The 267500-nt window shown below is 40.8% G+C and overlaps 12 protein-coding genes and 1 long non-coding RNA gene across 26 annotated transcripts in view; 7 read left to right on the top strand and 6 right to left on the bottom strand.

Annotated features, from left to right (window-relative positions):
- Window positions 1-3936: 3936 nt before the first annotated feature.
- On the bottom strand, window positions 3937-14977 carry si:ch211-13c6.2 (uncharacterized protein LOC100000125 homolog). 3 transcript variants are annotated; one of them, XM_039821027.1, is made up of 13 exons: window positions 14614-14977; window positions 14096-14164; window positions 11759-11783; window positions 8706-8792; window positions 8314-8453; window positions 8100-8219; window positions 7951-7996; window positions 6454-7408; window positions 6195-6315; window positions 5981-6046; window positions 5778-5879; window positions 4844-5102; window positions 3937-4540 (listed from the first exon to the last, which is right to left on the bottom strand). In XM_039821027.1, the coding sequence occupies exons 1-13, from the start codon at window positions 14668-14670 to the stop codon at window positions 4284-4286; spliced, it is 2304 nt and encodes a 767-aa protein (XP_039676961.1). In that variant the 5' UTR covers window positions 14671-14977; the 3' UTR covers window positions 3937-4283. The 3 variants fall into 3 exon arrangements, with proteins under 3 accessions (XP_039676961.1, XP_039676962.1, XP_039676963.1); XM_039821028.1 differs by lacking the exon at window positions 11759-11783 and having other exon boundaries at window positions 14614-14631; XM_039821029.1 differs by lacking the exons at window positions 8706-8792; window positions 11759-11783; window positions 14614-14977.
- A 124-nt stretch (window positions 14978-15101) lies between these two features.
- Window positions 15102-25011, bottom strand: LOC120571918 (regulation of nuclear pre-mRNA domain-containing protein 1A-like). The gene is made up of 7 exons (XM_039821065.1): window positions 24603-25011; window positions 22002-22131; window positions 20666-20772; window positions 20365-20459; window positions 18970-19096; window positions 17931-18106; window positions 15102-16171 (listed from the first exon to the last, which is right to left on the bottom strand). Exons 1-7 carry the CDS (start codon window positions 24751-24753, stop codon window positions 16073-16075), a joined length of 885 nt encoding a protein of 294 aa, XP_039676999.1. The 5' UTR covers window positions 24754-25011; the 3' UTR covers window positions 15102-16072.
- A 1858-nt stretch (window positions 25012-26869) lies between these two features.
- LOC120571548 lies at window positions 26870-36124 on the bottom strand. Of its 2 annotated transcripts, none has more exons than XM_039820554.1 (12): window positions 36038-36124; window positions 32126-32172; window positions 31959-32036; window positions 31191-31333; window positions 30983-31105; window positions 30819-30876; window positions 30389-30676; window positions 29572-29708; window positions 29341-29457; window positions 29151-29208; window positions 28497-28562; window positions 26870-28400 (listed from the first exon to the last, which is right to left on the bottom strand). In XM_039820554.1, exons 2-12 carry the CDS (start codon window positions 32148-32150, stop codon window positions 27067-27069), a joined length of 2427 nt encoding a protein of 808 aa, XP_039676488.1. In that variant the 5' UTR covers window positions 32151-32172; window positions 36038-36124; the 3' UTR covers window positions 26870-27066. The 2 variants fall into 2 exon arrangements, with proteins under 2 accessions (XP_039676488.1, XP_039676486.1); XM_039820552.1 differs by having other exon boundaries at window positions 35945-36053.
- A 7165-nt stretch (window positions 36125-43289) lies between these two features.
- LOC120571276 lies at window positions 43290-83664 on the bottom strand. Of its 5 annotated transcripts, none has more exons than XM_039820132.1 (50): window positions 83417-83664; window positions 74773-74841; window positions 73780-73804; window positions 73657-73674; window positions 72872-72889; window positions 72167-72232; window positions 70906-71042; window positions 70712-70828; window positions 69966-70023; window positions 69838-69885; window positions 69514-69582; window positions 69030-69169; window positions 68514-68642; window positions 68366-68423; window positions 68176-68256; window positions 67864-67919; window positions 67656-67724; window positions 67520-67544; window positions 67409-67429; window positions 67099-67170; window positions 66878-67017; window positions 65901-66020; window positions 65381-65438; window positions 65153-65197; window positions 64998-65054; window positions 64762-64910; window positions 63400-63501; window positions 63253-63301; window positions 63080-63157; window positions 62117-62728; window positions 61956-62030; window positions 61529-61665; window positions 59457-59558; window positions 59249-59306; window positions 58988-59088; window positions 54382-55234; window positions 54162-54283; window positions 53941-54063; window positions 53718-53775; window positions 52639-52773; window positions 52340-52432; window positions 52073-52249; window positions 51580-51843; window positions 50769-50843; window positions 50534-50667; window positions 50289-50435; window positions 49016-49073; window positions 48864-48923; window positions 48642-48740; window positions 43290-45854 (listed from the first exon to the last, which is right to left on the bottom strand). In XM_039820132.1, the coding sequence occupies exons 1-50, from the start codon at window positions 83441-83443 to the stop codon at window positions 44221-44223; spliced, it is 7218 nt and encodes a 2405-aa protein (XP_039676066.1). In that variant the 5' UTR covers window positions 83444-83664; the 3' UTR covers window positions 43290-44220. The 5 variants fall into 5 exon arrangements, with proteins under 5 accessions (XP_039676066.1, XP_039676068.1, XP_039676067.1 ...); XM_039820134.1 differs by having other exon boundaries at window positions 48648-48740; XM_039820133.1 differs by having other exon boundaries at window positions 51580-51840.
- Window positions 82352-83780, top strand: LOC120571277. The gene is made up of 3 exons (XR_005641213.1): window positions 82352-82439; window positions 83381-83495; window positions 83644-83780. It is a non-coding gene; the product is annotated as an uncharacterized LOC120571277 (long non-coding RNA).
- A 10335-nt stretch (window positions 83781-94115) lies between these two features.
- fkbp9 (FKBP prolyl isomerase 9) lies at window positions 94116-103850 on the bottom strand. The gene is made up of 10 exons (XM_039820734.1): window positions 103514-103850; window positions 102308-102453; window positions 100476-100665; window positions 100239-100384; window positions 99194-99383; window positions 98019-98164; window positions 97720-97909; window positions 97050-97195; window positions 95502-95665; window positions 94116-95388 (listed from the first exon to the last, which is right to left on the bottom strand). The coding sequence occupies exons 1-10, from the start codon at window positions 103714-103716 to the stop codon at window positions 95212-95214; spliced, it is 1698 nt and encodes a 565-aa protein (XP_039676668.1). The 5' UTR covers window positions 103717-103850; the 3' UTR covers window positions 94116-95211.
- Window positions 103851-104565: 715 nt separating this feature from the next.
- LOC120571671 (cartilage associated protein) lies at window positions 104566-109975 on the top strand. Its single transcript, XM_039820733.1, has 7 exons — window positions 104566-105295; window positions 106023-106172; window positions 106753-106924; window positions 107808-107936; window positions 108035-108180; window positions 108956-109039; window positions 109590-109975. Exons 1-7 carry the CDS (start codon window positions 104834-104836, stop codon window positions 109665-109667), a joined length of 1221 nt encoding a protein of 406 aa, XP_039676667.1. The 5' UTR covers window positions 104566-104833; the 3' UTR covers window positions 109668-109975.
- Window positions 109976-113524: 3549 nt separating this feature from the next.
- Window positions 113525-125052, bottom strand: susd5 (sushi domain containing 5). Its single transcript, XM_039819179.1, has 5 exons — window positions 124689-125052; window positions 123202-123379; window positions 119723-119832; window positions 118764-118952; window positions 113525-117272 (listed from the first exon to the last, which is right to left on the bottom strand). The coding sequence occupies exons 1-5, from the start codon at window positions 124774-124776 to the stop codon at window positions 115360-115362; spliced, it is 2478 nt and encodes an 825-aa protein (XP_039675113.1). The 5' UTR covers window positions 124777-125052; the 3' UTR covers window positions 113525-115359.
- Window positions 125053-131808: 6756 nt separating this feature from the next.
- fbxl2 (F-box and leucine-rich repeat protein 2) lies at window positions 131809-146797 on the top strand. 2 transcript variants are annotated; one of them, XM_039820676.1, is made up of 14 exons: window positions 131809-132374; window positions 138565-138626; window positions 140603-140657; window positions 141263-141337; window positions 141702-141796; window positions 142834-142998; window positions 143183-143309; window positions 144180-144254; window positions 144366-144493; window positions 145035-145095; window positions 145213-145257; window positions 145616-145672; window positions 145796-146008; window positions 146329-146797. In XM_039820676.1, the coding sequence occupies exons 1-14, from the start codon at window positions 132345-132347 to the stop codon at window positions 146434-146436; spliced, it is 1296 nt and encodes a 431-aa protein (XP_039676610.1). In that variant the 5' UTR covers window positions 131809-132344; the 3' UTR covers window positions 146437-146797. The 2 variants fall into 2 exon arrangements, with proteins under 2 accessions (XP_039676610.1, XP_039676609.1); XM_039820675.1 differs by having other exon boundaries at window positions 144363-144493.
- A 2062-nt stretch (window positions 146798-148859) lies between these two features.
- Window positions 148860-211852, top strand: clasp2 (cytoplasmic linker associated protein 2). Its single transcript, XM_039820307.1, is given in 45 exon segments — window positions 148860-149810; window positions 155534-155612; window positions 160044-160147; window positions 160812-160903; window positions 162965-163040; window positions 163957-164054; window positions 170528-170598; window positions 183972-184112; window positions 186867-186940; window positions 187094-187186; window positions 187312-187457; window positions 187848-187983; window positions 188132-188202; window positions 188366-188425; window positions 188528-188605; window positions 188867-189034; window positions 189530-189570; window positions 189937-190089; window positions 190806-190829; window positions 192505-192606; window positions 192833-192859; window positions 193792-193818; window positions 195249-195422; window positions 195647-195691; window positions 196873-196980; window positions 197327-197389; window positions 197872-197978; window positions 198071-198094; window positions 198356-198511; window positions 199093-199184; window positions 199268-199331; window positions 200062-200121; window positions 200454-200456; window positions 201046-201209; window positions 201507-201591; window positions 204780-204923; window positions 205133-205276; window positions 205374-205480; window positions 205917-206058; window positions 207927-208125; window positions 208239-208432; window positions 208530-208658; window positions 209060-209266; window positions 209560-209676; window positions 210327-211852. Coding segments are annotated over 45 exon segments (4665 nt in total). The 5' UTR covers window positions 148860-149612; the 3' UTR covers window positions 210405-211852.
- A 1246-nt stretch (window positions 211853-213098) lies between these two features.
- Window positions 213099-227999, top strand: ubp1 (upstream binding protein 1). Of its 5 annotated transcripts, none has more exons than XM_039820303.1 (16): window positions 213099-213376; window positions 217863-218014; window positions 219275-219351; window positions 219456-219561; window positions 219651-219757; window positions 219906-220058; window positions 220174-220284; window positions 222330-222437; window positions 222752-222855; window positions 222943-223039; window positions 223242-223335; window positions 224102-224192; window positions 224292-224440; window positions 224547-224689; window positions 225506-225557; window positions 225682-227999. In XM_039820303.1, exons 1-16 carry the CDS (start codon window positions 213303-213305, stop codon window positions 225717-225719), a joined length of 1656 nt encoding a protein of 551 aa, XP_039676237.1. In that variant the 5' UTR covers window positions 213099-213302; the 3' UTR covers window positions 225720-227999. The 5 variants fall into 5 exon arrangements, with proteins under 5 accessions (XP_039676237.1, XP_039676238.1, XP_039676240.1 ...); XM_039820304.1 differs by lacking the exon at window positions 213099-213376 and adding an exon at window positions 213913-214854 and having other exon boundaries at window positions 222943-222997; XM_039820302.1 differs by lacking the exon at window positions 213099-213376 and adding an exon at window positions 213914-214854.
- Window positions 228000-229748: 1749 nt separating this feature from the next.
- Window positions 229749-248245, top strand: LOC120571386 (programmed cell death 6 interacting protein). 2 transcript variants are annotated; one of them, XM_039820309.1, is made up of 18 exons: window positions 229749-230065; window positions 233278-233332; window positions 233422-233491; window positions 234487-234614; window positions 235167-235320; window positions 236660-236760; window positions 241037-241153; window positions 241315-241537; window positions 241770-241893; window positions 242208-242385; window positions 243529-243640; window positions 243819-243986; window positions 244518-244768; window positions 245234-245368; window positions 245532-245626; window positions 245896-246013; window positions 246129-246337; window positions 247119-248245. In XM_039820309.1, the coding sequence occupies exons 1-18, from the start codon at window positions 229860-229862 to the stop codon at window positions 247306-247308; spliced, it is 2634 nt and encodes an 877-aa protein (XP_039676243.1). In that variant the 5' UTR covers window positions 229749-229859; the 3' UTR covers window positions 247309-248245. The 2 variants fall into 2 exon arrangements, with proteins under 2 accessions (XP_039676243.1, XP_039676242.1); XM_039820308.1 differs by having other exon boundaries at window positions 241022-241153.
- A 14175-nt stretch (window positions 248246-262420) lies between these two features.
- The window catches only part of arpp21 (cAMP-regulated phosphoprotein, 21), a 13121-nt gene continuing 8041 nt past the window's right edge, over window positions 262421-267500 (top strand). Inside the window, 3 exon segments of the mRNA XM_039819298.1 lie at window positions 262421-262591; window positions 266959-267120; window positions 267222-267387. Of these exon segments, the coding sequence (XP_039675232.1) occupies window positions 267226-267387 (162 nt within the window). The 5' untranslated portion in view covers window positions 262421-262591; window positions 266959-267120; window positions 267222-267225.

The raw sequence follows: 267500 nt of genomic DNA, 5'->3' as shown, positions 1-267500 counted from the left end.
GCTACATGATACTCAAACCCCGCCTCACACCCGGCTCCCGCCTCACTCTGACGCTTGCAACCAATGCGAAGACAAAGTCCTTCTATGCCATTGGACGCTGCAGACACCAATCCGCTCTGACACATCCCCTGTTCTTCCCCTTTTCTCCGCCCAACCTCTTTTTACCGACAACCAACTTCCGGCTCTAAGTTACCTTGAGCTGCAGGATAGGGGTCAGGGAAAAGAAAAGAGGAAGAGAGAGTAGGGAGGAGAATAGGTAAAAAAAGACCAAATAAAGTTGTGGAAAGCTCTTCTGGGATTGTGTGAGGGTGTGCTAGTGGTTGCTTGCCTCGGCATTGTTTGTCCTCGGGTGGTCTCTGCCTCTCCTGCTGCTGGACGGATGAGAAAGGTTTCACGGACTGTTCTGACAACTGCTCTCTGCTTATTTACAATGTCAAACTAAATGTCTCCCTCCGCCCCGCCTCCTCTCTGCTGCTACAGGCTGACAACACAGTGATGCAGGCAGCCACGCTGGCCCTCACTGGCTAAAACAAGTGGCAGAACGGATGCTGCATGTTGCATCCACATGATTTAAAGTACAAAAGCATACTAGGCAGACTCGCTGTCTCATACGTGTGCACAGGTACACATGCACATGCACACACACAAACACACATTTTGTCCTTGCTTTCTCATTCATCCTTGCTCACAGTCACACACCGCAAACCTCTAGCCTCTAACCAGCCTACTTGTTATGATTCATTTTACCGTTAATATTATGCTTCTCCTTGCATGGCGACTGATTATTTGCTTAGAATATGAATTAGTTGTGTTAGACTTTATTCAACAAATTATCATGACTCATGGGAACAATTAGTTTTGCAACTTACTGCAACCACAACATTATTCCAATGAAACCCTTATATCGGTGTCAATCAAATTTACAGTAAAAAATACCGCAAAACAGATCATTGTAGAGCTTTTATACAACATGAAGAAGAATCAGCTGGCAGGTAAACAGCCACAGAAATAGGAAAAAGAATACATCTGATTCTCGTCCTATTTGTGGATAAACAAGAGTTAAGAGATATGGGTCAAAGTCTGTAAACAAAGACATTGTTGTCTTGACCCCAAAAAAAACTACGCTCACAGCAACTTCCACAATAAAAACGTCATCAAAAAAACCACGTCAGCAATGTCATACAATGCCCTTCTTGTTAACTCACCACCACTGGTTTAATGTGCATACTTTATACACAGTAACCTTTACTTTAGAGCACCAAAGCATGACACTGCTGCTTGCGCACAACTCAGTGTGTTGCACTATTGGCTGCAACAGTAATTCCATATCTAATATGCAAACTCATGAAGAAACGTAAAAGTTTAGACAATAAAGTGTCGAGAGGTGACAGAAATTGAAGGTGTGATGGTAATGAGTTTTGGCCACGTAGCCTTTAACTGATAACTTGTGCAAAGGAAGGTGGTATGACCTAAAGCTTTATGCTGCATATTACTGCAAATCCTGACTGTATTAAGGAACACAAAAAGCTTAAGAGAGAGAGAGAGAAAGAGAGCAAACCTGCCCCATCAATGAAAAATCTAGAGGGGGAGGGGAACCGGAAGGATGGAGAAGGACAGAGAGGAGAGTTGTTACAGGATGGGAGGGGTAGAACAAGTGGAGAGAGGGTGAGAGAACAAGATAGAGACTCAAGAGAAACAACGCTAATGTTCCTTTTTCTATTTTTGAGGAGCATGGGGACTAGAGCAGGTACTACAGCCATCTAGTTAATGATTAGAGTGGAGTTGTACAAAGATTAATCTCTCGGGCAGTTCTCTCTGTAGATGTATTCTGACTACCAAAAATGCTTCAGCAATGACACTTGGCAAGGTCACTGTACAAATGAGACCTTCCCATGACCTGTGCTGCCTGCAGGGCCTAGCAGGGACATGTTTGCTCTCACTGGCCCTGTTTAGAGATAAACATACACCAACCAGACTGTGGGTTTGATAAACACACAGCACCCTCAGGGCAGTCAGGCCGAGCCATGAATTTACCCACAAACATGCAAAACACATGCACACCTGCATAAATAAATGGTTAGTTGACTGACTTGCACACAGGTTACTCAGATTACATTCCCAGAGGCATGACCAACGCTCATTCAGTCATGTTAAATATAACTGCTACATTAAACGTGAACAGTGAAGTATGAACACAACATACATTTTATTGTGATTAATTTTAGATTAATCAAGTAAGCTAAGGTTGCAAGAATGTAAAGAAGAATGCTATTTCTCTCAACTGCTAACACTGAATAGAAAACGCTGAAGTACGTTTGAAATTCTTAAATTCACTGGGATATACAGCAGAGAAATGCTATTGTTTTTAGATTAAAGCATATTAATACTTAACATTAACTAAACACAAGTGCAGCTATACGTTAGGTGAATGTGTTCTGTTAAGATATAGTGGCGTAATTTAAAGCTCTCTTTCATTATTTAAAGACCCGGTGTGTTATTTACACACTGACCTGAGTAAGGAAAGATAAAAAGACAATTCATATTTACATATAGATCTCACAATGCATTTACAGCAGAGTAAGGCAATTTTCTCTTTAACGAGTTAGCCTTAAACACGATGTTGCACTTTAACTAGGTCGCTACAGCATACATTATAAGCCCGTTAGCTAGACGAACAAAGCGGCTAGCAGGAGAGACCAAAGCCACATCCCAGGGTAGCAGACGGAAGTCAGTATTTAATTATCAGTGAGACCTTATAATATATCCATTCTAAGGTCGTGTAAATAAACTAAAACATTAGAATACATTGTAGTGCTAAACTGTGACATTTCTGCTAAACACAACGTTATGACATCAACCTCCAACACACACATTTAGCACTAGTAGCTAACGTTATGATATCGTTAGTCACTGTTGGCCCTGACTTGTTAATAACATTAGCTTGTTGGAGGTGCACACTTTTGACTGTTGTACAGCACAGGTGACCATCCGCAGTGTGTAATTTTAATCCCCACTAAACAACGAGTCATGACATCAAGTGAAAGTTTGCAACGCTTTCCAAAGCTAGGAAGAAGCAGTCTAACCAATAATGACAACGTTTGGATCTGTCCTTCAGACCAATCAAACCTCGGACTAGATTCCACCAATCAAGGTTTTTAGGGCTAAGTTAGTTCTGCAACTGACGCCATTCGGGGTCCGGTAGAAATAGCCAATCCGTCTGACAATTACTTAGACAAGAGCCAACATGGTGGTCACCAAACATCAGTTTCCTGACCGCCCGTGGTCCTTTCAGCGGGCCACCAATAAGCGCCTCAGAGAGCGGGGAGGGAAATGGCGCCTATGTTCATCTTCCAAAACAATCGTCTATTGGTTAAGAACAGCAAATGAAAAGAAGCGAAGAAATTGCTCCTACTTCCACCCAACACGGACTGCTTTCTTGTAAACGTTCTACACAGAAACAAATTTTAATTTCTTACTCACTTTGTTTTACGGGTTCGAAGTGAAGTCCGGCTCAGCGTATTATTTATTTTATTTAGCTAGCTTGCAAAGGGAAACAAGATGGCTGCTATTGGAACCGGAAAGAGTTGAATGTAGGAGCGTGATGACGTAACGGTTACGTTCCCCCAAAGCAACGGCGTCAGTCTGGGTCATTAAATTCGAAAAGGATATTGAAAACATAATATATTAAGTCACAAAGTAATATTAGTCACAGTGAAACATAAGTGAACCAGTAAAAAGTACAATGACAGCAAATTGTATGTGGCAGTTAACGTCAGCCAGTTGAATGATATATATACTTTGAGTCCATGAAAAGCGCTATATAAATTCAATTTTTTATTATTATTATTATTATATACACAATGTCAAATTGCACAGTGATACAGTAAAATATATAAATGCGGCTGCTAATTATAATAACAGGAAGAATATGACTGATTTAGTTTTAAAGTTTTTATTGAACTCCAACATTGGATTACATTATTCACAAATGTCTGCAGTTTTGTTAATTTAAATTAAGTTAAATTTAATTAAGTTTGCGGCACAATTTAAGACTAATATCGCAATAACAATATTGCTACTTGCTGCTGGTGATAACTGTAATACAAAGACATGACAGCTGCAGTAGACACATATTTTAATGTTAACATAGACACTCAGACTTTACATTTTTCAAGTGTCTAAAGCCAAATAACCTAAAAAAACAAATAAGGAAGAAAGAAATGTAATGTCTAATCATGTTTTTAAACCACAGTATCCCATTAAAAAGTATAGAAATCTGACAATTATTTCCTTGCCACAAGTTCCAGGAGGGTGGAGGTGATTTTCTCCAGGTTGTTGGAGTACCGAGGGCCCCTGTCCATCCTGGGTCCTCGTTCCATGTAGTGCGGAGGTGCGGAAGAGTGGGAGTCCAAAAACTCCTCGGCAGCAGGCGGGTAGTCACAAGGGTGCATGGGTTCTTGAAACCTTTCAGGATAACGTGCTGGCTCATTTGAGTGAGTAGTATCTCGTGGCTGAGACATCCCGGGCCACCCAAAAACCTCTGAAAGAAAAAACAACAGGAAAAGAACTTGAATGAAAGAAAGTGGGAAAAATACTTATTTTGACAGAAAATGGTACAAATATGAGACAACAAATTTCAAATAAGTTTTCAGATCTAGTTTTCAGATTTGATCACAATTCCTTCATACTTTTAAAGAAGAATATTTTGTCGAACCGGACTGGTATGCAGTGTATATATATATAAAAAAATAACATATATATACACACACACACACACACACACACACACACACACACACACACACACACACACACACACACACACACACACACACACACACACCTTCATAACGGCTTCTGTTTGACTGTCTGGGTTCCCCACGAACAGGATGGTGGTATTCTTGGCGCCACTCGTCAGTTACATTCTCACGCTGCTGCCAGCCTCTTCCTCTGTGATCTTCTTTAAAGTAGTGTTCTTCTGGTCTTCTAATGTCTGAATCTTCCCTTAGGGTAGTTTCATACTGGTGTCTTGGAGAAAGCCCTGGGTCTGGGTTCAAGCTGTTGTAGTCTTTGGAGATGGCTGCTCGACCATGGCTATTTTGCTACAGCAACAAAAACACATTTCTTTAATTGATTTCTCGTGCTTTAAAGAGAGTCAGAGAATTAAACTACATGTTCAGTTAAACTAAATGTCAACATGGCATCATGACTTTGTGTAAACATACACGCCACTTTCCTAAAGCCAAATGGTGTCTTATCTGTAAGCATTTTGAGCTATCCACGTGTATGTCTAAGCTGTATACAGCGGATGTAAACATACACAACAAGTGGCGTGTTATCACGAGAACGTGCCGTACTATAACAGCGTCACACACGTGTAAAAAAAAAAAACACGACGCTGACCAACGTGACACGCTTAGGAAAACAATTAATGGTTGGGTTTAGGAAAGAAACATTGGGGAAGGCTTAAAAAAAAGAAAACTGTTGAAAAAAGCCACAAGTGGGACACGATCGCCAGCTCTCCATCCACCACCCCAACTAACCTACCTCCGCGGACTTACGTCCTTTCATACTACTCGCTACTGTGAAAATTCACACGTAATGTAGGTCAATGGCGGCCGTACAGTGTTGATAAACACGCCAAAAAGCAATTATGAGTCTTGATAACACGCCAAAATGGCATACGAATTGGCGTGTCATACATACACAACTTTATTAGACTAGATTAGTCTGTAAATGTTCAGTTAGAAAGACTGATGCTGTGTAGTGACACATACCAGGGCGTTCTCCGATTTTTTGGTCTTGAATTCTTTTAGAAGGTTGCAGAGTTTGCTCTTCAGGAAGTTAGCCTCGTCTGCATTTTCAATTTCAACGTTTTTCTAGTAGGGGAATATACATTGTTAAGATGCCCCTTTCAAGGAATGGCTGCACAACAAACATCATTGCTACGTGTGTTGCAAATACAATTTCACAAACTTACCAGCATATCAAAGACATCCCTTGGCTCAGAGCCTCCTCTTTGGTAGCTTTCATTATGATGTGGGTTCTAAAAAATAACAACAGGTTTGACATCACTACAGCAGTTACACAACATAAGAGAGTACATTTTCTAGATTAGTATGTATCTAGAAGTATGACATATTGGCACGTTACTAGTTAATCACAACAAATAGCCTGATTTCACGACCACCTACCCATGATTCCATGTAGAAGTCAGGATGTTGTGTTCCATGCATTTCAGGTCCCAATGGTACACTAACCGGTCTAGGACGACTGCCAAACTTTGGATTTGGAGGTGCATACTCATCACTGAACCTTAAAGCAGAAATCCAAAAAATGTAAAACACAAAGCATTTAGTCAAATAATATAAAACATTTTTAAAGAGGTATCAGCTAGCCAGAATCATGGAGAGCATTCGATACAGATAAACGACAAGGTACATTATCACTCACATCTCTTTTGTCGTTTCAACCTCCTCTGCAGTGGCATCAGAGAAACGACTCTTTCTTTTTCTTTTACCGCGTCCCTCATTATTGGCGGACCCTTTCAGGAAACGCCTGAATGGCTCTGGGATGTCAGAGATGGCCCTGGTAGCTTCCTCTCGTCTCTGGGAGGTAGGGGGTCCTGTTCTGCTTGGCCCAGGGTTGGCAACTGCCTCCTCTCGAAGTGGTTCTCCCATTTCATGACAATAATCATTGATCACATTAAACAAATGGTCACGTGACCGGTCACTCTCCATAGGTGTAGGAAAGCTCCTCCTCTTGACCTCTGGTTCACTCGACCCCTGCCTGCCTGCTCTATTCATACTGTCATGTCGACCAGATACCTGGTCCAGAGACCACCGCTGTTCATCGCCTTCTGGGTACACCGGCTGCGAGGACTGGTACTCGGCAGAACGAACTCGCCCACACCTAACTTCCTCAGTGAAGAATTCCTTTAGTTGATCTCTTTCTGGGTAGGGCCTCCTGTAGGGAGGAGCTTCCTCTGGGTAAGACTCTCCATGCTGAGCCTGGCCATGGGACATCTCCTCCCTTGAATCATACCTAGGAACACCACCTTGTACGGCTCTTCTTTGTGGATCTTCCACATATTCCTCTTCATAGTCCGTACGATAATCAGGGTCCATATACTCTCGTCTGCCCATATCACTTTCCCTGTAATTGTCCCTCAACAGCTCCTCTTCCATGCGGTCACTGCTGAGAGTGTCCTCCTGTTGGTACATCAATCTGTCTCCGTTTAACATGTAAGGGTCTTCTGGATGGAATGGGGTTGTGTTTGGGGGATACCTCCCTGGGTGAGAGTACTCATCCTGGTAGTCCTTGAGTTCTGGTAGGTGTGACGGCACATCTCGTTGGGTCAAACTCTGTTTGATGTTGCGGCCCCTATTTTGCTTCTGCCTTTGGGGAACTAGGGAACAAGATCAAACTTTTAGTACAAGTAAAAATATGACATACAATATTCATTATATGAGCGGTTTTTAAATAAAGTGACATTGATGTATCATATTTGATTCTCTGAAAAGGATTAAATACACGTCATAACAAAAATAACTCCCAAACACCCAAGTCAGGCAGCTTAGCACCGAATGAAAGACTTGTTCTGTGTGACGTTCTGTAAATGAGCCTGCTCAGTACATATACAGTGTCAAATTTAAACGACATTCTTATCAAAAATAAAAGTTAAAAGATTAATGGCCTACATGATTATTTATATCGGCCTAAGTATCAGTCTTATCATCGTATCAGGCTATAATCATTAAGAAAAAACCCTCCAACATCCATCCTTAAAAACCTTCAGTGAAACTCTGACCTATTGACCCCGACATTTCTATGCATTTACCAATGCTCAGTCAAGTGAGAACACACAACAAAAACATAGGAAATATACTATGTAACTTTGCCAATATCGTATCCAATATCCATTATTCAGAATTCACAGTATGAATGTACCTCTTGAGATGTTTAATTTGCCCTCTATCCCCTTTTTCGCCATTAGCTGAAACACATATACAACATTAGGTTACTCTCAAAATGATTATGATTTGAATTGTGCATTATAATATTCAACATGTCTGGTTACTGAACTCTGTATGTCCCACCGTTGGAGTTCCTCGTCCATCCTGTCTCTCTATTATCTCTGCTCTGGCTCGTATGATCTTTCCTCCGTGGGTTATTATGGATTGTTTATTCCAGGTCACCAAGTCTGGCCGTTTCAATTCCTACATACGCACAAAAGGTAAGGCTTTCTCACTTTGTTTCGCCTCCATCATTAAAAAGCAGACGCATACACTGAAAAAGTTCACAATGCTTTACCACATATTTCTGCCGGTGTTTACGTCCAATCACATGACGGACCATTTCCGGTAGGTTTGCGTTCTGATGACATAGCCTACATGTGTATCTGGGGCCTGCTTGTAAGTCATTACAAGGCAGTTCGTCCAAATAGTTCAAACCTAAGAAATAAGGCAGAAAAAAAGTTAAATAAGGGATCAAATGTGAAATTGATATATAAAACGACAAGCACCAATACAAACATACTATACCTTTTTCTCGCTTTTATTTTTTTGCTGAATATATGTTGCATGTAGCGGTGTGTGTGTGTGTGTGTGTGTGGGGGTATGTATGACTGTTATTTTGATGCTAAAAAATAGGAATCAAATTAACATGTTTGTTTTGTTTTTAAAAAATGGTATCAAGTTATTCACCAATAATGGGCTCATCAAGCTTCATGTAATCCAGATATTGTAAAATGTCCTCGAATACCGGTACGCAGTGGTGTCTGACAGCAAGCCCTGAGAAACCCAAACACTGGTAGTTAGCAAAAAACATTAAAAAAAAAGATAATAAAGTATCATACAGTGCAAAGTCTAACTTTTAGTGTGTAAAATGCATGTTGGGTGTTGTTTATCTTACTTCATATTGTGAGATAAACTCACTTTGCTGGTTAGATCACAGTAGAGTACAAACACCAGTGCAAGGTTTTATTATTTTTCATGTACTTTTATTTGTTTTAGGTGTAGCTACACCCCACTGTATCATTGGACATTTCACCTATTGTGTTCACCATTTTCCAGACCGTCATGAGACAGAGGCCTAGTTACATGAGATGTGTTGAGAAAGGAGTTATGACTTTGCAAAATGAATTGCCTCAATATGCCCTTGATGTCACAACTATCTCCCTCAAGCCTGTTTAGTGAATGATATGGCCATTTAGCAAAAACTGATCCACTGTAGCTACAGCCAAAAGGGTTGCATTCTCTACTTCACATAAGACTGCTGCAAATGACTAACCAAACACGTTTTTTTGTATGACCTCGCAAGTTTTTACCTTTGAACACTTAAGTCCTCCAATTCTGCTCTACTTACATCAGCAGGGAGGTTGTCTCTTTGAAACAATGCACAATCTTCTGTATCTCATGATTCTTGGGTGTTGCTGTGCAAATGTCTTCAGGTAAAGAAATGTTGACCAAGATGATTTCCTGCTATAAAAACACTTACACTGGGGAGGCATAATGACCTTGGCCTCCTGTGATATCTTAAAAGACAAAAGCTGCTAAATGCTGATGTTATCTACATAACCAACAGTAAAAGAAGTCGCAAAAAATGTATGTTGACTTCAAGTATGAGCATGCCACAGCTCTTTTGTCAGTTTAAACAAACAAAATCCCACCTTTTTGTATTTAAGCATACACCCCATTCTACAAAAAGTGACACTGGACCATGCTTCCACAGGCTGCACATTATCAAATGTGCACAGGAGTCGTTTGGAAAAATGCTGTGGCTGTTTCTTTTATACATGCAAGAAGCATGGACGCACTTTTTCGGTTTTGAACCCACCTTCCAACAGAAAGTTGGATTAAACAATCAGCTTATCTGATCTGCAAGGTTGCGCAACATGTTGTTGGCATTTGGTGTGTGCATCGGCTTCTCTGCCAGCCTCTGCGACTTACCGTTACCCATAACAAGATGTTGGTGAGCATTGGCACACTCATTGATGTTCCAGCACCACAATGATTTATATAGCCACCAAATTTGGCGACAAAAAGTTTTGTGGAAGCCATGTAGGTCTGTGCCCACGTTTAAATAATGGGTGAAAGAGCGACATTTCGTTCGACTCAAAGGACACCAGCAGAGGGCACACTCTCAGCTAAATGGCAGCATGATTCAAATACCAAGAGCATTCATCTCACTGCCCAAGACGAGGTGCAAAGTGGAATTCCTGTCCTTCACCATTAACAAGATAACACAACAAGCCAACCATGTTGACATTTGAACTGACAATCAGCAACCGTTAGCTTGGGCCGGTTTCAGTACCTAGAATGATGTGCCAGTCATAAGTGGCACATCATTTATTACGAGACTTGCATTAGCCTGCATTCACATTGCCTGCGTCGGCCAATCTGGCGAAAACGCAGATCTGCCCGTTCATTTTGAATGGGTTGCGTTTAGGCTGCGTTGGGAGGTGAAGCGGGGAGAGAGTTAAGACCGACTCAACTTTTGGAGAAAAGCAACCCCACGTCACGCTACGGTGGCCAATCATGTAACCGGCGATCAGACTTGGCAGTCGGTTTTAAGGTGGTATGAGAGTCCTGTACAGGAAAAAGGAAAAATCACTTCCTCTATCGCTGCCACAAGAAAGTTTTAAAACATTATGAGGATAAAAAAAAGAAGAAACAAGCACTCAACTGCCCAGGAGTTTGTGTAGCAGCTGAAGGTTTGCCAAACAACAAAGCACAGTTCCTCCGTCTCTTTTCTTTCTTAGTGAAATGAAGCTGCATTCAAGTGCGATCGAAAACATTGAGATCTATAAAGGATCTGAAGGAAAACAATAATTGTGAAATATAAAGTTTACTTGTGCTACATTGGGGTGTTAAAGAACACAACAGGACGTCACACATTTCAGTGACACTCCCACCACTGCACAACCCTGCAGAAAATCACCGGATCATTGTTTTCCTGGTCTGAACGCAGCCTTAGTCTGGCAATCACACGTGCTGGATTTATACAGCTGTTGAGCCATTTTGGCTACCTGGGACACTTTTCTCTCTGCAACTTAACTGTGCTGAATAACCGTCAAACATTATATGGCATCTATATGGACAATCGAACTTTACACTTGTGCGATTGTTGAACATCCTATTCCAAAAGCATTGGCGTTAATCTGCTGCTATAGAAGCCTGCACTGGGAAGGATCTCTGCAAGATTTTGGAACCTGGCTAGAAAACGTTTCTCCAATTTAACCACAAGAGCATTAGTGAGGTCGGGCGCTGATATTGGGCAATAAGGCAGGGCTCATATTAGGCATTCCCATTCATCTCAAAAGGTGTTGTGGGCTAAGGTCAGGGCTCTGTGCAGAGAAGTCAAGATTCCCCCTAACTGGGGTCTAAGCCAAAGCATGAAAACAGCCCAGGACAGAAAGCACACCAAGGTGTGTAGACATACTTTAGGCTGCGCAGCGTAAAGATCAAGATCAGAATTTCAAAGTTTTTATATCTGACTGTAAAGCGCTGGTGCGCATTTTCAATACAGTACGATGCAGTCCAAACGATGACATGTCCTTTGAGTTCATAACCATTCTTAGAGGATCATAGCCCTTGATGGATCTAGACTAAAATGATGTCCATTAAAACCAGGCAACGGCTTAGAGTGACCTCTGTTACCTTTGTGTGTGGAATGAATTACCTGCCAGAATAGACAGCAAATATACTCAAGGCCAGAATAGAACAAAATGAAAAGGCTGAAGATGAAGTCTACTTACCCGCAGCAACCAAGGCATCCTCTTTCTGCCAGGAACGAAAGGAGAGCAATACATATTAAGTCAATCAGTGCTGGGTAAACAGGACACTTTTTTTTTCCATCACTGCTACAAACAGAGAAAGGGTTATATCATGGAAATGTATTTTTTAACACAAAATGCTTGAACAAAGCCACAGCTCACTTGAGGTGCAGTAAAGATACATTACACATTACTGCAAATTATATTAAAAAAATTAATTATATAATATATTAATATTAAGCCGCCTTCCTGGGAAAAGGTTATATTAACCGTTTAAGGCCAAATGTATTGTGAAATGTATATATGTACGCAGAGAACAAGTATCCAGTTTTCTTCAATGCAACCAAAAGACATGGACTAATGTTCAACCAACTTTTGCTTACGCCTAAACTAGTGATTGTGTATTGGGCGGTGAGCTCTGCCAAAAAGCACGCCAAGAACTGTGTCCGAACGCATCCAGTGTAGTAAGTATTGAGTTTGAAGTCAGTTGTTTCCACAACCAAATGAATCTTCAGAGTGTCATTAGACATAAAACCGTCTAATGCAAGAACATTATGACATTTCCACGTGCTTTGCCTAGGAGTGTTGCAGCTTTGGACAAATCAAAGCCACAGGCAATGAGCTGGCAAATTTCTGGAAGAATTTTGAAAACATATTTTTGTATACAAGACAGACACAGAAATCGCATGTTAACATTAAAGTGCATGTGAGACAGAGGAACAAGGACATCCTCCATGTGACACCACGAAAAAGGACCTGCTCTCTCACGAAATACTGTTCTGCAGGATCATTTGACCAGATGACCGGTCTACATTGGAGATAGTTATCAAGCTTAAATCATTCCAATATTCTTGTAAAAGTATGCAGGATTTCCGGTTGTCATGTGCAAAATCATCAACAACCATGTTGCCTTGAGTCTCAATACTGGACTGATGTGGACCAAGAAAAATGCAGGCTTAACTATAACTGATAACCTCCAGAAAACAAATGCCCACTTCAGAATCAAAAGGAGACATTTTGTGAAGCAGAGCACCTTTTTTCCAGCCAAAGCACACCAAATATTTGTAAAATAAACAATTCAGCATTCATGCATTTTGGAGAGCTGACAGAGAGGTGACTGACTCTGTGCCTTCCCATAGAACACTGGACTGAAAAAAAAGTTGTATTGGTCAGTCTGACCTAAATGTGTGAACATGTTGCTTTCTTGTGTGCCATAGACATAAAGACACAGCACTCCTCCAAAATTAACAGGACATAGTCTTCATGATTGTCAAAGAACAAGCATTAATTTTTTCCCTTGTTGCCGGTTGCTGAAGGCTTTGCCACACTTTCAACATTGCGTGTCAGGTTGAGCGTCGGTGCTCGTGGTTCCATGTATACTACAATTGGGGGTCCGCGTCGGTCTGGTGTTCCAAGCATGCGCATTTCCCGTTTGCAAAAATGTTCGCCATTTGGCTGTCTTTGTATTCCTTTAAAGACAAATTTATATGAATGTGGGTAACGGCAGATCACCTTGCACAACCTCTCTTCGAAACAAGCATCGATTTATGTTATCTTCCTCCTCTTTTTCTTCTTCTTGGCAAACAAGCTAGAGGTGCATATGCCACCAACTAGACTGGAGCGTGGAACATGAGATGGAGCATGTGCAGTCAACGTGCTTGCTATGCCTACCTAGTCCGTGCAGTCGCAAATTTTGGGCTGCATACGGACGTCCACATAGGGGTCCGTGTGGACCCTCGCGGATATGGGCGGATGAGCCATTTACGCCATGGACACCCGCAAAGTATGAAGCGTGCTTAAAGAAGTGAAAGAACACTTTTCAGTTACTAAGGCATGGTAGCCAGGATACTACATTTAAGCACATATGAACAAAATGTCAATGTTCCCAGAAATTCAGCTTCAAGTCTGACCTAGAAGAAATGTGGAAGACCTTGCCTGTTGTTGTCACTGATCTGGTACTTACTGTAACACCAGAATATTTACCTTTTTGGCATACCAAGATGCATGTTGTTTGGCTGGCAAAACAGAAGTAAGTATGGTCGATATACAAGCAGGCAATACTTCACAAATAAAACACTGGAGAGGTCCCCAGGTGTTGAAAAGAGAGTGAAATATCACTTTTGGATGCTCCTCGTTTCCTGCTGTGAGAGTTATCTTGAACCTGTGGAAGACCTGTGACTGAATAAAAAGAGGCCATGGAAAAACCACTAGTCAAAATGAAGTGCTCGCTGTCTATAAACTTAAACGTCTATCACTAAATGTTTTAGTTACATTAGTATTCAACAACATGATCACAGACTACTACTTAACACTGTGTACCTTTATATGTCCTGGTGTAGTCAGATGTATCTTGTACAAGGTATCACCACTTATGGATTTATCACAGACCTGGATTTCAAGAGAAAACATAAATACGTATGATGGTATCATATACAATCAGCTGCCACTACATTAGGTATACATAGTCTAACTAATGTAGCCGTTAGTCTTTCTTCATAGCCATAACGTTAAATGAGATGGGTAAGATATTAGAAACAACTTTGTATAACACAGTTCTAGTGAAAAGAAACTACACCCTCCACAACAACCATGGACTTGAAGTTACAATATCTCTGTTTCAGCCATTGACATATATATAAGGTTTCATCAGACCCTGTTTATAACCTTCACGAATGAGGGGTTTATTTCCGGTATACAGTATGCAATGTAGACTGCATTAGATATAGTTAGGTGTATCAAAATGTAAACACGCAGTAAAACTTATGTGAAAGCCATGATGCATTTCTGCATTTAACCATGCAGACGCCAACTCGAAGTGCATGTAACGGTTAGCTCACCGTGCATTCGATGAATTTAGCCTCATCTTCGTAAGGTGTTTCGAGATTGGTGTCCATCGTTGGATGTTTTACGACTTGAACGTTGACTTTTCGAGAAGCCGCTAGAAGCTTAGCTTAGTAAACGTGTAGCATAACAGGCTAGCGAACGCAACCTAGCTAATGCTAGTTAGTACGTTAATGGGTGTTAGTAGCAAGCAATTCGCTTAGCTAGTTATCTTGCTTACACTAATGGACTAAAGTTAGCGTCTATGTGGTATATTGCATAGCTTTTCAGCCGCTTCTCTTAACACAGTCGACGACAGTTGGTGGGGGATGCTGCTTATGGCTACTTCCTGTTTGTGTTCGTGCACAGTTCGCCGTAGGAAACTTGAACGGGGTCATCTTAGTACAGTGCCTGTTGTTTGATGGATGTCCGTTCACGCCCCCTGTCGGCCAGGACCAACACATGTATCAAATTAAATGGCATATACTGCAGACAGGACTGCAAATATTTGTACATTTTGTGTTTATTTGGTTCTAATAAGAATTTGCTTCATATACAAAAACAAACAGCTTTGGAAACTGGGGCACCTAAGCTGTGTGAGGCATGTGCACAGCATTCAGTAGACTCAAGGATAAATCTATGAAGCAGTATGATACAGTAAACAACACAACGGACTCCTTTACTCATTATTTCAGTACAGTGGATGTCTGATCAACTATGAAGATATCGATGTACAGACATACCTCAGTAATTTGTCTGAATGACCATTTCACAAGCCATGTTGACATGGATACTAAGCTTAAGCACTTACAGGTATAATTCCAATCATATTTACATGCAAATTTGAATATGTACACTGAGTCATGACTTACTCGCCACTCTCACAAAGAGGCTTTATGTAAATGATAATTACACATTTTAAATTGCTTTCAGGGACATGGAATAGTACTCTTCAGAATAGCTTCAGAATATGATTTCCTAAAGATTTCACAAGTGTACCATTCTCTTCACAGGCCATTATCACGCTGCATAAAAAAATTTATCTAGAACAAAGAGTTAGACAGATGCATTTACAGACATAGTAAAAGAAAGTTATGACAGAAATCCAAAACACTGAAAATTATTATGAATGATCACAATAACTGGATATTCTCTGGTGCATTATCTTAAGTCACTATAAATACAAAAATATCACACCAGCATCACCCATGCCACTTTAAAGCTGTAAAACTGAAAGGGGCAGGGGCCAAAACATGAGGGGCCAATGTCTGATGATTATGAATCTTAATTTTCAATAACATACAGCACAAAGGGATGAGCTCACAGACAGAAACAGAAGACATTTCTGTTAATAAAGTCCATGTGGATAAATAATCTTTTAAATACAGAATGACAACCACACTTTCCAAAATAAAAAACAGAATATGGCAATGTGACAGGTTGAGATGTTTTAGTGGTCAGGAGGAGAAACTTGAGTCAGTTTGAAGAGTTGTAGAGTCCTCCTGGAAGATTGTTCAGACGCGAACGCAGCTCCTTCCGGACCTGGGTCACTCTCGCCAGTTTGCGTTTGTATTCCTGAAAAAGTCCATAGCAGAGAAGTTCCATCAGAGCTAAACTATCTTATACGTTTAATAAGTGACAGTGTGAATTTTTCAAAGTGTCAACAGCAATTTTGGGAACACAATTTGTGGCAAGTAGACAGTTAGGTAAGGTACAGTAAGGTATTGACATCAAGTAATAAATAAGGCTGAATCAAGGATATCAAAACCGCATAAAAGTGGAAGTAAAATGATGTCATGAATATGATAACTTTGTACTACATTATGCATTACAGAATGGGGTGTTAGTTAAATGTCCAACTGAAGTTAAATAACACAAGTTTGGATTTCTGGCAAAATACTTCCATCAAACATATTCTGTTGTCCCTTACAATTAAGTCTAATTTGAAAGCACCACCACCTATATGAAAAAGGTTGTGTGAGCATATTAAATAAACATTTTTGCCTGTTAAGCTTGCAACAGATTGAACTCTTTCAAACAACTAAATGTATGAGATTTGAAGGAAAAAGACCAACTTGCTACATGGTTTACTTTAACTTCCATCCACGAAAACATGAAAGATCATTAAAAAACAAACATTTTCTTCTTCCCATCGATCAAAGTTTATTAAGGTTAGTCTCTGTAGTAAAGACAACCAACAAAACTGCAGAGAAGTTATATTAGGTCCTTGTGGCCCTTTAGACTATAAGAACATTTCACAGAAATAATGGCTCAGACACAACTGAAGGTCAGTCAGCACCATTTTTAAATCAAAGAAACAGTAACATTTAGTGTCACTAAATGTTTCATCTCTGCTGCATGCATGTGCTTATTGTAAATGTTTGCCAAACAGCTGATACATGTAGGTGCGTGGTGCAAGAAGAGCTCATTTCCTCAACAAGTTCAGTATGAATCACCACTGATTTTTTTTTGTCGCTACCAATACTGACAGACAAAATAATGCTGCTCTATACAAAGATTCTAAAACCTTTTGTCTCTTCTTAGTTTTGGTTTGATGTGTGATAACGTTATGAGTTTTCCTCTATTTCAGCACATATGCAACTTGTATTGAATTGAGCTCAATTTAACTATGAACTTATCTAGCTAGCATTTACTGTGTCAATACTACAACAACAAAAATACTATTATAGACAGTCTTTGAAATTGAAAGTGTGTAGAATGCATGTACCACCAGGAGCTGCAAGTGTAACAGTAAAATAAAAGCACTCACAAAATCAGTTTTTTTTTATTTTCATTTTTTTTTTATTACAGAAGACTTGACTGAGTGAAGATACAGATATGAAATACGTTATCCTCCTGATATCCTGTGGATAAAGGCTGGACAGTTATTGTCAGCACAGAACAAGAAAATCCGTTGTTAAGTTTTTATTATTGTATAGTATTTTGGTCGATACTTACCTTGGGGGAAGTAAGTATACATTGAGTTAAGATTAAACCGAGTTAAATGACAAAATCTAAAAGAACAAGCATTTCCCAGGGAGAAGGGAAAATCTTATATGGGTTTTCGAGTGTATCTAATCAGGACGCTTTCCTGTTTGTAACGCCAGCAGCAGGCCTGATAATCAAATTTTTATCTACAGTCTGAAAACTACAGTCTGATTCAGCACTCTGCAGAAGTATGCAACATGCTGAAATACATGAAAAGAAATGTTAATTCAGAAGAAGTCTGAGCACACAGCTACACAAGACAGCTGAACACCAAGAATCAATAATGATGACAAAGGTGAGGTAGACAAGACATACAGTAATTGAAAGAAAAAAACGATTTACGCACTTCTAGTTTCTGCTCGTTCTGGTTTAGCCCATCCTTCTGGCTTTGCAGGAAGACCGTAAGTGTGCGTGTGAGCTGCCTCCTATCATCAATCTCTGCCGCCAAGCGGCCACTGTAGTCTGCTAGCAACATGCAGGCCTCATCCACCAGCCGGGAAAGCCGCTCCCCTGATTCCTTATCTAAAGCATAGAAGAGAGCACAGAGAGCAGAGCCCAATGTTTAAACATAACCAGTCTTGAGTGTACAACTGGAGGTCATTCAGTTATCCATCAATACTGGTACAATGTAAATAGCTACTGTATAATCACTGACAAATCAAACACTGTTTCCTACGGTAAACAGAGACATTTTAGCACTTTTTATCTTTGTAGTTTCGGTGTACTGCTCAAGGGCACTTCAGATTGTTTGTAATGTTTGTGTGTTGTGAATGAAGGCAAGGGTGCTATGCTTCGTAGCCTTTTAATATATAGTATGTAGAGTGGTTAAACGCGTTGTCTCAAGAAGATTCGGTTTTCCATACAAAGATCATTACAACATTTTTAAGGTTCAGTGAAACATCCTCGAATATAAAAACCATCCACTGTAGGTACTCCGCCGTCCACTCTAATGTATGTAAATTTATATGCATGGGTGGATTCCTCTGTCAAAATTTATTTTATTTTTTTTTAAGGTTTAGGTATGCATTTGTTTTTTTTGTTTATTCGTCCTGCAGGGTTAAGTTGAGTGATAGTTGGGGAACAAATAAGGTCTTGCGCAGAAGTACAAAAGGGGGAGTAAAATGTGCAATGTATACTATAATAATGCTCCAGTATATTATAGTGTTAATTTCTTATATTTTTTTTAGGAAATAAGGGCACTTTGGCTGGGCAGGTATTTTTTTGCTACATAGATGTGAACCCTGGGCTTCTATATTAAATCGCAGCTTGCTATTTATGAAGACATTCATTATTTTATTCAATAATGAGTGCATGTGTTAATGAGCTTTTGAACAGACTTGTGTGTACATACAGTATACAATAGTGTTCTGTGTCCTACTTCCTACCTGTGATCCTGTTAAGCAGTGACGTGTCTTGCACTTCAGCAGGAAGGGAGGAGATGCGCTGACGCAGCACTGAGTCGCCAGAGGCTGCGTTTTCTAGCTCCTGCAGGGCTCGAATTAACTCTGCTGTCTGAGGTAGAGGGAGGATGATAAGCAGGGAAGGGATGTGAGAGATGCAAAGGTAGGAGAGAAGTTAAAGAAGAATGTATGGTAAAATTAGGAGTTAACATTAGTAGGTTTCAAATACGAACAATATTAGTGAGGCAGCAGAGAAAGTAAGTATTAGGATACAAATACATGCAGAGGAAGCTGTATCAACTGTAAAAAAGTATCACTATAAAGTACCTCTATGTGGTTCAGAGTATTATTTAATTACACACTGTATTTATGTCTACACTGCTCTAGGGATGACAACTTCTGGTCGTTTGGTCAAATCGTTGGTCAATATGCTCTTGTCCGAACAAATTCTTATTGGTCGGACAAATCGCTGGGGTTACCTTTTTTCATAAGTGTCCATCAAAGCATTTTTTTTCCAGCTGAAAACGCCTGGCACCCAGCTGGGAGAGCTTGAGAGCGCTTTGGGAGGAGCAGCATTTTTTCAGCTGAGACGCTTTGGTTGCGTCTGGTTGCTATAATACAGAATATCAGCGGAAGTAGAAAATGTCTACACAAGGTAGAGTGTTTGCTCTAGATGATCTTGAAGCACACATAGGGAGAGAGGATGGACCTGCCGGTCTATGTGGTCAGCAGTATTCACTTCTCCTCCATTGTTGTTGTTGTTATTGTTCAGCATGTGTACATGTGACGGTTGGTCTTTTTGGTATTTGTCCCACCCTTCCACCACTGTGATTGGAAGGCGAGTAAAAAGTGACGGTGACAAGCACAGCGTTTTACCCAAAGTTGACAATTTTTAAACTCTCGGCGACCAGAAAAAGAAAATAAAAGCCAAACGTGCCGCTCAGCGCTTCGTCACGCTGCTGGCGTTTGCCATTCCCACTCACGAGAGGGGATGAATCGGTCATCCTGGACAGGGCTGTTGCCCTTGACAGGCGGACTGTGTTCCACGCTGACAGATTGCAGGAGTCCGTTGAGACAAGGAGAGGTGGACTGTTTTCATCCATGACACTTAGTGATCAAAGTCAATGGACAATGTTTTGTTTCATTTTAATCTTTTCGTTGATATTATTTGAGCAGAAGAACACTGCTTGTGGTTCTTCATGACTGACATACAGGAAACTTGAGGCATTATGCTTTTAACGGTACAGCATTCAGCCCAAAATGGCAACCACGCTATAAACGCGCCATTCTTGTGGCTGTTGCGCAAAAACGCTGTTAGTGTCGCCTCATATTATTATAACCTCTTTGCTACAGGCCTACACTGTTTGTTTAGGCATTCACCTGTGGGGGCTCGGCTGGGGAGCTCTGGGAAGCAAAGTCCTCATCATCTGGTCGGATCTCCTCATACGACCTCTTCTTAGCCTTCTTTTCTCCATCTAGGATTTACAACAAAAGACGAAGAAAACATCACATATTGAAGTCAAATTTCATCCTGTCCTACACTTTATTAATAAGACCTGTGTGTCGTTTAAAATGCAAAACCATGCAAGGAAGCCTTACAAGACTTTAACCTGCAGAATGGCAGAGTAAGCAGTCACATTAGCTCATTGTTTTAAGTAATGTTAGTGTTGTGTGAACTTGCATAGAACTTGTGAGAGCTGATCCAGGAGGTTGTTCTCGTACACCGCTCTCTCCTGCCAGATAGACAAAACCCGACCCAACTGTTTCTTACAGCCCTCCTCGCCATCTCTGGACAGGAAAACACAAGACAGAACATATACTTTAAACTCCTTTATGAAATGCAGCTGATGTTAGGGCTGGATAACACAGGGATAAAATGTGATAAGTTCTTTGGAATAATTTATTTCAAATGTGAATATATGTTTATTTGAGTCCCATCAGGTAGTCCAAGTAATGTTAATTCACATTTTAAGCTGCAATTCTCTAGTGTTTCCAAAACCACTCTTGCAGAAATCTGACTACAATTTCTTGTATTTTTATTCAAAGTTGTGTATCACTATACAATAGAGCTGGGCAATATATCAATATTATATCGATATCGTGATATGAGACTAGATATTGTCTTAGATTTTGGATATCGTAATATGCCATAAGCATTGTCTTTTCCTGGTTTTAAAAGGCTGCATTACAGTTCTGTCATTTTCTGAACTTACCAGACAGTTGTAGCTGTTCTATTATTTGCCTTTACCTACTTAGTCATTATATCCCCATTACTGATGACTATTTATCAAAAAATCTCATTGTGTAAATATTTTGTGAAAGCACCAATAGTCAACACTACAATATTGTTGCGGTATCGATATCGAGGCATTTGGTCAAAAATATTGTGATATTTGATTTTCTCCATATCGCCCAGCCCTACTATATAAATAGTATTACTACTTAAAAAGGGCAGAACAAGAAGGATTTCCCTAAAAAACAATGTATAAACTCAAAAAAGAACCACTCTCAATGATAATGTATGACCTACTAGAAGTGTGTGGCGGTGACTGTATCTGCAGAGACCCTGCCCTCTGTCTGTGTTTTCTCTTTGCTGTGTTCTAGACCTTACTGGGCGTCAGTCTTTGGTCACTAGGGGTGTAGCACCCATCCACAGCATGCAGGGTGTGGGGGCTGGACTCTATAAAAACGTAGCAACCAGATCGCAAGCACGCATCCAAGAAGATGTTACGTAAATGGTGGACATAGCACCAAAGAAAACGCAAATATATGAAGAAAAAAAAGCCAAGCCGACAAAGCTCGTTCGAAAACAAAGAGTGAATCTTGAGTCACTGCTGTGTGCTTGTGCGCTTCTGGTGTTGTTAAGTTGTGTTTACAAACTGCAACGGACGAATCCTATCCTCATCCCTTTAAGCAACGGACTAAACAGACATGATCTCAACAATGCATTTTTCTGAGCCATTTACCGAAATGTAGACAATATAGACTCACTTATGATTTGTAATATAAAATCTGACCTGTATACATGTTTGAATGCATCAACGATGACTGGTGCAAAGTCCTGAGTGAATTCTGGTCCTTTCTTCTTGCTGTTCTGAATGACGTCATTGGCCAAGTAAAGGAAGGTCAGCTTGCGTGATACCTGAGCTGCATGCATTCAAATGTACACATGCACATATAACAGTGAGGCATTTGGTTATGATTTAATGACTGAACTTTTAGCTGAGCAACACATTGGTAGGTAAATTAACCTGCTAAAACTATATACATTATTGATTTAAATCTTCATCTGAGAAATGATTTGAAGATCAAAATACCAAATGTAAATACAATACCATGTTTTTCCCACCAAGACAGACCATTATAAATTAAAGTTACAGTCTTTTCTATGTATCAAACACAACAAGTCACCTCACAGCTATCAGCCACAACCAATAAGAAAATCTGTCCCATAACAACCAATTAGTCATACAGTTCATTCTTCACTAGAACTATATATAAGCCCTAAGGGTTAGGGTTAGGGTAAGGGTTAGGGCGTTTAAGACTTTAATATGTAATTTTTTACTTTTTTCTCTCTCTCATCGCACGACTTGTTTTGTATGTATATTCCATTTGGGATTTATTCACCAACATGTATTTTATGGCACAGTCACATCATACAAGTAATGGTGTTTTTGGACAGGTAACACTCAACACTGAGCTGAGCATAAAGCTCCAGAGAAATGTGCAATATCTGTCCCCATTGCTATTAACACTGCACACTCCTCTCAGTCCTCAGACAAAGCTCCTAAAATACATCAACCACTTGAGACATCATTAGGTTGTTGACTAGCACCCTAAGGAAAAGTGGGCCAGTATTAGCTACAACTATAGCAATACCAGACATCTATACAACATGTATTTGCAACAACTAATTCCACAAAATTTTCACAACTCAATTATGCATTTGTGCTGTAACTGCATTTACCCAGTTATTTCAGTGAACCTACTCATCTTTCCTGTTACGATGGTTTATTGTGTACAAGTTTGCTTACAGTAATTAGTGGCAGGTTAGTGATTTGACACAATTAAAAAAATGATTATAGTGTGATTTTTGCACAGATACTGTATGTACCAAACAAAGATTTTTTTTCTTTAGTCTGCAGGATAGCATTTGTAGGCCGGGACGTCTCTGCAGCAGCACAATACTTAATTCAGAATGGTTTGAGACATATTTTGCCTTTAACAAATATTGCGCCCCCTGCAATTTGGATATTGCACTAGTCCATATTGTGATATCGATACAATTGCCATTAATTGTGCAGCCATAATTCAGTATTATTTTTTTGTCCATATTTTTATAAATCCTATTATGGTGACAATGAATCAAAAATGAAATTATGTCTTATGTCTTCTACGGACAGCAGTAGCTAAAATATCTAACTAGAATAAAGCATTGGCCAACTGCATTTCAGGTTAAGTTATTGATTGACCATCCACTTATCCCATGTGATCCACTAGTGTTCATTAACAGAAGAATGATTAAAGTATGAAAAGGTGAACATCTCAGCAATCCATCAGGTGAAAAATGTCGACGTCAGGCGTACTTAAACCTAACAATAATGCAATAACTTATAATAATTTATTCATTTATTTAATGGGCCACTCAGGAGCAGCAGAAACAAATTGTGAACTCAACATTTACATTTAACCAGCTTTTAGGTTGATACAGAACAGTGGATTATTTACACATCCTGCAGTTTGAGCAACATTATTCATTTAGAGTCGTGTCCACCTGGCAAATTTAAGTCCAATAATCACTCCTATAGTTTATCGGTCTGCTGTTTGGTGCTAAGCGTGAGATCTGTGAGACTGTTAAGTATTTCACATTGTATAATTGTTTTTCACACTGTCATTAGATTTTGTTATTATAAACATATAAGTTATAACCGCTTTAAAGCTGCATTGATTAATTTATTGGCCACTTGGTGGCAGTAGAACAAGCTGTAAACATAATTATGTTATGACCTTTTAAAGATGTTATGGTAAACGTGTCAACTAACAATTGCTTACAGATATGGATTTAGCATTCATTTGTAGTCGTGATTAATATGGCCACCTGAATGCTCTGTTTTGGTCTCCACCGCCTTCTGAGGGAACTATCTGGCTAAATGCTCCACTATGTTATCGTAATGCGCATTAATATCTGCCATATGTAAATTTGCTCTAAAGGTCATTAATACACAGTATGACGGCCTTGTATCAGGGCTAAAATACTGAGAGACTGCTTGACGTTTACCAGTGGTAACATTAAATTTCACAAATTTAGAAAGCCAGAGCATCAATTTACAGAGCAACTTAACGCTAACTTTTATTTGTCAAACATGGCGAACACATAACCAGACTAACATTAACGTTATATATAACGTGGTTTAAGGCTAACAAACGTTACTGTTAGTGGAGAGTCATAACCTTTTAAACTGCTAAAATAGTTGAACATTTACAATAACGCTTTAGCCAGAGCTAGCCAGCTACTGTACGTTAGCCAAAGGCTAAACCCAACTTGTTTGTGTCTTGTAAAAAGCATGCAAGCGGTCTTCATTATGGGAAACTAGCTAGCTATCTCTTTTATACCTTACCTTTTTTCAGTTCGTTGATCCAAACACTGACAATTGTCCTCGAGTGTTTTCTATGATGAATGAGCCACAACGACAACGTTTGCACACTTTGTTGTGAGTTGCTGAGCTCGGATAGTTTCTTTTCTAAAGCAGCCTCAGAGAAAGCTGACATCTTGACGTGATTAGAGGGATAACGTTAACGATACACTGGGAGAGGCAGTTTTAAGGTTTTTCCCAGATGTGTTATCTACAGCAAGTTAGCCAGTCACAACATTCATTTTAGCCATTCAAATTAAATGGCATACACTACCTTTCCTATGTAAAGACTGGTTGTTAATGCTAACTAGCTACCGTCGTCCTCTCAGTAATGCAAGGGGTGAATGCTTGCTGCCTAGCTTAGGGGCAAACCACAGCAGCCTACAGGAGCTGCTTGCTTATTCTTCTTCGGGTTTTAACGGCAGCTTGAATTCCTTACTGTTGCACTGCTGCCATCTTCTGGAGCTAGTTAACTCCTACAGTGCACAGTATGTCAGATTTTCCTCATCCGTCCTATTCTCATTAGGAAGCTCGCCAAGCACGTTCCTCCTTCCACTTCCACCACACCCCAGTATGTTCTTTACTCCTGCTCCTGTTTTCCCAAATCGTTTCATTTCTTCCATGTCCTATCTTTCTGATACATATTTCCTACAACTAACAAGCACATGCTCTACAGTATCTGGTACCTCACAACAATCACAAAAAACAGTTGGATGCTTCCCTATAATGCGATGTGTGCTGTGTACTTGCTCTTTCCGTTTTGTTTCCCTACTTCTTAACATACCTACTCCTACTCCTTTTTGGATTGCACGTAAATGCAATTGTTATCCAAACGCTGTTGCCACTGTTGAGTTAGCGTTCTCCATGCAGTTTCCCTGTTTTTGATTTAATATTGACTTAAACAATTCCTTATGACTGCCTCTTTTGCTGATTGAACGTGACAAAAGAAACCTTGTAGTCTCTGAATGACACAAAATAGTCTTTGCAATGTGTTTATTCTAGATGTTGAGATATTGCCAACATTCACACCAAGTCTCAAAATCTATCCTCCAGTGAACTTTCTCCACCCTTCATAATGTGAACTTTAACTTCAATCTTAAAATTTGACACTTCAACATTTCAAATCAAGAGACTGCAAATCCTTATTCATCCTTTAATTCCCTTCTGTTCAAATGTAATAAGCAATTACTAGTCAATAGTTTTATGTAAGTAGGACACAACACTGAGGATTAAACCTCCTAAATGAAGAAACTAAGACATTTACAAATTTATTACGCATCACAGCATTGGGCATTTGCATTGTTAAACTTAACATACACTTAAACATACAACATATAATAATGTTACCTAGCCTAACATTATCATGAGGTGATCAATTTATCACTTCATTTTCCAAATCTTGTTTATAGCAAACTAGTGTCAATATCAGTTCCATTATACCCCATAGTCAACATAAATATACTATCTTCAGTGGTGCACAAAGTAAGCAAAAAGAGGTAATCCGAAAAAAGTTGAGAAAATACACTCAAGCACAAACCTAAAGTATGCCATCACACAGTTTATGAATATTAAAGCAAATTCTTCTTTTGAGTTATTCAGAAACAGCTTGTACATAACATATGCAGTCACATTGGCATAATGGTCCAAAATAAATATCAAATATAGGTTATCAGTAGTATTTGAAGTTCTACATATTTAGTGACAACTACAAACCACAGCCTCAGAGTGATTTGAAACCTTTGCAATTTCTCAATTGCTGCTCTGAACCAATACATTCATAAAAACAACTGCCAGCTACTATACGGTTTATACGTTTGATGCTTTATATTACTGAGCATGTTTCTCACCCTCACTTGTTTAGGATACATGTAAAACCTAGAAATATATGAATGAATGAATGAATAAATGCTTGTACAATTAATCAATCTCATTATCTCTAATATTCTTGAGTCACTTTTACAATTCTGAGGTAACAAAAACATGGTCTGTCATCATAAATACCCTAATTCTAAATCAAAACGCACTAGCTTTTCTTTTTTAAAGCGCCAGCCTTTTAACCAGACGCAACCAAGATACTTTTACTTATAATACATTTATGGCCAAGCCCATCCAAGGAAATGTCACAATTTATTTTTAGTTTAATGGTCCATAAACGAGTGAAAGAAAATACAAAATCAGTCAGTTTCATATAAAAAATATTTTGTCATATAAAAAAAAAAAAAAAAAAAAAAAAAAAAGGGAAAAAGGAAAAAACAAACCGATGTTATGAAAGTTTTATCACTACAGGCAAAACATCCCTCAATTAGGAGATTCCCATTTCTGGCAGAGACCCGATGCATTTATTTTAAAAGAACATCAAAAATACCACGGCACGATAAGAATCCAGGCTGGACCATCTGCGTGGGATTTCATTAAATGGGGACACCAAACCATGGAAAAAAATGTGGTCTCAGTGAGGTGTGGCAATATATCCAGAATTCAAATTGGGATATGCAGACATAAATGGAGTTGTTCCATTTGAACTTCCTGAAATCGTTAAATCTGACAAACCAGCAGCTCTGAAATCATAATCCGAATGGGATTTATAACACTGAGCTTGCCAAGGTGGGATGAAAACATTTGACTGGGACATACCCCCGCCCACACTGAACGGATGATGAAAGTGCTGGTCAGAGTTTGTCCTAGGTCCAATATTGTAGTTGGGGTTAGACATCACCCCATGGCCTACCTGGGTGGCTTGTTGGGTCTTAAATTGTGTCATATAACTTTGTTGAGCTGTGTGGACATGACCAATGGCGAACTCCATATGTGTTTGTAACGGTCTCTGTTCAATCTCAGGAAACCATACTCCAGGCTCTGGTGCAGTGCTGCCACTGTGAGCAAGGGGATCTCCTAAGTGAGGATGCATGCCGATCCTAGCAGCATCTGACTGCGCCGCCAATTCATCAGACAAACCATGCTGTCCCACACTGCCTGTCTGAACACACGCCATGTACTGATTTTGTGGTTGTCGTTGGTAATAACGTTGAGTGGCATCTATGCTCATCTCGTTCTGTCGCTCTTCTCTTGACGCTCTTGTGCCAACTTTACTCTGTGAAGTTGAATTGTACCACTGCTCAGTGAAACCTGCCTCGTGTCCGTAGGAAGAGTTATAAGCTGGCCAGTCCTGAGTGTGGGACAAAGTAGGTGACAGCCACTCGTTTTGTGTCTGAGGGCCTTCATTTTGCCATTCTTTGTAAAACCTATTACTTGATCTTTCTTGAGAACTGTGTTGTCTGTTGTAATTATCGTCCCCATAAACCTTTTGGTATTTTGTTCCAGTTATGTCTTCTGACTGGTTGAAGTATTCATCGTCATTGAAATAACCATCCACCTCTTGACACCGAGTGATTGGGACGTTTCTTTCTGGTCCCTTGTATTGACCAGCGTCTGCATCTCCACTACAGAGGTCTTGCTGAAGTTGTGAGGTGTGTTCAGCGTGGTTACTTGCGAATGATCCAGTGTTATAGTCCAACTCACAGTCCTCTGACTGGGACTCTGGCGAGGGAATGAGATCTGAGTCGGATGAAGGGGAGTATGCAGATGACACCGGGAGGCGGTCCATGCTGAAAGAGGTCCTCTCCAGCAGCAGTGAACCTTTGGTCAAAGGCAGGCTTACCTTGAACACCGTATTATCCACTTCCTTCATTTTCCTCTTTGCGGTCATCCTTTTTGCCAACTGTGACAGCAACACGGCACATTTCTCTGTCCTGGCTCGATTTGAAGTATTGTTTACACTTAGCCCTTAAAGAAAAAGTGTAAATTACAAAAATATTGAATTACTGAAAGAAAAACATGTTTTGGCCGCCTTCAAGTGCACGGTTGCTTCCAAAGACACACCTTTGACAGCTATTTTCTGCTTTTGGGTGTTAGTATGTGTCCTTCCATCACACAGCATCTTTATACCTGGAAAAAAGAAAAACAACACAGGGGGTATACAAACACACATAAATCTTTCCACACAAAAAAAAAAAAATGCACTGGGTGAAAGTAAAAGGAGTTAAGAACACAGATTAAAGACTTAGGAAGTCTAAAGAAAATAAAAAAGAATTAAGTAGATAGAAATGGGTAAATTTTACGACAATAGATAATAAAATAACTAACTCAGCCCATTTAGGTCCCAAAGTATAAATTGCTCTCAAAATGTACTCCCTATACTATAAAAAATTGCTGTAAGTTTCTACTTTGCTCCATTGTGGAGAACCAGCTGTGGTCACCTTGGACTTAAGAGTTTCTGCATGCATTACTTTTTCTTTTCTTTTTTTTTACAGCTAACTTAAGGCCTTCTGGAGCTCCACTTTTTTATTGCACAGTGTCAAGTATTACACCACCTCTTCAAGAACATAATCTGTAATAGTGTGAGGGGGCAGAGAGTTAACTAAGTTTTATACTTACACAACAAATCACTGGTCAAGAGAAGAGAGTTGAAGCTAAAGAGGTGAATTGTTCAAGGCCAAACAAGAAAACAGTGGATGGACATGCATCTGTACTTACACCAGTGGTAACTTTTGCCAGTCATTAGGTTACAGAGGGATTCTGGTGCGTTTATCACCTGGGAACATGAGATGTTTTAACATTTGGATGGACAGATGAGTACAAGTGAACTCTACTTCCTGGTAACAAACATAACATTTTACACCTAGGTTAGCATACCTAAGGCAGGATAATCAAGTAAATATGATACCTTTGGCTCTCCTCTGCCCTCTTCTTGCTCCACTTTCTTGGCCAGTGATTGGAGAAGCTGATAGTTTTCATTAATATCTGCCATTATTACCTCCACCTGCTCAGGATAAGCTTCCATCTACACACAGAGGTTCCAAGTTAAACCTAGCATGTTTTCTAGAGCCTTTGCATGTCTTTCTGTAAATGACTTGTGTTCTTGTTCATTTCAATTATTGATCCACAACAAACTGACCAAGTAGTTTATGAGATGGGAAGATGTGGTTAGGTGATCAATGATGTCCTTTTTGTTGGATCTGATGCGGCAGCAGTGACATAGGAAACAGTGTGTCTGGCCATCGTCACTTCTACATTCAACCACGCGGAAAAGACCTGTTGCAAACATGCATAAGCAGCTTCTTTTCAAGCAATAGTTACAGCAATAGCCACAAGTTAGATAAGATCAATACCTCTCTCAGGGCTGTACGGTAAACATGTAGCTTCAGACAGCAGCCGGTTAGCTTCGCACAAAGACTGGAAACTGAGTGAAACATGCAGCATGGCTCTGCCCAAAGGTAACAATATCCACCTACCAGTATTTCTTAAGCTCACTACATAACATGTTTTACCTCTTTGATTTGTAAAAATAAAAATCAAAGTGTAAAAATGACAATTCAACTCTAGAACATTTGAAGTCCTAGTCAAGAAATAAGATAAACTACATTTTTACCAAACGGACATTAAGGTTGTATCGATCTTTTCATCAAGAACATAAACGCATTTCCTTCCATGTTGAACTATTCCTTCAAATGATCCATATCCATAATATATGTAGCAGAATTCTCACCAGAAGATCCACTGTGAATTACTGATGTGTCCAGCACTTATCATTGGTTATGGTGAAAGTAACAATCATTCTGTTTAATTTTATAAAGTGCATTACAACACTTAATATATGCAGAAATGTCTTATCCTAGAACTGCCTGTAAATGTGTACCTTTCAATCATGTTGACATAACGTTGACATTTTCTGTATTTTATAGCACCTGTCGCTTTTCTTTATCTGTGCTCACCAATAAGAGGCTTGTTTCCCGTGTAGCCATCGAGAAAGGTGTTGCCGTTCTCTGATAGCACAGAGGGCTCAGGAGATGGGTTCTTTAACAAGTCTTCTGATTTGATAAAAGCTACAGTTTGGTTTGTCTCTGCTGAGGTCTCAAGGGATTTCTCGGACGGTCTTTGTTGGTTCTTGGAAACCAGTACAATCCTCTGCGATTGGGTGGGATAGTGCTCCAGCTGCACAGATGTGGTCTCAGGGTTACCCTGGCCCTGCCCATCTCTTAAGATAGTTATCAGAGTTACTGCTGTGGTGTTAAAAAGAGAGAGTAAAAAAGGGACGTGTACATATGGAAATTATGCCACAAAAAAAGTGAAAAGACAGGGTGGGATTGTAGCGGTGGAAAGGGGTTGAGAACCACTGTTCTAAACAAGTGAATAGTCACTGACCGTCATTCTCACTGTGTGTTGCCATCTTCTGGTATAAAGCGTCTTCAAACTCTAACCACTTAATATGAAGGTGCAAAAACATGTGAGTACTTGTATCCAAAACACTCATCCGTTTGCAACAATAAAAAAAAAAAAAAAAGACATACACGGTCAAAATAGCATACCTGGACATCTCCAGGTCCCTCTCTTTCCTCAAGTGCCTTGGCCATCTCCATCAGTGGCCAGGCCAGCTTGGACAGGTCAGATTTCTCCTTCCATTCAGACACTAAGTGGGGGTGCCAGGCTTTCTGTCAACACAACACCTGGGAATAAACTACAGTCCAAGGAAGCACACAAACTTACCATCATGACTTCTTCTACAGTACTACTTACAATGTAGTTGTATCTGTGGAGACTTCCCATAATGTGGTTCCGCATGTCAGCTTTACTAAGGCGACACACACAGACCTCACACAGGTACAATACTTCTCTGTTGTGTGTACCTGCCTTCACACATTCTATAATACTGCCCAGGCCTAAATGTACATAAAATGAGAAATTATTTCAATACACACAGGACACACATAACTTCCACACACACACACACACCAAACTTCCACACACACACACACAACTTCCACAACTTCACACACACACACACAACTTCCACACACACACAACTTCCACACACACACACACACAACTTCCACACACACACAAACTTCACACACACACACAACTTCCACAACAACACACACACACAACTACAACTTCACACACAACACAACTTCCACACACAACTCTAACACACACACACACACAACTACACAACTACACACAACTTCCACACACACACACAACTTCCCACACACACACACACACACACAACCACACACAACTTCCACACACACACAACTTTACACACACACACAACTTCCACACACACAACTTCCACACACACCCACACAACTACACACAACTTCCACACACACACACAACTTCCACACACATAATTCACACACACCTACACACACAACTTCCCACACAACATACTTCCACACACACACACACACAACACACACACACACACACACACACACACACACACACACACACACACACACACACACACACACACACACGGGATTAGTTACTACAGACCAATAATGGGTTGTAGTCGGTTCTTGTTGTTCAGATACACCTTCAGAGAATCAAACAGCTGGCTTTTGGTAGAAAATCCTTAAATCAGAGAAGGAATCAGAAAGACATAATTACAGGAAAATGGCATTAGCATGATAGTAGCCAACATGAAAGAGTAAAAGACATACCTTTTTGTGCTTCAGCCGGCTGCATGATGCAGCTGTAGAATCACCACCTGCATACAGTTGGAGCTTACAGTAAGTAATTATAATTTGAGTGGGCTTGTGTTTAGACGCCTTAACTATGCAAGTTTTCCCTAAAATAGCATGAAAACGTGAAAAAAAAAAAAATAGGAAATTGACAGGGTAAACCTCTATTTTTAGGCCTACAGCCAATGTTGTGCATATCATGTCATGCTTTTTCTTGCACATTTCTAATGTATGATTTATGTAAGAGCTGGTGGTGGGACACAATCTAGATACGGCAATATATCGTTTATCTTCTTTGTGCGCTACAAGAATCAATATGCTGGCAACAAATATCAATATTTTAATTAATAAAATAAGGCGATCTAAATAGATTTTCCGCGCTCCCAGCGTCGCTACTTCATCGCTCCTTGAGGTTGTGCTCAAATGAGGGAAACTTGTGGGAAACTTGACAGCAGTTTGAGGAAAATCACAGATGCCACAGCCACGTTTAAGTCGAAAGTCTGGACCCATAGATGCGCTATAGTTCTGTAATTTAATTTACAGACTGATAAATGCATGCTGCAGAACTGTGCTGTTTTCTAACAGTTTGGACTTGCAGTGATTAAAGAGAGAAAACCTGCACTTAACCTTTTCACAGGCATTTTGTATTCAAAGTTGATGTATCATTATAGGATTGTCTAGCAATATATTGATTACTGCAGAATTGCTGTATCGTGATATTATTGGTATCTTGAGCCATGTATTGTGTAACTTATTCAGGGCTGTAGGATTTGGAGAAAAAGTCATATTGCGATTGCAATTTATAATACTGCAATTGCAATATATTGATATCATGAGTCTACTTGCTTAATTATCAAGGAAAATGCAATAAATACTAAACATTTTATATATACAAAGTTAAATGAACATAAGAAGAAATACATAAACAAAAGATGAGCAATATTTTTTATAAATAACTTAATATTTTATAAAAATAACAAAGTCTTTTCAAAATAGACATTTTTGCTGTGCTCAACAGTACAAATAATTAAATTAATTAGTAGAACCATAAAACAAGAAAACACAAATTCTTATTAAAATAATACTGTTAGAAAAATGATACTTGTGTGTTAAACTGTTGCATGAAACTGTAATACAACTTTATCTGTGCAAGATAGAGACCAGAAGGACTGAGTGAATTTGCAAGAACAGGAAGCGCCTGTGGGCAAAGCACATGATGTGTTGGAGATACACATGACTGTCATAATAAGAATATTTTTACTGATTGGCGTGTTGTGTAACCAAGGTTGTAACCTACTTCTTAAAAATCTGTTGCGGAGTGTGATCAGCAGTCAATTCTGTACTCATGAGGTGCATGTATTGATTCCTTGCTGCAAGTAAACAAGCTTGAAGAAGACTCCAGACAAAAAAAAATTTCACATGTAGGGAACCTCGTGAATTAACCTGCAACATGTCAGCTGTTTGGAAATTCTTCAGCGTGTGTGCAGAAGATAACACGTTTGCAATATGCAACACCTGCAAGGAAAAAGTAGGGTGTGGAGGGACGACACCAAAAACCAAAATCACATGTTTTTAGTTGGATATTGGATGTGAAAAGAAAGAAATGGTTCTAACATTGCTCTTTAGATGTGTGTGAATTCCCCACACCAGGAGTAATTTATATAGTTCTATTTGATAGTGATCTATTATCTATTCAAAAAATGTTCTATGTTCTGTGCAAAATGTTCTATTAAAGAAAAGATAGAAAATAAATATTTGTGTGTGCTGTAAAGTGGTTAGAAAAAATGAAATCGGAATCGCCTAAAATCGGTATCAGCTGGCCTAACTCAAAGAAAATCAGAATCGGCCTAGAAAGTTGTAATCGGTGCATCTCTAGTTGTTATTACTTTCGGTCAAGTGAAGGATGTTACAACGTGGAGATGTGTAGAGCACACAGTGTCGCGCACACAGCACACCATTTTGTTTACTCAAAATCGCACAATTTTTGCGGACGTAATCGCAAAAGAGTGACATCGCGATTGCGATTAGATTAATCGTGCAGCCCTATATTGTTTCGTGAGGTACCCTGTGATTCCCACCCCTAGTGAGAGTAAGAACTGACATTTATAAAACAGACACTCGCACACAACCAGCCTATGAAAATGGAACTGATGTAGCCAAGTTTTTATTTGCATCGAGAGCAGGGAAGTGAGATCCGATCCCAAGGGGGGGGGGTTGGTGGAAAAAAAAAGAAAAAAAAAAAAAAAAACAATGTAGATTAATTAAAAAAATTATTTTGGTGTTTTATTTTTTTTTTTTTTTGGATTTATTTTATTTGTGAGAAAAACACCCCCGGGGGGGGGTGGGGTGGAAAAAAAAAAAAAAATTTTATATTTTTAGTGAAACACAGAGGCCATTATTTTATCATATTAATTGCCCAATCTGGAACAGTATCACTAATGTATGTTTATTTTTCAAATATCACATGACCTCTGACCATGTGATGTGATGACAACAGATAAGGGTCATGGGTCACTGCAATCAAATACACCTCAGGAAGGCCAGATTCAGTGGGCCGAAACGTTTGCCTTATTAAAATATTTTTCGGAGCATTGAGCCGATGTGCAAATCTTTCTACTGCCAGGTAGGAGCACGTGATCATGTACCTAGAGCTGTCCACTTGTGATTGGATCACTCAGATCAGATTTTAATACCAAGTGTAAATGGGGCACTAGGATAAAATGACCACCGACACTAATACTGTAAACTATGTCTTTTAAACTAACCAGTGGGTGGCAGTAGTTCAGTCCGTAGGGACTTGGATTGGGAACTGGAGGGTCGCTGGTTCAAGTCCCAGTATGGACCAAAGTCCACTGAGTGGATTGGTTGAGAGATGCCAGTTCACCTCCTGGGCACTGCTCTTGAGCAAGGCACCGTACCCCCCAACCACTCAGGGCGCTGGTCCAGCACTGGCAGCCCACTCTGACATCTCTCCATTTGTGCATGAATAGGTCCTGAGCATGTCTGTGTGTATTTCAGGCATGTGTGTAGTAATTTCTAACAAAAAGAGTGTAAATTGTAATTTCCCCACTGGGGATCAATAAGCAGTATAATTATTATTATCCACCACCAGATGGCGGTGCAATATCACACTGTTCAGACCCAAGTGAGTCCGTTTGCAGGCCGCAAGATCCGCCCTTTCAAGTTACGCCAGGGTACAATGATTGATTGAAAGTGATTTTTAACGTTTTTAAATCTAAATAAGACATGAAATAGCTAAACCCCATAATAAACCGTCATCTATTCAAAAGGACTTGATTTTTATGAATTTCTGCTATTGTTTCAGTGCTCCTAATTTGTAGTTTCTTGGACAGAATATTCACCATATTCACTGTGTTTTCCAATCGAGCGGGGGTAGCTAAACTTTTTTAACTAACGTTTAAGTAAACATTCCTAACAGCCGCTAACTGCTATCAACTAACGTTAGCTAGCTAGCTAACTAAATTATTTAGCTCTAAAAAGAAAAAAATTAACTGATGTTCTTAACGTGTTAACATGTTACTCGTGATGTTACCCTTCTATCATGTTAAACTAGCTATGTCTAATGTGTGAAGTCACAATTGACGTTAGCTACATCTGCTGTCAGAAACGTTAACGTTAATTCCCCCAAACAGATTGAGATTCACGTTACCGACTAACTTTAAGTGACCAAAACAAGTTTAAGCTCGCCGTGCCAACGAATCGATTAGCGTTAATTCATGTGTTAACCACGTAAGTTAAAGACAACGGACTTCCTACTGTAACGTTAAATTAACTTACCGAGAAAGTTAACGTTAGCGTCCGACCCGTTTTTGCTAAATAGCTAGCTAGGTCCCAAGTAACGTTAATCGAAATCTGAATTCGCTCACTCACCCACGTTTGATTGCAGATCTATGGTTGTACCAAGAGGAAGTGGGCGGCGCAACAAGTTATCTGCGTCTGTGTGCGTCTGTGTGTGTGTGTGTGTGTGTGTGTGTGTGTGTGTGTGTGTGTGTGTGTGTGTGTGTGTGTGTGTGTGTGTGTGTGTGTGTGTGTGTGTGTGTGTGTGAATTACTCTATTGTTATGCAGTATTGTATTTGCAAAATTTGACTTAAGTAAAAGTTGAAAAGTATTATCATCAAAATATATTTTAAGTGCAAAAAGTAAAAGTAGCCTACTCATTATGCAGAGTAGGCCTAGTCCATTTCAGATGGTAGCTGGTAAAGGTTATACTGCCAGGTAACGTTAGTGTAGAAGAGAAAACAATCTTTCAGGTCCAATTCTGTGGCTGGTTCAGATTAGGCTACATTTGTTCAGTGGAGAACGAAGTTCACAACAAAGCTATATAATTCTATATACATTCTGTATAAAACCAGACAAAGTGAAGTTTCTGGGAAGGAGGGTTACAGGAAACAGCAGGCTAAACAAAAGGGGTCACTGGAGGAAGGTCTGGCAATGCGAGACTACACTCACAGAGATCTGTTAATTGATGTAAATTAGCTTCTCTCTACACAGCGCTAGAAATGCAGACACTTCATTCAATCAGGATACACAAAGACAAAATTAAAGAGAAAATAAGATAAACTTTTCTTCTACATTAGCTTGTGAATGGGATCAATAAAATATTACCTTAATACCTCATCATTATTTTGTTGATTACATTTTGTAATAATCAGAATCTGCAAAGTAACTAAATTACTTTAAACTGTCAAATAAATGTAGTGGAGAAAAACGTACATTTCCCTCTTTATTGTAGTGAAGTAGAAGTATAAAGCAGCAAAAACTCAACTATGTACCAAAATTGTACTTAAGTACAGTAGCCTACTTGAGTAAATTTAGTTAGTTACTTTCCACCAAGATTAGGTCAATATAAGTTTGTGATTTGGGACATTAGGGGGTAGGTTAGGATTAGGTTCCACACCACACACACACACACACACACACACACACACACACACACACACACACACACACACACACACACACACACACACACACACACACACACACACACACACACGTATGAAGTCATGACTTTTGATAAGTATTATTTCAGAAATTCTGAATGAAACTGCACTGTAATTTCTATTCTCCTGTTTAATTTGTCTTTTATTATTTTCTATTTTATTTGTGTTAGTCTTTTTAAAATTATAAAAATATTTTTATATTGACTTGTGTGTGTTTCTTTAATATACTTTCTTAATGCCTTTGTGTCTTGTGTCCTTGCAGTTCAGATTAGAGAGACCTTGAGGATGTGCTCTCCTCCTGATAGCACATTGTGTGAATAACTGGACCTTGAGGATGTGCTCTGTTGCTGTGTGAATAACAGTTTCTGTCCGATAATTGAACACACTGAGACTGACACCATTAGATATCATTAGATATAAACTTGCCTTGCCTTAACATGCTACTGTACTGAGAAGATATACGAGTTGCTATGCATGTACATATGAAATCCTGATGTTATGATATCATGTCTTTTCATGAACTAGGATATGTATGTAACGTGGTATATAAAGTTAATGCTGGCTGCATTAAGTACACAAGGTTATGAGCCACAGTTGGTGGTGGTTAGTTGTGATGCCAGTAGGTTCATGAATTCATATGTACATATTCAGGAATTTGTATATCAACTAAACAGAAGCATTTATTGTGCTACTGCTGCTGCTTTCGTTGCACAGTACTGAGAAATATTGTCAAAATATCATAATTCCATATGTACATATTCAGTTACTCATATGCCTTCTAGTATGAATTCAGTAATTAATAAATCTTATAAAACATAATGTCATGTTAAAAGGGAGATTATTTTATCTTAGATCCGGTCAAGCGGAAATCAATCAGAAATAGAAAAAAAATACTACTACTATACTAATCAAAACAAATCAAATGTGGTATATTTTCTTCATTTGGTGTACTTTTGAGTAGGGTGTATAGAGGTGTAGAGGTGCAGTTTTTATACATTTAAGGTTAAAGTCTCTACAGTTGGTTATCTCACAGCAACACAATTATCAACACAAATGAAGCAATTCATTTTCCTTTTATTCAGAAAAAGTGTTGTGTCAAACCTTTTAACTCACTATAACTTATGTGGTTTAAGTCTTACATGAAGAGCCCCAACAAACAGACCCACTCACAATTATAAATCCAAGCATTGTGACGTAAAGGCGTTGCCCTCCTTTTACATGAGGAAATTATTAGGGGAGTGCGATAAGCAGAGCCATTGATCATATGAAGAGCAGAATAAGATCTCTATGATAACTTATATCCCTTCAAATCCTGTACAACCACTGTCTGTCATAAGCTATTCTACTGTTTACTTAGATGGTTTATTTCTGATATTATAGACAGTAAACAGTAAAGTAAGTCATTTTCAACAAACTGCTGCTGTGTTTACCATGATCACTTGGATTTTTAGATAAAAAGGACAAACAGAAGAAACAGAGCCCCAAAGCCTCTGTTATACAGACAAGTTTCTGCACTGTAACTAGATTGATGATAACCTTATGTTGATTACAACATCTCCTTAAATGCAGAGTCCTTGTTTCTTAGGATTTATGGCTGCAGTTGGCAGGTTTGTGTTCAGGCATCTGTGTCTGTTCCTTGTCTCTTGAACAGTCAATAACCTCGATGTCGTGACCTCTGTGGATTTTAAACTTATTAAACTTTGGGGGATAACTAAAACAAACCTGGCCCCGTCTGACCCGACACATTCTGAGAATTTACATTTGTGTTGATTAACATGCACATACTCACTCAGAATGAGAATCATACTAATCAAATTCTTTATTAATTAAAGGTTTATTGAACAACTAATGACAACTATCAACCAATGAATAAATGTAATGATGAATGAATCCATTAATACAGCGGTAGGTAATTCATGAATGAAGACCAATGTGTACCACATAAAGCTGTAAATGGTATCTTGGCAAGATGGATGAACTTGTGAGAACACAGGAGACCACCAAGTAGATGATTGTATTAATTGGCATACATTCAATTTGTATTAAATAATCAGTTTCTTTGTTCCCTGGGTCCGAGAGTAGCCCCTGATGAGGATAGCAGGGCAGCACCCTGGATGTTGGCCCTTATCTAGTCTCGCTTTGCCAGACCAGCCCTTATCAGATGGGTACTGGTCTGTGAAAGTAGTCGCAAATTAGAGCTTCAATACTGGGTTCCTCTCCAGCTGGCACCAGAAACCCCCTTTTCATCATCATTCGTAAGACAGTGGTGACTGAGTCTACAGGGACAATCTTGGGTGAGATTGCTGAAATTCAGTTGTGCTTGGTATTAAAAGGATGAAATTGATCCTTTGAGTTTTGCAATTTGGCTTTATCTGCTTATGCCGTTGTATTTTCTATAATTGTTTTGTTTGTACAGCTGAAGTCAGACCAGAACAAGACAAGGGAATGTAAAAAATCATGATGACAGAGACAACATGGTCAGCATTGCATAGGCTCTATTATGGAAATTGTATTAAAATGCTCATGTGCTTTGTAAGTGGTAAAATGTATTGAAGTATAATCTTAGTGATTGTTGTGAAACATAGGTACCACTATACTGGAGAAGTAGTTTTAGTAGTAGAAAAATTATGCTTAGAACGGTTTTGCTTCAGTTCCATTTGCATCCAAACTGCCGTTTTAGTATTTCTGTCTTTCGTGTCTAAAGCTGAGTGACCTTGCAAAGAGCACAGGATGTATCCCTGAGGGCAGAGCGCATAATGTGTAGGAGATGCCGGGCCTGACCAGAGATAAGAAGAAAAGTTACTAATTGCATGAACCCTCCTTTAAAAAGACACTGTTGCGAACAATCTTCAGTCATTTTCTGTACTTATGCTGAAGTGCTGCAAACTGACTACTTGCTGCAAGTAAACAAAATTTTAAGAGAACTCGTTATTTTCTCCATTCTTTGATAAATAATTATCCTAACACCTTTCTTGGATAACCATGACCTGAGAATCTTCACAGAAAAAGACAAAAAAAGTTATTGTCCGGGTATTTCATTACCATTATCTCATCAACTCCAGACAGCATTAAGTTGTCTGACTGCCACGACAGCTCAAGGATACATACATTGTGACAAATGTTCTTATCCAGAGTGGTGATGACCACTTTAATTACCTAAAGACGTTTAGTAATTTACAACTAGGCTTTAGCTAAGATCCCTGATATCTGGTCCATCCAAAGACTCAGAAGTAAGATACCGAGACCAGGATTAAACTAATTTAATTATTAATTATTACAATTAATGAATACACTATTTTTAAATAACCATCCACGTAATGTAGTAATGTGAAACCATAGAATAGCGTTACTATGAACTGTTACATTTAGTTGACAGTCACATATGTAGGTCTATATTATAAGAAATAGTGTCAAACAAGTTCACAGGCACAATAGTGTTCATTTTATATTTGTTAATCCTCTTGCTTTAAATGTATATTTTTGTTCCGTTTATAGAGTAGTACTACACATTCTTATTTTGCCTTTAAATAATTCCACAGATGGACTCCTTTAACTATGATAGCCTATACTTAGCTTTTTAATTGTTCATTTGTTCTGTGACCATGAATTCCTCTCATTCTTTCAAGGGGCCATGAAGCTCACAGGTAAGAAAGTGTGTAAAAAGAACAATTAAATCAATCAACTGGGTTTTAGAATCATTGTTGACATGGGAGAAAGAAAGACTCCAGTTGTAGAGGCCAACCTTCTAATCAGTAGTAATTGCTTTTATTAAAAGGTGCTTACTGCAAAGAATCAAAGCAAAACTGATCTAACTTGAAACCAGAAAACACGTACTTCCATGTTCCAACCAAATGAGTAACTGTGAAATCATGCATTGTTCTACTAAGTGCACTCAGACAAGGATGTGAGTGTAGGTAAAAAATGTCAGAGAGAGACAATCTGTGTGACTACTGTAATGGAAAATTTATAATCATGCTTATTTGTAACGAGAACATATGAACACTGATGTACTGAAAAGGTTATCCAGTGCAAAAGGGGTTAACTGTTTCTTTGTGATAACGCGCCAGCACCTGTTAAAATAGACATCACACATACTGTGGTTTGACCTAAGGGTCATAGAGACGGCAAATGTTCAGACATAGAAGCGGGAGGGCGAAAAGACATACATCGCACCTTGACAAGTGCATTCAGACGTTTCCTGCTCTTAAGGCTTCATAAATTTTACCCTTTCAGCTGTTCCGGTTTTCTAGGTGTCAGACACCGTTGACCGTTGAGTTTCCTCTGTGGTGTCCGAACAACAATGCTGCGACTAAGTGTTGATAAGAAATCCGCTTGACACTGTTCTTGATTATAAAGTTTATTACATCAAAGAATTCAGCATCAATCTACAAGCTCTGCAGAAGCTCGGAGAGACAACTGATCTAATCCCCAAAAATAGTCGCTCTGGAGTTCTAATGTTGAAGCATGGTATATACCCCCTATGCTTAGTTTAATAACATAAGAAGTGATGTGTGTGAGTATATGATTGGAGCAGAGAACCGCCAGTCAATACCTTCCACATGGAATAGGGGAAACCGTCACCTCTGTTTTAGGGGCCCCTCTGCTATGTTAATTTACAATTTCCAGATGTTTCCATCCATCTAAACCCCTTATATAAACATTTACATACCATACCTCTTTAAGTGTTCTATGTTTGCTGTGTATAAGAGACTAACTTTCTGCATGTATTTTGAGAGCTCTTTCTCTGCACTGTGCAGCAGTGCGGTGAAACCAGCTGTCCACTCTCGAGCAATAATACTTATGACTCTTCCACATTGCACTCTGTTTTGTGAAAGTTGTGTTTCTGCTTGAAAACAATAAAACAAACAAAGACAGTTTGATTTTCCTTATCTTTGTTATTGAAGACATCTTTACTCACTCTGCTGCATGAAACTTCCACCACACTACAGAACCTATTTTTATCTCGGAAGAACCATGTGTAATGATACACAGGCTTAATAGTTAACGAAGCCTGGAAAAAAAATTCTGTATGTCAAATTTAGTGTCCCAGTCTACACTCACCTATAGGATTATAAGAAAAAAAACATACTAATACTGTGTTTGACCCTCTTTCGCCTTCAAAACTGCCTTAATTCTTTGTGTCATTGATTCAACAAGGTGCTGGAAGCATTCTTTAGAAATGTTGGCCCATATTGATAGGATAGCATCTCCCACACCATTACACCAGCAGCCTGCCCAGTGGTTACAAGGCATGACTGATCCATGTTCTCATTCTGTTTATGCCAAATTCTGACTCTACCATCTGAATGTCTCAACAGAAACTGAGACTCATCAGACCAGGCAACAATTTTCCAGTCTTCAACTGTCCAATTTTGGTGAGCTTGTGCAAATTGTAGCCTAATTTTCCTATTTTTAGTGGAGATGAGTGGTACCCGGTGGAGTCTTCTGCTGGTGTAGCCCATCCGCCTCAAGGTTGTGCGTGTTGTGGCTTCACAAATGCTTTAATGCATAGCTCGGTTGTAACGAGTGGTTATTTTAGTCAAAGTTGATCTTCTATCAGCTTGAATTACTCTGCCCATTCTCCTCTGACCTCTATCATCAACAAGGCACTTTCACCCCCCCAGGACTGCAGCATACTGGATGTATTGCCTTTTTCAGACCATTCTTTGTAAACCCTAGAAATGGCTGTCCGTGAAAATCCCAGTAACTGAGCAGATTGTGAAATATTCAGACCAGCCCGTCTGGCACCAACAACCATGCCACGCTCAAAGTTGCTTAGATCACCTTTCTTTCTGACATTCAGTTTGGAGTTCAGGAGATTGTCTTGACCAAGACCACACCCCTAAATTAACTGAAGCAGCTGCCATGTGATTGGTTGATTAGATAATTGCATTAACGAGAAATGTAGGTGTTCCTAATAATCCTTTAGGTGAGTGTATAACCCAATTCTGCAGAAATTGATTTTTGAATATAGACAGTTTTTTTTAATCCCTATTCCCAATACTCAAAAAGCCTTGGTGCAACTGTGCCCTTGTCTAATTTGGATATTAGAGATGCCAAAGTACCAAGAGTTGTAGGGCGTTGATAAGTGACCCGTTAGATTCCATCTTTATTAATAAAGTAATTTCTCTACGAAAAACAACAAGAAACAAAAACAACAAAACTCGTCTTAGCCAAATAGGAAATTAAGATAGATTTATGGAAGAAACATACAATATATATTTCACATTTAACAGAAGAACTGCATTTTACAGGAAATGGTTAAAAACTGAACAAAAGCTATTATATTTGAAAGGTTTCCAAACACATCTTTCATATGTAAAGCAATGAAAAACAAGTTATAATTTCAAATTTATTAACTGCCTGTTGCTACTCCGACACAAAATCCATAAAAATTCAGGACTAATAAAACGTTTTTTAGGGTGTTGCAGGAACTTAAATCGATTTGATACATCTTCCCCACTGTGGTCTAACTCGAGACAAGTCGTCTTTTGCTAGGAGGATCAGTACTGTTCCTAAAGGCTCTGACACACCAACCCGTACGAGCGTACGTTCTACGCATGCGTAAGACGTAATACGCATGCTAACAGCAGGCGGCGCTAATCTGTATTGTCGCCCAAAAAATGAAAACTGGCAGCTGATTGGAAGAATGTGTCACGTGGGTCTGGCTGTTCCCGGATTTTACAATGGAGCATAATGGCGGCTATTTGTTCGCATAGTTATCATCTTACTGATAAAAGACGGGATATGTCTAAACTAAACTATGTCTACTAGAAACAAAGAGCATTACTTAATTAGCGTACAGCAGAAATAACTTGGATCTGATTGTTCACATGGTTTTACAGGTAGTTTCATGGATGAGTGGCACTGAACACAGAGGGAGCGCCAACAAAAAACTCTTTGCAGATGCCTGGGATATGATGTCAGTGTTGGCTGTAGCAGGATTGTTAATGATTGGAGGGTTAAGGTAAACTTGAGGCGTGTTCTGTTTTATGTGGTTGCTGTTCTGAGTTGGAGCAATACTGTTGGTGCTATATTCGTTCAGGTAACTTGATATTTGTGAATTGTTGGCTGGATTCGGGAATGGAACAGCGCCTACGTAGGCAGCATCATTGGTCACTTTGCCATCTCCAGCAGCCAGGGAAGTTGCTACTTGTCCATGAGGAGTACTGCTGCTGTAACAGCCACTGCTGCTGCATTCCCAGCGGTGGAGGTGCTATACTGTGTCCAGTTGATTGCAGGCTGAAGCGGTTTGCTTCCTGCTCTGGGTAAATCTGGCTTGGATAGAACTCCCCTGTAGAGGGCCCCTCACATTGGTAGGAACTCCCACTGTATACAGGAGGGTTGTTGGGTGTTGTGTAACTTCCAACAGCCTCAGAAGAAAAATAACCTGACTGTCCATTTATGACATAGGCCATCTGACTGCACTGACCATATCCTCCTGAAGCGTCACTGAGGCTCACTGTTCCAACTGGGGAGACGATGCGAGTGACCCGATTGCCCCTGTTTACCTCAGTGTGGTCCGCCTGTCCATTATAACCAACCATAAACTGCTGCTGATGGGGGGTTTGCCTGACAGTTACGATGGTGTTAATGGGCAACTGACGGACCCCAGTGTTGTCAGTCTCTGTGCAATCTCTTGGCTGTGGTATCGTTCTTGGGTTATCGTGAGTGATTTCACAGTAGATGGAACTAGGGTTTAACTGGCTTGTGTTTCCAGAGGTGCTCTGAGCATCGACACTCTTCTGGCGTTGTGGGCCACTGGGGTCAGCAGTGCTGGCAAAGGGTAACATGCTACTGACTGCATTGGCTTCTGTCACTCCGAGCAAAAGGTCGCCACTCGTTGAAACGGAGCCCTCAAGAGATGAGTTGTTGGCATTAGGGGTGCAGAGTTGGTTCTCGTTGCCCAAGATCACAGGAGCTGCTGTTGAGAACTTCTCCACTGAGTTAGCACAGGATGGATGCCACTTTACATCCCATCTCGTTGTTATTTTGGCCATTTTAGTCTGCACAGACTTTGGATCCCATCTTCTTTCTATATCACTTTCGGATGAATTGTTAGCGCAGGAGGTAGTAGTCTCACCATAACCTGGAGTGGATGTGCAAGAGGACATATTTTTCTCAGACTTTATCTCTCTCACCAGAGCCATTAGTCGTGTAAACGCTGTCCAGTCCACAATGGATGTGTCCCGTTCATCAAATCCAGGTCCTGTGTCTTTGTCCTTAGAGGACAGGAGGGTGGATGTTGCAGGAGGGTTAACAGAAGTGGACTCAGAGGCTACTTGGGGGTCTGACTGACTGAAAGGATCCTCGTGTTGGGGGTTACTGGGGAAACTTCTGGCCAGTGTTTCAACAGATCCAACCGTTGGTCCTTTACTTTTTTCTTTTTTTTTTCTTTTGTTCTTTTTGCTGGTTGGAAGGTATTTATCTCTAGGAGACACTGACTGGGTTTCACTTGTTTTAGGACTAACAATAGAGGAAGATGGGGATTCTGAGTTTACCTCTGCCTGTTTCACCTGCAACTCTGGGAAAGGCCTCTGGTGCTGTGAGACTGGGTGTCTGGGTTCTGGTTGCTCTTGGGGACTGAGACACGCTCCAGTCCCAGGGATACGAGAGACAACAGAAGCAGGCTTTGAGGAGACACTAGTCACATCCAGACGACTCAAGACTGTGCTTTGTTTGACCCCATCCAAATCTCCAACTGTTTCTTCCAAATTATGTTTCTCAGTTTTATGTCTTGCTCCTAAGGGAGACAATGGAGGAGGAATAAGAAAACCTTGAATTTATTACAGCACAGACAGGAGATGATAAGCACCAGTTCTGAGTTCTCGAAAAATTATACAGTGGCAAGAAAAAGTATGTGAACCTTTTGGAAATTCATAGCCTGGTTGACACCTGACCCTTCTCAGTTGTAACAGAGCGGGTCTGGGAAAGGTTCATTGACAGCTCATTTTCAAAAGGGGCGTCACCAACGGACGTCGCTCAAATGCCTCTGGGTGCATCGGATAGTCCTTCAACCAATCAGACCAACGATCCGGGTGATGCGTTTCACATCCAATATCCAACAAAAAGAAATTTGATTTTGTTTTTTGGTGTCGTCCTTCCACGCCCTACTTTTTCCTTGCAGGTGTTGCATATTGCAAACTTGTTATCTTCTGCACACACGCTGAAGAATTTCCAAACAGCTGACACGTTGCAGGTTAATTCACACATGTGCGAGAATAGCGCGGACACGCGCTTCACACCGCGAGCGGGTACGCGCCACACAGCGGAAAACTTGAGAGAAAGGAAAAAGAGACGGCGCTGTCGCGTCCATGTGTGTGCGCGTCCTTGAGAACTGTAACTCGTATAACTTATGTGGTCAGTGAATCGTAGCGTTGACCGGCATGAAATCGGCATATATCAGACTGACCTGCCGGTCGCCGGTCATAGCCGAGCACGTGAAGCACGGCTTCTGTAGCAGTCATGTTGAATGTAAACAAAAAGCTGCTCGCCGTCGCTGCCATATATAGAACAATATCTATGGTCGCTGCGCTATCGTCGTCGCGTAAAGCCCGCCTCAGTGGTTGTGATTGGTGCCTCGATTTTGGGGACATTGGAAATGGGTTTGAATTATATACTGTCTATGGTTTGAATGGGCTCGTTGCCAGACTGACTTGCAGCGCAAAACTCAAATTTGCCCAGGCTAGGAATTTCATGGTTTTCTGAATACATTTATCATAAAATGTAATCTGATCTTCATCTAAGTCAAGGGTATTGACAGACAATGTGTCTAAAATAATAAAAAATAATTTAATCTTTCATGTCTTTATTGAGAACAACCAAAAAAAAAACTCAGTGCTTGTGGAAAAAGTACGTGAACCCTCGAGTTAATGACCTCAAAAAAGGTAAATGGAGTCAGGTTATAGCGCACCTGGAGTCTCTTTAAGACAATGAGTTTGGAGGTGTGGACTACAGCTACTTTGACTAATAAAAACCGCTCAAACTTTTGGAGTTTGTGCTGCACAAGAACACACTTATGTGAGCCATGCCTCGCCAAAAAGAGCTTTCAGAGGATCTACGATCAAGAATTGTTGATTTACATAAAGCTGGCAAGGGTTACAAAGTTATTTCAGAGACTTTAGAAATTCACCAGTCTACAGTTAGGCAAACAATCTACAAATGAGACACTTTGGGACTGTTGCTACTCTACCAAGAAGTGGGCGCCCAGTCAAAATGACACCAAGAGCACAACGAAGACTCATCAATGAGGTCAAGAAACAATCCTGAATGACAGCCAAAGATTTGAAGGCATCATTGGAACTGGCTAACATCTCCGTTCATGAGTCTACAATACGTAAAACATTGAACAAGCAGGGTATCTACGGCAGGACACCACAAAGGAAACCACTGCTTACTAAAAAGAACATTGCTGCAAGCCTGAAGTTTGCAAAACAGCACATTGACACTCCACAGCGGTATTGACAAAATGTTTTGTGGACTGATGAAACCAATATTGAACTATTTGGAAATACCACACAGCACTACATCTGGCGTAGAAACGGCACGACATATCATGAAAACATCATCCCAACCGTTAAGTATGGTGGAGGAAACCTCATGATTTGGGCCTGCTCTGCTGCATCAGGGACTGGCCAGCTTAGAATCATTGAGGGGAATATGAATTCCCAGACAATTCTTCAGGATAATGTGAGAATGTCTGTATGTCAGCTGAAACTGTGTAGAAGGTGGGTGATTCAACAGGACAACGACCCAAAACACCGGAGCAAGTCACAAAAGAATGGAAATGCTACGGATTGACTTCAAGAGGGCCATACACATGAGATGTCCAAAGAATATGACAGAGCTAAAGCAGGCCTGCCAGGAAGAATGGGCTAAGATTCCTCCTCAACGATGTGCAGGTCTGATCCACAGCTACAGGAAGCGCCTGGTTGGCGAAATTTTAATTTCCCCACTGGGGATCAATAAACAGTATAAATTATAAATTACTTAAATTGAGGTTATTGCTGCCAAGGGAGGGTCAAACAGTTATTCATTCCAAGGGTTCACTTACTTTTTCCACTTCCATTTTGAATGTTGAATGAGTGTGTTCAATAAAGACATAAAAAGTCAGAATTTGTTTGTTATTATTTTGGACAAATTATGTTTGTCATTACCCTTGACTTAGATGAAGATCAGATCACTTTTTATGACAAATTTATTCAGAAAACAATGAAATTCCAAAAGGTTCACACTTTTTCTTGCCACTGTATATAAAAAAAGATTTATTAGAAGTGGGGTCAGATTCACAAAGCAGGCTCAGACATTTTGTTAACATCAGAATTCTCAACATAACATTAAAAGACACAAATATACACCATATTACAAACAAGGCACCGGAAAACATGAATACATCATTTTAAATTTATAATAGACGGAGAATTACCAAGACAAACCTACAAGTGTTAAGCAAGTCATGCTAGCTTCTGGTTAATTAGTAACAAAATAAATTTTGTGTGCACAGTCAAGCAAGTTGTTTACAAGAGTGGACCTGAACCTGTGCCACTGTGGCCCGTCTCAGGTGCCTGTGCTGGCTGCATCTTCACGGGAAGAGATTCTTCTGGACTCTGCCGGGCCTCAGGCTGCTGGTCTGGGCAACAGAAACCAAAACGCAGAGCTTGTAACCCATATCCTGCTTGTATTAGTCACTCTAGTTAAGCTGTGTATAAGAAGGAGAAGCAAATGACCCTGTAACTGGGCTTATGGGACTCACCTTTTTGTTGTGGAGTAGAGATGAGTAGACTTTTGGTGATGTTTTGCACCACTTTTAAAGCTACAAAAAGCAAATAACACAGTTGATACTAAATATGGTATACTCCCATGGACCATACACACTGTACACTTTGCAAAATAAGCTTACGTTACCTTCATCGAACGAAGCTGTCCGGACATATTCATACAGATCCTCTCTCATGATTATAACCTTTTAAGAGAAGACACAAACAGCAACAATTACCATGATGGATGTGTGCTTCCACTTTAAGACAAATAAAGCAGTTGTATGCGTAAGAAACATCTTGTTGTAAGGGAAAATTCACATATGTATAATCATGTTTGAATATCTTTATTACACATATTGCATCATGGTTGACTTTCTTTATTGCATAGTAATTGATAGGTGAAATAATCAAGCCTGCATGTACTCAAATGTATTTTCATATTTCATATGTTCTATAATGTGTTATTATGATCGAGGGAGAAGGTCACAGGGAGGCAAAGAGGCTCTATGCGTGCGATGGTGGGATCTGGTTCAGATGTCTAAGTTAATAACAAATTAGAGGCCCTGATTGAGTAACTAATTGAATAACTGATTGAGTAACAGATGGCCTTTGGAGGGGACCTACAGGATACTTGAGTCTACCAGAGCATGGGAACCTGACCGTATTAGGACAAAATCATGGATGAGGGTTTCAGGATTTATAAGACTGTAAGGTCGATCCGAAGTTTGGAGAGAGCACTTGAGTCTGTGCAGCGGTGCATGGCTAGGTGCTCTCCCTCATGAGAATCTTGTTCAATATTGAATAAAGCTGCCTATAATCTGAAATCATCGGAGTCGTCATCTTTGAGCATCTCCATCATCAATTTCCAGGGAGTTCCATCTCTCAGTAATGTCTTATCCTATTGATCATTTTGAATCGAACCATGTAACCTTTTTAATCCAAGCAAACCTGATTGTTCCCCAGAGTATCATAAATGTAACATGAGGGTTCTTGGAATGTGCATGACAAAAAGGTTTGTTAGTATTCATCACTGCAGTAGAAGTAAAGATATTTGCGGGTTAGTAAATCTGTAATTAAGACCAGACTAAGATGCCTCTGGGGGAACAGTCCCATCGCATCAGTGGGAAAGTAACAAAAAGGGTCAAGCCTTGACCTTTGGGAAAACTAGCAGAGGGTTAGTTAGTTATTAATGACCAAAAAAGGCCAAGGTTGATGCCACGCTCTGAGCATTAATATGTGACAACACTGAAAGAGATTTTTGTTTGTCCCATTTGTCAGAGTGGAATTGCCACACCCTAAATAACACAATTTACAGTGCTTATTAAAAACACAACAAATACATTAATAACCATATCTTGCCAAAGATACCCCATGGGCATTTGAGATAACATGCATGATACATGGACCTAACATGTTACCTGTGCATCTATCTTGTTGTAACGCTCCTGTTCTGAGAGCATCTGGGCTACTTCCTTTAAAAGTTCCAGTTTCATCCATTGGTGCAGATCCTCCTCCAGCCAGAAGTGCAGATCCAGAGGGTAGTGCCTCCACTGAAACACATGCATCTGTCATACAAAAAAACAAAACATGGAAGCAATTGTTAAATACTTTGGTCGTTATATTGTAGTTGCACTGTATTTTGCATTATTGAGACAACACTCACAGTGCATTTGAGCTTGTGCTCATTGCTACGCATGTGTCGACAGATGTCACCGAAGGAGAGCGTCTCCCTGCAGCTCTCACAAAGGTAGAACGAATTCTGCTTTATCCCTCGACACTCCCACACAGATCCCAGACCTGATGACGACATGCTGTCTTTAACATATTGTATGCCTTTGTGAAATGACATGAACTAATGGGAGTGAATAAGGTTTGCTGTGGAAGGAAACACACCCTACCTATGATTGGTTCAAGGTCATATTCCAACACCCTCAAGAATGTAGACAAATTACTGCAGCTCCGTGCGCTTTTCCCTGTGAAAACCATACAAAATTATTGTCCAAAAATGACTGTATGCATGATGATGCAATTGATGAATTTACTGTTTATTAGACCCCAGATGAGACAAGAAGCTAACGTTAGCGAGCACTGCGGTCCCTCCCTCTGCCGCCCGCGATATTACAAATCCCACTATGGCCACGCCAAGACCCGCCCTTCAATAGCATTTATTGGCCAGGCGTCCATGCTTACGCAAGGTAACGTAACCCCATTTGTTCAGGTCCTATCCCCTTACCAATCGGCTATCCTAACCTTAACCACTCGAGGTCAAATGCCTAACCCCAACCAATCAAGCTGCTTCATAGGGCGGGTTTTGGATGTGAAAAGAAGGAAATGGTTCTTCTATAACATTGCACTTTATATGTGTGTGAATTTCCCACACCAAGAGTAATTTATATAGTTATATTTTATAGCAATCGATTATCTATTCAAAAATGTTCTATGAAAAATGTTCTATAAAAGAGAAGATAGAAAATAAATATTTGTGTGTGCTGTAAAGTGGTTAGAAAAAAAATTAAAAACAATCGGCTAAAATCTGTATCGGCAGGTCAAACTCAATGAAAAATCGGAATCCGACTGCAGTGGTGGTTAGGACAACTCCCCTGACCGCACGCTACTTCATGACATCACCAAACTGCGTCTTTTCTCATAGATTTCATTTTAGAGACCACTACTGGCTTTCAAATAAGATATTGTACGTTTAACACCTACCTGGTGAGTGTTTTGATACACGTTCTGCTTTCTCGCTGGGTCTTAGTTGGTTCTGTTGTTCTGTATTCACCGTTGTAGCATAAGAGGGCAGGTTCTGGTTGAAGAATTTTACAAGTGATGTTTCCTGAGAGCCTTCCAGCACCTTCCGCGTGTCCTGTAACTTTGGATCACTTCTCTCCTGCTGTTGTCTCTTCTCAGGATCAAAGGTTTGAGCAAACCTGCCTGTGGAGTCAGCGGCACCCTGAGGCTTCTGCATTTGGACTGCTGGGAGGTAGGGATGATTGAGATGGTAGATTTGTGTAAATGAGAAGGAAGAGAAAACATAACAATAGCATGATTGCTAGGACTAACAATGACAAGACACTGTATATTTAAATGTATGAACAGTGGAATCTACAATTGGTTAATTTTACAAAAATAATACACAAATGGCAAATGATAATAGTGACTTAAAATATGAGTGAGTCATGAGTATGACACAGAACCAACATACCTGCAAGGCCTGCGTCTTGAACGCTAGGATTGGGCTCATTTTTATTCAAGATCGGCCACGAATGATGCTGGTCTGAAATTGTGTCATTAGCTTCTGGCTCTGAACTTTTTACGCTCTGAGCTCTGGCCGACTGACTCACAGCAAGAGTTTCTTCCTCTTTTGAACTGGATTCAATTTCTGAATTAAGAACCAATATATCAAAAAGTGTGAATTGTATAAGAGTAGAGCGTCTGGACCAATCTTGTGTGTAGGCGTGTGGGTTCTCACCTGGAATCTGGATCAATAGTGCCTTGAGCTCATGTTTTTTCTCCTGCTCTGATTGGTTATCAGAACGTTTTTCTTCCTGTTGCACGTACATCCCTGAGAGACAAAATTGCAGTGATTGGTTTAATATAATTACGTACTTCTGGGCCTCATTCACAGGTCTTCTAATAACATCCCAAAGACATGAGTTTCTCAAGTTCAGAATAAAATTCAGATGGGGCAACAACAAAAATCCATGTGGATTAAAAATACAGATACATTTTTAAACTTAAATGGTGCTTAGAAAGGACACTTGAATTTACCGTCATCTGGGCTTGAAGCTTCATATGGACTGGCGGAAGGAAACTGCGGTCTCAAAACCTGTGCAGTACCGGCTGTGGGGGGTGATAAGACCTGCGAGTCTCGCAGTTCCAATTTTTCTTTCAGCCTTTCAATAGCTGAGAATCAAGATATAATTAAGACAATTGTGAATATAAACTGGCATGAATGATTTATCATTTATTCAGGTTTGATTACTGTGACTCCGCTCATCTGGATACCAAAGACTGTAAATAGAGACGGTTGATATGGTATGAAATTACATGGTGTATGCTGAAGACGGAACACATCATTATCATATCAGATCATACTTTTTTTTAAGCCAAATCAGATCTTACAGATAGGCATACTCGTCTACTGACCATGGGAAAGGAGTCTATTGACTAGTTTCAGGTTAACCTGTGTTTAAAAACCCCACATATACACGCAAACTTTGGTGGAAAAGGGGTATAAGAGTCTAGCATGTCCATTATACGGATGTGTGAGAACAGATGTAGAAAGGCAGATGCCACTGTTTATGAAAGCTAAACCCAATAACTATCCTATATCTCTGATGACATGTTTTTCAATGGGAACAAAGAAACTATTGTTTATAGCATATGTATTTTTCCATACATCTACCTAGGCTATATAACGGTCTTCATTTTGGTAGGGCAGATTCAGGGATATTAAATGTACAATAAACCACCTTGAAACTGAGATCAACTTGTGCTACTCTGATACTTAGTTATATTCTTACCAATAGGCACATGGAATTCCCTCTCCAACTAAAACCTCATTATGCTTAGAAATATTTTTTTGTGTTTCATTTATTTATACAACTGGCTGCTTTTAATTATTCTCTTCTCTTCCAAACAATTTTCTTTAACTTACAGATAAACTTGATATTATAGTTTTACAGTAAAAGGGGTTTTCTCTAGATAAAAATAAACATCTGCAGTATTGTGCTTTTGCCGGGATAATTCCTCAGACAGTTCTCCGCTAATATTGCTGAACAGTTCAACAAACAGCAGAGGGCTCTTTTTTTTTTTTTTACATTGTAAGTCATGTTTTGGTGAGTTACCTTCAACCACTGGAAGATCTGCCAGCTCTTTGTACTCCTCAATCTTCACCTCCACTTCCTAGCAGAAAGTAAGGCACAAAAACACTCATACAATTAAAAGCCATCATTTTTTTTAAAGCCAATTCTTGTACACACTGCATCACACCCTTAAAGCAGATTAACAACCACACAGACTGTCAATTTTGGGTGATTTTGAATGTGTAAGGAGGCTTGAGTGGGTCACCTTATTGGATGGGGATCCTACATCTTTCTCAACCTCAGCCAAGTGGCTCACTATCTTGGCCAATTTGCTCCGCAGCTCGATCGACTTGTCTTTCGTGGCATTCCACCCAGGGTGCTGCTTTTTCTAGTAAGATCATTAAGGGCACACAGTTAGCATCTGTAATACTGCCCTGCTTTACAAGCTACATACTTTTTCTACAACCAGACTTATAAAGCACGTACCACATAGTTAAACTGGTGGGTGAATTCCATTGGGTGACTGGAACTCGTCAACACGACTGAACACAGCTGACAGTAGACTCGCTTCCTTTCTCCACATCTCACTACAATCAGCTGGTCTAAGCCTATAAAGTAAAGAAACCATGCAAACATCTGATTAAACCAAAAAGAGACCAATTCATAGAGACGGAGTTATTTTTCCTGTAAAAATAATAATACTTACCAACTCTAGGAGAGGTTTCCTTTGGCTTTGTCTTACTTGCGGAGGTATGTAGTGGATTCTTATTTTCAGACCTGGCGTGCAGGTGGGGAGCTGCAGGTGCCTTACTCTTATGAATCTTTGATGCAACATCAACAGTTGATCCCGCATAACTCCTTATATGTGCAGCCTTGACACAGTCTTGAGTGTTCTCACATTGAACTGATGGTTTAGTCATTCTAGCAGGGGCTACAGATTTCATCGTAATTTGAGATGCGACCACAGTTTTGGATGCATTTTCAGATTTTTTCGAGACATTTTCCATTTTAGAGACAGGTGCAGTTTTGCAGGCAGCTTCAGGCAATACTGTGGATTCCATGTTAGAGGCGGTGGCCGCTTTATATGAAGTCCCTGGAACTTTGGCTGCAGCTCCAGTTCTTTCCGGTGGTTTGGACAATGTTGCAGATTTTGTGGTTGAGGTCGTGCTTGAGATGGTGGCACTAGGGGTGGAGGAGGATGCTGTACATTTAGAGGTGGTTGCTGTACTTTCGTTGGCAGTTTGTCTCAATTTGTTGGTGACTGTAGTACAGCTGTATGGGGCAGCTGAGAGTTTGGAGATGGGTGCTGTCGATTTGGTGGTGTCTAGAGTAGAGTTGGAAGATTTGACTGGAAGCTTGGAGATGGCTGTCATTGTTATGGTGGAGTTAGTTGCAGCAGAATCCAGATTTGCTTTAGTTTGAGATGGCCCCCACAATTTGGAAGTGGTTGATTTTTGTAATGGTCCAACGGTTGTGTTTGAAGTTAATTCGGTTTTGACCTCACTACTTCTTGAAACAATCAGGGGGGTGCCTGCCTCATCAATCTCCATCTTCACCACCTGTGAAATTAAATGAAACAACCATATTAAGTACACCGCTCAAAGAGCTAATCACTAATCAGGCTGACATGAAGCTGCATTTCCTTGTTAGTCGTTTCATCAACTCACCATGCAGTTGTTTGGGTTCAAACTTATTTCCCTATAGGCCTACACGATATTGGAAAAAAATGAGGCGATATATATTGCGATATGAAAAAAAGACTGCCTATTTACAAATACTAAATAATTCTCAACTAATGGGGTGATTTTGTAAGGGAGTGCATCTACATAGAAAAGAAAAAGGTGAACCAGTCTTTGTTGAACTTTAATGCTTTACAACAGGGGTGTCAAACTCAACTTCACTAAAGGCCACACTTGGAAATAAGAATCCCATCAGGGGCCAGACATGTAGAGTTTAACATGCTTTTATTTAATCTAAGTCAAATATATTTTATTGTATTATTGCATGTCTCATATAGCTTTCTCACTTACAGTTATGTCGACATAAAGCCCTAAAAAAAGTTCCTTAGCCATCATAGAGTTTTGCAAAACAATTATTACATTTTTTTTTTACAGCAATCTGTTTCACAGCCTAAATATGAAAACTCTCTGCTTCTGTGGGAATTCCTGAATCTCAAAGTTGGGAAATCTGCCAAATTCTGCTTTGAGTGTTGCATAATTAGAATTTGAAAAGAGTTTCCTGTCTTTTTGGTTTCTGCGCACAACTAGGTGGGCCAAAATCTATTGTGAACCTAAATTGATATGCGGGCCGGATCAAAACTTACGAGGGGACGGATTTGGCCCGCAGGCCCTGAGTTTGACACGTGCTTTACAAAAACCAAAGCAAGTAAGCGCTGTGACTACTCTTCTGAAGTGATGTTGGAGAGGGAAATTAGATGGTTAAATACACTGGTTGACTGACATGACACTATTGTATTCATATAATACTATCAATCCAGGCTAAAGTGAATGATATCAATAATGCATGCATGTTGCTTCCTCTAAATTTCAGGTTGCGGTCGACTGGTGGGGCCTGCTTTGGCTGTTTGATACATTTATCAACATTGATTGTTGGTTTGCTGTGCATGCAGAGCCTGCATGTCACACACTTGCAACAAACTGTGTATCCAAGAGCACTTAAATCAGTGTAAATGACATTATAACAGACAGACAGACAGACTGCTGTTGTAGATTAGTGTTACGTTTCCAGCGTCGCAGCTCCGAAACCATAACCTTAGTTGAGACAGATGCCCTCGTTTCTTTAGGCTAACTATATTAGCTTTAGCCTGGCTGGTAGCAGCTTTCTGTGATTAAAATGGCCGGGAGATGTTGTAATTACATTGCATTAATCAGGTGATTTAGTTTTTGCAGCGAACATAATGACTATTATGGAAAAGTATGTGCATCACTGTCAGAGGCAGCTGCCGCTTACGGTAGGGTTCCGTCTAAATTAATTTATTCATAACATGAACTGTAAAATAGCAGGAGGCCATTTTTTGTGCATAATGCAGCACACAACCTCAGAACATGTGAACAGAACATAATATGAATGAATCTTTTTCTTCGTGTTTTTGTCGTTCTTTTGGGTTACTAAAGCCTTTCCCAATGTTCTTTTCCTAAACACAACCTTTTTCTCTCTCCCTTTTCTTTTTTTACACGTGTGCGACGTTTTCGCGATAGTACGGCATGTTCTCGCGGTAACGCGCAACGTGGCGACGCCACGTGGTGTGTATGTTTACATCCCCTGTTTACAGCGTAGACATACACGTTGATAGCTCAAAATGCGTACAGATAACACGCCATTTGGCTTCAGGAAAGTGTTGCCACGTTGCCTATTTTAGAGTCAAACCTTCGTTTAAAAGCATAATTAGGACGGAAACGCCACTTAAGATTTATCGTAATTTCGTTTTTCGGTCAAATGGCCTCTTGAATGGGAGTGCTAGGGGCACTACTATGATCACATCAAAATCATTATTTTTAAAACACTAAAGGCTCGACACAACATGAAACTTCAGTATCACCAGGTGCTCTACACATGAACTCGAGCATTGTTTGTGTACAAAGAGTTTACTAAAAGAAAGGTTTTGAACAACTCACTTTGCTGCTGTTTTTTCCGCTCGCAGCCATCTTTGCCAGTCAAAAAGAGTCGATCTACAAATGTGAATGAACGGACTCCGTAGGAGGAAATGTCACTTATAGGAGGCTCCTTTTTCAACTACAAGACTGTTAAGAAAAATTCTGGGACGTGTTCGTTGAATCTCTGAGGAAGGAGAGGCTTGGGTCCAATGAAGAATTAACAAAAGATTTAACTAAACAGAATGATATGAATGACATGTCAAAACAATAGAACACTAAAAACACTGAAAACACTGCCAGCAGCAGACTTCAAAAACATGCTTCCCCTTTGGGAGTCACACTTTAACAGCCACGAATCTCCCTCTGCCCGTTCTCCATATCCCTGGACCTAGGGGTGGTTCCATTCCCCACGTGTATTAAACCCATTCTCATTGGTCCGTCGTTGGCATGGCGACGTGTTTGGGAGCATCTCATTGGCTTTATTCATTGCCTTAGGTGAGGCCATACCTCTAGCATGCACACTGGGGGTTGCTCCCGGACACAGATAATGGGAGGGTCCATTCTATTCAATCTTACAGAGATAAACATTCCTTTGTTCTAATCTAGTGTCGGCACAGCAGGGGAGGCTCTCAAAAGGCTGGGACAGATGTTATCTTTCCTGTTTAGACAAGTCTCCTCCTGTATGCAAATTGACAGACACGTCTGTGACTACCTCAAAACATTAAAAGTACATTGGTACCAAATATTAACATTGTTTTAACTTTTTAAAACACAACAAAGGTCAATATTGTTTTTCACAAACGACAAAACAATGTATTATCTGTGCATTTATATGGAACTAAGCTTTAGGAGCTTTCCATCTTTACTGTCCTCCCCGTTACGTTGCATCTGGAGATCGACTACTTTTGACTAGCAAGATGGCTGCAAGCAGAAACAACAACAGCTAAAGTGACTTGTTCAAAACCTTTTTTAGTAAACTCTGTGTACACAAACAATGTTCTCAATGTTTATCTGTGTTTTTTTGTTATGGTTAGGGTTAAGGTTAAGTGCCTTGAAGGCAGCGACCGCAGCACTGCCTGGAAGGAGCAGTTGGGGGCAAAACACACCATTGAGCGTTCTCAATGCTGGAGTTCATGTGTAGAGCCCCTGGTGAGACTTCGAGCAACATCTCATGTTGTGTCGAGCCTTCTTTGTGTTTTAAAAATAGCGATTCTGATGCTATCATAGTAGTGCCTCTAGCACTCCCATTCAAAAGGCCATTTGACCGAAAAACTAAATTACGGTAAATCTTAAAAGTGGCGTTTCCGTCCTAATTATGCTTTTAAATGAAAGTTTGACTCGGGTATATTTTCAAAAAGACCCTAGGTTGCATTTTTGCGAGAGTTACCCTTTAAACATTCTAAAGCCTCTTTAAGGGTAATCTGTGTAATCTGAGTTTCTGAATCTTGTTATAACTAAGATCTCGAAAAAAGAAAAGAAAAATAGATTTGTGATTTATTTTCATGAATAAAAACATTTCAAAAACAGGTTTTTGATTCAACTCTGGAAGATACAGTGTTGCCATGGAAATGCCAGAGTGATATTTATAGTGATGAGCATGGTGTGCGGTCATTCTGATTTGATCACTATTTCAATGTCTAGTTGGCCAATCAGATTGCCTTGTTGATCTACTTGTTGTATAATGCCAAATTGTCTGACCTGACAGAGCTCATTTTCAGCATCAAGGGTGACCGAGGTGTCCACAGGAAGTTCACGCCCACTGTGCTGCTGATCCCGAAGTGCCTTCACTGTCTGCATGGCTGTGTAGATTATGGGAAATACAGAAGAAATACTGTACAGTAAAGGTTGTGACTTTTGTATTCACGTGTTAATTGAAATAAATCAGCTTCAACCAAAACTACTAAGAAAAAAATAAGAAAAGAAAAACAGTCTCAAAATTAAGGAAGGGTGTAACCTTACCTGATTCAAAGCTTTGCTTTGAGAGGTTATTGTAAATCTCCTCATCCAGATCAACAACCTGGAGTCCAGACATCAACAACAATTGGTAAAACCTTATAATGTTATACATTATCCAGGGCTGGCCAAAGGAAAATGGTTCTATTTTCTATCTCAGTTTATGAAGTGACAGTTATAACAATTTCCACAAATGAAAGAACGAGGACCAAACCTGAGCCTCTCCATATCCATTTTCTTGTTCAAACGAAGCAGCCAAACGTCTGATCTCCTCCCTCTGGTGAATCAATGGTGGGGGTGGGAGTCTCTGTAACCCCTAATGTCAGAAATGCTCTTTCAGAAGGCATTACTACTACAATGTAATGTAATATGGCACTTAAATGCACTTAATGTTTAGTTATTTTAGAGATGATATTGTAAGCAATGTAGGCAATACAAATGTTGCTTTTTTTCCAAAAATGTTGCTTTTTTCCCCCAAAATTTTGCTTTTTTTTCCAAAATTTTTGCTTTTTTCCCTAGTTTTGGTTATTTAAAAAAAACGAGAAAAAGAAATTCTGATTAATCGATCGATAAAGTGCTAGATTAATCGATTACAAAAAGAATAGATAGCTGCAGCCCTAAACAACTGTATTTTAAAACTTCTCTACCACTCTGATTCAACTTAACATTTTTCGAACTTTGTTAACTTGGCATGCTTTAATGCACAGAACGAGCACTGTGGATTTTGTCCCCCACTTCTTTGCTCTATGAAGGTATCTCTTCATGGCCAGTATGGAGAGGAGGAAGGATTACAAGCCTTTCAATGTACATATCGCTAGGGCTGAACGATTTTTGAAAATAATCTAATTGCGATTTTTTTCAAAAATATTGCGATTGAGATTCAATATGCGATTATTTTTTAAGCTCTTTGTCTTCTGTATTATTCAACAAAAACTAGCAATAAATCATTGTATAGTATGAAAAACACAAGATTAGATAGACTAAACAACCTGTTCTTTCCTGGAGGCCAGGTCTGTATGTGATGATGAAATTAGGTGATGAATGAATTTATATGAATTACATCTTTTATTTAACTACTTCAATCACAGTAGTATATTGAGCACTGACCAAGCATGGTGTAAACATTCATATGGAAGTCAGAAACAAATCACACTAAAGTGCAGATTGCAGAAATATAACAAATGTGGCTTTACCACACTTAGTAGTATTTAGATTTAATTATTATTTACACAGACATATGTAAACATGTGGATTGCACTTTTTAAACACTGTCTTTGAACTTTACTAGACAGTTAAATAAGTACATACATCGGTGTATTTTCTTTAACAGCGCACAGAGAGGAGCTCTGGAGGACCTCCCTCCCTTCATGAAGTATGGTTGCGTGCCGTGTGCATGACAGCATCAACGACGCTGCACTTGCTCAGAGCGGCTATCGTTACGTTAGTAGTAGCATGCAGGTGTTGCCGTGGGATTAGCTAACTGTACTAATAAAACCGTTGAAACAACGTGAAAGCTCCCCGAACGTCATTTATCAGAGTCTGGTTGTTACCCCTCTCCGCGGCAGTCTCCTCCACTCCATATCTTTATAACGGAGCTAACCGCTAATCAGAGCTAATCGTTGCTAACCGAGCCTTCAGTTCTGCGTGCCTGTATTCATTAACTGCATGTATGGACTGGAGCCCGAATAAAACCCTTACACATTTTAAACTACAACTCAGAGTTGTTTGAATGACAGAAATCTGCTCAAGGTATGGCCAAAGAACTTCTAATATATCCGGCTTTGGTATGGCGTACAGTTAGCGTTGCTATGGTACTGATAAACAAACCTGCTAATGCTAATTGTTTAGCTAGCAACAGACATCGAACTATTGACATTATACCGCTATATCACATTTAACCGACGTGACATGTCAACGTCCTGGGCAACTTTTCTCCACGCAGCAGCCTTTCCATTTATATCTGTATAAGAGAGGTCATAGAGAATAGTACATTCAGACACTTATCAGTCGTTCTAGTCTGTCTGCCATTTTTGTGAGTCGCCTTCGAAGCTTTTCAACGTGTATAGATGCGACTTCTATTTACCTAGTTGATGTCTGATGCGGGACTGATTTGCTCTCGTGAGTCACGTGACCAAATCGCAGCCTTTGCGATTAGGAAATCGCGTTCTAACATATCGCGATATTATCGCAAATGCAATTAATCGTTCAGCCCTACATATCGCATATGAGAGGTCCAATAAAATGGACTCAAAAAAATCCAAACCTAACCTTTTAACATTTACTCACCACCAGGTAGCTCTTCTGGTGGTAGGGTCCGGTAACATGGGTGATGATGTCCTTCTCTGGGATCTTCAGAGAGCAGCACTCACAAAAGTAGATGGGGTCACACTCATCGCAGTGGCATTCAAGAAGTTCACTTAAGCCTAGAAGATATATTGTTAACTATTAATATTGTGTAAGAAATCGCCTCCCTGGATAGAAACTTTCTTATTTAATTAGAAAATGAATGAAGCTCAAGCAAACAACAATAAAATGTTATGGGGAATCAAAATATGATCAGTTATCAATAAAACAACATTAACAGTAGACCGAACTGACCAAGTATTCTACAATACAGTAGATCACACAAGACTCTTTTACATTAGGTCGAGCATGGATTCTTTAAAAAAATAAAAAATAAAATAAAAAAAAAGAAAAAAAAAAAGGCACTGACCAACGACAGGATCTCGGTTCTTCCTCTTGACATACTTCCACAATTGATCTTGTTGGTGGTTCACGTTAGAAGATGCTGTAACAACAAACATTTTCATAGAAACACTGAGAAAAAAATAAAAAAATAAATCTTCCAAAAACCTCAATATGGCATTTACATACCTTTGTCCTTTGCAGTTTCATGACTTGGTTTGCCACTTTCTCCCTTGTCTGCGGTGGTTACCTCCTCGTGTTCGTAACTTGGCAAGTTCTGCGGTTCTTTACAGAATGCGTCTTCTTTGGAGGTGAGCCGCTGCCTTTTATGGCTTATTTCTTGCTTGGCATTCTCAACAGGACAGGTGTCCTGTGAGATTTTCCTTTTCTGGGTCAACTGTGTCAGGGCATCTTTGCCATCTGTCCTTGAATTCTTGTCTGTGTCCTTGCAGCTTTCTAGTGTCTGCCCACTTGGTTCTCTCATTCTAGGGTCTTCTATCTTCTCCTTTAGGTCTTCTATCTTCACCTTTATCGCCTGGCATGTCTCACTTCCTGCATTCTTTATCTCCTCTGAACTAGTTTTTGAAAACACCTCCCTTCTCTGCTCTGATTCTTTTTCACTGGGTGTAGAAGTTTCTACACCGTGTGTATTGGTGACTTCAGCACCAACTTCTACTGAAATCTTTTTCAGGGTCACCTCACTATTGTCTGTAGATCTTTGACACGTTTTCTCACCCCCCTCCATCATGCTGCTGTTATTCTGACTGTCCTTGTCGACATCTTTCAGGGTTTTTCTGGGGACTGAGAAACATCCACGTCATAAAAAAAATGCATTCGATTATAAAATTATCAACACTGTTTTATAAGCATCACATTATAAGCAATAATACAAATGCAATAAATGATAAGGAAAATAGTGGATGAGGTGAACATAAAAGCCAATTAGCAGAAAGCAACATGCATGCTTGTTATATTTTTCTTTTCTGCTACACAAAATAAAATAAAAAACAACAACAAACAAATCTCCCATCAGGGGAACCCAAGCCTGAAATACTCCAAATATGAATGTTTCCATAGTCTTACTGGTACCACTGTCATACTGCACATAAAACATCAACATTACTCTCAAAATTAGTATTCTGCTTGACTTACCCAGCTTCTTTTTAGGCATTATTTGGGGTTTATAGTATACATTCTCTCTCTTAGCTGCAGCTGCCAGGATGAATGTTGCTGGAACAAAATAGTATAAATCAGCCAAAAAAAAATCTATTCAGTTACAGATGCCAATATTGAACATTCATTGCAATACAAAGACAAAGACTCACCTTTAGAATACGAGCAGGGCTCCCAAATGGGCTTGTTCAACTTTATTACCTTTAAAAGGCAGAAAATAATGGAGACAAAAGCATTGGTGCATGGCTAGAGAGGCTACATGAAGATGGTACAGAAACTTAATTTCTGGTATAGAATACCTGTACGTGTGATATGGAGTGAAAACGCGTTGCCTGTTTTGCCAAGTCCAATAAGGTCTCTGCATCTGTGCTCGAATTCTGGGAGCCTGGGTGGAAACGGTCCTACACACACAAAGCACAAATGTTTAGTCGAGCAAACCGGGAATTGTTTTTCGTTACACTTATATGTATACAATATCTAATACACCAAATATTTAGACCCTCCTTTGTTGAGATTATTGTACTTATTTATGTGGCTTCATGGTCCCCAGGATGAAAAGGAACCAGCTAAAACTAACAAACAGTATTGACCGATGCATCTTAAAACAGATTAACAATTACAATGTAGCAATTTGTTACTATTTGGGAAACAAATTGTGAATAATCAAAGTATGTTTAACCCTTGTGTTGTCGTCACGTCAACGTTAAAAAAAATTTGACGCCTTTTTTTCACAGTTTGTTTTTGCTTTTTCCAACATTTTAAATTGTTACATTTTTCTTCTACACATTTTCAGCGCTTATTTCTATGTAAAACAAAAATTGAAAAGGGGTCAATGTGACCCGAAGTCAACACAAGGGTTAAAATGACTGCAGAACTAATTACAGTAGGTTTTTTTTTCTGTCTTGTATAATAACTAAGTAGTGGTAAAGCAGTAGTTTTAACAGCATCATCATCATTACTCAGATTATTATAAAGTCAGCTATGGATGTGGAAATGAAAATTGTGAACATAGAATATTTAAGTACTACAACAAAATACTGAAGATTTAAATCAGTGACAATTAAAATAACTGAACTAATGTAATTAGTTATTTAAAAAAGTATTTGAATATGAGGAATGAATGAGTCCTAAGAAATAAAACCAACAATAAACATGCAAATTAGGAACAAATTGCATGATAGGTTTTGATTTTACCTGACAGCACATTCCTGCCATCAAGTTGTGCTGTATTAACTTGACATATCATTAGTGATTATGCTGCTGAGGCAAAAAGGTCACATTATTATGAATGCATTTAGAAAAAGTCGCAACCAAAAAATTAAATGGATACCTTATTCCAGGTTTAAAGAGATAGTTGAAGAAATATCTGGAGAATAACTCTACTGCAGTAAGAAATACCACATTTAATTCTCATTTGAAAGTATTTCTTTTCGCTGCCCAAACAAAGTCTAAATCTCACAGATATAGAAGAACAGTAATAATAGTAACAGCTTACAGACACGGTGCTTCTTGCATTGGATTTTTCCAACTGTGCCGCTGTTTGCCTGCCTTTACCCTAACACCCCAAATAATCACAAGCGATACTAAGCGACAATAAGAGAATAACAGTCACCATTAATGGAAAAATAATGCAGTTAAGATGTGTGAATAAAAACACTCACCAGAAACGTTGCAACATGCTCCCGACTGAACACATGAGCATAACATTCATCGTCTAACAACCGCCTCTCACAGAGCAAACACAGGAATCCCACTTCTGTTAGCTGATCCCGTTTGACACACACGTCGTGCCTGACCACGAACTGACAACCTGCCATGATAAGGCAAAGAAAAGTCAAAAATTCCCACAGTGCATTTCAAATATCTGGCAAGACCTTTTCTCGCCGGTGGTACTCACCGAGCAGAGGAAATCTCTCGTTTTGTTGGAGTTTGCTGTAAGTTTCACGCTGTGGAACTGCACAGATATAAAAACAGTCCAACATGGACTAGTCAGCTGAAGGTAATCAATTTCATTTCATTTATTTAGGGCTAAGATAGTATTTTGTTACTAACCTTCACACTTTAAGTGAGTGTGGTGTAGATCAAGTCTCTCCACCACTGCAGACAAAATCAAGAATAGGACAACACAACTGGTTTTTTTGGATTTCTATGTTGTTTGAGTTGGCTTGGTGGCAAGCATGACCTGAACCACTTCAAATAATCTCACAGAGCAGGGTTCACAATTTTGGGAAGTTTGTCTCCCCAGCTATCCCGGAATAATTCGATGTACGTAATTCCTACCTTTTGAGTAACTCAGTCGGATGAGGCTCTGAAACACCTTGTGTGGGATATCAAATACCTGAGAAAGGAAAGATTCTCAATTAGTAATGCCTAAAAAATATTATTTAGTCTACAGAAGATGAACCTTTTTGTTCTTTTACATTAACAAGCTCGACTGAGGTTAGTTATTGCCTTTTAGACGGACTTTTAGTGTGTATGCTATGATTCCAGACATAATGGCACAAGTATCAGGCAAAGCAGCAAGAATGACATTTATATATCCGTGAGGGAAATCCCTGCTATGCTGCTTTTTCAATTATGCTCAGGCTCTTGCACTTACAATTGTATACATCTTATGTATCGACCACAATAATGGAATGTTTTACATTTAGTTGTTGGGAAACTAAAAAACAAGTAAACTCACTGTAAAAGAGTTTAGCCTGAAAGGGGTAACCGTGTTCTAAGAAATTGAGGATATGCATACATAGAGAAATGACAAGTCGGGGGGAACAGGTCTGTTCCAAGTTCTTTGGCATTTCACCTTCAGTTTCATCGGATTTGATCCTTTTTCCCTTTCTTCTTCCCATGCCATTGTCCTCAAGACTTCCAGATCCAGAGGTTTCTCCCACGCAAAAGGCAGCCGCCAGGGATTCTGGTACAGCTAAAAAGGCAAAGACAAAGCTGTTAAACCAGCTTTTTATAAGCATATCACAGAGGGGTCAGCTGTATATTACGGTGTTTCTGGGCCCTGCAGGACTCAAGTGTGTCTGTTCTAAATTGCTCGTGCAATTATGTAACCATAACAAAATAAACCGCTCATTGTGATGGATTCCCAGGCTCAGGGCTGGATTGGCCATCCGACAGACGTGGCACTTTCCTTTGGGCCGACACAATTACACACAGGAGGGGGTGTCTCGGATTCCCGTAACCATATTATAACCGTATCTCCTCAAATACTGAGGAATTTCTACTCCTGTATCATTTAGAGCGTCCTGAAAACAGCACCAAACAGCACGCAAAGCCCTGCAGAGGGTGGTTCATTCGGATGAACGTATAATAAGCGGTTCCCTACTCTGCCTAAAGGATATTTACTCCAGGCGCTGCAAGAAAATAGCTATGAGAATCATTAAAGATCAAAACCACCCAGGTCACACCGTTTTCTCCCTGTTGAGGTCGAGAAGAAAGTACTTTCTGCATGAATAATTTTAGTAGGCCTGTTTGAGCTAAAATGCAAGGGCCAATTTTTTTTGTCCCAATCCAGCGTAGCCCAGGATAGAGCAATCACTTATATGCTACTTAATAAGAACATGTGTACATAATTTATTAGAAAGTGGGTCACTTCACAGCAGTATTAGTAAAATGCTGATCCCTTTAATTCACAAAAAGAAAATCAAACAATGTGGCAGCTATTTAATGTGATAAAAAAAAAAAAATAATTTGCAATTCCTCACACGCATCAGGTGTTCTGCGGACCTCCAGCTGCAGTGAACACAAACCACATAAATGACTTAAACTCACCAACGTGTGTATGAGATGTTTTGGGGAGTCAAAGTGTTGCCTGAGGAAGGAGTGGGGGAAACAGTCCTCACAAGCAAAGCACACATAAATAGGTTCCTCCTGAAGCTGAGTGCTGATACACGTCACAACCAGGGGTACACCTAAACAAACAAATAAGAAATATTATATTTTTCACTTTAGCGCCTTAAAATAGGACAATGATAACAAGAGGATCCACTCACCAATAACTGGTTGATTTTGCCCCGAGCGCTTTTTGAGGTACTCAAGGTATAAACCCAGATTGATTTTCGATCCTAACGTAAAAGGAAAGAGGGTTAGGAGATTCAATAGCAATTTTCCTTAGGTTAGAGCAGGAGTGAACATCAACTCGAACTTTCCAAGATGGATGCCAATTTTTGGCTTACTGTGTGAACATAAATCAGTTCTATATTTATAGGTTTATATTTTTAAATAGCTGGCAGACCTTTTGACCAATATAGTTTCAAACTGATTCAAAGTGTTGCAGCATGTTGTAACAGGAGAAAAGTGTACCTTGGAAATAAGCATCAACACCTGTAAGAAAAGAGGGATATTGTCATTTCTCATTTAATTGAGCCTAACACAACACCATTATATGAGAAATGAGAGGAAAGTACACGATACCTTCACCAAAGAGTTTAGTGAACATCTAGGGAAAAACATTAGGGACAGATCTTAGAGAGTATATAATGTCACACTGTGTAGCGCATCATGTATAATCACAAAGGACTTGTAGGAAGCTATGAAAATGTTGATATACCTCTTTGTGTATCGACTCTGACAAATGTGAGGAATAATGACCTATATGGTCAAAGCTCATACTGCAGTTCTGCCACAAGGGAGAAACAAAAAATAAATACACAAAGTTCACCAAACAAACTTGTGTTCTTAATGTTCCCTCCAACATAAATAATATTAGGTACAGTAATGATATCCGGGTCATTGTAGTGAAATTTATAATTTATCACCTGACAGCGTAGTTCGTACGATAATGCTGCTGACGGCACCGATGCAGCGCGATACACTGCAAAGACAAAAACATAGCATTGAGTTGTTAATTCCACATTCTTAACTGTAAAAACATGTTGAATAGAATATCTGTGATTTGCTTTTTAAAAGAAGAAATACAATACACCGTCTCTTCTTCTGGAATGTCTGGCTAATTTTTTTTATTTTAGCAGTTTAAAAATACTGGAGTTTAGTTGACATTTCACATTATCACAAACAGTGTATGACCAACAGCTTAAATGGCCTAACTAGTTCATACTGATAATACACACCCAGCTTGTTCCCTGGTTTGACACTTGTAATCAAGCCGCTCTCATTGTTTTCCTTCCTGATGGATTCCAGTGCCTTCAATGCTACAAGCCACCAAAGGATCAATTAGTAAAACATAATACTGGGTTTAACTGAAGGTCTAGTTCATTCAGAGGAATACGACAAACTGAGGCATGAAAAATAAAAACCAACCTTGTGCATAACTAGCAAAATTCACCGATGTGAATTTGGCAGGCTCCAGGCTCACTTGCTGTAAGAAAAAGTCATACGGTTTTACATTAATATGGACAAAAGCATACATTTGGGACACCTGCACTAGTGACTTTGTGAACCATATTACCTTCATATCAGTGTTTGAAGTACTGTGAATTTCCTCCGTCTGCTTTGCAAAATTGAGCAACGTGGGGGCAAACTTGTTGTAATCCACGTAGGATTCCTTTGCCAGCAAAGTAGACGGATGCCACGCTCTCTGCACAGATGATATGTGAATCACACAAATGCTCCATAAGAAATTATGCATATTTTTTTTCCAAACTTCAAAACACTTAGATCTAGCCAAGAAGACATCAGTTCAGTTCAAGTTTAGTGTCATATGCATATTAGTACGAAGTACCACAGCAATGAAATACAATGTGCCTTAGCACTCTCTCACCACCAATCAATAACAATTTTTAATTTTTTCCAATCGAGCTAATTGCCTTATTGTCAATGACACAGATTCCATTATTCCCTCACAGACGCACCATCTGAATGACCTACATCCTGGATAAAACCTAGCGTTGTAGATATTCCCTGTGTCTCTGGGATTGTGTGTTTTTTTTTTTAAATACTCTCTTTTAATGTCAAAGCTACTTACAAAGTAACAAAAGATGTGGTCAAAGCTCAGGACATGTTTGATGATCATGTGGGCGGCCAAAGGTAGGTTGCAGAGCGTGCAGAGGTAGTATCTCTTCTCCGTCGGCCCAACACAAATGCATTCAACAAGGTGCTGCATACCTACAAGACCATGACCAGAGAAGACCGAAAAGGGAAAGAAGTTCAAAAAGAAAGATGAGGAAGGCCAACAATGTAGTTAACTTTGCAGCGTATGCATGTGAATTTCATCTCGTTCTTCCTAGGATCATTAATTTTGTTGAATTGGTATTATACGATTATCTCTGTAGAGTAGCGACAAGGTAATCCCATAACAAAACATTTCTCTAAATTATTACAATTATTCTATGAGACAAAATAAACGTTGCCCTTTTGGTCTTGTTTTTCATGCCCTTCCTGTTCTCCGTACTAAGCACATTTCATTACCAGCAGAATTTGCAGAAGCGTTTTGTGAGGCATTTACTGACCAAGAAGTGGATGCTTCCTGTTGCGGTCTCTTTGGTATGTTTGTATCATTGTCCTCTTTGGCTTGGTAACTAGAGGTGGGGAGATTGCAGCGATGAAACATGGACTAAAAGGATAATAAATCAAAATAAATGTAACATATGCAGATAAACAGTATCATTACAAGTAGAAGAAACAACGAGCTGCTGATTTGATTATATGTAACACCCTGATAAAGCAATGCTTTTGTATAGGGGTATTAGATGGGTAGGGTCTTAAGTGTATATTAAACTCCAATATCTGGACAAGCAGAAATGAAGAGTCCTGAGAAAAATTTACAGACACACCTTCAAGCAGCTTGAGAAGCTTGTCATTTTCACCGAGAGTGTGCATCACTGCAAAGTAGGATAAGATCATTTTCATTAAACATACAATTTAATAGAATTTTGCACAGGGAAATCTTAGAATTGCCTACCTTCAGTGTAGGTACTTCTTTCAAGCCTATTCAACAGATCTTCAGGTAAATCCAACAACTGCAGAGATAAAAATAAGGAAAACAGGCTTTCACCCCACCAATACAAATATTGCAACACAGTCTCTTTACACAGTAGAAAATATGCCTGCTGGAGTCAAAAATGACACTATTAGAGCAGTGAGACTGAAACAAACTGACTGAACTAAAATTGTGGGCTGGAAAACCAAAACAATGAGCTTAAAGAAAATGTGAAGTTCCATAGAGCCGAGAGGAACCGCAGAGTTGGGCGTTTATTCTTTGTGGGTTTTGAGTTTGAGTTTAGTTTATTTATAAAAAGGGGACAGCGCAAATTAATAAAACACATGATTTCCCATGGGTTAAAAAAGCCAGAATTAGCCAAAAGGCTATTTTTCATCTGTAGTCCCCTGCCTTCGATGTTAAAAAAGGCTTTTTAAAATACAAAGAAACAAAAAACACAAGCAAACAAGACTTAGCACAAAGCATCACAAAAACCGTTAACAACAAAACAGAGCTCAACACACAACGTAGCACAAAACAAGACAACACAAAAGCAGAAGGATGTACAACAAAGCAAAACAACAGGGTATAAAGTTTTCACTTCGAGCGACCCCTTTCACATACAAGTAGTTATGTGATCCATTGTTGATATAAAATTATGAAATACAGCTGCTTTCATGTTTCAATATTCATTCCAAAATTATGATTCCAGACCTCCAGGTACAAACCTGTAGTTGTCCGTGCCCCCTCTTTTTCACTTCCTTCATGACCTGAGGTCTGAGAAAGATTCTTGAATCCATGATGGGTATCCAGCCGAAATTCAGCATGTTGGGGTTTGTGTAGTTCTAAAATACAAAATACTAATTAAAATGTGGTTCCATATGTTGAGCGTTGGTTCATTTTTATGATGTTCAGCACTTACAAAGTAGTTTCTGAAATGGTCACTAGAAGAGAGGTGGTGTATAATCATGTCTGGTGGACGCTTTTCCCCACAGGCATGGCACAGGTAAAAATGTGTGTCTGTCTCTGGACTGAAACACAGAGTCATCAGAGACAAGCCTGGAAGAAAGTACATTTAAAACAGAATAATTACTTCAAACGTAACTCATCTTCTACATCTTTGATATCTGGAAATGGATCGAGGAGAATTCACAGATGACCGATTCAGATGTCTTCAGATTAGATGCAGTTTTATTCAGATAGATAACACGCACAGTCGAGTGGGAGAAACCGTCTCACACACAGATCAGGCACAGACCAGTTTCTCACTGAACACCAAGTTAACAGACTCCTTTATACTGTTTGGTCTCACATCTGGAGAACCAGTTGTCAATCACATAATCATAACAACTTAGGGCCACATCCTTAGGTGGTCTCTGATGTTGGTTAGACCTCCTCTAAAAAGGTCACAGGTGAAGATTACATATCTTGTTTTTCAGCTCCCTGCACAAAACATAATAAATGACACCTGGAGAATATTAGTCCTCATAGCATCCGATACGGTCATGGTGTCATACCCAGATGTTTCCCATGATCATCACCACTCGGGTCCCTCACATCAACATCAGTTGGAACGTGAGGTTCACACACATAATAACCCTATATAATATATTGTAGAAGATATCTTTGAAAGCATGCAGACTTAATGTTCAACCTATCAATCTTCAGCAGTAATATACATTCTGTCACAGGTTTACATTTGATTTAAAGAGAACAATCCTATAGGTCCATGTCCATCTGATGCCGGATACATTGCTTGAAGCTACAAATTATGTAAATTTTTATGAGCCATCAACTAAAAAAATATTATTAGTTAGACAAATATTTAGTCATGAAGACAAGCACAGAGAATAATGTGTCCTTTTTCCCTTCAGCTATGATAATAACTTATATAATACTGTGTCAGCATAGATTTCTAGTTTGTTAAATAAAAGACTGTGCTTTAAAAAGGTAGAGTATACAATATAATTACCGGTATGTTGCCGCAGTAATATAGAAGCAAAGATTCAGTTAGACTAAAATTGAACAGAAATTTTACTGCCATGTCAATCAGGTGCACAATGTTGCCCTATTTCTCATATTGCGGTCAATCATTCTAACTCTGCAACATTAGAGTGGTTGGTCTCCTGCTGGGATGCATGAGAAAAAAAGCATACAAGCATACTCAAATACACTTTACTAACCTATGACAGGTTGTTTGATGCCATGCCTGGCACGTGGATGGATCATAACAAGGTAGGGAAAGAAGCCTGTAGAGTATACATAACCATGGAAGAAAAGAGGATTACGCTTGAGCTACTCAGGACAGCCCACATTACTTAAATCTTAACTTTAAATAAATGGGTCCAGTGATGTACATTGGCCACATATGACAATGTGACATTCAAATTTGTTAATTTTTGCATATTATGCGTTTTAACCTTCTCAGTCTAAATAATAGGCCAAAAGGTATATGAATGCTTACAACAACCTAAGTTATACACTATATAAAAGAAGTGGATGTAGCCACCGTTAGGGGTGGGAATCACAGGGTACCTCACGATACCATACAAGGCTCACGATACCGATAATATCACGATACAGCAATTCTGCAATAATCAATATATTGCTAGACAATCCTATAATGATACATCACGATATTATAATAATAAGATTCATTAACGAATCCAGGTATTTTGCTAGAACCCATCGTTAGGGGTAATGTGCAAAACAATGCAGCAATGTGGGCAAGGAAGAAGAAGGCCATTAGCAAGGAAAAAAAATCAATGTGAACGATGCAGGTTTCAATATTTACAACAATAACAAAAAAAGAAATCACTGAACAACACTGAATGTAAACAGGAGTTTTGTTTACAAGCACTAAACAGGGTGCGAAGAAGCATGCTTACCAAGACCCCTGAATGTATCTAAAGAAGTGAACAAGTAAGAAAAAAAAGAAGAAGATTAGTATTAATTCTGTCAGGTCCATTAAATTCAAGAACACAGACAATAAAAATGCTTTAGGAAATTTTATTGAATAAATTACGAATTAAATTAGGCAGTATGGCTCTGTTCACAGGAGTCCCCTGACCTTTCATGAGTACCATGCAAAAGCAGAGAATCAGGGGACAGCAGCAGCAGCAGCATTAGGGGACGCTCACACAGGTTAAGACTGGGAGAGCTAAACTATTCCCCCATATGAACAGAGCAGCGATGACACAGAAGCAAATGCCACGTTATAAACGACAAGGTGGAGCAGGGGAGGAGGTGGGTAGCATAGATGTGAGCAACAAGCAGTTAGGAGCAAACTAAAGCAGCTGAAGTAGGGCGCCCTGTTTGAGTGTAGCCATTTATCAGCGAGGGGAGTTGACCAGCTGATGCGCTAACGCAGATCAGCTGTTGCAGCTCAGCGGATGCGACCGTGTTGTTGGCCAATAATGGTTAGCAGCGTCTTGACTACTTGGCCTGCCAGAACTGACGCTGACACTCCATTAACTTGACATAATCTGAGGAACAAGTTTCCGACACACGTTTTGCGTATTAGGACACCCATGGAGGCGAAGCCATGCACATTAATGCCAGTGGTTTCAGTATATTCCAGTGATCAACAGGTGATGCTAAAGAGGGTTGATAGCATTTTATCGAATCTGAATCCTTTGCCAAACAAACAGGAAAGGAGAAGAAGCAGGCTTACCCCGACCCTTGAACGTATCTAAAAAGAAATAGGAAGGGGGATAAAAAAAGATTAATTGAATAGAAATAATTTTGAGTAACACGTTTCCTCATGCAGGAAACAAGAAATAGAAATATGAATTACCTTTCTGGAAGACTTCTGCCATTTTCTGTTGGTAAAGAACAGAGGAAACATGCAGAGGTGGTTAATTATTGCGGAGGCAAATGTAGCAAATGAAATATGGAGACTGCCTTATGATACAGAACAACTGCACTAACTGAGTCAAACACAGAACTGGTCTTTTCTCGCCAATGGCTTCCACTTTTAACTAAACAGTTAGCCAGCTTACTTCTAAAGAAGTTCATGAGACAGATCTACAGACATATCTAGACAGAAGTATTGATCTAAAGCCTGGAGAAGTACTTTTCCTTTGTGTTCTATTTTGCATAACACCACATGACAATCTTGGCCATGATGTAAAAGCATGGGGTGCAAGCGAAAGTCTAACCGACGGAGGAAGTGGCAGAATGCCTGATGAGGTAGAAAAAAAAAAAAAAAAGCTAAACTTGTTCCACTAGATAAGCAAAAAGGATTTTGTGATTTTTATTTTTTTCACACTATAAAATGTAATGTTAAGTGCTCATTTAGCTAGTCTTTCCCACATGCTTATGCAGTGACTCTTGTTTGCAGGCAATAAAAAAGTATTCCCAGGAATTAGGGACAAAGACAGATATTGTGTTGAGTATTTCAGTACTATCATCTCACCAACACTAGACCGCATTAGGTTTTCTGATTGCCACGACAGTTTGCCTGTTCTACATAGGTTGTTTACCAACAGGCCAATGACATGCAGTCAAAGGTCCCATATTATGCTCACTTTAAGGTATACATGTATTTTTGGGTTTGTACTAGAATATGTTTACATGCTTTAATGTTCAAAAACTGTATTTTCTCATACTGTCTGAATGTATCTGTATTCACCCTGTCTGAAGCGCTCCATTTTGGCGCCTGTCTCTTTAAGAAAATTGGAAACTTCCTTCCTCATCAAAACCCTTGTGTTTAATTTGGTTGGTGAATAGTGCAGAGTGGGAATTGTGTCCAGAAAATACTCTGAGAATAACCAGGTTAAGTGCTCACCTGTCGATGTAGGCTTGAGTGCACATGTTTCTTCAAATCAAACACCTTGTTGTATTTGGTGAGGCAGACCTAGAAGACAACAAAAGTGCATCAGCATTGTGAAACAGAATAAGGGACATTTGTGGATAAATACTATCCACAAATCTTGGCTCATGTAAACAAATGTTCTTCCAGTCCTCACTTCAAAAGGAATAAATGTTTGTTGATTTGGTACGAAACCTCCACCAGTATAACCAATAGCCTTACAATTGTATTTATTATTTTGTTTAGGAAACCCAATGTCCAGTGAAACCATAGGCCCATCACAGTAGAGTGTTGCTACCCGGGTCAGGTACAAACAAATATTTACGAATATTACTTGACATGGTGCTTTAAAATTCTTTTTAGTGAAAATATAGTGTAAATATAAATAAAAAGGGTTAACCTACTGTCTGGGTTGGGCTACATTTTGTTCAGTGCTGGGGCTTGTTATTTAGCCTAAGTGACAACACAGTCTCACATTGCCAGACCTATCTACATGAACAACGCATGAACAGAACCCATCAGGTCAGGGTTAGGCTATTCAGGCAATAATATTAATGCAACACAAACTCAGTGCTTGACTTTACATTAACCGCATCATGCTCAGGTCTGATTCACACACACACACACACACACACACACACACACACACACACACACACACACACACACACACACACACACACACACACACACACACACACACACACACACACACACACACACACACACACACACACACACACACAAAATTGCCGGTCAGATTGGGATCAGTTATTATTCGCTCAGACTCGGGTTGAAACATATGCAGCCCAAACAGCACTCTACATCACAGCATGGGGAGAGAAAGTATGGTGGAAGGCAGGTTGGTTGTCCTGGACTATTATTTTGGCTTGACAGTTTGATCTACCCTGCCTCTACTCAAAAGCTAAAATTAGTAAGCTAACCATGCATACTGCAGCAAAAGAACACAGCTGTGTTGCAACATTACCACATCTGAACACAGAGTTACATCCATTGAGTTCAAAAGTTCAAACACAACAGAAGTCCGTGAACAACCAATTCAAAATCCAACAATCAAATGTATTTGTCACATTTAACGAGGTACAATTGTAAATGTAAAATTCTGCTCTTTCTGAGCATCTGTGCTGGCCTGGTGTATCCAGTATCTTCTACCCACTATTCAACAGGGAGAACCAACCACTCTCTGCAAGGCCTTGCGGTCCTGTTCGGTGCAGTTTCCATAGCAGCTCCCAGTCATTCGCACAGCACGCGAGTCTCTTGAACCTGCCCCGGTAATTTCCGTCTCACATCGTTAAACAATGATGGGTAAGAATGAATATGCCGATATAACAATAGGATAAAGTAGCAAGAGAGGAAGGGAGGGGGGAAAGTGGGTTTTGCTGGGCTTTCAAATGGCTTTCAGTCTCAGGCCAGTAAATGAAAAAAAAGGTATTAATGTGGAAATGTGACTTTCAAATGTATTCACTTTAGAATTTTAGGCTCCACAGCGCTGTGGAGTAAGGTCCGTCAATGTGAGACTAGGGTGGAGCTGACAGCTATGCTGCTCTGATTCTTCTGACTATTGTTTTAAGATGTCTCCCGTGAGTATCTCAACTTCACGGAAGTGTGATACTAAGTTGCTGGAGTACCCACTTGAAGGCACTTTGTTTTGGCATTGTTGGGCAAAAATTCGATAATAATCTTTCAGTATATTGTAATTCAAGTGTTCCGAGAGAAAACTTGGCGTCTGCACCTCCTCTTGGCTCGGTTTCCAGACTTTAGATAATCTAGCCTTGACGGCTCATTTCAGAGAAAGAGTTCCTATTGTTTTTTCTGTGCATGCACTGCCTGGGCGGCAAAGAGGGGAGAGAGATGAGCTTGAGGAAGAGATCTCACTCTACTCAAATTCTGGCAGTTTTTGAATAAAAATAATTACATTTAATTATTCTGACTTTGATGTATACATTTGCAAAATTACGTTCATTTCTTGCACTAGAGTTGACAATACTACAGTTGATTGCTGTCCAATTGGCAATGCTCTAGTTACAGAGGGCTGGAAGTTTCATTTTTAATGGGCAACGTGCAGGTTGAATTTATAACTGAATTAATACTTAATGTTGTCTGAAGAAGTCTTTTAAAAACACATATGTAGAAATTGCTATGTTACACAAAAGCTAAAACAGAAATTTTGATGAAAATGTGGCCATTTTAAGCTAGGCCACCACCATCAAAGTTTTCACCTGAATCTGGCAAGGGCAGGACTGGAGGACCAAGGGCTAGCACTAGCAGAAATTCCATGTATCGAAAACAAGCTCTTAGCAGAGTAAGTCTTACTTTTATTTCTTTTAACTCTTAAATTTTGCGGATTTCATAATGTTTTAGTCTAATAATTTCAGAATAGAGAAGTGATTCGAGCGTGTACGTATTGGGCAGTCCACCATCTAACTAGTAACATACATGTTAGCTTGGCTATTGCATCAGCAAACATTTGGTAGCTGATGATTTGATGACATGAGTAGCTAAAATTGCATGTGAAACCATTCCGTCATCTGGATTAAAAATGCGCTGACTGCAAGTGCCTATCAGGGCTTCTGTATAATAATAATAAAGAGAGAGAGAGAGAGAGAGAGAGAGAGAGAGAGAGAGAGAGAGAGAGAGAGAGAGAAAGAAAGAAAGAAAGAGAGAGCGCGCTTTAGTACAGGTCTTCGTAATGGTCTGCCTTCGGACATCAATGTAGCAGTTTGCACAAAGCTATAGCTATGAGCTGTTGGCAGGCAGCTAACCCAACACCCCAGTTTCCCCCACATTTCAATTCAGACCATTCTCCCGCCCGATTTTGTGTCCAGTTGGTACTAAGCTTGTATCCTATTTTTGTGTGCGATTTTGAACCTCTGTGTTTTCAGATTTCGGCAGAGAGTGCAGCCACTAATGAAGGGATAGATGCACCTAGCACTGTAGATTTTGAAGATACAGAGGGCTTCTCTCTACAGGATCCTGGACCATTAGTGCTTCATCGTGGGTCACAGTGCAACATCAAATGTCTGCAACGTTCATCAGGTAGTGTAACTTCTATCTATAATTAGCTGTATATGACACATAACCATTTACAAATTACTTCTAATGGTAGAAAGAAGACATTTCATACTGGACTGTATTAGGTTGTGCATGTGTTGTGTGGCCTGCACAGCGTGTGGCTATCAGCGTTACTGGCAGACTCAAAATATGCTGCACCGAAACATGCCTATATAAGCTGAAACTTCTGACCCTACCCTTTGGTTACGACCAATAAACTCATTCATTCATTCATGCCAGCCTGCAATCTTCTACTCAGCGGTGCCATTCACTTTTCGGGCTGCATGGCTACTCATGATGTATTATTTCATGTTTCTGCTCTGGAACAGGTCTACAAAAAGCACGGGATACTGTGGCCAAGGAGAAGGCTTGCGAGGACCTGAAGCTATGGAGACCCGCCATCATCAACCATTTATACCGGACTGCGTCTTCCACCCCAAATGGCGATCCCGATAAGATGGAGGCCAAGTGGCAGAGCATGCTGAACCATGTTCAGCTACACAGCTACTCTTCATTTCCGCAATGTGCACACCCACCTCTGGAAGGAGAGGGAAGAAACAAGAAGTGGCTGGAACCACATACAATAGAGTGGACAATTGGGCCCAGAGGTCAAATTTTCATTGTGTGTGTCAAAGATTTGTTTGAGTATGCTACCATTTGCCTTAGAGATGTCACGGATAACCAATTGTAGAGGAAGATCGACAAATTCTGCAGGTCCCATCACGTCTGAATTATATATTTATTCATGATAAAAGTAAAACAAATGTGAACTAAAGGTAATCATGTCTTGTCAGTGTTTGTGATGATGATGATGATGATGATGATGATGATGATGATGATGATAATATACACTGTTTTATACAGGATCAACAGCTGCGATAAAGTTGAAAAGTGTTGCTTCCAGAAAGGCCCCGCTGAAGGATATTCGACAGTTCTCACCGGAACACCAAACATTTTCCTTTGAGGAGTTACATTCTTTAATCCTGCTCTTTGCGCCAAAGCACACCGGCTTCTCTTTTCTTGGAATGTTCAGCAGGTAAATGTTGATGAAGGTTAATGGATGAATATGGCTACAGCTAATGCAGTCTAACACCTCATTGATAAAGGTCAAAATTGTTCATTACAACAGCATCACATGCCTACTGTCCGTAGAAAAATAAATAAATCATGAAATCGAATCATCGCCTCTTGAAACATTTTTAACCTTACTAACCTCATGCTGGAATGTATTGTATTGCTGGTGTATCACACCACATTGGTTTAGTTGTGGTACAGACTTCTCTTAGCGTCCTTCTACTTCAATAACAATGGCGACAAAGACGTAGCCCAAACAAACAATGGGTGAGAAATGCTATGCAGTCCGTTACCCCCGGTTTCATAAGGGTGGCTGGGTCGTGAGCAGTTCCATTCACTTTCTAAAGTGAATTTTTAGGTGACTCAGTCAATTAATTCACTATTTCACTGAATGTGATATCAATATTTGTCTCCCTCATCAAGAATATGCATAGACCCTGATGATCTTACTGAGAGAGGGATACATAAGGTTGATAGGTGAAATAATCAAGCCTGCATGTACTCAAATGTATTTTCATATTTCATATGTTCTATAATGTGTTATTATGATCGAGGGAGAAGGTCACAGGGAGGCAAAGAGGCCCTGTGCGTGCGATGGTGGGATCTGGTTCAGATGGTTAAGTTAATAACAAATTAGAGGCCCTGATTGAGTAACTAATTGAATAACTGATTGAGTAACAGATGGCCTTTGGAGGGGACCTACAGGATGCTTGAGTCTACCAGAGCATGGGAACCTGACCGTATTAGGATAAAATCATGGATGAGGGTTTCAGGATCTATAAGACTAAAGGTCGATCCAAAGTTCGGAGAGAACACTTCTGTGGGTCTGTGCAGCGGTGCATGGCTAGGTGCTCTCCCTCATGAGAATCTTGTTCAATATTGAATAAAGCTGCCTATAATCATCGGAGTCGTCATCTTTCAGCATCTCCATCATCAATTTCCAGGGAGTTCCATCTCTCAAGGTCACCACAGGCCCTCAAAGAAGACAGTGCCATCCTGTCCTCAGCTGCACCTGCTCCTCTTTCCACACATCACACGGCCACCATCTTGAACGTCGTTCACGTTTTAAGTCCTAGTTACTCTCAATCAAATTATAAATACATTTTATACAACAACAACACACTTTGTGTGATTGTGTGTTAATTTTGTAAAAAAAAAATATATATATTTATTGATTGCTTCCCATATGGGGCCATTGGAAGCCTCTGTATGTCCCTCCTTCCTCTGGAAACTGCCTCCTGATTGCAGCCACAACACAAGCAGGTATCGTCTTCCTGATCTCCCTGCCCAGAAACCCATATGCCCATCGGACCACCTGTCTGTAGGCTGTTTATCGGAATTGCCTAGAGTAATGATAGGGGTGCAATCTTGATATTGATAATCCTGTTAACATAGTCAATACGATCAAGAGTGATAGAAGTATTTGATGTAACATTTTCTGTTATTCTATTCCATAAAAAGGTATGTATGCACATCTGAGTTTAAAAATCTGCTAAACCCTCAGCATCAATAATGCACCTCATTTTGACACAAAGTTTATGTTATTTGTGTAGAAAACTGACGACTATAATAGAAGTGTATAATAATATAATAGTGTTATAAATTAGTCTTGTCTAAACATACTCTGGTCTGTTGGCTTGGAGAGGGCCACGCTCCTGCCTGGAGTCGAGGTATGCTACCTGCAGCGAGAACGGGTTGAGGCAGCAGGCATCAAAGCCGGGATGGAGCGTCAGGCAGGTAATGTCCGTGGCCGGGACTAAACCCTCAACTAGTGCCCAGTAAGCACCTAGCCAACAAAACAATCATCAGCCATCAGATAAACCCTTGCCTCTCCTCCTAATCTGCCCCGTTCTCCCTCCCTCTTGCAGGCAAAACCGCATACTGGATTTTTATAGACACTGTGAGATGATTGTTAGACTGTTATTGTAGCTTAGGTATATTATTTATTTATGTTGTTATGACATGGTCATTAGTCACTGTAGCTAGGTCAATGTAACTAGTGCTAACCCCCTTGGATGGACTGCACGGTCCCTGTGTCGCACGCGGGACCTTAACCAATGGCACACTGGCAATATGTGTGCAAGAGAGTTATTGGTGTGTTGAAATCATGGTTGAAATGCTGAAGCACTCTCTCATCCGCATGCCAAATTACGTTCACAGTTGCGCGACCTCATAGGTGCCGATACCGTGGGTGCTCCGGAGCTCGAGCACCCACGGAAAATACTGAGCACCCACGTGTGCCAGACTGCCAGTTCATTTTTACATTAATTTAATATTAAACATTGCAGGTGGCGCTAATTGGAGCGTCTGACATAGTGTGATTGGTCATGGCGGTGGCATTGATTTATAATTTCCCACGAAGCTGATTAAACTTCTCATCTCCAATCCTATCTGTATCTGTGAGAAGTGGCGCTGTCCTGAGATACCGGCTTTAGTATGGCGTGTGTGTTCGTGTCGGCCGCTGTCCATTTCCTAAGGTTCTGAAATGCAAACATTTTTGACAACTATTTTTTTTTTTTGAAAGGGTGTGCGCGTGTGAGCACCCACGGAGGAAAACATCAATCGGCGCTGTCTGAAGAAACCATCCTCTCCACTGGAGCAGTACATATGGATGCATTTTAAGACCAAAACAAATACATGTGGCTACTTAATATGCACGTGAATGACGCAATCGTTATGTTCGTGTTCTTCATTCTCGATAATGATGCTGGTTGTGTTATAATTATTTTGCCACAGCATCGTTTCATTATCAGTCCATTCATTATTAAAGCTGGGCTTTTCCACAACTTTTCGCTTCAGGCTCTTTGACAGTGATATTTTTGTCACCCCATTTTCCACCAATCAGGACTGCATACTAAAACCATGTTTCCATAATCATAATAATAATAATAATAATAATAATAATATACAATAATAATAATAATAATAATTATTATTATTATTATTATAAGGTCCTGATTATGAGAAATAAATGTTATCAAATGTTGCTATGGAATAAAATTACAGATTCCCTGGATATTACATTTTGATGTGATGTCATAATAAAACGTAATGTTAACATGGCACACTAATAAACAAGAAATTTTGAAAAGGGCACTTCATATCAAAAAGGTTGCCGACCCCTGCTGTAGAATATGAGAAGACAAAATGTTGCTGGGTTAAATTAATTCAATCTACATGCATGTTTAATCAAGAACAAGGTTGAAAGTATGTTTGCTAAAGCAGATTTATTGCATAACACCAAGGTACTAGCCCAGATGAACCAGCGTTAGCCACCGTGCTACAGTAACTCACCAAGTCACTTGCCCGATTCACCACAATCGACACCACAACTCTACTTCTCTCCTCTGCCCATTGTTCCTCCCCCTGATCTCCCCTAGGAGGCTCATAATTATAGACCTGTGGGCCATCATAGGCATGCTCGCCGACATTGCAGCTTGGTTTCTTCATCCACGTCCACTATAATTTGAGCTTGAACTTGACCAGACTCCCTTCCGGTCAGTGATTTATAGATGATGAAGTTATTTTATCACAATTTTACCTCAAAATATCGTTTATGGCATAGTTATATATTTCTCCAGTTTGGAAAATCTAGTTGTTTATCATTAATATGTACACTATGCTAAACAGGGGTGTCCAACCTGCATGTTGCTCTTTAAGGATGAAGTCTCTAATGTTACATTACTGCAAGAAAATGTTCGCTTCTTCCACGGTACTTAGCCTTGCGAATAAAAGGAGCTGAAACCCAGCAGTGAACAAATGCTGTTCCTGTGTGGTTTGTTTACGCAATCTGCTGACTGCCGTTTTAACGTCATTACTAAAGTGATGCGGCTAGGACACATGGGGCTTTATTGCGCCAAGGTTCGTAACCAAAGACATGACGTTAAATCACACCCTCTAGTAGTGTATGTTGCGATTAATTAGACATAACGTTACAACGCTCACCAATAAAATAAATAACGGTTTCTAATCCCTCCCGTTTTCGTCAGCCAGCCAACTTAAGCTAACGTTAGCTTTGCAGAGATCGTGTTATTTCCCAAACTGAATAAATACCGCACATATAGCTAAACACCAAACTGCTTTGCTAGCTCAATCTTGTTGTAACTAAAACATCTGCAGACTGTCCATCGACAGGTTTGGCTCCTACAGCTACGCTTGCGAACTTCACGTCACTTAACGTTAGCATGCTATTTTGAGAACGTTTTTAAATTGACTAATCAAATTTCCCGGTCGGATCTACTTGTATAATACAGATTCTTCGATGCAGGGGTGAAGTTATCAACATCTAAATGATTTGGCCTTCTTACCATGATCACAACAAAATCATCTTATATTAAGCAACTTTGACGTTTTTTTTTTCCCCCTGACGCTCATGGTTCCTCAACACTTCACATTATGAAACTGGACCATCCGTTCCTTCCGATTTCTCCACAACAAGTGAGTCTGATGCGCGGTTGAAGCCATAAGCACGTACCTGGCAGCCGAGGCTGGTTTGCTCCATGATCCAAAGTTACAGCCGCCGTTAAAACTTCTCTTCAGACAGGAAATTAATAGTAAGTTGTCATTTCCATAAGTATAAGAGCAAATATGGCTACAGAGAAAAAAGATAAACTACTCCGATGTGTAGCCGTCGACCACGAGCTTGAGTCCAAGGGAAAATGAACCGGACAAAAGTCTGTTTTCTTCTCTTTCTTCTCCCAGGTGCCCAGCGTCCATGTTTGGCATCAAATGATCTAACTGTAATCTGCAGCAGCTGAGGACGGTGGCCATGGAGTGACTCCTCCCTCCTCTCAGCCATGCTCTCAGCTCATTTGATTTTAGGGTCCTCGTGCAGTAGACGTGCTGCCTGTGCTGCCTGGACTCAAACATGTAAATGAGCCAAGTGAAATACTTGTACTTTACTTGAGTAGGGTGATATCAGGTAAAATAGGCCATCAGGTAAAATGGGCCATTTAAGGTTTGGGGGTTCCAGCCCCTCTGGAATTTAGAGCCAATGACTGCAAAGGATTTCAAACTGTTGTCATAACTGTACTTGACAAGTGACAGGTGATTTGATTGGTTCATGGTTGCTATGGTGGGCAGGGCAATAATTCAAATCAAGACTGCACCAGAAAGCTGCATGGTGAGTAGCCTGGCATACCAAATCTAACTTAACTATTATAAGGATGATAAATCTGTAAATAAAAAAAAAACATGCCCATAAAAACTATGCATAATATCTGTCTTGATGGCATCAATCAGAAATAATGTTGTTAGTTTGGTATATGAACATATTTTTTGAAAAAGTGATGTTTTCTTGGTGGCCCAATTTACCTTAACCCACTGAGGTAAAATGGGCCACATGGTTTCAGCTAAAATGGGCCATCATTTGTCACTCACAAACACACATACACACGTGTTAGAGTGTGTGTGTGTGTGTGTGTGTGTGTGTGTGTGTGTGTGTGTGTGTGTGTGTGTGTGTGTGTGTGTGTGTGTGTGTGTGTGTGTGTGTTTGTGTGTGTGTGTGTGTATGTGTATGTGTACATGGACACACACACACACCATGACCCCACCCAACAGTAATAATGGTAGTATTTTATTTACAGTGAGTATGGCAAAGCGAGAAGGCGAGAGAGGAGAGGAGAGAAGAAGGAAAGAGAGAGGAAGTGAGAGAAGGAGGGATGACAGAGGAGACAAGCAGAGGAGACAGGAAGTGAGAGAACAGGTGAGGAGAAGGGAATGCAGAGGAAATGAGAGGAGACAGAACTAGAGAAAAGAGAGGAGGAGCAAGGACCAGAGAGGAAAGGATACAAAGATAAAACAGGGAGGGAAAGGAAGGCCAAACAACTACAATCCGTGGAAAGAGGAGAGGATGAAGGGGGCCTTAGATGAATACAGGGAGGGAGTCAAGAAAGGAATTACAGTGAGTGTGCACTTCTTATCACGAGCATGGGGTGGCGATCCACACTGCAAAAGAGCATCAGTGGAAAGGTGACTGGCAGTGAACATGTGTCAGGGCGAAGCCCTACCTTCGAGAGGCGGAGGAAGGGAGCTTGCTGCCACCCTCAAGACATTGGCGCGGAGGGGGTTTCCCTTCACAAAATGTGATGTCCAGCAAGTGGTCTTTGATTTCGCAGCCAAGAACAACATATCTGGTTTCTCCAAGCAGGGAGGTCCGGATATTACTGGTTTCAGAACTTGTCTAAAGCGCAACCCAGAGCTTGGTTCACTGATCTATGCTGTTCCAAAATGGATTTTTTTTAATTGCACATTTGAATATGTGGGTTTGCACCCAAAATGTTTTTTGAATGGCACATATGCATGTTTGTTTGTTTAATGCAGTTTAAATGTTATGTGGCTGTATAAGCAACTGTGTTTTAAAATTAAAATTGATGATAAATGACTATTTCCCTTTGCAGTTTGACTGGCCCATTTTACCTGAAGCTGCTGGCCCATTTTACCTGAAACTGCTCATGCAAAAAATGTTGGCAGAGCTGATGTTTCAAGAACTGTAGGGCCTAAATAATTATATTTTATTAAATAATTTCAACACAAAATTATCAAAAACAGTCATTATTAATCATAAAAACACATGTAAAAGGCATATATGGTATTGTATTATTGTCCCAAACGATTTACCAAAAAGTGGCCCAATTTAGCTGATATCACCCTATGTCATGCTTCTTCTACCCCACCACATTTCAGAGGGATTGTATTTTCTTTACTTCAGATTATTAATACAAAATCAAATCAGAAAATACATTATGATTATGATGCATTATTACTTTATTGATCCCCAGGGTGAAAAATCACAAGCTACCCTGCAGTATTAAATAATTACACATAAAAACATTAAAGTGATGAAAAATAAACATTCTGAGCCACTCTGCGCAATGAGTACTGTTGGTACTTTATGTATGTTTTGATGCTAATACTTTTGTACTTTTACAAAAAAAAAGTACTTTACTTTTACTTACATTTTTTTAATGTAGGACTTAACAGTATAATCCACACTGTGGTATTGTTACTTTTACTTAAGTAAAAGGTATGAGAACTATTTTCACCACTGGTACAAGCACAGAACAGAAGCCATAGAAAGCCCTTTCCTTTAGTTTCTGTTTGAGCATTACCTTTCAAAGACTCCTTGCACCAGGCTTGATGGAGCAGTTGGGGTTAAGGATCTCACCTTTAGATGCTTTTCTAATGAAGCAATGCTCATGTATGTCAAACTGTGAAATGAATAAAGGGACTTTAATACAGTGAATCACTATTTCCACTAGTTAGGCGTCAAAGCCCGAGGCTGTAGGAACCACGGTAGCGAAGCTACGCGGTTCACACAGCAGGGCTGTGGAACCCTATTGCTTTTGTAGAGATTATTATTTTTTCCGTTGAGAAAAGTCGCGCTACAGCCTAAACCGTACATGGTGGGGGCCGGGGTGTCATTTTCAGGACTGGTCCAGAACCCTGCAGGGACCTGAGGTGCAACAATTGACCCACTTCCACTACTAGGTGGCGCTATAGCAGAAAAAAACGCATTTGGCCCTATGGGCCCTATCTTGCACTCAGCGCAATTGCCTTTGTACACCGACGCATGTATCATTCCTATTTTGTACCCGACGCACAGCGGACTTTTCCCTCCACAGACGCACGTTGGTAAATTAGGGAATGTATTTGAACTCCTGGGGGCGGTTCAGCGAAAAGAGAAGGCGTGTTCCGGCGCAAACGTTACTTGGTCCTATTCTGCAGTTTCAGAAAACAATTCCGCACTGACCAGGAAAAACCTGGTCTAAAGTCAGTGGCGCGTTATTCAGATGCTATTTTAGGGGCGCATGCTTGGCCATAATGTAGCGTGTGCACAACGCGCATACACTTCTCTCATCTAAATGGATGCAGCAGTTCCCATTTTTGCAAACCATACATAATTACAAAGGAAAATATTACTGCGCTTCAGGTGTTTGGATAGGTCAGGAGGCACTTTACAGTACAGTCCTCAAAAGTCGCAGCATTCTTTGTGGCTTGTTGTGTTTTACACAACATTTCCATGAATCATGGATGTGTTGATGACATAAATGAGGAAATATTAGAGGACTTAAGGAGACGTGATGTTGAACTACGGCGGGATCTGGTCCGGGAGTAATGCGCGATGTGCTCCTGGTGGAGCGGGTGGACGGAGATGGAGTGACGGGAGGAGGAAGGGGCACAACAGGTGCAGGTGGTGCGTTTGGAGGTACGCTCCATGGCTGCAGCAATCCTCTCCAGACTTGAGGAGATGCGCCCGAGGGGCCGCAGCAACATCGCCACCTGGCCAAGACGGGCATTTATTATTTTGTCGCATCACGCATCGGCAGTTCCCGCTGGCGTGCGCCAGGCAAATCCGCCGTCATAATAGCAATCTGCCATGGAACAAGCGCCCTGCTCTTAAAGAGAATGTGAGATGACGCTCTGATTGGTTTATTGCACGTTACGCCCAAACCACACCTAGCTACTTCAGACCAACCCATTTTAGATTTGCGTCGGGCGCAAGAGTCATTTATCCCGCCGGTATCATAGCAACAGCGGCCGAGATCCGCCCACAAAGCTACTTGCGTTTTGCGTTTCATACTTGCGTTTCAGATCATTAAAATAGGGCCCTTTAACTCTTTCTATAATTTGGTTGTGCGTAATTCGCACCAAAACATTATAGCTACACAAATTTGTCTGGACGCTTGCAGTGCATTTGTGTTTGAGAATTACATGCAAAGAATAAAACGGCTTGTGAGATCGGGAAAAAAAAACCACTCGTACAGGTAGCAAAGAGGTTCAAAGAGATGAAGCAACACCAAAGGAACATCATGCTGCCAGAGAAAAGTAAAGTGTCACGACCAAACAACAGCTTTGTTGTTGATGGCAAATGCTACGAGGTGATCAAAGAAACAGACCATAGAGATGATTCTAGTAGTCCATTGTTACTGTGTTGGGTATATGAATCACCTCTTCCGTAATGATGGTTCCAGAAGCCAATTTCACCAAGAGAGCAATAATGGTGGAAAACAGAGATGAGATTGTCTTGAGATGTCCTCCATGCAACTTAACCACACAACAGCTGAAACTGCAGCTGAGTGGATCATAAATGGCCCCAGCAATGAAGAGGACTGTCGGTAATGTTCTTTCACATTGTTTTTTTCAACCTAACCCAACCTAACACTGAATTTAAACAGTCAATAACCCTGCCATTTCTATGTCCTTGCATAATGTGTAGTTTATGTCTGCGAACAATCAAAACGAGACTGTTCTTTCAGATTGTTCTGTTTAACCTAACACGACTTAACACTAACTTAAGCATGAAGTAGTCAATGACCTCTCCATCTATGTTTGTCCTTGTGAAATGTCAGTCTTTCCCACACATTGATTTATTTGAATTAAGTAATGCTTATGGCTGTGACAATGGCTGCTATTCCCAGCACCTGGGTTGAGAGGGAAAAAAAAGGTACTTTTAATGTTAATGCCTAGATAAGAATTATGTGTTTTCTGCAATACATGTTTACTTTTGTTTTACTTTACAGGGAATATTTTCATACTGGACCAACACGGAGGTCACGAGAAAGGTGATAAAGGCTGTCCTGCCGGACAAAGAGAGGTGGAGGAAATTCCATCTTAAAAAAATATGGCTTAGGACAGGTAAAAAAATTTCATTGCTGCCCCTTCCCTCTAGAACAAGCACATTTTTCTTAACTTTGCAGATGAAATGTCCCAAAAAAAAGAAAAAAAGAACAGAGCCAGCCCCAACCACAGCCCTCCCAATTCCTCCAGAATGTTAAGTACAATTCTAGGGGGAAACTACCATTTATTTCTAAACGACTTCTATTAACTAAAAAGAAATATTCTGAAAGTGATGTTTCGGAGTAATTTCACCCTAGGGTCCTTTGCACCATGACCTCGAGCCAAACAACCCCCCAGAAGCTTTTTTCAGCTGGGTCTAACATCGGGAGTGTTAGCGTAGAGTAGCGTTATCAGCTAATGGACCCAGGTTTGTATCTCGTAAATGACCCCACTAATAATGCCCGAAATGATACCAAACTTCTACAGTAGTACAAATAGGTTATGCACTCATAAAACGATGGATTGTAAAGTTTGTAAGTACACCAGAGGTTTATGTAAATAACACTTGCCTGTTGGCTTCTGCTCTCTGCTATTGTTGTTGCTGCTGCTGCTGCTGCTACTTGCAGTAAGACGAGTGCTTAGGGACATCTACAAATTACAACACCGAAAAGAGATACAACAAAAATATTTATTAATTTAACTTTTTTTTTTTTTTTTAAGTAAGTGCTGTAGTATAACTAGCAGGAGACAAGTTATAATTGAGGTAAGTTTGGAGACATTACCTTATTTAATCATTAAATTAATAAATATTTTTGTTGTATCTCTTTTCGGTGTTGTAATATGTAGACGGCCCTAAGCACTCAGTAGCAACAGCAGCAGCAGAGACGAGAAGCCAACAGGCAAGTGTTATTTACATAAACTTCTGGTGTACTTACAAACTTTCCAATCCATTGTTTTATGAGTGCATAACCTATTTGTACTAGTGTAGAAGTTTGGTATCATTTCGGGCATTATTAGTGGGGTTATTTACGATATACAAACGTGGGTCAGTTAGCCCCTGCGTTAAGCTATTCAGCGGCTAACGCTACTCTACGCTAACTCGCCCAATGTTCAACCCAGCTGAAAAAAGCTTCTGGGGGGTTGTTTGGCTCGAGGTCATGGTGCAAAGGACCCTAGGGTTAAATTACTCCGAACCATCACTTTAATGATAGACATCAACCGGAAGACAGTACAACAGTACAACACTACAACAGTAGTCAACCATGAGAGTGACTCGAAACTCCAGGTAAGGCATAAACGAAACCCTTACATGTTCTGCTGTTTTGCTGTACTCATACCTTTGCTGATGCAGTCTCCCTTTTTTTTGGATCACTAGATGAGCTCAACTCACAAGACATGTTTCAGGCTCAAAACAAGGTGGGCCAGGAAGCCCAGGGTCTCTTGCGTCCTTCACTAACACCCTTGTGCAGGGTAAGTAAAATACACACATATTGAAATTACAATTAAGAATATTTAGTGTTAAAACTGCATTTCACAATCATGCATTTCTTGAAATTGCAGTGACTGATCTATCTCCTCTGGTCTATCTCGAATGGTAAGCACAGTGTTGTGAAATATAATAATACTCCTGTAAAAACAAACAAACAAACCAATATTCCAAAATTCAGTAATATTAAAATCACTAATATTTCTGTTTTACAGCAGGCAATTCACATACTACGCCAGAGAGAATGGTGCTTAGTAAGTCCAGTTTTAAAAAAATATATTAGAGGCTATAAATATACAAAAATCTAAGTATTACACAAAAACTGTTTGGTTGAGGTTTTGATGGTCATCCCCAGTTGTGGATGACTGTTCTATCACTGTTCCTTTTATCACCTTCCTGTCCCAACTAGGATACAATACAACACAGGTGGCAAATGACAGTAAGTCTTAATACTGTGGTATACTCAGTCAGTCAGCTGTCTTTACTTAAAGGAAAATGCCACCTTTTTTTGGAAATTACCCTATTTGCAGTGTGCCCCAGTGTTATTTATGTCATGTTTCGTCCCTATGTCTAGTTGTTGTTTGAGTTTGTGTTACATTTTCTGTTTTGTTTTCCACTTCCTGTTTTATCTTGTAAGTTTTCTCTCTTCCTGTTGTGGTCTTGTTTTATGTCCTGCTAGTGTTTTTCCGCTTGTGTGATTACCTGTCCCTGCCCTAATGTTTTGTACCTGTGTCTAATTTAGTTGTGTATTTAAGTTCTGTCTTCCCCTCTCCCCAGTACGAGATTGCCTGTTTCCTTTGTGTGCAGCTTTTGAGCGGTTTCCTGTATTGCCTGTTTGCCTGTTGTTTTTGGATTCCCTGGATTTTTCCCTTGCCTGTTGTTATTTGGACACTGCTGCTGAGTTTATTTAACTGCTAAATAAACTGTTGTATTTTACACCTTGAGTCTTGCCTCGTGGGTCCATTTTCTGTGTGCTTGATAATTTAAATTCATCTGGAATACCTCCTAGCCAATTTACCAAAAAGGTGGAGTGTTCCTTTAATTGCATAGGCTTCATTAAAATAGTATTTACACAAGATGTAGACAAGTTCTTTATTTCTTTATGAAATTGTGATACAATCCTTATTTTTTTAAAGGTCCCATGGCATGACAATATCACTTTATGAGGTTTTTTAACATTAATGTGAGTTCCCCCAGCCTGCCTATGGTCCCCCAGTGGCTAGAGCCCTGGGTATCCTGCTCTGCCTTTGAGAAAATGAAAGCTCAGATGGGCCGATCTGGAATCTTGCTCCTTATGAGGTCATAAGGAGCAAGGTTACCTCCCCTTTCTCTGCTTTTCCCGCCCAGAGAATTTGGCCCACCCATGACAGAGAGACATCATGGCTTTCAAACGAGAAAAGTGGCAGTTGGTCAAGGCCACACCCCCACCCTCCACCTTGCCCCTCCCTCTCTCCTCCTCAATAGCTACAGACACAGAAATTGCACATACTAAGGAAAGCTCATTGTAGGACTGGCTCTAGTGGCTGTAATTCTGCACCAAGGCTGAATTTCGGGAAAGAGACTTCAGATACAGTATTAGGGGACCACTAAGGCCTATATTAAAGCATCCAAAGAGCACCATGTCATGGGACCTTTAATTCAAGTTAAAGTTTAATAAAGTTTTAATGAAATTGGACCAAATTATTGAACAACAGCAACAAATTTTAAAAAACCAAAAACGTAGGAAAGCTTTTTGCACACTTCTTTTGTCGGGAAGGTGCGTAGGATATGATCAAAAAGTTTAGAGAAAATCCCGCACACTGACCATTACGCAAGCAATAATTTATTTAGAAGAAAAATACAACGTTTTGGTCTCAGACCTCCATCAAGTAAATTCCAAAAACAAAATATGCTACCTGTGAGTGAGTCAGAGGACCTAATTGACCGTCCCTGCAAGACCCTGGAGGACCTGGAGACATTGGAGAAGGAGCTGGAGGACAAGTCAAAAAAACAAAAAATGGTGACCAATTCAATTTTATAAACACACACACACACGCTTATACTGGGCTATAGGGCTGGGGAATATACATGGTATATTGTATAAAAGGTATACATTTCTCCAAAGGTATGCATTTTGGGGGCAGGGCAGTGGCAGCTAACAATGATCTCTTCATGTCTTTCAGACTATGTACCTGCGCTCACTCGGCAGATGATTGGTAAGCTGTTATTGAAATAAAGACTGTATTACTTATTACAATTAGGGTTGGGTATTGTTTGGGTTTTCAGTGCCCAACCTACAATGTTAACACTTGGAGCTGTTTGACAACTCTAACCTGTATTATGTGTTTTAGGAGCATGCCAGAAATTGCATAAAGTGAAGGCAGATGAGGTGGAAGATGCCATTGGCTAGGCGCTGAAATTTGCGCCACATAGACAATTAAAGTGGTAAATGAGTCATTAATGATTTCACCATAACTGCTCTCTTAAAAATATTTTGATCTAGCACTAATAACAATCTTGCAAGTTTTTCTTTGTTTAAGATGGAAGAGGAAAGGAGGAGGAGAAGTACAAAATTGTAGTTTAATCAAATCTAATTTATGGATCTCATGTCCTGTCATTTACTTGATATAGTGGATAAGGTGTATGATAATTAGTACAAATTCCAGTGATATCTGTGTACAAATTCAAGTAATGTCTGTGTTCTACTAATAGTAGTGGCCTAGGACTACATATGTATATCTATATAGCAGTGACTGCAGAGGTAGCTTTGATCATTGGGACAGATAGGTGGACAGGTGGGAAAGTGATTTGGAGAAAATGACTGCAAAGATGGAGGATTGTGCAACTAATAGCAAAAAAAAAAGTGAACACAGTTTCCTGAATATCATCAAATATTGAACAATGAAGAGGAAGGGTTTAGATGGTGTGGTGTATTTAGTAGCGATGCTGTAATGCTGTATGGAGAGGAATCCGCTGACACTGTCCTTGATTATAAAGGTTTATTTACATCATAGAATTCAGCATCAATTTACAAGCTCCTGCAGAAGCCCAGAGAGGACCGCACCCAGATTCTCAAAATGGTCACTCTCCAGTTCTGCTGTTTAAGACATGGTATATATTCTGTGCATTGTGTGACACAGATGGGGGTGGGAACGATAATTTAATTAATTGGCGCATGTCCAACAAAGACCCCTCTATAATGAAGATGAGGCCTCACAGATAATGCTTCCCAGATGTTTCCTGTGGCCATTTCCTATGTTCATTTGGATCATCATTATGCTGAATCTACAAGTCATATAGATAATTCAGACAAAGCTTAAGTACAAGCCATATAGAATGGTAATTTACAGAAATGTTGATTAATGTTCATTGTCCTAATCAAATAAACTTACAACAACAGATACTACAATGGTTAATGCAGGTCACGGCCACAGCTAGATCTTGACGAAAAAAAAAAAATGTAACTGTCCATTGTGAGTCTGTGTGACAATGTTATTGGAGGGCAATGCTAATTCAGTGGAGTGAAGTTGATGCAATAGAAGTAAAGTTAAAAAGTGACTGCTGATAGGGTCTTTTTGTATGTTGAAATAATCACATTTAATGTTTGTGTTGTTTTGTATTTTGTATTATTTTAATCATTCCATATTAACCTTTGAGATATTCTATATACCTTTATATCTCTATATTTACTGTACTTTAGGCTGACTCAATTTCAATGTCTGTGTATGTTGGATCTCCCAGCTTCGAGTAGTCCTTAGCTCTAGGTGTCCAAACAGCTTTGTGTTGTTGCACAACTGTACAGACTGATATCCTATCTGGCACAGAGCCTAGGGGATCTCAAATACTGGGCCACATTAAGGGAATTTCTGAAGGTAAGCCACATAAGATATCACCATTCTGCACACGCAATCAGCCCAATCAAAGCATTTGGAAATATCCGCAGATTCTGTGGTTGTACTGTGGTGACTGTGACTCTGTCCACACGTGTGAATAAATCTAAACTTAGAATCTCCTTGTTTCCTAATCAATTTCAACTTCAATCTTCCTTTCAGAGTGCAATGGTAAATCAATGATAAAAAAGTGGCTAAAGCAAACAGACACACAGAGACATACAAATAAAAGTAACAAAAGGACAGACACAATCTAGGCATATATTTAGGTCAGGTAATTTAATCAAATTAAACTTAGTGTTGACATCGTCATCATCAGGCCTCATTATTCTCCTGAATAAAAAAGTAAAACATTCTCGCGCACACACACACACACACACACACACACACACACACACACACACACACACACACACACACACACACACACACACACACACACAACACACACACACACACACACACACACACACACACACACACACACACACACACACACACACACACACACACACAGTCTTAAATTGCTGGTGATGCAAACAAACAAGCAATGACACAAGTTTACCCAAAATGATTGAAAGACTGGAGAGCTTCAATACTGTTTTAGGATTTTGAACCTGACAGCCTTATTTTGGATGATTTCAACTCCAGAAAACACAGAAGGCATCCTGACATTTAAAGGTAAACAGTAAAGGTGTCAGCTGCAAAATATGTAAATACAATTTTATTTAAACTTAAAGCTCTCACTTAAAATGATCACTTATTCTTTTATCAATAAATGAGTTTTAACTCAGAAACAATTGTAACTTCCCTCCATCACAGTATATTACAGTGAGTGATGACTGACTTATTGCTCCTGATAGACTGTCAGATATTTCAGAGACAAGCTGATACCCAGTGAAAAGAAAACAACACGCACAACCACAAAAAGTTAACAACAATAAAAAAGTCACTAAGGAGTGCTGAAGGTAGAGATGGTGGAGTGAGGCCTCGGTTTGTTCTTTCACACACGAGTGCTTTTGTACCCTTCAAAATAAAAATAATAAATGTCATATAAAACAACACAACGTGATGGGAGAGGAAGTAAAAAAAGGTCATTCTCTGTCATCGTAGACCTCTAATGAGGAGTTTTCTTTTTAATATTTATCTCTCAAAATAATCTCATTCCTAACAGACCAGATGCCCTTTGAACATCATCTATATCTTCAAAATAAAAAAAACAAAATCTCTCAGCTCATACACTCACTTCATACATCCAACCCTATCTTTTTCTACTCTACCACCCACATGTGTATTTTAACCCCGCTGTCTGACCCTTCAGCCTTCACCCTGATCTGAGCTCTACACTCAGTCCCGTCATAGCTCGTCATGAGGGGCTTCATCTGCTTTAAGTTTGAATTCTGCCTCTGTGATCTTTCCGTCTCCATCACGGTCCTGATTGGAGAACATGTTGTCAATGATGCGATAGGGATCGAAGCCAGGAGCCAGGCGGCCTTTACCCTCGTTCACCTGCCGCATGATGTAGTCAGTAAACTGTTTAAACAAAGTAGAGGGCGAAGAGGGTAAATTGAGGATGCACAGACAGTAGCAAAAAAGGGAAATTGTCTCAGATGTTACAAATAATGAAACAGCAGGTTATCACGTACCTCAGAGGGCTCCACCTGCTTGTTCTTGTCTGTGTCCATCTCAGTGAAGAGGTCGGGTGACACTTCGTCGTTCCAGATAAACATGTAGCCTTCAGGAAGTCCTTCCTCCATCTCTACCAGCTCGATATCAAACACCAGCACAGCACTCCCTGGAACTTCATCAGCTACACACACACACACACACACACACACACACACACACACACACACACACACACACACACACACACACACACACACACACACACACACACACACACACACACACACACACACACACACACACACACACACACACACACACACACACACACACACACACACACACACACACACACACACACACACACACACACACACACACACACACACACAATTGGCTTGAGCGGTAGAGCTCAGACTCAGTGGGGTATGAAGCTAGACAGTACTGAGTAAGCGATAAGTGAATTCCAGTGACCAGCAGGAGAAAGTTACTACCAACACCCCTGCTGTTTGTCCTTTAACTACCACTGTCTTTCACCATCATGCCTGCAGCCTGCAGCAGCAGGATGTGCTACTAGGAAGTCGCGAAGCCAAGTGAAGTAAAAATAAATGAATAAATGGCGGCATGCGATTAAAAATGCGTTATGCCCGGCCCTTAATCGCATCGCGATTAACGCGTTAATGCTGACAGCCCTAATTATAAATATTAAGGAATAGTTCCGATTTTTTGAAAATGGAGTTGCATGATGTATCTCATCTGTCTGCACACAATGTCAGTGTATCCTGACAAAGTCAATATGTTCTGTATTTTTGGGCCAAGGATTGAGTGGTGCAAATCCAAATCTAGATGTGAATCCAAGAATTTGTAAAGGATTTCTCGAAGCACCTAATGCGTGACGGGTTGTTTGTTAAAAGAATAATTTGTCATTTAGGGAAACACGCTTATTCGCTTTCTTGCAGAGATTTAGATGAGAAGAGGGATGTCACTCTATAAACTTAGCTTAGCATAAAGACTGGAAATAGGGTAACAGCTAGCCTGTCTCATAATTGCATGCATAAAAAGCTGAATCTAACTTTTAGTTAAATTGCAGAAACACCATGTTGTGGTAAGATGAGACAAGGGGAAAACTTAGGCAACATGAGGTCACTCTTACGAGAAGATCTATTCGGCCATACTCCCTAAACCTGTCCTCTATGAATGAATGTGTGTCTCTAGAGACTGAGGGAGTCTAGGCACTAGGCAGCTGCATGATAAGGTTGTGTTTTTCGGCCGTCTCCTTTGAAGGTCAACGGTAACAGGAAGGGAGGGGAGGGGGGGAGACCTATGTTATGGCGCCATTAATATCTTTACATAACCAAAAGTTGACATGTGTTCAGCTTGAGATAAATGCCTCTTGGAAATGCAGAGTGCCTGAGAGTTGGGATGGCACTGCATGACTCTACATTGTGGTTAAAGTGTAATGCTACATCATAAATCTCATCGATCAAGACTTCATTAAATGCTTCTGTGTAAGTCATCACATATATTCTCTGTTTTTACTGCATGTGTGGTTGTGTGTGACTTACTGACTCCTCTCTCCCCATAGCCCAGGTGAGGAGGAATAACAAGGTGCCTTTTCTCTCCCACACACATGTCCATCAGTCCGTCCTCCATCCCTGGGACTACCTGGTTGGCTCCCAGGACAATGTTGTATGTCTTGGCATAATTATACCTGTAACAAATAGAGTCAGAATGAAACTGAGACATACGAAATAACTGTATTTTTTAGTCATTATTCTTAAGCAAGTTACTTCTTACAGTGTCCTTTAACACTTGTTTTTTTACTAATTCCGTTGCTGTGTGGGAATGTAAGAGGTGAAGATTTTCTTGCATTTTATCAGATGTTTCAGTGGGTGAGAGAAGCCAAAGCTTGGTTTGAATCCAGGAACTACAGTAAAATGTTTTTAAAACTGGAGTCAAGGACAATTCAAGACTTGAAGGAATTCTTGAAAGATTAGTTTATCTTTCATATTTATGATATTTTGTGTTTTTGAATTTGTTTTAATTTCTATGATGATGATTTTGTGCTGTCGTAAGCTCCTGCAATTTCCAAACAACTTTTGTTCAGACAGGGCAGTATGGTGCACTAATAATTAGTTTTTACGAAGACTTAAGAGAAATGTGCAGTTAAGACTAGCACTTGGAACCCTATTATCTCATGTGTCTCACAGAAGTGTCTCACTGAAGTTTACTAACGTGGAGTCGATGGATGTCCCATCCATCAGAGAGGCGTTATAGTGATATTTGACAAAGTCTCCCTTCTTGGTTTGCTTATCACACTCTTCTGGCTTGTGAGTGACGGTGATCTCAGTTTTGTCTGATGGGTTGTGGAAGTCGATGATGTGAATGTCGAACACCAGCACAGCTGAACCAGGGATCTTAGAGCCTAAAAGAGACATGGTGAAGAAAAAAAGAAAGAATCTAATATTAAAAGCTACGGACAAAGGAGTAATAATGGTGAGAGACAATGGCATTCAAGCATTACACACACACACCTGTGCCCTCCTCTCCATAGCCGAGATGTGGGGGGATGGTGACGGTGCGCTTCTCTCCGACACAGACTCCAATCAAACCCTCGTCCATGCCGGCAATCACGTAGCCTCGACCCACATAGGTGTCATAAGTACGATTACGAGAGTAGCTGTGGAACAGAAAATATAACAAAAGTATTATTACACCTCCCCCATAGAAGTCCCAATCACATGTTTTTTTTACTTACAGTACATATCAAGTTGTCATTTAAATCACATATAAAAAGGGCAGTTTTAGGCAGTGCACAGAAGAGAACCACTGAATAACACCTGAAAGAGGTCACTACAATATAGGACACAAAATGATTCTGTTCTCTCCAATCTCTCCTTAATTCCAAAACCACTGTGCTTGAGTTGCAAGAAGCAGTTTGTTTTGGAGGATGCATTTGTGTTTTTTTTGTTGACGCAAACATAGAGTATGTTGGCATTGTAGAATATGAGGAATTTAAATTTCCTGGCATAAATATATGCATGCAGAGATAGAAAATGCGTGTGGCAGAAAGTTACCATAGTGGCTTTCTTGATTCCTTGATATCTGTACAGAATGTGTGAAATAATTGTATAACCATAACAAGAGAGGCTTCAAGGCCAAACCCACAAGGCTGTAATGATGAGAAAGTACTGAGTAAATTATCATAGCAGTTCTTCCAAGCTAAGTTCTTCAAAAAGTTAACTATTTGTTTGATATTTTCTGTCAACCTCACAGAGATTTTCTAAAGCTATAACCAGGAATTAAAAAAATAAAACAACTTTTGTGATATTTGTTTTCTGCATGTTTTGGAAAGGATCTGTATATTACAGTTTAGAATCCTTCACTTAATTGAATAAATTGTACAGTACATAAACAATAAAAAAACAAAAAAGTTACCACACATGACCTAATCCTCTGTTGTGAGTAGCAGCACGAAAAGAGGAAACAAAACTATTTAGAGGATGCAGACTACATATTACGTAAAGCAAACAGGAAATTTCCACTTGTGGTTTTTAAGTTTCAATTCATCTCTCAATACGTCTTCAGTGCACAGAGAGATGCTGCCAACCTGAGGCCTCTTGAGGAATAACATTTATTTCCATTTATAATAATGTTTACTACGAGCCACTCTGTGTGGTTGACATGATGAATAAACACTGACACATACCTGGAATCAAAAAATGTTCCGTCAAGAAGGCTGCCATTGTAGTGGTAGCGTACAAAGTCTCCAGCGACGGTTTTCCTCGTGCAGGACTCAGGCACAATCTGATTGGTCACTGTGATCCCATCTCTGGGGTTGTGGAGGTCTAGAAGTATGACATCAAACACCAGAGACGCCTGTCCTGGGATGTCGCTACCTGGAGAGAGAAGAAGAAGAAGGAAGGTTGAAGGCAAGTAGGGAGGCAGGTATGGGGACAGGATTGGGAACTACAGAAATATTCTTCCTCATTCTACTTCTAGTCATGACCAGGATCAATCCATGACCCTAAACAAGTAAGTAGTGAGTGGAGTTAAAAAAAAATTGTTTAACTATTATTCCCAATGTCAAGAATCAACTTTTAGTTACACAGACAATGAAAATTTGATGTGAACATGACAGTATTTATTGTTACAAATATCTGGCATTAATCTAAAAGTCCGTTAAATGTATGAGGGAGAGAATCACCAACATGTTTGATTATTTGAAAATATTTATAAAGATATGCATAAAGAATAAAAAAAAGTATCTTGAAAGTAAATATGGTATAAAAAAAACAACTGTCAATTAAAGGAATACTTAGATATTGTTAAACATGTAATGTTTAAATGTTAGGAGGGTCACTGTTCAGAGACCAGTCCAGGAAATAGCCGTATTTCCCATAATGTTAAAATACTAATCCTTTAATTGTTCAACCACGTAACAAAATTAGTCATGAAAATGATATTTGTCAAATTTTCTAAGGTAAGACGATGTAAAAAAATAAATAAAAATTGGCAAGACATTGAACAACGCTGTGGTTCAGGAAAAGAACTGAGCAGTAAAACAAGATGAGATGTGTAGTTTAACTGCATATGTGTGGGATGTGCTGCCACCTTGTGCTCCAAGTGTGCAACTACAGCACCTGTTGATTTCCACTGTAACTATCAACCTCTTGTTACTCTCAAAGGTCACTCACAGGAATGTAACCGGGCTCGAGGAAATAAATAATAGTAAAGCAATTGTGAATACTCACCGTCTCCATTCTCTCCATATCCAAGTGACGGTGGCATAGTGATGATGCGTTTCTCTCCAACGCACATTCCCAGAAGGCCCTGATCCATGCCGGCGATCAGCCACCCAATCCCAACGTACGTGTCATAGGTACGCAAACGGGTGTGGCTACAGAGATAGGTGGAGGAGACAGGTCACACACATATACATAAATATTTTTTTTGTGTGTGTGAAGGAAAGATTGTTTTACAGAACAAACCTGGAATCAAAGAGCGTCCCGTCCAGCAGGGTGCCATTGTAGTGGTAGCGAACGTAGTCAGACACCTCCACCTTTCTGGAGCAGGTGGAAGGCGTGTGGTAGGTGTTGCTCTGGACGCCGTCCTCTGGGTTCCACACGTCGAGCAGCAGGACGTCAAAATGGAGGATAGAGTCAGGAGGGATGATGTCACCTGTGGAGAAGAGAAGTAGAGTGAAGAGTGAAGTTGAGCCAGAAATGAAAACGTACTAGGGAAAAGAGAATGAATGCTTTAGAGTTAACATGGTTGTGAAGATTTTCATTAAACTGCTGCATTACAAATATAAATTGACATCAGTGGGTTTTTTCTCAAGATGTGTGTGCTGGTCCTACGATCAGTAAACATTCAGAGACCTTATATTATGTTATATTTTGAATTACCGTAACATAAAAAACATGTTCTTGAAAGACTGTCCATCCATTTAAAAGAAAAACATCAGATCGATTAACTATCTAAATAATTTGATGGTTTTATCTTATCAAATGTGAAGAATTGCTGCTTTTCCTGGTCTTGACATTATGGTAAAAGAGAATATCTTTCGGGTTATGGACATAACCAAGTTTAACTTGAGTTCTAGAAAATTGAGATGTGCATTTCACACGGTTTTCTGATGTGTTACAGTTTTAATTAATTAATTAATAATAAATAAATCATAAAAAATGAATCTGCAAATTAATCAATTATGAAAACACTTGATGGATGCAGCCCAAGTAACAGGTGAGTAATCATACAAAGTAAACTCCTCATGTCATTAAACCCCTCAGATTTCCAAAAATAGGACATGACTGCGCTGTCCTCAGTGCTAGCTATAGCCTTGTTGACTGATCAGTTTGTCCACTCACTAACATTTATTTTTGTGAGTGCAACATCTCGACCAGCTCTGTTTGCAAACATGAGCAGACCTATAGATAAGGAGAAGATGGTGAAGTTAAAGAGGTGGGAGTGGGAGGAGGTGGAGGAGGGGTGCAAGGACTGTGTGGGAGGCAGCCATTCAATATTTACTACTACTGAGCTGGCAGGCCTCTTTCTGGTTTAAATCTCTCTCTAGCTCTTCCAAAATCTCCCCTCTCAATTTTCTTCTCTCGGCCTGATGTTCCCTCTGATACAGACTAATTTTAGAGGACAGGGCCTCAGCTTTTACCTGTCCACACATGCCCCACTCTCTCCTCTCTCTTCCACTATCTATTTGATGTGCACACACACACAAATACATACATTGATGCACCGGTATCTACATGTAAAGAGAGCCTCTGCATTTTTCTTCTCATCACTACAATCACATGCAAATATATCAACACATCTGACACAAACACTCTCTATGGTGCACAGTGTCCCAGATTTATTTATGTTCATATACAAAACCAAGATCTAGAATGTGTATCTGCCTGCTGCAGATGCTCTAGCATTTGCAGTGCAGTTACTAACAGCTGAAAATCTTGATCTAAAGCAGCTTCCTCTGACCTGCTTCCTGGTTTGTGATGTCCCTGTGACATCATTCAACATGGACGCTTGGGAGCAGCCCACTTCCTTTCTACTTCGCCTGACTCTAGCACAACAAAATACGGTACTTTCTGCAAAGACTGTAATTTTTGCCCCCCGACCGAATTCTCTCATTGTTATGGTGAGCAGTGCCAGCCGTGTGCTCATTCATCTGTGTATTTATAATAACTCTCCAGAGGAATAAACACTGGCATGTCCTGAAATTTGATGGAGAATGTTATATTCTGTCCTGACTGATTTGGAAAAATCAGCCAGGACAGGGATGTGCAAATATGACAGGAAGTTGAAAACACACCGTATCCCTGTTTGCCATATGCTAGGTGAGGTGGGATCTTGATCAGGCTTCTCTCGTTGACACACATCCCCACCAGAGCTTTGTCCATCCCTGCAATCAGCTGCTTCTTGCCAACAAACACGTTGTAGGTGCTGCCACGGTCGTAACTGAAACACATACACATAACCAATTACTTTTATATCGCTGTGAGGACATGATTGACTGCATTACATTCATTATGTGCCTTTCCGCAACTAAAACGCATACTCTTAATCAAAGCAGTTCACTATGGGCCCTGGCTAAAGGGTTTTCCATTGCCATTACTATTTGTTTGGGAGAGACAGTTAGATCTCTCAAGCAAGCTTTGACAACTCATTCAGAAGAAGAAGAAAAAACTCACTCAGGCAAAACAAGATGTCCCACTGGCCAGGGTTCAGATTCATCCAAAGGAACTCAAAAGTGAGTAAATGCACCAGGATCTTATTATAGTGTCTTGTGCAAATTATACTTTTATTTTTTACAGTCATTTTGTGCCTGGACTTAAGTTATTCAAGATGTCCCCATCTTTACAGCCAGTGATGTATTTAGATATATCATACAGATACACACTCAGATTGAAATGTGTAAAACTTGACTTTAATTAGGAATATACATGAGCACAGGACCCCTCTACCAGACCAACCCACATGATTTGCTAATACTGCAGGGCCTGCCTACTTCGGTAGTTTATATTCTTTAACAAATGTGCAATTAATTAAATGACCAAAAACCAAACCAAATTGTTTTGGGCTTTTGGGGCCCTTAGGGTTCTAGAGGCCCTGGGCAGTTGACCACTTTGCATGTTGCATGGTACACGGTTATTACTGTTGACCAGGTCGGTGGTTCCCAAAGTGGAGTCCAGGGACCTTTGGAGGTCCTGGAAGCAGGTTCAACATTAAGAATAAGGACTTAATCCTCAGGTTTCAATGAATCCATTGTGACCAAGCAGGCTGATATTAATCTAGTGGCAAAACTACTCCATCTGATCAAATGAAAAGGGGTTTTGAAGCCCTTGGATTAAGCATACATGGATCCAGAACTCAGTCAGCCTGCCTGCGTGGCTCACAGGGGCGAACCACTAAACGCGCACTTTTACGCATCGCGCACGACTGTTCGCACCGAGCACTGTTTTGCTCTGCACGGTGAGACTCCAAAAGTGAGAACATGCATTCTTTGCTTGATACTCACCTTGAGTCGAACTTCTTGCCGTCAGGAAACATTCCGTTGTAGTGATACCTGACATAATCCCCTACTTTGACTGCGCGTACACATTGCTCTGGCACGAAAGTTTTCTCAATTAATATGTCGTCTAACGGTACCGGAGGAGCATTGCACGCGGCGAACGCCACCAGAACCGACAAATAAAGCATCGCCTGCACGCACTGGATCATTTTCTCTGCCAACAAACTCTCAGACGAGGGGAATAACTGTGGGTACGGCCCGTAGGAGTGTGTGCTGCCTCCCTGTTCCCCGGTACTTTGGTGTCCTCTACTCCGATGTAGACAGAAGTCCTGCCCCCGGTCCCAGCGCAGGGATGTTAACGTGTCAAGCCAGATACAACTGCACAACTTCCGGTTCAACTTTAAAGATAAAACGTCGACTGATGATCTCAATAACATGTTTTGTTTGTAAAGCTCAAATTAAAAGGGCTGCAAATATGTATAATAAAATATCGGTGTGAGACATAAACGAATACAAACAAAGCTTAGCTAGCAACTGTGCTTTTATTTTGAAATGTTAACATACATGTCCTGTTACATACGGCCTTTTTCTAGCTGACTTGACGCGCTTCGGGATTGAATGAGATAGTTTTGGGCACCACGTATTGCTCTTGCGCAGTGCAGCCTCATATATGTCAACGTGGTAACGTAGGGGTCTCTACACAGCTGCACACCCCCCTCTGAATCCATTTAAATCAGAGTAGAGGAGGCCTACACATCTGGATGCGCCTCTGAATTGCAGTCAAATTGTAACAATGAGCAGGACTCGTAAAGTGTGCCCTTTGCCTAAATGATGTTACGCGAAAGCCTAGTTGACCCTGTTGTGTTGGTGGGGTTCAGGCCTTTACATGGGGGGGGGGGGGACAGATCCAGGCAGGAATGTCTCTACGTGGCAGTGAGAGGGGGAGGGCCACTCCAGTCTCTCACCAGGGGTTTAATTAGTGACGGAGAGGAAAAAAGTTTAAACTTTAAAGAGCAGTATGGATTCATGTTCTTTGTCAGTCCTGGAATATAAAAATGACAAAATTACATGGTCCCTTATCTAAAAAGTCCAGAAATGTATACCTCAGTTAGGATTTTAAGGTTTAAAATCAGGTTTTTACTTGTTCTGTAAAAGGACAGAACAACAGCAGTGATTTACTTGTGTGATTTAGTGGGAGGAACAGCCCCTCCAGTCACCAGGGGTGGGAAGGCTTTGTCCGGATACGTGTTGGAACTTGAGGCGGTCCTAAAGACCAACGCACCAAACTCCAGAATCATCCCAGGCCACCATTTAGCAACCTAAAAAATGGCACCCTCCACTTCTTCGCAACTTTTCTCGGCGCTTTTAATCGCATTTTTTACCTCCGTGGTGAACTCTCAGTATGAAAAATACAGCTTCAGGAGTTTCCCCAGGCACGAGCTGATGCCTCTGGAGTCCGCTTACAAATACGCACTGGACCAGTACACCGGAGAGAAGTGGAAGGAGTCGGTGGAGTACATGGAGGTGTCTCTGCGGTTGTATCGGCTGCTGCGGGACAGCGAGGCCTTCTGCAACCTCAACTGCAGCTCTGTCGGGCTGGACAACGAGCAGAAGTTTGCGGAGTTTCCAGAGCTGCGGGCGTTTGGTAACGTTATGAAGAGGGCGCAGTGCCTTAAGCGCTGTAAACAAGGGCTGCCCGCTTTCAGGCAGACCATGCCCAGCCGGGACACCATAGATGAGTTTGATAAGAGAGAGCCGTACAGATATCTGCAGTACGCCTACTTCAAAGTAAGCAAATATGTAAATATGTGTAGTCACCAGGAGGGCCAATGGGCTCCAAACCTTGGTTTCATTACAATAAATATAAGGTGGTGGTTTTCTGTGCATCCACAGTTTCTATTTTTGCGTCACACACGTTTTTTTCTTTTCTTCCTAAAATGCGTTCTGACGTCACCTACGTGCCACGGATGCACACTGTTCTGCAAGAGTGGAGGTCCTATACTTTTACCTGTGAATGCTTGTGTTTTCTTGCCCTTCCTATTAAGAAAAAAAAGAAAACAGTAATAAAGACACATACGGATATTTTACAAGTCATCACCTCTTCAAGGGAACTAGTTTAGGTTTAGGATTAGGTTATGAATCACAGTTTATTTAGAGTCAAAGGTTGGAATTATGATTGCATTTAAGATAGTAGTGATGGTTATGGTCTAATTTGCACATACAGCACATACGGAAGTGGGACAAATTAAAAGAAAAAACGGAATACCTTAAATTAGTTGAGTTGACCTGGTAAGTGACTAAAAACAACATTAATTTCTAATGATCTAAAATATAGTCCTCAAAGTTAGAGTTATTAAGGAAATGTATTGGCTTTTTATTAGTTATCATGTCCTTAGTCCATATTTTTTGTACCACAGTGTAGTGTTATATAACATTGGCTTTGTATGATTTCCTAATGTGATCAGAGCACATACAAAAAGCTGTTTACAATGTTTGTTTGTTTTATTTCTCCCAGTCTGACAACCTTGCCAAGGCGGCGTCTGCTGCTCACACCTTCCTACTGAAACACCCAAATGATGAGATGATGCAGAGGAACATGGCCTACTACAAGAGTCTGCCTGGAGCCGACGAACACCTCAAAGACCTGGAGACCAAATCCTATGAGGTATACACACACACACACCAACATATTTTTGTGAACACATACACGCATACACAAACCATCCTATTATTGGCTCTGTGGGTGTGGTAGCAGCCTGTGGTGAACCAGCCAAGCTGAGGAAAGCCTAGAGCTAAAACATTTCCATTTACTATGCTGCTGTGCATTAGTGAAAATAGTACATGCTTGCATGTGAGTGCTGACGACTTCATTTGCTAGTTGTATGATTTTTGATTGCAAATACTTATGAGTTCAGCCTTCAGTGGTCCTTGACAGAGTTGTAGTAGTCCCAGCAGGACTGACAAATAAACATGAACTTGTTACAGTTGTTAACTATTACATGAATGCCGCCTAAATAATTTTGTCTTTTCAATCAAAATCAACATCTCTTAAAGAGTCCACGGTGAAGAAAATTGTCCCTGTTATAGCAAACAATAGCGATGCAGATAATGTAATGTAATTATACCATATTATACATGTATATCATTGATTTTAATAAGAAAGTGATTTTTTAACTTGTAGAATGCTTTCAGTAATGCCATGATGCCCAAAATGAACTTGATTTCCTATGTGTGTGTTATTGCAGACACTGTTTGTGCGTGCAGTGCGGGCGTATAATGGAGAAAACTTCCGTACTTCGGTGTCAGACATGGAGCTGGCTCTGCGGGACTTCTTCAAGAATTACGATGAGTGTCTGGCTGCATCTGAGGGCCCCAGGGACGTCAAAGACTTTAAAGACTTCTACCCCTCCATAGCTGGTCAGTTCATCTGCAGTACCTCCGTTCTGACTCTGTTCCTCCTGCGGGGTCCATCTATCACTGCATTTCTCTTTTGTTAAATATCCACTTTTGCATCTGTCTTCTTTTTGTTATTTAATTTACCCAACATGTTTCTTGTTATGGCTACGTTTAAAGATCCCCTCCATTTAAAAATGTGTTTTTTTTATGTTTATGTCTCCTAAAATGTCCGGTATTGACTATACTGACTTGTATATGTGCAAAGTGTGTCGCTAGAGAGGTGTTTTCACATTCCACTCCTCCAGGGGGAAATGACTATGCATTTCACTAAAATCTGATATTCAAATGTACTCGGGCAAGCTAGATTTGATACGTCACAGTTTCAAAAGTCAATCACTGTCTAATATGCAAAAGACGGAAAAGAAACCAGAAACCTGAAACCTTCGGTGAAGAGTGGACTTGTCATAGAGCGAAAACACACGGTCATCATAGCTGTGTCAGCCACTGCCAGTTACAAGCTAACAAGCTAACAAACAACATACAGTAGATGCTAACTAAACTATACCATTCTAATACGTCTGCTAGTCACCAATGGTTTGGTGCACAACAGAATCTTGGTCTGATCGCCAGGTTCAGACAGGACGCTGAAACTATCTCTGCAGATGGTGAGCCGGTGCAGCGTGCCCTGTCTAAACAGCCAAATTGAATAACATTGGGCGCATAAAGGAAGCGGGCAGCACTTCCAGGCCAGATCCAGAATTTCTCAACGAAGGATAAAGAGTAGATGTGCTTCCAGCCCATTTTCAGAGTTTTTTTTGTTTGTATTTTTCTATATTTTAAAACGTGTCTGGAGGAGGACTTTAATCTTTTTTTTATCATGTTGTGCTTAATCTTTCCTCTACAGATCACTACATAGAGGTCCTTGACAGGAAAGTGATGTGTGAAAGTGACCTGACACCTGTCGTAGGAGGTTTTGTCGTTGAGAAGTTTGTGGCCACAATGTACCACTACCTGCAGTTTGCCTATTACAAATGTGAGTAGCATGTTGTTTCCTCAGGTCTACTGTGTTGTGAATTTTATATAGGACAATCCCTGAGTGCTGTAAATGTAATGTAAATGTTGTGTTTTCAGTGAATGACCTGAAGAACGCAGTACCATGTGCAGCCAGCTACGTGCTCTTTGACCCCAGCGATGAAGTTATGAATAATAACTTGGCCTATTACCGGTTCCACAAAAACCAGTGGGAACTGACAGAAGAGGACTTCCTCCCCAGATCAGTGAGACATATTGACTATACACATCTTGTGCACCCAGTTCCTGTCCCTAGTTTATCAGATATATAGATTAAACAAACAAGATACAACATGTTAATTAGTGAGCTTTCGGGGGTGCGGGCAGATTTTGTTACCTTTGGACAGAGCCAGGCTAGCTGTTTCCCTGTTTCCAGTCTTTATGCTTAGCTAAGCTAACTGCTAGCTGCTGGCTCTAGTCTTATGTTTACTGGCCAGTATCAATCTTCCCATCTACAGTAACTCGTGGCAAGAAAGCAAATGAGCACACTGCTTTAAATAGTCCTCATGGGTTCAAAAGGGTAACCTAAAATGTCTTTTAGTCAGATGAGATTATTGACACCACTCTTGTGTCTGTACAGTACATATATAGACACTTCACAAAAAGACTTGAAACTGAGGGAAACAACTGACCTGGCTCTGTCTGAGGGTAACAACATTTTTCTCTAAAGCTTACTAATTAACATGTTATATTTTGTATGTGTTGTTGTGGTGTAACTGGGGTTATGTACCAATTTCTTGGCCATGCAGGCACAGAGACTTTGTGACAAAACCAGGGTAGCTGTTTATCCGTTTCCAGTCGTTGTGCAGAAGTTAAGCTATGACAGATGTCAGAGTGGTATCAATTCAACCAATGTAAATCTGTAATAAAGCAACTAAGCGCATTTCCAGGTTTCCTGGACTAACTACATGATGTGAAATTAATTAAGCACTTGGCCTCTGCCTTCTTGGTTCACTATAACATCCTGTGTGTTTGCTGCAGGAGGCACTGCGATACTACAATCAGACCACAATGCAGCTACAGATGTTGGAGTTCTCCAGACAGCGCCTGGTGAGCGACGATGAGGTTCGTGCCTGTTTACATATATTTATGTTTATATTGTTTATGTTGTTTATATTACAGGATGCTTCAAGCCAAGAGCCTATCTTTAGCCAAGTGAAAGGAAAACAAGCTACAGTTTACCCTTAAAAATAGACCTGAGTAATTCCCATAAAATCAGTTTGGATTATTCTCCGTCGTTGTGTGATTTATGGTTAACCACAGATTCTTTAGTATGGTCACATAACACCCTGCAGTACAGTGTGGGCCCTGTGTTTATCAGGCTGCAATAGGACAGACGGCCATGGGGTGGCAGCATGACATTGGCGTTTCTTAAAGTTATTATGATGCAGCACAAGGACCGTGGCCATCAGGGCAACCTAACATAAACCAGGATTACATGCTGTATGAGGTAAACACCATTCAGTTCTTGACTGTAATCTCTTTAGTAATGCCAGGTATGACAATTCACAGATAGAACTGTGAGTGGGAGGATTTATGCTAATGCACTTCTAACCTCCTGAATTGTCTGTTTATTTGTGTGTGTGTGTGTGTGCATGTGCGTGTGTGTGCGCAGGGGGAGGTGGTGGAGTTTATAGATGAGTTCCTGGACAGTGATGAATTGCCCAAATTGGAAATTCCGCCGAAACTGTGAAACACGCAACAAAAAATCACCTCCCGGTTTGTATTTATTAGAGAGGCTCTGATTGGTCACTGTGTTTTTACCTGCAGATCCACATCCTGAATATTTTTAAATTTCCTATTTTGTGCACTAAAACATCCAGTTTAGTGGTATGGACATACAGCACTAAATGATTCAAAGTCAATGATAATAATGGCGAGAGAAATATTTGTTCTCGCTGTTTTATGGATCTGTTCCTCCACTGTGAATCAAGTATGTATGTTGTCTGTCAAAAATGGTAATTTTTACAATGAAATGGTAATAAATCTTGCCAAACGGGTCTTTCAAGTAATAATTACAATGTTGTTGTAATACTACAGTTGTTGGTTTTGGGCAGTGGTGGAATGTAACTAAGTACATTTACTCAAGAACTGTACTTAAGTACAATTTTGACGTACTTTTACTTTACTTGACTATTTCCATTTTATGCTACTTTATACTTCTACTCCTCTACATTTTTGAGGCCACTATTGTACGTTTTACTGCACTTATACACATTTATTTGATAGCTTTAGTTACTTTGCAGATTCAGGTTATTAATACAAAATATATATTAATTAATAAATAAATTATGATGTATTATTACAGCTAAAGCTACCCAGCAGTATATAAGGTAATCAACATTAGCTCTATCTTTACAAGCTGCAACATTTAAAGTGATGATCACATTAATGCATCAATAATTATAATCTGGGTACCTGGGTAGCTCACCTCACCTCCCTCTCTATCCCCTTTTATGTCTTCAGCTTTCCTATCAAATAAAGGCCTAAAATCTCCACATTTATTTTTCTGAAATGGGCCATTCTGTGTGAGTACTTTTACTTTTGGTACTTCAAGTTTATTTTTATGCATGCTAATGCTTTTGTACTTTAACTTACTAAGAATTTTAATGCAGGAATTTAAATTTAAATGGAGTATTTCTACACTGTGGTATTTCTACTTGTACTTAAGTAAACAACCTGAATACTTCTTCCACCACTGGTTTTGGGGATGTGCCCAGTTGTGAATAACACCCCTTTAGTATAGGGACTAAAGTATATCTACATCTGCCAGCATTTTTTTCAGCTAATGATGTTAATTGTTTGCTCTATGAAATGTCAGTGAAATATGCTTGTCACAATTTCTTGCAGCCCAAGTTCAGGTCTTTAGGTTTTTTCTGTCCAACCAACCATCCAAATCCAAATGATCAATTTATTATCACATTAGACAATTAAAAGCAGCAACTCATCAGAACCGAGTAGCTGGAACCAGGGAATTTTTAGTATTTCTGCATGGAAAAATTACTTAAATGATTAATTAATTGATTAAACGAATAATATTTCAGTCTATTGATTTTTGACTGGAGCCCCTATAGAGCAGGATATCTGCGAGAGTCCTTCAGACTGTGCTGAGGTGACAGCGTTCAGAGAAAACACTGAGTTGTTTAATATTGTTTGAACATTGAGCCTCTGTGCAGTTTGTCACACAGTGATGTTAAAAACTCAAAGGGGAACATTCTCGCTGTATTACTGTATCTCTCTCTCTCTCTCTGACTCTGCATTCTCATTCCTCTCCTGCTTGTATTAACCTGTCTCTTTTATTACCTCTTTTTCTCTTTTGCCAGTCCTTTTGTTTCATCTGCCCTCTTACTGTATCTTTAAACATTATTCTTTGTTCTTTTTAAACATTTTTGGAGCACATCGCAAAGAAATAGGGGGATAATGGCTGGCAGAAGGGGCTTGGACAAAAGTTAAGATAAAAGGCTGATTGTCAGGAGTCAAGGTCACAAGTCAAAGTCACACCTTAATATGACAAGTCAGTCTCTTTCACACTCGTACACAATGAATGGTTAGAGATCTAGCTACACCATGACCTAAAATAGATATTGAGTTCAAACCACATGTTAAGGAGTTTAATGTGACTTAGAGAACACATACTGTATATAGTACACATTTCATCCTGACATCACACACATCAGGCTGTTTGAGATGAAGAAGAAACAGACAGAAATATAAGCATCATGTGAATAAGTCAGCAATGTAAAAAAAAAAAGTCCTTTGCTTTCTTTCACATTTGTCATGGTTTTGCACATACTGTAACTCCGGTAATCCCAAACCCAAATATAATCACAATATTTAACCATTCTTGATGATTATGATCAGTCTTCATGGATCTTGTGGCAACCCTGGTGTGTGATCAGACAGGTCATTGCTCAATAACCTACATTTTATGCTATTGCAAGTACAGTACTTTTTTATCTAATAGCAGGTGAAGTAAAAGGCAGGCCGTAGAGTAGATTTGAAGCAGGGACGTCGTTAGGCCTATTTTAGGGGGGGCTGAAGCTACCCCAAAATGTTCCTAAGCCCCCCTAAATAATAATAAGAACAACAATAACAATTCCTCATTCATATTCAGACGCAACAAATGATATATATCCAGCTACAAAAAAATAGCCGAAAAGTCAGAAGTTAGACAGAAGTACAAAGAGTCGTCGTGCTATCAAGATGATGCACCGCACTGTCTCGTTGCATTGGTGTGAACTGGCAGCTTTCAGAGCGCTGCAGACCAGAGCGTTGCAAGTAACTGGGGGATTCATCTTGTCTCGTCGCTACTCTTTGGTCTGAACTCGCTATGCACCCTCCCCCCCACAAACACACACACTGATACACACGCTGAAAGGAAGATTGATTACACCTAGTGATACAGAGTGAAATTGTAAGTTGTTTTAAATTACCTGCTTACCTTTAGCTACGTTTTCTGGATGTAAAGGGAAGGGGATATTTTGGTTTGCTATGGAAAACTAAAGTCTATCTAGAGTGAACGAGGGAAATAAAAGAAATGGTTAACTTAGCAAACTAATCACAACTCTTTATTCATTGCCAATAATATAGCCGTGAATGAGGTCAGTAGTGGTCTATAGGCCTAAGGATTGTTTTTTCTTCTAACAATAAGCATTTGTTGGCAGGTCTAGGTACTATGCATAGCCTAAACTAAATTATTTAATTATATTTATTATATATCCTAGCTATATTCTAACCAGTTTAACTTTCTGCATTCATTGGCTGTGATAAATTCAATAAATATGTAGATGTTGCCTAAATGTAGACTAGGCTAAAGATTGGCACATGTCCACAGATAAATGAAAGCAATCCTACATACAGTATATACAGTAATCATTACTCCAAATCTTTTATTCCTTCCGCCATCAGGTTATTGTATTTAGACAGTAGCCACTTTAAATAGGATCCGTATTAATATCTTACATGATAAAGTATGCAGTGATGCCTATTATGCCTATTTTTTTCTTTTTCTTGTACTGCTATTTGTCATATTTGTTTAACTTACCAACTTATTAGCTGTCTGGACTCTGTCAGTTTTTGGACATTTTGGATGTTGTTTCATGTGACCAATTTGCATTTCGAAGTCATGAAATAATTAGCATCAGGGTTTTGTTTTATCTCAAAGGATAAGACAGAACAGAATAGAAATGGAAGAAGAGGATATGTCTGTCACTTTTTACTTGTTAACATCTTTGTTTCTTGACTGGTTGTTGACATAAGTGTAGCTCTAATACAGTAACAAAAGATGCAAGTGCAAAGATTTTGCAAACGCAAGTTACAAATACCCTGGGGGCTAAGCCCCCCTGTCTTTCAATCCTAGTGACGTCCCTGCTTTGAAGTAAATTTGAGATGGGCTGACCCTGTGCAAGACACAAAGAGGTAATGTCTAATGTCAACTGTGCTTGACTGTCTCGGTGAAGAAACATAAGTCAAAGTTATTTCCCACACACCAGTAATGCTGCACTTTGTATAGCGAGTTATTACAGTTAGACATTCATATTTACAGAAACATATAGACAACAGGTACTTTATTCCCCGTGCCCTCGCCACATCAATGTCAATTCAGTTTCATGCACCACAATACGGAAATGAAAAACATGAAATGTTTTTTGCAAATCAATATAGCTGTTGTTCACTTAACCCGTTCAAATCCAACAAATCCTTATTTTATAACTAAATATGTAACTAAATAACACAATTAAAAAAATACAGCTACAAGCTGTCACCCACTTTTGACATTAATTACAAGTGAAGCACTTTCTATTTAAGTTATTGCCATATAATACATTTTTGTAGTCTTTATACATCACCAGAATTACAAACTCTGATAGATAAGTTCAAACCATCTCATAGCTATTTGAATTTATTTACATTTGCACCTTTTTATTAGCTTTTCTATTTTAACATTTGACCTTTGGCACATTACGGAAACAGCAAGAATGAATATCACCGAATCATGCAGAGTTACAGTACACTGTAAAATACTGGACAATAAACAACATTTATTATGAATTTCTAACCAAACGTAATTTACTCATATCACAAATTGTTTGAATTCCCAAATATTTAAAATGACAACAGCATGAAATGATAACCCCCTTCAATCTTTTATCAGGATAAACATAGAACATGAGAAGTATAAACCATTGATGTGCTGAAAAACATTAAGCATATATTTATCATTATATAGCAAAATGTAGCCTTACTAACAATTTATCATTTTAGGGCATGTGGTCCAGCCTTAATTCTTCTCCAACTCCACATAATATTTAGAAACTAAACTAAAAACATTGGGGGTTGTGACTTTAGTTTGTCTCTGTTGCCATGGCAATGACACACTGTTTGATCTCTGGTTGGTCTGAATGCCGTCAGCAAACACAGCGCTACAGCACGGACCTGACACACACACACATACACACACACACACACACAGGCTGAGTCTGCAGTCTGGATGGACACCCGCTCTTACCAGCTGACTGCCAAAACCAAAGAGGCAGGAAGATCTTAAAATGTTTCACTCGCCGTCCTTCTTTCTCACACCATACTTTTCTCCCATACAGCCCATTCGACCCTTTCTTTCTGATCTAACCATCATCATTATCATTCTTTTTTCCATTCTTGCTGGTTTGACAGAGGCCTTGTCGTTCATTTGGGACTACTTGTCCAAATCTGCTGCGATGATCTAAAGTGTTCTGAACTGCAGCGCTCTTGCTGTGGAATACCGTTTTTATCAACACAATACTCATACAAACAGAAAAAGATGGGGAATCAAGAACAATGCAGCTAAATCATCAATAAAGCAGTCAATGAAGTCAACAAAAAGGTAACACAGAGAAACTTTACCACAATGTCCAAGAGCTTTGGAGGTTTAAGTCTCAGTTCGTATATTCAGGCGGGCAGGCATGCCTTCTTGTGGTTTTCCTACATGGTTATTTCCTTATAATCTCTTTTTTCAGTTCCTGGAGTTTAGTCCAGTCCAGACACAGCCCTTCCACCTGCCCAGCCACATGTCAGAGCTTTGAAAATATTGGGTAGGTATAACATACAGTGGATGGGTAAAATTCAATAAAATCGATCTACCATCTAGTTTCACTCAGGTTTCACTGTGTTAAGCATCAGTTCTTACTGTTTTACACAATTTTCTGCATCACATAGGTGAGGTTTTGCTCTACAAAACAGGGCTGTAGCACAACTCATCTGTTCATACCTATCCAAAATCTTCAATAATGCAGTAGTTTCTAGCAAGATGAGGGGCTGTGCGTTCCTCTCAAATTCATTTGAATCCTCCTATCCCTCCCAAATGTCTCTGCCCTCTGTTAGTGTCCCTCTTTCCTCATCCGTCGCTCTTACACTTTTTGCTGCATCTCTATCTGTTGGCCCTGTCTGGTCTGGCTTTGGCCCTTTCCATTCATCTCGTACACTGAGCTCTTTTGCTGTTGCCGTCGGCAGCACCAGACACCTACGATGACCGCCGTGGCGACAGCACACACAGCCACAATTATGGCTGCCACCATGGGACCTCGGCTGGAGGAGCTCGGAGGACGGGGTGGGCAGTTCTCGCCTGTACAGATCGCCTCCCCCATCTCTCCCTCCATCTCGCCCCTCTCACCTGTCTCACCGGGCAGGTTGTGTACAGTGTGCTCCTCCATCACTCCGTTATTGCCGTCGTGCATCGGTGGAACTGGGCCGAGATCAAGGAAGGGGTGTTTAGTGAGGTCATCCTGCCAGGGGTGGGTGGGAGCTGCCTGTTGTGTGTCATAGTCCAGGGTGTCGGAGTATGAGGGTGAGTCTGAGGGCTGTGAGGGAGCAGTGGTGGGGATGAAGCCAGGCCACATCTCCTCCACTCCCCCTTGATCTAAGGCAGGCTCCGTGGTGGGAAACTCGGGCACCTTTGGTAAGCTGGTGGAAGGGACAGGTGTAAGAATTTCCACCTCATTGGGTCTGTCTGTTGTCCTAACAACTGTCCCCCTCACTGTATCCTTCGGTCTTGCCCTTTCTGTTGTGGACTCACCATTTTCTGTTCCCTCTGGAACGACAGGGTAGCCATCCAGCCAGGTGTCGTCTCCTTCTGCAACCTTCTGAGTGACGTTTTGATATTTATCTGTTGCTATAGAAAATATTACATGCTGATGACTGTCATCTTCATGGCTATCATGATCATCATAGCTGTCATGGTCATCGTGTTTATGATCACGATGATCATCGTGATCATCGGGATCAGTGTGGCGGTCATTATCATCCTCCTCCGGGTCATAATGCTCCTCATGGTCATCATGGTCATCGGGGTCTGGATGTTCCTCAGAGCCATCAGGATGTCCGCGATCATCGCTACCACGATTGTTGGTCACATCGTCATGTTCTTCATAGCTTTCGTGTTCGTCGTAAGTGTCGTCATACTCCTGGCTGCCATAGCGAACACGATCACGGTCCTCTTCGTGCTCACCCATGTCATAATGGTCATCATGATCGTCACGATTCTGGTGGCGGTCCCGTCTTTCCAGATCATCATGCTGAGATGGAATGTAATGCTTTACATGATCATCACGGCCATCTTTGTCCTGGTGGCTGTCGTGGTCATCTTGATCATCATGGTGGCTATCGTCATGGGAATCCAGGTCTTGATGGTTGCTGTCATCGTGATCGTCTCTGTCTTCTGTGTCACGATCATTGTAGCTGTCTCCCTCGTGATCCTGGTCGTCCACATCAACTGGATGCTGGTGGTGGTGTGTTTCCTGGCTGTCATGCTCTTTACTCTCCTCTGATTGGGCGCCTGAGGCTCTCTGTGTAGTCTGTGTGACTGGATTGGTGGAGACAGGATGTCCTTCCTCCTGGAAGGCCTCAGAGGGGAACCAGAAAAGGTGCTTCTGGGAAAGAAGAGATACAGGTGCTTCTGTGGCTACAGCTGCATCAGTCCTGACCACCTCCCTCCTCTCCTGCTCCCACCTTGGATGGCCTATGAAGTCCTCAACAGCCCGATCCTCGTCTTTTTCTCCTCCTTCTACAGCTCCTTTAAATTTTCTCCCGATCACCTCTCCTCCCACTTCATGTTCTCCATGTTGGTCCAGATGCTCCTCCTCTACTTCAACACTAAAGCTCTTCTCTTGCTGCTCCTGTATCCTATCACCCTCCAGGGATGCAGCTCCATGCACCTCCTCGTACACCTCACCATGAGCCTCCTCTGGTCTCTCGTTGTGGCTTTCTGCCTCTCCATAGGAATCTGTGAACTTGTCCTCGTAGTCTACATGACTTTCAGTCTCATCTGCAAACCATAACAAGGACACATTTACTTGATGAAATTCTAACATTCATGATCAGACAACTTAAATAAAAAAAAAAATCACATAGGCATTTGCATTTAAAGACAACTTTTGGATTCTGAAAATGTGGAAATAATTTAGCACAGAGGTTCCAAAACTTTTGGGACTATGACCTCTTAAAGGAATAGTTTGACATAAAGATGAAGCTACAGCCAGCAGTCAGTTAGCTTAGCATAGCATAATGATTGGAAACAAGGGGAACCAGCTGGGGACTGCCTATTTCTCTGACGCTCCATTGTTCCGACCTCTCAATAACCCGAAAAATTCCCTTTGGTCCTACAGCCCACTAGTCCGAAGTCCCTTTGTTTTGAAAAAATAAACCCTCTGCTCTGACATCCCATTGTTCCAACCATATAGGGTTAGGGTTATGGTTATGGACAATTATTTATAACATTTCTTTAGGATTTTTGCCTTGTTTAACATGTCGGGAATCCCGAAGTTTCCTGTTTGAAACCGCCAAGATGAGGCGTCTTCTCACTGATCAAGTTAGTTTCACATTGGTTATTGCAGGGATATGCCCCATTCCTATTCATTATCATTGCAGGCTTATGGAAATATAAATACATATCCAACCCAAAACTAACTTTACCCTGTTGGACTTTGGACTTAGTCTACATTTTTATTTCAGTTTTATCTTCAGTTTTAATAAGCTAGAGAAAAGTAATTTCGCTTGTTATTTTTTATTCAGATTTTAGATTATGGGAGGTGATCCACAAAAGCCTATATAGTCGGAACAATGGGATGTCAGAGCAGAGGGTTTATTTTTTTCGAAACAAAGGGACGTCGTTCAGTCTTTAGGCTAAGCTACACTAACGGGCTGCTGGCTCCAGCAAGAGTAGTATCAGTTTGTTCCTTTAAAATAAAGCAATGTCTGCTTGTGATCCTTTAACATAGGGGGTCACATGCCTATTTAAAGGATTTATAGAGGATTGAATAAGTAAAAGTATCCAGTGAAAAAAGTTATATAATTAATAAAACAGAAATTTATTGTTTCCTTTGTTATCTTTTTAAATCATTTTGTGGTCCCTCAGATTGATCTTGGGACAGTTTAATAACCACAGCTGTAGCGCACAAACATGACTAACCATGGACACACAGGCCTGGCATTCTGCTTTATAGACACTCTGGCCCTCTTCTTCTATGCTATGAAGTGGGCCACACTATGGCATGTCACACTGAGGTGTCATAGCAGCCATTTTCAACTCACAACTGATACTCTGTTTTCCAAAATGCCAAGAATCAAGCACCAATCACTTAACAACACTGGGAGCTAACAAGTAAGAAGTGAGGAGGTTGACCTCAGAGTGGTCTCCTGTCCGTCTCGGTCAAAGCTCAAAGCTTTGAAGAGAATGAACAAAAGGGGGGCTTTCTATTTCTGTCTCCTTCCATTTCTGTCCCACTCTCCAACATAAACAGTTTAAACACCTTCTTACCTTTGATACATATTTCCACTAGTCCATACCACTCTCCACAGCTGTCGCACAGCAGGCTAAAGGCAGTATGTCCACTGGGCATTACATAACCTGGCACACATGTGTACAGCAGCTCATCTCCCATCTCGTACCCAGCGTGCCCCTGTAGACGGGCGTTCGGAAAGGATGGAGGGTCACCACATGGCACGCCTGTCAACAACAAACAAAGAGATGCATGTTATGAATGCATGTAAATGTTTTGAGTTGTTAAACAAACTTTTAATATAGATGATGAAACCCCTATTCAGCATTACACAGTGTGGTTAATGAAACACCACTCAATATTATTATCCAGCTTTACAGCGTCACTATCCCATTTTTAAACCGAAAAAGATAAGAATGACTCAAGGGACAGGAAGCAATGGGCTTTGTGGAAAATGAGGATGTAATTTTTACAAACAAGACCATTAACAATGCCACTGGGATGAGATAAAGGCTACATATTGTCTTGACTCTGGTCAAATTTTTTATGGTAATTAGACGGAGACAGCACAGTTTATTCGATACATAATGACATGTTGACTAGATTAAAAAAATTTTGAAATTTAGCTTCATGCTCCTTCTGTGCTTACGTACATTCATGGATCAAGTTATATGGTCACGCACGCAGATATTCATGAAGAGGCAGAAAGATTGGTATATAACGACAGATATGAGTAGAAACATAGAAATGGAAAACACACTCAAACACACACTTGCAGGATGTAGAGTGCTGAAAGTCGAGATTGGTATGAATGCAGGAACACAGCTTCTTTCTCACCTCAGTAAATATCTCAGGAAAGACACACACACACACACACACACACATATTCTGTACACACATAGCTAAGCCATTCATATCCTGACTACCACTCACAACTTTATGTACAGATTTATAAATTATGAGTTTATATATCAGTGTGTATTGTGTGTTTACTGACCTTTGTCTTTGACACAGAAGGCGTCCAGGTGTGCAGCGTCCTCTGTAGCGTTTTCTGTTCTCACATCCACTGCTTTCAGTACACTGCCCACAACATTACACACTGTGGTCCTAGCAAAACGATAGATAGATAGATAGATAGATAGATAGATAGATAGATAGATAGATAGATAGATAGATAGATAGATAGATAGATAGATAGATAGATGTTTGTAGACATTAATATTCACATACACACAAACACATTCATTAATTACAATTTGATATGGGAGCAAATGGCCTACAGCAAAGCATTCAGGCACCACTAAGGGACTCAATAATTGAGGGTGGTTATAACACATTCACAGAAAATCCTTTGGGTACACGTCTTGCACTTGAGTATATCTACTCCAGTACTGTAGTTAAATACTTAATTTCCACATTTATTTGATAACTTTAGTTACTACCTACTTTTCTAAAATGCATTTTTAATGCTAAACATCTCATTTTAATAATTGTTATATGCATAAAGAGGTAAAATAATCCAATATTTGACAAACAAGCAAAAATAAGTGAAAAGTACAAAAAATGCATGGTATAATGTAGTATAACTTTTTTTTTTTATCTCTCATGAATCATCTTGAGCAGCTACAACAGTAAAATGCTGCCTACACACTAATGCATAAGTATTAACAATCTAATAATTTAATATTGTATCAGTCACAAAGGCTTTTATTTTGCAAAAACAAGTATTACTTTTGATACTTTACTGTAAGTACATTTTTCTGATACCTATGTACTATGAATATGAATGCAGGACTTTTACCTGTAATGGAGTATTGTTACATTAATATATTGGTACTGAATACTTCTTCCACCACTTATTACACTACTGATAAAAAGTGAAGTGAGATTTCTGTTGAATATCACATGTAAAGTTGCAGCTCTGGTTGTTATATGTATACGGGAAATATGACGACACATACGGACAAATGTATACAGTACATGCTGCTCTCTCAGGCACAGCCTGAAATGCTGCTTATTCAAATATTATTACAGCATGACATCAGAGTCCAGGAACACACATCATGGCTCAGACATGTTGCAGTCTAAGCGGTGGTAGCCTGTGACACAATATTATCACACTATGGCACGTTACGAATAGATGTTCCCATGCAGATGCTTTAAGTTACAGCCAACTATAGAACACTCATAACATTAAGGACTTAATATAATATCCATTCCACAGGGACCAAATGAAAAATGCGGTCAGTGCACAACGCCTACAAGCTATAGCAAAATAAATGCTGAGTAAATAGTCTATTTTTGTTGCCATGTTAAGGTTTATAGCATCATTTGCCCATTTGTCATCCAAAAGCACCAGATAAGGCTGATTCAAACTTCCCAGGCCAATCAAATCATGTTCCCATAGCAGCTCCTGACACCAATCAGCTCGTGGAAGAAAAATTCAAAGCAGAGTTCATAAACATAATTTAAAGTCAGACATATGACCTTTTTCATTGAATATTACACAGTAATATCACGCATCATTAAATGTAAAAGGTGTGTGTGTGTGTGTGTGTGTGTGTGTGTGTGTGTGTGTGTGTGTGTGTGTGTGTGTGTGTGTGTGTGTGTGTGTGTGTGTGTGTGTGTGTGGACTTGTGTAAGTGAGAGTTAATCAAAGCATCAGTAATTGGAAAGAATTTGACTGGCAGTGCAGTGAGACTGTGAGAAGCGGTGTGAGTCATACTGCATGCTTGTGCCACACTAACTTCAGCTTATAAGGACAAAAATCTGAAAGAGAGAAATAGGCAGCATGACAGAAATCGCCAAGAAAACACTCAGAGAGAGACAAAACACACAAAGTCTATTTTCACATTAAACTGTATCTCCTGCAGGCATCTGTGTGTGTGTGTGTGTGTGTGTGTGTGTGTGTGTGTGTGTGTGTGTGTGTGTGTGAGAGAGAGAGAGAGAGAGAGAGAGAGAGAGAGAGAGAGAGAGAGAGAGAGAGAGAGAGAGAGAGAGAGAGAGAGAGAGAGAGAGATTGACCCCCATGACAAACATCAGGGGACACTTCACCTGGCCAAAGAACCTTTTCTCAAAACCCTCACCTTGTATGACATAACTATTACAAAGAAAACCCTAACATATGTGTGTATGTGTTTGTATGACTACACTGGTATTGTGTTTGGTTGCCAGGGCAGAAGATCTATGATTGACAGGTAAGAGGAAGACGTTAAGGTAGGAGAGTCAATCTGAGAAGCACTCGTTTGTATGCAACAGACCTAAAAATTATGTGAAGGACTACAGGTTAACTGGCACTAACACCAAAGTGTTGCCTTCTGGGAGAAAAAGCCCATGACAGCCTCCAAAAAAAACTGAAATTGTTCTGCTGCTCACTTGTGAGTGTTGGGGCGAGGCACAAGATTAGGACAGCGAGAGAGACGAGAGCATGGGTTATAGGGATGAACTCCGCTTAGACACACAGAGTCATAGATGGGTGATAACCCTGTGAAACATTGTAAGCGGGTGTGAAAGATGATGTCCACTGGTCAACACGTAGAGAGCAGGGAGGAAGGAAAGGAGAAATGTGTCAGCTTTTCCTCTGACCAGACGTACGTCATTCTTCGGGCAGACGCCATTTTGAAGCAGGTTCTGTTTCATAACACTAATAATTCCTCTTTTGAACACTGATTTGGGAAAATATTAGTTATTTACAAGCTTTTTCAGTGCATCATATATTCATCTTCCAAGAAATTACATTATAAACCTTCATTTACAATACTTTATCAGCTTATAATATCTTATTTAGCCCATTTTAAACACTTAAGGCACTTGAATAAGCTCACTGTCAGGGCCATTTCGTCTATTGAGTAACTTTGAAAAGAGTTGGAATTTTAAAGTCAGCATCTATCTGACCAATACTTGTGTTAGCGTAAGTCGTGCTAGCAGCATGGCTTTAGGGATAAGTCTGTCGGTCTGTAGGTCCGTCGGTTTGTGCAACAGCTATTGTATGGATTGCATCCTCTGTCATTGCCACCAAAGATAAGCATACAAGCTATCACCTCACTGTAAACTAAAAGCGTATCTTCTTCCTCCAGGCCCAAATCAGCCCTGTCTCTCTCTGTCTCTGTCTGTGTCTGTCTCGGGGTGCTGAAAGCTGTGTGTCATGTTACCGTGGAGATGAGAGGTGTAAATGGAGGCAGTTGTCGACATGACACCCCGGCTCAGAATTCCCTCCTCCTTCAGGAAGGAACAGAGGAGTCTTTCTCCCTCTCTTCCTCTCTCTTTTTCTCTTCCCCCCCTGAAATGTGTCACTTTCTATCTTCCCACTCTCTCTATAACTCTGCCTTTACTTCCTTTCTCTTTCATCCGTTCCTGCAACTGCCGACACACACACAGAAGCGCACACACTAAAATGACCTTTGACATCTCTAGAAGTCGCTCTACACGTCCCTTAAAACAATGAAGACCCTTACGCACAAATACTTATTTTCTTACCCCACTGTGCCTCCATAGAGCCACCCACGGGTGCATGGAGAGAAGAAGCACTCCACCACAGCATGACGGAGCTCCTCCACTGATGCCAAGCGGGCATGTTGTGAGGCACAAGCCCCCTCAGCATCTCTGAAGCCCTGCAGGCCGGAGGAGTTCCTCAGGTCCAACACGAACACTCGACCTGAGAAGAGAGAGAGCAGGGAGTAAGAGGAAAAACCTCTGAAACTTCTTATATTGCACAAAGTCATAAAGTGCCAAGTTTTCATGAGCTGCAGTTTAAATTCGACCTGAGCTTCTGGGTATTGACAGGGTTTGTAAGAATTAGACGCCTCACCTAATTCCTAAATGTTTTGACCATTATGATAAAATCCAAACAATATTCACTCGTCTTTCCTATCTTACATGAAGAAAAAAAGATAGATGTATCCATTCACAAAAGACAACAACCCAGAAGAGAAAGGGAAGGCTAAAAGGCTTTTTATTGGAACTATATTTTAACAATAAATTATATTTGTGTTTAAATGTCCTCAGCCCTGTTTTTGAGCCCTCCCCGTTTTTGTTAATATAGGTATTGGGCATCCATTGGAATGGTTGCTGAAAACCACACAGTTACCACTTACTGAGTAAGCAGGTTATCAGTTTTATTTTTAGGGATATGGCTACTTTGGAGTAGTAACCAGTAGCAACGCACAAATAAGGATATTGAGACTGATACCAAAATCTATATCCTAATTATGTGTGCCATAATGCAGATTTGCATTTGAATACAACTACAGGTATAGGCTATGAATCATCAAGACATGTCTATACTGCTTGTCATCACATAGAATTACAATATATTTTACAATTTAATAAAAAATTATATTGTTGCCAGCTGCTTAAAGGTTGAAAAAAATAGTATGATTTTGTATAAAGGATTACTCAAAGCAACACTTTAATTAGAAGTTTAATAAGTGTGTATTGACTACAGGTGTGATCAATTTACATCACAGGTGCACGCTGTCCTTCTCATTATCACCTCATTGTCATATCATTAGCTAGTGTTCAGAATCGCTAGCCTAAATAAAATGTGATTTAATGTTTAACGTGTTAATGGTTAAATCTTCTAAATATTTCATCCATTACGCACAGTTTTATTAGACGAATAAGTCAGTGTATAATGCGATAAAATGATAACTTTCAAGAAAAAATCCCACACGCTGAGAGGGGAAATAGCCTACTTTGGCTGTGAAAAGGCCACGAAACGCACAAGACCACAAGGCAGGTGGTGCCGATTGTTAGCGCGCGCTTCCACCAGTCCGCTCACGGTTAGCATCACCAACTCCTAACTTTGGTGATAAAAAATAATTTCATATTACAATAAAAGCTCATAATTTTGTTTGGGATTAAATTGTGAGTTTATAATGAGTCCGTCAATGGTTTGTTGTCACATATAGGCCTATTTTATATTTTATAATGTTCTGTTACAATAGCTTAAAATATGAACTTACCGTCTGCATTTACAACAGAGGTCACCGCAAGATAAGCCAGGCATCCAAAGAGCAATGATAGAACAGTTTGGTTACAACGATACAGCATCTTTTGGAAAAATCTCACTTTTTTATGTTGGAAAATGAGTCCAAAAACTTCCAGACGACTTGTGTATTCACAATCTTGCAGGTCAAAGTGACGGTGGAGAGCACACTCCCGGTGTGGACAGATGTGGACTGAGAGGCAGGAAGGTTCGCTTGTTGACAAGTGATAACGGGAAAACGGTCAGAGCGGCTCAAGAGCGAGGCGCAGTTTATCCCCCCAAATAGTCGCCCTCGCAAGCAGATCGAGTACCGGTGTGAAAACTCGCGTGTCCCCGTTAGTAAATACGTCACGGCTCAAAATCTTGAGGGTGGGCAAAGGCGGACTGCTCCTTTACAGACACACACACACACACACACACACACACACACACACACACACACACACACACACACACACACACACACACACACACACAGAGAGAGAGAGAGAGAGAGAGAGAGAGAGAGAGAGAGATTATGGATAAAAGCATCAGCTAAATGTTATCAGTGTTGAATGTGTGTGTGTATATATATATATATATATATATATAACACAATTTAACACCCCTTAACTGACCTCAGGTTGAGGTTGAGCATAAATCTTAATTAAGGTTAATTGTCCCCTCTACAAGGCTCAACTTCCTGTGTGTGTGTGTGTGTGTGTGTGTGTGTGTGTGTGTGTGTGTGTGTGTGTGTGTGTGTGTGTCCCATTTTGGTGAGGGAGATAAAGACAGATGACCATAGCCTATAGACCATAGAGCTATTTGGACCATGCAGGCATTGTTTTCAGTGAATCTGCAGGTGAAGATAACCAACCCAGTACAAGTAGGCTACATACAGGATCCACACCACTTAACCTAAATCAACATTATAACCTATATATATATATATATATATATATATATATATATATATATATATATATATATATATATATATATATATATATATATATATATATAAGTGAAGTAAGTAAGTGAACAAAAAAATGGAAATTCTACCATTTAATGACAACTGGGCAACTCTATCTGCTGAAGAAGGTCATGCAATGAAGGCTCCAGAGCAGCTAAAGACTGGACCTAGTGAGATTATCAGTGGTGGAAATATTTAAATCCTTTAGTTAAGTAAAAAAAGCAATACAACAATGTAAAATTACTCCATTACATGTAAATGTACTGTATTATTATAATTAAGTATTCTTATCAAAAATGTTACTTATCTGAGTGAATGTACTGACACTCCACTAGGGAAGCAGATTGTTTTGTCAAGAATGGAATTGTTCTTCTCTGTCTCTGTTCAAACCAAAGAGATAAAAGGAAAGGAGGAGGAGAGAAGATTATAAAAAACATTTGGAGAAAATGACTTTTTTCTTGTTCCCTGCAGTAGGAAAGATGATGGCTGTGATTTGAAAGGAGATAAAACTGCTGTCAGTGGGGGACAGGAACAATACATGTGTGTATGCAGATGCTTGCACACTTACAGAAAAAAACAATTGGAATGAGATTATAAAAAAAGCAATATAGAAATTCCTTAAGGAGTGACACCTTTGTTGAGGATTCACACATACTCATCTTCTTTCATTACTTTCTTTCACATCCCACCTTTTCTCATTTTCATAATTCTCTGTGTTCCCCTTGCCCCAATGGAGTCAACAATAGGTGCTGCATCATGGCATTAAATCCCCCCTCTGATGTTTTTCTTCTCTGTGTTTCTCCGTGACATTTTTTCACCTTGCTCTCATGCACCTCAAATACTTTTACCTCCTGTTCAGAGGGTTTTGATGAGGGAGTTTAAGGTGGGCTGGGATCCTGACTCATGCACAGTGGCTATTTCTGGAGGGTTGGGGGTTCGTAGAGGAGAGGAGAGGGGAGAGTGACGGCGAAGAGGAGAGAGACAGTGATTCACACCTGCACCGTCTCAGAGAGGCTGGTGAGAATTATGTTTGCTGCAGGTGTCCTTCACACAGGTGTGCAATCTCACAGGACTTCCAGTACACACCCATCAGACAATATGTTCTGTGGAAGTAAACACACACACACACACACACACACCAACCACAAGATTGCTCGGAGTATGTGTGAGACCAGTGACTTCCCATGTGAGACATGTCCTGTCAGAATGAGGTGTAGTGCAGGTGTGTGACTAACTCAGAGGAAATCATTGGTCATACTGGTGCAGCCCAGGGACAGAAGGGGGGGGGCTTTGTCTCCATGGCAACAGCCTCCATGAGAAGCGGGGTCGGAAAACAGGAACAGCTTTGAAAGCAAAGAAGGGAAGCTGCACTCAGGGAAATTGGTTTTGAGAGAGATGATTGATAATAATACATCAAAGAGCAGAGTTTGGGTTTTTAATGAAGATCTTGTCCTGTGAACCGTAGTGGATACTATTGCAGTAGTCAGAGGGCATGGATAAGTATTTCAACATAGGCAGAGGGCAGGGAGGGCTGGAGGGGGGACAATGTTCTTAATGTGAAAGGTGGATTGACGTGTGTCACTGTCCTGTGAAAACAAAAATGTCAACTTTTCTCAAGCGGAAAACAGCCTTATGTTTAGCATTGTGACGATGCACTTAGATAAACCAATGGGGGTTTAGAATGTTTGTTTAGGTTAAAGACATGGGAGAATTACCCCAAATTATAACTGAAAAATCACCAAATTTAGAGATACATAGTTTAACTGGACAGTGACAATATGTTTTCGGTGGTGTTTTATATATATATATATATATATATTTTTATATGTATAGCACTTTAAAAAAGGCACAGTGAATGGAGTGAACTAAACTAAACTCATAGACACAGTAATGAAACAAAATACAATATACAAAAACATGTTAAAAATAGATAAGAAAATCAGATAAATACAAAACAGGCAGTAAATACAAATTATGACTAAAAGTCCAGCTACGTTTAAACATATGTCTTTAAATAAACTATATTGGATGAAGCACAGAAGGTCCCGGTATCATCAGCTGAGGTCTAAAGATGATGTGTAGAGATGGCCTTGCTTGACATCAGTGGAGACACTGCGATCATCAGGACACATTCAACACTGAGCTGCCAGCCACAGAAGAGTCAGGATGAGAAGGACATGGAGCTATTCAAAGAGCTGAGTTAATGAATTTGACTTTTGATGAGAGATTGTTAATTACCATGGATTGCAGTGAGATGGGTTGGCACAGGGATTGAAAATGTGTTACATGCAGATTAAAGACTACATTTTAGCACAGGCATCATAAAATGACTCAATCTGAATCGTCTGTGTTCTATATTTATGTTATAGAATAATACAGTGTATAATGACTACAACTATTACGTGACTGTTACATGACTGTTTGCAGAAAACAGAATTCAAATCCTGGTTCCAAATGGCTTACTATATTATTAAATGTAATTAGCAGCAAAGCAGCTGCTTTAAAAAATGTAGATCAGCAGACATGTGGGTGGGAGTGAAGTCACTTTTTTGTCCATTTTAGTTTTTTAAACATATATTTGGGTATTTTGTTTTTCTGATTTTCTTTATCAAAATTAAATAAATAACTTATGCCATCAAAACCTCCTTCATACTCTTGTGATCTTTGCCGGGTGAACCCAGACAAAATAAGGGACTGTTACATTGCATGGTTTTTCATGTATTGTTAAGTCCAAATAAATTCCTGAAATAAGTCTGACATTTTTGTTCAGATATTTCTCTCTCTCCACTAATATTCCTTTCTAACAACAATGTAATAATAACAAAACCTTTCTAAATATCATATATGACTTCATCAGGGGTTGCACAGGTAAAATAAAATATTTGCATAAGCCCCTGACTCTACATTGGCTGCCAAGCAGACCATGCTGCCAGGCTGCATACCTCCCCTGACAAGCTCCACCAATCAAATATAGTTATGTTAAGGTTTGTCATAGACCTTTTTCACAGCAGACATTTTGACTTGTCATAGTAGGAAAAGCACAGCTGAAATTTATAACCTTAACGATGGCTCAATTCCATCCAGTGTCCCAGTAAGCTCTTTCAGTGAGTCAGCATGCAACAATACCAGGGCCTCTCCTAAGTGGAAAGCAGCCATCATTAATGGTTTTGAATACACCTGTGCTTTTCCTACTATGACATGTCAACATGTCTGCTGTGAAAAAGGTCTATTAGGGCTAACGTTTTTATTTATGGCTGGAACAGCACAGGTGGATGGCTCTCTGTCATTTAAGTGTGCCAGTATACACAAAAGCAGGGCCCTGAAATATGCACACCTTAATCTAATTCAGTAATATTATTAGTTGCACCTGTGTTACAATGTGTTGGCCAAATGTACTGAGGGAAAGAACATTGTACTATTACAGTATCCGTATGACCTTAAAGGCCCTACACACTCAAACTACACCCACACACGTGTTTTCGCTTACTTTGCCTAATTAGACCTCTCCTCAGGACTGTGTGGGTGCACATGAACTGAGCTTGACTGTCATCAGCCTTCCTTTGTACTTACCTGTAAGAACTTAAAGAGCCTTTTCATTTTAGGCCTTTTTCACAGCAGATATTTTGACTTAGTAGGAAAAGCACAGATGTTACCAATAACTTTAAAGATGGCATTGTTCTATTCAGTGCCCCAGTAAGCTATGACAGTGAACCAGTATCCCAGGACCCTAAGACTGAAGGCAGTGGTGGAAGGAAACTAAGTAGGTTACATTTACTCAAATACTGTACTCCAAGGGGGCTTTTATTTAACTTAAGATGTAGGAGAATGTTTGTAACCCTTAAAGCAGGGGTCTTCAACGTTTATTTAAGCCAAGGACCCCTTAACTGAAAGAGAGACAGATCAGGGACCCCCTACTACATATATTGTATAAAATGAAGTTGCATATTAATCTGGTCCTACAATAACTTTTAGGGCAGCCTAAAGCGTTTATAGATACCTTTTTTGCATATTACTAAGCTATTCAAATAGCCTAATAATTGTTGGCATGATTTTATAAATCATGTTTTAATGTTAAACACACATGTGGAACAGTCAATCCTTTGGGATGAACTGTATCTGTGGATGGCTACCTTAGTGATTACATTACCTATAGGCCAGTAAGCCTATCATCAGTGGGGATTTATATTTGCTAATAATATGTTGGAATCATGTTAAGACTTTTTAATTTTTGAAAAAACTTTATTTTTTTATTATAATTTTGAGGCCCCCCTGCAGTTACTCTGAGGACCCCCTAGGGGTCCTGGACCCCCTGTTGAAGATCCCTGCCTTAAAGTAACACTTAATCCTTCAGATTATTAGAAAATAGAACTGTATAATTCAAAATAACCAAAGATACATGGTTTTCACTGGACAGGAAGGGTATGGAAAAATGTTACCTGAAAAGTAACTTAAGCTGTCAGATAAATGTAGTGGAGTAAGTAACAGAACATGTAAATACTCAAGTAAAGTACAATAACTATTATAGTATGTCCTATCCTGTTTCCACAGATGTATGTTATATTAAAAGAGTAAACATTGTTTCATCCCTTTGTTGTAACAGTACAGGATGGACATTGATGAGGCTGGTTGCATTAGATCGCCCTCTAGCTGTGGATCTTGAGAACACCTGTGAAGATATTTCATTCTGGATGTGTAACTCACACTCTAGTATGTCTGCAGCCCTGTCTACAAAACCTGTAATATCAGAGGTGAAAGAAGTATTTAGATCCTTTACTTAAGTACAAGTAGCACAGGTAAAAATACTCCATAACAAGTAAAGGCCTGTGTTCAAAATCATGCCTAAGTAAAATATACTTAAAGTATTAAAAGTTATGCAGCTTGGACCCTTTCAGTGTTATATACATGTATATTATTAGTATTCAATTAGTATATGTATCTTGAAAGAAAAAATAAAGCAGATGGCTGCACTATAATTATGAAAAATGTGGCTTTTTATTTAGAAAATACTAAAGCAAGTGGATTTGCATTGAAAACTGGTCGGAATATTCTTACAGCATTGATAATGAATAATACTTAAATAACTTGATTAATTTTTTTACTGAATAATCCATCATGTTTTAGAAGCTGATTATATCTTTTGTATTAAAAATAACCTGCAAAGTAATAACTGAATGGTAATAGCTTTCAAATAAATGTAGTTCAGTAAAAAAGTACAATATTTCCTTCTGAAATGTACTGGGGAATAAACTAGTATAAAATGGAAAGTGCCTCAGAATTGTACTTAATTAATAACTGAGTAAATTTACTCAAATACTGTACTTAAGTGCAGTTGTAAGGTTAACAAGTATTTCTATTTAATGCAACTTTATACTTCTATGATCACCTTCTAAAACATAATGCATTGTTCAGTGGTGAAAAAAAAAACCTAATCAAGTCTATTTGGTCTGGAATCCTTTACATTTTTATTTTCTTCTAAAAAGAGAGAAAACAAATCTGCCATTGTAGCATGAATATTTCTTGGAAAAAAACTTTTTTCATAATTCTGTCCCAACATGCCTTATTATTTTAGATACAGATGCCATTTTTTAGTAGATTTAAGTTATAAACTGTACTGCACTCTGAAATAAGTTTTTGGGAGTCAAACTGTGTTTATAACACTTTGAAAGGGGCAATTTGTCATCATAAGTACATAAGATTTTAAATGTAAGACTTTTTTTACATTGTTGTATTGCTATTTTTATTTCAATAAACGAGTAGGCTAGGCCTAGCCTACCTCTTCCACCACTACAGGTCTACATACAGTATTCATAATGCAGGAGTGACTGATAAGTTGTGGGTGTTTGTCTGCAGGACAGGTTGAAGCCTTCATGTCACAGTGTTACACATCTCTAATGGAGTCTTGGCTCCTGGATCTGGCGTCCACAGATGCGAGTGTTTCCTTCCTTTAATCAGACGCAGGGTTTGTGTCAGGTCACGTCTCGGTGCTGTAGGCTAATGCCCGTGACTGCCACGGTGAATAGGCCTACAACCAAAAAGGATCTTTGTAATTTACCCCCAAATCTGCCCAAGACCCCACAATCAAAACAAATCGACCACGCGTGCTTTTCCCGCAGCAATGACGTCACGTAAGCCCTCCCATTCCCCGCAAGTAAACAGAAAACATTAGGGAAGACGTTCATGTCAGCCGCCACATGAGTGTTTGATGCGGGGAATTTGCTGTGAGATATTAAAGCGGACGTTAATGTTTCCCGTGTGTTTTTAGCTAACTTGGGGGATTTGGGGCCAGCTGACTCGCGCTGGAGCGATGAAGGGAGAGGCGGAAGTGAAGTCACTTGACAGACCGTCCATGTTGTTATTGTTATTTTGGTAGCCCTGTGATGAGACGGGCTGGGGAGCCGTTAGTCTCCGAGACGACTGTTAACGTTACCGCAGGCCGCCCTGGACCGACACCTACCCTCACCACTACCACCTCCTCACTGACCCAGAGACAGGAGCCTCGCTGACGGCTGGGGTGGGGGGGAGGGGGGAAGGGGGTGAGGACCCAGCTCCAGCTCCAGCTCCAGCTCGGCTCCTACACTCCGGCCGACCAAAAATAAAACGGCGACAAAAACAATAACGGCGTTCGTCAAACGGCTCGACTGGTGTCTGTGCGGTCTGTAGCAGGGGCGTGCCGCAGCAGACATGAACGGTATCACCAAGGGCCGGTTCGAGGTATGACAGAGGGAGTGGACCACCAACGGTTCAACTGTTTGTTTCTAGTAGACGTAGACGCTTTTGTGTGTGTGTGTGTGTGTGTGTGTGTGTGTGTGTGTGTGTGTGTGTGTGTGTGTGTGTGTGTGTGTGTGTGTGTGTGTGTGTGTGTTTGACCGTGCTCCTAATTTTACATGCAGTCGGGAGCCGAGGCGTTTTGTTGGTCAAGGGTAATCCGAAATCCTGTTATTGTCCTGCCGCACCAGTAGACAGCGACAACATGAAGCTCAGGACTGCGGGACAGGAGGGCTGTGGCTGAGGATAGTCAATATATCAGGGCCGCGGCTGGCTGGCACTGTCGCCTGAGGTTACAGGCTTTTACAAGGGGACTGGGGCTGCAGATGGACAGTAATACTGTAAATAAAAGCAGTGTATAGCAGCATTCAATTAGTTAGCACTTGGGTTTGGCACTGTGACACCTCCAGTGACACCTGTGAATGACAGGTACCACAGGAGGTTTGGGCTGCTTTCGGAGAGTCACACTAATAATATATATAACATGAGAACTATGAATGGCCATGTGTCCTCACACAACCTTTCCACATATCCATGATAATTTGCAGGAAAATGGTTACACACCCCTGTGCTTAACTGCAGTGGTGGAAGAAGTATTTAGGTCTTTTACTTAAGTAGCAATACCTCGAGGTAGAAAACTCTTAACTAAAAGTAAAAGTCCTGCATTCAACATTTTACTAAACTCATAATGCAGGCGGAATGATCCCTGCCAGTGTTAAATTGCTGGATGCTATTACTGACACATTATTGTTTATGTAGAATCTTCATGTTGTTGCAGGTTGAGGTATAAGATCATTACATTACTTTATATACTGTTATAGGTATAGGTAGTTAAATCAATAACAATACATCATATGACCAGTAACCTGTGACCAGTAACTACAGCTGTTAAATAATTGAAGTAAACAGTAAAATATGTGCCTCTGAAATGTAGTGGAGTTAAAGTATAAAGTAGCATGAAATGTGAATAATCATGTAAAGAATATGTACCTCAATAACTGCACTTAAATACAGTTATAATGGAAACCTACTTGGTAACTTTCCACCATTGCTCAGCTGCATGACGTTTTACAGATTGCTTTGAAGTGCAGCTTAGCTTGCATGCCTTCAATTCATGTGTATTACCTGTAGTAAAATAATAACACTTTTTTGCTGTGTCAACGTTTTCTTCATCATTGTGCACACCTCCAGTCCAACTGGTTTTAAGTCGCCTGAGCTGTGAGCATTGTTATCTGAAATATCATTCACAAATTGTTGACATGCTTTAGGGTTTACTTGACTACTTGACTTTCTCCGTCAGGTGTTCAGCACGCTGTAAGCTTGTCAGTATTCTGAACGTATTTGTCTACGTGTGAGTGGATGAGAACAGGAGTGGTAGTGGCGCTGATGTGAGTTGCCATATCAGTGGATTTCTCAACATAGCTGTAAGCTTCTTAGACGCAGATGAAAACCATTGTGTGGTGGGAAACAACCTGGTGCGGCTATGTGTGTTCGAAGAGTAGGGGGAAGAGAAGAGTAGGCTTGACTAACAGCCTAAGATGATGATGAGATCATGAGATGATGTTTTATAATGAACATGTGGCACAAGCCCACTTGTAGTTGTTGTATTGAAGGCCAGAAAATTGAACACATAACATGACCCATATGTAATGTCTGCATGGTTGCTTTAACGTGGCAACTCTAAACCTGAGACATGCAAGTTCTGAGACCAGATTTGCATATTCACCCAGTTGTACACTGTCTAGGAGTAGAGTATGACTGCAGAGAGGAACTCCCTGTTTGGGAATGCTGCTCTGCTGGCACAGGAAACGAGGGCACCAGAATGCTGAGGTGATAACTTTAATGAAGCATGCATACCAGAGATGAACCTTGCTTTCATAATGTCATAACTATGGCTGGGATCACACACCAACTACTGTGTTCATGCCATTCCACTTGGCAACTTCTCCACTGGGGTGTGGGTTACTTTTGACTTTGTGCCTGACATGCAAATAAAAATAGGGCTGCAACTGACGATTATTTACATTATCGATTAATAGAATTTTTTTTTAAATAATTTATTAATGGTTTAGTCTATAAATAATAGTTAATGTTTTGGCATGACCAGCAGTCCAAAATCTAATCAATGTATGTTGATATTAGAGCTGCAATGATAACTATTTGGATCAGTGAAATTTAACTGAAATTTAATCGACTATTTTATAATCGGTTAATCGTGAAACTCAATTTTTAAGCAAAAAATTTTACTTTTCTGTGGTTCCAAGCAACCCAAAAGAAGGAAGACAGGCTTATCAAAGAAAGAGAGTCTAAAAGAGTCTGACAATAAATGCAATAAAACACGTGTCAATATCAGTGAAGCGTTTCAGAGATGGAGAGAAAATGTTGCTAATAGTTTAGCCTGCTGTTAACCGTAGCCAACCGTATAACCGTATGTAGGTAGCTACAGCCTTGAATCCCAGTAGCCTATGTCATCTGAAAGGGTTTACTGGCCTACAAGTTTGTTAAGAAAACAGGTCAGTAATTCTCATAGAATTGCTGCTATATAACGGCTTTAGGATCACAATCGGGATTGGGATAATGACTTGTACTCGTACAGGTTTATGTATGTAGAGAGGGGAGAGCTACAGGAGAAGGGCTGCACTTTCAAATTATTGCAGTTTTTGGCCTTTTCCAGAAAACTGCCTACCCCAGCTTTATTCTGCTGTTTATTGTTTGATTAATTGATTAGTGGTTTGGGCTATAAAACATCATAAAACTGTGAAAAGTGCTCGGCATAATTTCATAGAGCTCATCAAATATCTTGTTTTGTTCAACCAACAGTCCGAAAGCTAAGATATTCAGTTTACTATCGAATGTGACAAGAAAAAGCAGAAAATTCTCACTTTGTTGCTTTGCAGTGTAGGCAGTTGTTTCCATTGCTGGAATAGTAAGTTTTTCTGCAGGATTTTCCATTATTGAATCAGGCTTTCACCATCTGAAGGGACATGCACGTGCATCTGCATTTATAGAACAGTCAATAGGAACAACATATCTCTGAAATTACCTTTGATTGGTCAAAGTCTCCTGTCGGGGACTACACACTAAAGCCTGAAAAGAGATCCAAGAGGAGCTGCAGAAGTCTGGTTTTCTCTCAGTCCACTTGAATTACAATATGCTGAAAGGTTATTATGGAATTTTTGCCTGCCTACCTCAGCTTTATTTGATAATAAAAATAATTGTCAATGACAGCCCTATATGATATAAAAGATACAATAATAGCAAATATTTGGTATTTATCACTGAAAAATTACTTCAATGATTGTTTCAGCAGTAATCAAAAATGTCAATTGTAAGTACTTTCATTGTCTAGCAAGTCTGGACAGTACCAGACATTACACAGTAAAAGTTATGTTTCAGTTTGCAAGTTTAAATCACATCGTGAAAATATTATTTTGCGTATGTTCTTTGCCAATGCCATCTTGTATAAAGGTTTAGGTTGTCTACAGTAAATTGTGTGTAATGTGTCTGTTGAAGGAAAGGTTAAAGGTGAGTGATGTGTTACAGAGGTGGTTTGGAATTAAGTCTAAATTTAGTCCTAAATCCTAAGCCACCTCTGGCTTTAGAGAGAGTCACTGAGTCAATATACTGTAGCCCTTGTCTCTTCCTACCATTCAGTATGCACAGTATTGTACAATTAAGGTCAATTTACTTTCAGTTTACGCAATTGATATGGTTCTATATCTGAAACTGAAAGCCACATTATGATGATGAACCCAACCCTCATGGATAGATTGTAAACATGTGTTATTCAATACAGGGGTATGTGGGAACCAATGATGAAAAAGGTTTTCACTATATCCCAGAGCTATTATTTGATATAGTTAATGAATCAGTTCAGATCAGGTTCACCGCTCTTTTTCTGCTGTGTTGTTATCGGAGCATAGATGTTAAAATTCAAACCAGCTAAGTTAATCTTTTGCTGGACCTCTTTTGTCTTTTCGACCACATTTCCTCTCAAATGGCCTCTACTTTCTCCCTCCCTCTCACTCCTCTCTGTTCACTCTCTGATTTTAATGACTTTTGTACGTATTTCTCCTCTATTTCTTGACTGTTACGGCGTTCTTTGTTTGCCTCTTTCTCTCACTTCCTCCTGCTCCCCCCTTTCTCCCTCTTTCTCCCATCTTCCCTCTCCTTTATTGCGTTCTCTTTCTGGGAGCTTGCATCTGTCATGCAGCTAGCTGGAGCCAAGACGTTTTCAGAATCAACCTTTGCTCCTCCTGCGCTTTACCCTGGCTCCCTTTGAGTTTTTACATTGCAGTGTTTGTGTTTCCGTGTGAAACAGCAGGGAGTCCCCCCTCATTAAATATGGTTTCTGGGTCTTTGAGGATACAATTGTATCACTGGCAGGATGCGTGTCTGCAGTGGCACAGCGAATGTGGGTCTTTGACGTAATTTAAATTCATGGCTGAATAGAGCCCACCTGATCTAGAATGTTCTGCCTCTGTGCTTAACACAGAGAGGACTTAAATCACCTGCAAACGAGTAAGTGTATGTGTGTGTGTGTATGTGTCCCACTCAGCAGATGGCCAGACATCCAGCGAGTAGACTAATTGAGATAAGCATGCCAACAAGCTGACCAGGCTAACAGAATTATAAGCTTGTAAGGAGGGGATGTGGAAAGCCAAATGTAGCTCTGGCTTGTCTATTAGCATTGCTCAAGGAAGTAATAGTTTTTTTTTCCTGGAAAGATGTAAGGTTCTATTTTTTATTAAAGGATAGGTTCACATTTTTTAAAGTCTGTCATAAACCAACACTCAGATGCTCATATGTACTTTGAAAGTGTTATTGGTTGACGTATCACTCCTCTTGTCAATACTGGCTGCAAAGAGATCCATTCCATTTGTAAAGCATTTTCAATGTAAGTGATGGAGAACAAGACTCACAGTCCTGTTTCTGGCCAAAAATGATTTATTAATGAGTATTAAGTATGAGCTAGAAAACATTATTGGGCATTTCATACTAAAATGACTAACTAACGATACCCATTTCATCGGACTAACTCAGACTGCTGAAGCCTCATATTATTGTAGCTTTAGCTGAACTTTGGAATGTTTTTACACATAATTAGAATATGGATTTTGTCGCCCCTCACTTACATTGTAATTGCACAAAGAAAATGGATCTGAGTATTACACTGGATGCTGAGGAATGGGACAGAATCTGTAGGAAAATTAAAACTATGTCACGTGATGTGAGGGTGCACCTTATTCAGTTCAAGATTAGGCATCGCTTCTATTGGACTCCCTCCAGATTGTTTAGAATTGGTCTGAAAAACACACCAAATTGTAGGAAATGTAAGACAGAGGACTGCCAATTACTTCATGTCCTATGGTCTTGTGATAAGGTCCAGGAATTGTGGACCAGGATACAGGATAACCTATGTCGGATTGCAGGGACCCAGGTTCCATTCAGCCCAAGATGATTTGTTCTGGGAGATGGGTCAATCCTAAACGGGATGGATAAGCACATAAGAAGCTGGGGCCAGACTAGTTTAATGATAGCCAGACAGATTATTTTAAGGGGATGGAGGAACGAAGGGGTGCCGTCAATCCAGCACTAGGCTTGTAAGATGCCGTTTGAAAAAATGTCATAATTATCAGTTTGCCAGATTGGATGTCTATACTAGAAAATGGGGAAAATACCTGAGCTTTCTGGAGGGCTCTAAGAAGCTTTGTGCTGGGGAGAGACGTGTATGATGGGCTTATGGTGTTGTCATTTATGCATATGTTTATTTGGTTTATGGTTTATTGTGTATTTTGTTATTATTTGGTTGTATGGTTTTAAATATTGTAGTTACTGTCATCTTTTCTTGATTTTTGTTTGGGTGGGGGGTGATGACGAAGGAGGGTGAGGGTATGTTCATGTTGCGAATTGTATGTTTTGTATGTTGTTTAAAAAAAAAATAAAAAAAATTGTTAATCAAAGAAATTGCACAAAGAAGTAAAATTAAAGTAACCAACAGTGCTTTTTATGTACACACACACACACACACACACACACACACACACACACACACACACACACACACACACACACACACACACACACACACACACACTCACTCATTGTTATAGTTTTATCTTGTGTTTCTCGGCAGGTGTTCTCAAACAGCGATGAAGCCCCCATTAACAAAAAGCTCCCCAAAGAGCTTCTTCTCAGGTAAGATTACATACATGCACACACAAAATACAGCATAACATACAGTACCCTAGTACAAGGGCTTAGGTCAGGGTTACTTATAAGCTCAAGCAGCCTTGAACAGTTATGTGCAGGAGTGTGTCCGTGTGTATGTTTTGTATGATGTACTTATGTTGGCCACTAGTCTGGAATGAGGTTTAACTATGTGACATACAGACCAATATTTTGTCCCACAGCAGTAGCTGCACATGACCCATAAATCTGATATCCCACACACCCCCACATGTTTGTCCTCCACATTTATGTGTGTGTGTGTGTGTGCGTGCGTGCGTGTGCGTGCGTGCCTATGCGAACTGTACGTCTGTGTATGTGTGCTATAAATAGCTCGTCTTAGCTAGTGGGGAATTCCACAGTGCTGTGCTCTTCTGCTGCTCCAGCTGTGCTCCACAGAGAGTACCAGTACACCCATTATCAGCAGCACTACTTTCACTGGTGAACAAAAAAACAAGTACTCACAGGCACTCGCTAGCTACAGCACATGATCTACTGTCACATGTGTTATGTTGAGACACTTACACAACATCAGCTGTGAGGAAGACCCATTGTTATGGCAGTTAATCTTGTTGAAAGTGGGTTGACTGGAGCTATTTGTTTTTGTATTTAAAATGTTGTTATGCCCTGTCACCATGGTACACAGGGAGGGACATTATGCTGTCCAAGGTGTAATAGCCTCTGCCAGAGTCCGAGATCACAGAGAAACAACAGAACTGAAAAATTCTCTTGCTGCCCTGAAGCCATTGGTGTGGCTTTCTCTCTCCAATTGTGGCATAGCCATCAGTGCTGAACCTTAAAAATCTAAAGTTCAATCATAGATTCAGAGAACCGTGACACCCCTAGTTTAACATTATATACTGGATTGTTAATTTCTGTTGACGTTTTGACCAATTTGTTGCTGCATTTAAAAGGTTTACACTTGAAACTTGAAAGTTGCTGGTGCACGATTTCTTTTCTTTCTTTAAGTCCGGCCTGATGTTGCCTTACACAGGACTCACAAAATCGGACTGACTGAATATGAATAACAGAATGCTTCTGTGGTCGGTAAAAGGCCTTTGCACATAATGGAAAGTCAGATTGTGTTAAATCTGACATTCAATCAATGATCAGCGTCACAGCCATTAACCGGTTATTAGAAGGGAGATCGATAAGTGCCTGCTTGATTTGTACACTGGTGGCCTGCAATCACTTCCAAGACTGTGTGTGTGTGTGTGTGTGTGTGTGTGTGTGTGTGTATGTGTGTGTGTGTTGCGTGTTCGATGTGTGAGTGTGTATGTGTCTTTGCATTGCTTTGTCGATTGTGTGCATGTACTCCCTGATACAAGACCTGGTATAGATTATACAGACATGTCCCAACGTGCCCTGGCCAAACACACATCAAAACAGCCTTTGTCTGCATCTATATGAAGGAAACAATGGCCAGCTCCTGTTTCCTAGGGTTAAAAGGACATTCAGACCCCAGCTGCACTCAAAGCTTTGGCACCATGACAATTCCCTGAATACCTCACATTTTCTATAGATTGGCCCTTTAAGGCACTTCTGTGAGCAATAACCATTTAAGCACTGGGAATTCAGACAAAGCATACGTGTTTGGTTTTATGTATGTGTGTATATTATACGTTTTTCTGTCTGTGGCCTTGCCTCTCTGAGTGCCAGATATTACTCATTGGCAGATTAATGGATTGAGCTGACCCAGTAGCCTGCTGCATGCAGCCCTTTGTGGCTGACCGCCCCACAGCTCAAACACTGGTGGTCTGTGGGAACCTCCTGCTACCAACCAAACACCACAGGGGATTGTGCTTTTTTCTATCGACACACAAAACACATATATTGAATCACACAAAAGGAAAGATATTCAAAAATAAAGTCTAGTTAAAAACTGATTGCTATATCTGAGAGTCATAGGTGACAAACTCATGCTCTTTTTTTGTCTCTCTTTCTAGAATATTTTCCTATCTAGATGTGGTTACACTCTGTAGGTGTGGTCAAGTATCCAAGGTAAGCGCTTCCCTCTCCCACACAAAGCACCCACTGTGGATTAACACACTCATTTTAATAATGGATTGATGTCATTCTAAACTATGGTATGGTTAAATTAAAACCGGCTTAACATTATTGAATTCTCTAGAAGTGTCTTTAATATAGTGCCATCTGCTGGTTATGTGTAAGTGGACCACTGTTAAGCTATAGTGCACTGCAGTTGAAAGCCATTTATGAATGAGCTATCTGAATAATAACAAGGGCTTGGCACACGGGCTGTAAATGCAGAGCTGTGGTGGCAGCTTCTTCTACAACAGATTAGTTGTACTAGATTAGAGCACTGCAGAATGTTTTGTTTTTGAAGCTTGAAAAGCTATGAATTAAATATCCTACATGGCTTTAATAGTAAAAATGTATTTGACGCATCGTGATGCATCGAGATATCGAATCGAATTGAATCGCTGACATGATAATCGTAATCGAATCAGGAGATCAGTGAAGATTCACACCTCTACCCACTATGTTCATTAATTCCTCCCACATGTTATGATAACAGACACACACACACTTCTGTCTGACCTACATGTCTGTCTCTGTCCACAACTTGTTTGTCGCCCTCTCAGGCGTGGAATGTCCTGGCCCTAGATGGCAGTAACTGGCAGAAGATTGACTTGTTCAACTTCCAGACAGACATAGAGGTGAGGGTTGCGTTTATGAGAGAGAATAAGTGTGTGTGTGTGTGTGTGTGTGTGTGTGTGTGTGTGTGTGTGTGTGTGTGTGTGTGTGTGTGTGTGTGTGTGTGTGTGTGTGTGTGTGTGTGTGTGTGTGTGTGTGTGTGTGTGTGTGTGTGTGTGTGTGTGTGCTGCACGTTTGTGCTCGTTGAGTAGCATTATCCAGCCCAAGGCTTAACGCTGGGTCGGTAGGCTTTGGTGCCGACTGTGACGTCACAGCTGATCCTCTGTCCTGTGGTCCAAGTCATAACACTCTCTTTCCATCCAATCCATCTCTCTTTTTTTTTTTTTTTTTTTTTTTTTTTTCTCTCTCTCTCTGTCTGTCTCTCAGGGGCGGGTGGTGGAGAATATTTCAAAGCGTTGTGGAGGCTTCCTGAGGCAGCTGAGCCTCAGGGGCTGCCTGAGCGTGGGAGATGCCTCCATGAAGTGAGATTGTCATTGTCACTCTGGCATACACTAATATAAATAATTGTGCCTATTGACTTTTACCAAAAGTCATTTTCTTGTTGGTTTGATTACTTGCTGTTTTTGTTTAAAGTAATTATGTTAAAAGTTTAAGTGGCTTGGGCCTCTTCATTCCCAGGGGACTCCGTGCTAGAATCTCTTTTTTGTTATTCTATTTAGTCTCACTTTACTGTGTGTACACACACACACACACACACACACACACACACACATACATACATACACACACCCACACCCACAACCACACATCCACACACACACACACACACACACACACACACACACACACACACACACACACACACACACACACACACACACACACACACACACACACACACACACACCAAACAAAAGAAGAACAATAGGAGTGTAATTTTGTTTAGTTTTTTACATGAAACTGTTCATGTACATGGTTTTACTTAAATGTATCTATCTGTCATATAAGCAACTGATTTAAAGGTGTAGTAGGTAAGACTTATAAAACTAGCTTTCTGTCATATTTGCTGAAACTGACCCTATGTTCGAGTATAACATGAAGCAGGTCATTTCATCCTCTGGCACCACCTACAGCCTGTAGTGCGATTTGCAAAAATCCCCCCAATTCCCTGTTCAGACGCACCAATCAAGGCCGGGGGTGGGGGGGGGGGTCTAACTGCATGTCAATCACTGCTCATGCACACACATTCATTCTCCCTGGTGGTGGGAGCGGCGTACGAGACCGTTTTTTTTTTTTTGCTTTACCTGAAAGGGGGGAAGGACTGAGAAGTAGTCGATGTTCAAATTTTTTGGCTAAGTCCTGGATCTTCACAATCCTACCTACAGCACCTTTAAAGAAGTACAAGTTCTTTGGAAAGTAAGTTTTTGGTTAAAAAAAAAAACAACCTCCCAAGGGCCTGTAAATGACCTGAACAACTCCCAGCATCTGACTTCTTATTTATTCAAAGAAGCGACTTCTGAGTAATTCCCCTTGTCCCTTTTGTTCAACTGTTTCCCAGGACATTTGCTCAGAACTGCAGAAACATCGAAGTGTTGAACCTAAACGGCTGCACCAAGATCACAGACAGCACTTGTCTCAGCCTCAGCAAGTTTTGCTACAAACTCAAACAGCTAGATCTCACCTCCTGTGTGTCCATCAGCAACCACTCTCTCAAGGCCCTCAGGTAGCACCTGCACACTTGGCATTACCCTGGTAACCCAAACCCATATAACATAACCCCTATTATCAACAATACAATTCCTCCTCAAGCCCTCACACACAATATGTAATAATATAATATAAGACATATCTCCATTGGGCTCACATGTCCTGTGTGTTTTGTTTTTATCTTGTGTGTGGATGCTCAGCGATGGCTGCAGAATGCTGGAGATGTTGAACCTGTCATGGTGTGACCAGATCACACGTGATGGCATTGAGGCTCTGGCTAGAGGCTGCAATGGTTTACGAGCACTGTTCCTCAGAGGCTGCACACAGGTACAGTTATTTTATTTTTGACCATTTCCAGAGTGCTTTTATAGCATGTTGAAATACATTTTTGAGTTACAGTTCCATAAGGACATAATTATGGCGCTTCTTTTTTTTTTTTTTTAAATGTTCACTATAAAATACCAAGATTTCTTAAAAGGAGTAGATTGGTTAAGACATTTTACCTGTTTTTTTTATCTTCCCTTGCATCAAGATGTTGTGTTACTTGCTGCCACAGGACAGTGTTTACAGTTTACGGTAAACAGGGTCCTCTGGTGGTGAAGACAGCTCGCACTATGCTTCAGCTGAGGAAAAAATGTAAAACAAATGGTAAAACTCAAAACAAATACCCATATATTCCCTGATTATTTAATATAAAAACCAAGACCACAATATACACAAAACGCCACACTTCTTTCCCGTTGCTAAAAAATTTAAGCAGGCCTTACTCAAGAAAAATTTGCCCTTTTCCCTACCTGCTGTTCCCAACACAGTACATTTTCCATTCAATTTTTTTACTTAATCTTAATGGTTGTTTTTTTTGTTGATGTAGTGGTTTGTGTCAGGCTGGCATTTTCTTTTTCTGCTGCCTCTGTAGAGCCAATATATTCTTCAGGCTGTGTGTTCAGTTGTTGTCTTTTTTTCTTTTAAACCAAAGTCTAGTCTATTTTTCTTGTCTGGAAAAATACCATGAAACCCCCATGAATCATCCTTTGGGGCTCACAGTACAGTAGTCACATGTGAATTGATTTAACTCATTGGAAAATGATGGTGTAATCGAGGAAAGGTTTTTCCCATCAACACACAAAAACACGGACACATACATATTGATCTTGGTGTTTGATTAACAGTATTGTGCATTTTCTTTATTTAACCCAGCTGGAAGATGGAGCATTGAAACACCTTCAGAAACACTGCCCAGAACTCACCACCATCAATATGCAGTCTTGTACAGTAAGACATTTGGTTGTGGGGTGGGGGGAGATAGAGACCGATAATAATACATGAGGGATGTGTCTGTATGCCTCTGTGTTTTTGTAATTTGTCTTCTGTTGCCTCCAGCAGATAACAGATGAAGGCCTGGTCAGTCTGTGCCGAGGCTGCCACAAGCTACAGATCCTTTGTGTGTCTGGCTGCAGTAACATCACTGACGCCTCCCTCACTGCAATGGGACTCAACTGTCCCCGACTCAAGTAAGAAAAACACACCTGTCACCCCCAATCCTTCACAAGGACAACAGCTTGCTTCAGCATCCACAAAATATCCTTCTCAGGGCGTGTGATTAGTGTCATTTCTAAAAATGGACTAGAATCAACATAAATATTTAAAATTGTAGCTGCCTGAAATGCCAGACTACACAGAAAGTCTCTTTTTTTATTCAGTGTTGTCCTTCCAGGGGCTTGTAAACATGTAAAAGTTTTGAGAGACAGGTACATCAGAGCTGTCACTATACGGCAAACAAAAAGAAGAAGGTCCCACACTGTCTAAAGCTTGGAAATAAAATATTTCATTGGACAGACAAGGTTAAGATCTGACAAGGATCTCAGGCCTGATTCAAACCCATACCCAATTACTGGCTGATGATTTTGATCCAATTAGCCTTTACGTGTGTGTGTGTGTGTGTGTGTGTGTGTGTGTGTGTGTGTGTGTGTGTGTGTGTGTGTGTGTGTGTGTGTGTGTGTGTGTGTGTGTGTGTGTGTGTGTGTGTGTGTGTGTGTGTGTGTGTTTTCTCAGGATCCTTGAAGCTGCACGATGCTCCCATGTTACGGATGCTGGGTTCACTGTACTGGCCAGAGTGAGTTTCATTTTGCTCTCTTTGTCCTGTTTTCTCTTCTGTGAACCTTTTCTTGGGTAATCCATTTCCCCTCGATATCTGTGCGTTTGATATAATGATTTCTGTTTTTCTTCACAGAATTGTCATGAGCTTGAAAAAATGGACTTAGAAGAATGTATTTTGGTAGGACAATTTGTGTTTTCCTTATTTATTCCCAACATCATGCTCATGGTATTTATCTATGTTGAATCTGGAATCATACTTGGCTTTGATTGATTTGTCTGGCTAGAGATGGATTGTAGGAAGGGTATGTTTCCAGCCAAGAGGGAGAGTGAGCAGTCCAATGACTTCAGTATTTAAATTGATTTTGACAGAAAGCAGAGAGGGAGACAGAAAAGGAGTGACGCAGGAGAAAAGGTTTTAGCGGGTTACAAAACTTGACACGAACATGCAACACGTGCTTCCACAAACTGTGATTTAAGACTCAACTGTCTCTAGACATGTAAGAACAGTTTGATCAACAAGCATTTCCTCTCCTCAGGTAACAGATAACACTCTGGTTCAGCTGTCTATCCACTGCCCTCGCCTGCAAGCACTGGTAAACATTTACATTTGAAGTTCTGATTTTGTGCCAGGATCTGCCTTACCCTGTGTGTATGCTTATTGAGCTTTAATCCATCTGTCTGTGTGACTTCAACCCTATTTGCTGTGTCCCGGCCAGTCCCTGTCCCACTGCGAGCTGATCACAGATGATGGCATTAGAGCTCTGAGCAGCAGTACCTGTGGCCAAGAGCGCCTCACCGTGGTGGAGCTGGACAACTGCCCCCTCATCACTGATGTGACCCTGGAGCACCTGAAGAGCTGCCATCGTCTGGAGCGCATTGAGCTCTACGACTGTCAGCAAGTGACCAGGGCTGGCATCAAACGCATCCGGGTCAGTGAAGTGAGGATTGGATCAGTGACTTCCTAAAATCGCTTTTCTGCTCGGTTATTCTCTAGCTTATTTCTGTAAAAAATCATACACTGTAGTTTATACCCAAGTTAAAGAAATAGTTTAATTTGCATATAATAAGAGGAGAAGATCAATACCACTTTCCAGTATAACAGTTGTATTGATATTCTCATCTAACTCTCTACAAGTTAGTGAATAAGTGTATTTCACAAAGCGTTAATCTATTCCTTTTAGGAGAAATTGGCTACAGGTCTTTTGTGTCTTTTTATACTTTTGTATTAACACACTTCTTCCCTACACAGGCCCACCTTCCAGAGATCAAGGTCCACGCCTACTTTGCTCCAGTGACACCTCCTCCCTCTGTACATGGAGGTGGCCAGCGTCTGTGCCGCTGCTGCATCATCCTCTGACAGTGGAGGGCCAGGGGGGGCCACCTCTGTCTGCAGGTCCTGCTGCTCTGATATGAGCTGAAATGGGTTTTGGGGGTTAGGGGCTGGGGTAGGGGAGAGGAGGGGCTGGACCCACTCACTGCTCCTGATCACAGATCAAAACATAGACTGATCACCCCTGATCAGTTGAACCCGACCCTCCTCTCTCCTTTTGCTCACCAGTCAGGATTGCAACAGTCCTGGGTTTGGGCGTGGAAGGGTGGGTGGAAACAACATGGATGGATGGACTCGCACTTTTTCTCTCTCTATCTCATTCTCTCTTTCTCACTGTAAAGGCAAAAACAGGTTCTCCACTCCATCCTGCAATTCACATCCCTGACTGCCCCAAAAAAAAAAAAAAAAGATGATATTGTCATCTTGGACAACAGTTTGCTCTCTGTGGAGTATCATAACCAATCACACGACACCTCTATGTGACCATCCTGTGATTCATTCTGCTTTGACCAAACATGCAGCATGGAGCGAGAGGAGAGCTGGGTTGTAGATAATGCAGATCTTCTGGATATAAACAGTGAAGCTTTGGCACGGCCAGCTCAAATCTTTAGTGTGGAAGAGCTGAGAAGAAACACGAAGTAAAGAATGGGACATGTGACATATGACATATTTGTGCATCTGAAAAACTTTTGTTGAGATTTAGATTCTGTATGTACAGAGAATGTTTTGCAATGGGAAAAAAAAGAAGAAATCACACGTATGGCAACTCACTCAAAATTGGGGTAGGCCAACAAAAAAAACCATTTTTTTTTCAGTGCTTATTGTAATTGTCCATGCCTGTCTGTGCAGAGAGGGATATGTGTTCGCCATTCTTTTTAAAATAGAAAAGAAGCAACTGTTGCTGATTAACAAAAAAAGGAGCTATGATTCATACCCTCAGCGTCTAAAAGCGTAATGTTGACTCTGTATGTTGCTCTGATGAGTGGCCTCTCCTGTGTACTGCGTGGTTATGTTGGCTTGTAGGCCCTGATCCAATCCTGTCAGTAGCCCTGTGCACTAGCTCCTATACTTGACCACTTAAGCATTTGTTTACATCCTGGATTAGGTCAGCACCACAGACAAACTTGTTTACATCAGTAGGTTTCCAGTCTCCCTACTATTCAGAGTGAGTTGAGAAACACTGATACAACTGTGGTATACCCACTGTTTTTAACTGGACTGTGAAGGCCATTATTCAGATGTATTGCTCTGTGTATTTGGATATTAATCAGGGCTAACGTTGGTGCAACTTTGCTTCAAAATTATATAAAAATGTGCTTAAAGCTGAGATAATAGTTATTATAAGGTCAGCAACGGCACCTCAACTTTTTGACAATCACATGAGTTATGTATTTGAAAGTTAACTTATTGTAGTTTTGTGTAGTTGGCAATGTACTGATGATGTAGGATATAATTAATTGTCTGTATTCAATATACTCCCCTAATGCCCCAAGCAGCACATTAGAGAGGATTAAGAAATAGCATTTGACACAGGTCTTATGGGATTTACCAATCTAATGTATTAAATTGATCAGCACCAAATTTCCACTCATCCAGTTCTACAAAAGCTGTGTGACAACAGGGATGTGATATGCAGTGACTGGAAAGCCCCAGAACCAAAAGGTTTTTTTCACTCTATACAGACACTCCTTCCAATCAACAGGCTCTCAACATTATATGTCTTGCCATGCAGAGTAACACATATATGGGGCATGAAATACCACTTCTTAAAGCACTGAAAATACAACAAAACAGAAGCAGCTCGCAATTTTGCTCTAAAGAAGAGACTGGCAAGTGCTATGTAGTGCTAAGTGCTCAAAGACTGGGGAGATTGGCAGGGCAGTGGATATGACTGAAACAGGGAGAGCAGACAGAAAGACGAAGAAAGATTCAGATGGATATAGCTAACTTGACTGGCTGTGATACTAATGCCCTCTCTTTGACAGCTGTTTTAACAGTTTTATGTTTAAGAAAATAAATAAATGAAAAAATAAATGAACAAAAGAATAAATAAAAGTGACTAATAGTAAATGTGCTTTGTCTCTCTAGTGTGAGATTTTGTCTCCCATTCTCTATAACTAAACCGTCTCTGTTTATAATAAAAATGCGGCAAACTGCATACCGGCCACACCGCAGCGCAACCGCTAGATGTCACCCAAGAGCGGTGTAGATGGCAGACACACCCACACAAACAGTGCTGTTTGTTTGATTCATGACTATTACAGAAAACCTGAATTATCTAGCCATTAGTAAGGCCAAAAAATATTTTTACTTAGTTAGTGTATCTCTCGCTCTATTTGAGCACAAGTGCGATCCACTGTAACGTTACACTTATAATTCGTCATTTACAACAGGCATTATGCTGGCTAGCTGTGCGGTTCTCGAAGACCCTGATCGTTCATCGGTTGCTTCGCCTGGTGAATTGCAGTCACCGGCAGCGCGCAAGCTTATTGAGACAGCGCCTCTTAACGGGTTTAGCGGGAGCGGTGATTATTCCTGGATAAAGAGAAACCAGTTACCGCGGGACTGGATCTGAGCCCCTATTGTTGAAGTTTGGTGCAACTTTACCGCTAAGGGAATCGACAGCTGAACGCTCGGCAGACTTTCCAGCCCGTGGGCATGGAATAGAAGAGTGGAGCCAGGCGTTAGGCCTGCGGATAACTAACGTTAGCTAGCTGAGCTAGCTGATGGGAAGCAGTCTATCCTTGTTTGGGTCGCTGTGCTAACTAGCTTGGTGCTATTTTTGCTAGCATAACAATTAGCCAACCAGGGTTGCTGGCTTGTTTTGATGTTGATATATTGAAGGAACCTGCTGGGGTCCACTACACTTGTTTCCTGAACTTTCTCGAAGTTTTAAGTTAACCGTCTGAGCTAACATTATATAATAAGGAAGCTAACAGTTAGCGAGCTTCGTCTTTGTCGTTGTTTTGAGCAGTGGGATGAATTGTGTGTTAAATTAATCTGTAACGTTATATTTATTTTGTAAAAAAGGAATTGCATGTTGATGCTCAAACATCAGTTCGACTTAGTCCAGACCGCAAAGTCTATCTGTCCCTCCACGTTACAATTAAAATAGTTTTCGGTCCTTTAGTCCCAGTCCCACCGACCGCTGTCTCCTGTCTTTGGCCGACTTCAGTGGCTGACCACACGGCACTGAGTGCCCAATGGAGGAACATGACAACATGGACTATTTTTACCAGCAGGTAGTGCAAAAAGATGTTACCCGTAGGTTGCAGGTCGGACAGGACCTCATTGACTACCTGAATGACCCGCACCGGTCCCCGGACGTGGAGCAGGACAAACCCCGGCTGGATAAGACCATAGACGAGCTAACGGGATGGGTGAACTCCAGCAATTTCAAGGTGAGAGATCTTGGCTAGTCATCGTATGAGGTTATCGCAATATCACTGCAGCAGTCCCTTTCTCGGCCTGTTCATGACTTATATTTCACCAGTTCACCAAGTGAGCTGGAAGAGAGAGAGAGTGGGGTAACGTTAATGGGGATTTTATGTCATTTGCCAAGAGGTTGGTTGCAATGCGACGAACCTTAGCAGAGATTAGGCATTTTAAACGAGCTGTCATCAACTGAGTGGTATGTAGAGAGAAATCGTATCCTATTTAAAACCGAGCTAATCAAACTGGTAGCCCATTTTCATATCTGACCTCAGTCAAGACAGAGGATACACATTTTGCATACAGCGCTCTATCTCCATCTACTTACGAAACCTAGAAAAAGCTAAAGGACATGTTTGTTTTTGACAACCTAGTAGTCTATTTCTAGATCACAAGAGGCAGACATATTTAAATGTCATGCCAGTGACGGAGTAGGACATTTGCAGGGCAGGGTTTATATTGTGGTATTGGCTGAGACTCTGTGTCTGTGTTGAGGGGGACCCCATTGTCAGGACTGTAGACTACTGGATGGGATGGGGGAGGGGTTAGCAGACTCATTGTGTACCCTATGCTTTCTCGCCAAGCCATGACATTTATTGTCATATGCACAGTTACAAACAAGTTTTCCTGTACAATTCCTTCATTTGCCTTCCTCTGTGAATGCCATTTACAAGAAAACATGAGGTATAAAGAAATACAATACAATAAAAATAATAAATAACACTATGTACAATATAACGTGTGTGTGTGTGTGTGTGTGTGTGTGTGTGTGTGTGTGTGTGTGTGTGTGTGTGTGTGTGTGGAGGCCTTGTTGACTTTGTCTTTGCCATTTCTCAGAAATGCTGGAATGTGAAATTTTTGCCAAGTTATCACACAGATCCAGACAGCAAGTAAAAACAGTCTGAAATCTCTTTCCAAGGCGTGCTAAAATTTGAATCCCAAATCTCTGAACTGATTAAAACTGTCTACACTTATATGTAGGACTCAGCTAGACTGTAAGAGTGTGTTCAGCTTAACGAAAGCATCTTCTCTTGGTCTCTCCTTCTAGTGGTAGACAATGTTAATTTTGAGATTACTAAAATAGTAAAAACATTTGCAGTTTAGACTTAAAGATCAATTGAAAATAAATGTGGTTACATGATGAATCCTCTCAAATTACTGACCAGACCCAACTTGTTTGATGTGAATATGTGAACTATTGCCACCTCTTAAATCAACCCCATAAGAATTACATCTCCAGCTGTAACAAGCTAACGTGTCCCTTTGTTCAGATTTGTTCCTTTATGTTGATGACACATACAGTAACTTGAGCTCAGTATCTGGCAGTGATGAGCGACTGAGTGAGTTGTGACCCCCAGAGGCCTTGACAGAAGGCTTTTAGTGATGCTGATTTGCTTCCTGTCGGCAAAAGGGCAGTAAGCAAGATGCTGAGTCAGCACAGAGAGAAGGATGAATGGAGAGATGATGCAAAGTTGAAAAGCAGTGGATAATGAAGGAGTTAGAGGGGGAATCCAGAACTGGAGTAAATAAATGGGGTAAGGGTAGGTTAGAGCTGGAGAATATGAAGATATATATAAAAATGTTCATCTTGTATATATGGTTTCTATATGTGAATAAACCAGCGGCCGAACTGTGTTACGGGAATCGCCCAGCCCTAGGTTTGGTGACCAGAAAACACAAGTCAGGACTCATAAATACATTACATGTTCGGAGAAGGAGACTGTTACACCAAAGTTCCTCTTTTAGAAATGGGTAAAAATATTGCTTTTCGCCTCTCCCCTTGGCCCTCTTCATCACTCTATTTCACTTGTGTGTCCTTATCTTTTTGTTTTGACAATGAGTCAACAACATTATTATAGAAGCCCCTGCGCTTATGTGTGAGAAATGTAAACAGAGGGCATTCATATTGTATGCTGCATTTATGGGCAGCAGAGCCAGACACTGACTGTACTGATCGAGGGTTGATACTGCTAATAGACTGCCCTGAACAGACACTGATCTTTGTGATTTTGTTTGAATTAAGCTCAAGTGTCAAATATGCTTAATTATTTTTACGCTCAAACCTTGATAAAGTATGTATCACAATGCAGGCTTTAGGATATAATACGCAAACACTCCGTACATTCAGCATTTACCGGTTAAATATATCCACTGCTGCGTTAATAGGTTATTGTTAAACTATTTTTGTGTTAGTCTGATGTTCCTAAACCCTTCCTGCAGGTGCTTTATAAGTGAAAATAATTGATTGCAGCTTTTATAAATTTTTTCAAAAGTGGTTGGGAGAAGAACTGCAGCTGCTTATTGCAGTTTGGTAAAATCTCAGAGCTCAAATGCATAAAAATGAAGGTATATGTTGTCTTTCCCATTCTTTTTCCTTTATCCTCAGTAGTCACGTACTACCCTTAGTGGAACTGTGGGCTAGGAGAAAATCCTGTTATGATTCTGTTTACTACACAAAAAACAAACAAAGGTACGTTTTTGCCATTGCTTTGTACCACAAAGTTCTGTTTAACAGCAATGTGCCTCATGCCTACCGATTGCACAGTGACCACACAGATGAAAGTGAGTGTATATTTAGTTGCACGGCTTTAGCAGGGATTTGAACTTACATAGGCCTCCATTCACTCTCAGTAAGCCATGGCAACAAATCCACACATTTGAGAAGCTGGAACCATCAAATGTTTGGCCTTTGTGCTTGATAAATTACTTAAAGCGGTGTCGACAAATTTCTTGGTTATCAATGGATTAATGGTCTAATTGTTTCAGCATCTTTGCACATTTTATCCAAATGTTGCTGTGTGAGCCTTGGACCCTTAAATCACTTAAACCCCCTCTAGAATCCAGAGTAAACCCTCTACATGGTATGCGAATAAGCAGGCTAGACCAACTGAGTTTTCACAAAGAACCATTCATACTTGGCTACATATTTACAGTTTTTTTTTCGTCAGCATACCTCAGTTGCACTGATGTTTTGAAACTTGCAGTCTCCAGATTCAGGGGTGTCCTTTTAAGCTACATTCACACTCCTACGTTTTTATTTAAAAACGCATATCTTTGCTACATTTATGCCTCGCGTCCACAGTACTCCAGCGTTTCCGAGCCCCTAAAACGGAGACATTTTGAAACGCTGCTGACACAATTTAAGCTTGAAAACTCCGGTGTTGCGTTGTAGTCTGGAAGCGCAGAAATGATGACCTTTGAAACGTCAACGCACATCAGTCCGTCTTATCAGTTAGGTCATCTTACATACCTTTCAGTAACAGTCCCACCTCATCGTTGGTCCAAGCAAATAAATCCCTGGTCTTACTTTTTGCCATTGTTGTTCTTTCTCCAAAGTATATTCAACTTATACATCCATGATTATCAACCACAGAGTAACATTAGACATTCTGCTTCCTGTTTACATTGGCACTCGCATGCCCAGTGTATGTGAATGAATAGTCATGTGATATGCAATATCAGCGGGTTAATATGGACGGAGAACATTTATGATATGGAGCCTAAAGGCTTGTGTGGATGGAGAACATTTTTGTTTCAAAAAGCTGTTTAAAAATGCAAATGTAGTAGTGTGGATGTAGCCTTAGACACCGCTTTGTCCACATGCCCAATGTTTTTAGAATTTTGGGGTGATACCTAAGTGCCAATTTGGTCTTTCTTTTTTCTCCTTCTTTCCTCCCTCTGTCCGTCCTCACCCTTAGTCAGTTACTTCACTGCAGGAGAACATTTTTTCTCCTGTCCGAGGTAGATAACAAGCTCGGCCTTTTCCATCTCTCGTCCTCTGTCTCTTTCTCTCTGTCTCTCTTCAAGTGAAGGTGCCATATGGTTGTGGGCGCTGAGCTTGTTTGGGGTGCTGGGTGGAGGAGGAGTGGAGGCCTAAGGGCTGCTTCCTTCCTGTACTGTTTCTTCTTTCTCCTGCTGTTTTTCCTCCCTCCCTCCTTCCCTCCTAAATTAGGTCAGTATGAGGGAGTAATCATAGTGACCTAGAGCTCATATTTCCTCTCCAGGTGATTTTTTTATTTTCTTCTGTGGTATAGCTTGGCCATCGTCCCTGTATTTTTCCTCATTGCCCCCATCCTCCCCCTTTTTGTTTGTGTCGTTACCTGGCTCTGCTCTTCCTTTTGACTAAAATAGGGAAACAACTGCAGGCTGACTCCCTACTCAAGGCAGAGGAGTCTGGAGAATAATGCTTTAATGGATTTTCTTTTTGGGCTGCTCAGTTTTACCGCAGCACTGCCAAAACAAGCATTCCAGGAGCACAGCGCAGTGTGGGATGTGATCCTAATCAGAAACACAGTGGAAAACTCAAATCTACCACTCAACAAAAATCCAGTCTACCTTCCCCCTACGAGTCATATAACATGCCAGTTTTTCTTTTATGACTGAGCCCAATCACAGTGGTGATAGACAAGAGAGATGAGTTAGGGGGCTGTTAAGGGTCACTTTAACAAACCTCATGACATTGTGAATACATCGCATACATCTTAACATGTTGTCCCCTCAACTTAAATGTAAAATACATAATTCTGCATGTCATACATGTTTTGCTAAAGCAATAGCAAAAGGGGCAGTTTTGTGACGTTGTGAAGTGGCGTGGGATCAGGGGAGTTGTTGTCTTTACCAACATTGCTGTCATTGCAGTCAGCCTCTCCCAGTTAGGATTCCTTCAGTGTTCATCGTTCAGGAGGTTTTTACCAGAATTATCCGCAGAGGTATCCTCCTCTCCAAAACAAATGGGCCAGTTGATTAAAATTGGTAAAAAAGCAGTCTCATCTTAAAAATCTGTGTTTTTTCCGATGCTGTTCAGCTCGTTGGCAGAGGGGCTGTGAGCTGAGCTGCCGTTTAAATTTGCTCAGCATGTTTCTTTGATAACTTAAGATCAAGACGTCGGATGATTAAAATCCTTTATCCGGTTAAAATAAATAGAAGAAAACGACTAAGATCTAAAAAGTGTTTTTAAAATAAATTTAAAAAAAAAAAGTTTTTTTTAAAAGGCTTAGAACTGGATAAAAAGTCAATTTATGGCCACTTCTGGCAGACAACCACCTCGCTGACGCATTTGCTAAGGAGATATGACGCCATTGACAGGCGACCAAATGTAACATAATAAAATTACAGATATCTCTGGGTTTTAACATAGTTGGAAACATTTGGGGTAATGTAAGTACACAACTCAATACAAGCGGCGACGTAGTCTCGCTCCGTCTGCACCGCACCTCTGCGTGTGTGTGAGAGCTAAGCCCCGCTCACTGTGAAACATGCAGAGAGGACAGAGATGCTCGCGCTTGATTTAACGTGAATCGGTCCTCGGTAGTACCGATTACCGGTTTAAAAAGCTGTTGGCTGACTGACTTTGATTCCTTGAACATAAATAAATTACCCTTCACAGTCTCCTCTTTTTGCTGAGTCAGCAAACTTCAAAAGAAGTTTGATTCGGCACTTTTTTATCCATTTAGGATGCCAAGATCAGATTTAGTCTAAACTTCTCCAATGAGAACCTGATTTAATCCTGTCTTCCTATCACTGCTGCCACTGTGGTTGATGTGTAAGCAGACAGTGACCCTCTTCGAAATGTACTCAATTTGTGACATGAAAAGTACGGGAAACTGCTGTGGAATATCGTATACCTGAAGCCAGGTATATTATGTGTATAACCTCTATAACCTTTGCCTCTGTCTTGCTCTGTGTTTTGTAGGTGGCATTGTTGGGGATAGACATTTGTGGTGCGTTTGTGGACCGCCTGGGAGAGCGGTTCAAAACATACCTGGCCACAGGTGAGATATCTAACCTATACCCACCTTAAATTTCCTTTTAGGTTATGCTCTCTTTACAGTTAAACTTGTTGATGAAATGTTTGTATTTGTTCTTTAACCAAGCTTGCACACAAATAACTTTTAAAGGGATTTGTCTTTTCTTTTTTTTTTTTTCTTGCTTCTGAAATGCTGAAGTAAAAACAACTTTACGGTGCACACATACTTTTTATGTTTTGTGGAAAATTCCTTGTCCATGAAATGGATAACAAACCTGTACCTTTATAAACCCGTTATCAGACATTATATAGCCAACACACGCTTACTGTTATACTTTAGTTTGTCATTCCTTACAAAAGAGATTATAAGAATGTAGGTAAATGCTGCTAAATTCATCCTTCCATTGTCTTAAGCAGCAAGTGCTAATAAATGGCAGTAATCACTACTATTTCCCTAATTGTACTCAACAACACTCTTCTGTGAATAAAGTGTAATGGTTTCTGTATTGTTGTATAGACTCTTCAGCATTTTGTCCTTCTATTTAGTCACTCACTTCCACTTTGTGGTTCCTCAGAGACAGACTGGGAGCACTACTCTAAAGCCTGGCACCACCCTCTTTCTAGAATATATCATTTAGGCTCTCATTTGTCTGCCATGCTGTAGCTCGGCCTATTACACCCCAAAACCACACCTCACATTCATATGACCTCATGCACTGAATCTTGTATCAGATGTCATGCTCTGTGAGTGTGTATGTGTGTGTGATGTCAGCGCCAGCCCTTGTGTGTGCCCGCTGAAGGTGTCACCAGCTGTCTTTGTTAACCAGACTGGCTCTTGTCACCAACAAACACACTCAGTCCTGCAGTGCAGCTCTGGGATGACTGGACCTGTCACAAAGTCTGCCATCACACACACAGAAAAATCTCGCTCACTGTCTAGGACGGTGCCTTAGTCTGGCTCTATGTGTACGTGTGTGTAATGGAAGTGTGTGTTGCAGATTGATGGTAAAAACCTCTCTGAGCCACTGCTGGCTCTGGAATCTCCCCTTTCTCCATCGGACTTCCATCTCTCCTTCCCTGTATTCTCTCTGCTTCCCCCTGCACTCACTCACTCACTCACTCAGAGGGGAGGAAGATGAGATTATTGAGACTGAGTGATAGTATTGATCTACAGGACTGACTCAGGGCAGCTGCCATTATACTGTATGTATGTTTGTGTGTGCGCTTTGACACTGCACTTTTGGCCATCTTGCAAAGTAACTCCCAGATGTGAAGTGAGAATGGAAGTGAAACTTTACAGGTCACACAAGGCTGTACTTTGACCTTCTTGTTGAAATGTGACAGATAAAATAAAATGGCATGATTGGCCCAGCAGCTGTGTGCCAGTTTGTTCGTCCTGTTAAAAAACAAAATGAGTCAATTTGCCAATTTGTGTGTGTGTGTGTGTGTGTGTGTGTGTGTGTGTGTGTGTGTGTGTGTGTGTGTGTGTGTGTGTGTGTGTGTGTGTGTGTGTGTGTGTGTGTGTGTGTGTGTGTGTGTGTGTGTGTGTGTGTGTGTGTGTGTGTGTGTGTGTGTGTGTGTGTAACAATGTCCCCCTGTCATTTCTTCTGTTTGAGAGTATTGTCCTTGTTGCCAAGGCAACCAGCTGTTTTGGTAACATAATGCACACACACAGCACGGGAAATGGACAGATGACATCACTCCCCATGCTGAAGTTTCAGACTAGGAATGTGGGTAGGAGTGTTTTTATGAATGTAGGCTCATGTCATCCTGTGGGTATTTGTTTTTTATCTCACTGAGTGAATGTTAACGGGAGATTGTGAGTTTCTTGTAACTCAGAAAGTTTAAAGTTTTCCATTTGATGGTCAGACAGAGAGATTCACCAGATTTGGCATTTTGTCTGTTTGAACAGGATTTTCAGCTGCAAAGTTTTGGCACGTTAGTGAGCATTTATGAAAGCAGGACTGTGTATATGGAATCGACTCAAAAATCATAATCAAGAAACATGTCAGCCAGTGCAACGTTGTGGCTAATTGATGCATTTTAATTAGCCTAGAAATCTAGACGTGCCCTAGCAGCAGCAAATGTTATTTGCAGCCAGGGTCAGTCTAGCAACTCTCTGTTGGCTTGCGAGCTGGAAAAACCAAATTCTGGTCAGGCCAATCAAATCGTGTATAGAGTTGGTGGGCGGGCTTAACATAATGACGGCATAGTTGCGACGGTTCTGCGTGAATTCCCTGCTACTTGAAAACAAAGAAGATGGCTGCTGCTGCTGGCGAACAGCGGCCTTTTGAATCGGCTTTGGCCGCAACTCTGGAAGACTTGGAGTTAAGCACTGAAGTCATACTTAAAAAAGGAAGATGTGTTCGGAGTTTTGCCGACCGGATACGGCAAAAGTTTAATCTATCAACTAGCGTTGCTCTGGTTGGCTATGAGTGCAGAGGGATTTGAAAGACAACCGTTTATCCCGCCCCTCGGCTTGAGCCCTGCCAATGGTGAGTTCCCAGACCCAACATCTTGATGTGGGTCTGGCTTGTCAGGCTACGTGGAAGTCTATCGCACAGAGAAATAAGATGTATCAGGCTTTGCATATTCAGAATAATCTTTATAGGAACAAATCATTGTTGATTTTGGGTCTTTTCATGGGATGTGTTGATAACAAGAAAAATATTTAACATCCCCAGAATCTCCTTTTTAAATGATCTCTTCACTTAAGATTATTTATTCATATTGTCAACCACAAATGGTCTAAAGATAAAAATCTGTCAGGTAGCTGTTCATCTGATTTTAAAGCTGAAATACACCACAAGCTGAGGGCCCTCCTGTTCACTCTGTTCCACATTTCATAGAGGATTACAGTAACCATCTGAAACATTTGTGTAGTTGAGTGAATGCCAGCATTTAAAGGCTCTTACTCCTAATTCTGTACAGTGTGGATCACTGTATTACATAGGCCGCGCTACTGGAGCAGTTGTGTTCGATAAAGTGGAACTGACACAAGAGCATTTGATGATCTTGACGTTATTTTAGTCACGGTCCATTTCTCATTTCCTGTTTTCTTCCCCTTGTCTTATCGGAGCCTTGGTGTCAATGGTGGCATTGCTTAAGCTTTAACATTATAATGTCTTTCTCTGTCACACACACAGACTAGTGTTGGAACGGTTCACAAAATTCTCAATTCATATCACGGTTTTGGGGCCATGGTTTTTATTTTGTTTCAGTATGTTTGTTTTTTTTGCCTACTTCAACATGCATTTTTATTGTTATTTTTTTATAAAAATGGCCACATTATTGACTAAGGCCATCAATAAAGTGAAGCATAAGCTCAGCCGGCACTAGACTTTTTTTTTTTTTTTTTTTAATCAACATTAGTCTATAACATGTCAGTTCTTAATGGGAAAAAATAGTTTTTTCCCTTGAAATTAAAGGGGAGTTTTTTAAATACAATGAAAGGAATATGGCTGGATTCTTATCAAGGAGAAGTGCCACTGTGTTATAAAAAAAACAATAAAACTCATCAAGTGCAACATAACCCAAACACACAATGTAAACTGTTTGAAAACAGCACTGCTCTGTTCGTTCTATTTTTATGTTCCTCTGCAAGACCAATACCGTTCAGGATTTACTGTGCTGCTGAAATGTCGGCGGATATTATAGCGGCTCAAGTAACGTTACTTTAATTATATGGTAAAACCCTGCATCCTCCACAACTGTATATCTTACGCTATGAACCCTCCCAGTGCTTTAGTTACGGATTGGATTGTCCTGTCTAAATCTGCATATTTATATCATATCACGATATCGATATATTGCCAAGCTCTAGCATGATGTCTTCGTAAATGCGCCCTCATATTGGAATTATTGCTGCTAGCATAAGCAACACGTGTTGCACAGTGCTTGCACACAGTCGCTGCTATATCCACCACTTTTTCCCATCGTTTTCAGGTAACCCTAAAACCGTAATTCTCTCATACAGCAGACAGAGACTGACTGACGGCTGCACTCAGCCCCTCATCCGTGCCATCTGCGGTTTCACTAAGGTGCAAGGGCCCACCCCCCCCCCCACCCCAATATCTTTAATTGAAGTTTTTTCTTTTCCTGAACCGGCCTTTTTGACGGAAATCTGTGAGGCTAAAATGAACTGAACAATACACACATGCCCTGAACCGTGACTACCTGACCTAATGGTTCAGATTTTTTACCTTAACTCTTCCATCCATACCACAGACTGTAACGAATGATACACACAACTTTGTATATTTATGTGTTTTAAAAGCATACCACTTGGGGGCAGTCTTCATTGTCATGGTTTGTCATGGTTTTCTAATCCAGTAGAGGCTCTGTCATGTGTGGCCTCAACTTCAGTTTTCATACATCGACTCTCATCATTACCCCACCCTCTCTGTCTCTCTCTCTCTCTCTCTCTCCATTTATCCATCTCTTTTTCTGTTTGTAGTTTTGCCAGCTTTGGTGGACAGGCTGGGTGATGGGAAGGACCAGGTCAGGGAGAACAGCCAAGCTGTCATCCTTCGCTGTATGGAGCAGACTGCCTCGCCCATGGTGAGAAACACACACACACAAAAATGTCAGCCTCAGGATCAGACAAAGCCTCTTGTTATAAACGTCATATAAATAGTGATTGACACCAGGATATCAGACAAATACATTTTTTGAGTGATTGATTTCCAACACCACATGTAACATGACAGATTATCAGAATAATAACTTTTCGTCACACAAAGATCTTGATCCCTAAAATGGTTTCAGGGCTGTTGTGTTTCAAGTTCAGGCACTGACTGTAGATGATATGAAAGGTTGCAGTGTGAAAAACGGTGTTGTATTGTGTGTCTGGTATTATGTTAAAAGTAGGCAGGAACCTTTTAGATCAATTGTAGTTATTCGAAAGAATGCACGATCAAGACAGAGACAGAAGACAAATTACGGCCACCTCCACATTAATAGAGATTCACTACAGCTGAGAGGTACACTTTGTCATTTGGGCTCCCTCACCTGGGAATTAAAGGAATTACACAGGCTACATCTCCACTCTGCTTTGTGTTATCTACACACAGCACACATGCGCATCTCCACAGATTGTAACCTTCTCTGCACTCTGTAATCTGCTCAAACCCCTGATGAGCTGTTTGGCAGAACCTTCCTTTTCTCATTCCTGCTTACACTGTCTTTCTCTCGCACTCCCATTTTCTGTCTCTCCTTCGTCCAGTATGTTTGGGAAAAGCTACTTCCTGGTTTTAAACACAAGAACTTCCGCAGTCGAGAAGGAATTTGCCTCTGTCTCAGTGCCACGCTCAGCACGTAAGTAGCTTCCCCCTCTTCATCTGTATCACTTTCAGGGTGAAATGTGAAAGAATACATTGTAAATTGTAAAGCTATTAAATGTATGCATATTTTATCTCATCTTATGGGCAGGTCATACATTAGTCCTTACATAAAACATAAACATACAGTATATCTAATTGTACTTACTTTAAACAAACTCATTGATTTATATATATATATATATATATATATATTTTTTTTTTCTTCTTCAGTTATTGATGTTCTCACACACAGAGGGGTCAATTTATTCCTATGTGTTTTTATTACTATCTCCGTTAGCATGCCCCATTTTGTTTGTTCAAGAAACACTCTGTGTCCAGGGTTAATCTTCTTAACTGTTTGTGTGACTCTGTGGAGCTGACACACGTGCTGCGAATGGCACCACCACTTTTGTCATGTGGCGTTAACCTTAAAGAATACATGTCGGCTAATTGTTGCTTTTAAAGAGATTTGAAAATCTGTTCTCTAATCACCCCGGCCTCAACTCTTACATGGTCTCATGCTCAGCTGTCAGGCCTGATGGAGCACATGCTTTTTACTATTTAATTTGAATGGGACTGACTGTATCTCACTACTATGTTCTGATCCAATTGGTCTATTTTCATTTAAATGAAAATAGACCAATTGAAATTGGCTTATTTGTTAAACTAGACCACATTTTCTCACAATTTATTAATTTCTTTCCATACATCATGACTTGCAAATGGTCAATATTAATGTCACATGGTTAGCTGCTTTTTTTTCCTCGTATGTTTTTTGGGCTGTGTACAGCCTTTTGACTTCATTTTCATTGTATTCTGTACACATTTTTATGTCTTCTGCTTATTCCTAAATTAATGGGTTTGTTCTCATCTCCTCCAATTAGTTATTAGAGGATTTCTCCTCTTGTAGAATGCCACACAGTCAGGGATTGTAGCGACACAGCTGTCATATTTACTCAGATCATTAAACAAATACACCTATAGACTTAAGACTAAAGGGATGCTTTCTAGCCTCACCTTCTTTGACAGCAGCTTGAAGGCAGTTCAGATCTGTGCAGGTTGTAAGTTACTGTATTTGTCCTCCTTCACGTTACCACACAGCTAATCTGGGCTGTTAGAATGGCAGTACTAATTGTAGCATCTTTTTGCTAATAGATTTTGACACTGTTGTGCTTAATTCTAAGCTGCTACTGATAGTAAAGCTAAAGTATTTACTGGGCCTACACAAGTAAGGTATCCATTAAGCCTGAGTAGACTGAATATAACATGGCACAGAAATGGTCTGTTTCTGTTTTTTCTTCTCCATGTTTTATATTGTTATTGCTGTGTGTAGGTCATATAGCTCCAGATATTACATTAACTGACAAAGCTCAATGCAGTGCAGTTTAGGAAACACACTTAAATGGTAAAGCACAAGGAAATGAAGAAGCCATCTACATTTTTGCTGTACGTCGTACACAACTCAACGGAAGTTTCCGTGTGGCGATTTAAAACTGATTAACACCTTGACCACTTTTCTACAATGTTGAAAAATGATGTAACCATTAGGGTTAGGCATCGAGAACCGATTCCTACTTGGAATCGTTTCAAAAATTACGATTCTATCGGAATCCTTTCTTTATTGGAATCGTTTGGAGGATTTGGTTTCAAATCTGATCACAGGTTCCAAATTTAACATGCGCAAGTTTGGGTTTCCGTAGCGGCCAGGCGCTTGTTGTGTTGCAGCCATGGAGCACAGTAAGCGGTGCTCTAGTGTGGCTGAAACCCACCTTTGAATCCTCTTATTTGTGAAATAAGCATGTGACCCGTTTCAAGAATCGATAAGAACCGGAATCGAAAGGAAGAAACGGAATTGGAATCAGAATCGTTAATATCTAAATGATGCCCAACCCTAGTAACCATGTTTATCTTAGTTTTAAAATTCTGATTGCATTATTACTCCTCTATTATTGGAGATATTCTCTGTATACCTAATGCCAGCCATTTACTAATCACTAGCATCTTCATCAGTTTTGGTAACCCCTTTTCTTTGTCTTTTCATGGCTCTCTCTCTCAGGTATGGAGCCCAGTCATTGAGCCTCAGTAAACTAGTTCCTCATCTCTGCTCTCTGACTGGAGACCAGAACCCACAGGTAAGTGACACTGCGCTTTAGCAATATGATACATCATCAACATTCCTACGTATCTGTTTATACTGTCATTTCTGTGTGTGTGTGTGTGTGTGTGTGTGTGTGTGTGTGTGTGTGTGTGTGTGTGTGTGTGTGTGTGTGTGTGTGTGTGTGTGTGTGTGTGTGTGTGTGTGTGTGTGTGTGTGTTTGAGTGAGTAGGTAGAGGGCCTATGTTTTTTCCTGTATCAGTCTGCAGCTATTCTAAGCTTGTGGTTTAGCTCTCAGCATCCAGAGTGTGTTGGCAGGCATCGTAAGGCATCTCTGTGATTATTACTGTTATTAGTGAGGAGATGCGCTCTGTAGAGTCCCACCACCCAGCTTCACTGCTGAATCATAAGCAACCATTAACCCACACAGCAACACTAGCTGAATATGTGTGTGTGAGAGAGAGCGGGATAGAGAGAGGTTGTTTTTAACCTCCTATGGAGATGCACCGCAAAGCTCAAATCTGCTCCTATCGTCTGCCCAATGATCGACCCACGTACTGTCCCAACCAATCAAAATCCTCAACAGGCCCGCCCACCCCTCAGTTGCAGAAAATCCCTTTAACAGCACCCCACTACCAAATCACAACATAACTAACAAATCAGATATCTCCCATTAGGGGGATTAGTACTTTGTTTTTTAATGTGTTTACGTTTGCAATCCTTAGTGTGTGTAACCCCAGACAGTGGGGAGTAATCTGTATGGAATTATTTATTTATTTTATTTTTTTACAAGTATTTTTTATTGCTTCAGAGAAGATAGAATATACAGTGCAACATTACAATATCAATTATCTGTATGGAATTATTAAGAAAGTTTACCATAATCGTAACAAACACACCATTTTAGTGTGTGTGTTTGTGTGTGTGTTAAATTGGTTGTCTGCTGTCTGTAGGTACGTGAGTCCTCCATAGCAGCATTGGTGGATGTTTATCGTCACGTTGGAGAGAGGGTCCGAGCAGACCTGGCAAAGAGAGGACTGCCTGCTGCACGGTGAGTTATTTTCTGTGTGTCAGTTATTGATAAGCTCTGTGAGCACTGGTTATATCTTTATTTGTATGTTGGGGTGTGTGCCTGCTCTGCACAGTAGGGGATGAGTTTGTGTGGAGGGCCTGTGGGTCCCGTGGCCTTGGCACTCAGTCTGTCCCAGGCCACGCCATGCACCACTCTGCCCTTCACACATACAGAGGCACTTTCATCCAGAGCACAATGCTGACTGACTGGTGGAGGAGGAGGCAGATGGGGTACAAAGGAATTGGGTGGAGAAACAGAGTTGAGGAAAAATTGGAGAAAGTGTTTGTGTGTGTTCATGTCATCTGTAGAGATTCATTTCGTCCTTTGGTCGTCCTGGTTACATGTGCTGGGTCGAGGTTTATTCTAAGCACACAGTGACTCTTTCTCCCTTGTGATCTGAGCAGCAGCCAGTGTTGTATGCTGACTGCTCAGTATGAGTCTTGCGTCTGTGAATGCTGTCCGTGGCCATGTGTCATGTGTTGCGCATATTGAGCCTGTCTCCAGTGTAAACACGCTGTCTGTGTATGTGGGATTTATACAGACTGTTGTGTGTCTGTTATATGTGGAGGTCTGACAGATGCAAAGATTTAAGTCTGAAATCATTGCTTGTTCTTTTATAGATGTAGTGTTTTTTTTACAGTATTCACTATAAATATTTGACTGATGTGCACTGATATGAAGATAGGGTGGAGGTTGTGTGTGCCTGTGTGAGTGTATTTGTGTTAGTACATGGTTGCAGGGTGGAATGCAGGGCTGTGGCCAGAGTCTTGCTGACTAGATCACATATCAACTCTGTAGAGCTTGCATTAGATAATGGAGAGAAGGGGAGTGTAGGCCGAGAATAAGAGCATTAATGAAATCAGAAACCCTACTTCTGTTTTATAAAATATCGTAATCCACACAGAGATGCGCGTGTCACCCCGGCACCAGGGCTTAATTTGAGCCGGAATATGTTCCGGCACCTCTAACGTTGGATCCGGAACCTTTTATTTTTATTTTATTATTTTTTTATTGGATCCAGCACCTCCTGTGTCACTATGAAAAATGAATCGCCTAAATGAAAAAAAAAAATTACTGTTTGTGTAGTGTTCAATGTTGTTATCTGTCTTGTTAGTCTTTATTCTACATTGAAGTTCCACAAAAATCTTGTGTTTGCATTTTTGATGCGTTTTTGAGGTGAATTTTCAGGGTAAGACAAGATGGGGGAGAGGGACGGAGGGGAGGCACTTCAAGTGACACATGCGCTTGTGCTGATTGAGATTGCTGTTAGCCTTGTTTCACTCGGGGGAAAAAAAGACAACAAAGGTTGCTTAACTTTTTCAAATAAGCTGGCCAGTCGGATCCCAAACAAGCAAATGCTAAGGCTAATGCACCTGTCGTTAGCGGGGATGATAATGACCCACACGGGGAAGAAGATGAAGATGACAACGAGACTGCTGATGGGCACTTTGAATCTGCGAGAGATTGTGATGGCGACGAAGCAGCTACATTTGTCGCTCAGTTTACAGAGAAAGGAAAAAAGTTATCCCTGGCTTACAATGGACACAACTGGACTGGGCTGTCCATTGTAACCATGCAGTGCATGTTCTGAAATTAAAATAAACATTGCCCTGATGTACACATAGCGTTGTTTAGGTTTTTTAAGTCAGAGAAGCTACGTAGGCAAATTTTTTTGTTTTTTTTCCATTACCTCCAACCCCCGTTTTGAGTCGCCGGATCCACCCCCCCTCTGCGCTCTGGGACCTCCCACTTTACAAATTAAGCACTGCCCTGCACCCTCCTTTACCCTCTGACTGTGAGTTAGCCAGATCCACTCTCTGGCATAGCCCACAATAGCCAGGCAGAATAAAATAAATCCATCAATAAGTAAAAACAATGCCATGTGTCTTCATGTGGAGCCTATATAAAACTGTCATTGTTATATTTAATTTCTACTGTCGATCAGCCTGGTGAAGACCTTTGGTCAGCCGCTGTCCTTTCAGCTCCTCAGCAGCTGTGCTGCTGACAGACAGACAGTTGGTTCGGACAACAGAGATGGGCCGAACTGAGCAGCAGAGTTGGGATGGATTTAATGGAACAAATGCTTTAGTAGCTCTTAAGGACCGCTCACATCTCGCTTTTAAAATGGATTAGATTTTGATTTATTGTCCCAGAAGGATATCTGTTTTCACAGCCAGTACACAGAGCAACACACAGCCACATACAGATCTAGACAGTACACAAAATCTCCATGAATGCTTTCATCATCCCAGCTCTTCAGCTATTGCAGAAGGGACAAATCTCCTGCTTGAAACAAGCTCTTCTCCATTTTACAGTCCTGTATCTCTGGCCAAATGGGAGTAATGTGTGTTGATTGAGGGGGTGATCAGTGTAATTTGCTATGCAGGGGCGTGCTACCGCAACACCAACTTTATAAGTTACTTTTCCAGATATTTAAGTTACTTTTTGAAATCCACATGAACCACTCTTCATATCGGCATGAATTAGATCCACCACACAGCACTTACTTAAAAAGAAGTTGTCACTTTTAAAGCTGATTCGCCGGTTACTCCAATTATTTCCTTCTTCCAAAACAGTGTTGAAGAACACCAGAAGCAAAACGCACCGGGGCTACATTACATCAATTCTAATTCTAATAGCATGTTGTTTACTACCGAGCCTGGTTGTACCCGGTAGGCTACTGACAACATTATCTTCACTTCACCTCTTCAACTGACTTTAGCAGTCTAGATAACAGACATTTAATTGTCCTGCTGTTATTACAGATGTGAACTAACCACAGACAGTTGCCTCAATCATAGACTCACAGCGGTGCATCACTGCCGTTCACGGAGCTGCGCCGTTGCAGAATAAATAAAGGGAAAACACAGGAATTAATATTGGGTGTATTTTTGGCATTAAAAAAGGATTTTTCTGGCCTGGTGGGGGTTCCAATTGTATAATTATAGAGGAAACACTACAAGCAAACATTGCAGAAATAAAATGCAGGTTTTTCTGTCTGTAGGCTCCTGAATTGTACAGCCTGGTAATAAATGTTAAAATATATAGTTTACAAACTGTCAGTTGAATATTAGGAATTGTGTTACTCCAAATTAGCTTCATCCCTAAAGGGGTCCCAGACTTGTAACAGGATTGGAATATTGTTTAATTTCATCATTCAGGTCAGTTAATCTGGTCAGTGTTCAGCACTACACACTGTATATGTGCACTTTACTGTATGTTAGTCAGTGTCAGATGAGATCATTCATTCCACAGTGAACCTAATAACCCCTCTCCGATGGACAGTGACACCGGTTAAACCTGCCTTGGCAGTCAGTCCAAATGGGTCAGTGAGATTCCTCTGACCTGGCTCTTTGACCCAGCGCCTCCTGTCCTGCATTGAATGCAGGTCAGACACACTACCTGGATTTCTTTGTGTGTGTTTCTGTCACAGATGGCAGTTTCATCAATCAGAATTGTTATTGAAGTTTAAACATAATTTAAGAAATGATTCTAAACTAGGCCTAAAACAATTCAATTAACAATATAATTGTCTCTTTTAGTAAAGTAATATTTTTTGAATTTATTTACTAGCTACTTTTTCTTTTAAACAAATTAAGGTTAAAATGAATCCCAGGAGATCTCTCTCTCTCTCTCTCTATCTATCTATCTATCTATCTATCTATCTATCTATCTATATATCTATCTATCTATCTATCTGTCTATCTGTCTATCTAATATAATATAATATAATATAATATAATATAGCGGTTATGTGACCCAGATACGCAGGTTCACAGCCAACGAAGTAAACCATGCCTCCTCATCATTTATATAGCATACATTTGTTTTTGTTTTTAAATGTATTCCTGTCAATAAAAAACAAAGCATTGAAAAAAAGAGTGATTCATTTCTCTGGCTTTAGCAAAGAATTTCTAATATATATATCCGTATACCGGCTTTGGCTTTAGCTAGCTAGCTAGCTTAGACTGCCCTGGAGTTGCTATGACAACAAGTGACAGTTTTCACTAGCATAGCTTTAGCTACCTCAACAGTCCGACAAATAATCACTTGTATAATTACAATTTGGCACATCGAAACAAAACCAACAATTTCCATCAACAGTCGTACTCATTTTACCTTAGCTAAGGTTAGCAAACAAGTTGTTATGTAGCTACAGATTAAAAAAATGAAAGCACAAATTCCCGTGGAAATGCATTAGCATAATGCTAATGAATGACGGCCATCTCCGCTACAGCGTCGTCATTTACGGTAACGTTACTAGCTAATTAAACAAAGCACCCTGGTAGATTAAACACCACAGACGCACTACTTAAACACATGTAATGGTGCTTCGGTGGATTTTTAACGTTTGAAAGCCGACTGGACTTGCTGCGGCGTGGTGTCCTCTGGTAGGAATCCATAGCATCATAGGCAAGCTAACGTTAGCTAGTAGTGTAGGTGATGCTACGCTGGTATTGCAAACGCGTTTGATGGATCCAAACCATATTGTGACCAATCTCATTAAAAATGCTCTAATGCTTTAATTGCGGTTATACTAAATAACCGGGGTCATGTAAAAATAATTGCGGTTAAACAATTGTTATTGTTACAGGCCTAACGTTACTCTAAACTACCTAAAACGTTACTTCTCGTACGTTCTCTAACATACTGTAAATGTGTGTACCGGTATTTCTAAGGTCTAGCAGTGATTTTTATAGAAGTACTGTTGTAGACCTGAGTCCCTCCCTATTAAGAGTAACAACATGGGCTTAACCTGTGACAACAGTCTCCTATTAGTTGGTCAAATGCTGTTTGAATTTCTTGTTCGAAAAGGAAATGAGCTACCTAAAAGGTGTAAATCATCTGGAGTTGAGGTGACCTTTCTTCAATACAGACAGTCAATCTGTGTCCACCACAGATTGAGAGCTCAGTGTAAAAGGTGCAGCAGTGTGAAGAGGGGATCCTGGATGTAAAGAGGGAGGTGGGTAAGAGGAATACAAGGGAGCCAGGGAATATAGGCAAGTGGGGTGAAAAGAGAGATGTAGAGGGGGGAGGAGCAGCCTTGCAAGCTGTACAGCCCCTCCCCCTCTGACGAGTGTGTATGTGTTGGTGTCTGGGAGGGAGGTTATGTAAAGGGTAACTGAATCTCTTCGCACCCTGTCACACACTAGCCTATTTGTCTCTCACTCAACACACATGCACACACATGCACGCAAAGACCCTGTCTGAGATTTAACTCCTTGTACCACTGGGGAGATTTCTCAGTGGGTGTGTGGGCTCATCAGCATACAGTACGTATGTGTGACAGTAGGTGGTGCTTTATTTTTATTTTTTTACTGTTTGTCTGTCTGTCTCTCTCTCTCTCTCTCTCTCCTCTCACACACACACACACACCCTCCCTCCCTCCATCCTCCTGTCTTCCTCCCTCCCTCCCTCCCTCCCTCCTTCTCGGAGCCACTGCACCATGTTGGATACAAAGAGCTGAGGGAAGCCAAGGACCGGAGTGTGTCACTAGCATGGGAGCTAATGCAACGTTGCGCAGCAACCTATCAATCAGTCCACTGGGAAATACTGAGGCAAATGAGTAGTGAAGACTAAAGGCTGGGCTATTTCTGAAACGAATAGGCAAGTTAGAATGCTAATGAAAGAAAGGGAACCATGTGAAAACGCTGAACGGTGGAGGAGCCCATTGCAACGCTAATCATCACTTATAAGGACCTGCTAAGCTGTCTTGTAGTTGTGGACCAGCACCCAGACATTAAAAGACAGACAGAGGACGGTGTGTATGACTCTTATTCTTGTGTGCTCACATCAGTGGCTAACCTATTGGCAAGGAGACATTAGGGCATGTTACTGGATGTGGGTCATTGTTTCTGCGTTGTGTTATTGTCATTCCAGTCGTGTGTAAAAAAACAAAAAAATTAAATAAGTCTATCGACACTGCTTAGTGTGCAGGAGATGTTTAAAGCTATTATTTGTGCAAATATGTTATTTTTATTGGACTTTTCTGTGATTGGGTTAGATTTTTGCGTTATTAACATGCAGACATCTTACATGTACAGCATGTGACTGAGCAGATCTGGCTTGGGATTGTGTGTTTGGTGCTGGGCAGGATGTCAGAAGTCGTGTTGTTCCTGCACCTTCATGAGTGTGACTGGCACAATAGACACACCCACCCGCTGACAGGCAGGCAGGCAGGCAGGCAGACAGACAGACAGACAGACAGACGGGCAGGCTGTCCACATGTTTGCTGCTGTTGATACTTTACTTTCACTTGGGATTCATAGCACCTTGCTTGTCCCTAGGTCAAAAGTGTGTATGTGTGTGTGTACGTGCACTCTTTTTCCTTGTCATGATCCTGTCAATGAAGATGATTGCGTATTGTTCTGCTGTTATACTTATTTCATTAGCTTTGGTGTGTGTCTGTGTTTTGCGGTAACATTTCTTCTTCTCTCTCTCTCTCTTTTCAGGTTACAGACGTTATTCGCTCGTTTTGATGAAGCCTTGAATTCAGGCAACATGGCTCTCAGCCCTAGTCACGGTCAGTGCCTTCTCTCATTTATTTTGCCACAGTTGCATTGGCCTCTGAGAGCCACTAAGTTTAGTCATGTTGTCAAGATGTGTGTGTGTGTGTGTGTGAGGCTGTGGATCTCTGGGAGCCTCAGGCTCAACCAGTGTTGTTTGACCATGGAAAGTTATAGTGGTATTGAGGACACCCCACAGCGTTGTTTCACTTTGTTTTTACCTTTCAGAATATAAAAGTTGGTACAGTTGCCCTTTAGGGATTTACTGACACACCCATGAAACCCCTCAGTACCTTCTTGCATAGGTTTGATTGTTTGTGTGAAAATTGTTAACTGAATAATGATCAACATAGTGGTCTCTTTTGGTAGTTGGCAAGAGAAGCTATTAGCTTCTATTGTGCTGTTTCTACCAACAAATGCATTATTTGATAGGGATGTAACAATCCAATATGCAGAATCCGTTTTCAGTGCCACAACAATCCCTGGCCTAATGTTAACCTTGTACAAAAATAATTTCAGTTCCAGTAGGTAAACAGATTTTAAATTTGGGAAGAAAGAGAGCACTGGTATCGGCTTGGTATCAGGAGAGAAAAGATTGAGTATGTGTTCTCTGTGTGGTCAGTTTGGTCTGTTGTTGGTGTCAAGCAGAGCCTGTCATTGCCTGCTAGTACCTTTAGGCTGCCCTGTCATAGTCTCTATCTGTCTAACAACGACAGCAGCGGTTGGTGTCTGGTCAGCTGTTCCAGTGTGTTTACTTGGGGAGAGAGAGAGACATAGGGAGACATGTGGAGAAGAGCTCAGGGTGTGTAGTGCTGTAGTTGCCATGATGCCATCTCTGGTGACAGCAAAGGGATGGAGGGAGTGTTACTTTTAACTCCCACCTCCCTAGGGTTTAGACCAAGGTTTTGTTCTTGTGGCCATGATTATGTAGTTGTTATGATCAAATAATAATGTGATTTCTTTTTTCTTTTCTTTTTAAATCAGGGTTGTTGTCTTCTGTCATGTGCTTTGCTGGGCTTGAAAGCACAGTTTGTTATCTAGATGGAATATTTTTCACTTTTCATTTAGAAAAAGACAGAAAAAAGAGGCAGAGAAAGACAATTGTACTGTTCAGTGAACGGTTTGAGAAGGAACTGGTGTAGATGGTCAACAAAATATGTAGTGGTGCTTGATACGCAACCATCCTTCATGCCTGAGACACTAAAAATTCTACACCTTACCTGCAGCGTAGGACAACCCCTCCTGCTTGCCTTAGACAGCAGTTCAAAAACCACCTAACAATCAGATACTAATGGGGCAGATGCTCTCCAGGGTGAACTTTGGCTGCATTCCTGCCTGTTTGGCTTTGGCTGTTACCTCAAATGTACTTAAGTTTCTTTCTTAAGTAGTTCTCAGCTACTGCAGCTTGTCATGCCACAGTTGGTTGAGTCACACAACTGTCAATTGTGGGTGCATTCTCATACCTGCCTAGGTTGGCTGCAATGAATTTTGCAGCCAACCTAGGCACCTGAATGCATTTTTATTTATTTTATTTTTTTATCAATCAAGTTGCACATTATTTACTTGAATAAACATTTGGTGAAAAATTCCTATCACAGTTTTCTAAAGCCCAAAGTTTCCACTTCACATTACTTGTTCGGACTGATCAACAGTCCAAAACTAAACAAATCTGAAGTGATTGGTCGGTAAATTGATCAACGGAAAAGTAATCTGCAACTACTTTGGTACTGAATTAATCCTTTAAGTCATTTTGCAGATTCATTTTCTTTCAGTCGTCAAATGGTTTTCTAAGTTTATGCATGCTCCGTAAAAATACTGAATACTGAAAACTGAATTGACTCTTTCATATGCAAAGCAAATTTGAATCTTTCTGTTGAATAAACAAATAATGTTAGTCTGTTAGTTTCCTCAACTTGTTCCTGCCTTCTGAGCTCATGTTTGGCACTCAACAAGTAACAATGACCAGCCCGAGGCTCACAGTCAACTCTTATTTTAGGCGAGAAAATCTACCAAAAAGTTTAGCGGAAGGTGAGAAACTGAACGTGATGAGCATGAGCCAGTGTTTTTCTCTATACACTCCCAAGAACCTATCAATAATTCAACCTCTGAAACGAGTACAGGACGCAAACTTGCTTTTGTTACTATGTGTTCTTTCTTGCCCTTGCTCCACATCTCTTTTAGGCCAGCTCTTGGCGCTTGCTCTAGGAGTTCAAGGCAGCTGTTGCTCAGTGAACAGGAGAGAGTGTGGGAGGGAGGGAGGGAGGCAAAGAGGGCAAATGATTAAGGGAGGAAGCTGACAGAGATCTCTCGCAGTAAGCGAGTCACAGCGCTGTGCCTATCACTGCCTTTCCCTGATTCATCATGACAGACACAGAGAGAGATTGAACAAACAAGAGAGGAAAGGAGATGGAGAAGAAAACAAAGGAGAGGCCCGAGAGAGATGAGTGAATACAGATAAAGACAACAGGAAGTTTCTATCCATAACACACTGTAACCATGACAGTTGGAGATGATGACGATGGTAAGTGAGTGTGTGTGTTTAATCTCATCTGGCTGTGGATGCTGGCACTCAGACAAAGGCTTGTCAACATATGGTTTTAGATTAAAATCAGCTTAAATTTCAAAGCACTTTCACCCCAAGTGCCCTGGCTGAGATGTAGGCTACATCTCCATGTGTGCGTGTGTGAGAGAGAAAACTGGGGTGTCCTAAAATGTCTCCCAGCGTGGCATACTGCGTTTGTGCGTCTGTCTGGATATACAGTACAATATACAAGAGCATGTGTGTATCCTTGCGATTCATTGTTTTTTCTTTGTTTCATTTTTCAAAATAATATGAAAAAGAGATGGGACATATTTGGGAGAGATGGTTTCTGTTATGACTTGCAGCCTAAGGCCTGACTTAAACCCAGGGTAACAGTTGCAGTTACATGAAAAAGCTTCAGCTACCCAAGCAAACCGAATGCTTAGACTGAATATTCTGTTGGGAATCATGTACAGTTTGGTTTAGAAATTAAAGAAAATATTTTCTTCCGATGCTTGGTTTTCAGTGTCATATTTCAAGTGACCTGAAAAAAAGAATAATACTGGTACTTAACTGAAGTAGCCTCTTATTTTGTGCCTTTTTCTCCCCCACTTTAACTATTGTGTTGGCAGCCTTCATGTTTTCTACTCTCACTATCCAAGATTTTTTCACAACAAGTCAGTGGACAGACGATTGAGGATTGTTAATTATGAACAAATAATCATTAAGATAAGGTCCATTATGGCTCACTCTGCTTGTCTTGACTCCAGCCTTGAAAAGTGTGTTTCCTTCCACATTGGACCAACCTATCTACCCGTATATATGACAGTAGAAGAAGACATTTGTTTAGATGGAGGTTCAATTTAGATGAAACCTAATTAACGTTAGCTGAGAGAATTGTGTGTCTCTTCTTTCTGGCTTTCTAAGAATTCCACATAGGGCCGCTTAATGTCATCTAGTCTATACAATACAGTCATAAAGTCAATTGTTGAAAAGTTTTGTACGTGGTGGATAGACCCCTCATCTACAGTTCCATGGAGAGAAATAGAGCAAAACCTCACTGGAAGTCTAAGACTGCAAGACCTCGCCTTTGCAGGTGTGTGTCCAAAAAAGTGTATGCTAGCCTATGGCCCTATTATCACAAACACATTGATTAACTTTAAACAGGTGGAGGAGCAACTTCGCTACACCAAAAGTGGCATTTGAGCACCCCAGTTTGGCACAACATGCACTTAATGTCTGGTAACAAACCTTTTGTTTGTAACCAGTGGAGTGACAGAGGTATTTATACTCTAGACCAGTTATTCAATGGGGATGGTATGTTGAGCTTTGAGGACCTGAGAGCTAGCTTTGAGATCCCTAGGACATCCTTTTTACTTTATCTTCGCTTAAGGTCAGCCCTAAAATGTTATGGAGTACCATGGGGAAACAGTCTTGAGAACCACCTAATCATTAAATGGCTCGTTGATTTTCCTGTGAGAGGTTTGGTGTCCAGGATTTATGCTAAATTAATGTAAGCATTCGTAGGAGTACTCCCTATAGTAAAGAAATGGGAGCGAGAGCTGAGCCCTGAGGGGAACGTAATTAATTGGGAGACAGTTTGGGAAAACATTTCCCACTGTTCCAAGAACCCAAATCACCAGCAGATCCACTTCAACATATGCCATAGGACATATTGGACACCTCAGAAGAGATATGTCTCTAAAGCCATTCCTACTCCCTATTGCATATTCTGTCAACGTGAACCAGTATTAGTCATCTTACTTTAAAAAAGTAATTAGTTAGTTACAAATTACTTCTCCCAAAAAGTAATTGAGTTAGTAACTCAGTTACCACATTGTAAAAGTAATTAGTTACTCAGCAAAGTAACAGTGACGTTATTTTTTTATGTTCTATAACACTATTACTTTCTATAACATCTTTAACGTCAAACATAGCGTGCATGTTACATTCTTGGCTTTAATTTCAATTGAGCGAGAAGTAGTGCCGGTACTTCCAGTTCGAGAACACTACCTTTGAATTGCCCTGGCTCGTCGCCATTGTCTCTCTCCTGTGTTTAGTGGTAGTCGGTGCGTGCAGTGAGACGGCGTGAGCAGGGCATCTGCCCACCCAGCCAATCATCATCACATTTGCAACGGTGTCATCCCCACCCCTGCTCTCTCCAGGCAGCTGATGTGTATCCAAAGCCTGACACCTCGCGCTTCATTCAACCAAATTGTAGTAACGCGCCACTTTACATTCTCAGTAACGATAACGGCGTTGCAACGATGGGAAAAGTAATGAATTAGATTACTCCGTTACTGAAAAAATAACGCAGTTAGTAACGCTGTTATACTTAAACGCCGTTATACTTAAATGCCGTTACTCCCAACACTGACCTGAACAAACTGGAACTTTCTGCACATGGTCTGGGAGTGTGAACAGGTGCATGAGTTTTGGATTAAAACAACATCAATAATATCTGATGCGATAGGATGTCGAATTCCTACTGACCCGACTGTTTTGTTACTTAATGACGACTCTAAATTACACCTGCTTGGGAGACAGAAGAAAGTTTGGCTAGCCGGCTCAACCGCGACCAAGAAAATGATAGCTCAGCGCTGGCTCCCCCCACTCCGCTTTGTATAAAACTAGACATAGTCTAGACATAGTTATGCTTGAGCTCTCTACAGCAAGGATTAACAAAGCCAAATCATCGACTATAGACCTATGGAAAGGTGCAGCAGCACAAGTATCAGTCCTAATGACCTCAGCATCACAAGAAGTAGAGGAGGAAGACTAGGCAAGGTGTGATTTCTGTTTTTGTTTGTTTGTTTGTTTTTGCATTCTTTTCCTCGAGACCGCAGAGGGTGGGGGGTGGGAGAGGGTGGTTGTTCTGGTTCAAGTGTGTTTGTCTGTTCTATTGCTCTGTAAAATGAAAAAAAAATAAAATAATTGATCATTAAAAAAAAAGGTTTTGTACTTGCTGTCTAACAGTACAGTTTCCCGCAGAAAATGTTAGTTAGGGTGGTAGGGTTTGCATCCGACAGGGGGGGGGGTAGTAGTAAGTGTATTACTACACACCACACTAATGCATTAAGTATTACATTTCAATAATAATTCATAATGAATAAATAACCAGCTTTTCAATTTTTTTTTTGCAATTTTAAGCTCATTAAACTATTAAAAACAATAAGTGCTATAACAGTGTTACTCGCATGGCTCCCATTATCCTCCGTGACACGCTCTCCTCCACTTCGCCTGACAACTCTTCTCCAAAACAAACAGCTCTGTGATAATAGATTCACTCACTCAAAGCAGATAGTATGCGTGAAATAAAAACAGGACACAGTAGTGTTAACTACGCTAACTAACCGTGTGAACCGCGTGTAGTGATTTAAAAAAAACAAAAAACAAAAAAACAGACAACAGCTGTGTCTCAAAGACCGGGCAGCAGCAGCCGGGACGTTGAGAATCCACGCGTGATAGGTGATGGATAGTTCCAGTCACTTCGTCATGTATTCACTTGGTTGAAATATATATATATATATATATATATATATATATATATATATATATATATATATATATATATATATGCTCTCTGCCTGCCATATGCCAACGCTCCGGTAAATCCATCACCCCGTCTCTGCCCGGGCATGACCCAGCTGCGACGGTGAAATGGCGATTTATCCCTTTAAATGTGAATAAACAACAGTTACACTCACCCGCAGCAAATGCTCTTTCCGTTGTGATTGGTAGTATTTCGACAACTTGCTGTTACCTTGTTTTCCTGTGACTGTGTTGATGCGACTTGGACATTACAGCCACTCAAACAGGACAGAGTAACACGGCGGATATTTAAATTTTTTTTTGAAGACTTAGGGGCCGTCCACACGGAAACGTTTTTTTGTGCAAACGCACATGTTTTGCATCGTTTGGGCCGACCGTCCAGACGAATCCTGCAAATGCACTGCCTGAAAACGCATTTTTTTGAAACCAGGTCTCAGGGTGAAAAAATCCGAAAACGGCTCTCGTTTGGCTTCGTATGGACGGTGAATACGGATCCGTATCGATGATGTCATCGCCACACCCCTCTTTTACACCCTCTCCCACGGCCGCTGACGCAAACAACTGCAGTGAAGCTAAGCGAGCATGTCCCATCTCCATGGTCAAACCAGCTCACTTCATCTAAATACTGTCTCTGCTCCCTGACCCTTCCCTCTGGATTCTACACAAGATATATTGCTAACGTTATGTAGCCAACGTTAAACATCGCTAAAGTAGCTGACCGCTCCAGCAGCGAAGTAACGTTAACGTTAGCTGCTATGGCTATCTGTTTATAAAGTGGAAGTAGATAATTTATCAACTAGCTAGCTCATCTGTCTGCTTATAAACTCCTTGAACGGATTATAGTAACTTTTACCACGGCTTATCGTAGAAAGGCTACTGCGAGAAAAACATATAGATTATTAAAAAGACATCATTCATGGATCATTGATGTTTGTTTGACTGCCGATGTTAGAGCTAGCGAACGTTAGCTCGCTGCTAGCGTGCTGCAATCATGCAAAATAAAAAGCAATCCAACAGCACATTATACAACGTAAACAAAGACACATTTTCTTGCGGCAGCCTTTATAAAATGAGCAGTGGTGAAAGTTATTATAGTCCACGGATGTATTAAGAGAAAATGATAATCTAGCTAGTCATGTTATGATGGGAAGTGGAAGTGACTATGCTCTTCTTCTCCGTTTTTTGGTGAATTTCTGTAGCAGAAACAGCGCTGCCTATAGGCCTGGCATATGAAGTAGCGTATTGAGTCATTTACAAGTGGATTCGTAAACTATTCTTGAAACGAATCCAGGGAAGACGGGTAAAAAAAAGATTGTTTTGGTACGTGTGGACGGGGCCTAAATTAAGGCGGTAGGCCCGTGTTGTTAAGGCGGGCCGCCTAAGCTGTAAAGTGCTGCGGGAAACACCGCAGTAGTTATATTTTATTTCCGTGTCTTGCAGAAAATGTAGCCCATCCAAAATGGAATTACAAGACACTTCTATATGTCAGACATAAAAAAAATATAAGAATACATTATCAGGTAGCACATACACAAAACAAATAGAACAATCATGATAACGTTGTATATATACTAAACATTAAACAAAATGTTTAAAAATGCATGCACCAAATAGCATAACAAATCGACTAAGGAAATCTCAGTCGATTTAAGATAAAAACAACCGATAAGTCGACTAAGAGAGGGCAGCCCTACCTGAAACTTGAGATGTTCCGATACCAGTATCGGTATCGGCTCCGATACTGCCTAAAACGCTGGTATCGGGAAGTACTGGAGTTTATGCACCGATCCGAAGAAAATCGATGTTAAAAGTATTTTTTAGTTTTTTGTTATAACTGCCTGTCAAACTGGATAATAAAAGAAAGTTCTGTGGCATTCATTGTTTGTATTTGTTCACAAAGAGTTTAACCTGAGCCAGACCGACAACAAATATAGAAATCATATCACATCCATACAGGGATAGTAGTAAACCGCTGTTAAAACATAATAAAATATATGACACACTGGTATCGGTTCTCGGTATCGGCCGATATGCAAGTTAAGGTACCAGAATTGGTATCAGGAAGCAAAAAATGGTATCGGGCCATCTATACCTGCAACACAGACATAATGAAACTGAACCAAAATAAAACTGGTAATATTGATTAGTTACCCTATTAGAATTGATAACTAATTGAATAATCATTATTTGTGTATATCCTCGTGTGTGTGTGTGTGTGTGTGTGTGTGTGTGTGTGTGTGTGTGTGTGTGTGTGTGTGTGTGTGTGTGTGTGTGTGTGTGTGTGTGTGTGGATGAAGCTTGTTTCTGTGCTTGTGCAAATACAAAAACACACCTACCTACACATCAGTAGCTGCTTGCATAGCTCAGTGTTGACAGGGACTGACACACAATCACACTCTCTTTCTCGCAGACACGCTCATTCTGCTTCAGTGCATCTCCGGCTCTGCAAAGGAAACCATGACCCCGTTTCCAGGCTAGGCTGGTTGCCATGGCAAAGCTTTCCTCTGAATATTATGGTTTATCCTTCTTCCCGACTTGAAATTGGGACTCAAAGTGTGTGTGTGTGTGTGTGTGTGTGTGTGTGTGTGTGTGTGTGTGTGTGTGTGTGTGTGTGTGTGTGTGTGTGTGTGTGTGTGTGTGTGTGTGTGTGTGTGTGTGTGTGTGTGTGTGTGTGTGTGTGTGTGTATTTAAGAAGCTCATTTTCTCTGAGCTCGGTTGGAAATGGAGCAGTTTGTCTCCCCTTAGAAAATCCGGGCCTGAAATTCCAGTGTCTCACTCTCTTCTCTCTCCCTTTTCTCTGTAATTTTTCTGTCCCAGAAACAACTGGGTGGCTGAAGGTGAAACATCTGATCATAATGTCAATGCCTATAAATGAACTGTATGATCAGAATTGATAAAAATAGTAATAGTGCCAATTTTATATTCATGCTGCATTTATTCCTCCTTTTTTGCAATAACTAGTGACTCATTTATTAAACAAACACATTAGTGAGTCTGTGTGGTGATAGCTTCTATTTACTTCTGTTCTATATGTGGTTTCATAAGATCAAGATAAAACTGTATTTATCCTGAGGGAAAGTGCTGCACAGCAGTTACAAAACAAAGTTGGAGGAGTGCAAATATATAAAAGACTAAGATAACAGTAGAGCAAAATGTAAACAACTTCATGCTTCTCATTGTGTGCATTGATTTTTCAAATTGTAGCCCTTGAGGCAGGCAACATTTCTCTACTAATAATCACTATACTCTCAGATACAAAACAGCTAAACTGACTGGACATTTCTTCACTTTCTATTACTGAGGTTAAGCAAGTTTAGCATAGAATGATGATAAGGTTTATACCAACAGCAGTGCTGTGTGAGCTTTTGGTATGGCTGCTTTTATTTGAAGTGATGGTACATTATTGGCTTTACCTTGATTTCAATGTAGCCAATGAGTCATGACTACTTAAGTAAGTTAGAAATATAGTTATCCCAATACATCTCCAGAGGGTCATAAACATTCAGCTTTAAATACAATCTTAATCTCATGTTAGAGTTGTTACTGTTGAGTTAGGGGAGATTTAAGGTGTATTCTGTGTAATTATTGGGACACACAAACCCTCTGCCTCTCATTCTCTTTTCTGTCTATAATGCAGTGGGATGCTGTGTCCCTCTGTGTTTTGAGGATTTTGGCTCGTTTGAACCATATACATTTGTTTAGGACGGAGCCGGTGCTGCCACCATGTGTTCACAACTGATAATTTGCTTGTGTTCACAGATCTGTGATTTAATCCCTACGTGACTTTCGCAAGACTGATCAGATCTATATGTCTTCCTCTTTTCTTGTTTTTTCTTTTCTCTTTAGTCAGGGACAGAGAAACAGAACAACAATATTTCATTTCCCCCATCTCTCCCTGCATGTTGATTTGTTGGTTTTGGCTGGGAAGAGCTTTGGGATTATTGGGGGTGGGGGGGACACTGGGGCATTGATGCAGATGTTTTAACAATGTCTTTAATTTGACCATTGATTATTTCTGGAATACTATCAGATCTGTATGTTCAAGACTCGTTTCGCTCCTCTTTTTGTCTCTTCTTCTGAAATGGAGAGGGGAAGGGATTCTCGGCCTGGGGTTTCCATGGCAACACTGGCTGGTACATGGTGGAGCCAATATCTCTCATTGTGTTTGTGTATGGCTGTGCCTGTTTCTGTGTGTGTACGTGTATATATGCTTGTGCCCTGTTATTTTGCAATGTGGTGTATTTTTGGAGACTCTAATGCTGCTGGAGGAGCCTTTCCTGTCGGTCAAACATGAATCCTAATTTAATAAACCAGCACGAAGTCAGTGAATAAACAGTAACTGTTGATTACACTAGATTAGATATGTGCAAGTGGGCTTACTGAACAGCTTTTTTCCCTGTTTGCTGCTATATTTATTTGAGAAGCTGATCTGCACAGGTCGCCATGGCAACAGCATGTGTGCAGTCTGCTCTCTACAAGGGATTCTCTCTGTCTCTCTCGGTCGCTCCTCTCTCTCTCTCTCTTTCTCTCTGGTGTCTTTGCTCTGCCCTTCACCTAGAGACATTTACTCCCATGAGGTCTGATTAGACAAAAGCAGGAGATGCAAATCCTGCTAACAGTGATGTTAATCGATGCTAAGACCCTCGATGCATGACCGAGTATTGCTAATGGACCCCATGGGTTTTGTTAGAAAGCAATTTAATTCACTAATCTGGTATGATACTGTGAATTTGTTTAGTCATTAGTTTCTTCATACTCAAATTTACTACAGCCATCTTCACTTCTGGCTTGTTTTATATATCGTCAAAACAATATGAAATTGTCTATCTCATATATTTATATCGTTTTTATCACAGTGTCGAAAAAAACAGCAGCTGAGCTGCTTTACGGCAATATTTACATCATTTGGACGATGCTTTAAGTTCTGATCCTGGCACCTTGTCTTCATTTTGCACTAGCGTTCTTAATGAAATGTCGATGCAAACACCTTCCAATTACACAATTGGCACTTGACCCTCATAGACATTGTTTAATTTCTGGACTACAGAGTCAAAACAACCAAAAACGTGTGTGTGTGTGTGTGTGTGTGTGTCAAGGCCTCAGATGGAGGGGTGTGGTCCACCCCCCCTCACCTTCCACACACAACCTCCTTTGATCATTGCTCCATCATCCTTTGTTCTTTTGTGTATGTGAAGAGCGAATGTCTCTTTCCCTCGTGTCTCACAGGTAAATGAAGCAACACAAAAAGTATGTTAAGAGGTTGTTAAGTGTGTGTGAGAGAGAGAGAGAGAGAGAGAGAGAGAGAGAGAGAGAGAGAGAGAGAGAGAGAGAGAGAGAGAGAGAGAGAGAGAGAGAGAGAGTAAAAGGCTGGAGAGGCTGTGTGTTGTCAATGGTAATGAGTTTAGGTTAGCTGGTCTGGCAGGGACATCGAGAAGCCCTGTTAATATTCCTGGGGTGTCTTTGTGTGTGTGTCACTCCTTTTCTCTCCCATCACACACACACACACATTCCTAGTCCTGCCTCCGCACTGGCTGCAACATTATGATGTCACCTCTCGTCTGATTGGCTCTGAGGCTGCTGAGGGAAGGAGGAGAGATGCTAGGATAGAGAGAGGAAGGGATATAGAGAGTGAAAGAAAATGCCGGCACTTGTATGGGTGGAGGGGTTTTTGGACAGCGGTGTGAGGTGTGTGTGTGTCCAGCTCTAGTCCCACTATAAAGTGTGTGTATGTATCTTGTGGTACGACTTGGAGAAGAGGGGGGACCCCAATACCACGCCCTCCCAGAAGCATGAGGCGACTTATCTGCGACCGAATCTGTGACTGTGAGTGCACTGATGGGTGTGTGTGCGTGTGCGCTTCTATACACATCTGCTTAACATTTCCTGAGCTTGACACAATAGGTTCTGCAATCACTGTTAACATGTGGCTTGTATGTACGCCCATTACTGTCAGTTGATTTTGCATGTTGACTGCGTGTGTTGGTAAGTTTGATGTATGATTCAAGGTGTAGGGTGGTGGCTTTGGCGCATTTCATGAACGGCTGGTTGTCAGAGCGACTGGAGTGCAACTGCATTCCTATGCCAACAGTTGCACTTCCACAGTCGACTTGTGTGTGTGTGTGTGTGTGTGAGATATTGTCTTCCTTGTGTTTTGCTGGTGGATGCACGTTCAAAATACTGCACTATTGTTGTAAGCATGTCTCAAGTTTCAATGCTAGCTTTCTAGCTAGCTTAATTTCTGCTAGCATGCAGATTAAGTCTTTGGGCTGCAGAGTCACTGGTTGCATGGTTGGCATCTTGATCATTGGCTGTTTTTGGGCTCTTAGAAGTGATCGTATATATGTGTGTGTGGGTTTGCCTTTTTCTTCTAACCAGTGTGTTTTTAATTAGTATTGATTTAGTGATTCCTGACCAAGCTCTTTGTAGACAACCATCTCCTCCGTTCTTTGCTTCTCGTCTTTATTATGTTGAGCTTTTTATGCTCAACATAAAATGGGCAAATAAAATCCAAGGTACAGACCCCACATGCGACAGATGTAAACAAGGCCTTATTACATATGCTTTGGACAAGACAACATCATTTCTGGCAGTCAATTTTAAATACTCTTTCTGAAATACTAAAGGAGCCAACTGATCCACCCCCTCTCACTGCTCTGTTTGGTGTTATATCACAGGATATGCTAAGTAATATTAAGTGTAACATAGCTGGCCTTTTGCACTTTGTTGGCCAGGCGACTCATTCTCTTCAGATGGAAAGACCCTCTACCCCCTTCATATTCTCTGTGGATTAAAAAACGTTTTCTTGAACTAGATAATATACTCTCTCCAAGGGTCTGTTTTGAAGTTTCATGGTATTTGACAGCTTTTCTTGAATATTGTAGAAAAAGCAAAGAATCCAACCCTATACATAATACATTGTAACTTCCTATGTTATTGTTGATTTTTCATTTATTTATTCCATTCTTCTTGTGACCAGCTTTAATTCAGAGGTGTGGGTCTGGTAGGTGGATGGGTAGATGTTTGGGATTAGTTTCTTGTATACACTAAAAATCTTTAAAAACGCACCTTGATAAAAGAAATTCAAGGTGCTGTGACATTTTTCAGAAGGACCTGAGGTTTTGAATAATTCATCTTTTTATTTAACATTTTAGAAACCAGATTCCAACATAGTAATCGTGAGAGTAGATCTCGATCTTTTTGTCAAATGATTACTCTTATTTATATACATTTTCTTAGACTTTGCAAAAAGTTTGAACTGCACTTTTCCTTGCCTACAGTGGGGATGGTAACCGTCTTCTCTCTGTCCTCTCCTTCCAGATCGTAGTTTTGAAGATGATGACAGTGTGGATGGGATTCGTTCTTCCTCAGCCCAGGCTGCCTTCAAGGTGCCAAAAGTTCCCAAGAAGACTGCAGAGTCCTCCGCTTCACGCAGGCCCAGCGCTACCGGTGGCAAGCTTGGTATAAACTTACTGTACATTTAAACACACAATGAATGCTGACACACAGCTGAGTTCATCTGTTTCCTCCAAGTTTGGGAAAGAGGCATTTCTATATTGAGAAAGTGGAGTTTATATTATTCATTCATGGCTGGTAGACTTGGGCTCCTCTACGCTAGTGGCAAATGAAAATGATCAGAATCATTGCAATTGGCAAGCCTTGCTTTTATCTATGTTTAAGCGGAAATACATCCCACTGTCTGACAAAGAGTTCAAGGCCGTAAAGCATCATTAAGAATTTACCAGTATCCTCCTTTTGTGAGGAAATGGCAGATAATGTTTTCTTTTGTACAGACAGGAATTTGAATGACTGGTAGCGATCTTCCAGGCTGTCGAAATACAAAGCTGGACCAATACAACAGGAATTAATATTGGTTTAGAGACAATTCAGTGTAGGTCACATTTTTCCAGGATGTGGGTGCAGCCTTCTGTATAAAGGTTCTCTGACAGTACATTACTGGTGGTCACAGGATAGGGACAGACTATTGGGGCTGTTGGAAGAAGCGAAAGGACTTGAGTAGGAAGATGTTGCAGTCCACAGTGACACACTCCCTCTGTGTCTCCTCAGAAATCTGTGGTAGACTCAGGCCTGCAGAAAGCGTTATTATCATCCTTCTCGTTGAGAAAGCCTCCTCCTCTCTGTCGAGTCATCCTCTTGCTGTAGATGGCTGGACTGTTATGTTTGCTTCATCTTTGCATGTATTGATTTTTTTCCCATCTCTCTATTGGAGGAAAGCTACGTTCACTCGACCATCCAGTCCATTTCCTGCTGCCTGCTGATGTATCTGTGTCAGCAATAGGCTCGTTCGAGATGAGCCAGATCTGCCGCCCAATGCATGCCGGTTAGATTTGTGTCCGACTTGATCCCGACTTGCTCGGACGTCATGCACACGTGGGCAACGATAATCTCACGAGACCAAGGCCGCAGTTCTGAGACGCAGGCAGCGCAGTTGCTTTTCTCCAACTGCAAGAGCCAGGCGGACGCAGGCGGACCCAGTGCATGCTGGGAAGCGCCGGCCTCTCAGCTGATCGAACAGCTGATTGGTTCAGAATCGACTCAACATGATGACGTTTTATATAAACTTTTTATTGATTTTCAATCGGAGGGATTTTAACTGTGATTTGTCTGATTTAACATCTTATTGTGTACAGAACACATGTTGTGAGGCTGATAGTTGTGTTTAAAAGTCAGAGAGACTAAATCTGTTCAGATTACGGATCATCTACAGTCTGTTGGTAATTAAAATCAGCAACAGATCGCATGTAGATAATTTTGACAGCTACTCTGTCATAATAAAAACAACTGGAGACTGTGTAGGAGCTGATATATGGGTCTGATAGCATTTTATTAAATCGGAATCGGACCACAGTGTTTCTGTCACTTCCTGTTCAGCCTGAAGGCTGCTGGAATCAGCTGGAAAACTGTCCGACTTGAGAGGGGACTTTTGTCACCGCCCCCGCCTACTGGCGCTTCCGCTCGCTCTCGTCTACTTTACAGGCGAGGCGCAGTTCATCTTGAACGAGCCTATTGTCACACACATGCACACATACACTCGTAGGTGTAAGTGTTTCACAAGCAAGCAGTCTCACTGCTGGTTAATGATAATTTCTTCTCATTATGATCGAACAAATCTGTTTATACAGGTAGCAAAATACTTTAGTTACAATCTTACGTTAAATACATTTTATTCTGTGGCCGTGTTAGCTCAGTTGGTAGAGCAGGCACACATATAGAGTTTTCTTCCTCGACGCAGAAGGTCCAGGGTCTGAGTCCGACCTGTGACTATTTCATGCATGTCTTCCCCCTCTATCTCCCCCCTTTCATAGCTGTCCTATCCATTAAAGGTGAAAATGCCATAAAAAATAATATAAAACAAATAAATAATGCTTCTCACAATTGTGAACTATCACCTATCAACATAATTATGATTATTTTTGCAGCCATAACCGCTCACCCCTGATAACACGCCATGAACATTTCCAATTCATAAAGCTGGCAATAAAAATAATTGAAAATGGTGATAGAGTTTCATGCCCAGGCTGCTACCATGTTACTCACTGAGAATAACAGAGGCACAGTGCCACATCAACGTTCACCAGCTCTCTAAGGGTCATGTACATGTAGAGTTTTTGACATAACACGTCTTTGTGGAACAGCCGGATTAAAGTCAACCCCGGTGAAAAAGAAGGAAAGGATATCTTTTTACTGCCTTTCTTTCTGTTTATACACAACTCTCCTCCACCATGTGTACACCTTTCTTTCAGCCTGTTCTTGTCCTGTGAACGTCTTCTCTCTAACCTGTGTCACTTAATTGAAAAATGTAATATTCTCATCCTTGTGGATTGCTCTCAGCCCTCCTTGCTCGCTTTCTTGTTTTGCTTTCTTTGTCTTATCTTTCCCTCTCCTCTTTGCTTCCCTAGTAAGGAGTTGTAGGATGTGTGGTCCACAGAGCTTCCAGCTCCCAGAGCAATATGATTGACATGCCCATTACTGCCAGGAAGTCCATAGAAACACAGGCTGATCCCACTGACTTAAGTGTGTGGGGGTGTATGAGGTTGTAATTGGAAGTGTGCTTGTGTTTTTGTGAGTTAAACCAGAATCACAAAACCAACCAGCACAGAAATCTTTAAATGCTGAATGCTGACAAGCTATCGATTAAACGCACACACATACGCTTAAACACATATATTAAATGACTCTGCTCTGATTTTCTAGTATCCAAGGAAGGTGCTGGGGGACTTGATGAAGAGGACTTCATTAAAGCCTTCACAGATGTCCCTTCTGTCCAGGTACACTACACACAGGAGCATAATGCACATTTATCCTATTTAATAAACAAACTACACGGTCTATCAAGGTTAGACTGTTAGACTTTTATCTGTCCTTCACATATTTGCCCTGCTCCCTTCCCTCCTGTTTTTCTTCACTGTGTCTCTATGCAGATTTACTCTGCGAGGGATCTTGAAGACAACCTGAATAAGATCCGTGAGATCTGCTCCGATGACAAACATGATTGGGACCAGAGAGCCAGCGCTGTCAGTATTTTCACCTTCAGTGCATTTCCTTTTTTTTGGTTATATAAATGAAATTACCTTCTTTGACACTGCTTTGTTTGATCATTCTTGGTGCCTTTTTAATGTTTTTGTTTTTTTTCTTACAGATGAAGAAGATTCGTTCGCTGTTGGTTGCGGGCGCAACCAGCTACGACTGTTTCTACCAGCACCTGCGGCTACTGGATGGAGCCTTCAAACTGTCAGCTAAAGACCTGCGCTCACAAGTTGTCCGAGAGGCCTGCATCACTGTGGCGTGAGTGTTGATTATAGATACTGCTGTGACTGCATGATGTGCAGTGAGAGAAAACCTGGGCTGTGTCCAAAATCAATCACTACTCCCTCAATAAACAGACACACTCATTTGATTTATAAGGAACAGTAACTTCTTGCACTTATTGGTCATTGTCATTTTGTGTCATCACTGACAGGTGTAGAGTTGCACATGGGTAATTTTGTCGGTCAAATTAAACTCTTTGCAAGGTGCTCATGGCATTGACACTCCTTTTTTGGTTCCATTGGTGTCATTTTTGAGGGCACTATAAAGTTAATAAAAGTCTGATTTTGGACACAGTCCTGATTAATGAGATTGCACTCAACCTTTGTTGTGATGTTTACCACAGTTTTAATTGTGCTTGTCTTATAGCCACCTTTCATCAGTGCTGGGGAATAAATTTGATCATGGAGCAGAAGCCATCATTCCCGTCCTTTTCAACCTCATCCCCAACTGTGCAAAAGTCATGGCCACCTCTGGTGTGTTGGCTATCCGCACCATCATACGGGTGAGTTTTGCAAACACACTTAAAACTTTTAAAATTCTAGTTGAGGTTCTTTGTGGTCCAGTGTTACTGCTGTAGTCTGATTATTAGAATTGTTTTTTTTTTTCCCCCTTTCGCAACTTTCACGCTCTGCTTCCTCTCCTCTCTGCAGCACACCCACGTCCCCAGGCTCATCCCCCTGATAACCAGTAACTGCACATCTAAGTCTGTGTCTGTTAGAAGGTGAGATTAGCAGAGGCACTGACGTTGACAGTGATAAAAAACCTAGTTTGGTAATGAGCAGGTCTCAAATAATAACAACTATAAGATTATAAAATGTTTACGATGATGCTGTTAAGTAATGTGTTTTGTGATAATGAGAATGATAAAAATGTGTCCTCTCCAGGCGCGGTTATGAATTCCTAGACCTTCTACTACAGGAATGGCAAACCCACTCTCTAGAGAGGTGAGGATTGATTCCAACAAGGTTCAAAATAAGTTTTAAACCTGCTTTTCTACTTGTTCACACTTAGTGCACCTTTTGTACCTATGTATCTCTCCCTTGCAGGCACATGGCAGTTCTGGTTGAGAGCATCAAGAAGGGAATTCGAGATGCAGACTCGGAGGCCAGAGTGGAGGCCCGCAAGTAAGACACACACAGGCATTTCTGAAAATGTTATTATATGAATTGTATTATATGAAAGACAGATTGTGTTAAATAGCACCCTTTTCTCTGGTCTTAATTCCTTTTATTCCTCTCTTTTGCCTCTTCCATCATAATTTTTCTACCTCCCTCCTCCTCTACCTCACCCATGTTTTTCTCTCCTTTTAACTTCATTTGTCTCTCTTCATCTCTCTTTCCCTGTCCATCTCTTTCTGTTTCCTTCTTCCCCGCTGCGTCTTCCAGGGCTTACTGGGGTCTGAGGAACCACTTTCCAGGGGAGACCGACGCTCTCTACAACTCCTTGGAGCCATCGTACCAGAGGACCCTTCAGTCCTGCCTGAAGAGCTCTGGCAGCGTGGCCTCACTTCCCCAGAGTGACCGCTCCTCGTCCTCCTCTCAAGAGAGCCTCAAGTAATCAACGCTCAACTATGCTCCTTCATAGTTCTTACTAGTTACTTTAAGACTACCTTTGAGTCTTACAAAAATAGATTGATGCTAGAGGAAAAATGAATAGAATTAGATAACTAGATTATTGGTTAGAAGAATGTACCCTATGTGGAACAAATGTAAAAATGCTGGCTTCAGGGACACCGAGGACAACATAAACAACTGACCTCTGTCTAAATGACACACAGATTTTTTTTTTATGTCAAACAAATCATCATTGTTTGTTGAATAAGCGCATTCTCTGAATAACCCAGTTTCATGTTGTAGTCTTTCTGCCCTAATTTACGCTCTAGTGTGTATTTGTTTACATTTGAAGTAGTCCACTCTACTTCATTGAAAAAATATTTATCTTATATTTTGTCAATGAGAAGAAAAAAAATTGTTCATCACCCAGTTTTACATTAGCAATGTGATTTTGTTTTGTTGGGGACTGACCTACTTTGCTCCCTCCTCTGGCAGTCGGCCTCTGACTTCTAAATGGTCTGCAGCTCCAGGCCGAGGTGAGTCAAATCCACTCAGACACACACAGTGGCAGATACACATGCAAGCTCTCTCAAACCAATAATCTCAGGCTCACTCACTCCTGTGAAAGCACACATACACTATGACAAACATCAGCTCTTACAGAACCATTTCCCATCATTCTCATTTACATCTGCCTGTGTCCGTACAGTCACATCCTCTTATGTTGTTTTTATGTTACCAGACACATGTACGCACACATATGTGTATGTGTCTGGCTGTTTGTGTTTTTCTGTACGGTATCAGTATTTGGGTTGTGTGGTGCCTGCATGTGTTTGTGACGTATATATCCCCTCATCACCTCCCATCCCTTCTCCAACACACTCCTCCTCCTGTCCTATCAGTCCCTGCGGGTTCAAAGGGTGGGTTGTCGTCGGCTTCCTTGCAGCGCTCCCGTAGTGATGTGGATGTAAACGCAGCAGCAGTCGCTAAGTACCGGCACGTCGGACAGACCAGGGCAACAGGGCGTCTGCCCCCTGGCTCCTACTCCTCACTGGGTAAGGGCCCTGTCAGTCATGTTAGATGACTAATCGGACAGTGCAGACATTAGTTGGCATGAAATCAGCAGGATGTCAGGCAGAGATGACACTATCTGAGGAGTGCTCTCAGATCAGCTCAGAAGTTGTAGTAGTTCTAAAGCTTCTGACAGGTTGAAGTAAAGGTCATCCTCTAGAAAGGCTCGCCATATCTACAAAACAATGAATAAGGATGGACTTATACACACACACTTCAGTGCTTGGACTGGCCTTTCTCCTCTCCGCTCCTGTACTCTCCTCTCCTGATGCCTCCTCATTGCCTGTTAATGTATCCTGTATATGTTTTGGTATGGATATTTTCTGTGTGCATGTTCTGTAGATGAATATCGTCCTCTGTGTTTGTTTCTCGCTGTTTCAATGTTGACCACTGTATCTGCATGGTTCTCTGTTAAACAGATGTTCTGTAACTAATACAGACTGTGCTCCTCTCTTCTCTTGTCTCTCCCCTCTCATTCTGTATTCTTTTTCATCATTTTGTGTTTCCTGGTTTCTGACACTTTCGTTTCTATTTTTATTTTCCCTTTCTTGGGCTTTTCCTTTTGTGTCTTACTTTTAATAATCATTTGAATCAATCCTTTCCATTTTGTTTTCCTTTGTTTCTTCCCTTTTGTTTCTTCCCCCTTCTCTCTCTCTCTCTCTCTCTCTCTCTCTCTCTCTCTCTCTCTCTGCCACTAAAGATGATGCCTCTGATAAAACGGATGGTAAGATCATCTCACTCTGCTTCACCAGCGACAACCTACTCATGCTTTTCTTATCTTTTTTTCTCCTCTTTTCCCTTTCCTCACTTCATTCCAGTCCACCGGTCCATATCAGCTCCTTTTTGTTGCAGTGTGTGGCCACAGCGCCCCCTGCTGTCAGATTGCATTCAACCCTCATTTACATCACCATCCTACTCACCTTATCATGAATCATCTTATTTTTAATACAGAAACGGTCTAACTACCAACACCTCCATTAAACTGTATCATTCAGGTATTGAGGCTTTATTATGATACTCTTAGGGTGTGTTGTTGTAGTGCCATTATACTCATATAAGTTTAGATGTAACTTAATTGTTATTGCACAGAGCAGAGAGAACAGGTACTGACACAACAAAGTGCAGTTTAGCATCTGACCAGAAGTGCAAAACAACAGTAAAGTGCAGAGTAATGTACAGAGTATGTACATAATGAACAGTACTATATAGACTAAATAGAGAATGTAGAATAAACAGTAAGGGGAAAATGCTAGATATTTACATTTTGAAACGTGCAGGTGAAATGTAATATTTACAACCTGCTCCTTCTTTCTGTCTGTAGGGACCAGGTCAGACAATGGTAAGATCGTGGTTAGTTGGATGTGTGTGTGTGGGCATGTTTTAGGGATGTTCTAGTTGGGAAAGTTGACAAATTTAGTTAGTGTGTTGTCGTCTGCAGAGTAATCACCAGTAATCAATATATTGAAATTATTTGACTGTGGTACCCTCAATTTAAAACAGTACAAATGTACAATAAAAATTAAATATCTCTAAATCTTGAAATTTGACATTACAGATCCAACATTAATAATACCTTTGAGCAAGTATTTTAATATAATACAAATAAAGAATTACTTTACATAAACAAAAAATGCAGCTGTAAGTGGATTGGATGATGCACTGCAGAGGCTAAAGTGAATGATATGAATGAACTGTGGGTTGAAGTAATATTTTTGCCTGGATTCAACAGACTAATTGGCAAATGCGTATTAGTCTGGAACCTCCCCGTTCATTTTCAATTTCCAAGGAGCGTTATGTTACATTCGGTCATGTCATGGATGGCGTTCGGTAAGCATGACGCTCCTCTGTCAGTCATTGTTTTAAACCCGCCCCATGTGAGCTAAACTGTTGTGATTGGCCCATCAAGGTTCTGGCCGCCTGGAAATCTGCCTGAACGGGAAGGGGGCCAGACATATCTGCCAGAGCAAATTAAACATGAGCTTACAAATTCTTTTGGTTTCCAGGCTAGTAATATCTCACAGTGACTCACAAAATGTTGCAAGATGTTGGATGATATTTTCATCAAATCAGTCAATACTTAAAGATAAATAATTAGCTGGGTCATGACAAGTTTCAAATTGTATGTACGCCCTTTACTGACACTGGTTCCTAATCCGCTGAAGCATCCCTGGTGTTTGTGTCTGTGTGGCTGAATCTGAGTGTTTAGTTTAGGATCTGATTTTCATTCAGCAACTTCCAACATTAGTGGCTTTTCGTCAGCTGTAGTGCCTTTTAGGTTCTGGGCTGCATTCAACAGTTTGTAACGAGATGTAGGAGCATAGAAAGTAGGAGTGTAGAAAGTACAGCAGTGTTTGGTGTTTTTGTATTTTTAACGTATTTTTCCCTCTGCATACATACAGGCCGTGTACGTACCAAGCAGCCCTTATCCACTGCCAGCAGCATGTCTAGCCAGGTGGACTCACGAGGACGCAGCCGCACCAAGATGGTCTCCCAGTCACAACGTATGTACCCCCTTCCACCGACACACAGCATGACTTAAATCAGCTGTGATTGGAACAGTCTGGGTATCAAGTCCACTTACCACCTAACATAAACAAATAAACAGCAACAGAATCGGGGCGTGTGAGCTTCTTGGAGTGAGTGTTTGCAGTTTCTCAGGCTCTTTGGTTTCATTACTTGTTGCCTTCACGGTGACGATAAGCTGTGTAAATGTTTTTGTGCCTTTAGGTTCCGACGAATCCGATTGCACACCAGGTATTCTGTTTGTGTGTCAGAGTCAGAGTGTGTCTATCTGTGTACCACAGTGGGAATGGTGGTCCACCTGCTATTGCTCTCATTCTGATCAAGGTGTTTTGTGTAAAGCGGAGTGTGTATGTGGGTTTTAATGTGTGTGTGTTTTTCTGTGCATGCTGTGTCTCATCACTGAGGATTGTGTGGTGGACAGTTTCCGGTGCTCTAGCCTATAGCTCTGGCTGTCATTTATGTTATTAAAAATACTTCAACAGAAACGAAGGAACACAAGCCACTGAGCTAGCTGCTATTGCAACTCATGAAGCAGAAGTGTGTGTACCTGCTTTCTTAGAATACTTGCTGCTTAAAGCATGATGGCTTTGGTGCTGGTTTGAAAACCAGTTTAAAGGTGGACAGTGATTGGACCGCAGTCCACTGCACCAATCAGATCTGGACATTTAAAGACTAAATGGAAGTTGCCTGATCAAGAGTTCAAAGCCCAAATCCGAACAACATTCTAACAGAAACGGAGGAAATGGCAGCTGAACGGAGTCTCAGAGCGATTTCTACGTATATGTGTGTTTGTGTGATAGAGTGTATGGATACTTTTGAGCATATTTACTTTGAGGCATTTTCTTTTCCTCATTGTGAACAGGCTTTGCTTGATACATATGCCAGCTGTCCCAACATGCACTGCTTTTTCCAGGCTGTCATCTGCTGCTGGTTCAGTGTGTCTTTGTTTTAGCAACACATTTTCAATACCTAGTTTCTATTTAATAATAAATTGATTTGATTATTTATGGAACACCAGGATGCGCTCCCATCATACTCTGTGTTCTAACTCCCATGATACTTCTTTTGCGCTAACACCCAAAATTCATCTGGTTTAATCTGCTGTTCCTTCCCCCTCGCCTCTGCTTTCCCCCTCCTCCCAACCAATGGGCTTAATGGCTCAGGATCTCAGTCTGCTACCCCTGTTGGTGGTAAGATTACACCGCTACTTCTTTTCCACTCTCTTTATCTTTACTGCCTTTCCTCTATTGCCCTGACTCCCCCCAAACTTCACATGCACCCAATAAGGTCACTTAAAACTCCTCCCACTCTGGCATGCTGGGATTTGTAGTCACAGACTGTTAACATGGCTTCTATGTGATCATGCTAAACACACTGCTTTGGGAGCCTCATGTTTCTGCACTCTTATGTGTGCCTGGATGTAGTCTTAAGATTGAGAAGAGGAAGGAAGGGAGAGTTGATTGGCAAATATAACACAAAATGTCTTGAGGTCAAAGTCAGGATCAGGTCTTTTTTTATATCATGAAAGTATAAAAAGGAATACATTATCAGCTACTCAAGTCACAAGTGGTGATCAAGATATTAGAACAATCCCCATTTAGATTTTCTCCTGTCATGTAGATGTATTTGTTTAGCTTTGTGTCACTAGGTACTAGTACAAAGCAACAGACTTTTCATGGGTTGAGTTTGTGTGTTTGGCTTTAGTAGTTTTTGTGTGTCAATGATAGAGAGAGTCTGGTCTGCGTGCTCACTTTCAATCATGTTGAAATCCATTAAGCTTCATGTGTTGAGCTTGTTTCCCAAAAGTCTGTTCACACACTTTATATTCAGCACTGCAGAGCTTCTTCTCCTATGTTTGTCTTCAGGTTGATAGTAATGTGAGTCATTGTAGAATTAGACACACTGTGGACTTTGCATTTGGAGACAGGATGTCATGGAGAGGAGAAATTGAAACCTCTGTTATCAAATGTGTATTCGTTTTGGACAAAAACGTTCTTCAAATAGACAGCAGAGCTGTCTGTAAATCATCATCGTGTTGTCTGTTTTGTATGTGGCCTATTTACACAACTATGTTATTTATAAAAACATCCAAACTTGTTACTAAAACATAAAACAGTCCCTTAATATAGTGTAGGCTATACAGTACACTACTACCTTTTTATTTTAATAGTGCATCAACCTTAATTACATTTTATTTAAATGCATTTGTTAAATGTATTCATTTAGAAATGTATTTTTAGGAAAGATTTTGTACAAATAAGCATCAACACTTGTAAAATGCATTTTCCTCTTGGTCTGGTTTTCAACTCTCCTAGCCCCAAGAATCCTCTTTCCAATGACATCCAACACTGTAACGGTCGCCATTAAGTTCTGTGTATGTTCAATATACGTAGTATATGTTACAACATTTACTCAAAGTATTTGAAAACTAAGTGAAGGGCAGTAGCAACTGTCTTTGTTAGTCAAAACTAGTCACCACCTCTAAAATAAGCGCCACAAAGGGGGATTTCCTTTATTCTATAGCTTTCACTGTCAAATTCCACTTGTTGCCTGAGTGAGGCTCTGACTTTACTTTCTCCCTATCTTTGTATTTTGTCCTCTTCTCTCTGTCTCTCTGAAGCTGGCAGTCGGAGTGGCTCCCCGGGTCGTGTGCTGACGAGTACGGCCCTGAGCACCTTGAGCTCAGGGGCCCACCGGGTGCTGGCTGGGTCCAGTGGGGACAAAAACAGACGCAGCCGCATCCCCCGCAGCCAGGGCTGTTCCAGAGACTCTTCGCCCACCCGCCTGTCTGTTGGTAAGTAAACAATTAGTGGTTCATTTAATATTTTATATTTGTCTTCCTGCATCAGTTTTATAACAACTGCTCAAATGTTATTTGATCGGTTGGTTTAAAAACTCAACTGTAGACACAAGCAGCTCACACAATCGTCCACATACCCTTGGATCTCAACTTTTTTTTTTTTCCCCTCCTGCTCCCTGTCCTCATTTCTTCCTGCCCCTGGTACTTCTGTCCTCTAGCTCCTTCCAGCATTAGTTCCATCTACAATGGAGCAAGCAGAGGAGGTAAGGCTCCGACTTCAACCAGACCTTCCTGCTATCCATCTCTTAACCTCTATCTATTCTCAGCATCATCTCTCATTCTTTATCCCAATCCATCATTCCCGCCTTCCCAATCCCTCCATCACATCAAGTCTCTAACTTTATGGCTGTGTTTTATGGTGATGGGTGCCCATGATCAGCAGATGCCCATGAATTATGAACTCCTCCCTCTCTTTACTAACCTGTTGTCAGTGGCTGGTTAATGGACCTAGCAGGATCAGCGAAGCTTCATCAGGGCTGGGTAACCCTTTGGTAGGCTGTGATTAACGCTGATTGGCTGGGTCGATGCTGAGGCTGATAAACAGAGCAATGAACGGTGAAGTTGATTGCGATGCTACTGGATGAAAACGGCAAGCGCAGATCCTCCCTTCGCCCGTCCCTTGATCGCTTAACTCATCGCAAATCATTTCCTTTACTATTCTGTGTCTTTGTGTGAGACACAGGGTGATTGTCTGAGCGCATGTGATTCTCAGACAAGTTTGTTTCATTTATATGTGAGTCCTGCAGTCCTCTGCTTCTTTTGGGTGCATCTCATCTAGAGCTGAAAAAATGTCAACAGAAAATTAATCTGCAACAATTTTGAGAATCAATTAATCGTTTAAGTAATTTTTTAAGCAAATATGCCCAAATTCACTGGTTCTCGCTCCTGAGATGCTAATTTCAGGATTTTTTTTAAAAATAGTAAACTAGGAAACAACAAAGGAGAACCCTAATATATAACTTTTGATGGGTGCTTTCAGTATTTTTGGACATTTTATAGACTAGCTTAAACGATTAGTCACCGACAGGAAAGTAATGTGCAACTATTTAGATAATTGAACTTCTTGCTCTAAAATAACAGAAAATAAGTCATATCTGTTGAGATGCTCCCTCGGAGTCAGTCAACCTGTGCTCGTATTCTCTCTTTTCTGTCACTTTTGCCTGTTCTGTCTTATTTATGCCTTTATCCATGTAAAGTCCACTCTCTCTCCTTTGTCACTGCTCATGTTTGTCTTTCTTCTTTGTCTTTTTGTTCTTTATGTACCTTCCACTTGTCCTTTGTGTTCTTACTACCACTTTTCTTCTCTCCGCTTCTCTTCTTTCCCCTGTTCACTCCTCATCTTTCCCTCTGCTGCGGTGCGGTGTTGTAACCCGGCTGGCGTTAGCTCGGGGCAGTCGTATCCCTCGGCCCAGTATGAGTCAGGGCTGCAGCAGAGAGGCCAGCAGGGAGAGCAGCCGGGACACCAGCCCCATACGCTCCTTCACTCCCCTTGGTGAGTAGCAGTAGTAGCCAGATACCCCAGGAGGGATGGCTAGAATGAATAAGACATGGAGGAGTAACCTTTCTTTTATACATAAAGTTAGTTCAAACCAGAGAAACATAGGCTTTTATTTTAATTCAGTGTCTTATTTAAACCAAATTTATAAAAAAAAAAAAATCTCAACCGTTTAAAAAGTTGAGGGTGATCAAAAAACAATCACTTGCATGTTTTTCAGCCTTTCTTTCTACTCTCACACCCTGTTTGATCAGTGTTAGGGTTGCGTGTGTGTTTGTCTCTTTGAGTGTATGTGTGCGCGCAAGTGTTAAACTCTGTATGTGTGTTTTAATCTTGGTTGCAGCAACGCGGAGCTACTCTCGCTCCACTGGAGCTCTACACACACCTGACGCTTTTGGTGCTGCAGGTGAAGGCTGAGTACATCTATTTCTCCGTACCTCACCCACCCACGTCGCCTTAATTTTTGTTCGCTCGCCCGTTCTCCTTTTGTTCTCTTGCCAGGCATCTTCTCCTATATTATTTTATCAACCTGTTTCTTTTTCTTGTCCATCAGCCCCTGTGTGTGTGTGTTTTTTTTGCTCCAGGATGTCGAACCTTCCAGTGGAATAGCATGTTTCCGCCCGTTCCGTTGCCAGTTGATAACCTTTCTGCCAGTTTTACCATTTTTCTTTATTTAGCTCTGCCCCTTTTTGGCAAGGACACCAACATGTTTTGTGTGTTTTCTGTAAATCATACTTTCTCCCCCAGCGGTACCTGCAATGTCACCTAACAAGTCATCACATCAACTTACAGGGTTGGCTCATGGGAAATGTAGCGTGTGTGGGTTGAGAATGGATGATGAGGAGAATGGTGGATCATCAGAGGATATTTCTGTCTGATTCCATGCAGGATCCAGTTTTGGCATCAGTCAGTCTAGTCGTCTCTCTTCCTCAGTTAGTGCCATGAGGGTCCTCAACACAGGCTCAGATGTAGAAGAGGCTCTCGCAGATGCACTGGTATGAAAACACTTACAACACGCATACATTAAAAACACATAACACTTTGTGTTAACTAACTCCTGGTTCTACCTGCTGTTTAATGCTGTCAGCTGTTGGGAGACATGCGGTCCAAGGTCAGCTTCTTCTCCTGCCTCTTTTTGTGTGTGTGTGTGTGTGTGTGTGTGTGTGTGTGTGTGTGTGTGTGTGTGTGTGTGTGTGTGTGTGTGTGTGTGTGTGTGTGTGTGTGTGTGTGTGTGTGTGTGTGTGTGTGTGTGTGTGTGTGTGTGTGTGTGTTCTTTAAAGCAGGGGTGTGATTCCATGTTTTGTGCCTGGTATTACTCTCTTCACTTTCAGTATTATTTAATCTCCTTTGGATTCCTGTCCTCCACCCACAGAAGAAGCCTGCACGGCGGCGGTACGAAAACTACAGCATGTACTCTGATGATGACGCTAACAGTGATGCATCCAGCGCCTGTTCAGAGAGGTCCTACAGCTCCAGGAACGGAGGAGCCATCCCCACCTACATGAGACAGACTGAAGACGTAGCTGAGGTTGGCGGCAACAGCACTACAGCAGAAAACTCTTGTGAACCAGATCCGTCATTAGGCCAAACAACAAGTATCCAAAAGACACGTGTGCCAGACAGAAGTGCACACTTTCCGAAACGGATTACAATAACACCTTTATAGTGCATTTTCTCTTTTATCCAGGCAGTTTTTTCCTCTGCTCAGTGCGTCTTGCCTCCTATGGCATGCAGAAAATGCTATACTGCTGATCATGTTACTCATACATACATATTGTACATGTACGTACTGTTAAGTTCATTACGTTTGAAAAACATCCAATTTGAAGCCTTGCAGTTTCTTATCCTTGCACAGATTTTTAAGGATTTGCTGAATGAATATACTGTGCATCTGCAGTGATCAGACTTTAAGTTTATGTCCTCATAGTAGAATTTTGAGAAGATGATTGAGCTATAAGTATGCTAGTTTGGTCAAACAAGTTAAATTTGGATTTCAGATGATTTTGTGCACTACAACTTTGCAGTGATGAAAATGTGTGCCTATATAAAGTCTCAACAGGCCTTTGTGTGTGTGTGTGTGTGTGTGTCTATATTTGTGGTTCTTGCCAGGTGCTGAACCGTTGTGCCAGTGCCAACTGGTCAGAGAGGAAAGAGGGGCTGTTGGGCCTACAGGCGCTGCTCAAGAACCAACGCACCCTCAGGTCAGCCACAGAACATGCGGAAGTGTTTTCAAAGAATAAATTGATTGTTGATTTTCGTCTAACGGTTTGTTTTTCATCTGCAGTCGGGTAGAGTTGAAGAGGCTGTGTGAAATCTTCACCAGGATGTTTGCAGATCCTCACAGTAAGGTATGAGTGCATACAGCGCAAGTACTCACACTAAGATGCACAACACTCACTCATTTTCATGTCATGCCAAATAGATTCATAATTCACCCACTTTTATTTTACTTTGGTTTCAAATATTTTGTTTATCCCCACCATTCTTGACAGTACCGGATTCTGCCAAAACAAACACGAGGATCTATTTGTTAATACATACGGACACATTTTAACACTCAAGGATGTCAAATATTATCTTTTGAATAAGTTTAGAGGTAAATAGGTCAAAATGTATTCTCAGATGTACACACACATCGATATTTACACTCCAACATAATCACAGGCATGCAGAGTGTGCAACGGACTGTTTTCTAACGGCATGACAAGCCTGAGTTTGCGTGTGACCTCACTCTCTCTCCGCCGTCCTGTGGGATTGCTCTGTCACTGTTCAGCAGCCAAACTGCCGGCTGTGCTCACTGCATTCACTGCCAATCCCTCTCTTTCCCCTTTCTCCCTGCAGTCTGAAGTGACGACACTGACCGCGCACACACACTCTAAAAAACGCTCTTGAATATACACACACAAGTATATGGGCTGCCAGCTCTTCTCTGACTAACCAGCTGCGGTTCACCCTCTAACACTGCTACTGTTTTTTCGGCGTTTTTTGAATGCCCGCTGCCTCACACGTCATAAGGTGTGTGAGCTGAACCCCTCCCCTTCCCCCTCGTTTGACGTTTGACGATTTGATGAATTTCAGCGAGACTGCAGCAGGGTGTACGGCACGGCAGAATCCGGTATAAGCTCAGCCTCCTTCAAGGTACTGCATCTCACCATGGATCCCTCTCCTGCCTTCATCTATCTATCCCACACCATCCCCACTTCTTCTTTCTCATCTACCTTTTTTTTTCCCAACGTCTCTCTGTTTTCTTACCTAGTGTACACAAAACATCACGTTTTTTTTTAAAAAGTTGTTTCTCTTATTTATTTGTTTCTATTTCCATTTTGCAAATGTTGGATTAAAGGCATGGACTGATTTTGAGTCTACGCAGACGAGTTCATTCAGGTTTTCTTTGTCAGGATGCTAACAGATGTGTCTCTCTCTCTCTCTCTCTCTCCCCCATGCATCCCCCACTCTGGAACTCTCTGTAGAGAGTAAGTTTGGCCAATCAGTGTTAACTGTATTCATACATTGTGTTTGAATAAAATCTCACCCACTAACCTACCTCACAAAAGGTTACCTTTAACTACAGTGCTGCTGAAATTAACCACTGGCATTTAGGGATGGTGACTCCACACTGTCTGATTGGTGTTTGTTAATTCTTGTCAAGCAATAAACTGTCTCATTGTGGTTGTCCTCTAATATTAATATTATTAATTTGGGTGATTGGTTGGTTGGTTGGTTGGTGATTGGAAATGAAGGTGGGCTGCTGCAGTGATGAGTGAATAACTACTAACTTCACCATGGGAACTAATGCTACTCTCACATGATACTTTTTCAGCATAACCTTCATGTATCCTGTAATGACACTGTAAATGCAGGACTATTGTATGCATGCATATGTGCATGAAATGTGAATTGTTGAGTGACTGAGTCAATGTCACTCAAACTCTGTGTGTGTGTGTGTGTGTGTGTGTGTGTGTGTGTGTGTGTGTGTGTGTGTGTGTGTGTGTGTGTGTGTGTGTGTGTGTGTGTGTGTGTGTGTGTGTGTGTGTGTGTGTGTGTGTGTGTGTGTGTGTGTAGGTGTTCAGTATGTTCCTGGAGACACTGGTAGATTTCATCCAGGTCCATAAGGAAGATCTGCAGGACTGGTTGTTTGTCCTGCTCACACAGCTGCTGAAGAAGATGGGGGCTGACCTGCTGGGCTCGGTACAGGCCAAAGTTCAGAGAGCCCTGGATGTCACACGGTGGGTGTCGTGCTATCACAGTACAGACTGACATTAGGACATATAAATTGTTTGCATTTAGATTATTTGTTACATATAAAAGAATAAATAGACTCCCTAGGATCAATGCTGCCTTCTATGTCTTGTGTTTTTACACATACACAAAGAGAAAAGTTAACACAAATTATTGTTTACCTCTGACTCTTTTGGTAACACAGAAATTTATCATAACCTGGCAAAGATCCTTTTACACTTGGGATGTGTTTCTGTGTTTGCTGGAAGTTAAATTTGTTTTTCTTTTTTTTTTTTTTTAAATAGAGAGTCTTTCCCCAATGACCTCCAGTTTACTATTCTCATGAGGTTCACTGTGGACCAGACACAGACGCCGTAACCTCATTTGTTTGTGTTTGTGTGTGTGTGTGTGTGTGTAAGTGTGTGTGTGTGTGTGTGTGTGTGTGTGTGTGTGTGTGTGTGTGTGTGTGTGTGTGTGTGTGTGTGTGTGTGTGTGTGTGTGTGTGTGTGTGTGTGTGTGTGTGTGTGTGTGTGAGATATTGTCTACCTTGTGTTTTGCTGGTAGATGCACGTTCAAAATGCTGCAATATTGTTGCAAGTGTGTCTCAAGTTTCAATGCTAGCTTTCTAGCTAACTTAATTTCTGCTAGCATGCAGAGATTGAATATTTGGGGGGGGGGTTATAGGAAAGGATGAACATAAGGCTGGAAACTCAACAAAACTATGTAACCATGGTAACCGCTGTACTGATATGACCTCATGCCTGCCCAAAACCCTAAAATGTTGGCCTGTGATTGGTTAATGATTGATCTAGCCTCTCCACTGGCTTTTTGCTCTGCTACAGTGTGGGCACCCCTTCAAGCTTTCCTCATCTAACTCCTTATCCATCCTTTCGTACTTTCCTCCTCACTAACCCTTCTGCTAGAGCAGCTTCTCACCTCACCAGTATGACCTAGCCCCCCACTCCTTACCTTCCCCTCAAATTCTTTTACTTCATTTCTCACTCTTCGCTCTTCACACCCCTTTATCTCTCTGCCCAATATTTGACCCCATTCTCACGACTTTTTCATTCCTTATTAGGCTTTCTTTTCCTCGGCTTTCCAACTAGGCTTGGGCAATGAAAGATATTATCAGCATCACAATTTTACCCGTCCACCGCAATACACATTTCCTCAAGATTATTTTTGCTCTTCATTTGACTCTGCGTTATTTCACTGCTGTTTCAACACCTCTGGCATTTAACGTCAAAAAACATTGTTCTCACACTCTGTTAGCTCATAGCGTGACCTTTCAGCTCACATCACAGACTAGGAGAGGGCAATATGTCAATAAACACTGAGAATGTAGAAATATGTTGATTGATGATTTTGCGAATCAATGACTACGTTTACATGGACATAATATTCCAGTTTTTGCCTTTATTCCGAAAAAGACAATATTCTGACTAAGCTGTTTACATGGCTAATGAAAGTGAACATTCCACTAATATTTCCGTTTACATGCAGTCATGCGAAATACGATTTTTTTTCAAAGTTTACCAGCAGTGGGAGACTTGTTGGAGCGTGTGAACACAGCGTCCCTCTTTCATTTCTATATCCAGCCACTTGAAAAGGTCGGCATAGCGATGTGTGCGCATATCCAAAAACCTGTTGATATCCAAGTCTTTGATAATGTTTAAAAGTAGCTGTGTTTCTCCTTGTTATCGGGTCTGAAGCCCTGTAAACTGTTGGCTGGTTGGTTTGTTTACAGCCCCCATAGCAACGCACAGAGCTGACCATAAGCCTGCGGTGAAAACCCAGATTGAGACGCATATTGCGAATGCGCTGCATACATGTCCAAACACTGCCTCTAAAACCCTAATAATACCGGAATATCCCACGTTTTAATCGGAAAATGCTATATTCAGAAAAAGGCCTTATTCGGAATATCCAACCGGAATATGCTGTTTACATGACTTGTGTCAAATTCTGAATATTGTCATATCTGGAATAAAGTTGAAGTACCTGGATTTTTCTGATATGCAATTCACTGGGCTTGCTAAAATCCAACATTCCCATCTAGTTTTTTTTTTTTTTTTTCTTTCTCTTCTAACAGTTTCTCAATAATTTTTTTTTTTTTTAAATATATCAACATCACACAATAAAAATACAAATAACACCATAAAGATACTGCCTGAGGTGACTTTCAAGATCAAGTCATGCACTTTCCTTGCAAAGCTGATAAGTGTACACATATAAGGATGTCAATACAATGTTGAACATTTCAGCAGCGCAGCAGTCAATAACCATCTTATAAACTGTTGCATTAAAGGTGCACTATGAGTTCCTGCATGGTTTCGGCTCGATTTCATTTTTCTCTCAAATCGTAGGCATCTCTCCTTGATCCGCTAGCTGCCTGCCCCCTGAATACACAGTGAAAAAGCCCGGTCTCGGGAGACAACACAGGGGTCGTAAACGTCAAACAATCACAGGCTGTGCACCAAAATACAACAAACCCGTTCCAGCCAATCACCGACAAGATGGTTGGGGGTGGGGGTTTGTGACAGTTTGTCAGTTAGTCATGACAGTTACAGAAACATGGGGGGGGGAGGGGCGAGCTTGCTCTGTTTTGTTTGGTATTTACTTGGAACGTCAACAGAAGTGACGTCCTGCAGGAACTCATAGTGCACCTTTAAGCTTGATGAACCATTGTTTTTTGTTGATTAACTCGGCATCACCGCTCTTTGCTGCCATCATGTGGCCTAAACAAATACATTGTGTATTGCCCGATTTTCAGAATAATATCATCATAAAATTTCAGTATCGCCCAAGCCTACTTTTCTCATCTTTTTACTCCTCTTTAACTTTCTGCACCCTCCCTCCCTCTGCTTCCTTTTCCTCTTTTGTCTCCCCTTGCCCTCCCCTGTCCTCGTCACCCTTGCTCTCTCCGTTAAATGATGCGGTGCTTCTCCTCTTTCTCTCTGAAGCCTGTACGGAGCTCGTGTTGCAGGCGAGGGCGAGGCAGGGGAGGGTCCGGGGTAAAATTGTTCCCCCCCAGAGCGCGTCGCCATGCCTGCTCTCTAGACGAGCAGGCCGCAGCCTGGAGCCAGTCCTCCCAGGTCAGTGCGCTCCGGGGGGAGCAATTATATGGCGCGTACGATAAGTGATTTGGAGGACGTTTCTGGTCCTTGAGGTGCATATGGAGAGAGATGGAGGGAAGTCAGGGCAGGAGTCAGTTGTTGTGGCGTTTCGGATTCCACAGTGAATGTTTTGCATCTATTGGTTCCTTTTGTTTTGTCATTTGTCATGGCTTTTCTTTTTGATTGATTTGTTTTCCCACATTATAAAGCATGACAATGAATGCACTTTTATCTTCTCTCACTGATTCATCAGATCATTTGATTTTCAGACCTGCAAGAGATGCACATCTGCTGCGGTTGTACATGTTGACTGTAAACATTGGTGGTCACTTTTTTATGCGTGTGATTGCAGTTTTGTAATTACTGTATTTGTGTTTTTGCAGGTGAATATTGGCCATGCAGTTTCTTTGTTATCAGTCAACTTACTAATGATTTGTTTAAATGCACATTTTTGTATTGCAGGTGAAGGTGGCCATTCTGAAGTATATTGAGACGCTGACGCTACAGATGGAAGCTCCAGACTTTGTGAACTCCAGTGAGACTCGGCTGGCCATCTCCCGCATAATTACCTGGACGACTGAACCCAAGAGCTCTGACGTCAGAAAGGTACTGACACACAAACCTCCACCGGCTCAAAGCATTATTATTTAACATTATCTAATGTTATTGGAAGGAATTGCCACACACTTTGATTCATTGACACACACACACACACACACACACACACACACACACACACACACACACACACACAGGCTAGACGGTAGAGATTCTAAGTCTTTTTAACTGAGAGTGATATGTTTTGTGTGTTACAGGCAGCCCAGTCGGTGTTAATCTCACTGTTTCAGCTCAACACTCCAGAGTTCACCATGCTGCTGGCAGCTCTGCCCAAAACCTTTCAGGACGGAGCCACCAAGCTGCTTCAAAACCATCTGAAGAACACTGGCAACGCTGCACAGGTAACAAAGGCAGTGTTTCAGACACACATGATATTCTATGACTGTAAATCATTATAGTGTAACATTAATGGCATAATTTCTAACTTAACTTCCTCAGGCACCAATCGGCAGCCCTCTGGCGCGCCACAACCCCCGATCTCCAGCAAGCTGGTCCAGCCCGGTCACATCCCCCACCAACACCTCCCAGAACACCCCATCACCAAGGTAACGCACACACACACTGAAAAATCCATCTCATAATCATTGACATATTAGCATGAACACAGGACAAGATGTACACAGTAGAAAAGAGTGAAGTCTACAGATGTTTATATGAATTAAACCACATTTAGTTTTAGTAGCGACAATATGGCTCCATGCGCTTCTTCTTATCCTTTGTTTTTTAGTTCACAGTGTAAAAGAAATAGTCTGACAATATATGATCAATATAATTAATAAAGTAATTATTACATTTTGGTAGTCCAATGACATCCCCCCCCCCCATTTATCTCAACCAGATGTTTACCAAATGTGTAGTAGAAAAACAAACCATCGTAATACCATCTGAAATACGTATCATACGTGAGGTATAACAATACCAAGGGTGATATTTAGCAGGACCGGTTGATGACTCACTTCAGCTGTAATTGTTTGTGTGCAGTGCATTTGACTACGACACCGAGAACATGAACTCAGAGGACATCTACAGCTCACTGAAAGGCGTCACCGAGGCGATCCAGAACTTTAGCGTCCGCAGCCAAGAGGACATGAATGAACCAGTCCACCGGCGGGAGGGAGAGGAGGTCAGTAGAGCAGACGGATGGATGCTATATGTGTTGATGCAAGTGTACGTCGGTATGTGTATATCCGCATATGGAACTACTGTATTAGAGCTGTACTGTTTCTTCTGTAAAATATTATTGTGAAGGAAATTAGTTTTTTCTACCAAGGTGTGATGACATGACTTTGAATTAGAACAAGTTTTTTTTAGTTTAGTTTATAAGAAGAGTTCTAAATTCTTTTTTGATTATTCAACAAAAAATATGTAAACACGATCTGACAAAGTATTTCATGCTAACTTTTGATCTGTGACCGTTTTTGCTGCTCGAATCTACAGACATATTTCACTTGGTATTCAAACAGTAATGGGTTTTGATGCATAGTCTTGTTTAACCTTACAGCATGTTTCCCAAGACTTGCAGAGGTCTAAACACATACTATATGTGACCCTGACATCTGATCTGTTCACCACTCCCCCTCCAGCGTGAGAACTGATGGTCATACAGTGCTCAGCATAAGTGAATACACCCATGCTAAAGTTGATTAAAAAGAGGAATAAAAAATCATCTTTTGGAAATTGATCTTAATGCCTTTATTATAAAAAAAAAATGAGGAAAAATTCCAACCTTTAAGGACACCAATTTTCTTTGTGAATGAATAATGGTTTTATTTCAGTTAGCCTAATAGCTGGTTTGATTATGTGTGAATAATGCACATTTTTTGTTATGATCCCAGAATTTTCTCAACAAGAACCTCACCTTTTAATATTTCCACAAGTGCTTATTTTGATACTCTGCTTGTTCAGTCCAAATTTAAATGTATGACTTCAGACGACATGCCAGGTCTTTTTGCGGTCCCTCCCAACAACATGGTGTACTCTAGTACAGAGGTGTGACCTTCTGACATTTTCCCCATGAGATGCAACTGAAATCTTACCGGCCCACATGTCATCAGCCTGCCAATCACATCACACCTGACTCATTAAACCACCACTCAAGATAGTGGCATTTAGTGGTTTGAGTGTAAATATACACAGAAACAAGAGCACCTTCACCCTCTTCACCCTGCTCTATTTGTCACCTGGTGTGACGGCCTTCTCAAGTTCCAACACTGGGTTGTTTTTTTTATCACATCTAGGGAACTACATGCTGTCAACAAAAGAAATGTTACCGACATTTTACTGCTCGTGTACCTTGACGTGATCCAGATGAATAGATCTGGAAAGTGAAACGTGTGAAATAGTGTGCCTTTCCTTTGTCCTGTCCAGTATCTGCACCTTCTGAAACAGCGTACAGACCAGCATTTTAGGATGTTTGTACACCTCACCTTTTTTGGGCATGTCAAAGGGATTCTGGTGTGTTTGCTTTGGTTTATTTAGTCTCTTGTGAAAGCTGTTGTTTTAACTCTGCTGCGGACTAAACAACTGGACTGAGACTGCTTTAAAAGCTGGGTCTGGTTCCAAGCCAACTCTGGTTCAGTTTGTTTTTGGTGTAAATCAGACCAACTACACAGGATTCTGTGATAGTCGATAAAGTAATCTCCCAAGCAGTCTATATGAAAATGTAAGATCACTTTGTAACTGTGGTTTGTACAGATGTATGTATGTATGTATGTCAGCATGTGAGTGCAGGGATTTTTAGCAAGGAGATAAAACATTGATACTATTGTCCTACTTTCAGTTTCTGGTAGCAGTTACTATGAGTGTAGTGCTGATGATGCAGTATGACAGTCATGGAATTTGTCTGATGTATGAGTTACCTTTTCACTCCTTTACTTTGGTTTGATTGGTAGAAATAAAAGGCAATCATGTTATGTTATTTTATTTGGTGTGAACCAAAATCCAGCTCTGAAAGTCCGAGCCTCTCTTACATTTTTTATCACATCTCTGCAGGGGGACAGCGGGACAGACGGCAGAGTGTCAGACTTTATGGACGGAGGTCGCATGGCTCTGGACAACAAGACGTCCCTCCTAAATACCCCCCTGCTGTCCTCCAGCCCCCGAGGGGCCCGCGATCACTTATCAGACTCTCCCTTTAATAAACACAGCCGCAAAGACACCAGCATGGATGACTCTGAGCTTCTCACAGATGGTAAACAAACACATTCTATAAGAAAAACGCAGACACACTGCACTACACAAAACAAATTATAATGATAATTGTCCCATGTGTTTTTTTTTTTCTTGTCTACTGTCTCTTAACAGACAGCAACCTGGACCAATCGGAGCTGGTGGCAGAGCTGCTGAAAGAGTTGTCCAATCACAACGAGCGCATTGAGGAGAGGAAGGCAGCGCTGTGCGAACTGCTGAAGCTGATTCGTGAGAACACCCTGCAGGTGTGGGACGAACATTTCAAGACCATCCTGCTGCTGCTGCTGGAAACGATGGGTGACCGAGAGGTACACACACTCGCTACATTTCGGTGATAACACTGTGCAAATAGGCCAAGCTAAACTCCTTTCCTTTAAACTTCTAAAATCTTTGTTATTCTCCCAGCATGTGATCCGAACGCTGGCTCTGCGGGTGCTGAGGGAGATTCTCAGCAAGCAGCCCTGGAGGTTCAAAAACTACGCAGAGCTCACCATCATGAAGGCCTTGGAGGCTCACAAAGACCCCCACAAGGAGGTACGTGTACTCGGAACACGTAAATTAGTTATCTTGAAAAGAGTTTTTATCATGAGGACTTCAGAGAGCGTGAAGAGATGGTCCAAAGGTTGTGTTTCAGTTTATTTATGGACGATCAAAGTGTTAAGTAGAATAAAAACATGTACACATCTGCTACACGATAATGAAATGTAATATTTACCCATTTACTATTAAAAGATCAAATTAACACAGATTACATATTTAGGGTGGATTTATTGTTTTACAGCATCAGTACTGATAAGGTGTGTGTGTGTGTGTGTGTGTGTGTGTGTGTGTGTGTGTGTGTGTGTGTGTGTGTGTGTGTGTGTGTGTGTGTGTGTGTGTGTGTGTGTGTGTGTGTGTGTGTGTGTGTGTGTGTGTGTGTGTGTGTGTTCCTGCAGGTGGTACGAGCAGCAGAGGAGACGGCAGCCATGTTGGCATTGTCCATCAGTCCAGACCAGTGCGTCAAGGTGTTGTGTCCCATTATCCAGTCAGCTGATTACCCCATCAACCTGGCTGCCATTAAGATGCAGACCAAAGTGGTGGAGAGGGTTCCCCGCGAGGGCCTGATGAGCCTGCTGCCTGAGATAGTGCCAGGACTCATACAGGTAACACACATATCATATATTTGAACACGTAATGTTCAAGCACTTTTAGAAATATAATGTTGGATGTATTAATCATGAAAAGTAGGAGGAATTGTTCTTTTTTATCTTATGCTGCAAGTGTTACTGTTTAAACAATGGTTCTTAGTTAGTCTAGATCTTTGTAGTTTGTTAAAATGAATGCACCTCCTGTCCTCACACACCATCCACACATTCATACATGAATACTTTCTCTGACTCCTTGTTTTGAACAAAGTGTCCTGCAGGTTTGTAATCCATTTTATCTGGTTGAACAGGGATACGACAACTCTGAGAGCAGTGTAAGGAAAGCGTGTGTGTTCTGCTTGGTGGCCATTTACGCAGTGATCGGAGAGGATCTCAAACCGCACCTCAGCCAACTCTCCAGCAGCAAGGTAAGCATATGTCTGTACACACCAAGTTATGGCATCTTAACAGGTTGAAATCTGGCATCTCAAGATACTGTTGAACGTGTTTGGAACAAAAATTGGAGCAAACACCTTTTCTGTGTGTTAGTGGGAGACCAGTGTGGTCTTTTTGTTGTATTTTTATGCAATATCATATAGGGCCGCAACTAACAGTTATTTTAATTGTCGATTATTTTCTCGATTAATCAAGTATTTGTTTAGTTTATGAAATAAAAATAGACCAGCAAATTGACAAAAATGTCAATTAGTGTTTTCCAAAGACCAATATGACATCCTTGAATGTCTTTTTTTTTGTCCGCAACTCAAAGATAATCAGTTTACTGTAATAGAGAAGTAAAGATGCCAGTAAATATTCATATTTAGGAAGCTGGAATCAGAGATTTCTTTACTTTTTTTTTCCTTCTTCTAAAATTACTCAAGCCGTTAATTTAGTAATGAGTCTTTCTAATTCCATCTATTAATTACCTATCTTTCTCTTTGGAAACAAATTTTTGAAAATAATAGCCAACAGGCTTGCAATATAGATGGTCACCTCAGTAATACACCTTGTATAACTTCCTTGCAACCCCTAGAGACACATGCATTGACATATCTATTCTCTGTTTCTCTGCCTGCAGCTGAAGCTGTTGAATCTGTACATCAAGCGTGCCCAGTCTGGCTCCGGCGGCAGTGAACCCCCAACTGAGGGCCTATAGGAGACACAACGCCCTCCCACAGGGCAACCATAGAACTGTAACTCTGCCCTACAAACATAAACAAGAGATCATGAGCTCACACCCACACAGACCAAGAACAAAACGCACATCCTAAGAACATTTCACAGGAGCACACCGCTTCATACGTACCTGCACTCTGGCCAGAAGAGTGACACACACACACACACACACACACACAAAGAGTTCTCATACCTTTCCTGTCCCACTACAAGATGGTAGTTGTGGTGCAGAAGAGAGGAGTGTTGTAGTTCCCCTGACCATCGCTGAGGATCCACCCTGATCACAGACTGAACTGAACCATTAAATTTGGATTAAACATAAACAGATAACACACATTCAGTCACACCCAGGTTTGTCACTAATCACTCAAGGATGAAGATATGACATGTCCGTCCTCTGTCCCCAACACTACAGTATCCCTTTGAATAACATCTTGATGTCAACAGGAAGTGGTGCGTCTGCATGGTTCTCATTTTTAACGGGGTAAGGTTCATAGAACAGGGCTGAGACGAACGAATGGTACCGTCTTGTGTCTTTCTTAAACAGTGAGTAACTGGGGCCAGGTAGACAGGAATGTAAAATTACATTGTGTCATAGTTTGGATTTATTTTACGCAATGAGGTTTTACTGCAGCGGGTTTTTTTTTTTAATGTCAGTTTTTTCTCTCTCACACTCAAACACACTTTCTCTCTTTGAAAAAGGTGCTGATTAGCCTAAAAGGTACGACCAACCGACCGTGCACAGCACTAACGGGTCACAGTGGGTCATGCCTGCTCATAGCGAATACAGTACACGGGCAGATTCCAAAGTATAGGAGGTGTTATGTGCTTGGCTATGCATGAGACTAAATTTTAAAAAGAAGTTTTTATTGGAGCCCTATCGACGGTCAGAATAGTGTGACTGGAGTTTTAAGTTAATGTGAACGATGTCCGCCCCTTTCAGAAAAATTCATGGTGTCCTCCCTTTCTCCCAGCTCATCTTAGATCAGTCCACTTCTGGGCATCATGGGAAGGAATACGGGTGCGTGCTGCTTACCACATGAAGTATGGCAGGACATGGCTTATTATCACATAGTGGATATGTATCTATATGATATTAAAATGGGATATTCAATAATAACAGTGTCATTTAGGAGAATTCGCCCAGAGGGGTGTGCATGTGTGGCCATCCTTGTTTTTATTTTCTCTCTCTCTCTGTTGCGCTAGCCGTAGTCTCTCTCTCACTTATTTTTTTTCAGCTGAGAAATTAGTAGAAATTTATCATTTACAGCTCTGAAAAAAAATCTTCATGTCACCCTTTTCTCTTCTCTTCTTCATTGTGTCTTTCTTTCCTTCCTCTTGTAACATTCTAGTTTTCACTGTTGTGTTTCCTCCGTGCATTTACAAAGCTGTGCTTACATTACAATAAAGAACTTGTACAGACCATGATAAGCCCTGCCTCTTGATTTGTGCAGTGGAAAAGAGTCCTGTGGTAAAAGGGTGAATAGAAATGTTAATGATATATTAACCATTTTTACTGATTACTGCCTGTGCAATTCAACGCTGAAGACTCAGGATCAATGGTAAACCATCTCCAGTATATCTTTTAAAGATCCACTCTCTCTAGCTGTACTTTCAACCAAGAGATCCTGACATTTAAAAGGTGTATGATTAGTTACTGAAGAAAAACTGCAACAATGCCTCTGTCCTTTTAAGTAATTCATTAAAATGAGTAATTTATATCCTATCACAGCTGATGATAAAAGGGATAAGATTGTTGTGGGATTTGTTCTTGTGAAATACAGAATACATTTCCCTCATTAGGCAGATAAAAATCCTTCAAATGAAACTGACAAAGAAAAATGCCTTTTTGGTTATACTGCTCATAACTCAGGTCTATAATCTGTGATAAACCCGGTTTTACACGTTTATTCATTTTAATAATTTCATCTGCAGGAAAATGTGCACAGCAATTAATAAAGTGGACTAACCCAGACATGGTGTAAAATACAACATCCATGTCTTATGCAACATAGCTATTTGTGAAACTGGTGCTGAATTTCATGTATGTATCTGTTCTCTGGGCTGTAAATGAAGGTGCTGCTATAGAGGATCTCAGATACAGCATCAGCCTGTAGTCACCTAACTGCCAAGTCCCAGTTAATGTGTTGTCGCTCCTCAAAAAAGAATCCCTAAGTACAGTTATAGGATACTGTCTTGTACATGTGTGGTATATTTTGTAGTAGCGATGCCTGCATTGTATGTTACTTTATACTTCTACTGTACAATTCAGGGAAAATTATTCACAGATTCAATGCAAAACATGAACGGTTTATAAAATATGTTATAAAGTACTTAAAATGAAAACGAACTCCCCCTCGACCAGCTGCAACAGAAACATGCTGCTTACACATTACGAATCAATAATAACAATCCAATAATAGAATAGCCTATACTGTATTTAATAATATAACATTGAAATGGGTCAGACCGCAAGTAGATTTTTGGCCCATTATGTTTTTTATCTTTACTGTGTTTTGCACTGAAGTCTGACTATTAGTGTCGACGTCCATGTCCTGATTTGTGTGCGAACTCAAACAGGGGGACAGTAATTAAGTCCTGAGGCGGGTCTTGCCCCATGAGCCAAAATAGCGCGTGTACCCTGCTCGGAAAAACTTGCCACCCAGACTTGACCGCGCGCCACGTCCAGGGTCCGACCTGTGGATAATTATTGACTAGACAAGCCTGCAACCGACTTTCTGTGGTGCAAACTCCTCTTCAACACTGAAAATGAAACAGACATGAGTTTCTGTTTGGACCTCCTCGGTACCGGTCTAAGTCGTGCTTATTTGGAGTGAGACGTACAACCTACTGAAGCGAGAGCTGTTTGTGGGACACGATGTTGTTCTGGCAGCCCTACACTGAAAACTTCCGAGCCCCCGTACAGAGACACGGCGGCAGCAGTTACACACGGTACGAACCTCGTGAAGATAAAAGTGAAATGTTGATTTTGTTTATAGCTGTCTGAGTTCTCTAATATATGTTAATAAATAACTATTTTGGTTTATTTCACGTGTCAGGCAATCTGGGCACAATGCGCCCTATCACTGAGTGTGAGGGCCTACATGACGTGTTTCTGTGTGGAACAGACGGTTGCATATGTCTACAGAAATACTCTTAACTTGTTTGTCCACCAGCCAAATGGCTAGTGAATGTTCAAATATTACCAGCCACTCAGTATATTATTGTTCTTTTGACCGGTGAGTTAATTAAATCTACCAGCCACATGTATATTTTACCAGCATTTGGCAGATGGATGGTTCTAATTTTGCACCCTGTCTCTAAGTGTTCATCTTTGTTGACAGTAGTATGCATTATACTTTTTGGGAGGCAGGGCGCAAGTACAGTTGGACACAATGACGGAAGCTCGGGGGCCTCTGATTGGCTAACCCCCCTGCGCTGGGCACAGAATGTGGCCTCTGATTGGCTGATCGCCGTCCTGGCATCCTTCCTGAGGCTGGCGGTGGCTTCCCTGCAGGCTTCACACAGACCGTCAGTCTGTATGCTAAGGGAGCCATGTTGATGCCTGGTTTTGTGTCAATCGCTGCACTTTGGATGGTTAAAGGACTGCGTCTCAAAGACCGGGAGCCTTAGCGGTGATTCCAGCACCGCGATGAGAAGAGAAGAGCGGGTTGAGATGGTACAGGGAGCACCAGAGGAGAGCTTCTCTTAGGTCACCGGACATTACACGGTTGATTCAAGCAAGTGAAGTTGATGCTAGCATGTTAGCCTGATAGCTAGGTAGCAACAGCTGTGCGGACGCTGCGTGTGGACTAAAACAAATTCTCTGCTGGTTACATTTTGTCGGGCTAACGTAAGAAATACTGCTTGACGACTTGGGGTAACGTTAACGTTAACGACGGGGCGGCTGGATTCATGCTATCTTGCTTTTGCCGTTGTGAAGCTAGCTAGCTGTTAGCTCACGTTAGCATACTGACAATCCGCTCGCATTTTCAGTCACGAATAGCATCTGCTAGCTGAGTGGACCCTAACTTATCGTTACTTTCTGACAGTCTGCCAGTTGTGGAGCGCCTTGTTGTGTGACAAAAAGACCACCGAAAACCCCAAGTGGAGATATGGCGATACATCCGGTCTCTGAGGAAAGCTACCGATTCGCTTGTCCAGCTAGCCTAGGAGCGGCTAGCGGACTAGCATAACTTTCCTCTCGGTGTCCCTAAGAAGCTGTAGAGCGCACTTCCTCGCTAGTCAACCTCTTGTACCTGAAGCAAGCTGGCGGCCCTCCGAGTAGAAGCCGAGGACAAGGAGCTGGGGCCGATGGCCTGGGTGCTGAAGATGGACGACGCCTCCATAGAGTCGGGGCTGGTGCACGACTTCGATGCCAGTCTATCCGGCATCGGGCAGGAGCTGGGGGCTGGAGCCTACAGCATGAGGTTAGAGACGGAGTCAACATCAACATGCCAACCCCAGCTTCCTAACAGTAGTGTGTCGACAGATAGAGAGAACAACATAAACTCTGTCTGGAAGTGTTACCATTACACCCCCCCCCCCCATGCTTGCGTGTGTTATTCCCTTTCTACTGAGTGCATCGTCTCTTTGTTTTGGGATTTGGAGAAGGGCGGTCATTGCAGGGTGCCAGACAAAGATTAATTCCTCTAAACACACGCACAAAAACAATAAAAGGACACGTGTTATAATGTGGGGGCCAAATACATTTGTCAGTCCGTGCTGTTGCTCACATTATGTGTGCATTGCCATAAAGAGACCTCAACACAGAGGAAGTCTGCAGAAAAGGTCTTGTTTTGGCCCCTCAGACTGGCAGAGCTATCAGAAAAGATCTATGGCTTTGTTTCTAAAGACCAGTTGTGTGTGTGGAAACAAAAAGGTTGTACTTTATGTACAAGGTGATTGATCTGATTTGAGTATTTTTTATTTTATTAGAAAAGCTCCTAAAATTGACTTGGAGGTGTAAGTGGCAGAAGCGTCAGCACTTTCTTCCTCTCTCTTGCAGCTTAAGAAGGACCTGACCGTTCTGGGCTTTTCCTAACTTCTAACAAAAATGAAACCTTGGTCAGATTCTTTAACATTGAACAAAACAATCTCCCCACGAAAATGCCAAGGTTCATGATTGAGTTGCTGCTTTAGAGCTTTTGATCCAATCACACAATCTTCCTCGGCAACAGAGTCTGTCCCGATGTCACTGAATTCTAGATGTTCAAATTACTATTTAAAAACATTTATATTACCCAAACTATAGTTTTGAAAAAAAAGTTTGTTTTGGTATCACTATACAGGTCTTTTATTGAAACAAAATCTAATCTAAAATTTACACATGATACCAAGCTCCAGTAATCACCCACAGTCTTCAATGCCCAAATGGAATACATGCAGCCCTCTCATCTTCCATGTTAATTGAATGACTTGTCAACATGCCTCCAGTTCCAGGTCACATAGGTGATTTCTCCCCAAATGTTGCATCTTATGAATCAGGAAAACACTGATTAGTCAGCACTACATGTCGATAATGTGTCTGTGGAGGATGGATATGTTTCCTGTGTCTTTCTTTCGTAAATGGTTTAATAAGAAGGAATGTGTTGGCATCGAAGGGGGCAATGTTGTAAACCACCTGTTAAATTAGTAACTTGCGGTATGTGTGCACTGAATTATGTAATAGGTTATGGGAGGCGTTGACATTTATGTGCATAAGTCAAGAAGCTCCCAGGACCTGCATGTCTTATCAGCTGCCCCCTCTGCCATCTGCTTTTAGCGTGCATTCAGCCGGGTGTGACGTAGGTGTGTGTCAGTCTTTTATGGCGGTAAGCAAGTTTGCCAATAGTCAAGCGACGGGTTGCATGTAAGTCAATAAGTGAAAACTGAGAGTGTGTGGGGTGTCAGTGGCTGCAGGAGAAGTGCTATCTGTGGTGTTGGGGTGGGTTTCGGCGGGGCATGTTTGGAGTCAGCAGCTAGAAGGAACAGAATGTCTCTGTGTGTTTCAGTGAAACCAGCTCCTCAGATTTCAGGAAGAAAATGTAGTTTCCTGGGCAGCAGGGCTGTGGCACCCAGGTTGGGATTCAGCGAGAGACGCGATTAGAGACTGAATAAATTTAGCAGGCTTCTGTTTGGAAGACTTTGTTGTTTGGGAGGAAGGTGCTTCAGGAATGTCTTCAAATTGTCAAGTTTTTTTTTTTTTTTGGGGCTTAGGTTTAGACCAGCATCATGAATTGCTGAAACGTTTTTCAGGTAATGAGATGTTAGGATATGCATTTCTTTGCATGGAGCCTTTTCTGCACAGCCCCTGAGATCAACACACACGCCCCAGTTCACTGTGCACCGGTTGACACTCTTGCAGCATTTGTCAGGGTGAGCTGAGGACAGGTTGGTTGTCTAGATTGGCTGCCAAGTGTGAGAGAGAGTGCGTGTCAGCAGCTCAGGCTATCTCTGGGTGTTTTTGTTCATTTATCCTGCTTCTGTGTCATGCATACATAATAAGAGAGCCATTTGATCGATGGAGAGCCCCTTCTAAAATAAGCCAATGCATTTAATAATTCCACACTATGAGGAGGTAAAGTATGGTCATGCCAAAAGTGAAGCGTGCAACAGTTTAAATGGCAGAAACTAATTTGATGTATTTTTTTTAGTGATAACTGCAAAAATACCTGGAGGTCACAGTGATAGGTTTCCATCAGGATGGTATTGAAGATTAAAAAAAAAACTTTTATTAAACGGACAAAAGCCAGTTGAAAAATATTGAGGGGCCAAAAATGCACCAGTTAAGCTCTCCATGGAAAATAGGGCTACAACTAATGATTATGTTTGATTAATCTGTCGATTATTTTATTTTAAATTTTTTTTTATTTTAAAGATTATTTTTTGGGCATTTTTAGGCCTTTATTGACAGGACAGCTGAAGAAATGAAAGGGGGGAGAGAGAGGGGGAGGAAGGACATGCAGCAAAGGGCCGCAGGTCTGAGTCGAACCCGGGCCCACCGCGTCAAGGAGCAAATCTCAATATGGGCGCCCGCTCCACCAACTTGGCTATCCAGGCGCCCAATCTGTTAATTATTTTCTTGATTAGTTGTTTGGTCTATAAACTGTCAGAAAATGGTAAAACTGTCGATCAGTGTTTTCCGAAGCCCAAGGTGACGTCCTCAAATGTCTTGTTTTGTCCACAACTCAAAGATATTCAGTGAAGAAAATAGAAAATATTCACAATTAAGAAGCTGGAATAAGAGAATCTTTACTGTTGACTCAAACCGATTAATCGATTATCAAAATAGTTGGCGGTTAGTTGTTGATTGGTTAATCTTTGCAGCTATAAGGGAAAACTTTTAGGCTGCTGTTCTTTCATGATAGTTTTCTGTTCGCTTGCATGTCTTTTCATCAAATCCATACTGACTTTGTTTGTGGTTTTTCTCCTCTCTTTCTTCTCCTGTCTCTCTCAGCGATGTGCTGGCTCTGCCCATCTTTAAGCAGGAGGACTCCAGCCTTCCTCCTGAAAGTGAGACCAAAAATACCCCATTCCAGTATGTGTTGTGCGCCGCCACCTCACCTGCTGTCAAGTTGCACGACGAGACGCTCACATACCTGAACCAAGGTGAGGCACACCGTACATGCACTCAAGAGAAAGTTTTGGTTGTACTTAACCAACAGTTTGTCTGGTTTTTTTTTTCTTAAATATTATAGTGACTTTATATTTTCTCTACTTGGACTACTATAACTGCCCATAACAACTTTGGCATTTTGATGTGGTTTGTACACACACAGTTCACTTCTTTGTGTTTTGGGGCTACATCCATCTTTTAACATAAATAAATAATTACCACATTCATTCATTGCACATTAGTATAATTACTGTAAAATGAAACCGTTGCTGACGCGGATGGCAACCTCCTCTGATCTCTACTCAGCACTTTAATGTTACACACCACCGGTTTGACTCTGCCACAGTACTTTGCTTTATGGCAAAAATGGAGATTTACTTTATTAAACACAAAATGATTCACATAAATGGAGGAACTAGCAACATTCTCATTTTAAAGAGAAGCAGAGAAAATATGTGGCATTATGTCTGTATATGCTTTTATTAAGCTGTTTTTAAGGAATTACAGAGGATTTAACATAATTTATGCATAAAAATGGATTTGTTAGTGCAGCTAAAATGCCAATTGAGATCTATTGTTTGCTGGTGCAAAACATTTTCCAAAGTGCAGACTGGGCTGTTTGAAGATGGTCTGGTCATCCATGTTATTATCAGGATGTAAATGTCCACTTAAATATGTCCTATATGTATGCTGTAAATATGTCAACTTATTGTGTAGTCACGATCCAATTTGTAGGTTTGGTAGAGAGGGGAGTAAGTTGTGGCACTTCTATGCTTAAGAAAAACTCAAAGGAGGTGGAGAATGCGTAGCTGGTCAAGGCGTGGGGGTCAAAAAACTTTTTTTCTGAAATTGTCTGTTGGGGGACTGTCTGTCTCACAGTACAATCCAACACCACATTTCTGACTCCCGTTTCTCTCCAATCGTTAACTTTTGACTGGGACAACCCAAAATCACACAGTGTAAAGGGGCCTTTATGTAAAACATTACTTTTGAAGTCTGCCACAAAAATGCTGCCTTCATAAAGACATTTAAGTCTTTTATAAACATACAGTGTCAAACCATATAATCAGAAATAAAACATAAAAATGGACTTGACCTAAATTACACAACAAACAAAACTATCATATTTGGCAGGGAATAGTTGCCTTCACTCCACTGTGTTTTTAGTCGCTGTTATTTTTCAAACCTCTCCCATGTTTTTTTTTTGCCTTCTTCTGATGTTCCCTCTCCTCTCCTCTCCTCTCCTCTCTCAGGCCAGTCTTATGAGGTGCGTATGTTGGACAACAGGAAGCAGGAAGAGTTACCAGAGCTCAACAACAAGATGGTGAAGGTGAGAGGATCCTCACAGCTGGAGGGTAACTGTAGGGAAAATGTATTTCACTTCTTACGTCAAATACACTTTATACCTAACATTGTGTGTGTGCATGTGTGTAGAGCATAGTGCGTGTGGTGTTTCATGACCGCCGGCTGCAGTACACAGAGCACCAGCAGCTGGAGGGCTGGAAGTGGAATCGTCCTGGCGACCGTCTCCTTGACATCGGTAATGAAGCCTGGCGAGAAATGTTTACCTAAACTGTCCCATGTGTGTGATTTGGAGTTCAAATATCTGTGTGTCTGTGTGTGAGACAGATATCCCCATGTCCGTGGGCATTGTGGAGCCAAAGACTCACCCCTCCCAGCTTAACGCTGCAGAGTTCCTGTGGGACTTAAACAAAAGATCTTCTGTGTTTGTGCAGGTAACACACTAATACACACACACACACCCACACATATACACATATATATCAGCTCTATTTTGTGCCATCTGTTGGGCGTGCTACTGAATTTCCACATTAAACGCATATTTTCATCACACTTGTACTCTCGTCTCCCCGCTGTCTGCAGGTGCACTGCATCAGCACAGAGTTCACTCCCAGGAAGCATGGTGGAGAGAAGGGCGTCCCCTTCAGGATCCAGTTCGACACGTTCGCCCAGGGAGAGAGTGGAGAGTACACAGAGCACCTCCACTCTGCCTCCTGCCAAATTAAAGTCTTTAAGGTACACACCTGTTCTCTCATAGGGGGTCAACTTTACACCACCTCACGCGTCGGCCCTCACGGCAAATTAAATCTGTCTTCCTTTACCGATCTCTGCTTTTTTGCTTCCCGTTTAGCCAAAGGGGGCGGACCGAAAGCAAAAGACGGACAGGGAGAAAATGGAGAAACGCTCACCTCAAGAGAAGGAAAAGTACCAGCCTTCTTATGATACCACTATCCTCTCAGAGGTCAGTATGCAGCTGCTATGGACTGTCAGGCCTTACAAATATGTGGCTTTAGTACAAACTAGGCTAAAGTACTAGAAAGCATCCATTTTCATTTTTAATTTGGGGGTTACCCATGTTCAAATGTATGCACCCAAGTAAGTAATGTGTTTCTGCAAAGCGGTGCACTATGTTGCTAAATTTGAGGTAAAGGGCCATACTGGTGCTTTACATCACTGCCAACCATTTTCTCAAACGTGTGAATGCTTTAGATTTATAAACATTTTTTTTCTCTTACCATCCAGACAGCCATTGTAGGGCTGCAACAATTATTTTCTCAGAGCTCAAGATGACATCTTCACATTGCTTGTTTTGTCTGTCAAAAACTCAAATATACTCAATTTACAATGCTATAAAACAGAGACAATCAGTAAATCCTCACATTTGAAAAGCTGATTATTGTCTATTATCACAATTGTTGCCAATTTAATATTCGGCCAACCAACTGTTACATTAACCCTTGTTGTCCTCGGGTCAAATTTGACCCGTCAGAAATATGGGTTTCTTCCAATCAAATTGCCCCAAAATAACTTTGATGCATGCATGTAAGTTGTATGGAACCCATAAAACATATACATTCATGCATCAATGTTCTTCGCAGGTAAGATTAATGATTACTTCCATTGAATTTTGGTTGTTTTATTTCATTTCATGGCTTTTGAAAAAAAAAAATCTTTTTTAAATGACATAAACCAGTCTGTGATTCACTCAACATCCTCTGATCTTAATTCAATTTCAATTCACTTTTATTTATAGTATCAATTCATAACAAGAGTTATCTCAAGACACTTTACAGATAGAGTAGGTCTAGACATCACTCTATAATTAACAAAGACCCAACATTCCAGTACTTCCCCCAAGAGCAAGCATTCAGTGTGACAGTGGCGAGGAAAAACTCCCTCTCAGGAAGAAACCTGGGACAGACCCAGGCTCTTGGTAGGCGGTGTCTGACGGTGCCAGTTGGGGGTGTGATGAACAGTGGCAATAATAGTCACAATAAAGATAATAGATCAGTGACTAGAAATAGCAGTTGTAGTAGTAACTATTATACTATACTATAATATCTGCTTTTTTTCAAACTCAAAAATTAGGTATAATGTGATTTTATTAGGTTTATTGACCATGAATTTAAAAAAAAGCATTGAAAAGAGGGATAAAAACGTTAAAAAAAAAAAAAAAAAAAGTCGGAAAAAGTTCCAAACAAAGCGCATTTTTCAATTTTGACCCGGAATGACAAGTTCATGGACGACGGTGAAAAACACTGTTGAACAGTCATTTTAATGCAAGGAGCTGCCAAATTAACATGATCCTTTTTATTCCTTTTCTTATTGTTTTCTGGCTTTGATTGTTTCCCTCCAACATATAGCTCTTAAATTAAAATGCTGTGTTCCTGATGTTAGATGGCATAGCTTCTCATAGGCCCATTGATAAACCATCTCAGAAAGTTTTGAAGTCTCCTCACGTACAGTTAATTCTGTAACTAAAACAAATGGTTGCTTACAAGACAGTATGGCATCTGGTGTGCTTTGGAAAGTGGTTGGCAGTAATGTTAAGATGCACAATAGGGTTTCCTGTAAATTGTTTAGCTGAGGTGGTAAGCCACCTGGAACCTGACGCATCTCGTCCAGTGATCAAGTTAATTTGTAGAGGACAGTCTAAACAATAGACCCACTGCTCTTCTTTTCCCCAGAACGCTAATGTTTTATTTTATGAAACTAGATTCATTTGTACGACATTAGCAAAGGTGGTCTTTTTTTTTGTCAGGTGAGGTGGCCCATGTCCACAATAAAACTGCCAAAATGTACAAAAACACTGCTCCTTTGATTGGGCTGTTAAGTCTTTGTCATCCAGTATAGATTAGACTGTTTGTTTATTGTCTCAGAGGTTTTATCGCGGCTTTTTCGGGATGTTCTACACTTGTATGCCACACTAAGACTGCCCTCAGGTTATTGGTTGTGTTTTTGTGTTGGTCGCTGGCTGGCTAACCTCTGCTGTGTGTCTGTATGTAGACGAGGCTTGAACCCATCATAGAGGATGCGGGTGACCACGAGCTGAAAAAATCCAGCAAGCGGACACTTCCCGCTGACTGTGGTGACTCCTTGGCCAAGAGAGGCAGTGTAAGCTCCCCGCTCCTCCACTCCTCTCCATCAGTCCATCCACAGTCTGCCCCCCCCTACCCCCTATAGACACCTGGCTATAGTCTGAAGCTTGTAGACACTAGACCATCAGCTGCTGGGAAGGAGGTGTTTTAATGCCATGTATTTGACATTAGGTGGGGTGGAGACGGTGCAAAGCTAAATTCCCAATCCACCCTTGACTTTTCCTCAACCTTCATGCTTTTTCTTTTGGGATATTTGGAGTTGGCCTACAGTGTTAATCAACCCAGTATGTCTGATTTTAATTGTGTATTTGTATATGTGTCTCCCCTCAGTGCTCCCCGTGGCCAGACGCCTACGTGAGCCCCAACCAGGCAGCTACTCCCTCCTTCACCTCCACCCCCCTGTCCACCTATACAACCTCCTCAGTACCGGACAGGTAACTGTGTGGATGCGAGTGTGTGTGGCCTTTAACTGAGGCGTGCGTTGGTCTCACCTCTCTTAATTGTCCTCTCTTGTGTTCTAGTGACTCGTCCTCACCCAATCACCCAGCAGACCCTGGTAGCCTTGGCAACTCGGAGGTTAGTCTCCCCTCTTCTCACCTGTATGAATTGGTGGAAAAGGTAAATATTTAAATTTTTCACATTACATTACATAAAAGAAATGTGTGACTAGTTACAGCCCCAAGTGTTACATCAAACATTTAAAACTGTACAGTATTGTATGATTCCTCAGTGGGACTGAGCTAGTGTGTGGAGTAGGTAAAGTAAAACTCAGGTGTGGAAGGGTGTTGACACCGCATGCGTCTCTTGTCCTCCTCTGCAGCAGTTGAGCGCCACTGCCTCCATACAGGACGCTCAGAAGTGGCTGCTGAAAAATCGCTTCAACTCCTACACACGGCTCTTCACTCACTTCTCAGGTACGCACGCGCGTGTGTGTGCGCGCGCACACACACACACGATGTCAAACGCACTAAAACCTGAGTGTGAAGGTGCGGGTATACTCGCACTTGACACCATGCGTGGGTCGCCGTAGATGGTGCACAGAGATGTTTATTCTCAACGCATTGTTCGTTGCAGTACTCTCCGAAAAACCAGAGGGCGTACAGACAAAATAATCTGTAAATGAGCAAGAAGTAGTAGAGAAGAAGAAACCGGAAGTAAAGGAAAGCAGGATACCTGGCAACGGTAGTAAACATATCCATGTTAAAACCACGACGTACCGCGAAACATTACACTTATCTACTCGAATCATTAAGGTGTCTGTTGTTTATCTCTTAATCGAAATGACTGTCTGCCTGTAACGCTCTTTACATGAAGCCGTTTTTCAGCTTTGATAAAACGATCTCTCATGTTTTTCCACACTCTCCAGCAAAATGTTTCTTCTTTTCCCAGTGTGGTGTCTCTCTCTGACCACATGTTTAAGGCTGTTTGACTCCCTGTGGTCTGTAAATGAAGAATCACACAGATGTTTGTACAGACGAACTTGTTCTTCCCGGCAGACCGGGTAGTTACAAAAACTCAGAGGTGCACGAGCATGCGCCGCAACAGCTTGCGGGGCCTTCGCGCTGGAAACGTCAGCCGTGGTGACGTCATTTTATGGTGCGCGCCGGGAACACCGCGGCTGCCATAAACCTAGCTTAATGCTGCAGTACAAGTGACTGGTCCTCTTAACTTGTTGCTTAGGTTCTGATTTGTTGAAACTAACCCGGGACGACCTGGTCCAGATTTGTGGGCCAGCAGATGGGATCAGACTCTTCAATGCACTTAAATCCAGGTGTGTTACAAAGTGTGTGTCAGTTTTTGTGTTTGTGTGTATGAACATTATGAAGGTGCCAGTATGTTTCATTGAATACATTATTATGTTTGTGTGTAGGTCAGTGCGTCCCAGGTTGACAGTGTACGTCTGTCAGGAGTCCCTGCTGGAGAGCCCCCTGCTGGAGAGCCCCCTGCTGGAGAGCCCCCTGCTGGAGAGACACTCCACCAATGAAAATGGAGAACACAGCATTTCCTCTAGTTTACACGGTAAACAAATCTGTGTTTGACAGCAGTGTAACACTCATATTAGTCCATGGAGGAATGCAGTGTGTGAATATTAACATGTCGTCTTTTCTGGTCCGTTTCTGTGTAGTGTATCATGCTCTGTACCTAGAGGAGCTCACAGCTGCAGAACTGATCCGCAAGATGGCGTGTGTGTGCAGCCTTCCCCTGGGAACGATCAACCAGGTGTACAGACAGGGTCCTACAGGCATACACATCCTGCTCAGTGACCAGGTATACACACACACACACACACACACACACACACACACACACACACACACACACACACACACACACACACACACATGCACGCCGTATGCAAAACTGTTCCTCTTCACTAGCACTTTGAAGTATCACACTCTCAACTGTGGAGGGCTCTTTATCAAGAGGGATGTTATAATTAAAAAGGTAAACTGTGGGATACTCTGAAAACTCTGCTTTAAGCAGGAAAAACCATAACCATGGATACTTAGACACTTGGCTTGCTCTTGCATTTCGTGCTGCTGTTATAAGTGCATAACATCCGCAAAACGATGAATGTATTATAATATAATGGGTTTCAGACTTTGCCCTTTTTTCATTTTAACTTCACTACATTTCCTGTAAATGGTGTCTACATCTTTTAATCCAACCCACAGATGGCCCTTGACATTCTGAGATCCAATAAAAGGCCAATAAATAAATCAACAGGGGCAATGTAACAAAAATGGTGGCCAGTCTCTTAATTATTGGTATCTGCCTAAAACATGTAATATTGGATGATGGGGCAAGAGTAAATGGTAGGACTGGGATTGAGACTTAGGCTGTACAGAGGAAGAAATAAGATGTCCGTCACTATTTTGTGTGCAGTCTGACCAGGAACAACGGTCTCTTATTTGCATGTAATTGACATTCTCACACACATGCTGTACTGTATTGCTGCTGCTTTTATGAACACCTCTCCTAACTCTGTCAGTCAGCACTAAAGTACCAAGGAACCACTATTACTACAAATTGACAGGGACATTTGATGAACAGCCACATTTCACTGTTTTTTGTCTTTTCTAGATGGTTTACAACTTGCCTGATGAGAGCTGTTTTTTGATCAGCACTGTCAAAGGTGAGCTCATAATGCATCACTTGCCATTTCTCTTGCATTAGATTTTGGCTTGTAACAAGGCTCAGTAGATCCCTTTTTTGACAAGGATTCAATGTACTTCTTCTTTCACAACACATGTCTCCAGATGAACTGGGCGAAGGACTCCATCTAATCCTGAAGTAGTGAGGAGGCATCTGATGGCATCACTAGTACTCCACCCTCTGTTTTGGAGCAGAAGCACCCTCTGTCTCTCTCTGCCTGCCTCTACTCTTTCCTCGTACTTCCTCCCGTTGTCTCAAAAAAACAATCGCTCGATGAAAAGCAGTCAGACTGCGCTAAAGCCATGTAAATGTTAGAATCTGACATGGGTGTGACCACTGTTTCATATTGAAAACACTAATAACAGAGGAGATTAGTTAAAAGAAGAGAGACTGGGGGGGATATGGGGTTAGGGGAAAGATAATGATGTATGTATTTTGATTTTATTTTATTTTTTTGTCTTTTTTTTTTATATGGTTTCTGCGGGATATAGGGGTGGAGGGGGGGCTCCAGGAGAGAGGAGAAGGAAAGAAAGCAGAGTTTCCTTATTGCTTGTTGCCCTTCTTACACAACGCGCACAACCAGCACTAGGCCAGTATTTGATAACCTGTACTGCTGAACAGCATGCAATCTCAACATACTAACCTGCTTAAATGAGAATCCCAAAATTTACTCTGTTTGTTGAACAGTCTTGACGGGGTCGTCTTAATAAACCATTTATTGATCAGCTGAGCTTGGTAACCCCTAAAATATCCAGGCTAAATTTGTGGAAGTGGTGTCATTGGTGGATGTTGACACCAAGATTCTTATTTTTATTTTTTTCTTGGACTTTGTCAGATGGACTGATTTCATTAACTCCTGTCACATAGTCATCCTTTGAGATTTTAGACTTCAACCATATCTCTCTGTCTGTTGACATGACCTCACACTCAGCTCAACTCTCCATGTACGTCCTGGTTGGCCTGCGCTTTTACTGATTTTAGTTGATGCTTTATTTATGGATCAGCTGTTTGTGTTGCTCTCATTGAATTTACTTGTTCCTGGTGCCATACTGACTTTTTAGCTCAATCTTCTACTCACTTTCACAAACACAGTGCACATGCACCTCATCTTTGAGTCCCCTGCTTTCTGTGCTGACTTTGAAACACTGGTTTAGAGGACTGCGGTTTACGCCTTCTGGGATTTTGGCCATAAATACGCAGACAAAGAGGGACAATCCTCTATAGCACACTGACATGGGGAGCATTAACGCCTATCCAAAAACCTTATATAATGTGGACCAAACTGGTTTCAGATTGATAGGCATTTTTTGAGGAAAAGCCTTATTGGCTCTGTACATCTTGGTCATCAGAAGCATTCATAGAACTGATCCGATGGTGAATTAAAGTCTCCTCTAGTAGAGCTGCTTGTGTACTGCATGTACATAGTAATAAACCCTCCATTCCAGGATCTGCTCTGCAAGAAACAACCTATCACACAGCAGGCTGGTAGAAATGTATCCCAGTGGTAGCCTGGTTTCAGTAGTCTTATCCTCCACATCCATCGTTAAAATCTTGTTTTTAATGTAGCAGAACACAGAAAGTACAGGTCATGTGTTTTGAGTGACACCTGTGTGAAATCTCACACAGGTCCTCGGAGTCGCTGTTTTAATTGACCCAGTTTCATTTTGGTACACAATGTCTGGCAGTGTTGCAGGTGCGTACGGTTTGTACGCCTCTAAGTGTGTGTGTGTGCGTGTGTGCGCGCGTGCATGTGTATCATTTTTCGTTCTTGCGAAGAAAACTTAATTATGTCAGTAGTTGTCATAAACTTTTTCCTGTTGGTATGATGAAACTGTTTAGCTTGCTATTTAGTAAAGAGCATGTGGAAGAAAAGGGGGGGAGGAGGGGTGGGGTAATTTGGTTCTTATTGAGTATAACACCTCCTTGTTTTTTTTTTTTATATGTTGGAGACAAAGTCTGCACTAAGAAATCACAAAACTCAAGCTGGATGAGTAGTCGATAGTCCTACAGACTACACCCTTTTCTTACCCGCCTATAAGAAGGAGAACAAAAAAAAAATGTCCAGCCTAAAAAGCATCTGTGTTTTTGAGTCCCCATGCGCCACAGCCAGGACTGTAGCTCTTGTGGTGTTTACAAGGACATGAGTACCACATCACAGTAAACTGTGTTCAGTAACGGAGCGGATGTGATACCTAAGTCAGGCAAACTCTGGCGAGCAGTTTTGGTCCCCTGAAGGTCTGACCAGTCATTCTGTCTGTCTGTGCAACTGGGTGTGTGGGTGTGTGAGAGAGAGTGAGCAGGAGAGGTGACCACTGTTCATGTACAGCCTAATGTCAATGATGATGCTTCTCATGTGCACAGTATTGTATGCTGGAGATGTACACAACCACATGTGCTGGGAATAAATGATTTCATAACTTTCTCTGGTGTCCTGCTGTATTATATTTCTTTACTTTGAACTGTAGCATAGTCGCTTGACTCAAGAGGACAGAGAAATGGAAGGGCTTGATTGTCATAGTTCTTAAAGGGGTACTTTTTGCAATTTTGTATCTTTTGTGTTAGTTAGACCCTCCTTATTTGGTAAACGCCCATGTCTTTTAAACTGCATATCCAATATTTCTGTTTTCTCTAAGCCAAGACGACCCTAATAAAATCATCTGGATTATTTTCTCAGACTTGGATAGCTCCTTCAATGCCAGAGTGGACATTATACAACGGTTTTCAGAGTGCCCCTATTCTTTTTTTGTTTAAAAAAGAAAATCCAGATAAACTCTCTTGTTCATACATCAGTTTCGGCAGTCATAAATCTAAAGGACCTATTTTGTCTTTCTTGACCCATAAAATCATCCATTTACTATAGAGAAAAATCTAATTTTGACTTGCCTAAGGAACAATGAATAAGTCTGTGTATTGGTGTTTTGGCAAAGAATGGTCTGATAAAGGAAAACATCCAGTATGCTGCAGTCCTGTGGGTGAAAGTGCCTTGTTGATGATAGGTCAGAGGAGAATGGGCAGAGTGATTCAAGCTGATAGAAGATCAACTTTGACTCAAATAACCACTCATTACAACCGAGGTATGCAGCAAAGCATTTGGGAAGCCACAACACGCACAACCTTGAGGCGGATGGGCTACACCAGCAGAAGACCCCACCGGGTACCACTCATCTCCGCTAAAAATAGGGAAATGAGGCTACAATTTGCACAAGCTCACCAAAATTGGACAGTTGAAGACTGGAAAAATGTTTCCTGGTCTGATGAGTCTCGATTTCTGTTGAGACATTCAGTTGGTAGAGTCAGAATTTGGCGTAAACAGAATGAGAACATGGATCCGTCATGCCTTGTAACCACTGGGCAGGCTGCTGGTGGTGTAATGGTGTGGGGGATCCCTTTCGCCTTCAGAACTGCCTTAATTCTTTGTGTCATTGATTCAACAAGGTGCTGGAAGCATTCTTTAGAAATGTTGGCCCATATTGATAGGATAGGGTCAAACACGGTATTAGTATGGTGTTCCTAATAATCCTTTTGGTGAGTGTAGTTTGTTGAGCAGATTGAGAGCACAAAACACCTGCCAAAGGTCTCTCCCAAAGCAGATGTTTAGGACCCAGAATCATGCTCATTTATATTCCAGCAATTGTGTCAGAGACTGAATCCCATCTGAGATGAAGTGAATACAGCTGTTGCAATCAATTATCAGATGGGACAAAAAAACTAGTAATTTATCTGCATTCTGGTGAACCGCTGGTAGCTCACACCTGAATGTCTCAAAGTGTCTGTCATTGAGTGTATGTGTGGTTTTACAGGTCGCCCAGTTGCTTCTGCATTATAGCCTTTTTCATTTTCCATCTGGTTTAACAGTTATAACTACACTTACTGTGTATAGGCCTATATGTTTATGGGGTTCCATTGTGCATATACGGTGCATATTGCTTAATCATCAACTGGGTTAAGTGGGCAACTGCGGACTCCAGGCCCAGAAAGCCCCCGGTTCACTGTGTAGCAGCTGGTTTGTAGGAATTTTATTTGTTTGAAAAAAAAAATCTTAACAATGTTTGGGAATACAGTAATACACAATTAAAGCACATTATAAGCTGACATGATAAGGCCTTACATGTTCTCGTTTAAACAATACCGATTCTGCGCAGTGCGCCTCTCCGTTTCCCATGACGTAATTTGACGTTCCTTGTCAGAATCCAGGAAGTGGGTAGCTCGCTGTTGTTTGTATTTCGTTGGTCGTTAATCGTCTCTGTTTTTCTGATTTAATATATCGCTTTTACGGGCCGAAATGGCGACGTTTATTTCAGTCCCGTTAAAAAAGTCCTCTGAGGTGGATCTGGTGAAACCGCTATCGAAATTTGTAACAGCCACATACCCAGCGGGCGAGGAGCAGGGGGAGTATATCCGTGCCGTAGAGGAGTTGAACAAGCTCCGCAGGAACGCGCTGGGAAGGCCGCTGGACAAACATGAGAGCTGCCTGGAGATTCTGCTCAGGTAGAAAGTCAGCCTTTTATAACACGCCTGGACTAGATACGATATATTACTAACACTCAGGGCAATCTTCTTACCTGTCGCAATGAGTTAGCCCAGTCATTGCCGCACCCAGATGGGATAGCTTTTAGTTGCTAACCTAGGAGCTAAAGTTAGACAAGCTAATAAGCTAGGAGGCATTTCTCACCGTAATAACTGACTCATACAATATTCATGCCAGGTTTCCTTGAGAGGCCAACACAGACTTGGTTTGTTTACTTACTTACTTACTGAACTGTCAGATTCTTATAAAATTAAATTAGCTTTGACTTATTCATTGAAGTGAAGTAAACTCTACATGGTTTACCTTAGCATTAGAATTAGCTTCAACGTTCAACTTAAACTTTATTGTCCCCAAGGTGAAAAGCATACCTAACATAATAAAATATATAAAAACACATGCTAAAACCCACCACACAAGCTCAAATAAAACTGTAAATCAGTGACGGTATAACATAAAATTTGGAGTACATCCAGCCATTATTCAACCTAATCATCAGTTAACCATCTTCACCAGCCTGTTCCTGTGTTTGGTGTAACGACATCAACAGAGGTCACAGCTTCAAACGATAACTTACACAGAAGATCACCAGCCTACAGCGATATGGAGAAAATCAAATATCACGATATTTTTGACCAAATACCTCGATATTGATACCGCAACAATATTGTTGTGTTGACTATTGGTGCTTTCACAACATATTTACACAATGAGATTTTTTATAAATAATCATCAGTAATGTGGATATAATGACTAAGTGGGTAAAAGCAAATAATAGAACAGCTAGAACAGTCTGGTAAGTTCTGAAAATGACATCACTTTACTGTTATGCAGCTTTTAAAACCAGGAAAAGACAACACTTATGACATATTACGATATCCAAAATCTAAGACGATATCTAGTCTCATATCACGATATCGATATAATATCGCTATATTGCCCAGCTCTACATAGGACATATATACAGGGTGGAGCAAAAGAGTGTCACAGTGCCAACCACTTTGCATAGAGGAACTGTGACCGAAATGGGATTTATGGTAATAAACAAAGTTATTCTGTGTCCAATGCTCCACTAACCCCTCTTGGCTGTTGTTGACTGCTGACTTTCTCTTATGCAGTTATGCAGACTTATTATATATTAGTGACTTGATCGCTAGTAATGCAGAAGGTCCCAGAGGTCTTGACTGAGTTAACCTGCTCTTTATTCTTTATATTATGTAAGAAAACTGTACAGTTGTTGTGTGACTTCACAATAACCAACATACTGAATTTCTAGGTGACGTATAGATGCAGACTTTGCCCTCTGTCATTTCAGTCTTTCTTCTCTATGACTCATGAGTTATTTATTGCACAGGGTTTGCCCATATTACGTGATTAGCCAGATATGCACTTGCAGGGTGCAGGTCTTCGATTTTCTCCAATGTGAGCTATATGGTAGCACGGTGCAAAGTGAAACTGTCTAGCGAGTGCCAAGATTAACCTCTTTAGATATTAAAAATTATACCAGCTCAAGGTGCTGAGTGAAGGCCAACAGGCAGAGCGCAGCAAAACTGGAGTGATGCAGAACATTCACTTACCTTAACACAATGGGTTCTTTCACTCATGTGACTTTGTAATGCTTTCCTGAGACACACTACGTCATGACTGTTGATCAGTTTCAGTCAGTTTATTTTAGGATTGCACCGATGTAATACACCAGATTGTTTTTTGCCCAAGTTTGAAGTGGCATTTCAATCTCTGAAATCATGTTACCCTACATAAAAATGATCCCAATACCGATTCTAAATTTGGGGAAAGGAGCAAACTGGTGTCAGATCTATTGACATGTAACCTTAGTTGTGGTATCAGATCTATTGACATGTAACCTTAGTTGTGGTATCAGATCTATTGACATGTAACCTTAGTTGTGGTATCAGATCTATTGACATGTAACCTTAGTTGTGGTATCAGATCTATTGACATGTAACCTTAGTTGTGGTATCAGATCTATTGACATGTAACCTTAGTTGTGGTATCAACATTTTTATTGAGAGACAAACTGTTCGATGGGTGCATCCCTGGTTTATACCAATTTTTTATAAGATAGTATTTGAAAGCAATATTGACAGGAAATCCCCCCCCAAAAAATGTGATCTGTACTGCCTGAAAGGAAATATTTCTCACAGGATCTAAAAGATTTGCCTACTGTTTTAATCTCGAAATGTAACTAACTACCTCAAATGTAGAGTGTGATTTTGAAATGCTTTGTGTGTAAGATGTTGGGCTGCGAGTTAGTAGATGCATGGTCTTGGCTAATTAGCGACAAGGTGGAAGCTAGCATGTCTGTCCGTTGCTGACTGCTAGCATTGCCACTCCTTGGCTCTCAGCACATGTCGAATGGCAGCCAGGTAGCCAGGGCAACCGGCCCTATCCTTTTCAAAGCCGTGCTGACACACAGCTATTGTGTCACCATGGTAACCATTGTTTTGTCCAGGCCGTTTCTTTTACTCTTTAGTTAGCCAGTAGGCCCACCTCATCTCAGCTTTCCTCTGTGCATTTGTGTGTCCTTGTGTATCTGAATGGGGAACATAAGGATAAAAAACTGTGTTTGTAATTCTATATATTAAGCCAGTCTTTGTTTATGTATACGTTTGCAATCCCATCATTCATGGCACTGGAAAAGCAGGGTGGATGAACTAGTAATAGGGGATTCCCTAACCGCCCCCTCTGTATGTTGTCGTCATTTCTAATAACTATTCACGTCGCAGGCACAGGTACTGATAAGACAAAGAGCTGAGGAGCCATGACTGACTGACTGACTGACTGACTGACTGACTGACTGACTGACTGACTGACTGTGCGCGTTTGCCTGTCTGTTATTTTTTCCTGACTCATTGTCATGTGTCTCTGAAATGGAAGAGCTTCCTCGGATCTTGAGTTATCTCATAATAATTACTACCCTTTAACCTAGTTTTTCAATTGTGATTTACTGTACGGCCTTATTTCTTATTTCCTTTTTTTTTTCAACTTAACTTTAACTAAACTTAAGTTTAATAATAATTAGAATAAAGATATTTCTGTCTTTACAATGAAAGCGATGACAATATGATCTGTAGAAAACAATTTAGAGCATGTATATTTGGGTTTAGACATAAGGAAACATGGTTTTAATCCTACCATTTCTTTCTCTCTCCAGATACTATGACCAACTGTGTGCTGTTGAGCCCAAGTTTCCCTTCTCTGAAAACCAGGTAACTGATTGGACAGCTCACATGTGGGTTAGACTTACAGTAGTAAGTACAGAAGAACTTGAACACAAAGCGTCTCTCTGTTTCCACAGCTCTGCTTAACCTTCACATGGAAGGATGCCTTTGATAAAGGATCTCTGTTTGGAGGCTCAGTCAAGCTCGGTAAGTGCGACCTCAAATACATTGTGTCTGTGGAAGAATATCTGTGTATGTAACTGTGCGTGTACACATATGCAGTTAGCTTTATATTAAAAAGAGTTAAAGCCAATGTAGGACTTTGCCCTCAGGCTACAAATCTTTCATGCTATCTCTTACTATCAATGTCTTATAATCTATTGTTTTGTATGTCTATCTGGCGCTCGCACACACACACACACACACACACACACACACACACACACACACACACACACACACACACACACACACACACACACAGAGAAACAAAGCTTTCTTACATTAAAGGTCCCCGTTTTATTTTGCGTCCAGAAACCGGGCTGACAAGGTGCCTTAGGTTTTGAAGAAAAATGAGCCACTGAAGTATGGGTGTAAGGGTTTGAAAGAGACGTAACACAGGTATATGTGCGTTGTAACATAAGTGTCTGTCTGTCAGGGTCAGAGGTGCTAACAGGTAATAACAGCAATAAATAAATAAATAAAACAAAAAAAGTGACAGAGAAAAACATCTTTCAGTTCTCAAGACTGCTCTTTGTTGAGTTCAGTCTTCACATTTTTTCTGTTTACGCTTGAATCTTTTGTCCTCTGTGGTGAATTGTGGGATTTTTTCCAGTGTACTCCGGGCGAGAAAAATGTAAAATGAAGCAGTAGAAAATGTTGGTTGAAGAAAATGCCAATCCCACACAAAAACAAAGCAGTCAATATCCGACACAGTATCCAAAGGATGAAAGATAGATGTCACTTTTCTCCTCTGTCATCGCTTTCTAGCTGTGGGAAAGAAACTAAAACCAGTCTTATTGTCACATATTTGGTGGAAACTTGCCCGTATACTATGAAAGCTTATTATTCTGTAGTTGAATTTGTCCATGGAAACAACCAGAATGCCTTTTTAAGATTCAGATGAAGGGGAAAAAAAAAGTCACTCTTGACAACAACAAAAAAAAGTCTTACCCCGGTGCATTTGTTTTTGTGTGTTGCAGCTTTGGCCAGTTTGGGCTACGAGAAGACATGTGTGTTGTTCAACGCAGCAGCACTGGCAAGTCAGATCGCCTCAGAGCAGAACCTGGATAACGATGAGGGACTGAAGGCTGCTGCCAAGTACTATCAGGTGGGCATACCTACACACAGTAACATGTGCTGCAATTAGGAGAGTTGTTTTGTCAACATATTTTGTGTTTTAAGCATATTGAAAATACATTTTCAACTATGATTGCTATGGTAACTGATGCTACACACCATCTCACACTTGGGACAGGGATGTGACAAACAAAAGAAACTAGTTTCACTCTATTTACACTGCCGTTCAAAAGTTTGAAATCGCCGGTTATATCGACGTTTTTCTTCTTTCCTTTAATAATGGCTTTTTAACATAGACCCAAACAGTATGATTAAGAGACCAAATGTATTGTTTACATGTGTCTTGAAATAGTAGCTCCACTAGCAAAAGTAGACCTATTTGTAGAACAAATTTTCAACATGATATTGTTTCACCTTTTTAATTTTGAAATGTTTTACTACTCAAAATAAACTGCACACTTTTGACACAGGCATGATCGTGCGAGGTCTTGCAGGTTCCTCTTGTATTTGCGACCAACAATCATTGGCAGTCTCTGCAGTAGTGTCTCATCTGTTTTCTCTCTTCATCTGTCTCACTACCCAGCTGGCCAGCGGAGCGTTTGGCCACATCAAGGACACAGTGCTGTCAGCGCTAAACAGGGAGCCCACCATGGACATCTCCCCTGAGACTGTTGGTACCCTGAGCCTCATCATGCTGGCCCAGGCCCAGGAGGTCTTCTTCCTCAAAGCCACCTCAGGTACCAAAGGACAGACACCTCAAGGATCCAAACACACACACATAGTCTTCACTAAAGGTGTAGACACATATAGCCGACGGCCGACCGTTGACAGAAAACCCCGTCGATATGATCAGACGCGTCCCCGAGGTCCAAAAAACTGCCACAGAACAGACCAAAAAGACGAGAGGAGAGGAGACGTAATGCATCTCTATAACAGCAGGCGGCGCTAATCTGTAATGTTGCCCAAGAAATGAAAACCGGCAGCTGATTGGACGAACGCATCACATGGGTTTGTTTTCTCCCGGAAATTCAGAGCCAGACTGTCATGGCGGCCGTTCAGAATACGATCTCATATTGTACTAAAATAGTTCACTGAAACATGTTTCTGAAAACATTTTAAGTGAGAAATAGGCCATGCAGTTGCTGAATCTGTCTTCATTTCAGCTCAACTAAGGTCAGTTTAAAAGATTTTCATCAGATTTAGAGAGACTCTAGTCACCTCATCCTGCTCGTCATTTCCGGGTGAGTCCCGACTTCCCTGCCGCCGACCGAACATGTCAGGTCGGCCAAAATGAACGCCGACAGCCCCCCAGACGGACGACGGCACGGGACACACCGAACAGATTTGAGTCACTGACCTCGCCAGACTGTCCAACGGGCGATAATCGGCCTGGTGTGTCAGCGCCCTTACAGACTTTCAAGCCTTTTCAGTGTCATTATGATTTATCTGTTTTTGTCATGTCAATACTCAGAAGAAGAGAAACACAATCCATTTTTTAGTCCCTAAGTTTAAAAGTGCATCGTTGACATGGACCACTGCTTAGTCTTTTGCACTGTAATGTGTCTGACAAGTTTATGGACACTGGTATGACAAATCTGCCAGTCAGCCAGATATAAAGGAAGCGGAGATATTGCACTTTGAATGAATAGCATCTTTAATCATGCACATGTGTTATAAGATTAATTTATAGCGATGGCAGTAGGCCATTTTGATCCAGGTTGCACACAGCCTCTGTCCCAGTTCTGTCTACAGAATTGCTTATTAGAGTTTTTAAGCACAACCGTTTTGAAGGTTACATCATAAAATAAGCTGTCATTTTTTTTGCTGAGGGGGGATGGTTTTGTTTTTATACATTGTAAGATGTAAAAGCAATTTCATCAGGGCGATGTAGAAACACTGTTGTGAAATACAGTTAACAGACAGCAGCTGCAGGCTCTCTGAAAACCACTTACCGTAATCACTTTAAAACATGGATGTTCTGATCAGCTTGTGATGTGTTTTTCAAGAACATAACTTCTTATCCTACGTGTATTTTATCTGATATGAACTCTTAAAAGTGGCTTGTTCACTCAATAGATAAGATGAAAGATGCTGTAATCGCCAAGCTGGCCAATCAGGCAGCAGATTTCTACGGCGACGCCTTCAAGCAGTGCCAGTACAAAGACAACCTTCCCAAGGTATGTAAAGGACATATAGCTACACACTGATCTAAACGCTGCTCAGTTAGCCATGTGTGCAGTGTGGTGACGATGCATACAGTTTGGTTTCTGTATGGTTTGGCGTGTGTATTGTCTGTCTATCTGTGTGTGTGTGTGTGTGTGTGTGTGTGTGTGTGTGTGTGTGTGTGTGTGTGTGTGTGTGTGTGTGTGTGTGTGTGTGTGTGTGTGTGTGTGTGTGTGTGTGTGTGTGTGTGTGTGTGTGTGTGTGTGTGTGTGTGTGTGTGTGTGTGTGACAGATTTGAAGAGTGGTACTCAGGTTGTGTGACTGTCCAAATTGCAACTTCTCTCTGTTCTCATTGGTCCATTTCCATCCTGTTTTCACTCTGATTGGTTGGTGATTTACTAAGCTGCCTTTTGTCCAGTTTTTTTTTTTTTCTTTTTTCATTCTGATTGGTTTCTTACCATCTAATCATGGGTATCTGAAGTACTTACGGTCTGTCTAACACTGACTGAAACACACACACGTTGAACACACACTACCTCAAGTTCACATTTTTGAGGTTAATTAAATCAAAGTTAAGTGAAAAGCACACAAAAAGTAACTTGTACCAGCTGTGAGTAAGTTCAGAATGAGCGTTCTTATAAGTGACACTTATTTAAAGTGTAATAATGATTTCAAAATACAATTCAGAAAGATAACACAGTATACCTTCCATTACAAACGCTATGCCAGTAACTTCAGACTAAATGAATAAATAATGTTGGAAAGGTTGCATAATATTCTACATTTCTTTCACACAGTTAACTACATAATACTTATGCTGAAATACTATGGAGCTAAATCGGGGCCAAATGTTTTGCTAATTTGAAAAAAATATATATAGTTGAAAAACTAAAGCTTGAACTTGAAAATTTAAGTTTTGGTCAAAACTTGGAAAAAATAAAACCATGTATTCAAACTAAAAATAAGTGTACCAATTTTTCTTTCAGTTTGAATAAAATTTAGATTCAATTCTGGAATTATTTTGAATAAATTATAAATTTTCATTTTTCACTTTTATATTTCTTTTCAGTTCCACATTTCATGTTTTCAGATTCAAAACTTATTTTTTTTACGGCTTCAAATCTTTTTTTTCGGTTTAAAATCTTTTTTTTTCGGTTTCAAATCTTTTTTTCACTTTCAGATCATTTTTTTTCGGTTTCAGACTTTTGGCCCTGATTTTGCGTATGGGGCGTGGCTTCAACTCAGAGGGGCGTGGCATTATGAGTGACAGCCTAACAAAGAAGGCATGTTGCCTTCAGGAAATTGTGTTACTGTGAGAACTATGACTGAATGCTTTCTATCCACTATATACATGTGCTTTTTACTTAACAAACTGATACCAGTGACAAAGTTCCATTTAAAAAATTGTTTTGGACAACACATGGTACCAATTACACTATAAGAGCAATAAACTGTGCCAGATTGTGCAGTTCAGCAGGAACAATGACTTCTCCCACTTCCATGTATGACTTATAGCACCACAGTATTCACTAGCACCAGCCCACAGGTAAGACATGTGAAAGATATTAGCATTTTTGAGTAGATACCCTGCGACACCATTACGCGCAGTGGCATTTTTTGTGATTAACACATAAAGGGAATATAGGTGGACAGCTGGACAAAGCCGGCAATCAAGCATCGCTAGCACTAAAGTTAAAATTAACTAACGTTAGCTTCACACTAGCTGGGTTTTTACACTAATTTCAGTGTCCAGCTCAAGTTTTTTATTTTAACGTGTAGTGGTCTTTGTGAACCTCTGTTTGTCAGAATGACCATAACTCGACAGAAGGTCTCTTTTACAGAGTAGACAAATATGACTTTACATTAATGCTCTGGCCTGATAAAGTACGTTTTACAAACACAACGTTACATGTAACAGCATGACAGTTATGCCTTACAAAATATGCCAAGTGGGCAAACTTTGAAGGCTTCTACCACAGCGTAACTGTATCAGAATACACTAACTTGTCTTTTTGTATTTGTAGGTCTACTGTCTGTTTTCTGGACCGTGTGTGTCCGTAATAAAAGCTTTGATTGATTGATTAACAAAGCAGACCAGGACATGTTGTTTAAACTAACCATGAAAAGGTAACACTATTAACTTAGCAATGTTAGTTATCTTATAATGTTTCACATTTATAAGGCTCTGTACGGCTGCAGGCAGCCACTGTCGAGTTATGGTCATTCTGACAAACAGAGGTTAACAAAGACCACTACACGTTAAAGTCAAAAAACCTGAGCTGGACACTGAAATTAGTGTAAAAACACCAGCTAGTGTGAAGCTAACGTTAGTTAATGCTAACTTTAGTGCTAGTGATCCTTCATTTCCAGCTGTCCACCTATTTTCCCTTTATGTGTTAATGACAAAAAAATGCCACTGCGGGGATAATGTCCCAAAGTATCTATTCAAAAAGGCTAATATCTTTCACATGTCCTACCTGTACGTAAGCAGGTTGCCTTGGCAGAGCAGACGCTACGCTGACTGCCGAGTGAATACTGTGGTGCTACATTCAAAGTCGTACAAGGAAGTGGGAGAAGTCATTGTTCCTGCTGAACTGCACAATCTGGCACAGTTTATTGCTCTTATAGTGTAATTGGTACCATGTGTTGTCCAAAACAATTTTTTAAATGGAACTTTGTCACTGGTATCAGTTTGTTAAGTAAAAAGCACATGTATATAGTGGATAGAAAGCATTCAGTCATAGTTCTCACAGTAACACAATTTCCTGAAGGCAACATGCCTTCTTTGTTAGGCTGTCATTCATAATGCCACGCCCCTCTGAGTTGAAGCCACGCCCCATACGCAAAATCAGGGCCAAAAGTCTGAAACCGAAAAAAAAAGATCTGAAAGTGAAAAAAAGATTTGAAACCGAAAAAAAAAGATTTGAAACTGAAAAAAAAAGATTTGAAGCCGTAAAAAAAATAAGTTTTGAATCTGAAAACATGAAATGTGGAACTGAAAAGAAATATAAAAGTGAAAAATGAAAATTTATAATTTATAATTTATTCAAAATAATTCCAGAATTGAATCTAAATTTTATTCAAACTGAAAGAAAAATTGGTACACTTATTTTTAGTTTGAATACATGGTTTTATTTTTTCCAAGTTTTGAATAAAACTTAAATTTTCAAGTTCAAGCTTTAGTTTTTCAACTATATATATTTTTTTCAAATTAACAAAACATTTGGCCCCGATTTAGCTCCATAAAATACACATTTCTCCATGTGTGCGTATTAGGTCTGAAATGATTGTGAATTAATCGATTAGTTAGTTAAGAGAAGATTATATGACTTAATGGTTTGAGTAATTTCTCAAGAAACAAACCTGAAAATAGGTCCTGCTTCTGACGTGAGGATTTGATTGCTTTTCTTTGCACAATATCGGTGTGAATTTAATCTCTTTTTTTTAGGTTTGGTCAGAAGAAAAAAACAACAATTGTATACAAAAATATTATTTTGAACTCTGGGAAACTGTTATGTTACAGCTTGTGATGCTACCGTGAGAATAGTTGTATTGCTTTTAATTTGACAGTGCTATAGATGTTGAAACTAGCTGATAGTTACTAGGAACTAATTACAAAATTAGTAATAGATTTATGCATAGCTCGTGCAACACAGTTCTCGTCATATTTACTCTGTTATGAAGCACGTAAGTCTCTTCAGTGACAGCAGCTCTACACACATCAGTTTGTAGTTTTTTAATTGTTTAGAATAAAGATGTCGCTCAGTTTGGACAGAGGAAACAAAGCCAGGTAAATTGACTCATATCGGAAAAAGAGTGCTCGAAATCAAACACACAGACATTGCAGCGTCAGTCATACATACATACACACACACACACACACACACACACACACACGTATAGCTATGGGACGTTTGATGAAGGTGTAGCAGCTTTTGCTGAAAGATTAACCACTTATGGCCTGTTCTGTTTTCTCTCTTGTTGTCTTCCTTTCTTCCTGCATCCCTCGTGGTGGTGTTGGTGTTGGCATTGCGTGTGTGTGTGTGTATGTGTGTGTGTGTGTGTGTGTGTGCTGCCTGCCTGCGTTTGTGTTATGTTTGCACACCTGTGACTGCTTGTGCCTGTTTGTAATTGGCTTTCGTGATGTTGTTTGGTATTTGACCTCGCTGGTGTGCGTCTGCCATTTTGTGGTTTGCCTTGCCATCGTGCGTGCGTGTGTGTATATATTTGTTTGCGTGCCTGCGTGTTGCTCTGTGGTTGCCTCTCCCTGGTCAGTATTTTTATTTTCAGGAAGTGCTGCCGGTGCTGGCGGCCAAGCACTGCATCATGCAAGCCAACGCTGAGCTGCACCAGAGCATCCTGGCCAAGCAGAAGAAGCGTTTTGGAGAGGAGATCGCTCGCCTGCAGGTACAGAGCTTTAACATAGATTCCGATCTCTAATGTCTTATGTAACTGTCAAAAACTGGACATACATGCCTTAATGTTTCAAATCAAAACTAGTAAAAACCATATTCCTGAAGCAAATTCGTTCCGCCATCTTCTCTCCTCTGGGCTGTTCATCTGTCCAGCACGCAGCAGAGTTGGTGAAGACGGTGGCGTCTCGTTACGACGAATATGTGAGCGTTAAGGACCTGAGTGAGAAGGTCAACCGAGCCCTCACCGCAGCCAAAAAAGACAATGACTTTATCTACCATGACCGCGTGCCTGAGGTCAAGGATTTGGAACACATTGGCAAGGCAACGCTGGTCAAAGCCACCGCCATCACACCTCCACTCAGCCAGAAATTCACAGGTAAGAGACACAGACACACAACACAGTTCCTTTATTGACAAGACAGTTTTAAACTTTAAAGGAATAGTTTGACATTTTGGGAAATCCGCTCATGTATTTACTTGTCAAGAGGTAGATGTCTCTGCTGGTTGCCCGGCAACCCCATGGTGAGATTTTAGTTATTGCTTCTGCTTTTTTTTATTTTTATTTTTTTATTCAATCCGTTGTTTTTATGTTGTTCCTATCGCTTCAGACTTGTTTGAGAAGATGGTCCCCACGGCGGTGCAGCAGTCCATGAGCATTTACAGCCAGAGGAAGGCTGAGACTGTGAACAGACTGGTGGGAACGATGAGGGAGGCCACCAATCTCTGCAATGGGTACACTGTCCTGTGTTTATATGACCGTATGTTGCTGTGCACGTCAGTGACTGTGCAGAAAGTGTCTTGAGCACTTGTGTCTCCATACGTGGATTTATTAAAAATTCATAACATAATGGTGTAACAGGTACTATTAAAAATGCAATAGAAGAACTTGTGTTTTAGTATAGTGCCCTTAATAGCAGTCAAGTACTTGTATCACTCTATTTAATGGCACTAATAAGTGCTTTTAACAGTTTGTGTATTTTTCCCAAAGAGCAAGGTGCACAAGTTGATGTTTGATGTCTGACAGATGCTTTGGAACTGTCCATCAGGGTCTTGGCTTCCCTAAACCTGCCGGCTGCTCTGGAGGACCTCTCAGGAGACTCTATCCCACAATCCATTGCTGAGAAGGCCCGAGCCGTCGTGCAGCTGGGAGGACTGCAGAGCATCGAGCAGCTGATCAAAGACCTGCCTGAGCTTCTGACCCGCAACAGAGAGATCCTGGACGAGGTCAGAAACCCACTGAATTATACATAGGCTACTGCACTTTGTAGATCCACTTTGTGTAACCACAAATTTATTTAAAAAGTAAAGCAGACATTTTTAGTTTTTTTTTAACTGCAGCCTTTGTAAAAGCTTGTTTGTCATATGGGTTTGCTTTCTTGACAAAGAAGCAAATTAATGGAATACTGTTTAGCAGCTTTTCTACCACCTACTACTAGAATGCTAAAAACTCAAAATTGTCCCTAATGGCAGAAATCCCAAATCAGGATCATCATTAAATTCTAATCCACTGATCTGTGGGCCAAGGACTGTCTGTCCACCAGCTTCAGCCAACCCTCTTCTCTTTTTTTAGACCTCTTCAGACGGGAGTAAAAACATAAAACACAAACTGCTTCCAAGTCTGTTGGCAGAGTTGAAAAGTCTACACTAAAATGTCCTAATTTCCAGCCCCTTCGATAGCTCAGTTGGTAGAGCGGAGGACTGTAGAGTGTAAAATGTCCTAATTTCCCCCAAAAATGTAGTCGGTTGTGTTTTATTAAGACAATTGTCAAAAACAAAAATAAATAAAACTGAAAATTACATTTCTGCTTGCCAAAAAGCTGACTTTGTAGCGACTTGAAAGTAGTGCTGAAACAATTAATCAGCTTTTGATTGAAAGAAAATTGGACACATTAAATAGAATAATTGTTGAAGTTATGTATCAGGCCAAAATGTCTTTGAACTCTTTGAATGAATATGCTTTTTTGTTGTTGCTTTTTTGACATTTTATAGACAAAACAATTCATTGATAAATCAATCAAATTAATTGATAATTGTTAGTTTCTGCCCTACATTAAATTATGGTCTGTATAGTTGCAATGAGATGACTGAGTAATAATTATACTTTAGAAAAAGTGAAAAATACAATCTCTGTACAAACAATAGCATTTGTCCTTGAAATATATATATATATATATATATATATATATATATAATTATATATATATATATATAATTATACTTTAAAAAATAGTCCTTAAAAGTCAGATAATACTTACACGTGGTTAAAAAACAACAAATTCATACTTAAGGTGTAATCATCTGAGGATCTGCTGTGTGTGTTGTTAAGGCACTCAGTATGTGTGTGTCTGTGTGTTGTGTTGTATTCAGTCTCTGAAGATGCTGGACAATGAAGAGACGACCGACAACGAGCTGAGAACTAAGTTCAACCAGCGCTGGAACAGAACCCCCTCTGGAGACCTCTACAAGCCCCTTCGTGCAGGTACACAAACACACTAAAAAACATGTCCTTCCTGTTTGAAGTTTGTGTTTGTCTCCATGTCATCCACTTTTGACAAAGCTCTTATCCTTGTCTCTTCCTCTTTCCTTTCTCCTTCCCCCTTGTCACCTCTAACCTTACCTCCTTCCCTCCCTCCCTCCCTTCCTTCTCTCTCTCTCAGAGGGAGCTAACCTCAGCAACATCTTGGACAAGGCCGTACAGGCAGACCAGGTGGTGAGGGACCGCTACAACACCCACTGTGAGATGATCACCCTGCTGTGTAAACCAGAGAACGAGCTCAATGCTGCCATCCCCTCCGCCAACCCGACTAAGACACTGCAGGCCCGGGCACTGTCTAGCTAGTTTTGTATTATTTATATTTATTTTTTTGTGGCTTGGGCAACATTTTGGTTTTTAGCTGTGTGTGTGTGTGTGTGCGTGTGCGTGTGTGTGTGTGTGTGCGTGTGCGTGTGTGTGTGTGTGACCTCCTCACAAGGTATTTTGTATGTCATGTAAACATAGATTCCTGCTTTAGAAACATCCTGTGGACAATGTGTGCTTCAGGGCAGTGTCCCTCCTCTCTACAGCAGCTCCATTTTTCATTTTGTTTGCTGACTTTGCATTGTGTGTCACTGGGGAACTTAAATAACTAAGCAAGCAGAACTGTAAAAGCGCAAGGAAGAAGTGCGTGTTGCTTCACGGCTACACTGAATTCACGCTAAAGTGGGGGAAAAAAAACAACAGTATATTGCAGTCATCCTAAGGGTGAGCGGTCAGGGGGTTAGGTTAAGTGATGTAGAAGTTAAGATGTATGTGCATGTCCAATCCACAACTTTACTGCTCTCTTTGTTCACTGTGTTCATCTTCTCTATCGTCACCTAGGTAGTGAACGTGCTGCGCTCCCAGCTCGTCCAGCTGGACGAAATGAAGAAGGAGAGGGAGACCCTAGAGGGAGAGATCAAGGCTGTGACCTTTGACATGTCAACCACCTTCCTGACTGCGCTCGCCCAGGACGGGGCCATCAATGAGGAGCAGCTGTCGCTCTCCCAGCTTGACCAGTTGTACGGCGCCTACAACCAGAGGGTACAGGCCACCATCCGCACGCAGGAGGAGCTGCTGGGACAAGTTCAGGTATACAAACACACACAGTTTTGGAAGATTGATGTTATTTCAGAAACAAAATATTGATTGAGCAGCAAGGTGGCCATTAAAGAAGTTAAAGAGAGAAATTTAAATAAAAGAAGTTAAAGAGACCCTTTCTTAATCAGGTCATGTGTCAGAAGAGTGAGCTAATAATGACGTTTCACCTTCTTGGGAAGTAGAGCAAACAAAAAGTGAATTTCCTTAATGGAATCAATGAAGCATTACCTAATATTAAAAAAATCAAATAAAAAAATCACATGCAAGCAGTTACACAGGCACAGATAAAATCTAAAGAGTGAGTTAAACCCAGTTTGCCCTCTCAATGGCAAAGTGCCACTGTGTGAAGAAATAATTTATAGTTTACTGTGCTTAAACATACTTGTGTTCAAGAGGTGTCAGCGATTAATCTCCTCAATCTGTGATCTATCTTTTCAACCTGTGATCTCCTTCCAGACCTCCCACCAGGAGTTTAGCAGTCTGAAGCAGTCTAACACGGAGGCCAACCAGAGGGAGGAGGTCCTGAAGAAGCTGGCTTCGGCCCATGACAGCTACGTTGAGATCAGCAACAACCTGCGCGAAGGCACCAAGGTACTCACTCAGCACAACACACCGGCACACACGTGCCTCAGCAAGGATGCACTGTACTGCAGTAATGCATATCTTGTTGGAAACTTTCTACTTCTTTTTTTTTGTGAGGTAGTTGGCAAGCCAAGTGATTTATTTTTGTCCCCTTTTGTTTCTCCCGCCTCAGTTCTACAACGACTTGACAGAAATCCTGCTTAAGTTCCAGAACAAATGCAGCGACATCGTTTTCGCTCGCAAGACAGAGCGGGATGAGCTACTTAAGTATGTACTTTCCTGGTTTTTGATTGGTTTGTCTGACAGTCTTATGGGCTGGCCAGGGAGTAAAGTTAGGCCAATCAGCAGTTTTACATTTGTTTCTAGTTTGTAGATTGATTTGATTTTAACACTGTAGTAGCCAATTCCAGCATTAGTTTTAAGGTGTGTTGCAGTATAAGAATGAGAGCTGATAAATGCATGCAGTAATGATGCATGCATATGAAGGGAACGTTGCTGCACAGTCACTCTTTGTGATGCTTGAATTCTTGTTCCAGGGACCTGCAGCAGAGCATCGCCCGAGAGCCCAGTGCTCCATCCTTCAACATCCCTGCCTATCAGAGCAACCCAGCTGCCCCCGCTGGTGGCCCAACCCCTGCCCCCAGGACCGTCTTTGTAAGCAGTCACTCAAACAAACTATCACAAAGCCAAATGTTCAATACCACTGCAGCAGATTTGAGGCTGATGGTTAGGTATTGATCTGTCTGTCTTCTTTCTCTCTACCTGATAGACCCAGCAGCCTCAACAAGCCCAGCAGCAGCCCCAGGCGAAACCCATGCCCCCAGCCAGGCCTCCTCCACCGAGCTTCACCCCTCAGGCAGCCTCCACCATTCCCACCAATGCACCGGCCACTGGCCCTCCCAGCAGCAACCCACCACCTTTGGCCCCACCATCCCAGGCTCAGGGACCACCTTACCCCAGCTATCAAGGCTACCCAGGGTGAGTTTCCCATCACAACATGCCGATTTTTGAGTACAAATTGACCCACATATGTCAGGATAGAGTTAACATGATTTTATCCTCCTTCTCGCTCCTTTTAGAATTTTTATAGTAAAAGCATTTTATCCAATGTAAATCAGCTGACCCCTTAAATTGTTCTGAAAAGATATGTCTCTTTACTGGATCTGCTCCGACACATGTTGCTAGAAATTACTTGTAATTAAGTAAAGGAATGGTTTTCTTGCACAGTGTTGGATAATACCACTCTACTGTACAGTAAATGGGTAGCTGGAGCCAGCAGCCTCTTTGCTTAGCTTAGCATAAAGACTGGAAACGGTAGCAAACAGCTAGCATCTCATATCATCATAACTTTTTAGTTTAATCTGAACAAAAACCGAGGTGTAAAATCAACATGTTGTGATTTTATGGCAAGTTACTGTACGTGTTGTAACTTCAAAGTGACTTCCTTAGTCTTGTCATCTCTGTGACGTTGCAAGGCAACCAACCTTGACCCCAGGGTAGTGTTTCCCTTCTGCTTTAAGTCTCAACATTTCTCACATTTCAGATTTAAAAATAAACAAGATATAACATGTTAATTAGTGAGCTTTAGAGGTGCTGGTAGGTGGATTCTTTTTCCGCTGTTCTCAGTCTTTAAGTTAGTAAGAGGGGTATTGATCTTCTTATCTTACTCTTGTAAAGGAAAAGCAAATAAGCATATTTCCCAAAATATTGAACGTTTTAAATTTTAAAGTTTGTTTTCTCTGTTGTGGTGTCCACCCAGGTACTTCCAGATGCCTATGGGCTACAATCCTTATGCTTATGGCCAGTACAACATGCCCAACATGCCCTACATGCAATACCAGCAGACTCCAGGACAGGGAGGCTACCCAGCACCCCCTCCTGCTGGACAGCCCTACCCTGGCTACCCCCAGCAACCCCCTCAGCAGCAGCCCTACTACCCTCAGCAATAACTCCTCTCTCCATCCCCCTCATTCCCCTTCTCACCAGTTAACACCAAATAAAAAATAGCCCCAGCAATAACACTGCATCTCCATTAGCTCCCACTCCTCTCATCTTTTGTTTTCTCTCACTAACCGCAGCTATAGAAACCCAAGTGAAGGGCAACCTCGAAGCTGCTTTGCACTTCTCTCTGAAATACTTTATTACTTTGTCACCCTTTATTCCTTTCTCCTTTACATCTCACCCTCCCTTTTTCTGTCCTAGCTCATGTGTGATGGGTTCTGACGTCACCTTTCTTAAACTATCTCAACTTTCACCAATGCACTAACCCCCTCTTTTTTTTTTTTTTTTTAACGTACTCATTTTCTAATGGTTTTGTTGATTGTTTAATTTAAACCCAAACTGGTTTCCATTGATAACTGACTTTGTCTCGGCTGGACTGCTGTACAACACTCATGGAGACGCACAGAATCCTAGGATTCCTTCGTTTCCTGGTTTGGGTGTATGTGTTGGGTGGGTGGATGGTTGGTCATTACTAGTCATGCCACTGTTTGGAGGGCACAGCCACATCCTAACTCCCCCACCCACTCAATCAACCCCCAGTGCTTCTATATCAACTATATTCTTATTTTTGTAATGAATACTGATGCCTCGCTGATGTAAAAACCTATAAAAACGAATGGCCTGTAGGTTTTCTAATGTAGATGATGACTGTTGAGAGTTCTGCTCTTTTTCTTTCGCTCTTTTCTCTCTCACACCCAGGGAATGTTCGTATATTTCTGTGTTACAATCAGAGGCTATACAAGTGGGAGAAATGTCTCTATTATATAAATATATGTATAAATAAGACTTTGTGGTTAACCGAGACACTCTGTGTGCTGCACTTTCATGCTCTTTGTGTTTATTTTTATTTCTCAGCTCTAATGTGATTAAAAACATCAACTGCCAGCCAGAATTTCTTGTCTTTACATATTGGATGTCTCGTGTTTTTATCAAACTTGAGATTTGTAAAGCAGCCAGAAGAGGGCAGTCCTGCAGCTCACAGAGGGAGATGCGGCTGAGCAACAGTTTGCCTGCCATTGTCTCTCCTTTCAGCCAATCAGAGGGTGAGTTATGCCATCAACAAATCGGGCGCCTTTTGACCTCCAGAGCTTTAGGGGCAGATCCCATTTAGATGACATGCAAATTACGTTCCATTGAGGTCGTGGTCTCATCCAATCATATTTCCCTGCAGGTTATTTCTCCACAGACAGATTTCATCCCTAGATATTTATTCAGTGTCAGGAGACGCTAATGATTGTGTGTGTGTGTGTGTGTGTGTGTGTGTGTGTGTGTGTGTGTGTGTGTGTGTGTGTGCGCGCGCGCGCACAGATGGCAGCGCAGTGTGATGTCTGGAAGGATGCATGGAGATGTTGGCAGAGAGTTTCTGGTCCCCTGCCTGCAACCATCACTCTACTTCTCCATTTTCCCCTCTCTTCTATTCATCTAATCTGTCTTCTTGAGTTCCTATCTGCTCGATTCTTTCGGGGAAAAAAACCACCATATTTCACTTCATTTACCCCCAGCACTCTCCCATCCTTTGTTTTTCTTGATCAGTTCTTTTTGCTTCTAAGCTTTTTGTGTATACCACCTGTCTTTTTATATCCTCAGCTGCTATCTCCTTCATTTATTTTCCCTCTCCCCTGGTTCGTCTGTTTTTGTTTACCATTCGTCTCTCCTTGCTGTCCAAGCCTGCAAATCGTTGGCAGTGAGTTGTCTTCACTGGTCAGTATCTTTTGGCTCATAAACGTCTCATAACATCACGTCACTCTACCGTGTGTATGTGTGTGTTGTGAAAGTGAAACTCACAAGGAAGGATACACACTTTTAATCAGATCTAACAGCTCACATCTACTGGAAGTGACACAACACATATACACAGCCATGTTCCTCTCTATCCCTCTATACAGCATGCCGTTGCTGCCAAAGCCAATTGTAGCTGTGGATGTGTTTATCAAAGGTGTCTGTGCGTCTCAGGCGCTTAATTTTAACAAGACGTTCTCCACCAGAGGAGTGTCATATTTTAATTGGTCTGAAACAGAATAAAGGCAGCGAACAGCGCACTGTGGTGACAGGTATTAATTACCTTCTGCTTAATGGCTCCCAAACTCAGCACTGTGCCATATTGGTGCTCACACTATTTTTACTCCCCCACTCTTTTCTCTCCTCCTCACCATGTGTTTGTCCGCAATACGGCTGAATCAAGGGTTTTCTTTGGCGATGTTGATAATTAGACAAATACTTGATTAACAAAGCATCTTCTCTTATACAGTGATTCCCAACTCAGGGCACTAATGCATTTGCCAGGGGGTACATGTAGCTCAATTAATTTAAATATAAATTATGATTAAAACACATAAAGGCTATATGTAATATATCTATATATAGCCTATATATAATCCACATTGAGTGCGCTGTAACACCTAGCTAAACACTAGGTTGCAATTGAGATTAAGTTAACTAGACTAAGCTAGGAAGTCTAAGCCGTTAGCTAAAGGTACGGATAAATTGTTCAAATAGCTAACCAAATATAATTTTGAATCCATTTAAATAAGGTTAGCTATTTAAAGTAATGAATAAGCGGTTGGAATAGTCAGCTTAAAGGTGCCCTGCCATACAAAACCGTTTTACTTGCATTTTTTAAAATATGTTAGGTCCATATGTGTTTGTGTTATGTTGTGAAAATGAACTGCTACCTCCTTTCTCAGCTCTAGCCACTGAAGAAAAATAAGCAGAGAAATCAGGCCAATTACAAAAGCTGGTCAGTCTGACATCATATTATCTGAGCTCATTACTATTCATGAGCTCGCCCAGTTGGGCTGGGTAAAGGATTCTGACAGCCAGGCTCTCATTGGCTAGCTGTTAGCCAATCAGATTCAAACCGCTTAGCTTGTTGAATATTAATGAGAACATGCCGAAATCGAGCTGAGTCTTCCTGTAGGCTTTCTATACCAAACTAGAATAGCTTGAAACAAGGTAACCAAGGCATTTTTTCCACAAAAAAATGTTACAGAGTCCATTTAGAAATTACCACAAAGTAATGAAATGTGTGTGGCAGGGGACCTTTTAAAGTAATGAATAAACTATTCAGATAATTATTTAAAGGTACAATATGTAATATTTACTGTATTAAATACCAAAATGACCACAATATGTCATCAGACATTAAGGAAACATGCTAAGCTGAAATACTACCTTTTCTGACAACAATGCTAAAGCCAGTATTTTCTCCTTTTGAAATTTCGGTTCTGTGACAGAATGTCTGTTTGTGTTTTGGCTTGTGTGTTGTTATCAACTGCCAGTAACAAACCCCGGGTAAATATTGGAGATGTATTTGAAAGATGGAGACAGCTTAGAGCCCAAAAGGACGCCGATTTGGCTTATTTCCTTCTGAACAGGTGGTTAAGCATTAGCTTCAGGCTAATTTACACGGCTACTAGGGACGGGTGTACTCACGTTGAATTATATAGAGTACTCTAGTTGGTTACTCGCAAAACAATTTAGACCCAACCAGTGAAGTGATCCCGACTGGTCCTGGCTCACGCCACTATGCTAACACGCCATAACTGCTAACGTTAATGGAGGATCAGGCAAGCGGACCGTAGCTGTTTACAACGTGTAGCCTGTTCAGCGGCCGTAGCCAACAAATGGTGAGTAATTTTAAGCCAAGAAAGCATTGTTTTAAATCGGGTAGAGAGGACCGTGAGTTTGCGCTGTTTTTAGCGGTTGTTGCTGTAATTTTAAGCCAAGAAAGTGTGTCTGTCAGTCGGGTAGAGAGGACGGCGAGTAGCGGGTTTTGCCGTAATTTTAAGGGGTAGAGAGGACGGCAAGGCAGTAATTTTAAGCAAGGATAGGGTGGTTGTCAGTCGGGTACAGAGCTCCGAGTATGGGCTTTTCTGATTGTCAACATAGCCAGCATCTAACGTTAGCTGCGCTGTGGAGTAATGTCTGGCTACGTGAGACTAGCTTCTAGCAACATTGTTGGATGCTGCGTTCTCAACCTGGCAACCTCCGTGAAGTAACTATTTTCAATGCTAATTGTCAGTATTACATATTGGACCTTTTAAAAGTAACGGTTGTTGAAATAAATAGCTAACAATACCAAAAAAATTGTTGAAATAGTAAGTTACAATTACGGATAAGCAGTTGAAATAGTTAACATGTTATCTAAAAGTAATGGATTAGTCAGTTGGAATATATAGCTGAAAAATAATGGATAAGCAGTTTGAATAGTTAGCTAAAAATATGATAATGAATAAACCGTTTAGATATAGAAGTAATGAATAAACGGTAGAAATAGTTGGCTAAAAGTAAATAATAAATGGGCTTAGTGAAAAAGTTAAAGGTAGGCCTAGTGGACAAATAGTTGAACTATATTAAAGTAATGGATCAATTACTTTTAGCTGACAATGGTTGAGACAGATAGCTAAAAGTAATGGATAAATCATGATTAATAGATAGTTCGTTGAAACCACGTTTCTGCCACTCCCATGTAGCTACAATGACCAATGCAGTCCAAAATGACCAAAACATTGGCAGTTCAATTGTAGGCCTACAAAATAATATTGAAACATAATCACTTTTATTAATTGATAGTGTTGAATATCATCCAGTTTAAAATAAACTGTAATGAACAAATAAAAAATATGATGGCAGCAAAGTGTGCAGATGCTTTGGCTTTCATTTTGCTTTCGGTCTTCCTTCCATAAAGTGCACTGTGAAGTAGAAATGTGTGGGGGTTTTTTTAAGGTAAGAATGGCATAGCGCTAAATTTATGGTGTTAATTTGTTCATTCTGTTGGCTTACAAGTTGCCAGTATCTGTGCATGTGCGTTGGCTGATAATTTTGCCTCAACGAAACAGCTCTCTGGCCCTGGTGTATGTGAAGGGTTTTTTTGTGCTTTTTTTCCATAGAAGCGAGATGCCTGAAATAGCTTTGATTGACAGGTATAGAGACTCCGTTACTATAACAACTACCTCCTGGCTCTCATGAGCACTTCTCTCTCTCTTCCTTTCCGCCCCCCTCACCTCTTCTCTTTTCATTTTCCTTTACCAGCTCTCCTTTTTACCCCCGTCTCCCTCTCACCCCCTCACTATGTGCTTGTGTGGGTGTATAGGGAAGAGATTATGAAAAAGAACTCCACTGCAATATTCCTTCACATGGAGATGTTTGTGTTGCAAGATAGAGGCCTGGCACTAGCTATTGGATCTAACCTGTGTGGGTGGGGGTAGGCGAGAGTGGGAAGATAAAACATGCTTATACAACACGGGGAAATAAGCCTTTTTATATTCCCTTCGTGTTTCCTTTTTGGTGCTTGTTCTTCTGTCAGGTTGAGCTGCTCTGCTTGTATAATCAAGTCAGTCCACCGCACTGTGCTCTTGCATGTGTGCGTGTGTGGGTGTCTTTGCATGCATGCCCGCACTTGTGTCAGCAAGCGACACAGTGAGGCCACCCGATATGAAGAGTGAATTTCAAGCACGATAGAATCTAGTGGGACTGACACTGGAGAGCACAGAGCGGCAGAGAGAAAGTGTGTGAGTTTGTGTGTGTATGTGTGTGCACTGCTGGGAAGAAGACGGACGTCATTGCTGCCACCTGCTTTAGTGGGACAAAGGCCAGACACATACACACACTTGCATATGCAGACAGCCAAGCAGAGGTCAAAGCAATCTCTTAACATAGCATTAATGATATGATTTACTTAACCTTCTTACACTTAAACTATCTCAGGCCCTCCATCCCTTCCTGTCAGAGTGCCCCGTCCCTCTCCTCCCCCATGTCCCTGCCTCTCCTTTCATCTCCCCATCTCTGAGTCATCACACAGGGTGAGAGGTCTGAGGCAAAACAAGCTGCCAGAGTTGGACATGCCATAACAATGCACACGTGTGTGTGTGTGTGTGTGTGTGTGTGCGCTTGTGTGTGTGCCTGTGTGTGTACATGTGCACGCAGCTGTCTCAGAGCTGTCATCAGGAGAAAGGAGGGAACATTTCCAAGTCTTACTGTAAATACAAAAGCACACAGACTGTCCATATATACTGTATGTGTGTGTGTGTGTGTGTGTGTTGTCAGCTCTCACTGCTGTGGCTTTCTCCAGAAGTTGCTCTGCCGCTTTATTGATTGGTTGTCTCACTTTGTGGCAGGAAATGAGTTGGCAGGTCTCAACACCTGTGTGACCCCAGCTGCAGAGAGCTCCTGTAATGATCTGAGCTCGGCTGCCTGGGTCTTGTGATGCAACCTGCTCTTCATTTGGCTCAGACCAACAGCACACCCTCAGCCTCTCTCGCGCACAGAAGATAGATACTACTCTTGTCTGTGTTTCAGATCACATAACAAGAGCACCTGTAGTGGTCTGTACTCCCTTCTGCATGTTGCTGAAGTTTACAGTTTAAAAAACTGAGATGTGCGTCACCTAAGTGTTTTAATATTTATGTATTTGATGCTGCAAATTGACCATTGCAACTCCTATCGGTATTTTTGATCTAAACTTGTGCTGATGTCGACCTGCTTGGTGGTAGTTTGGGGGCATTTCTGCACCGTTTGCACAGAGGGGCCATAATTCCGAATTAATTAGGCTACGATTCACGGGGGAAGGCGCAGCCCATAATAAGACATTTAAAACAGGATGGGATCTGGTATCCAAGTGCAGGGTATCCATAGAGACCGTTGCTATGGCGGAGGAAAATCTCACCTCATTAGGAACAAATATAAATAGCCTTGCGACTCAGCTTATGGTCATGATGCCCACGGCTGAGAGAACAGGCTCAGAGGCTTCCAGGTCAACGATACAGGATGAGAGTTAGGATGCGGAGAAAGTGATAAATGGACGAAATGATTTAAGAGAATTAAATGGAAGGAAGGAGGGGAAACAATGAAGGTTTGGATGGAGGGAGGGAAAAGATTGAGTTCCTGAGGATGGGAGAAACCGGAGAGGATGTATGTGTGGGAAGGAAAGAAGAAGATAGATGAGGAAAAGATTCACTGTTGTCTAATAAAAATCTCTCAAATGTCAACCTGTTTGTTTTTTTTAACTAAAATTGTTTAAAGGAGCTTCATGACCCCATATTTTTTGAAAATCAGTGAATTAACATGCAGTGTGCTTTACAATGAAATAAAATCCCGAGACAGGATCAGGCAACAAGCAAGAGAAAGATATAATCCCCAAATATAAGTGCAAAAGAAAGCATGACTGAAATAGCCTAATGAAATGGTGTGGATGCCTTGTGGAAATAAGGCAGAATTATTTTTTTTCTTCATCTCCAAGAACTGACTTTTGCAGAACCGGCGTTTTCTTTTTCCCAGGGACGTACATAATGAGCGAGGAGGGGAGAGGAAAGGACGGCTGGCGTTGTGGGAGGAAAGATGGGAGTGGGGGCTGTGAGAGAAGCTGACAGCCAAGTGTAGAGGTGACAGATGAGAGCGAAGAGAAAACTCGAGACATCCACCACTGATTACATCAACAGGTCTGAGCCTCTCCAGGTATGCTGCAGTGCAGCACAGTATTACTACAGTATTGACTCATCCCTGTTGTTGACCGTCCGGAGGTCCTGTATGGACTTTATCTGTCTCACTGTTTCCTGTGTTTTACTTTCTCTTTCTATTCCTTTGTAGCCGGCTGCCTCTCTTCAGCGTGCGTGCATGCGTTCGTATGTGTGTGTGTGTGTGTGTGTGTGTGTGTGTGTGCGTGCGTGCGTGCGTGCGTGCGTGCGTGTTGAAAGTCTGGTTAGTGACATAAGACCAAATAGGCCGAATGTACTCCGGGTTCCTGTTCAAACGTGCAATGTTATTATTCCTTACATCCGGAATCTCTTCATTTTCATTTAGTAGGTGCAATTATTGCACGACACAATTTCCTCATCTCCCCTTTTACTCGTTAATTGCATTTAAACTGCTGAAATTTAGCTCCCAGATTATATTAAATCTTATAACACAATCAGTCAGAGATCCATTTGCAGTTTGAATGACCTCATAGCGGTGGACGATGTGTAGCCGTTGCAAATTTTCAGGCAAACTGGTCAATTAAGGAAGAAAAAGCACTGAGACTCCGTCCTCTCGATGCAAATAAACCTTAAAAGCTCGTCGGGGCTTTCTGTTCTTCAAAGCTAAATGGTTTTCTCTGCCTTTGTTGTGAACACTGTGTTTTCAACTCGGGAACAAAGGTGTCTGCGACTGAAAGATGAAAACTGCGACAACTGATGAAGATGGTATAGAGTTCAGACGTGCTTTTTTGTAGGCTGTCTAATTGAGGAGATTGTTTGATTCCTCTTCCTCTGCATTTCTCTCTCTGAAGACCTGTCAAACTCACAATCAGCGAAAACAACATGCATAGAAGGATTCGAGGAGCGGGAGGGAAAAAGAGTGGAGAAGGAAAGACAGTGTTTAGGAAGAAAAGGAGGGAGTTTACGCCCACCGCCTATAGAGATGAGAAGCCAGGCAGAGGATGGGGAGAATGTGTGGAGGAAGCAGTGTTTGAGTGCCAGAGCTCATCAGCCTGTCAAACATCCGTTATAGACCACAAACCCACACAGCCATTGCACTGCTGAGGTCTGTCACTTAACAGGTGCACTTCTTTCACGTTCACACACACATTTTCTCTGATACTGTATGGTGTGCATGTGCGTGCGTGCGTGCGTGCGTGTGGCCACATTTACGCACATTGAGCCTGTCCACAGAGCATCCCGTCTTGGATGATTTACATACAGCTGAAGGTGATCCACTGTAAGTCACTTTCATTGATCAGAAAATAAAACCAGTAAGGAGGATTCTTTATACTAATACTTCCTTCACCCAACTCCTGAGCTCCTGTTTTAGCTCTGCGCTGGCACAATCGGAGTGCGCAATTTCAGGCCAACCTACGTTCGAACCCATATTATTCCTCACTGTGCTCAGAGTTTTGTAATTCTGACTGCTGACGCACCGCATCTAAATTCATCATCCACTTTCTCTATGGGGTTACATCAGGGCTTTTTTGTTTTTTTACCTCATATATTTAGGTACAGTTAAGACCACAGGAGCCCCATCAAACGGGTATTTTTGTTTCTATTGTGGGTGGGAAATGAAGCACCAAATGATCTCTTATTAATTATCAATGAATGAATTGAAACCTTCTCAATGGGTCTCTCCTATATCCTGGACCCTACATTGTGATCTGGACTCCTATATTTTACTCCTTTTCTAGTCCCTATGTGACTTCATTAACAATTTCAATAGCTTTAGATGCATTTGGAAGCAAATTCTTCGTTTGCAAATCAGCAGTGACATCTTTCCGCATCCTACCAATGAGAAATGTGATGTCTGTGCTAATGTAAATGCTGTTGTGGTGCAGAATTGTGAGTCTGGATAGATCATACACTATTTTAAGATGTAACCTTTTCAGAGGATCTTTCACTTACCATTTACCGTATAAAAAAGAGCTCCTGCAGGGATATTAAAAATGGTCATAGCATTCTGTAATCCATTATGTAAATAACCATGATTTTTGAATATTTTGAGAATAATAGGTTTTCTGACATAAGCATTAATGACACTTTATCATAGGGATTCAAATTTTCTTTCATACATAATATATAATCAGATATTTTACATAAAAGAATTTGATTGTTTTAGATTTAAAGAGGAACTTCATTATTTTTCAACTTGGACCCCATTTTCCCATGTCTAAGTGACTAATGGGGACAACAATTTTTTGAAATTGGCCCAGTATTTGAGCGAGAGCCCTGCAGCCGCAAAATGTAATCCTATGGGGCAATGATGCACCGTTAATGTACATCCAGGAAAGGGCTGTTTTTGCCACAGACAGGCTAAGATTGTTATTTTAAGTGTCTGACTAAGGTATGGTATCCTTTCGCTTTGCAGCCCGTTTTGTGGCTGCCGGCTACAGGGCTCTCGCTCAATACTGGACCAACTGTTGTCCCCATTAGTCACTTATAGGCACAAAAACATGGGAAAATTGTTTTAGTTAGAAGTTCACCATTAACTTATAGTCATTGCACAAAGTAAGTACCAGTACAACAAAATGCAGTTTATCATCTAAATACACAATATACAAAATGTATAGTCCAATTGAATGGCAGCTGTGATATGCCACTAATGTAACTACAATATGTACAGTATTATGGACAGAAACCCATAAATAGCATGTACAGTAGAATGAGTCTGGTTTTGTGATAAACAGTAAAAACAGCCAGCAGGTGTAACATGTACAGAGTGGGCAAAGTTAAATAAACACAGTCAGTCAAATATAGCCTTGATAAGATTACAGGATGTGCAAATGAGCCTAAGTGAAATGTACAGTATCTTTATTAGGACTACATTTTCAAACTTCTATGTGTATTTATATATTATCCTTATGATTTGGACAGTGTACAACATTTGAATTAGAAAGCCTCCACTCAGCATGTTTTACCTCATTTGAATAAAGCAGCAAGTCTGTTGCAAAACATCACGAAGACCATTATTCTTATCCTGAGAAATAGTTCACATGAAACTAAAATCATGAAAATTATGTATTCTTAATTAGAATTAAAGAAAGGCTGTGCTGCTGTGTCTCACTGAGGTTAAGAAGAAGCAAAGGAGGAGGTATATTTGTCTGTTTCTTGTCTGTGGCTGTCTAGTCACCCGGCCACATGCTCCATCATAGTTTAAATATTCATAGTGCGCTCTCTGAATATTCATGAGGCCCCTATCAATATTCATGAGCTTCACTTGTTGAGGTGTCACTCGATCTCTTGTACACACATGCACACAGACATTTACACACACTGATGATCAAAGGCGATAGCTATGTCTTGGGCAGATTCAGAACCAGTGGTGTAAGTTACTCTAGAGCTGTGATGTAATGGTAAATAAAAACTGGCAAGTCCATTACATTCATAAAACTAGTGACCATCTCATAGTAAAGGAATAGTTTGAAATTGTGGGAAATATACCTGTTTGCTTTTTTGCCGAGAGTTAGATGAAAAACGTGCGTACGATATTAGAAGTTAATGCCAGCAGCTGGTTAGCCTATAGACCTGAAATTGAGACAACAGCTAGCCTAGCTCGCCTAGCACCTCTACAGCTCACTAATTAACATGTTATATACCATTTGTTTAATCAGTACAAAAACCAATGTGGAAAAGCGACATTTCACTGTTTTACAAGAGGTTATGTGCCAGGCAACCACGTAAGATTAAAGAAAGGTAACTGCTCCTGGCTAAGAAGAAGTCAAACCCACAACACCCGGTAAAATGGCAGATTGTAGTTTTTACACTTCACTTATGTACATAATAAACTGACTAGATATATTGTGTTAATTGGTGAGCTTTAGAGGTGCTGGTAAGTGGTTTTCTTATCTTTAGACTGTTTTCCCCTGTTTCCAGTGTTTATGCTAAGCTAAGCTAACTGGTTGCTGGCTCCAGCTTCATATTTACTGTACAGACATTAGTGATATCAACCTTCTCATCTCACTCTGACTCTTGTCAAGAAAGGGAATGAGCATATTTCCCCAAAAGTCAAACTGTCCCTTTAAATAGTGTAACTTAAAAAAGTGTTTTTTAAGTTAATAATGAACTGAGTATTGAACACAGACACACGCTAAGTCTGACTGTGTCCTTTTAAGGGTAATGTGCTGGCAGATATTATATGGACTTACTTTATGTGTCTATTAGAGGAGGTAGTGAGTTTACCCTTCACGGCCTGCCTGAAAGGAGGGCCACCCTGATCCTAGTTCCAGTAAGGTCTTTAAACAGACATCCCTGCACCTCAGTGAGGCTCTGGAACTGATGTAACACACACACACACACACACACACACACACACACACACACACACACACACACACACACACACACACACACACACACACACACACACACACACACACACACCAAATCAGCTGTGCACTTTCTAATGAGGTATGTTTATATAACAAGCCACAACAGTAGCAGTATTTCTGTGCACACGCAACGGGAAATGAGCGCCACTGAGTCTGTCCTGTGTGCACACATGCCAACCATAGTGCCAGAACCAACAGACAGCAGGTGTGTGTGTGTGTGTGTGTGTGTGTGTGTGTGTGTGTGTGTGTGTGTGTGTGTGTGTGTGTGTGTGTGTGTGTGTGTGTGTGTGTGTGTGTGTGTGTCATAGGCAACCACTTTGTAGGACAGATTTTAGATTATATGGACACCAGTTGTCTGTGGATGACTCCAATTTGATTAAGCTGCATTAATGTTGAGCACAATGTAAAAGCATTCCTTGTAAGTCAGTAAAGTGTCATTCAAACATTACGTGTGTGTGTGTGTGTGTGTGTGTGTGTGTGTGTGTGTGTGTGTGAGATGGAGAGAGAGCAGTGATGCACACACATAGCAATGTGTGTGCATCAATTTTGGATGACGCACATCCTGAGTCCTGCGATCAGTCATCTCTGTAGTTTGTGGTTATAACTTTGAATCTGGTGCCCCTATAAGTCATATGTATATACAGTATGGACATGTATTGCCTATTGTTCATATATGTAGCATCATCACAAGAGCATAAAGATATTTCCAAAATACTATATTTTCTATTATGTATATGATATATACTTTGTTGTTGTCTTCTCTTAAGTGTCAAAATCAGTTCTGAGATTCAAAACTATTAAAACAGGGTCTGGTTCAATATTGATATTAAATTCTTCAGAAAAGTTCAGAGCACTAATTTTCTATCTGGGACAAGGGGTGAAGCTGCGAAGTCGGTTTGCCTTCTCCAGGCTACATTTATCACTTATTGGAGAGATCTCAGGTTATATCTTGTGTAATTCTGTTCTTGAATAATGGAGTCTGTGAATGATGTTGAACTGAATGAGACGAGAATTAATAGAACAAGAATGAATCTACTCTTGACTTGATGCCCCTATCTCCTCATAGATCTGTGTTTCTAGTTTATTCTCGCATTTGGTCTTCTTTCGTAGGAATTGTTAAACATCATAAGGCACAGCCTCAACTTGACCTGTTTATAAGGGGAGACTTGTCAAAAACAGAAGCACTTTTAAAATTAGCTGTATGGGTGTGTACGTAGTTTCTGATTTGCAGTAACCTGAAGACTTGTAGGAAGTCCACACTTATTTTACAACTAAGCACACAGATAAATGTTACTGACAGTACACATACCAATTGTGGGAAATAATTAACAAGTAAAGGTAGTATAACACCATAAAAAAACTGTACACATTGCATGGGAAAGAATGGGGGATTAATTGCTTATTTTTGCCCTGGGACCCTAGCAGGTTAATCTGACCATGTCCCCCAATTAATTATATTTGTTAAGAATGGGTGCAATTAGGTCTGTAGCTATCACTGGACTTGGACATACAGTATGACCTCAGTATTTTAAAAATGGACCTGGCCATGATACAGATATTAAGCTTGGTAGCATTCAACAAGATGCCATCCACATAAAAAGATATCTTATTACTTGTGTCTGCTGTGGTGAAACCAAAGATAGATAAGACTTGATGATTCAGCTTCAGATGGGCTCTTTGGTAAGTGCAAACAGACGTGGGTTAAGAATACCACGTCTCTTGCCCAAGGCTGTAGCTACCACTGAAGACACTGAGGTCTCATCCTCTGTCATACGTATTACACATGTTTTTTTTTTTAAGGAGCATACTCATCAAAATACAATGTTTTATTATGAATTTAAACCACCCAACAATATATAGGCCTACAAGTACAGCTGAAATGATTTGACAATTAAACACTTTTTTGACAGTTTCCAGCTTCTAAAATTTGATGAATTTTCTGCATTGAGTAGTTTCACTTTAGATACATTTTCCTGATGATACTTACATACATTTACTTAAGTAACATTTTCAATGTAGGACTTCTACTTGTAACAGAGTATTTTTACAGTGTAGTATTAGTACTTTTACTTAAGTAAAGGATCTGAATACTTCTTCCACCACAGCATTTTAGAGGGGAATATTGTACTTTCTCCACCCAAAAGTGTATAAAACAGTAAAAAAATATCCAGTTTGAGTGGTATAACTTTGGCCGTTTTTTTACTTAACTGCACAATCTATAGGACATATATATATGTGCAGTATATAAAAATGGTTGTATGTATATCCTTCATCATAATAAGAGGCTGGCTAAGTAGGCCTATCTTCTTGTTATCAATGAAATTATTATATTTTTTGACTTGGTAGTACCTGAAATAAAAGTGGCATTCCCAGTATGTTGAATAAACAAATCCCAATCTAAATACAGTTCTCGATCCCAATGATTAATGTTAGATCTCTAGGCAACAGATGAGAGGCTGACAGATCTTATCAGACTCTACAAGGCTGTCCTTTAATTAATATGCTTTCAGGGTGTACAGTGTTAATTTGACCATGTGAACTTCCTGTTTCTTCCTACATAAGAGCATTGGTAGAGAGCTGATTCAGATCTTTTCAAGTAAAATTAGCAATACTACAATATGAAAATGCTACATTACAGGTAAAAGTTCTGCATTGAAAATGTTGATTAGGTAAAAGTAGTCTATATAAATATTATTAGCATATATCAAGCAAAGGTAAATAAAAGTACTCACAATGCATAAAATGGGTCTTGTGAGTACTAATGTGTAGTACTAACAGTTGTAGCTGGTCGAGGGGATGCTAATTTTAACTACTTCATATGTTGGGTAGTTTAATCTATAATGGTGCCTTGTAGGTTTTGTGTCTAAAATCTTAATGTGTAAAGAAACCATAAAGCTGTCGAATAAATGTAGTGGAGTAAAAAGAAAGTAAGATGTCCCCCCTGTCCCCAGTGGAAATTACGCCCTAGAGTCCACCACTTCATACGAGGAAAATCTTTACGTTGACAAAGCTATAAGAGAGTATTTCTTGTTGTGTCCTCTCAAGTGTTGAAGTCATTTGTTGCAGTAGTAATATCGCATAGCAAGAGATATTTAATTGAGTTCAAAAGGAAATGGAAGACAAAGAGACAGACAGTATGCATGGGAGCGAGAGACAGGGACAGAGATGGAGATGAGTGGGCTGGTGGAGGGCTGGTTCTCGTGCATTGCTCGCGTGTGTGTGGGCGCGTGGCTTCGGGTTCAGAGCATAGAGCTGTCGGCCCTCCTCCTTTCCCTCCTTACTCCTCCCCCCGTTCTCCCCCCGTGCTCTCCCCCTGCTCCCGACAGAGACAGGCAAAAGACGGAGGAGGAGCAACGGACCTCACAGTCAACAGACAGCAGTAACGTTAGGTTGGTAGGCTACACCGGCAGAAGCCCACGGAGGGAGGAAGACATCACCTCACGGTAAGATAACGGACATTCTCACTGCGAAGACATCTCTCCGACTAGCTTGATTAACGGTTAGCGTTAACCGTTGGTTGACATCGACGCTTTTTTGCTGTCTAGTGATGCTGTTTTAGTCAGCGCTGTCCCTTAATTGTTGCTCGTACTTTTGCGATATTATTCACACCACATCATGGGTTAGGGCGATAAAAGAACACACTGGGTTAAGAAATATTTATAATTTTGCCCAAATTCTACTGAGTTGACGGTTAAAGGGCTCTAACTAGCTAGCTATCAGTCGCATTTCCCCCCGGGTCTGTAACGTTAGCGACACCGCTGAATGAATGATAACGTTAATTTAGGAGCCAGTAAATGTATTGTATTTTTTTTTACGGATTTTAACCAGAGATACCTCTCTTTATATGTCGTGTGGCTTGTGTGTGTTTGAGTGTACAAATGTGAGTTTTAAGGCGATTTAAGTTGCCTATATGTGACCCCGTGTTTCAGTAAGACAAAAGTCCCTTTCTGTAATACTAAGTTCCTGCTGTGTATCCTTCGCCCACCGTCCTCTACGCTGATCCACATGCAGCTGACAGCACGGTCAAGTCCCGGAGCAGGAGGTCCACTCCCTCCCGGGTGTAAAAATAGCCCGGTGTGGCAGCTTAGCCTGGGTCACGGTAATGCGACACACAAACACACGCACACTCTATCAGACACGGTTCCCATCGGTTTCCTGCATTCACCCATTCAAGAGGGAGGGTCCCATCCCGAGTAGATCGCACAAAGCTCCGTTATCGGTTTGTCCCTTTATGTAGGTCAACAGGATGCCACAGAAGTTGTGCATGAAGATGACACCTGTTTGTTTGCCTACTTACCGCATCCTCCGTTTAAACGTGGGACACAGTGAAGATGCCATCAGTTGTAGACTGAACTATACAGAGTTGCGATTGCGAAACTTAATTTTGTGTAAAGTAGCCCTTTAACACCAGCACTTGCTACTGTACTGTGTTGAATATATGCACCCCCACCCCCCGCCTTGAGGTTTGAGTTCAGCTGCAGAGCGACACAGCTGTCGCACCCACAAGTCACTTTGGTAATAAAGCTGGTGGTTGCTCAAAGGACGGTGTAACCTACATTTCTTCGCATGTCTAGCCTACTTTCTGTTTTTTGCTTGTCTTAAAGTAGATAGTGAAATAATGCTTGCCCTGTTTTATATGACTTTAATATGCAGCAGCAAGGACATACAATAAAATATGCACAGAAGGGAAATAATTCAGCTGCAAATGTAAAAGGTGCAGGCACACAGGATGCAACAATATATAAAAAACAAAAAAAATGGAGAAGTGAAAACTCCCTTATAAAGGAAAAGCAGTCCAATTACAGACTCCGGGGCAAAGCCTGTACAGATTATGGATAAACAAAGCACTGAATGCTTTGCCTCAAAATTCTCAATTATTTGAAACCAAAGAGACCTGCTCTCTAGTTCTGAGTCTATTGCTGAAACATTTCCTAATGAGCTCCGAGCTGAGGGAGAAAACATCACAAATCCCCTTTTAAATTCTGCTGCAACCTTAGAAACAAAACACAATCAGCTTCTAGCACCACAGGCACTGATGATTTCTATTTTCTATTTCTATTCTGTTTGGTTTTCAGGAGATGGAAGGGTGCAAGTAAAAAAGAATCCAGACTAGCAAATCCTTAGAGATGAGGAAACATGTACAGATAAATGTCTAGAAGTACAGAGGGCAGGATAATAAATCCAAGCATACAAGGTAAAATAGTCGACCTCAGTGTTAAACTGCCACTGATATTTATATTCCTGGTATTTTCAAGATACATTTTTCAGTGGTCTTCTTAATTACAAACATAATTACACTGGGCTTAAGCACTTAATGTAACTTGGTAGAGCTGACAATGGCCATCTCAAGTAGCTTTTGGATATTTCCCCACTGGCCTGCCTGTGTGTCAGTGTAGATGAGCCAGGCAGCTTTTGGCTGGAGAAGAAAGGTGTCCTGGTGAGTAGGTGGTTCTGAGGCTGGAGGCTTCGGGAAGAGCAGCAGATGGATGATGATGTAGCGGGTACTGGCGCTCCCTGCCTCCCGCCGCCATCCGTCACGCGCTAATGATCGTGTCACACCTTCTCCCCAGGCGGCCGGCCGCTTCTGCAGCGCTCAGCTCAAAAACTGGTAGCGCCACTCAAATCCCCTCTTCACGGCCGTCGGCTGAAAAGCCCGGAGGCAGACTACTGCAAGCCTCTCTATCACTAATTCTTCACTTCCCTCTTTCTCCATCGTCTTCCTTCACCCCTCTTTACCTTTAAAGCCCCTGCAGACTCTTTTCTCATCTCTCTTCATACCCTGCTTCCCTTGCCTCCCATTCATCTTGTTTTCTCTGTAGTGCATCTGCTCCACGTCGTTCTTTTCCCTCTCTTTCCCACTTATATCATGTCCCTGTTCGCTGGTATTGCTCTCAATTCACAGCTCTAATACAATTTAATACCAACATGCTTTCTCTTATTTTATACACAAAATTTCTTTGATTGCATTAATTAAAGGAGATGTGTTGTTTTTCCCTTGCCCCATCCCCTCCGCGAGGTCTAATGTCAGGGTCAGTTACAGTGCAGCACACATGGAGCTGGTCTGTTTGGCTTAAGGACAGCTCAGCAAGAACCAATTAGGGCCAGTTAGGGAGTCTCCCAAATTATTATGTCCTAAAGAGTGTTTAGGTGTCTTCCCTAGGTAGTATGCAGAAGCCCACCAAGCTAAGACAGTGATACAGATCGGCTGCAGCATCTGTCAAACAGTTCTGCTCTAATACTTTGCATATTATTTTCTTGATTGATCAATTATTCATCTTATCTGTAAAATGTGAGAAAATATTGAAATATGCTTTTCACGATTTCCTAGATCCCAAGGTGACATCTTTGTTGGTTATTTATTTTGTCCGACCAACAATCCAAAATGCAAAGATATTCCATTTTCTTTTATATAAGTATAGGAAAAGCAGCAACTCTTTACACATGAAAAGCTGGAAATAGGAAATTGTCTGGCATTTTTGCTTTAATTGTGACTGAAATGGAGTTAGTTTTTAATTAACATTAATTTCCTGTTGATCGATTAATTGACTAGTTATTACACGTCTAAATAAAACAGAATCACATCTTTTCAATTCATTGAGAGCAGTGCCCCATTCTATAATCCCTCAACTCAGGGTGGTTTCATATCACATGACTATTTTTTCTGGAAAACCTCCATCAATACGCTATATCAATAAAAACATGCTAACTATAGGGTTATGTTATCACACAGTAATATATAAAGTACAGTATGTTTTAAACCAATTCTAATTGTAAAGTACCACATTGAATTTGATGATGTTCCCATTATCAAATTTTAGACCAACATGCAGAGATTTCAGGCGCCTCTCTACCGTACTAAGAATATTTTTGCTGGGTGGGATCACTGCTGTCATGTATAGTGTTTCATTGAGGCGGCATTGGGAAATAAACACCACTTTGGTTGCACATAGACTGACAGAGGTCTTTTTTTTTTTTAAGTGCTATAATCTCTAGTCGGGTGTTAAATAACCATGTTATGGGACTCTGCATCCTCTGAGCTCGTTATTTTGTCCCAGGTGTTACATGAATAAGTGTCCCCTTGAGGTCTGTGTTACAGCAGAATGTGTCCCCACTGAATGCAGTTGGCCCTTCAGGAAAAGATTGTGGAATGCCATTTCCTCTTGTGTGTGTCTATCTCTTTGGTCTCTGCAATATTCTCACCACTGGGATCAGAGACTCAGCTCGGCATTCTGGGAATATCAGTGCTGGTGGATCGGATGATACTCTCCACAGCTGCTGTTTCTAAGAAAAGCTTAAGGACACACTCATGCAAACACACCAGACATGCGTTCAGCTACACACATGTAAATACACATTCAAATACCACATACAACCACATGGCTTTATGCTACCTTCACACACATGCACAGGAACACTTACAGTAATACACTTTAAATAGCAATTAACTGTCAGCCAGGAAAGCATTTGGGAAGCAGAGAGAGGTTAACACACACACACACACACACACACAGAGGTTAAACAGACATCCCTGCACTTCAGTGAGGCTCTGAAACTGGTGTAACGGTATCACACACACACACACACACACACACACACACACACACACACACACACACACACACACACACACACACACACACACACACACACACACACAAGCTTAGCTACTTGTTTTTATTTCCAGCAGCTATGCTTTTATCTTCTGGCAACTGTGTGTGTGTGTGTGTGTGTGTGTGTGTGTGTGACAGTGTTTCTGTTGTACAATGACCGCTAACACTGTATTTTCTTCTGTGTTTTTCGATCTCTTCAGGCCATTTTCCATTGACCAGTAAAGAGCTGGCAGAGAGCGGAAGAGTAGAGAAGTCGGGCACAGGCGGAAAGGATAATTGCATTTCTGGCTGTCCTGTGGGAACATGGGATATATGACCTCATCATTCACCTGTGAGGCTCTCCAGTAAACAACGCCAGATAGGTAGATACAGCATACACACACAGACTCAGGCAAAGATATCTTTAAACAGCAGTAACATACTGTACGTTATGTGTCATGAGTCCATATTTTGCATTGTTTAGAAGGATGACTGAAGCAGCTGTAGAAAGTACAGATGTCCTCCTAAAACCCTGTGATGTGACGTCATGTGAAGTCATCAGCTGCCCCTCCCCTCCGCCATGTCTGTCCTCCTGCAATCAGAAGGAGGACGAAGAGTATCACCATGACAGTAAGAAGCTGGTGCAGCAGGTGAGCTACACAAAATGTAGTGTGCCACATTAATAATATACCACATTAAAATTATGCAACCCACACCCCCTCCCATTACCATTTCTCACTTTATGACAAATTGTGTCCTCACT

The sequence above is a fragment of the Perca fluviatilis genome, chromosome 13 (assembly GCF_010015445.1).
Source record: "Perca fluviatilis chromosome 13, GENO_Pfluv_1.0, whole genome shotgun sequence".
In the NCBI taxonomy this organism is placed as follows: Eukaryota; Metazoa; Chordata; class Actinopteri; order Perciformes; family Percidae; genus Perca; species Perca fluviatilis.
This window is presented reverse-complemented; position numbering and strand designations above follow the sequence as displayed.

Coding starts and splice junctions, on each gene's coding strand:
- si:ch211-13c6.2 (XM_039821027.1), bottom strand. CDS start 14,670: ATGGACACCAATCTCGAAACACCTTACGAAGATGAGGCTAAATTCATC. Junction 8,454..8,705: donor GCTTGATGAGCCCATTATTG/GTGAATAACTTG, acceptor CTTATTTCTTAG/GTTTGAACTATTTGGACGAA. Junction 4,541..4,843: donor AAACAGAAGCCGTTATGAAG/GTGTGTGTGTGT, acceptor TTTTTCTTTCAG/AGGTTTTTGGGTGGCCCGGG.
- LOC120571918 (XM_039821065.1), bottom strand. CDS start 24,753: ATGTCAGCTTTCTCTGAGGCTGCTTTAGAAAAGAAACTATCCGAGCTC. Junction 20,773..22,001: donor GCATTCAAACATGTATACAG/GTCAGATTTTAT, acceptor TTTCCTGTCCAG/AGATGGCGAGGAGGGCTGTA. Junction 18,107..18,969: donor ACTGCTTAACAGGATCACAG/GTAGGAAGTAGG, acceptor TCTATGCTTTAG/ATAAGGAATCAGGGGAGCGG.
- LOC120571548 (XM_039820554.1), bottom strand. CDS start 32,150: ATGCAGCCGGCTGAAGCACAAAAAG. Junction 32,037..32,125: donor GCCGGCTGAAGCACAAAAAG/GTATGTCTTTTA, acceptor CTCTGATTTAAG/GATTTTCTACCAAAAGCCAG. Junction 30,677..30,818: donor AACACACAGTGAGAATGACG/GTCAGTGACTAT, acceptor TTAACACCACAG/CAGTAACTCTGATAACTATC.
- LOC120571276 (XM_039820132.1), bottom strand. CDS start 83,443: ATGGAGCAAACCAGCCTCGGCTGCCAG. Junction 69,886..69,965: donor AAGAAGTACCTACACTGAAG/GTAGGCAATTCT, acceptor CCTACTTTGCAG/TGATGCACACTCTCGGTGAA. Junction 50,668..50,768: donor TGACCTTGAACCAATCATAG/GTAGGGTGTGTT, acceptor TGTCGTCATCAG/GTCTGGGATCTGTGTGGGAG.
- fkbp9 (XM_039820734.1), bottom strand. CDS start 103,716: ATGATCCAGTGCGTGCAGGCGATGCTTTATTTGTCGGTTCTGGTGGCG. Junction 99,384..100,238: donor ATATGGAGAGAATGGAGACG/GTGAGTATTCAC, acceptor TTCTCTCTCCAG/GTAGCGACATCCCAGGACAG. Junction 97,196..97,719: donor GGGACATCCATCGACTCCAC/GTTAGTAAACTT, acceptor TATTTGTTACAG/GTATAATTATGCCAAGACAT.
- LOC120571671 (XM_039820733.1), top strand. CDS start 104,834: ATGGCACCCTCCACTTCTTCGCAACTTTTCTCGGCGCTTTTAATCGCA. Junction 105,296..106,022: donor TGCAGTACGCCTACTTCAAA/GTAAGCAAATAT, acceptor TATTTCTCCCAG/TCTGACAACCTTGCCAAGGC. Junction 106,173..106,752: donor TGGAGACCAAATCCTATGAG/GTATACACACAC, acceptor GTGTTATTGCAG/ACACTGTTTGTGCGTGCAGT.
- susd5 (XM_039819179.1), bottom strand. CDS start 124,776: ATGCTGTATCGTTGTAACCAAACTGTTCTATCATTGCTCTTTGGATGC. Junction 118,953..119,722: donor CTTCTGTGTCAAAGACAAAG/GTCAGTAAACAC, acceptor TGTTGTTGACAG/GCGTGCCATGTGGTGACCCT. Junction 117,273..118,763: donor AGTGGAAATATGTATCAAAG/GTAAGAAGGTGT, acceptor TATGGTTTGCAG/ATGAGACTGAAAGTCATGTA.
- fbxl2 (XM_039820675.1), top strand. CDS start 132,345: ATGAACGGTATCACCAAGGGCCGGTTCGAG. Junction 140,658..141,262: donor GGTGTGGTCAAGTATCCAAG/GTAAGCGCTTCC, acceptor TCGCCCTCTCAG/GCGTGGAATGTCCTGGCCCT. Junction 145,258..145,615: donor ACTTAGAAGAATGTATTTTG/GTAGGACAATTT, acceptor TCCTCTCCTCAG/GTAACAGATAACACTCTGGT.
- ubp1 (XM_039820302.1), top strand. CDS start 214,739: ATGGCCTGGGTGCTGAAGATGGACGACGCCTCCATAGAGTCGGGGCTG. Junction 222,856..222,942: donor ACCTCCTCAGTACCGGACAG/GTAACTGTGTGG, acceptor CTTGTGTTCTAG/TGACTCGTCCTCACCCAATC. Junction 224,690..225,505: donor ACATCCTGCTCAGTGACCAG/GTATACACACAC, acceptor TGTCTTTTCTAG/ATGGTTTACAACTTGCCTGA.
- LOC120571386 (XM_039820308.1), top strand. CDS start 229,860: ATGGCGACGTTTATTTCAGTCCCGTTAAAAAAGTCCTCTGAGGTGGAT. Junction 236,761..241,021: donor ACAAAGACAACCTTCCCAAG/GTATGTAAAGGA, acceptor CTCCCTGGTCAG/TATTTTTATTTTCAGGAAGT. Junction 243,987..244,517: donor TAAGACACTGCAGGCCCGGG/CACTGTCTAGCT, acceptor CTATCGTCACCT/AGGTAGTGAACGTGCTGCGC.